The sequence below is a fragment of the Suncus etruscus genome, chromosome 20 (genome assembly GCF_024139225.1).
Source record: "Suncus etruscus isolate mSunEtr1 chromosome 20, mSunEtr1.pri.cur, whole genome shotgun sequence".
In the NCBI taxonomy this organism is placed as follows: domain Eukaryota; kingdom Metazoa; phylum Chordata; class Mammalia; order Eulipotyphla; family Soricidae; genus Suncus; species Suncus etruscus.
Window position 1 is genome coordinate 25885338 of NC_064867.1, and position 252500 is coordinate 26137837.

General features: G+C 39.5%; 3 protein-coding genes and 1 non-coding gene across 5 annotated transcripts in view; 3 read left to right on the forward strand and 1 right to left on the reverse strand.

The window, feature by feature from the left end:
• Positions 1–91905: 91905 nt before the first annotated feature.
• Positions 91906–227766, forward strand: ATP2C1 (ATPase secretory pathway Ca2+ transporting 1). Of its 2 annotated transcripts, none has more exons than XM_049766498.1 (27): positions 91906–92297; positions 167128–167238; positions 168223–168339; positions 170777–170866; positions 171857–171892; positions 173854–173915; positions 174662–174770; positions 183730–183885; positions 184930–184998; positions 186314–186389; positions 192529–192595; positions 197473–197597; positions 198648–198745; positions 200554–200649; positions 200889–200978; positions 201293–201397; positions 202445–202601; positions 204427–204597; positions 205780–205877; positions 216274–216324; positions 217119–217285; positions 219437–219505; positions 220513–220629; positions 221469–221616; positions 223427–223522; positions 224333–224474; positions 226010–227766. In XM_049766498.1, the coding sequence occupies exons 1-27, from the start codon at positions 92190–92192 to the stop codon at positions 226138–226140; spliced, it is 2862 nt and encodes a 953-aa protein (XP_049622455.1). In that variant the 5' UTR covers positions 91906–92189; the 3' UTR covers positions 226141–227766. The 2 variants fall into 2 exon arrangements, with proteins under 2 accessions (XP_049622455.1, XP_049622456.1); XM_049766499.1 differs by lacking the exon at positions 91906–92297 and adding an exon at positions 133989–134169.
• LOC125998417 (small nucleolar RNA SNORA62/SNORA6 family) lies at positions 153140–153292 on the forward strand. Its single transcript, XR_007491989.1, has one exon. It is a non-coding gene; the product is annotated as a small nucleolar RNA SNORA62/SNORA6 family (small nucleolar RNA).
• A 7293-nt stretch (positions 227767–235059) lies between the features above and the next one.
• Positions 235060–247445, reverse strand: ASTE1 (asteroid homolog 1). Its single transcript, XM_049766562.1, has 5 exons — positions 247422–247445; positions 245572–246870; positions 240510–240726; positions 237929–238124; positions 235060–235390 (listed from the first exon to the last, which is right to left on the reverse strand). The coding sequence occupies exons 2-5, from the start codon at positions 246844–246846 to the stop codon at positions 235060–235062; spliced, it is 2019 nt and encodes a 672-aa protein (XP_049622519.1). The 5' UTR covers positions 246847–246870; positions 247422–247445.
• A 4102-nt stretch (positions 247446–251547) lies between these two features.
• Positions 251548–252500, forward strand: part of NEK11 (NIMA related kinase 11) — a 220196-nt gene continuing 219243 nt past the window's right edge. Inside the window, exon 1 of the mRNA XM_049766089.1 lies at positions 251548–251735. Coding sequence (XP_049622046.1) covers positions 251566–251735 — 170 coding nt within the window. The 5' untranslated portion in view covers positions 251548–251565. The remainder of the gene's footprint in view (positions 251736–252500) is intronic.

Genomic DNA, 252500 nt, shown 5'->3' on the forward strand with positions numbered 1-252500 from the left:
GGTTCCATTTGTTTTTTTGGTCACAGTAAAGAATTTCTAGAGGAGAGTAAAACAAAATAGTCCTGTTGTTGCTGTTGTTAGAATAGATGAGAGAGAGACAGAGAGCAAACAAAAGCAGAGAGAGAGCATGCAAAAGAGCGAGGAAGAGAACAGAGCTCTAAAAAAGAATAAACATTTGCACCTTCACCTAAAACAGAGACGTGAGCAATCTCAAAATAGGGAACCCTCAGCTGCCTCCCCAGGAAGCCGATTTTGTAGGAAGTAACCTCCACCCTAGTCACCTTGGTTTGGGCGAAGGGTCGTTGCTAGGGAGTTGTCAAGGAGAAGGATATTTAATTAACTCTGATGTGCCTTCATTTTTCTCAGTTTTATCAGAGCATCAGTCCTGTCTGTGAGTGACCTCCAAACAGGACCTTCTCTTCTTCCTGATCAAGCAGCAGGATGACTCCAAGCATTTCTTGGCTCTCTGACTTCCTGAAATTTCTTGCCAAAAGGAACCCATAGGTCTGTCTATTATACCTTAAACTTTTACAATTTTTATGTTAATTAATTTTCAATAATGCTTAGCTACGAACACTCAGTGAACATGAATTTATTAGCGGTCAATTCCATGATTTCCCCCACACACCCCATTTTCTATTTCTACGCTTGGGAGTATTTGTCTCATAAACTTCCCTTTTCATAGACATTCCGTGAGTAATTTCATTTGTGCCTCTATTTGGAAGAGTATTTCACTTTGAAATTGCTTTTTGCTAGGTTTTGACCATCTTCTCCCCGATCCTGAATTCGCAGCTCAAAGCAAATCAACAATTTTCACACAGTACATGAGGAATCATAATTTCCTTAGAAACCTGGGGGACTCTTGTCTTCTATTAAATATTATACATGCAAGATAAGCCTATCTTTGCTATTTTCTTTTTTTTTTTTTTCATTCTGGCCATTCACTAAATGTAGGAAAGCAGCTCATTTGTAAGAGTCAGCCCTCTATTAAAGCTGAAATGGGCAGGTCTAACCCTATTCTCCACAGTGTGCTCCGCTGACCGCACACAAAGCAATTACACCTCACCAGTCAGTCCTTCCCTGTGTGATAGTATCAGCAATTTTGCTCAGGGCTTTTTTTTTTTTTTTATGAACAATAACAGAAATAATGGTATAATTTGCCCCAAAAAAAATCTAGCCCTGTCGCTTTCTCAAAGCAATTCAATGTTAACTCCAGTCCTTCTTCTCAAGGCCAACCAATGGTGCGTTTTAAACACTATAATGAATTTTAACAAGATCAAAGTGGAAAGGATTCATTAAAATATTTAAAGCTGCAATTAATGTGAGTTTAAGGCAAACAAATGCTGCTGTTGGAATTTCCCATGTTGTCAATCCATTTCTCTATAGATTCCAGGATTGTCTTACTTTTTTTTTCTATGCTAGTTCTAACACAACCTGACATATCCTTACATCTTACAAGTGTAATTTGAAAGGGTGATACTAGAAGTATTCCATTATTTCAGAGAACAGAACAGCCATGTTGGTTTCAACACCAATAATAATGAATTCCTGTCTCCTTAGAGAGCTTTATTTAAACTTTTCTGGGGTGCACTTTACTTTCCAATCCACCCCTCCCCTAATTGGAGATAATAGATCTGTATGCTAAAAGAAGTAGGGAGGGGATCTTTTTGCATTTCACTTTAAGAAAAATAATAACAGATAATTATACAACAATAAAAAACACCTTTTCATCTTGGGGGATGGGGAGGAGGGTGACAAGATGGCAGTGAATAGGCTTCCACTAGAGGGCAGTCCATCCCAGTGAAGGATCATGACCATGGTTCATCTGGTTTATTAATATTGTGTGCTGCATGATATGGGAAATATTTATAATATGTTAAATGAAAACCAAAATTTAGAAATTGAAAATAATCCATATTTTTAGATAAGGATCACATAGAAGTTAAGGACTTGATTTTAATCAGTCAATCCCTCCCTCTCATCAAAACATATTGGCTTTATCTTTGAATAAGTTACTTTGAAGCCTGCAGGCCTGGCCCAGGAGACAGCTCAAGCAGAAGAACACATACCTTGCATGCGCAAGACCCCAAGTTTGATCCCTTGCACTGAATGGCCCCTTGAGAACTACCAGGTATGGAGCTGGTGGTTCCCCAACACTGATTGTGACCCTATTCAAAGCAGAACCCTCAAAACTTCAGGTTTTGTTCTTCTTTTTTTTATCTGTAAAATGGAGACAACGATGAACTGGAGAGATAGTATAATGGGTAAGCAGCTTGACTTGCACATGGCTGCCTCGGGTTTGATCCCTGCCACCTCTTATAGTCGGTGCCCTGAACCCCTCCAGGAATGATCCTTGAACTCAGAGCCAGGAGTAAACCCCTGAGCATAAGGTGTGGCCCATGGCATTCCTGCCACAAATGAAAAAGAAAAGGAAAGGAAATTATAAGTGGGGCTATGATGAACTATATATGGGAATATATATGAAAAAGTTCCAGATGGTGCCAAACATAGACCATTGCTCAAGAAAATGTAGTAGGATGATTCTTAACAAGGAACATAGGAAAAATAAAATCATTTTAATTATTCAGCTGAGCTACAGGTTTTATAATCATTTTATCGTATGTTTATTTAAGTTTATATTAAAGAATTTGTGGTAGAACATAAATTTTAATTGAAAAGGAAATGAAATAATTCTCTTCTGTAAGTTTTCCGTTTTCTTTTTTTTTTTTTTTTTGTTTTTGTTTTTGGGCCACACCCTGTGACGCTCAGGGGTTACTCCTGGCTATGCGCTCAGAAGTTGCTCCTGGCTTCTTGGGGGACCATATGGGACGCCGGGGGAATCGAACCGCGGTCCGTCCTAGGCTAGCGCAGGCAAGGCAGGCACCTTACCTCCAGCGCCACCACCCGGCCCCCAGACAATACATTTTTAATTTAGTTTCAGAGTGTTATTTTGTCATTTTAGTGCCTAGAATATCATCACATTTTCACTATTTATTTTTATTTTTAACTAAATAATCTATCAACATCTTAAGGAGGAAATGGAATATATAAATAATTTATCTTTTTTTTTTTTGGTTTTTGGGCCACACCCGGTAACGCTCAGGGGTTACTCCTGGCTATGCGCTCAGAAGTTGCTCCTGGCTTGGGGGACCATATGGGACGCCGGGGGATCGAACCGCGGTCCGTCCAAGGCCAGCGCAGGCAAGGCAGGCACCTTACCTCTTGCGCCACCGCCCGGCCCCTAATTTATCTTTTTTTAATAATTTATCTTTTAATCATTTTAAATATGATTCCTCATAATCTAAGGAATAAAATGATATAATATAATACTCTTAGAACTCTCAATATAGGGCTGGAGGGCCGGAGAGCTAACATGGAGGTAGGGCATTTGCCTTGCATGCAGAAGGATGTTGGTTCGAATCCCGGCATCCCATATGGTCCCCCAAGCCTGACAGGAGCAAGTTTTGAACCTAGAGCCAGGAGTAACCCCTGAGTGCTGCCAGGTGTGACCCAAAAACCAAAAACAAACAGACAAACAAACAACCCCCCCCCCCAAATATATATACGGCTGGAGCAATAGCACAGCTGTTAGAGTTTTGCCTTACACGTGGCGGACCCAGGACCACCCTGGATTTGATACCTGGCATCCCATATGGGCTCCCAAGTCTTCCAGGAGTGATTTCTGAGCACAAAGCCAGGAATAACCCCTGAGTCCCCCCAGGTATGACCCAAAACCAAACCAAAAACAAAAAATTCCATATTGAAGCTCAACGAGCACCAACCACAGCCCAGTAAATCTGTAGACACTGACTTTATAACACCATGGGGTTATATAACAATGATCTCAAACTGATCCTTGTTGATCTAAATTCTAATAATTCCATTTCTTTGTGTTGTAACAAACAATATGGAATGATTTGTTTATGCCTGCAAGGAGGCAGGCTATGGGGATACTGGTGAAGGGAAGGAAGGTCACACTGGTGGGAATTGTATCTGAACATTTAATGCCTGACATGTCTGTAATATAAACAGTTTGGTAAGTTGCAATGTTATAATAAAAATTCTTTTGAGCCTGGACTAATTGCACAGTGGGTAGGGCATTTGCCTTGCATGCAGCTGACAAGGGATCAACCAGGTTTGATCCCCAGCATCCCATATGATCCCCCAAGCCTATCAGGAGTGATTTTTGAGCTCAGAGCCAGGAGTAGCCCCTGAGGCACCACTGGGTGTGGCCCAGAACCAAAATAATTTTTTTCTTTTAATTCTTTTTTTTTTTGGTTTTTGGGTTATGTATGGCTGTACTCAGGGGTCACTCCTGGCTCTAAGCTCAGAAATCACTCCTGGCAGGCATGGGGGACCATATGGGATGCTAGGATTCGAACCACTGTCCTCCTGCATGCAAGGCAAATGTCCAACCTCCATGCTATCTTTCTGGCCCTCTTTTAAATTTTATCTGATGAGACATAGAAATATTTAATATACTTGCATGTATTTCTTACAAAACAGTTTTTAAATATAAATTAAAATAATTACTTATGAATATATAGTAATTACTTAGGAGTAACTATGATACAGGGGCAATCAGAGCAGAGAAACTTAAGACTGAAATGTGTGACATTATATGACTCAGTCTATGACAATTAATAAAAATTTAATACCTCAGAAATTATAGTGAGCCAAACTAGAAATATTTTGTTTATGAAATACTTGTTTATATATTGCTCAGGCTTGTTCTAACTATGGAAAAATAGCCTACTCACCACATATGTGAAAAATATATAACAGAAAACATCACTTTCAAAATAATCTAAAACTTTGGCAAATAATACCAAGCATTCTACTAGATTATAACCACCGTTCCTATATCATGGTCATCACCAGCATTACCAAGATGATCACCAATATTCTCTCCAGCACAATTTCTTCCTCAGTCTTGATAAACTCATCAGATGCTTGATTGTATCTCCTAGGTACCCTTCTTATCAGTTTATTTGAAAGGAAGGAAGTAGTTAGAAATTTCCTAAATTTTATATGCTGACCTCCAATATAACACTAACATAATCTTATGAAACTAAGGCTAGTAGGTAATCGCCCCCACTCCAAAACCTAGGTTAGATCATGGAATATCAGGCTACTGGTAACTTAGGAAAATGTCAGAGTAAGAAGATAAAATACTCTACCCACTTACCATCACAATGGGCTCTGATAAAGTCCAAGGTAAGTTCTCACCACTTGGGTGGATTTCAGAAATTCAGAAATTCCACAACAATCAAGAATGTGAAATTGGACGTCAACAGCTTCAACATAATTATACACTCATTTCCTATCCTTCTGATAGCCTTTGCCTACATGGATGAATTTACAGAGCTCTAAAAACTTGCCCAATTTGGAAAGAACCACAATATGCAGAATTACAGATTCTTTTCAAATTCTGTTCTGAACCCAAAAGTTATTGCAAAGTGATTCCTAAATCCATCTAATAAGAATCACCTGAAGAGAGCTAATTTTGTGTTTCTATGAAACAAGATCCAGAAGCTTAGAACTTTAATTATTTAAAAAGCTCTCCCAGATGATTCTGGTTCAATGCTTGAGAATCAAAGAACATAGCTAACAGTCTGATCTCTACAAGATGTTACCAAAACTGATCACAGTGTCCCCACCAGAGTTTTAATTGATAACAACAGTATTGCAAGACTAGGTGTCCTTGGGAGTCTAAAGTGAAATCCCTGAATTCTTCTTGCCCACTTCTGGCATGACAAGTCAAAATATTCACAATGGTGGTAGATTGTCAGGTCCTGGGAAATTGTTGCACCGAATCCTAATGCCATTTATTCAATCAGATTTCATCTGTTCAAGTGGCAGCTCTTATTAGAATCCTGGAGTTATACATAAGAACTTGTATGTCCAAAACTTCAAAGGTCCCTTATATACTGCTCTCTCTCATAACCTAGAAGACTCATCCATAAACCACTCTTTTTTTGAGGGGGGGCACACCTGGCATTGCTCAGGGGTTACTCCTGGCTGTCTGCTCAGAAATAGCTCCTGGAAGGCACAGGGAACCATATGGGACACCAGGATTCGAACCAATCACCTTTGGTCCTGGATCGGCTGCTTGCAAGGCAAACGCCGCTGAGCTATTTCTCCGGGCCCCATAAACAACTCTTTTTTTTATATATAATTTATTTAAACACCTTAATTACATACATGATTGTGTTTGGGTTTCAGTCATGTAAAGAACACCACCCATCACCAGTGCAACATTCCCATCACCAATGTCCCAAGTCTCCCTTCGCCCCACCCGACCCCCGCCTGTACTCTAGACAGGCTCTCCATTTTCCTCATACTTTCTCATTATTAGGACAGTTCAAAATGTAGTTATTTCCCTAACTAAACTCATCACTCTTTGTGGTGAGCTTCCTGAGGTGAGCTGGAACTTCCAGCTCTTTTCTCTTTTGTGTCTGAAAATTATTATTACAAGGGTGTCTTTCATTTTTCTTAAAACCCATAGATGAGTGAGACCATTCTGCGTTTTTCTCTCTCTCTGACTTATTTCACTCAGCATAATAGATTCCGTGTACATCCATGTATAGGAAAATTTCATGACTTCATCTCTCCTGACAGCTGCATAATATTCCATTGTGTATATGTACCACAGTTTCTTTAGCCATTCGTCTGTTGAAGGGCATCTTGGTTGTTTCCAGAGTCTTGCTATGGTAAATAGTGCTGCAATGAATATAGGTGTAAGGAAGGGGTTTTTGTATTGTATTTTTGTGTTCCTAGGGTATATTCCTAGGAGTGGTATAGCTGGATCGTATGGGAGCTCGATTTCCAGTTTTTGGAGGAATCTCCATATCGCTTTCCATAAAGGTTGAACTAGACGGCATTCCCACCAGCAGTGGATAAGAGTTCCTTTCTCTCCACATCCCCGCCAACACTGTTTATTCTCATTCTTTGTGATGTGTGCCATTCTCTGGGCTGTGAGGTGGTATCTCATCGTTGTTTTGATTTGCATCTCCCTGATGATTAGTGATGTGGAACATTTTTTCATGTGTCTTTTGGCCATGTGTATTTCTTCTTTGTCAAAGTGTCTGTTCATTTCTTCTCCCCATTTTTTGATGGGGTTAGATGTTTTTTTCTTGTAAAGTTCTGTCAGTGCCTTGTATATTTTGGAGATTAGCCCCTTATCTGATGGGTATTGGGTGAATAGTTTCTCCCACTCAGTGGGTGGCTCTTGTATCCTGGGCACTATTTCCTTTGAGGTGCAGAAGCTTCTCAGCTTAATATATTCCCATCTGTTAATCTCTGCTTTCACTTGCTTGGAGAGTGCAGTTTCCTCCTTGAAGATGCCTGTAATGTCCTGGAGTGTTTTGCCTATGTGCTGTTCTATATATCTTATGGTTTTGGGGCTGATATCGAGGTCTTTAATCCATATGGATTTTACCTTCGTACATGATGTTAGCTGGGGGTCTAAGTTCAATTTTTTGCAAGTGGCTATCCAAATTGTGCCAACACCACTTGTTGAAGAGGCTTTCCCTGCTCCATTTAGGATTTCCTGCTCCTTTATCAAAAATTAGGTGGTTGTATGTCTGGGGAACATTTTCTGAGTATTCAAGCCTATTCCACTGATCTGAGGACCTATCCTTATTCCAATACCATGCTGTTTTGATAACTGTTGCTTTGTAGTACAGTTTAAAGTTGGGGAAAGTAATTCCTCCCATATTCTTTTTCCCAATGATTGCTTTAGCTATTCGAGGGTGTTTATTGTTCCAAATGAATTTCAAAAGTGTCTGATCCACTTCTTTGAAGAATGTCATGGGTATCTTTAGAGGGATGGCATTAAATCTGTATAATGCCTTGGGGAGTATTGCCATTTTGATGATGTTAATCCTGCCAATCCATGAGCAGGGTATGCGTTTCCATTTCCGTGTGTCCTCTCTTATTTCTTGGAGCAGAGTTTTATAGTTTTTTTTGTATAGGTCCTTCACATATTTAGTAAAGTTGATTCCAAGATATTTGAGTTTGTGTGGCACTATTGTGAATGGGGTTGTTTTCTTAATGTCCATTTCATCCTTATTACTATTGGTGTAGAGAAAGGCCATTGATTTTTGTGTGTTAATTTTGTAGCCTGCCACCTTGCTATATGAGTCTATTGTTTCTAGAAGCTTTTTGATAGAGTCTTTAGGGTTTTCTAAGTAGAGTATCATGTCATCTGCAAACAGTGAGAGCTTGACTTCTTCCTTTCCTATCTGGATTCCCTTGATATTCTTTTCTTGCCTAATCGCTATAGCAAGTACTTCCAGTGCTATGTTGAATAGGAGTGGTGAGAGAGGACAGCCTTGTCTTGTGCCAGAATTTAGAGGGAAGGCTTTCAGTTTTTCTCCATTGAGGATAATATTTGCCACTGGCTTGTGGTAGATGGCCTTCACTATATTGAGAAAGGTTCCCTCCATTCCCATCTTGCTGAGAGTTTTGATCAAGAATGGGTGTTGGACCTTATCAAATGCTTTCTCTGCATCTATTGATATGATCATGTGTTGGAGACAGTATCCTGTCAGAGGATCAATTTTTCTGTCTTCTGTCTTTTATGCAGCCTTTTACCTAAGGCTGCCCATCTGCTGATTTTGCTGTAAGCTTTTGTGCTAACAGGAAAGGTATTTCACAGCTGAAGGAGATTTTTCTTTGAAGCCAAAGGAAAAGTGAACACCCCCAATGCTAGTTCCAGATCTAGACCACTCCCTTTAGCTTCTTTCCGGAGTTAATAGCTACCTTCAAAAACCTGCCCCCTTCACAAACTGATGTTAGCCCAGATAAGCGGCTGCAGATCCCACTTTGGAGACATAAGGTCTCCATCCCTTCTGAATATTTTACTGCCTTTTGTTCTAAAAACCTTCCCGCCAAAAGGTATGATTGACATGTTCTTTTTCCTGCCCATTTCTCCTCCTCTATATAAGAGATGCTGAATCAATAAATTTTCGCCTCTGACCGGAACTTCGCCTGGGGTTTTCTTTACTAACCTCTCTCAGATTTTTTACAGGTGTGGTTGTTCTTTTAACTCAGCAAAATAAGAGTGCGGAAGTCCAAGAGCCTCCAAGCCGTTTCCCCGCTGGCAGGGCCCCTCTGGGGGACTCTAGAACCCCGCATTTTGGCGCCCAACGTGGGGCTCGGAGACCACCACACTCGGACGACCAGAGCCGGGCGAGTCCGGAGCTGTTTTGTAAAACGCAAAAAAGGACCTCACCAAGGTAAGCGTATAAACAGTCAGCCCTTGATCAAAATAAACTGCAGTATTTTCGTCGTCCCCCTCGCCGCCCCTTAATTGGCTTTTGGGGGCTTCACCCAGTGGATACGCCATGGGTGTCACGCTAAGTACCGAGCTTAAATTCATTAAAGAGATACAGTCTGAATTAAAAAACAGACACGTAGAGGTTACCAAAAAAGATATTTATAATTTCTTAATGTTTTGTTCATGATGTTTGCCAAAAATACCCATTGAACTCGCTACCATGGGTGTCACGTTATTTGTAATTTCTTAATGTTTTGTTTATGATGTTTGCCAAAAATCTAGTTTTCAGGTTCCTGTCGCTTTAAATCTCTCAGTTCCCTCCCTCCTTTAACCCTTCATCTTCACTTCTGCCGCTTCAACCTCTGTGCTAATCCTGTTAAAGCCGCTGCTTTTTTCAAACAGTGGCATAAAAGCCATTTTAAAAACAAAAACAGTGTAATAACTAACTAAATAAATTTGTTCATAAATTAATGTTCATAAAATTAAACCTTAAGTAGCTTTGTCCTTTTTCTTAATTTCAAGCCTAATTTTAAACTCAAAGGTAAGTAAACATAATTTTGCATTTTCCAAGTTTAATCTTAAATTGTCTCTGTTCATGTTGTGGTTAGCCTTTTTTAAAATAATATTGTTAATTAGCATTATAAAGGTACCTAAATTTTATAAGCAAATTAACAAGTGTTACAAATAATTTGGTCTTCAGCTCTAAGTGTAAAAATACATCAAATGCCTTTAACTATATTTTATAATGTCTAAACATCTTGTTAATTTGGTATCTAATATTTTTTACAAATTATTCACTTTAAGTCTTCATAGTAAAAACAGTTGTTTGTTTTTTAAGTCAGTTTTTTATACCTTTAATAATCATAGTTCATGCTCTCGTGTTTAATCATAAAAATTTTAACACTTTATTACAGCTGTCTTACTATTCTACTGTAAAACCAATTTATAACAAACCTGTTCCTTTACAGCAAATAATATACTTCACAGTGAAAACTCCTGCTACAGCACTCACTAACCATTTTACTTAACAAAAATTTTAACTGCTAACATCTTACTTCATGTTTGAAACTTCAAATTAAAATTGTTTTAAAAATGTTTTGTGTTAAAGCTAAACCTTAAAATTTATTTTCAGCAGTTCCACTCCAGCTATGTTAACAATTTTTTACAAACATGCCGGCTAAATATTTAAAAGCGCTTGTCAATTTTTCCAATGCATTTTTTAAATAAATCCTTTTGTCTGTTCATGTGTGTGTGTTATGCGTGAAAGTGGCCACAATGTTGTGTTTCGTGTTGTTTGTTCTGTCTGTTTCTTTGTTATTTTTGCATTTCATAATAAATACAATTTTTATAGCCTTATCCATTTTTAAAATTTCAATTAATTTTTTTACCTGGCTTAGTCTCGTCATCTATAAACTATAAAATCCTGCCAAAAATCCTGTGCTCAGCTAGCTTTGTTCTATCAGCATGGCAAAAAAGGTAGGGGATGGTAAACCCAAAAAATTTCTCAAATGGCCATCAGGAATAACTTTTTCCTGGAGAATTTCTGGACTTTGCAATCCCCAGTTTTTCTGCTATGTGTAGTTAAGGCCAATAGAATAAGGCCAAATTTGGCTAGAGAAAAAAGCATCTAGCTTTAAAATAATAACTAAGAAGTTTAAAGAAAATCATTTAAGTTCAGTTTAAAGGTTTTTAAACAATTGGCTATCATCAATTATAAAATTTTTTTAAAGTGCTAAAGTCTGGCAAAAGTCAAAATGCATTCCTGTGGCATTCAAAAATAATCATTTTACCTCCTGCCAAGTTGTTTTCTTATAGACCTCCTACAGCTTCCTGCAGTCCTATCTTCACCCACTTCAAAACAGCCTGTCACCCCCTGCTAGCCCACCATTCCTGCCGGACCTGTTTCTAACTGACTCTGCCTAAAGAAAATGCTGAAATTGGTACTCTGCCTGGCTGTCCTTGATGCCCACTGCCACCAACCACCCCCTTCGCACCAAGGCTTCATTAATTTGTTTGCTCCACTTCACTCTCCCTTGCAAGACGATGACAACACCTCTGGTTCCTTCTCTTCACCCTTTGCTGCCCATGCTGTCCTCCGGACCCCCCTACTCTTCTCAGCTCATCCTTATCATGATCAACGCTTCCGCCCTCCGTCCAAACGCAGACGCCTTCGGTACCTGCTATTCACCCACCTCGAACCTCATCCTGCAGATGGTCAACGTCTCCACCATCACCGACCCTGCCTGCTTTGGCAACCTCCTGCCTGTCTCTAACCCCTTCGCTCTGCAATCCAGCCCCAAGCCTCACTTCAGCATCACCTTCAAACAGGTGGTAAAACTTGAACTTTGCCTTTTGGTACCCAATATAATTCCCCCTATTGAAAATTGTAATCAAATTCTTGTCATTAATTCCTCCTTTCAGTTCATAATTGCCCCCAATTTAACGTTTCTTGCCTGTTTCACTGGTTCATCTCCCCCATTGTTTCACATTTGTTTTTCAGTCCTAAAACTACTGTGTTTTCATTGTTTTAATGCCTAACTTACCTGTCAAACCTGCTCTCACCCTAGCCTTATTCATAGGCCTGGGTGCTACCGGTGTAAGCACAATAATTTATTCATTGGTTCATACTTAAAAATCTCTTACTGCCTTAAATATAACTGTTGTTACAAATGTTTCAAACTTACAATAAGTTTACAATACTTAAAGCACACTATTGTATCCCTAGCAAACATAGTGCAGCTAACCACTGTGGTTTACTTTGGTATTTTTCCTTTTTTTTAGGAAGGGGGAATCTGTGTAGCCCTTAAGGAACAATGTTGTACAGTGTTCAACACATTGGTGATGGTATGAAAGAATTTCTGAGCCATTTTAATCAAGAACAAAGTTGGTACCAGGGCTGGTTTTTCTCTTCTCCTTGGCTTCACACTATACTGTCCACTGTTTTGGGACCCCTCATTAGCCTCATGCTGCTCCTTTCCCTTGGCCCATGGGCTCTACGCAAACTCACGGACCTTGTTAAAAATCTGGCAGATGATAAAGAAAAAACCTCTGTTCAGGTTCACTGCCAACTAGCCCCACGTGTTTCCTGTGAAAACTTGGCTATAGTCACCAAGCCGCCCCTCCAGCCACTAAGTTTCCAGGAGATTGAGCGCATAGCTAACAGACGGAGTTCGCTCCGGTCTTTGTGCTCTCGGCTGTGGAGATGCCTATGACGGGATTAGTAGGGTCCCAGTTAGGGCATGGCCCCAAAAGGCTACGGCGTATAATTCGGACCTCCGTGGACACCCACCGCGTCCGTAGCCATCATTTTAAATGCGGCTGATGGCCATGTCTGACCTGGTCAAACCCTGCACGCCTAAGACAGGGTCTTCCACCCACGCACGACTTTCCTTCTTTTATTAGAAGAGAAAGGGGGAGATGTTGGAGACAGTATCCTGTCAGAGGATCAATTTTTCTGTCTTCTGTCTTTTATGCAGCCTTTTACCTAAGGCTGCCCATCTGCTGATTTTGCTGTAAGCTTTTGTGCTAACAGGAAAGGTATTTCACAGCTGAAGGAGATTTTTCTTTGAAGCCAAAGGAAAAGTGAACACCCCCAATGCTAGTTCCAGATCTAGACCACTCCCTTTAGCTTCTTTCCGGAGTTAATAGCTACCTTCAAAAACCTGCCCCCTTCACAAACTGATGTTAGCCCAGATAAGCGGCTGCAGATCCCACTTTGGAGACATAAGGTCTCCATCCCTTCTGAATATTTTACTGCCTTTTGTTCTAAAAACCTTCCCGCCAAAAGGTATGATTGACATGTTCTTTTTCCTGCCCATTTCTCCTCCTCTATATAAGAGATGCTGAATCAATAAATTTTCGCCTCTGACCGGAACTTCGCCTGGGGTTTTCTTTACTAACCTCTCTCAGATTTTTTACAGGTGTGGTTGTTCTTTTAACTCAGCAAAATAAGAGTGCGGAAGTCCAAGAGCCTCCAAGCCGTTTCCCCGCTGGCCGGGCCCCTCCGGGGGACTCTAGAACCCCGCAATCATGTGGTTTTTATTTTTCTTGTTATTGATGTTGTGTATTATGTTGATAGATTTACGGATGTTAAACCAGCCTTGCATTCCTGGGATGAAACCTACTTGATCGTAGTGGATGATCTTTTTAACGAGGCATTGAATCCTATTTGCTAGGATTTTGTTGAGGATCTTTGCATCTGCATTCATCAGTGATATTGGTCTGTAATTTTCTTTTTTGGTAGCGTCTCTGTCTGGTTTAGGTATCAAGGTGATGTTGGCTTCATAAAAGCTATTTGGAAGTGTTTCTGTTTGTTCAATTTTATGAAAGAGTCTTGCCAAGATTGGCAGTAGTTCCTCTTGGAAAGTTTGATAGAATTCATTAGTGAATCCATCTGGACCTGGGCTTTTGTTTTTCGGCAGACATTTGATTACTGTTTTAATTTCATCAATGGTGATGGGGGTGTTTAGATATGCTACATCCTCTTTCTTCAACCGTGGAAGATTATAAGAGTCCAAGAATTTATCCATTTCTTCCAGGTTCTCATTTTTAGTGGCGTAGAGTTTTTCAAAGTAGTTTCTGATTACCCTTTGAATCTCTGTCATATCAGTAGTGATCTCTCCTTTTTCATTCCTGATACGAGTTATCAAGTTTCTCTCTCTCTCTTTCTTTGTTAGGTTTGCCAGTGGTCTATCAATCTTGTTTAATTTTTCAAAGAACCAACTTCTGCTTTCGTTGATCTTTCGGATTGTTTTTTGAGTTTCCACTTCGTTGATTTCTGTTCTCAGCTTTGTTATTTCCTTCTGTCTTCCTATTCTTGGGTCCTTTTGTTGAGCATTTTCTAGTTCTATTAGCTGTGTCATTAAGCTACTCAGGTAAGCTCCTTCTTCCTTCCTGATGTGTGCTTGCAAAACTATAAATTTTCCTCTCAGTACTGCTTTTGCTGTGTCCCATAAGTTCTGATAGTTTGTGTCTTTATTGTCATTTGTTTCCAGGAACCTTTTTATTTCCTCCTTGATTTCATCTCGGACCCACTGGTTATTGAGCATGAGGCTGTTTAACTTCCAGGTGTTAAAGTGTTTCTTCTGAGTCCCTTTGGAGTTCACAAATAATTTCAGAGCCTTGTGGTCAGCGAAGGTAGTCTGCAAAATTTCTATCCTCTTGATCTTATGGAGGTATGTTTTATGTGCCAGCATGTAGTCTATCCTGGAGAATGTCCCATGTACATTGGAGAAGAATGTGTATCCAGGTTTCTGGGGATGGAGTGTCCTATATATATCCACTAGGCCTCTTTCTTCCATTTCTCTCCTCAGGTCTAGTATATTCTTGTTGGGTTTCAGTCTGGTTGACCTATCCAGTGTTGACAAAGCCGTGTTAAGGTCCCCCATAATTATTGTGTTGTTGTTGATATTATTTTTCAGATTTGTCAACAGTTGTATTAAATACTTTGCTGGCCCCTCATTCGGTGCATATATGTTTAGGAGAGTGAATTCTTCCTGCTCTATGTACCCCTTGATTAATATAAAATGTCCATCTTTGTCCCTTACAACCTTCCTGAGTATAAAGTTTGCATTATCTGATATTAGTATGGCCACTCCAGCTTTTTTATGGGTGTTGTTTGCTTGGATAACTTTTCTCCAGCCTTTTATTTTGAGTCTATGTTTGTTCTGACTATTCATGTGCGTTTCTTGTAGGCAGCAGAAGGTTGGATTGAGTTTTTTGATCCATTTAGCCACTCTGTGTCTCTTAACTGGTGCATTTAGTCCATTGACGTTGAGAGAAAGAATTGTCCTGGGATTTAACGCCATCTTTATTTCAAAATTTGGTGTGTCTTTTGGGTAGTCTTGTCTTAGATTAGGTCTTTCAGTTTTTCTCTTAAGACTGGTTTTGTGTCTGTGAAGTTTCTGAGCTGTTTTTTGTCTGTGAAGCCATGTATTCTTCCGTCAAACCGGAAAGTGAGTTTTGCTGGGTATAGTATTCTTGGTGAAGCATTCATTTCATTCAGTCTTGTCACAATATCCCACCACTGCTTTCTGGCATTGAGTGTTTCTGGTGACAGGTCTGCTGTAAATCTCAGGGAAGCTTGCTTGAACGTGATTTCCCCTTTTGATCTTGCTGTTTTCAGAATTCTGTTTCTATCTGTGGGATTTGTCATTGTGACTAGGATGTGTCTTGGGGTGGTTTTTCTGGGGTCTCTTTTGGTTGGTACTCTTCGGGCATGCAGGATTTGATCACATATATTCTTTAGCTCTGGAAGTTTCTCTTTAATGATGTTCTTGACCGTTGATTCTTCCTGGAAATTTTCTTCCTGGGTCTCTGGGACTCCAATTATTCTTAAGTTGTTTCTGTTGATCTTATCATAGACTTCTATTTTCATCTGTTCCCATTCTTTGACTAATTTTTCCATTGTCTGCTCATTTGCTTTAAGTTTTTTGTCCAATCTCTCCTGCTGTATGGAATTGTTAGTATCTCATCTTCCACAGCACCAAGTCTATTCTCAGCTTCTGATACCCTGTCCCATAGCTTATCCATTTTGTCATTCACTTCGTTTACTGACCTTTTCAGTCCTGTTAGTTGACATGTTATTTCAGTTTGGAGTTTTGTGATTTCTGTCTTCATATTTTCTTGGTTCTTATTAGTGTTCTGTTCAACTCGATCCATGGTTTCTTGGAGTCCGTTGAGCATCTTCCATATTGCTAGTATAAAGTCCTTATCTGAGAGGTTGAGTAGTTGGTTGGTCATTAGCTGGTCCTCAGAATTGTCATCTTCATTCTCTATGTCTGATGCTGGCCTGCGTTGTTTCCCCATTGTCACACTTGTATTGTGGGTTTTTCTACGTGTTGTGGTGGTATTCATTTTCTATATGATGCAGGCAGCACACTCCTCTGGCTCCTCCCTTTCTGGATGGGCTGACTTGCCTCTAAGGGAGGGGAGTCCTCCGTGGATGAAGCCTCACACTGGGTCAAATCTTAGGCCTGAGCATGCAACAGAGAAGACAGTCCGGAGAGAAATGTTTGCTTCTGTGATATAGCGCCGTTCTTAGTGTGATTTTTCCTTCTTGTTGCAATGGAGTTCTTTCCTTAGAAAGAGTGCACGGCCGCTCCGCTTCACTACGCGGCCGTGCTCCGCTGGAGCCTCTTTTTGCCCCACTCACAAGAGTTTCACGCAAGAGGACAGTAGACAGACATAGACAGGTCACACTCACAGTTTTTCACAGTTGGGCCCCACTGGGCCGGTGTAGTTTCGCGGATTTTCCCCGCCTGGTGTCACACACAGGGAGCCGGCTTTTGCAAAGCTTTGCTGGTTTTCATGCTCTGTAGTCCCTCCCTGAAAATGGTGTCTGGGCGAGCGAGGTTTCTGGAGCCTCTTTTTGCCCCACTCGCAAGAGTTTCACGCAAGAGGACAGTAGACAGACATAGACAGGTCACACTCACAGTTTTTCACAGTTGGGCCCCACTGGGCTGGTGTACTTTCGCGGATTTTCCCCGCCTGGTGTCCCATAAACAACTCTTAATGAATACATTGAAATCCTTAATGATCTCCAATGATTTAGGAAAAGGTTAGATATTATTTTCTTATTTCAAATCTAAATAGGGACATTCTGGTAATGGTTTGAGAAAAGGACACTTCTACTTATTATTATTCATCCCCCAAAGGAATGAATGCATATTTTCTCAACCATTGTCCTACTCCATTATATGTACCAGCCACTGATTCATCAATAAAACCAGGCTTTCTATAGAAGAAATAAGCCACATAATCCAACTCCATTAGCTTCTTTATATTTTGTTTTGTAGGATGCACTTCTAAAAATATCTCAATTTTTTTTAAATCTGCCTTTCTAGTTCCTATCCACTAAAGAACATTTACTAGCACAAAATTTGGGTTTAGAGTAATAACAATTCTATAGCTCACAACATAGTTCTCCTATAGTAAAAGCTGTCTATTTACTTAACATGTCTCAAAGTAGTAGTTTCTATCTGGTTCCCTTCCAATACTACATATATGCCAAAAATCAGAGGCCCTGTGCTAAGACTACATCTGTACAACAAAACTAGTGGACTCATAATCTTAATACAGCATATCGTTTATACATGACACCAAACTGTTATTATTCCCTGTAGGCTATGACAATGCTGCTATAGTCCAGTGTCCAGACCCAGGGAACCAGTATTGAGATGTCTCCCAAAGATGACCAGTACCTGGCTCACTAAGAAGGGAGTGGCTAGATGAATAATTGTGGGATTCTACCTCTCACCTTGGAAACAGAATGTAACAGAACTTGTAGAACCAAATGAACAGAAGGAACTCAAGGAAACCCATCCTAAGCCTGTAATTTCAAATGAATCTGATATTCTATTCACTGTCCCCCTGATATCAAAGGAAAGTACATTACTGGCAGTGGTATATCTCCATAAATGTTCGTACAGTCCTCTCACACACCTGCATAAACTTTACTTTGATCCCCTTTGTTGGATTCACAATCAACAACATTGAGTTATCAAGCCATGTATTTTCTTCTTTTCACTACCTTCCTTTACACACACACACACACACACACACACACGCACACGCACACATACACACACACACACACACACACACACACCACTTTTCTTCATCTGTCAGGTCAGAGGGACTTAAAAGATTAGACAGATCTTGTTTTTGCTTCCAAAGCTTTTCCATTAGGGGTAGAAATATGAGCATAAAGAATTTTAAGACTATTCTAAGTCTGTGCAAGTTCTTCTTACCCTTATAATATCTTAGATTCAGAGTAGCTTTGTGCTATGTCCAATGATAGATTCCAGGAAAGAACTAACCACAAAGAAATTAATTTCCTCTTATCCTGGAAGGCTAAGCTCTTATGGCAGCAATTAATATCCATCTGTGTTCTTCTATTAAGATGAATTCAGTATGTAGGTAAGGGCTTGGCAGACTGACAGAGTGTATCTTTGGGGGCAGAGTGATTTATTATGAAGATGTGATGGGAGACATGTAGGTGTTATTTAAGTTACTACTAAGAAAGTTGGCATAAGGAGTTATTTGCAGAAGTATTTTTAAGTGTGGGTTTGAATAGTATATGATTTTTTAAGAAAACTGCCTTTCTATTGAGCTTTAGATCCTGAAGAGAAGGTAACTCTATAGGAAGCATTCAAAAATGAGTTGGTGCCTCGGTTTAATGATCTCTTTCCAGTTGTGAACTTTGACAGTTACTGAAGTGTTTGTGCCCTGCCAGCAAGCTGGCTATTCCTGTAGAGACTGATAAATCATTCTTAATCTAGCCAGACTTCTCATCACACTTTACAGTCATTGATCTGTGGAAAGAAAATGAATAGTACATGTAGGAAAGCAAGGCATATGATGTAGATAATTTGCCAGTGGGCCACTGCGCCAGCATAAACTTGGTGATAGATGTCAGGATTGAGTATCTTATCAGCACTTGAATCTGACCCCATTAATCCAGGAAGTGGAATATAAACTGACTACCTCTTTTGGGTCACCCTCCACATGGAATCATCATACTTGGGTCACTTTCTCCTGGAATCCATCAGTAAGTTCTTAAATCGGAAGAGGACATTCAAATCTAACCTCCTAAACACACTTTCTGTAGGATCTATTTCCATCAGAAATATAATTTATGTTGCTTACTATTTGAATATGTATCAGTGGAAAGACTGTGACTATTTTATTTATTTATTTATTTATTTGGTTTTTGGGCCACACCCAGCGGTGCTCAGGGGTTACTCCTGGCTGTCTGCTCAGAAATAGCTCCTGGCAGGCACGGGGGACCATATGGGACACCAGGATTTGAACCAACCACCTTTGGTCCTGGATCGGCTGCTTGCAAGACAAACGCCGCTGTGCTATCTCTCCGGGCCCTATTTTATTTATTTTTTAAAAACTTTTTTTTTTTTTTTTGGTGTTTGGGTCATACCCAGCCGTGCTCAGGGGTTATTCCTGGCTCTATGCTCAGAAGTCGCTCCTGGCAGGCTCAGGGGACCATATGAGAAGCCAGGATTCGAACCACTGTCTGTCCTGGATCAGTTGCCAGTAAGGCAAACTCCCCACTGCTGTGTCATCTCTCCAGCCCTATTGTCTTTTAAAACATGGTCTGAAGCCAAGATGGCAGAATAAGAAGATTGTGAATTTTAGGTCACTACAGAGATATAATACAACTCTTTTCATTTTCCTAAATGTTTACCTTTTTTTCACTAAAAGAAAACTTGCCACTTTCTTACACTGAGCAATCTCAAAGGAGTTGAACATCAGGTCGGGAGGGAAGCTGCAATGAAGGAAAGGTTGCTGGTGAACATAAATGACCCCAGACAACTCTCTGCTCCCAGACAGTGAGTGATTGTCCGAGCCCTGTTTCGCATCCCCTGGAGCAGAGATTACCTCCCCTTCAAGGCCAGCCTAGGCAATTTCCCAGCAAGAACCATGCTTTGAACCTGTCAGGCCACATTTTATTGCGTTTAAAGCCAGGTAGAGTTTCTGTGCTTCACATTCTAATATCATTTGTCTTGTGTAAATCTTGCTGCCCACACGGGCATGAGACAAATAAAATTAAAGCAGAATTCAATTTACAACAAAATATGCTAGGTGCAGGCTACAAAACAAAAGGCTTTAGGGAAGCCACACCAAATCCTTTTAGTGAGAAATTCTTTTTTGCCTGGGCCTTTTTATATATCTAAAATTTTATTGTTCAACGATTTTCTTTTCTTTTCTTTGGTGGGGTCATACTGGGCAATGCTTAGGGCTTACTCCTGGCTCTGTGCTCAGCAATCACTCCTGGCAGGCTCGGAGGATCATAAGAGATGCCAGGATTCCAATCACCATCAGTCCTGGGTTGCTTCGTGCAAGGCAAATGCCCTACCACTGTGCTATCACTCTGACCCCTCAAAGACTTTTAATATATATCATGGGGTGGGGAGTTAATTCAGGAAATTAGTACTTGCTTCACAAGTGTGAAGTTGAGAGTTCAGTCCCCAGTGTCACTCCATCTGCTCTAAATGAAAGCTCATGGGCACTAAAATGGGGATTCTTGGCACACTAAAACAAGTTTGTGCCAACACAACTGAAGTGAACAAGCTCTAGGGCCAAGTTCAGTGATCCCTGGTTAGCAGCAATCACAATGTACAGAAGTGTGTGATTCCCTCAAATTCATCAACTAAAAGAAAAAATTATTCTATATTTCCAAAATGAACAATATCACTTCAGAATCAAACAATAAATGAGTGTTTGATTTCCACAAAGGAAGAAGGAAAGTAAGAGTAAAAACTATTACCATTTGGAAACTCCTGAAGAATAAAAGCAACTGATCATAAGCATTCATAGTTGCTCAGGAACCAGAAAAAAGTTCACTCTACATCATGGTGTCTCTTGAAATCTATACATCCTTGGCATAGATCCTTGCAGTGATCCTGCAAAAACAATCAAATCAGAGTTTTACTAATCCTCGAAAGCCAGAGACATGAACCAACCAAGAAGATCAAGTTAGGGACCAGAGAGATGGCATGGAGGTAAGGCATTTACTTTTCATGCAGAAGGTTGGTGGTTCAAAACCATATGGTCCCCTGAGCCTGCCAGGAGCAATTTCTGAGCATAGAACCAGAAGTGACCCCTGAGCTGCTGGGTGTGACCCAAAAAACAACAACAACAACAACAACAAAAAATTCAAGTTAGGGGCCGGAGAGATAGCATGGAGGTAGGGTGTTTGCTTTGAATGCAGAAGGACAGTGGTTCAAATCCCAGCATCCCATATGGTCCCCGGAGCATGCCAGGAGCAATTTCTGAGTGTAGAGCCAGAAGTAAACCCTGAGCACTGCCGGGTGTGACCCAAAAACCAAAAACCAAAAAAAAAAAAAAAAAAAAGATAAAGTTAAAGGGGAATATAAAGGCAGGATATAGAGCTCATCAGTAGAGCAAACTTGTACATATACAGCTTTGAATTTCATCCTCAACACCACACACAAACTAATATACAGAAATCACAAGAAATCTTTATACCTCTATCACAAAGAATTGCAACCAGGCAGAGTTGGGGGAGGGAATGATACGAAAACTCATAAACGATTCAAAGGGCAAACCTTAATAAAAATCTGTGTGTGTGTGTGTGTGTGTGTAAAGCAAACAACACTAAATTCAAGAACAGTGGTCTTCAACCATTGGTCCACACAAAAACAGAAAGCTTAGAAGTCATGGATAGATTTGCATTGGTTAGAAAGCCAAGTCTATAGATTTTTTGCAGGAGAGGTACTGATCTGCATATGTAAAATGTCAGATCCTGGTCTTGAGTTTTTAGAACATTTAGGTTATGAAAATTTCAGAAAAAATAATAGTGTTGAGGAGATAGTAGAAGAGCTAAGGTGAAAGCTTTGATGCCAGGCTTGGGGGACCATATGGGATGCAGAGATTCGAATCATGGTTCTTTGGCATGCAAGGCAAATGCCCTACCTCCATGCTATCTCTCTGGCCCTAGAATTTCTTTATTATTATTATTTTTTTTGCTTGTTTGTTTTTTGTTTTGTTTTGGAGTCACATCCAGCAGTGCTCAGGGGTTACTCCTGGCTCTACGCTCAGAAATTGTTCCTGGCAGGCTCAGGGGACCATATGGGATGCCGGGATTTGAACCACCATCCTTCTGCATGCAAGGCAAATCCTCTACCTCCATGCTATCTCTCCGGCCCCTAGAATTTCCTTTTTAAATGGTTTTGTAGAGACCAAAATCTGGCAAATTCTGATCCAAAGGATAAAAACTCTACTCCTTCCTCTGTGTTTTGAATCCTTCATAATCTGACCCCTAGATTCTTCTTATTCAAACTCTTTTTTGTTTTTGTTTTTGGGCCACTCCCAGTGGTACTCAGAGATTATTTCTGGATTCCAGGGATCAAACCTGAGTTGGCTACGTGCAAGGCAAATGCCCTACCCTCTGTTATATCATGCCCTCCCCATTCCAACTACTTTATCCCTACAGCATTCTCAAACTACAAAACCTCTATGACAATAAGTATCCCTCTTTTCCAAACTATTCCTGTCTTGCCACAACTCTATCCTTTGCATTTGTTTTTTCCTGTCACCTTTTCTCTAAACTCATGTTTATATATTGGGTCCTGGTGCAAATGTCTGCTTAGAAAAATGTATCCTGTTTGCTGTCAGTTATTCAATCACTCCTCTGTGTTCCTCAGTGTGTGAGTTGAATTTTGTTATTGCCAATATAGTGGCATACTGCAATTTGATTATATTGACTGTCTGCAATCTACCGAGGTTGACAGATAAAAGACTAAAGTTAAAATTGAATTTTATTTAAAGAACAAGTATTTTTGCTTGCTTGTTTGGTTTTGGGGCTATTGGAGCAATGCTCAGAGCTTACTCTGGCTAAGTATTCCAGAGTAATAGTAGTTCTCAAAGGACCATATGAGGTGCTGGGGTTCAAACTAAGTTGGCCTAGTGCCTAGGTGCAAGTAAATCACTGTACTTGCCATACTATCTTTCCAGTCCCCAGGAACAAGTCATTATTTATTTATTTATTTGTTGTTTGTTTTCTGGACCACACCCAATGACGCTCAGGGGTTACTCCTGGCTATGCGCTTAGAAATCGCTCTTGACTTAGGGACCATGGGGGATCGAACATAAGTCTGTCCTGGATCAGCCGCATGCAAGGCAAACTCCATACCACTGCATTATCACTCCGGCCCCACGTCACTTTTTATTAGAGATTTTATTTCTTTCAATATCTGAGACACAGTACAGTAAACAGTTTTAGTTGTTGCCTTAAATTCAAATGTAACTGGATTTCCTGTATGCTTATTAGATAAATTCAACAATCCTTAAGCTTTCCCATAAATAACTTGCAAGTAGGAATATTAATCTTGACAGTCTTAGAATGATTTGTGTATTTTCACTATTTGGGAAAGAAATGGACGCTGAATAAATGCATCATCAAAAATCATACTTGTCTGACACCACTTTGTGGTGGTGTTCATTGCTCTTAGATGTGGTGTTTGAACACACCTGGTTGTAATGCTTGACTGGGGATTGCTCACACATGTCCTAGTCAGGAGTTGCATTGTTCAGACTGGCCACAATATTCACACATCTTTAGTTGTGTTGCTTGCAGATAGCTGGCTTTGCATTGTTACAGTATGGTAACAGAAATTTCAGGTCACTGAGTGTCTGAGACTGCACTCAGCATATATGGGCAGCACTGGGAATCTAATTCATGACGTTAAGCTTCTGAGGCAGGCATTTTTAGCCGCTGAGTCATTCACAGGCTGCTTGGGAGAGCACTTTGTGGAATCTATACTGCTGTTAGTCAGCAATTACACATTGAGTACTTACAGTATTTGCTGGGCTGCTCTTGAGGTTGCAACAGAATATTTTTACACCAATAATCTAATATTACAATATTAAATAATATTTGCCAGATATTGGACTAATGGATTTTCAGGAGGTTGAAAGGTTGTGTGTCTAGTCCATGGTCTATACTATTTAATTATCCTATTGATCATAACCCAAGATGTTAGCTTATTATTTTAGACAGTTAAAAAAGTGCTAGGAAGATAAGCAAAAATAAGAGATGAAGAGAAATGACAGGTTTCTTTGAGAACTGGCATTTGAAATGAGTTCTCACTATTGAGAAGGAGCTAGTTTGTAACAATCAGAGAAAATAACTTCAGAGTAAATGCACCATAAGTCAACTGATAGGGTAAACAACCAAGGAGAGTTTGGGAAACAAACAAAAAGGACCCAAACTGCACATCAAGACAATGCTACAGCATCATAAGAAATGATATGTGAGCCTGAGGCTCATGCTTTGCATGTGAGTCCACTAGGTTTTTTATTTTTTTCTTTTGCCTTTTGCTCAAGTCGAAGTGAGACACATCAGCCTGTCTTCTTCTTCTTCTTCTTCTTCTTCTTCTTCTTCTTCTTCTTCTTCTTCTTCTTCTTCTTCTTCTTCTTCTTCTTCTTCTTCTTCTTCTTCTTCTTCTTCTTCTTCTTCTTCTTCTTCTTCTTCTTCTTCTTCTTCTTCTCTTCCTCTTCTTCTTCTTCTTCTTCTTCTTCTTCTTCTTCTTCTCTTCCTCTTCTTCTTCTTCTTCTTCTTCTTCTTCTTCTCTTCCTCCTCTTCTTCTTCTTCTTCTTCTTCTTCTTCTTCTTCTTCTTCTTCTTCTTCTCTTCTTCTTTTTCTCCTCCTCCTCCTCCTCCTCTTCTTCTTCTTCTTTTCTTCTTCCTAAATAATATCTTTATTTAAGCACCTTGATTACAGACATGATTGTAGTTGGGTTTCAATCATATAAAGAACATCCCCCTTCACCAGTGCAACATTCCCATCACCAAGGCCCCCAATCTCCCTCTTCCCCACCTCTCGCCTGTATTCAAGACAGGCATTCTATTTCTCTCACTCATTGGCATTGTCACCATAGTTGTTAGTATAGTTATTACACCATATGGTATAAAGAAGCCACAGGTCTGATCCTCTCAAAACAAACAAACAAACAAACAAAAACCAAAAGGCATAATGTGTGCACAAATGGAAACCTACTCATTATCTTTAGCATTGAGGTAAATGTAAATTAAGAATGCAAGACATCGGGCCTGGAGAGATAGTGCAGCGGTGTTTGCCTTGCAAGCAGCCGATCCAGGACCAAAGATGGTTGGTTCGAATCCCGGTGTCCCATATGGTCCCCCGTGCCTGCCAGGAGCTATTTCTGAGCAGACAGCCAGGAGTAACCCCTGAGCACCGCCGGGTGTGGCCCAAAAACCAAAAAAAAAAAAAAAAAAAAAAAAAAAGAATGCAAGACATCACTTTTTATCTACTATAGTAGCAAAATGTCTGACATTACCAAGTTAGAGAATGTCTAAGAAAGAACTAAAATTTTCATATAGAAAATAAAATAAAATTCTTGTACATACCTAGCAGGATATAAAATTACATAACCACGTTGAAAATGGTTCTGTATACTAATAAAGGGATGGCTGTTGGAACATTGTATGACTGAAACTGTTGTTTTTTTGGGGGGAGGAGTGTCACACCTGGCAGCACTCAGGAGTTACTCTTGGCTCTATGCTCAGAAATTGCTCCTGGCAGGCTCGAGGGGACCATATGAGATGCCGGGATTCGAACCACCATTCTTCTGCATCTAAGGCAAATGCCTTATCGCTGTGCTATCTCTCAGACCCCAGCCAACAACTTTATTTTTAAGCTAAAACTACCAAACTTTAATTACTTTTATATTAATATATTTATTCAAGCACCATTATTACAAACATGTTTGTAGTTGGGTTTCAGTTATAGAAAAGAACACCCCCTTTCACCAGTGCCACCTTCCTACCATCAATCCACCACCCCCTGCTTATCTTTGAGACAGGCATGCTAGTTCTTTCACTCACTATCATTATCATGATAGTTATCAACAACTTTTTAACTGTGTATTTCATGGTGATATAATAAAAGGGAAAGGAAAATGGTTCAATGATTTCATTATAAAGTGAAATGTATACTTACCACAAATATATGTGTGTGCAAAACTTATGGAGATATATTTATATATACAGATAGATGTACACTTGTATGTATATATCTAAAAGTTATGGAATATATGCCTAAACCCTTATAAGCATAGGTACAGATTTATATTAACTTCCTTTGTAAAAGTAAAGCACTAGAAACAATTCAAATATTTAAAAATAAAGCCAATAGATCAAATAATTGTATAGGATCACAACTGTTTGTACAATGAAATTTAACTCTGCAACCAGAGGAACAAAACACAAAGGAATAAAACAGCCACCTAGATAAATCTCAACATTACGCAGAGCCAACTAAGTGAGGCAATAAATTGTACAAGTACATAGCATATGATTCCATATGTAAAACTCCAGAGAGGCAAAAGGAACCTCTCCTGTCAGCCTATCAAAGTTTACCTTGCAGACAGAGAGATAGAGTAGACCTGGGAATGGCAAAGAACAAGAGGAAACTTTCTGAGATGATGCAAATATCATCTATTGTGGCTAAAGATCCAGGAGGTTCTACATTTGTGAAAATATTTCAAACTTACATTAAATGTGGGTATGTTTTGAATGAATTAATAAGAGTTATTAATTAAATTTAATAAGTAATTGATATGTATTAATTCATGCAATTTTTAAGTGCTTGGAGCACTATATATTAAAAGTGCCCAAGTGATTAAGAATTTATGATGGGGAAGCATTTGACATGCTTTAATTCCCAGAGAATTTGGAAAGAGTAGAAGGGGACTGAGTCCAGGGAGTCAAAAAGAGCAGAAACAAAGCACAATGCTGAGTATTCACACAGGGTGAGCGGGAAAATGTAGCAGAAATGTAGATTAGTGGGGCCGGAGAGATAGCATGCAGGTAGGGCTATGCCTTGCATGCAGAAGGCCAGTGGTTCGAATCCTGGCATCCCATATGATCCCCCGAGCATGCCAGGAGAGATTTCTGAGCATAGAGCCAGGAGTAACCCCTGAGTGCTGCCAAAAAAAAATCAAATGTAGATTATTAGTAGGTTTTGAAGTTGCCTTGTAAAAAACATGAATATGGCTGAGAACTGGGGCTTTATTTTTTTTTCAATTGTTAAAGTTACAATACAGCACATTAAAAATGCATCAAGGTGGGGCTGGTGAGGTGGCGCTAGAGGTAAGTTGTCTGCCTTGCAAGTGCTAGCCAAGGAAGGACGGAGTTTCGATCCCCCACATCCCATATGGTCCCCCCAAGCCAGGGGCAATTTCTGAACACTTAGCCAGGAGTAAAAACCAAAAAAAAAATGCATCAAGGGTTAAACATTTCAGCATTTAAATACTTTATTTTTCAAGCCCGTGCCCAATGGGTTTTTAAGAGGTTGAATGGTTGTGTCTAGTCCTTGGCCAGAGCTGCTTAATTATCCTTATCGACTGGCTCAGGAAATTCTATCATGCGCAGTGGTGCACTGGAGATGAGGCTTTGTTCCTTTTGTGAAATTGAGGACTCTGCTGCCTTTATTGGCTCCTCATCAAGAGCTGAGTTGTATTTTCTCCCACCACCTGAGACAAAAATCTACCAAGACAAATGACCACAAAAAAGACATCGCAATATTCTGTCAGAAATCCACATGAGCCTTCCTCCTAGAAGTTTTGTTTCTTTGTTTTCTTTTGTGTTTTGGGTTCACATCTGGAGATGTTCAGAGCTTACTCAGAGTTCTATGCTCAGGGACCACTTCTTGTCAGGTTCCAGGGATTATATGGGGTGCTGGGGGTCAAACCAGGTCAGCTGTTTTCAAGGCAAGGATTTTACCTTCTGTACTATCTCTCCAGCCTTATAAATTGAGTTTTAACTTATGCCATGAAATTAGATATCCTAATCGGGGCAATCCACATGAGCAAGAAGATTGTAATTGAAATTGGGTGATTTCTGGACACATAAAAGATCAAGCTGATTTTTTGTATTGTTCTTCTACTGGCCAGTAGCTAGGAATCTAAGTAAGTGCCCCCAACGGTAGGTAGTGTGAGGCACTTTGAAAATAGGTGTGATTAGCGGTTTCTTTGTATCTGACCATTTTAGCATTTCAAATCAGTATTGGAAAACTTATGGTTGGTTGGTGGACTAAAACAGGTCTATATATGCTTTGCTCAAGCCTTCTAGTATTACATTTATATAGGTGTTTATGTGTAAGGATAGAAATACATTTTCTGGGCCAGAGTCATAATATAGTTTGTAAGGCACTTACTTGCCTTTCCACAGCTGACCCAGATTTAATACCTGTCAGCCCTGCCAGGAGTAAGTCTTGAGCACAGCTTCTTGTGGCCCAAAACATATATAAATGTATTCCTACAGTTTATCTTTGCTGTTGTATGTGGATTAACATATTCATTTTTATAGCTGAGTTGTGTTCTTTTAATAAATATGCAACAATATACACATTCTTTTATCAGTGGTGAAACTCCAAGTCATGTGTATTCCTAGAGTTTAGGGTCTATATTAACATTGATATTAAGTAATATCATTAACAATGATGACCCACTGTATCATTAGCCTCATTCTACATTTTAGGAAACTTGTTGAGAAGATAAACTTTACAAAGAACTCATTTATTCTAGGAACTCCTAAAATTTTTATTCTTTGCGGGGAAGGGGTGTTGAGTCATACCTAGCACTGCTCGGGGCTATTCCTGGCATTATACTCAGAAATTACTCCTGTTGGGCTCATAAGACTCTATGGGAGGTCAGGGATATAGCCTTGTTGGCCCTTTGCAAGGCAATCACCCTATCTGCTGTACTATCTTTCTGGCCCAAGAATTCATTCTTTATAGAAACAATAAAGCAACAATTTATTCTGAGTCTCTTTTTCCTTTGGTTTTTAGGCTACACTTGGCAGCACTCAGGGGTTACTCCTGATTCGGCACTCAAAAATTGTTTGTGCCTTTCGATGTGGACTGTTGCTTGCTACCAGATTCAGCATTTGAGAGATCCTTAGCTTGAGCACATTTCCTGATCTGTGACAACTCTAAGCTGTTTTTCAGACTCCACAAGACCATGTGCTTCAAATTTTATCCACCACCCCCCAGATTATTTCAAAAGACTTAAAGTCTGGGGCCAGAGAGATAGCATGGAGGTAGGGCATTTGCCTTGCATGCAGAAGGACGGTGGTTCAAATCCTGGCATCCCATATGGTCTCCCAGGTCTGCCAGGAGCAATTTCTGAGCATAGAGCCAGGAGTTACCCCAGGTGTGACCCAAAACCCCCCCAAAATTTTTTCATCTAATTTAAAGTTTTCCATGTTACAGAAAGAAAATCATCATCAAAGAAAGTTTCTTATTGTTTGAAGTATAGAAACATAGTAGAATAAGAATCACAGCATATGCATGCAAACAATGGCTCCATTATTCTAAGGGAGAGATAATACTCACTGCTAATTGAAGGGTTATTTTCTTCCTCAGAATGGGTTTGGATTTTTCTTATCCCAGAAAGAAAATGAGAAGCATGTCTTTATATGGACAATCATGCCTGTATTTGGCCTAAAAGGCCTATTAACAAAAGGAATGGTTTATGCGCGTCATATAAGAAATGGCAGAGGATGTCATTCCTTCCCCATTACTTCTCATGCAGGGGAGGAAATAAAATGGACTTTTCACCTTACTTTCATGCTAAAATTGCTTAGCCCTCCCATAATGAAATTTTTCTCTATGTGCTTATCCAGACATAATGGGCTTAGGAAATAAATAATCCATGAAGAATAAAGAAAGATCTTGAACCATTCCATCTCATACTGGCTTTGCCCATCTATCATGTGTATAAAACCCTAGAAACACCAACACTACAAAAGTCTTATTTACTCCTCTAGTAAGGAAAAGAGGGATTTGAAGATGGTGCTAAAGAGTTCAACAAAAATGTTGAGCAACTCCAGAGATCTAGACATCTAATGCCTAGGACTTTTTAAAGCTATTAGGTTTCCTAATATATTTGGTTTTTTCTGCTCTACATATTAACACCTGCTATAAAGACTGGAAAACAAAAATGTATGACTCATTCATGAACTCTTTTATGTAGTCATTTACTCCCTTTTTTTAAAAAAAAAGGATTGCATATTGTTCTTTGTTCTAATAATATACTAACACTTGTTTAGTATAATTTAGTTTTCAAAGTGCTTTCCAATACAAGATCTTATACAACTTCTACCATCTTTAAGGATGAATTATTACCTTACTTTCACAAATAAAGATGCTCAAGTCCTGAAAGTTGAAAACTGGACCAATATGGTTATTAATTGGTTACTCCTGGCTTTGTGCTCAGAAATCACTACTGGCAGGCTCAGAGAACCATATGGGATGCCAGGATTCGAACCACCATCCATCCTGGGTTTAGTGCATGCAAGGCAATGCCCTACCGTTGTGCTACCTCTCTGGCCCCTATAGATGTTTTTCTAACACAAAATATTGGTAAAAGGTCCATTGTCTCAATGAATTTGTCATTCTAGACCAAGAGGACCAGTGTAATGTAGGAAGCTTGCCACAAATGGCATGTAAGCATGGTTAGGGCAGAGAAAGGAACACTATGACAATGAAAATTGGAAATGATCACTTTGAACAAGCTGGGTGCTGAAAGAAGGTAAAGTTATACCCATGATATCCCTTCGGTAACAATATTGCAAACTATGTGTCTAAAAGGAAAAAATCATGAGGCAGAGAGAAAAAGAATAAAAATGTCTTTGATAGAGGCAGGTAATGGGGAAGGCAGGGGAAGAATGGAAGAGGATCTGGGGATATTGGTGGTGGGAAATGTGAAGGGATGGGTGTTTTATATATATATATATATGTATATATATGTATGTATATAGATATATGTGTGTGTATGTTATTTCACACTAGATAGAAGTAGGAGAACAGGGCAAGGTTGAGATCAATAAAAAATTAGAAGAGGGGCCGGGCGGTGGCGCTGAAGGTAAGGTGCCTGCCTTGCCTGCGCTAACCTTGGACGAACGCGGTTCGATCCCCCGGTGTCCCATATGGTCCCCCAAGCCAGGAGCAACTTCTGAGCACATAGCCAGGAGTAACCCCTGAGCGTTACCGGATGTGGCCCAAAAACCCAAAAAAAAAAAAAAATAGAAGAAACAGCAAGGAGAAGATGTTTGTAAGGAAAAAGCTAAGTTATGAGAAATTTGGAAATAACCCAATAGAAGACAGAAAAGGACATGGGTCATAGGAAAGATAGAGATAGGGAAGTTTGGTGGAGGGAGTTAAAAACATCCCTCAAGAAGAGAAGTAGGAAACAGGAAGAAGTGTTAGATTGAAACCAATTCTGAGGAAGAAGAGGTAAAAAAACACACACACACACACACACACACACACACACACAATATGGACTCATCAGTGAGAAGGGAAGTTCAGGCAGTTCCCATATCTATAGATGTAATGGCATTTGGACTTGGTTATGCCCCTTGGATACCCCCACAGTAATGACAATTGAATGTGGACATCCCCCCTAGGCATGCCTCCTTATTATGCTGGGTATAAAAGGGAAAACTTGAGCCTTTGAGAGGGTGCAAGATAGTAACCAGAGCAGCACCTGCTAGTTTTCGAGGGGTGGGGGAGGCAGGACTGAGATAAAGCATCAACGGGATATTGCCTGCTCTCTCTCTCTCTCTCTCTCTCTCTCTCTCTCTCTCTCTCTCTCTCTCTCTCTCTCTCTCTCTCTCTCTCTCTGTCCTGATTGAGCAGTTGCTACAAGTTGGTGTACTTGGTTGGGGTCTTGGCCCCACCTGGCAGCTGAGCCCCATGGGTCCCTGTGAGCCTTGCAGCCTTGGGCCTTTGTAGCAGGTAGACTTGTAGCTCATTGTAGTAACCTGCAGAAACCTGGAAACTTTGCAGATAACCACAGTAACTCACTGTAAGATCACTCCCATGCACTGTATATCCAAGCCCAGGTGAACAGTCTGAATTAGGGTGCACATGAAATAATACAAGCCAGGCTGAGGGTGAAACACGTATAGTCTGGCAGTCTTCTCCCTAGTATGGAGCATTCTTTGCCTGCCAGAACTGCTGTTTTTATTGAGTACAGAGATCACTCCGGGGGGGGGGGGCAGTAAACCCACCCAGGTATACAAGTAAGGCAATCTTTGTTTTATGTGAAACCAAGTTGTAAGCAAGCAGCTACAAAGAAGCCAGGGCTAAACTTTGTTTTAGGTAAAATAAGGTGTAACCCAACAACCCACCTGTGGAAAACTGCGGCTGTGATTCGACACCCATAATGACCCAGAAAAGTCCAGAAAGCTATCTTGACAGTTCTGGAAAAGGAAAAGAGCAATTGGGGAGAATGGGGGAAAAAACAGGCACAAAATGTCCAGGTGATGGGAGTACAGCTAGGAGTAAGTAAGCAGCTAGTAATATGGAGAACTGCCCAGAAAGCTGAGTGGGAGCAGCTCTACTTTCAGATTTTGGTATTCCATCGCAAAGGATTTGCTGGACTGTGGCTTGGGAGAGCACAATGCAATGTTGCTAGACTGACCTAGTCATGAAAATAGGTCCCAAAGTAAAGCAGATCAAGTTTGAACTGTAGGTCTGGCAATTTGCTGATCTGGTCTTAGTCTTTTTCCTATTTGCCTGATGCCCTCTGTAGATCACTGTGGTAGGTCAGTCTAGACTCCTAGAGCTAGTGGGACTGGATTCAAAGCCTAATGTTGCTATAGATTAACATTGAGATTACTTGGCTGGATTGCTTTATTAGGCATCATCTGTGAAACACACTATATTAGAATTGACTTCATTTGGGTTTTTATATGCAAATGGCTAGAAGAATGGTTTTACACACACACACACACACACACACACACACACTGTTAATCTAGGGTAGAGACTGTAACCAGTATGAGGAATAAGGGATGGGAATGGTTGTGTGGCCAAGTAACCAGGCCAGTTATTATCAACAGGGAACTAGGAAAAATGCTTCAGAGCTGAATTAATAGTGTCTCATTGAAAGCCCATCACTGGATGGCTTCAGAAAGGGATTGTAGATATCAAGATGAAAAATTTCTGCAGACATTGTTTCATTTTTCTCAGTGGCCTGAGTCCTCACTATGATAGAAACATATTTCCTATCCTTGCCAGTTTTTAAAAGGTCAAGAACTTGGAAATTAGTCTGTGTTTTGTCAGTTTATGCTGTTAATTTCTTCTGCAAAAAATATTTATAAAAGTTTAATTCTATTAAAACCATAAAGACTACAAACCTGATCTTATGTTTGCTTGTTTGTTTTGTTCTGCTTTCAGGTTACATCCAGTGGTACTCAGGGGTTACTCCTGACTGCACTTAGAAATTATTCCTGGCAGACTCGGGGGACCATATGGGAAGTGGGGCTCAAACCCTGGTCAGCCATCTGCAAGGCAAATACCTTCTCTGCTGTGCTATTGTTCCAGCCCCCTGGTCATAAGCTTTTCAATATAGGAGTTCTACAACTTTCCACCTATTATTGGTTGACCCTCCAAAAGATGGAATTGGGGCTTAACTTTTGTGATGCTTATCTTTTGTGATGGTAAACTGATGGAGATGGCTTTTGCAATATCAGAATAGAAGACTGAAAAGAATTAGATAAATTATTATTAAATATACATATAAATGAATTACAATAACCCCTCCCAAAATGTTTGGTCAAAAGCTTCATTTAGGAAGAGAAGAAGAAAGCCTTCTCCCAGTCCAGCTTTCTGATAAGACTGTATATAGGCATCATTAACATAAGTCACTTCATTAGTATAAGTCACACACATGTCCAAATGTCTAGAAATAGCAGTACATTCTAAAACCTCACAGGATACATATATGACATCCTTTGACCTCTGAATTTTCAAGCCCATAGCACCTGATGAACTAGGCCAATTACTTTTATGCCACATATAATTTTTCCTACTGAGGACATATTTCAAACTCTAACATCATAAGCTATTTGAAGAATTAGTTAACAGTGCCATTTTCCTATTATATGTAATATTGCCAAAGCAACTCATGCATAAAGCTGAATTAAAACATTAATTTCCCGAGAGTTCTGAGAGTCACAAATTTTATTTCTATAGATATTTAGCACATCCTAAAAATGAGCAATGACTGCTGTGATGGTTTTAGTAGAATTTCCTTAAAACCTTTTATATTTTTTCTCCTGACACTCTCTGGGTTCTGTCTAATGCAGGAGTGGCAGAGAGCTAAATGAAAGGGAGCAAACTCATTTGCTGAAACCATTTTCCCAGCCTGAAAGATAATGACAGTGATAGCCCAGCATGAGAAATGGGTTTGAAGATAACCTCAAAACCAATCTGTGCACCTGCTGAGTCTCACAGGCTATGCAGACCAGTCAACCGTCATCCTCAGTAAACAAACATTTCAAGAGGATTTGTACAAAAGACATGATATTTGATATTGTATGAGATCCACGATGAATAAAACTCTTAGTTACAACTTCTACAAGCACATGTAAGCCCATTTGGAATTTTACACACACACACACAAACACACACACACACATACACACACACACACACACACACCTAAAAATAAAATGAAGCTTCTAAATAGATGACTATCGCTATGTCTATCAGGATTTGTTATGTTACAAAAAAGAGACCCACCAACAACAGACAGGAATTAGAAGCACTTACCTTGGTGAGTCCAAAGCTAGGAAAACTGTAGCGTTTTTGGCCAGCTCTGTAATATCCTCTTGTAGGCTAAAAGAATCTAAAATGATCATCAGAAATCAAAATTTCACATCTGAACATCACACTGACCATCCTGAATAAATAGAAAACATTATTTTTCAGTAATTTAAGAAAGAAGACCCCTTACCTCTAGCGCTACCTCTCCGGCCCCCAAGCATTTTATTTAAGATTAGGTAAAAAAAAATTACCTCATATTTATAGAAAACAAAAATAAATAGATATTGGGTATGTGAGGAGATAGGTTAAAGAGAGGGCATGTTGTGAATATGATGTTGGAACACTTTGAACTGATACCCAGTCATTAACAGTATTATATATAAATCGTGATGCCTAAAATTTTAAAAAATAGATATATAATAGAGAAAAAGCATCAAAGTTGGTCCTTTGGAATAGACTATGATAGGATTAATGAAGATAAAATGGAAATGTAGGATTAATAAAGATAAAATGGAAATGTAAAAAAAAAAGAAAGAAGACTCATATTGAATGACTTTATCTCTTTGACCATCCAAGATATGGATACACTTAATAGCATAAGACAATTGAGAATTCACTCCTAAAGTAGAAGATGGAGAGCTAACTTTCCTGAAACTTTTGGGTTGCAATGAAGGAACCATGGACAAGCAAGTAAAATTTAGAAGTTATTACAAAATATGGCCGGAGGGGCCAGAGAGATAGCATAGTGGTAGGGTGTTTGCCTTGCATGCAGAAGGACTGTGGTTCGAATCCTGGCATCCCATATGGTCCCCCAAACCTGCCAGGAGCAATTTCTGAGCATAGAGCCAGGAGCAGCCTCTGAGCACTGCCAGGTGTGACCCCCAAACAAACAAACAAACAAACAAAAATATGGCCAGAGAGACAGCATAGTGGTAGGGCATTTGCCTTGCATGTGGCTGACTGAGGAGGGACCCAGTTCAATTCCTGGCATTCCATATGGTCCCCCAGCCTGCCAGGGGCAAATTTTGAGTGCAGATCCAGGAATAACGTCTGAGCAAAGCTAGGTGAGACCCAGAAACCAATGAGTCAATCAATAAATAAAGTCTTTTTTCTTTTTTTTTATTAAATATATTTTTTATTTAAGTAACATGATCATATTTGGTTTACAGTCATAACCAGAACACCCCCCTTCACCAGTGCAACATTACCCCCTCCCCCCTTCCCATCCCCTGTATTCGAGACAGGCATTCTACTACAGTAATTTGTTTTTAAGTTCAGTAAGTTGTATTTTTTTTCCTTAAAGGGTAAGAGTAAAAAAAATATATAGTAAAGGTGTGATAGTGGCAATCGCCAATGTTTGCATAGGTCCAGAAAAATGGAGAAAATGGAAAAAAAGTCCTTGACTTGATTACAAAAAGGCCTCACCCCAGAAGTTTATTGGCATAAGACAGACTCTGGGTTCCAGGCATACCAGTCTGAGGGGGCAGAGCCATAACACAGCCAGCAGGGCGTTTGCCTTGCACACAGCCAATCAAGGACCTACCTGGATTCTATCTCTTGCATCCCATATGGTCCCTCTAACCTGCCAGGAGAAAGTGATTTTTGACCACAGAGCCCCAAAACAAAAACAAACAAACAAAAGAAAGCAAAAGGCAACCTACAGTGTTGATCTAGAAATTCTGATATCCCTCCTAGAATTGGTTCTATTATTTCATTGGCAAATTGGCTGCCATTTTCTTGAGGCTAAATTGCATATTGAAATTGATATGACTGTGTTTTTCTCGTATCCAAAGTGGAGCTGGAAAGATGAGAACTCATTTTTCCCCACATAATAATCCTTCACATATTTGAAAAAAGTGATTAGATTGTGTCTGCATTTGCCTTGAGACCATTTCAATTTGAAATTTGGGGGGTGCACATCTGGTGGTGCACAGAGGTTATTGTGTTCAGAAATCACTTGTGGCAGGCCCAGAGAACCATATGGGTCCAGGATTTGAACCTGAGTTGGCCAAGTAAAAGACAAATGTTGGGCTATCACTCCTGCCCCAATTTGAGTTCTTTTTATTTCTTAAAACTACTCAAAATTATTAATTTGTCTTATTCAGGATTTCTCTCTTCTGGATGAACCTCAGTGTTTCAAAAGAGAGCACCACTGAGTGTGCCCAAAACATAAATAAAAAGTAGAATAACAATGAATGGACTACAGCATTGACTTTAGTCATAATTAATTGAGAACTTATGAAGTAACAGATTAGCACTGCATAGTTTTATACTTTTCACATGTGAGTGCTAATTTTAGACAGGAAAAAACCAAAGTTCCAAGAGTTAAAGTGGTTTGTCTTAAAGCATGCCAGAGACCAAGGAAAACCCAGGAATGTCTGCTTTCATGGTATACTTTCTTTTCAGTAAGCCATATAGCCTTGGAAATTTTGTTTTGTTTTGGGGCCACACCCGGTGGTGCTCAGGGGTTACTTCTGGCTCTGTGCTCAGAAATCGTTCCTGGCAGGCTCGGGGGACCATATAGAATGCCAGGAATCAAACCAGGGTCCATTTGGGGTTGGCCACATGCAAGGCAAAGGCCCTTTCACTGTGCTATCACTCTGGCCCCAAGCCTTGGAAATTAATAGTGGAGCTTGAGTAAAGGTGAATGTAATTGATAAATAGAAAATACCGGGCCCGGAGAGATAGCACAGCGGCGTTTGCCTTGCAAGCAGACGATCCAGGACCAAAGGTGGCTGGTTCGAATCCCGGTGTCCCATATGGTCCCCCGTGCCTGCCAGGAGCTATTTCTGAGCAGACAGCCAGGAGTAACCCCTGAGCGCCGCCGGGTGTGACCCAAAAACCAAAAACCAAAAAAAAAAAAAAAAAAAAAAAAAGAAAATACCATTTCTAGGCTAAGGAGAGAGTACAAAAGGCTCAAGTGCATGTATTACATGATGGAGACCCCAGGTTTAATCCCTATTACCTTGGTCCTCTTTGAGCCCAGATTAGAGAAACTCTGACTGGAGTTACCACTGAGCATTGCAGGTACAGCTCACAAACAAAATAATCATCCGGCACCATTCTGTAAATGAGAGGAATGGATAAACATTAGTGCCTTTAAGGCTGTCACTAGACTATTATCTCAAGGTTAATATATTTTTTTTAAAAAAAGTTGTGTGCTGCTAAGAAATATTATGTATTACAATCTGGGGACTTGTGTGACAAAGTAATTGTACATGGGTTCTGTTTTATTTTTCTTAATGTTCTTTGGTTGAAAGTTCAAAGTTCAGATATCAGCAAGGGGATTTCTGATAATTCTGTTTATGGGTGATTGTCCTTCCACTGTAACTTTACCTTGTCCTCTTTCTTTGCATCTTTGTTCTCATAATTAAAAAAAAAGTTGCCAGGCTAGAGATATAGCAAAGCAGTTAAAGCATTTACCTTACCTGTGGCCAGCTCAGGTTCATTTTCTGGCATCCCATATAGTCCCTTGAGCACTGCCAGGAATGATTCATGTGTGTAGAGCCAGGAGAAATCCCTGAGCATCACCCAATCTAGCCCACCCCCGCAAAATAGTAAAATAAATAATTTTAAATATAAATTAAAGCCATCCTCTTAAAATATTCAAGTCATGTCCCCTTAAATCATATGTCTTTATTTAAAGCCAAGTTTAAGAGCTGATATATGGGGTCAAGAAGTTAGTACTGGAACTTTGCACCTGACTGAGGTTTTATCCTTAGAGTCATGTGGCTTCCTGAGCATCACAATGTGTAGCCCTAACTTCCCCCAACTATTGACAAGAGTGACCCTAAAGGCCTTATGATCACTGACCCCAATGGTCACTGGACCACGAGACTGGAGCTGTACCATATCTCTGGCCCCAGCACTAAATTGCTCGTTAAGTTGGCTAAGTATAGCCAGGTGTGATATCTAGGTCTGAAAACCACTTAGAGTATTCCCCCAACCCAAAAGAAGTAATATGATACTAACACATTGTAATATAAAAATTATAAATGATTTGGGTATACTAACACTTTGGGGGCACACCCAGCAGTGTTCAGACTCTATACTTCAGACTCTATACTCAGGAATCACTCCTGAAGGGCTCAGAGGACCATAGGGAATGCCAGGGATTGAACCCAGGTCAGCTGCATGCAAGGCAAGTGTCTTACCTATTGGACTTTCTCTCTGGCCCCCTACTTATAACATTTTTTAACTCCATTTCAAATTGACTATGACTTCATGGGGCCGGCGAGGTGGCGCTAGAGGTAAGGTGTCAGCCTTGCAAGCCCTAGCCAAGGAAGGACCTCGGTTCGATCCCCCGGCGTCTCATATGGTCCCCCCAAGCCAGGGGCAATTTCTGAGCGCTCAGCCAGGAGTAATCCCTGAGCATCAAACGGGTGTGGCCCGAAAAACAAACAAACAACAAACAATCAAATTGACTATGACTTCTAAACAATTTCGACCATTATAGCTGCTTTTCAGGACCTGCAGACACCCATTAACTACAGACAGCACTTACTGGTCAGGGTTAAAGAGGACAAAAGATGCAAACAGTTATATAAGAGTTGAAGAAATTTAAGAGTTTCAATTAAGCCCTGGACAAAAAAAGTAATTAGGCTGCATATCATTGTCAGAATAAACTGGAACAAGAAAAGAAAAAAACGTCTGGTCAGGTAGAAAGGGAAACATCAGAGGGCTGTCACCCTGCATTAACACAGAAGGATTCTCTGGCGAATACTGGCCTTGCTGTTCTCCACACATTGGCAAATGTTTCTGACAGGCTTTGCTCTGCTTCTTTCGAACCATCAAAGCTCTCCACTTTGCAACGGCTGTCTCATCTCTTTCTTTCAACCACCTCCAGAATTATATAGAAAGCAGAGATCTGCCCAGGTTACATCCCCTTCAGAAGAATATTTGTTCTGGAAGTAAAGGAAAATCATCTTTATCTGAGGCATGCGCAGACAAACCAAATACTGGGTTTCTAGTAGGAATATCTTCAGTGACTAAAGAAAACTGTCAATGTTTTCTTGCACTTGAACATGTTGCTTCAAATCCATTGTATATGTATTGATTAAGCAAATGTTTTGTTTGTTTGTTTTTTGTTTTTGGGCCACACCCGGCGTTGCTCAGGGGTTACACCTGGCTGTCTGCTCAGAAATAGCTCCTGGCAGGCACGGGGGACCATATGGGACACCGGGATTCGAACCAACCACCTCTGGTCCTGGATCGGCTGCTTGCTTGAGGGACCATATGGGATGCTGGGGATTGAACCCAGGTCCATTCTGGGTTGAGAGCATGCAAGGCAAATGCCCTACCACTGTACTATCACTCCAGCCCCACAATTGGCCATTTTTCCATATAGAATATTCTCAATTCAGATACTAAAATTCTTTGTAACTCTTCTTTTTTTTTCTTTTTTTTTCTTCTTTTAACCCTTATTTTTTAATTTTATAAAGAAAATATATCACATAGTTAACCATAATACATTTGTTTCCATATAAGTGACAACAAAGTTATTTCAAAAAGAATATAAAGAAAAACAAAGAGAAGTAATATTTAAAAAAAGAAAAAAGAAGTATAGTAAAAAGATCATTTGTGAAAATTATTGCATTTTCTTTTTCTTTAGTTTTGTTTTGGTTTTGGTTTTTGGGCCACAACCAGCGGTACTCAGTGGTTACTCTTGGCTCTGCACTCAGAAATCACTCCTCGTGGGGCTGAAGTGATAGCAGAGTGGTAAAACTTTGACTTACATGCAGCTGACCTGGGACAGACTCAGGTTTGATCCTTGGCATCCCATATAGTCCTCTGAGCCTGCCAGGAGAGATTTCTGAGCACAGAGCCAGAAGTAACCCCTGAGCACCACTGGGTGTGACCCACAAACCCACCCACCCAAAATCCTGCTGGCAGGCTCAGGGGACTATATGGGGTCCTGGGGATTGAACCAAGGTCCATCCCAGGTCAGCTGCTTGCAAGGCAAACACTCTACTCTTGTGCTATTGCTCCAGTCCCAACTTACTTTATTTTCAATTGTCATTAGTACAATGACAGAACGTTTAGTAAGCTCATGCTGTTAGCTGTCCATTCTGTTAAATTGGTGTGTTCCAATAGTAATGATACTATCAAACAAATGATGTCCAGATATTCAAAGAACTCTTGCTGTGACTTTTAGGTTTGTGTTCTTAGCTGCCAGGCCTCTTAAAAGAAGGAGGATGTGGGGGTAAGGGTGCCTGAAATTGCTTCAAAAAACAATTTTGGTGATAGTAACCCACATACCAACATACCTGAAGTTTGGTCATTGGTGTCCCTGAAGAGAATCATAGAGGGGCAGTGAGGTAGGGCCATTGGATTGGGAAAATGATGATTCTGAATGATGGATGTAGCAGGCATGGCTTTGGCTGGGTGAGGACTTGGTCTATCCTCTCCTCCTGGAATTGATAGCTTTCTGCTGTGTGGCCAGTGTAACCAAGGTTTTTCACATCTTGCTTTATATCTCTTTTGAGAAAAAAAAATGAGTCCATGGAGATGGCCCAGTGCAAACATGGTAACTGCATTTGTCATAGCCCTTTGTTTTAAATAATTTATCTTATGTTATTTTAGGCACCATGATTTAAAATACTGTTAGTGGTAGGGTTTCATGCATAAAGCATTCCAGCACCATACCCTTCACCAAAGTGTCTGCTTCCTTCCACCCCTATCTAGTGTGTCCCTGTCCTATATGACCCTCCCCCCAAACACACACAGAACTTTCTGCCATGGTATGTTGGTATGTTATCTTTTAAAGATGAATTCTTAGTTTCTGTTGCATTTAGGCATTGGTTATTTTCTTACTATATTTTGTTTGGGGGGGTTATGAGGGAGATCATTCTGTTTCTGTCCTTTTCCTTTTGACTAACTGTACTTGACTTTATACTCTCCACAACCATCTCTATAGCAGCAAATTGCATGATTTTGCCTTTTCTTAGAGACAAGTAGAATTGCATTGTGAATATGTATCGTAGTTTTTTTTTTTAACTCGTCATCCGTTCTAGGACATTTGGATTGTTTCCAGATTTTTGACTGTTGTGAATAGTGCTTCAATGAACATAGGTGTTCAAATACCTAAAAAACATTTTTCTAAATTAGACATGCTTCCTGGGGAAAAAAATTAGACATGCTTTCTAAGTTGCTCAAAACTTAATATTTTTTCACTGAGTCAAGAATTTGTTTTTTTAATTTAAATCACTAAATTTTCATAAAAGATAAAATTTCAATCCTAAGGAGCTCAGGAGCCTCAGGAAGCTATTATATCACAGTATACAATGAAGGAAGTGATCTTATAACTGGCTTCTTTGAGTTAGATCTGTAACACATAGAACCATTAATTATCTTAACATTTCTTTCTTTTTAGAAAAAAAAATAACTGTATTGACTTTCTTGAAAGCATTCCCCTCCCTCCTATGAAGAAAAATCGTTCTATAATCATGTCCATTCATTCTTGTCAAAATGGTTCATGGGGATCCAGTAGATGGAGTACCAAGCTCTTCTTAAAGACTTGAATAGAAGGATATTAAAACAAGATTTTAGTGAATAAAATGTTCCCAAATGCAATGAGAATGAGCTCTTTTAGAAGCTTCTTCTGAGGGAGGTGGAAAAATCCAATTAACTGTTTTCATAGCACCAGCTGGTCCTTTGGAGCAGAAAGAAATAACACCTCCCAGGAGTGAACATTTATTTCCTTTCCAGTAAGAAATGCAGTCACCCTGATTCCCTAAGAGATTAGGCTACCTGTTAAACAATATTGATGGTAATTAAGATGACAAATAACAACAAGTAATAAGGACAGGAAGTCTCACCCCTATGGTTCTTCTCTAATCTTTATTTAATTCCTTGATGTGTTTTAGTACTAATTAGATTTTAAAAATCTATTTCTACTTTCTAAGCTCACTTTCTATTTTCTAGAGGCATGGTACTTAATGAGAGTTACATAATACCAAAAATACTGATGGTTTCTATTTTACTTTGATAGTTGCCCATTTGAGAGTATGCCAAACACTAATATGAGCATTTCATGATATATTAAAGCATCTAAGTAAGTCTCACAATGACTGGATAAAATAGAGGGTAAGTAACTTGCTCAATGCCATACACCTATGTTCTTAATGCACATCAATTTTGAAGGAAGTGTATTATTGAATGCAATAATCATCATATCTTTCTGGATGATTTCTTTCTTAGCACACCCCTGGTCATCTATCCTTCCCCCCACCTTTTTTTTGCACCTTCCTTTCACACTTTCACTATTCAATCCATTATAATCAAGAGGTTTCTTTTATCCTGACTGGCTCTCCTAAGCAGCAATGACCTCCTAAGTGGCAAGCCCTAGGGGCCAGCTTTCAATTCTCTGCAGCTCTTTAAAGCATTCTCCTCACTAGATATCTAGGACACTCTTCTCTTCTGGTTTTCATTTTCTCTCCACTCTTATTTAATCCTCTTTGCTGTACTCTGTCTCTTCTGTCTTCCTCTTAAAGGTAAATGTCTCACAAAGTTTCATTTATTAATTCACATACATTTATCATCTGATCAGATTAGCCTTCGAATACCTTTCCGCCAACTCTTAATTTCTCAAATGAGCTCATCCAGTGGAAACATATCATCTTTAAATGATATGCATCAACTCAATTTCTAGTTTAACTGAATTAAGAACCCATGTAGTTAACTCCTTATTTGACATATTCTTTTGAAATTTATTTGAAAATCTGCTAGGGATCCCCAAGTAATATTCATTCCCTTTTGGTATTCTAATTCCTGACTGTCGAACTCCACTAGCTTACAGATAAAACAAATCAGCCTTTTCTCTTATCCCACATTTGACACAAATTATAAAATGTAATTAAATTTACCTCCTTTACTCTGTCACCTGATTTTATCAGTATCACGATTCCAACTCAGGCATTATTACTTGCTGCCAGGATCAACTACTTTATCTTTAGTTCCAATTCCACATTAACTCTCTAGCCTTGTCTCGATTGTGCCCAGGCACTCAACAGTTTCTGCTCTTGCCTCTTTTTTTGGAGGAGTGTTAGAGGGGCACACCCAGTGGTGCTCAGGGGTTACTCTTGGCTCTCTGCTCAGAAATCACTCCTGGCAGGCTTGGGGGACCAAATGGGATGCTGGGGATAAAACCTGGGTAGGCCATATGCATGGCAAGTACCCTACCAGCTTGCCTGTTGGTCTTCAAATGCATCATCATGTTTAATTGAGAGATTTTTTTCCCCTAGCCTCAACTCTGCAACTGGTCTCAGTAAGAGCCATTATGTTTTGGTGTACTTTAATAGCAAAAACACTTTTTTATGTGAGTCCCAATGATTTCAGTATTCTAGGAGGTGATAGAAGAATAAGATGGGAAGAACATGATGCCTGAGCCACCAATGAATAAAAACACTGAATTATCCTTGAGCCTAGACTATGTATTATTAGACAAAAACTAAACTTATACCTGATTTGAATAACGCATACATTATTTCATAAGTTTTTTATCATCTAGGAAATAAATGCCAAAATATTATCTTCTTCAGTCTTTCCTAGCAAGGGGAATTCACAAAGGTGATTCACAAAAGCTTCATGTTAATAACTGGAGCTTTCAGTGACTGAATTTGTGACTGACTCATAGGTAGTAATAGAGTGGGAAGTAATTGATTTCTGGAAACATTAATGTTGTATTAGTTATTAATTATAATGTCCCAGTGTTGGTGATGGTGGTGAGGTCTTTCTCGGCTCGGCTTGGTGTCAGCCCCTTTAGCCGGCAGGTCTGTGGGTAGCAGGGTGACAGCAAAGAAAAGATCTACAGGCAATCAGTTGAAGTTTCAGGAAAAATCCAGCTTTATTACAAGACTCAAATCGCCATGTTCATATTTCTCACATGGCTTCTAAGCCAAGCTTTATTAAGCAGCTTCCATCAGCTGCCCTGCAAGCACCCTTCCAGTGTTCAATCTTTTCTTGGGTGTCTGCCTCTCCCCTCCCTCAGGCAATCCCTTAATCACCAACCACAGACCCCTCTAGCTGTGGGTGGGTCTCACCTATCAGGTGAGATAGGCAGGAAGCCAGGAGAGGGGTAATACATTCTTTCTTTTTATTATTTTATTTTATTTTATTTTATTTTACTGAAACCATTCTGATTTATAAAGTCCTTCATAGTTGGGTTTCAGACATAAAATGAATCAGGGCCATGAGGCAGGAGAGATAGCACAGCAGTAGGGCGTTTGCCTTGCACACAGCCTATTCAGGACGAACTGTGGTTCGAATCCCAGTATCTCATATGGTTCCCCATGCCTGCCAGAAGTAACCCCTGTGCCTCATCAGGTGTGTGTCCCCTCCAAAAATAAAAAAAAAAGAATCAGGGCCAATCCCTGTTAACCATCAGTGTTGACCTCCCTCCACCAATGTTCTGAGATTATATTCCATACCACCACCCTTCCCCCCCCCCCATTCCCAGCCTACCAGTATAACAGGCCTATTTAAAGTTTAGATTGCTAGAGTTTGGATCTCTTGAGTGAAAACATTTATTCTTTAACCTTCACACTTATCTTGTGAGAGAGTAAGACATCACCACTATACAGATGAGAAAACTGAGGTCCGATTTCATAGCTTCCTATGTCTCACCAAGAATCAGTTTTAAAGCTGGGAATTAAGACCAGGCAGTCTAGCTCAGTGTCAGTGCTCTTATTCATCACCCTCTACCTTCAGATTTCATTGACTGTCACTTGTGCCTGTCAGTTGTAATTTGGAAACATGTAAGGATTTTTGCAAGCATGCAGGCCACAGCTGCACGGTAGAAATGTCTTCCAGATAACAACATTCTTCTAATATTGGGCTAACAACTCTACTCATATTGAAATGATTTGTTCCCCCCTAAAGTGAGCCAGCATTAACACAGAACTAGCTGATAACATATTGAGACTGGAGGGAGGGGAACAATTTTTTAAAAACCAAAGCCAAAATATACGGCCTTCTTCTAACAGGGAAGCAGGAAATTAATGTCAAAGGAAATGAGACTCCGACCAGAATGGAATTAATCTGTGAGTCTTTGTGAATTGAAACTCTTGGTTGTGCTAAAGGTGAGGCACTGGAGGCAAAATCTTTTTTACTTTTTAGAGTCTGAGTTGAGCACTGTTAGCATTTACTTGTTACTTTGAGGCCAAGTCTTAACTGCAATTTGATCAGCTTGTTCTTGCCCAGGTTGGCTCATAGCCAAGTTTTCTATACATCAAAACACTCGAATTGGAAAGAAATTATATAGGATTCATTTTTCATTGGCTTTCTCCAAACAACAGTCTATGAGAGGAGAAGGAGAATATTTTCCCAGAATGTAAACTTCTTTCCACTTCTCCCTTCCCCTCCTCCTCCTCTTTCAATTTCAGTTCTACTTTCTCCATTTCCACAAGGACATTACGTTCCCTGTTCTGCTTTGTGCTTCAGCTACTCGTGATCATGAACAATATATCTCTTTTCCCATGTCTGTGTATCCCTTCTCCCAACTGCCATCCACACTCCATGAACATACGCCTGGAGCAGCTGCTACCATCTTGCAGCCAGAGAGGGTGCCAGGAGAGTTTGCCTAGTGCCAACTCATGTTGAGATGCTGAACTAGCTCTGGGATCCTTTTCCTCCAGATTCCTTAGTATATGAAATATTTAGATCATGTTATTGCTTTAATTTAGTTTTCAATCAAATTCAGAGGCTAAGCGATAAAATCATTATCAAACTTACCTTAATTTAGTCTTTCACGTTTCTCTGGTATTGGGCCAAGGATAGGTCAGGATAAAGATAATAGATAGTTTCATCTCTGTCTTTGCCTTACTCAGGATCCAATGATAGCAGTATAGCATTTCTCTCTGTGCCTGTCTCTCTTGCAGAAATGAAAACCACTCTCCAAAATCTATTATTTCCCCCCACTGTGATCTGTGTTTTAAAGCAATTGCAAAAGGATAGCAGGAAAAATAACAACTTCTCACTGACTTGTCTCTAATCTTTCTTCCATGATACTCGATCAGTTTCCAGTTTCATTAACTCTTGGTTATTATTTTGTCCTATATTTCCATGGTTTAATCTGCTTGAATATTTTCCCCCTGCTAAAGTAATTCAACAAGAAATACATTTTTATTAATGGTATGCATTTAAAAAATTCAGAGAACAAAACATAAATATCTTGTCCTATAAGCCCAATGTATTTTAAGATGTAAGTTTTGCATGTGTTCTTGACATCTGCTTCAAAATCACTTTAATAAATTTGGTTCTGCTGAATTCTTTGCCTTTCCCCTGCTCTTTTTTTTTTTTTCCACCCTGACATTTCACAGCTATGATTGATGGAAGCACAGAACAATGTGCTGGCATATTAAAAAATGGCATTGGGCTGCCTAACTTGTGATTAAGGAAAAAGTCAGCCTATCAAAGCACTCCTGATTCTTTATCAAGACCAGCTTATGTTGCTTTTTGTCTTCTCAAGTTTTCTTTCTTTTTTTTTCTTTTATATGAGTTTGAGTGACCCTAGACTCTATCTTAGACTCAGAAATAGAACACACTTTATGTTTCTGCAGAGTTACTTTTCATCACAAACTAATATAGAGTAGACAAAGCTCTCTGTGAAGACTATTCACTGCCTCAGAACTCCGTTGTATCACTCACTCGTTTGAAAAGTTAAAATAAGGGAGGGCCAAGAAATCAGGCATATCCCCAGAGACAAGGCAACCTTTATGATAAGGCTGTCTTGTGGGATTGGTGATAGGGTCTATCTCCCTAGAAATAAAATAAAGATGTAACCGTGTGACAGAAAACTGTCTAATGCATTGACAATTTTCTCCACAAAGGCTACAGCTTTAATCTATCTCCTTTGTATTGCGTTGAGAAAGGAATTTCAATTCTACCCAGATATGAGGAACTCTGAGTTGACTGAAATTGAAAAACAGCATTAGGGTATTTTCCTTCTTCTTGGAATATGTCAATCTTTGTTCTCAGGAGACATAAAATTCAACCTTTGAATGTATTATTGAATTGGTATAAAATATATGTTAGGGTTTGTTGCAAGGGCTCTGCTGATTATTTTAGTGTCAGGAACCAATGGAAAGCTCCCTAATGCCTGTCTATCTGACATTCCAAAAACAAACATGTCCATTTTAAATCCTCTTCAAGATAGTTTATATTTAAGAAGAACTGAATCATTAAGCACTATGAGCATGACCTTGAAGGCAAGGTCAAAAGTCTCTAGGGGCTGGAGAGATTGCACAGCAGTAGGGTTTTTGTCTTGCGTGCAGCAGACCAGGACAGACCCGGGTACGATCCCCGGCATCCCAAATGGTCTTCCGAGCCTGCCAGGTGTGATTTCTGAGTGCATAGCCAGGAGTGATCTCTGTGCACCATTGGGTGTGGCCCAAACCAAAAAAACAAACAAACAAAAAGTCTCTTTAATTATTAGGCCTGGAGGACAATTCTGCATGGCAACAGGGCTATATGGGAAAGGAAGGAACCTGGAGTTGCAAGGAGACAGTGGTACTGATCCCTCATCTGCCTCTTTGCGGTCATGTTACTACAGAAGGCACACCTGAAGGTGATAAACCACAACCATATATAATCCCCTCTCACGGAGTAAAATTTATGATTTATTCTGAGCAGTACAGGTTGGGACAAAATGTACTATATTTACAGTTGCACAATATAGCAAAGAAAGTGTTATGCTTCTCAGTACTTCATTTCTTTGAATAAATTCTCATCTTAGAAGATTGGAGTAAGAGATAAACTGCTTCTTGACTTCATTAAAAACAACATTAAAACAACAACAACAACATGGATGTCTGCATTCAGCCAGTTCCACAGACTAACTTTGTTCTTGAAATAGATGTAAATAAAGTCATGAAAATTTACAGGTACAACAGCCAAGGACCAAAAAATCTGGCAATCTCAAGAGGAGAGGATAGACCAAATCTTTGCCTTGCCAAAGCCATGCCTGCTGCATCCATCAGCCATAACCACCTCTTTGCCAGTGGCCCTTTGCAGAGATAGCAATCTGAGCAAGACTCCAGGTACAGTGCTATTGTGCTGATATCTCCAGGACTATTCATACTTCCAGGATCTCTTACAAGCAAAATCATACCCCACAAAAGCCACAGTATCAGAAATAGTGCTTAAAATTCCTGGACTGCATGGCCTCATTCGCATTCACAGCCACTCAACAACTCTAATTTTTTTTTATTATTGTCATCCAATTTGATGTCAATGTGTAACTGAAGTCACTTCATGTTCAGAAACAAAAGAAGCAACAGAATGATCAACTACCAACAAGAGTTTATTAAAGCTTTCTGACAATGACTTAATGACCTCATTGTGAGATACAATGATGTACACAAGTTTTCTTGCTGCCATACTCATTCTTATTTACTTATTTATTAAAACAATCCCCCGACTTACCTGGAAACAAATGTATTATAATAAATCATGTCAACTATGTGATATATGGTATTAATTAAATAAAGTAATTTATATTTAAAAAGAGCTATATGACCTGCCTATAAAAAAGTGGGAAGGACAGGAGACCTAAAGGTGCCTATAACTATAGCTAGTAAGAACTGGGGCATTGATCCCAAGGTTCAAAGGAAATAAATCTGATCAACTAACTAAATAAAGTTGGAGGTGGGTTATTTGCCAGCTCAATATTCTAACATGAACAGAGCCATATTGGTCACTTGATTTGGAGTCATCAAAGACTTTGAGAAGAAGAAATTGCATGCTGTACTCGGAACCTTCCAAAGGGAATCTTGAGAAAATTCATGTATTATTTAATGCTCAAGACTGTGGTAATAGTTACTGATTAAAGAAAGTTAACAGCATGGCCTAGGGCTCTCTTTTCTAAGTCCAATGATCATGATAATTATGGCAACTACTTTATCCTTAGATTTCTTTTTTTTTTTTTTTGTTTTTGGTTTTTGGGTCACACCCAGCAGCGCTCAGGGGTTACTCCTGGCTTCATGCTCAGAAATAGCTCCTGGCAGGCTCGGGGGGACCATATGGGATGCCGGGATTCAAACTGATGACCTTCTGCAGGAAAGGCAAACGCTTTACCTCCATACTATCTCTCCGGCCCCTATCCTTAGATTTCAATTTATCATGTCTTTAGAATAGATAAAATGATATCAGGTAGAAGACTCCAGGAGCATAATTCAGTGAAACTAAATGATTTATAACTGAGCCCTGCCCCAGTGGATAACAAACTTTCTCTTTAAGGAATCAAGCCAATATTTCAAGATTCCAAGCCATATGCTCTGTGTAGCTAACTACTAAATGCTTGTTGTAGCTTGAAGGCAGACATAGGTGAGACATACAGATGGGTATGGTTGTGGTTCAGTTCAATATTATTTACACATAGAATTGAGTGACTGGATTTGCGTTATGGTTTGATAACACCTGCTGTTGCCCTTTGCTTGTGCATTGCAAGGAATCTGTAAATAAATCCCTAAAGGGAAGTACCCTTTAGATAGAGCAGAAACAATGGCACATGAGTCTCAATTTTGTTATATCCTGACAGTTGCATCTGGGGAATATTACCAAACTCCTCTCCTAATGTTCTTCCTCTGCAAGACTAGGGAATAGTACCTTCTCCTACAGGGCTACTAAGGATAAAGAATTCCAAATATATCAAAGTAATTGAATAAAGTGCGATAACATGTAAATGAGATCTTATAAGTAAATTGCAGATAAATGTGCTTATCTATCCAATAGATTGTAAGTTTCTTGAGAAATAAACATTAGCTATTTTTCTCAGCCAGCCTCCATTTTAGATTCTAGGAAAAGACATTCTGAACAAAGCAGGACATTGCCTCTATTCAACCTTAGTCATTCTATAAAGATCAATTGTTCTGGGCCCGGAGAGATAGCACAGCGGTGTTTGCCTTGCAAGCAGCCGATCCAGGACCAAAGGTGGTTGGTTCAAATCCCGGTGTCCCATATGGTCCTCCGTGCCTGCCAGGAGCTATTTCTGAGCAGACAGCCAGGAGTAACCCCTGAGCACCGCCGGGTGTGACCCAAAAACAAAAACAAAAACAAAAACAAAACAAAAAAAAAAGATCAATTGTTCTTTGTTGCAGACACTAGATATTAATACTTATAAGTGAAATAGAAAATGAATTTGAAAAAGAAAAAAAAAGAAAATAAATTTGTTGGAGAAACAGTCTGGAAAGTCTGCTGGGGTAGGAGGGGAGCCCAGTCATATTTGCTCTTGTGTTGATGCTAGGCTCCTCACCACTGGCTCCTCTCCCCTGTACCCCAACTATGCCATCCAGTATAATTACCCATGTGGCTGTATCTTTGCCATTTTCCTGAAGATTGGAAGTCTGCTATAAGCTGAATGTTTATATCCCCACCAAGTTCATACACTTAAATCTAATTTCCAGTGTGATGGCATTTGGAGGTAGGGACTTTGGGAGGTGGTCAGATCATGGAGTGGAAGATTCACTAATCCTCATGAATAGGATTAGTGTCTTTATCCAAGGCATCTTACAGAGCTCTCCCCATTCTTTTTCCAACTATTCAAGGATACAGCAAGAAGACAACAGTCTTCAATGAGGAAGAATTTCTCTCCATAACCCAACTATGCTGGCAACATGATATTGGACGTTCAGCTTCCAAAGCTGTGAGAAATTAATTTCTGTGATTATTAAGCCTTTCATAACTCTCAGTCATAAAGCATTAACTAACTAGATACAGTCCCAGGCAGAATTTTCTAAATGACTGTGGCCAAATTATTTGCCCATTATTTTGGCTACGAGGAAAGAACACTTTTATCAAGTCCTTTTGGCATATTTATAAAGGGAATTTCCCCAGATCACTTAATGACCTAGAGCTACCCTCCAAATCGAAAAGATTTTGAAGACTGTACAACCAGAATAATAATAATCAATGCCTACTATCTGCTAACCCTGTCCCCTATCTATAGAGAACCCTGAATCACCACATCATCCACCATCACTTTAACTTTCAAATTGTTAGGTGAATTTGCTAGGTAAGTGAGTGATAGGATAGAATGACCAATAACACATGTACTTGCACCTTCTTTATAGCTTTTTATTTTTGTGCATGTCTGTCGGTTTTCTAATATCCAGAGCCTATAAATTGAAGGACTGCTCTCAGGCTGTGAGATCCTACCATGCAGACCTACCAAAGACAAACCCAAAGTGTCTTAGTCATTTGTGACCCCTGTGGGCATCCCTTCAGCAATGGTTTACTGAATATGAATGTTCAAAAACCCAGTTTTCTAGCTCACTGACTGGGATCCAAATAACTCCAAAGTTTCTGCATAGACTAAACTTGAATTTTACATTATCATAGCTGCTTTAATAGTTTAACCCTCATAGATTGCCTTCCCTTCTTTATGACAACATAGAAATGCATACACATATTTCCACATCTCCCACATCTCAGATAAACTATGTAATCCAATATTTTTAGAGATATTTCTCAGAGACTCCAGGTGGTACAAGGGTTCAAGCCCAGACTGAGTGCCTGATTTGCTGTCATAGAAGTCCTGTAAGCTTCACTATTGTCTCAGAGATACTGGGAAGCCATTTCAACACATCTTTCTATAACCAGTAATTGGCATACTACATTTTAGATACTCCAGAAATGTGGAGATGACTATCACCACAAAAACCAGTTGAAAATGAGAATATGAAAATACTATATTTTATTTTATTTATTTTTCTTTTCTATTTTTTTTTGTTTTTGGTTTTGGGGCCACACCTAGCAGTGCTTAAGGGTTACTCTTGACTCTACTCTTAGTATTCACTCCTGGCATGCTTAGGGGGTCATATGGTATGCTGGGGATCAAACCCAGGTGGGCTGTGTGCAAGGCAAACATTCTACCTGTTGTGCTATTGCTCCAGCCCCCCAAATACTATTTTCTTTCTCTTTTGAATAATAATGACTAAAATTAGTGATTTAATTAACATTATGAATAGAATATCTTTAAATGAAAATTGCAATTTGATGAAGGAAGGAAGGAAGGAAGGAAAGGGAGGAAGAGAAAAAAGAAAAGAAAGGAAAAGAAAAGAAGGAAGAAACCAATCATTTAGGAGAAGTAGCAGCACTTAAAAAGGATGGGTCTTAAATTTCTAGGAGGTGATAAAGAAAATTGCTTTGAAGACACAGGGTAACAGGAGAGCTCCCTGGAAATAGGAGATTTGAGAGCCCAGGAGAGGGCTATAAATCACTGAGTGATTGAGGCAGAAGCTGCTCTGTGGGGCCCGAGGAAAGCTGTTGAAAGAGAAGTGGGGTCAGCTCTGTGTCTGAAAAGCATAAAGCTGTCAACTCTCCAACCTGCAGGGATGCCTCCTGATCTTTCCAAGGGTTCTGGGGATACTGTTCTCATCTAAGAATTGGGGAGAGAGAGAAACTCCTATTGCAAATTCTCCTACAAGGTAAATAACTTGAGCATGTTTCCGCTTACTGCAGTCTGAAATGGGATTGTGAGGATCAATATCAGTATTGAAGTTTTGAGGGTCTCATGATTTCAATGTTGCTGATTCTGGCTTAGATATTTAATTCTGTCCTTTCTTAACACCACCAATGCACTTGAGACCCCTTGTCCCTGTCATTTCCTATTTGTCTCTTTCCTTCTCCATTTAATATCTTTCCTTCTCCTCACTATACTCTGGGGCCAACAACCCCCATTTAAACATTGCATTTCTTCATGCAGTTATTCTAAGTACCATATATTAGTGATATCATTCTGTATTTATCCTTCTTCTCCTGGCTTTAAAGTACTGAACTTTTTATAAACTAAGAGTACAAGTGCTGAACTCTAATTTTAACGTCCTCTTTGCTGTAAACAAGAAAGGTTTGCTTCATATAGCTCTCTCACCTAACTCTGTGGGTGTGAAAATGAAATCTTAGTCTTTCTCTGGCTTGAAGTCAGAGTTTTCCTTATTTATTTATTTATTTATTTATCTATTTATTTTGTTTTTTTTTGGGGGGGTCACACCCGGTGGCTCTCAGGGGTTACTCCTGGCTCTGTGCTCAGAAATCACTCCTGGCAGACTCGGGGATCATATGGTATGCCGGGGATCGAACCTAGGTCTGTCCTAGGTCAGCTGTGCGCAAAGCAAATGCCCAAACACTATGCTATCATTCCAGCCCCCAGAGTTCTCTTTAAACAGAAGAATCAGCTAGTTAGATATTTTAATATGAAAAGGCATGTTATCCAGAGGAGAAAAAATATTGAGGCTGAAGAAAAATGAAGAATAGATATGGGGGAAAATGAGGAACGTCATGGAGATAAAATGCAACATTAAATCTATAGATCACTCAAATATCAAAAAGATTTTGGACTGTTAAGAAAAATCTAGAATTGGGGGCCGGAGAGATAGCACAGTGATAGGACATTTGCCTTGCATGCAGCCAACTCTGAATAGTTTTTACTTCAGTTTCTGTGGCAGGAGACTAGGCATAGTTCAGCTGGGTTCTCTGTTCAGGATCACATATGGCTGCAATCATGGGGTTAGTTAAGGCAGTAGACTTAGCTGGAGACTAAATTGAAGAATTCCCTTCAGGTTAAATATCAACATACTTTATTTACTTTTGGTTGTTAATACAGAAGGCCTTGGTTTCTAGCTCTTGAGTGGAGGACGTCCTCACTCCAGGCTGCAGTTTCTTGCCACACAAGCCTTTTTCAATTGGGCAATTTACCTCATCAAAAAGGAGAGGAAACTTGCTCCCAATACAGAGGCTTTGATAGCATCATCTTTACTCAGGGGTAGAAGATCACACAAAGTTAGAAGTATCAAGAGCCTGATTTCATCCAGTGTGTGGCTTCATCTGCACAGGGCTAGCCTTCCCTGGAGCCTTCCCTGGAGGTGAGTTGATAGGCCCGGAAAGGGGGAAGCCGCTGAACTCTGCTGGAACTCAGATGCCAGCACCTATCTCTGACTGTCTCCTGTGCTGTGCTGCATTCTTGGCCTGATTTCATCCTGTGTGTGGCTTCATCTGCGCATGGCTAGCCTTCTCTGGAGGTGAGTTGATACGCCCAGAGAGGGAGGAGCCGGAGGAGCCAGAGGAGCACGCTACTGCCGTGCACACCATTTAGCCAATGAAAACAACCACAACACGTAGAAAAACCCACAATACAAGTGTGACAATGGGGAAACAATGCAGGCCAGCGCCAGACATAAAGAATGAAGACGGCAACTCAGATGACCAGAACATGGCCAACCAAGTAGTCAGTCTCTCAGATAAGGAGTTTAGAGTCGAAATATGGAAGATGTCAAAGAGCTCAAAGAAATTATAGAAGAGAACACTAAAAAGAATCAGGAGAATATGAAGATAAAAATGAGAAAACTCTAAACTAAAATTTCAGGTCAAATAACAGTTCCTTCAAAAACTGGAAATCGAACTCCCATATGATCCAGCTATACCATTCCTAGGAATATCCCCTAGGAGCACAAAAATACAATACAAAAATTCCTTCCTTACACCTATATTCATTGCAGCACTATTCACCATAGCAAGACTCTGGAAACAGCCAGGTACCCTTCAGCAGATGAATGGCTAAAGAAACTGTGGTACATATACACAATGGAATATTATGCAGCTGTCAGGAGAGATGAAGTCATGAAATTTTCCTATACATGGATGTACATGGAATCTATTATGCTGAGTGAAGTAAGTCAGAGGGAGAGAGAAAGATGCAGAATGGTTTCATTCATCTATGGGCTTTAAGAAAAATGAAGGACATTCTTGCAATAATAATTTTCAGACACAAAAGAGAGGAGGACTGGAAGTTACAGCCCACCTCATGAAGGTCACCACAAACAGGGATGAGTTTAGTTAGAGAAATAACTACATTGTGAACTATCCTAACAATGAGAATGTATGAGGGAAATAGAAAGCCTGTCTAGAGTACAGGTGGGAGTAGGGTGGGGAGGAGGGAGAGTTGGGACATTGGAGATGGGAATGTTGCACTGGTGATGGGTGATGTTCTTTACATTGCTAAAATCTAAGCACAATCATTTATGTAATCAAGTTGTTTAAATAAAATATATATTAAAAAAAGAAAAAGAAAAATGTCTCTATTGGTTTGTAAACAGCAACAAAAGACGGTGAGATCAATTTTGCTTCATTTTGAAGTTGTTTTTCTCAAAAGCTATTATGATCTTTGTATGAAAATGTTTTCATAGTAAAGCTTCAGAAGTGGGTAAACATGGGTCTTGTGTCAACTTTCCTTAATGCCTATAACATCCTCTAGTGCCAAGTAAACTACCTCTTAAAATAAGTAGAATCAAGCCCTATGTGCAATGAGAATCTTATAATAGTTTGGGCTGACTGAAAGTGCTAGAGATTTCAGGCACCATCATTTCATAGTTGTGCTTCAGTGTTCTTAAGTAATGGCACTTTCATCCTCTGTTCATTTATCACAATCAGGAAATATCAAATACCTGGGAAAGGCAAGGGGACTGATTCATTACCCACAAAGCATGGTTTCATTTTATTGCTCTGATATAATTCTTTTAGTACTAAACTTAGTCTTGCACATTCCGACTTTTACATCATGGCTTAATGTAAGAAATATGGTGTTTTGCTTTGAAATTGCAGTATTTGTGAAACCATTTTCTGTAAAATAATGGCGTCCTTTACTCTTTTGAAAATGCACTAACTGCCCTGGTGTACAATGGAGAGAAAGGCAGCAGGACAAATTAGTCTGCATATGAACAAACATAATGGGTCAGAATTGATATAATTAGCTATTGTTACTCACATACATTTGTATTTACTTGACTCTTTTGAATTTGTGCCAAGTACAAATACAAGGCTCTATTTTACTAAAGCAAAAAACACCTCCCCAAATTAAAAAAAAAAAACAACCTCTGCGGGGTCCTGAAGCCCCCCAGGGGGGCCCGGCCAGCAGGAATTAGCTGGGAAGACTTCTCAGACAACCGCACTCCTATTTTGCTGGGTAGAAGCACAACCACACTGTAAAAAATCTGAGAGAGGTTAATAATAAAGACCCAAGGCAGCGTCTCACTGTTCAAGGGCCACTTTATTTGGCTACAGCTTCTTCTTATATAGTGAAGGAGAAGGGGGCAGGCAAAAGGCAATGTCAATCATTCTTTTGGCATGAAAATTACTTCATTATTCCAAATAAGGCAAGTGGGCAATACTTCTTGCAGTATCCATGGAAACATCTTGTGACCTTCTAGCTGCATTTCTAAACTTTTTAACAGATATAAGGTGGGGGCAATGTTCTTACAGAAATAATTTTGTACAGACAATGTAACATATACACATAATAACTGCCTTGTTGACTCCGGAATGTAGTTGAGGGAGTAAGACCTCATTTCTGGGAATGGTACCGGGCCGTGTTGCTCTCCTCCGGGCTACAAGATTAATTATCTCTTGCAGCTGCACATTCCTTTCTCTATAGCTCAAAAACTTACAGCAAGACTGCAAAATAGCTTTTAGGTGAAAAGCTGGAATATGGCAGAAAGAACAGCAAAATGGCCTCAAACAAGTCAGTCCCCAACATCTCCCCCTTTCTCTTCTAATAAAAGAAGGAAAGTCGTGAGCGGGTGGAAGAACCGTGTCTTAGGCTACAAGGTTTGACCAGGTCGGACACGGCCAAAGCCGCATTTAAAAGGTGGCTACAAGCGCCGTGGGTGTGCACAGAGATTTGAATTATGTGTTGTAGCCTTTTAGGGCCGTGTCCTAACTGGGACCTTGCTAATCCCGTCGTAGGTATCTCCACAGCCGAGAGCACAAGTATCGGAGCGAGCTCCGTTTGTTAGCTATGCGCTTTATCTCCTGAAAACTTAGTGGCTGGAAGGGCGGCTTGGTGACAATAGCCAAGTTTTCACAGGAGTCACGTTGGGTTAACTGTTGGTAGTGAACTTGAACAGAGGTTTTTGCCGTCTCATTTACTTGGTTTTTAACAAGGGCAGTAAGTTTGCGGAAAGCCCATGGGTCAAAGGAAAGGAGCAGCATGAGGCTAATAAGAGGGCCCAAAATAGTGGACAGTAATGTATGTATCCAAGGAGAAGAGAAAAACCAACCCTGTTACCAACCTTGTTTTTGGTCAAAATGTTTCTGGAACTCCTTCATACCGTTACCAATATGTAGAACACTATCCCTAACTAATCCAGATTTGTCTTTAAATACACAGCATAGTTCTTTAAGGGCCACACAGACTCCCCCTTCCTATATAAGGGCAAAATATAAAGTACGACGATTTTGAAGAACTACATCAGCAAGGGAACTAACAGTATCGTAGGGGTTGAGGAGAGAAGCTAAGCTAACAGCGTTTATAATATGGTTTTGTGAGGGCTAGAGCAGAGGCATTTATAATATTTAAAATAACTTGAGAGGAGAAGGATGGGCTAGAAGGCAGAGTTCGTAGCTTACAACTTGCTTAATAGTGAGTTGATGACGCTGAGGCTGAACTTTCCAGAGAAGAAGTTTAGAGTTATTGGTGTAGATAGGAGATTTAAACGTTGTGATGCTTTCATAAAACGGCGAAACTGGTGAATTGCAGATTCAACAGTGTTCATAGCTGGTGTTGGAGAGCGCTTGGGTAGAGGCATTGACTATTTGCAGGATGAGGATAAAGGTGGAAAACGGACCAACAGGTTTGATGGTTATTTTAGGCATTAACAAAGCTAAAACATAATAATCATGATAAGCAAGAAACATTTCAGTAACAATATGGGGAGAAAATGCAGTGGAGTAAACAAAATAAGTGGAGTTGGGGGCTTCAATGAAGATGGAAGAGTTGTTAACAATAATGGTTTGATTGCAAATGTGTGATTGTTGAACAGGCGGGCACATATATGGTTCGAGTAAGCAAAGTTCCACGACCGTGACTTGTTTGCAATGGAGGTTGTTGGTGGCAATGGTGGGCATTTAAGGCAGCTAGGCAGAGTGCTTAATTCAGCATTGTTAAAGGTGGAGTTTGTCAGAAACAGGTTTGCAGGAAAGGCGGCTGGCAGGAGGGGTGACAGGCTTTTTTGAAGTGGATGAAGACAGGACTGTGGAAGGCTGCGGAAATTTTTTGTTAGACTTCAGCATTTAAAAAATTTTTTATAATTAACAATCGCCAATTTATCAAAAACTTTTAAACTGAACATAAATGATTTTTGTTAAACTTTTTAGTTATTATTTTAAAGCTAGATGCTATTTTTTAGCTATAAATACATATTCTATAGGCCTGAACTTACACATAGCAGGAAAGTTGGGTGACTGCAAAGTCCAGAAATTCTCCAGGGAAAAGTTATCCCCGATGGCCATTGAGAAATTTGGGGTTTGCCATTTTCCACACTCTCCGCCATGTTCTTAGAAGGACAAAGCTAGCTTAATACATAATTTTTAACACATGATTTTTAGTTGCAAGATGCCAGTTTGTGAACTGACCAGACTGAACCAGGTTGAAAAAATTAATTGAAATTTGAAAAATGGATAAGGCTTTAAAAATTGTATTATTATAAAATGTAGAGATAACAAATAAACAGACAAAACAAAACAACACTAAACACAACATTTTACACTTGTGGCCACTTTCATTCATCACAACAGACACATAAACAGACAAAAGGATTGATTTAAGACTTATTTATAAAAAATTGACAAGCGCTTTTAAATATTTAGCTAGCATGTTTGTGAGAAGAAAAAAAAATTTTTGTAGAAAAACTTTTTTAGTTTTGAGAAGTACTTAATGTAGATGGAGTGGAACTTTGCTGAAAATAAATTTTAAGGTTTAGATTTAACACAAAACATTTTTAAAACAATTTTAATTTGAAGTTTAAAACATTAAGTAAAATGGTTAATAAGCAGTAAAAATTTTGGGGCCAAAATGCGGGGTCCTGAAGCCCCCCAGGGGGGCCCGGCCAGCAGGAATTAGCTGGGAAGACTTCTCAGACAACCGCACTCCTATTTTGCTGGGTAGAAGCACAACCACACTGTAAAAAATCTGAGAGAGGTTAATAATAAAGACCCAAGGCAGCGTCTCACTGTTCAAGGGCCACTTTATTTGGCTACAGCTTCTTCTTATATAGTGAAGGAGAAGGGGGCAGGCAAAAGGCAATGTCAATCATTCTTTTGGCATGAAAATTACTTCATTATTCCAAATAAGGCAAGTGGGCAATACTTCTTGCAGTATCCATGGAAACATCTTGTGACCTTCTAGCTGCATTTCTAAACTTTTTAACAGATATAAGGTGGGGGCAATGTTCTTACAGAAATAATTTTGTACAGACAATGTAACATATACACATAATAACTGCCTTGTTGACTCCGGAATGTAGTTGAGGGAGTAAGACCTCATTTCTGGGAATGGTACCGGGCCGTGTTGCTCTCCTCCGGGCTACAAGATTAATTATCTCTTGCAGCTGCACATTCCTTTCTCTATAGCTCAAAAACTTACAGCAAGACTGCAAAATAGCTTTTAGGTGAAAAGCTGGAATATGGCAGAAAGAACAGCAAAATGGCCTCAAACAAGTCAGTCCCCAACAAACCTCTATTTAAGATTCTGGAACACATTGTTTTCATCTTGATGTATGGTATGTTCCTTGTTTTGTTTCTTAGCTTCTTAGTGGGGGAAAATGTCTTTCCAGGAGTACAACACCCCAAGGCTATATTCAATGGTGCTCATGAGACTACCTGGTATAAGGGATTGAATTTGGGGCCATATTTATGCCAAGCATATGCTCTCTATTCCTTTGTGCCATCTCCCCAGCCTGGTCAGATACTTCTAATAATTCTAATAGTTTTGTTTTGTTTTCCAGAATGTATCTATGACCTCTCCTGAGATTTATTTATTTTGATTTGGGGCCATACCTATTGGTGCTCAGGGCTTATTACCAGCTCTGCTCTCTTGGTAATACTCTAGGGACCATATAGTGTTCCAGGATTGAACCTGAGCCAGCCACATACAAGGCAAGAGCTTTAACCCTGTGCTATCATTCTGACCTCTTTTAAGGCACTTAAATATGGGCTTCTCTATATAGAAGTTATAAAAACCAGTCCAGATGCTTTTATTTCACGGATTTTTTGTCATAAATATTCACAATATTCACTATGTTGACTAAATTTTATAGTGCTGTTAACCAAAAGCCCAATGCTTAGTTTATAAGTCTCTTATATTACTTTCTTCCCAATGATGTTGCCCCAGAAACATCATCCCCCCCAATTTTAACAATCTGCATGTAGGTGATTCCAAATTAAAATTTGCAAAAAGCAGCTTCTCACTTGAACTCCATTCTTCCATTTTCAGCACTACAGCAAGCATTTCTCTGACAGTTCAGCTATCCCTTAATAGCAGTGTGTTAAAACTCAACTCTGTCATCTAAGACTGTGTTAAATGGCTTTGGGAAACAGTTGACAGTTTCTTGAAAAGTTAAACATAGGGAACCAGAGATAGTAGAGGGTTTAGGTTTTTATCTTGTATGCAGCCAACTCTGGTTTGATCCTCATGGTCACATAATGCCTAAATCACCATTGGGAGTGATTTCTGAACACAGAGCCAGAAGTCTCCCCCTGAGTACTGCCGCACTGCTAAGTGTAGCCCTCACACAAAGACATAAATAAACATAAAATTACCATATAGCCAAGCAATTCAGCACCTAAGAATACATCTGAGAGAAAATATACATATTCATGTATAATTTGAATAGGAATTTTCACAAGAATATTTTTCATCATAGCTTAAAGCTGGAAATAGTCCAAATACCCATCAACTAATGACTGGGGAATAAAATATGGGGTGTCCGTACAATGAAATAGTATTTAACCATAAGAGGATTTGAATTCAGATATATAAAAGGTCCCTAGGTAAATCCTAAAAATATGGTAAGTATAAAAATCTAGACACAGGGGCCGGAGAGATAGCATGGAGGTAAGGCGTTTGCCTTTCATGCAGGAGGTCATCGGTTCGAATCCCGGCATCCCATATGGTCCCCCGTGCCTGCCAGGAACAATTTCTGAGCCTGGAGCCAGGAATAATCTCTGAGCACTGCCGGGTGTGACCCAAAACCAAAAAAAAAAAAAATCTAGAAACAATATTTATGCATTGTATGATTACACTTAATAGGTGAATCCACAGAGACAATAAGTTGATTTGTGACTGTCAGAAAATAATTAGGATGGAAGAATCAGGTGGTAACAGAATACAAGGTTCTTTTGGGGGTGGATGAAAATGCTCAGGAATTAGTCTTGATGGTTTAATAATGTTATGAAATGCTAAAAAAAAATAACCATACACAATTAAGTATCTACTTAAAAACTTTTAAGGATACAGGGATAGTACTAGGTTAAGGTATATGCCTTACAGGCAGCTGGCCCCATTTGGATCTCCTGTACCACATGCTTACTGGTCACTGAGCATCTCCTGCTGCAGCAATAAAGACCCACAAGCACCGTCAGAGTTGTCCAGGTAATTGTCATTGTCACAGGATTTGAGCAGCACTGCAGTCTCTCTGCCTCCCACTACACTACTCCCTGGTTGGCAGGGAGGAGGGACTTCCAGGCTTGCTCATTACTCATAAGACTGCCCCCTTTCCCCTGCTAAAACAAACCAAAACAAAACCTTTAAAATGGTGAAATTTAACTTATGAGAACTTCATCTCAAATTTAAAAGAAGGAAAAGAAGCAAGTTTAGTGGATGGTACCACAAGGCTATGGGACTGGAGGAATGAGCCCGAGCTGGGCATAGAGATCTCTCTCTCTAGGAAACCCATAAGCAACCCCACTCATGTCCTCAGAACATGTCCCCAGGCCACTTTCAAATGGTGTCCAGATATAACCAAATGAAGATCTTGATGTGGGAAAGAAGTTTTTTGGGGAGACACTTTGATTATCCATGTTATTTTCAGGCTACCAAAAGGGCGATAAATCCTCTGCCCTGAATATGCTATTTCCCCCATGTATTGTTCTCCTCATGACTATTTTCTCCTCATGTCATTTTTTTTTCTTCCCCCCTTTTCCTCTTCAATCAATATAGTCTGACCATCAGAACAAACAAGATAAGTCTAGAACTCTATATTTTTACAAAAAAAAATATAAACCCTTTCCCCTTATATCAGCTTCCAACCAGGTTCTTTGAAATGAATTGCCAATTAATGTGAATAAAGATGACAAAGTGAATGTTTAGAGGGTTCCCAAAGCAAGCCAAAGTTGCCTTTACCAAAATTTACCTCACCTTCTGGTTTCAGAAAAGTTCCTATGAGAAAGACCTGGGAGAAGACATTGCCAAATTGCCCCCTCAAATTTTGGAACAGATCTTAAGAGAGAGAAGGAGGCCACGTGTTTCCACAGATGGCTGTTAAAAAATGAATCATGCCTAGCCATTTGAGAAAACGGAAAGAGAAAAACAAGGAGTAGATGGGTAGATGACTTAGAGATGTAGCCAAGCCTCATTCAGGATTCATAAGGACTAAAGTCAGATAATCCAAAACTCACTTTCTCTTCCCAAGTTTTTTTTTCCAAACCCTTAATTTTTTTTATTTTTTTTTTATTTTATTTTTTTTGGTTTTTGGGTCACACCCGGTGGTGCTCAGGGGTTACTCCTGGCTGTCTGCTCAGAAATAGCTCCTGGCAGGCACGGAGGACCATATGGGACACCGGGATTTGAACCAACCACCTTAGGTCCTGGATCGACTGCTTGCAAGGCAAACACTGCTGTGCTATCTTTCCGGGTCCAAAACCCCTAATTTTTATAGAAAATGATATTTCCAAAAGGTTGCCACTCTCTTCTGAGTCTTTTTTTTTTTTTTTTTGCACTGCATTATCTGTAAACAATTAAGAAAAGCATCTCACTTGCTTGGATTTACTTGCAAGGGCTGCTGTAGCTTAGTGCCATAAACCTAGTGACTGAAACAACAGAAATTCATTATCTTAAAACTCTGAAGGCGAATCAAGGTGTCATCAAGATTGATTCTGCCTTCGGGTCCTTCCAATAAAAAGATAGAACTGTGCAGGGTTTTGCTTCTCAACTTGTATCTGACTGTCATCTCACAGGGTCTCTTTGTGTCTGCTTCCATCCATTCTCTGTAACCAAAATTATCCTTTAAGTTTAAGATATAACTTTAGGGGCTAGAGCGAAAGTACAGCAGGTAGGGCATTTGCCTTGCATGTGACTGTTCCAAGTTTGATCCCTGTTATCCCACCCATACGGTCCCCCGAGTATGCCAGGAGTAATTTCTGAGATCAGAGTCAGGAATAACCACTGAGTGTTGCCAAGTGTGGCCCCAAAAAACAAACAAACAAGATTTTAGTGGATCAGCCTCAGCAGGGCTCATGGCTTACTCCTGGTTATGTTCTGGTATTACTAATGATAGGCTCAAAGGACTATTTGGGGTGCTATTTGGGGTTTGAACCGAGATGACCAAATGCAAGGCACCCTACCCACTGTACTTCTTGTCTAGCTCCTTTAAATTTCTTAAAAAATATTTGTTTACAAGAACACTTATTTAACAGAGTTAGGACTAACTCTAATAATCACATTAAATTAAATGTATTTATTTGTTTATATGGAGGTGTGCACCTGGGGTGATTCTTGGGGCTACTCCTGAAGGTTACATCTCAAAGTGCATGGGAAAATCCTGTGTTGTACGGGTTTGAATCCTACATTGCATTGGTTATGCAACTTAATGAAGGATAGAAGAAGTATACTTCTGCTGGAGTCAGATCAAGGAAGTTTGTTTGGTCTTGAACCTATAAGCATAGCCAACAGAACCAACCAGAAAAGACTAGTCACAAGAAGTATAAAATGAGTCAAGAAAGAAAATATGTCCAGAACAGAAGATAAAAAGATTTGTGGGCTCACCAGGAATCCCAAAAACAAAACTGTGATCTGAGAACCTAGAATCCCACCAAACTAAATTGCACAGGCAAAAGCTCTAGTTGTCTTCCCTCCCTCCCTCCCTCCCTCCCTCCCTCCCTCCCTCCTTCCTTCTTTCCTTCCTTCCTTCCTTCCTTCCTTCCTTCCTTCCTTCCTTCCTTCCTTCCTTCCTTCCTTCCTCCCTCCCTCCCTCCTTCCTGCCTTCCTTCCTTCCTTCCTCCTTTCCTTCCTTCCTTCCTTCCTTCCTTCCTTCCTTCCTTCCTCCCTCCCTCCCTCCTTCCCTCCCTCCTTCCTTCCTTCCTTCTTTCCTTCCTTCCTTCCTCCCTCTTGCTCTCTCCATCCCTCCCTCCTTCCTTCCTTCCTTCTTTCCTTCCTCCTTCCTTTCTCCCTCTTGCTCTCTCCCTCCCTCCCTCCTTCCTTCCTTCCTTCTTTCCTTCCTCCTTCCTTCCTTCCTTCTTTCCTTCCTCCCTCCCTCCTTCCTTCCCTCCTTTCTTCCCTCCTTCCTTCTTTCCTTCCTTCCTTTCTTCCTTCCCTCCCTCCTTCCTTCCTTCTTTCCTTCCTTTCTTCCTTCTTTCCTTCCTTCCTTCCTTTCTTCCTTCCCTCCCTCCTTCCTTCCTTCCTTCCTTCCTTCCTTCCTTCCTTCTTTCCTTCCTTCCTTCTTTCCTTCCTTCTTTCCTTCCTTCCTTCCTTCCTTCCTTCCTTCTTTCCTTCCTTCTTTCCTTCCTTCCTTCCTTCCTTCCTTCCTTCCTTCCTTCCTTCCTTCCTTCCTTCCTTCCTTCCTTCCTTCCTTCCTTCCTTCCTTCCTTCCTTCCTTCCTTTATTCTTAATTTTTGGCCTACATCTAGCAGTGCTCAAGGGTTACTTCTGACTACATTCAGGAATCACTCCTGGTGGGCTTAAGGGACCACTTGAGATGCCAAGGATAGTTCCAGGGTCAGCTGTATGTGAGGCAAGAGCCTTACCCAATCATTCCAGGCCCAAAACTCTAGTTTCTTGCACAGAAACTAGAGACTAGTTTTTTACATCTAGGTGTTTAGCAAGAACGTGTGAAAGTTACAATAAATAAAGAAGATCAAGTTGGACACAAAAGCAAAACACATGCAAAATGAAATTATATCAAACAGGAAGATTTGTTGAAAACAAAGGAAGTAGACTCTGGCTGACTTAAATGGAAAACAATTTCCTTGAGACGCTATGGGGAATACAAAGAGATTCGGAGTGAATAATAGCTTCATTATCTTGTTTGTGGTGGAAGTTTTACAGGAATTTCCATATAGCAAATTACACACTTTCAAAAGCATTTTGTGTTATATCAACTGTATCTCAGTAAAATTGTTTTACAAAACTATATATTGAAAACCTTATATATTTCCTTTGGAAGGATACATTGGCACCATTATTTTAAACACTGAATGGTATCTATGAAGACTAAACAAATATTTTAAAAATAGCTCTACTTACTATTTCCACCGTTAATTATATATCATTATAAATTAATTCAAATCTTTATCAAAAACATGCAAAATTAAATTCAGGGCAGTTTATTTATTCTAATAAAATTGCAAACCATCGAGATTCCTATCAAAAAAGGGATGTGCAGAAAAGGATATTGCTACAAGGCTGAACTCTTCTCAAGTCCTAGGAACTAACTGGTCCCTAGAATTGCCTCTCTAAATCCTTGGAATATACTTCTGGAAAAGAAATGCCCTCTTGGGGCCAGAGATATAGCATGGAGGTAAGGCGTTTGCCTTTCATGCAGAAGGAAGGTGGTTCAAATCCCGGCATCCCATATGGTCCCCTGTGCCTGCCAGGGGCGATTTCTGAGCATAGAGAGCATAGAGTCAGGAGTAACCCCTGAGCGCTGCCGGGTGTGAAACCCCCCCCCCCAAATGTGTTAGATGAAGGTCTGAGTTCACTTTTTTGCATGTGGCTGACCAGTTGTCCCAACACCACTTGTTGAAAAAGCTTTCCTTGTCCATTCTGCATTTATTGCCCCTTAATCAAAGATTAATTGATTGTATATCTGAGGAATGTTCTCTGAATACTCAAGTCTATTCCATTGATCTGAGGGTCTGTCTATTCCAATACCATGCTGTTTTAATGACTATTGTTTTGTAATACAATTTAAAGTTGGGGAAACTAATGCCTCACATATTTTTTTCAAGGGTTGCTCTAGCTATTTGTGGGTGCTTGTTGTTCCAAATGAATTTCAGGAGTGTTTGATTCACTTCTTTGAAGAATGTCATGGGTATCCTTAGAGGGATTGCATTAAATCTGTACAATGCTTTGGAAAGTATTGACATTTTAATGATGTTCATCCTCCCAATCCATGAGCAGGGTACATGTCTTCATTTCCTGTGTCCTCTTTTATTTCTTGAAGCAGTGTTTTACAGTTTTCTTTGTATAGGTACTTCACCTCTTTAGTGAAGTTGACCCCAAGGTATTTGAGTTTGTGTGATACTAATGTATATGGAATTTTTAAATGTCCATTTCTTTATCATTATTGGAATATAAAAAGATCATTGATTTTTTGCATGTTAATTTTGTAGTCCGCCACTTTGCTATATAAATCTATTCTGGATTAAAGGCCTTGATATCAGTCCCAAAATCAAAAGGTATATAGAACAACATGTAGGTAAAACACTCTATGGCATTGAGACTAAAGGCATCTTTAAGGAGGAAACATTACTCTCCAAATAAGTGGAAGCAGAGATAAACAGATGGGACTATATTAAGCTGAGAAGCTTCTGCACCTCAAGGGAAATAAGGACTAGGATACAAAGGACACCCACAGAATGGGAGAAACTATTCACCCAACACCCATCAGATAAGGGGCTAATATCTAAGATATGCAAGGTGCTGACAGAACTTAACAACAATAACAACAATCTATCTCCATCAAAAAACAGGAAGAAATGAACAATTTCTCAAAGAAGAAATACAAATGACCAAAAGGCACATGAAAAAATTGCTCCACATCACTAATCATCCGGGATATGCAAATCAAAATAAAAATGAGTTATCATCTCACACCAGAGACTGGTACACATCACAAAGAACAAGAACAATCAGTGCTGGCAGGAACGTGAAGAGAAAGGAACTCTCATTCACTGCTGGTGAGAATGCCATCTGATCCATCTAATCCAGTACCCTAGGAACACAAAAACACAATATAACATGCCTTTCTCACTCCTATATTCATTGCAGCACAGTTTATAATATCCAGAATCTGGAAACAACTAACAAATGAATCACTAAAGTGTATATGTGGTACATATACACAATGGAATATTATGCATCCATTAGGAAAAATAAAGTCATGAAATTTCCCTATACATGGATGGACATGGAAACTATTATGCTGAGTGAAATAAGCCAGAGGGAGAGAGAGACACAGAATAGTCTCACTCATCAATGGGTTTTTAAGAAAAATAAAAGATATTATTGTTATAATACCCAGAGACAATAGAGCTGAGGGCTGGAAGGACTGGCTCACGATATGAAGCTCACTACAAAGAGTGGTAAATGCAGTTAGAGAAATAACTACACTAACAACTATCACGACAATGTTAATGGGTGAGAGAAGTAGAATGCCTGTCTCAAATATAGGCAGGGCAGTGGGGAGGAGGGAGATGGGGGGAATTTGGTGGTGGGAATGTTGCACTGGTGAAGCGGGGTTTTCTTTTGATGACTGTAAACCAACTACAAGCAAGTTTGTAATCATGGTGCTTAAATAAAGTTTGTTTGGGGTTTTTTTGGTTTTTTTTTTTTTTTTTTTTTTGGTTTTTGGGCCACAGCTGGCGGTGCTCAGGGGTTACTCCTGGCTGTCTGCTCAGAAATAGCTCCTGGCAGGCACGGGGGACCATATGGGACACCCGGATTCGAACCAACCACCTTTGGTCCTGGATCGGCTGCTTGCAAGGCAAACGCCGCTGTGCTATCTCTCCGGGCCCATAAAGATATTATTTTAAAAAATAAAGAAACTAGGGGCCGGGCGGTGGCGCTAAAGGTAAGGTGCCTGCCTTGCCTGCGCTAGCCTTGGATGGACCGCGGTTCGATCCCCCGGTGTCCCATATGGTCCCCCAAGCCAGGAGCAACTTCTGAGCACATAGCCAGGAGTAACCCCTGAGCGTCACCGGGTGTGGCCCAAAAACCAAAAAAAAAAAAAAAAAAATAAAGAAACTATACCAAAAAATAGAAACTCCCCTTTTCTGTACACACATTCATAACTAATCTAATCAGTTTAAACTGATAACCTGATTTGTATGAATGCCTGCTTTGTATGCCTGGGAACGTTGGTCCTAATATGTCAGTCTGACCTATGAGAAACTGGAGTTTCAGTAGCTAAGGTCAATCATATGGGTACTGCATGTCTCTGGGCCAGACCTCCAAAAATAAATAGAAAGAATAAAAGACTTCCTTAAGCCTCGCAGGTTGGCAATGGTTTAATGTCATGCATCCTTGTTGGAAAAAACTAAGTGCTGTCCATTTGTCTTCTATAGAAAAGGAGAATCTGAAGCATATGCCTGGATTTTCTCTGGCCTCAATACCCTACCCCTTTTCCCTGCACTAAATCCAACCTGTATCCTTTACCTGTAATTGACCTGGTCATTAGTATCATAGCTTTTCTGAGTTCCTATGAGTTTCGTATCTTTGAACTTAAGAGTAGTCTTGAGGGGCCGGAGAGATAGCATGGAGGTAAGGCGTTGCCTTTCATGCAGAAGGTTATCGGTTCGAATCCCGGCGTCCCATATGGTCCCCCGTGTCTGCCAGGAGCTATTTCTGAGCATGGAGCCAGGAGTAACTCCTGAGCACTGCCGGGTGTGACCCAAAAACCACAAAAAAAAAAAAAAGAGTAGTCTTGAATGTCTCAGTCATGAATGAATAAATTATGGTCTAGGGCAAGAGTGATAGTCCTTGCCTGAATTTAATCCCCAGCACATATGGTCCCCTGAGCCCACCAGGAGTGAACCTTAGAGCAGATCCAGGAGTAACCTCTAAGTACTACTTGGAGTGGCTCAAAAAAAAACAAAACAAAAATAATAAATTAAAATTTATTTATCTCTTAATTTTTCTGTCCTGAAAATAAGTAGCCTAAAGCTAAAGAAGTTAATAAGGATATAGCTAAAAATGTTTTTTGGGGCCCAAAGAGATAGCACAGCGGTGTTTGCCTTGCAAGCAAGACGATCCAGGACCTAAGGTGATTGGTTCAAATCCCGGTGTCCCATATGGTCCCCCGTGCCTGCCAGGAGCTTTTCTGAGCAGACAACCAGGAGTAACCCCTGAGCACTGCCGGGTGTGGCCCAAAAACAAATAAACAAAAAAATGTTTATGGACTTACAAAAAGATGTATAGTAAGAATTAATTTGCATAAAATTTAAACCCACTAAGAATTAATTTGCATAAAATTATGAATCATTAATCTGTGAATTAGGGTAATGTCTGGGATGGCAAGAAAGAAATCTTGTAGGAATCAAGAAATTTCTAGATAATAATCTTTTCTTCTTTTCTGGGGGGTTACACCTGGCAACGCTCAGGTGTTATTTCTGGCTCTGCGCTCAGAAATTGCTCCTGGAAGACTCGGGGGACCAGATGAGATGCATGGAATCAAACCACTGTTGGTCCGGGTTGGCTGCATGCAAGTTAAATGCCCTTCCACTGTTTTATCTTTCTGGCTTTTAGATAATATTCTTTTTTTTTTTAGATAATATTCTTGATCTGGGTGCTGATTAGAAGTATGTTTAATTGATAAAAATTTAGATTTTGAAAAGTCTTTAATAGTCAACTAAAATGACCCAAGTTTAATCTCATGCTCACAACTGCAAGACATCTGGACCCATTTGGCTATCTTAATGCAAAGTTGGGACTTAGCTCCAAACTCCTATCTCACTTCACAGCAATGTCCTAGACAGGGTCTCAGACCTACCAGGAGTCAGGCTGCCTTGCTAATATCTCTGAGAAGCCAGCAAGGCTAAGTCCAAGAGTGTTGGAAAACTGCCAGCTGGATTCAAGCTCTCTTTAGAAATGAATTTTTGCTATGAAAGTGCTGCTGCCATGGTGAGAAAAGGTCATGTGATCCTCAAGAATGGGACAAATGATTGAAACAGGAAGGAAGTATCCCTTGATATGTGCTTTCAACTTCCATTGGTGAAGGCCAATGGAGAGAAGCCAATAAAGGGAAAAACAAGGTGTTGAACCCTAGTATCCTAAATGATGTGTTTGAAGTTGATAATAATAACTGTCATTCTCTGCCTGGAATTGGGGAGGGAGTACAGTAATTTCTACTTATCCACAGTTTTGTGGAGGATTTTTTTTTGAAAGGGGGGTTGTTTTTTTGTTTAAGTCACACCCGGCAGTTCTCAGGGGTTACCCCTGGCTCTGCACTCAGAAATTGGTCCTGGCAGGCATGGGGGACCAGATAGGGTGCTGGGATTCAAACCACCATTCGTCCTGGGCCGGCTGCGTGCAAGGCAAATGCCCTACCACTGTGCCATCTCTTTGGCCCCTTTTCTACAATTTTGATTTTAGTTATCCAATTGTCTTTAGTTTCCTGGGACACATTCCTTATTGATAAGGGAGAGCTGCTCTTCCTTACTACTCTCGTCTTGTGACTTTCATCAGGAATCAAGGGTCTGAAGAACCGGTGACTTCAGGCTTCCTTGATATTCTCATGTTTTTAGAAGAGAAGGCAAAACATGACTTCAGGCATAAGTGACGCCTTCTCTCTCAAAGCAAGGATACTGAAGTTTTTATATTGGAGAGTGGCAGAACAGCTAAGCTAGGACAATAACAAGTTTTTCTTCCTAACAAGCTAAGGGATTAACTGTTGCCTTGTAAAATCCTTCTTAAATGTTTTATTTAATTAATTTATTTATTTAGAGGGGATGCACCTGGCAATGCTCAGGGGTTACTCCTGGCTCTGTTCTCAGAAATAACTCCTGGAAGGCTTGGGGGACTGGCTGCATGCAAGACAAACACCCTACCCCAGGGGTCTCAAACTTCCTCCGTACAACATTTTGTGGTCACAGCCAGCCTTCAAATATGGCAGTATTCACGATTATTCGCTTACCGAATAATCGCAATAAAAATCGCATTAGTAAGAAAAAATCGGGACTGGCCTTAGCTCAGTGGTTTCAGTGGTGACTTCTGCAAACTTGGCAAAATTGACTGTCTGATCATGTTTGGGGGTTCGAGACCCGCGGGTACCTTCCAGTAAGAAAAAATCGCATTAAACATTCGCATACCCCGAGCAGTTCCGTTCGGGGTATGCAAATGTTTAATGCGATTTTTTGTGATTTTTTTTCTTACTAATGCGATTTTTTATTAAATATAATTTTTATTTTAATCATAGTGGCTTACATGTCATTGACAATAATATTTTAGGTACATGTTAACATAAAATTAGGGGAATTCCCATCACCGAATTGTCCTCCCTCCACCTTCATTCTCGTCCTTCTTCCCATATCCTCTTCCCTTACCCCCGGGTTGCTAGAATGAGTGGTCCCCTCTGTGCCTAGCTTACTACTTAGTGGTCTTACACCTATTTGGTCTTGGTACCTCCTTTATTCCTCCCCCCCCATTGGGAGGCGGGACTAGATAGTTCAAGTTATGCGATTTTGTTTGAAGAAGAGAAAAGTAATAACCTGGTGGAAAAAAAAGAAAAAAAGAATCAGATACTCCGGAAATGGACGGAGTCCTTCTAGAGGCTTTCATCCTTGGTTTGAGAGACGAAGGGGAAAAAGAAGGTGAAACACCACAACAGTACATAAAGAACTGTCAAATAAAATATCCAGTGAGCATTCCAAAAACAAAACAAAACAAAATAAAAGGGTAAGCACCATATAAAAGCTATGGTATTGAGATAAAAAAATGTGGCAGAGCACATAAGAAAAGAAAAGAAGAAAATAAATAAATAAATAAATATAAATGGAGACATCCACTTCAATAGCCAAACCACAACAATGAAATCAACACACACACACACACACACACACACACACAAATCCCAGGACGGAGCAGAAGTCTTCCATACACCACAAAAGCACCAAGGGGAGAGTAAATGAACCTGAAAGGAGTCTATAGTTAATCCCATGACAATATACTTCAAGGGTGGAGAAACCCTGTATCTCTTAGGCAAAGGAAATTCCTTTTCAAATGACCCCAATATTTACTGTGCATCTGCAGGAGGGGAAAAAAAAAGCACAAAACAATTTTAATTATTATTTACTAATGTGATTTTTTTTATTGTGAATATTCGGTAAGCGAATAATCGCAAATACTTTGCGCCTAGCGCAGGACGTCATTCCCACTGCTCCTGCCCGTTGTCCTTTGCATTATCGGAGGCCTAAGGGAGAGAAGTTTATTACAGAATTAAATTTTGTCATACCTTTATCATGACTTCATCAAAGCCTGCAGTGAAGAGAAAGATTGATGACAAGCACAGACAATTTCAGGAAAAGTGGGAGACACAGTAGTTCTTTGTTGAGCACAGGGGCATCCCCACATGTCTTATTTGGTCAGAGAAAGTTGCAGTGCACAAGGAATACAACTTGAAACGCCATTATTCAACTAAACATGCTGAGGAATGTGCAAAATATCAAGGAAATGAGAGAGCCAAGCAGATTGCCAGTCTTAAAGCATGTCTAATGAGGCAACAAGATTTCTTCAAGAAAACAACCAAAGAGAATGTTGCATCAGTCGAAGCTAGTTATATGGTTAGTGAGATGATTGCTAAGGCAGGGAAACCATTCACAAAAGGAGAGTTTGTTAAAAAAATGCATGTTACAGGCTGCAAGTATTATCTGAAAAGAAAGGTCAGTTTAGCAAAATCAGCCTTTCTGCCAACACTGTGGCAGAGCGCATTTCTGACATGTCAAGTGACATTTATCATCAACTGTGTGAGAAAGCCAAATATTTTGATGCATACTCAGTTGCCCTTGATGAGGGCACAGATATAACAGACACTGCGCAGCTCACAATTTATGTCCGTGGTGTTGATTGCAATTTTGAATTGACAGAGGAGCTGCTCACAACAATTCCAATGCATGGCCAGACCACCGCTAATGAGATATTTCGGCATCTGTGTGATGCCATCGAGAATGCAGGTTTGCCATGGAAGAGGTTTGTAGGAATAATAACTGATGGAGTGCCATCAATGACAGGGAGGAAAAATGGACTGGTGGCACTTGTTCAAAAAAACTTTAAGAGGAGGGAGTAGAGAAGGCCATTGCTTTTCACTGCGTTATCCATCAGCAGACCCTTTGCAGTAAATGCCTGCCTTGTGACAATGTGATGTCTGTTGTTGTGAAATGCATCAAACAAATCAGATCCAGGGGCTTAAAGCACAGGAGGTTCCATGCTTTTTTAGAGGAAATGGAGTCAGAATATGGAGATGTGCTCTATTTCACTGAGGTACGTTGGCTCAGCAGGGGAAACGTCCTGAAAAGATTTTTTGAGTTGAGAGAAGACGTGAAAGCCTTCATGGAGAAGGATGAGAATGCTGTTTCTGAGTTGAGTGATCACAAATGGCTCATTGACTTAGCTTTTCCTGTTGACATCACACATAAGCTGAATGTACTAAACAAGATGTTACAAGGCCTGGGGCAGCTTATCAGTGCTGCCTATGACAACGTGAGAGCATTCTCCACAAAACTTGTGTTATGGAAATCCCAGCTCTCTCAGACAAACCTTTGCCATTTCCCAGCATGCAAGAAACTTGTAGATGCAGGCATACCATTCAGTGGTGAGAAATATGTTGATGCTATTTTTAAGCTAGAGAAGGAATTTGATCACAGATTTGCAGACTTCAAAAAGCACAGAGCCACTTTCCAAATTTTTGTGGACCCCTTTTCCTTTGATGTGCAAGATCCCCCTCCTGTGCTTCAAATGGATCTCATTGACCTGCAATGCAACTCTGACCTCAAAGCCAAGTTCAGGGAGATTAGTGGAAAAGCAGACATGCATGGGCAATTTTTGAGAGAATTGCCCGCCAGCTTCCCTGAGCTTTCCCAAATGTTCAAGCGCACCATGTGCCTTTTTGGGAACACATATTTGTGTGAAGTTATTCTCCACATTGAAATTCAATAAGTCAAAGTACAGGTCTAGACTTAATGATGATCATCTTCAAGCCATACTGAGGGTCTCAACTGCTTCCTCTCTAAAGCCAAATGTGGTTCAGATTTCTGAGAAGAAGCGCTGTTGAGTCTCTGGCAGCAAGGAATAGGCAAAAGATGCCATGTTCAGAAGAACTGTTCATGATCTTCACTCAATGTTCTATTCATGTTCAGAAGAAATAATTAAAACTGTTAATAATGACGTTTGAGGACTTTTTATTTTTTGTGAACCCCCTTATGTGGCCCTGCCTCACCCTGACTTTGCCTCCTGTGGTCCCCAGGTAAATTGAGTTTGAGACCCCTGTCCTATCCACTGTGCTATTGCTCCAGTCCCTAAATGCTTTTTATTTAATGTGATTTTTTTACTTCTCACTTGTTTAAAATGAGCAAAGTAACATTCTTTGTTCATATATTTAAGCCGATCTGATGCATATCAAAATTCAAATAATAGGGAGGCAGGGAGATAGTACAGGGATTAAGGCACTTGCCTTGCTTGTGGATAACCCCCGTTAAAACTCCTGTCATCACACATGCACATGGTTAGGGGTCACTCTTGATCAAAGGACAGGAATAATCTCTGAATGCTGCAGATATAACCCAGTGCCCTTCTACCATTCTCAGGTAGAAACCTACATAGGCTCAATGTGCTGTTGTTCAGACTTTGCATGTAGGAATATCCAGTGTATCCCTGGCACCACATGGCTCCCTGAGCACAATCAGGTGCAACACCTCCAAATAAAAACATAAAATAAGAAATTCAGATGTTAGCTTCAAAGGGCCTCAAGAACAGAGAATTTGCTTCACTTGTGTAAGGACCTAGGTTTGAGTGACACACTGCAAAAAGCAAATCAAAACAAGCACAAAACAATATCAATCAAAGTCTCAGCATTACAGCTGCTTCCACTCAGAGCAAACAGCCTAGCACAAAGTGGAGGAAAGCAGGTGGTTTTGTCCAAGCTAATCTGCCCACAGGGAGGCACAGCTCCTAGATTGCCTCTTGGGGAAAATCAAGGAAAAGATGGGGATGAAAATACCATGACATCTGGGCACCAAATACCTGCTCCTAAGAGAAAAACTTCAGGGATTATCTGCTGAGCTACACTCACTAGAAAGTCAATACCACACTTGGGGGACAGTTCTTGGACCAGCAAAAAAACCCTTGACATTAGGCGCCCAAGTAATAGCACAGCGATAGGGTGTTTGCCTTGCACGAAGCCAACCCAGGACAGACCTGGGTTCAATCCCTGGCATCTCATATGGTCCCTTGACCCTGCCAGGAGCAATTTCTGAGCTCAGAGTCTGGAATAATTCCTGAGCACCTCTGGATATGCATCCCAAAAACAACAACAACAACAACAAAAAAAGCTTGACATTAAGAGCTCTAGGAAAATGACTTGTTTCTGGCTGTGCAGCTATGCGAAGGAAAGCACTCACCCCTTGTCATCACTTTGAGCTTCGCTGACCATTCTGCGAGCAAGAAACAATAACTGCACTTCTGCCACGCTTGCTGCCTCGGTAACCTTATATATTTTGGAGCTTGACAAGCCTTGAGCTTAAAACATAGCTTTTGTCATGAAGCATCTCAAAATCATGGGGTGTCAGATCTCGACAGGACCTTACAGCAAGAGAAATCATAAAGAGCCGAAAGGAGTTCTGTAGCAATAAAAATTTTATTACTATAAACAAAGGCCTCTGGGGAGAGAAAGTTATATGTGAGTGTCTGAAAACTAATACCAAAGGAGACAAGAGATGGTTCAAAGAAATAAGTCAAAAAATTGGGAGTAAAGCAACTGTGAATTAGGATGAAAACTACGTTCTTTTTTTTTTAATAATATATTTATTTAAGCACCTTGATTACAGATATTATTGTAGTTGGGTTTCAGTCATTTAAAGAACACCCCCCCCCTTCACCTGTGCAACATTCCCATAACCAATGTCCCCATTTCCCTCCTTCCCCCACCCTGCCTGTACTCGAGACAGGCATTCAACTTCTCTCACTCATTGACATTGTCACTATCGTTGTCAGTGTACTTAATTCTCTAACATCACTCACCACTCTTTGTGGTGAGCTTCATATCGTGAGCCAGTCCTTTCAGCCCTCATCTCTATTGTCTCTGGGCATTATTACAAGAATGCTTTTTATTTTTCTTAAAACCCATAGATGAGTGAAACTATTCGTGTCTATTTCTCTCTCTCTCTCTCTCTCTCTCTCTCTCTGACTTATTTCACTCAGCATAATAGATCCCATGTAATATCCATGTAGAGAACAGAAAATTACATTCTAATAGTGAAGATATAATGAAGACTTTATTGTTTTGATAGAATATTTTACATCTTTATGTAAGAGTGGTCTTTCTTCGTGGTAATTCAGACTTTAAAATTCTGACTGTGCACATTCATTTAATTAAACTTTTGTATACATCTATGAAAGGGAAGTAGGATATAGATAAATATGGATATGCAGAAAATATAAATTAGGGAAAAAGAAGTATTGTTGAGTCACTGAATCCAAAAATAGGCTAAGATTTTCAAAGGCTTCTGCTTTCATCTTGACCCACTGTTAAGGGATGAATGTTTGTGTTCTTGAAATTATCGTGTTGAAACTCTAACCCTCTGTAACTACACTTGGAAATAGAGGCTCTAAGGAATTAATTAAGGTTTTATGAGGTCTAAAGGGTCAGGCTTTGATCCAACTAGATTAATGTTCTTATTAGAAGAGCTATTAGAATCTGCCCTCTTTCTCCCTCAACCCTGTTTTTCTCTCCCCTCTCTCTCTCCTTCTATTTCCCTTCCTTCCTCCCTCTTTCATTTCTTTTCTCCTCCCCCGCCTCTTCTCTCAAAAAGGACATTGTGAGGACTAGGGAGTGTTTAGGAGCCAAGAAGAAAGTCCTCACAGAAACCACCTTTGTTGACACCTAGATGCTGGATCTGAACCTCTCAGTCTCCAGAACTGTTAGAAAGTTCAGGGGCTGGAGCAGTGGTGCAAGCTGCCTTGTCAGCGCTAGTCTAGGATGGACCATGGTTTGATCCCCTGACGTCCCATATGGTCCCCCAAGCCAGAAGTGATTTCTGAGCACATAGCCAGGAGTAACCAGGATTTTGACTAGATGCTCATCACTTTCACTAAAGTTAAAATGTTTTTTAGGGGCCGAAGTGGTAGCACAGTGGTAGGGTATTTGCCTTGCATGCTGCTGACCAGGGGTGAATTTGAATTTGATCCCTGGCATCCCATATGTCCCCCGAGCCTACCAGGAGTGATTTCTGAGTGCAGAGCCAGGAATAATCCCTGAGTGTGTACTGGGTGTGGTCCAAAACAACAACAAAAAAAGTTTTTAGATCTTCCAGTGAAACCTTTTATGGCATTGACTTGATGTCCTGATGCATGATAGTATCAGGTGAGCAGCTATAATGGAGCCTGGTGTTTGAGTGTGAGAGTTATGTCAAAGACCAGGAAAGCATTGGAAAGAAAAAGTAGCTGCCATTACTGGGAAGCATAGGCTCTATGCCCAGAAAGTGGGAGGATTCTGACCACATATTAGTTACTTCAACTTCAGCATACCAGTTCTAAAATAGCGCACTGGTCACCAAGGTTTTAAAGAGAAAGGAATATAACAAGGTGGGTGAGTGCTTTTTGGCTTAGTCTATTTTGCAAGCATTTCTACCGGGCACCAGGCAATCTGCATGGAGATAGAGATAGAGGGAAATATATATATATATATATATATATATATATGTATATAGCATGGAGACAGAATACATAATGGCTGAGAGTTTAAGAGATGGAGTCACACAGAACAGGGCTGGAATACTATTTGCCATTTGGCAAGTTACTTGACTTTTCTGAGTATTAAGAAAAGTCGATTTCTAAATAGTAGTTGGTTTTTTTTTTGTTTTTGTTTTTTTGTTTTTGTTTTTGGGCCACACCGAGCGATGCTCAGAGGTTACTCCTGGCTGTCTGCTCAGAAATTGCTCCTGGCAGGCACAGGGGACCATATGGGACACCGGGATTCGAACCAACCACCTTTGGTCCTGGATCGGCTGCTTGCAAGGCAAATGCCGCTGTGCTATCTCTCCGGGCCCAGTAGTTGGTTTTTTTATTTTAACTAGTTTCTCTAAGTTTGTAGCTATGATGATAGCATGGGAATAGACTGACAGCAGATCTAGGGTGCCATGGCTTAAGTTGCATTTCCATGCAAAATTCATAGGTTGAAGTGTTAAGCAGCCATCTCTCTAATGTGGCTATCTATCTGGAAATAAGATGGATCAAAATTGAAGTCATCACAATATGTCTGATCCATAATGAATGAGCTGCTTATCAAAGTAAAAATTGGGCACAATACGATGCCCATGGAATGTCAATGGGCAAAGATAATCAACTACCAGAAAGGATGTGCCCCAAAGGAAATTAACACTCTGACCCCAAATTTTAAACTATGTGAAAATATAGTGCTTTTTTTTTTTTTAGGGCACCCAGTCTATATACCTTAAACTACAGCAGCCATAACCCTAGCATATACTTTCATTAAATAATTACCTACTAGAACTGAATTCTGTGGAGAGGAAGATATGAGATTAGTAGATAGTCATTAATAGGGCAATAAAGTAGATCTCTATGATATCCAAAAGATTAAATGTAAAAAATTACAAAGAGAATGCATGCTTTGCATGTAGGAGGCCCTAAGTTCAATCCCCAGCACTACATGGTTCTTTAAGCACAATGGGATGTGATCCAAGCCAAAATAAATACGTAAAAGAAAATACAAAGCTATTACATATCTAGATGCGAAAACACAAGCACATTAGAAAAATTAAAATATTTTTATTATGTTAAGATCAGGAAGTCTTTTTAAGCATGTCAGAAAAGCCAAAAGCCTAAACACTGAATAATGGCTGGCTTAGGACAGTGAGAATTTTAGACCAAGTTCTAACAGTGAACCAGGGGCAGGAAGTATCAAAACACTGCCCTTACTTGAGAGAGTGCAGTCACATGGAAGTGAGCAAGCATTAGCGATTTCCTCTTGTCCTTTTGTCCTTTACATTTGTACCTCTGATATCCTCTCCCTCCTCCTTTTTTTGGCCTCTTTCCCAGTACTCTGGAATGTTCTCAGGCATTGTATGTTTAATCTAAAACTAAGTTCAGGTCCAGATGGAGGTGAAAGAATGAACACCAGAACCTCTGGAAAATTCCAGAAGAATTTGGTGTTGACCAATTACCTCTTAGGTGGATGTTGTTTAACAATGTTTGTTTAACAAAGATTGTTTGTTTTTTTCAATTTTTGTTTGTTTGGTGGTCACACCTGAAAGTGCTCAAGGGTTACTCTTGGTTGGCACTGTATTCAAGGATCATTCCTGGTGTGGTTTCAAGAATCATATGGGGTGCCAGAAATCAGTTCATGTCTGGTGCATGATATATATATATATATTGCTATAATGTCTTTCTAGCACCAATGTTACTTCAAAGTTTTATAAGGAGCAGACTATCAATCTCCAGAAAATAACATTAATGTCAACTTCACTGCCTTGAGACTGGGTCCCTCTTGCCCCTGACCCACTTCCGTTCTGGTATTCACATACCAGAGTGCTATGACCTGAATTTTCAGTGTTTCTCAAGTCCTGGGATGCTAGGAACCCCAGATGCACTTCAGGGCCTCCAAGGTCATATCTGACCGTGCTGTAGGAACCATATGGTGCCAGAGTTGACTGTATGCAAAGCATATGCCTTAAATTTGCCATGGAGTATCTCTTTAATTAACCATTTTTATACTAACTTACATGACAAGCAGCTCTAAATAAGCCCCAATCCCCAACCTGAGAGGAAAAATAGTTTTGGGGAACAAGTTCACCATCTTCTTAGGTTGGTAGCACCTGAATGAATCTGTCCTCCTGACACAAACCCTTGTAACAGTTACTGGCTTTTATTTTATTTTTGGTTTTGGGGTCATACCCAATGGCTCTCAGGGGTTACTCCTGGATATATGCTTAGAAGCCACTCCTGGCAGGCTCAGGGGACCATATGGGATGCCGGGATATGAACAGCGGTCTGTCCTGTGTTGGCTTCATGCAAGGCAAACGCCTTACCTCTGTGCTATTGCTAGGCCCCAGTAACTGTCTTTTAAAGGATAAGCACAGAACATGGATTCAGTAACGACATCACAGCAGCATCAGCCAAGTCAGAACTCTCCATCCTCAAGTCTTCTCTCAAGATACTGTCAAATCAGAAATCTCAATTAGCAAACAAGGGACAAGAGGAGAAATGCTAAATGGCTTGGGTGAGGGTGGTAGGAAAGGAAGTCCAGTCCTCTCTTCTGTGAATTCCCCATTTACAGGTCTCACCTGGAGGAAAAGGGGAACAAATCTAGATAATGGAGGCTTAAAACTTTAATTTTCAGGAACTGAGCAATATGGAATCAAGATAATTGAAAGTTCTTAAATGGAGTTTCACTTCTCTAAACAACTAAAACATTAGGTATTCTTAACCATTTCCCCCAGGGAAGAACCACCACATTCCAATTGTTTAATTTCTTGTTTTTGAATTGTTATGGTCACCAAGCATCAACCAGAAATACAGGGTATGGAAGTAAGGTTGATGAGGACCCCAGATGCCTCCCTGGACAATACTAGTCCACGGAGACTTGCCCTGGAGAAAGAATCATGCAGGCAGGAGATAAATAGTTTCACAGAGACTGCAGAGTCATGATACTGTATTTTATGAGCCAGTTATTCTAGGAAGAACTCAGCTAGGGAGAGAAAAAAGTCAGAGGGCAGCTATTCTAGATGGAACCATATGGAAGCTCTCTCTAAGGCTTTATTTAAGCTGAGATCTTTATAAAGAATGAAAAAGGAAGCAAACACATACAGAGAGGATTGCTCTTTGCTGTATTCTAAGAATAATCAATGTTACACACACAAACACACACACACACACACACACACACACACACATGCTTAGCACAAGTTCAGAGAACTCAGTGAAAAAAGAGAACAGAAAATCTAATTTTTCTGCAAGGACTAGTCAAATCTTTCTTTAATGGAGTGGAAAAAGTTCTGGCCCAAATGCTCCATAAAGAATTTCAACCAAAGTCAATCTTCCAATTCCTGAGACTTTGAAAAATGCTGCAGTGAATATTAGGGTTTTCTTCTTGGCATTCCTTCATTCCTTGCTCACAACTGGGGGTCGAGTGGTGTGGTGCCAGGAATCAAGCATCCGGCCTGCTATACTCTCTCTCCATCTGTTTAGAAGTCATTGTTGCTCCTCTTTTAGACTTCTGAGGTTAGAGTGACAGTGAATTACTTTGGTGTCTCACAAAATCCAAGACAAATATTTGAAGATCACTGAGACACCATATTCTCTGGCCTCTTGACTTCCACTGAGGTTATGGAGTCAGGGAAATGAGAACAGTAGTTGGATGGCTACTCGAAGCCAAAGGCAGTCTGTTGCCAAGATTAGCCTAGTTCAGTCACACATCTGCTTTCAGTTACATGTTTAATTCACATCCTTAAACCACCAGGCCTGGGAATGGGAACCCTCCCACCCACTGTATCTGTCCTATTAAGCAAACCACTCATCAGGAGGGGGCAAATGTGTTTCTATATTTAGTATATGTTTTCTTTTTCTTTAATTTTCTTTTTTTTTTTTTTTTTTTTTTGGTTTTTTGGTCATACCCAGTGATGCTCAGGGGTTACTTTTGGCTATGCACTCAGAAATCACTCCTGGCTTGGGGGACCAAATGGTACACTGGGGGACCACACTGCGGTCTGTCCTAGGCTAGCACAGGCAAGGCAAATGCCTTATCCATTGCACCACCACTCCGACCCCAAGAATTTTAGTTTTTTTATTTTAGTTTATTTTGGGAGGTGGTGTTTCAGACCATACCCAGTTATGCTCAAGGGTTTTGTGGGGTAACCACAAAACTATAACTAGAAGCCATATTTATGTATCTAACAACAGCCTGACATTTCCAAAGATGGGCCCCTTGTAAGTTCACCCCCACCCTTCTCCCTTTCATTGCTTGCTGCCACGTCCTAAGGCAGTAGGCAGGGGACCTGCCTGCCTACTTTTAGATCAGTTTTCTCTTCCATATGTCCTTGGCACATACACAACTATAACAGACAAATCTATATCTAATGCAAACATCTGGTGTTTCAAAAAAAATGACTTTCCATACTGTCTCCCACTGGAACCCTATATAATGGTGTGTAAAACCATTAATAAATGGACTTTGCTGTCTGACAGCATTTTCTCTAACTACGTGAGTATGGGATCTTGCCAGTTGTGTATTTTTTCTCCCCAAGTTTGCCCTGGACTCTGAACAGGGGTAACATGACAGCAGCCCCTCAAGGGAAAGCTCTCCTCTGCTGCCTTTTGTGAGTCACTAGAACCTCTGTGCAGGGGAAGGGAACCTAGAAGACAGTAACAGGTGTGGCCCAAAAACCAAAAACCAAAAAAAAAAATTAATCCTGAAAATATTTGAGGTACTATATGAGATGCTAGGTATCAAACCAGGGTAGGCTGCATGCAAGGCAAGCACCTTACCTGCTGTACTATTTTTCTCTGACCCCAATTTTAGTAGAGAATTTTAAAAGTTTTTTCAATATAAATTACTTTATTGGGGCCAAAGAGATAGCATGGAGGTAGGCATGTAGAAGAATGGTGGTTCGAATCCCAGCATCCCATATGGTCCCCTGAGCCTGCCAGGAGCGATTTGTGAGCGTAGAGCGCTGCTGGGTGTGACCCTCCCAAATATATATAAATATATATATATATATATGTATATTAAAGGCCATGTGTAACATAGTTGACATAGTCAATAATTCATTTGTTTCCAGATAAGAGGGAAAAATTATTTTAAAAAAGAAAAAGTAGAGTACTTGCTAGCTGATTATTCTGTTACTTCTTTTCTTTCTGAATATTAGGTGGCTTGAGATAGACATCTGTGTCTGAATTGATGTGTTTCTATGAGGATGATGACAATATATTTTTTTATATTTTATTTAAACACCTTGATTACATACATGATTGAGTTTGGGTTTCAGTCATGTAAAGAACACTACCCATCACCAGTGCAACATTCCCATCACCAATGTCCCAAATCTCCCTCCTCCCCACCTGACCCCCACCTGTACTCTAAACAGGCTTTCCATTTCCCTCATACATTTCCATTATTAGGACAGTTCAAAATGTAGTTATTTCTCTAACTAAACTCATCACTCTTTGTGGTGAGTTTCCTGAGGTGAGCTGGAACTTCCAGCTCTTTTCTCTTTTGTGTCTGAAAATTATTATTGCAAGAATGTCTTTCATTTTTCTTAAAACCCATAGATGAGTGAGACAATTCTGCATTTTTCTCTCTCTCTCTGACTTATTTCACTCAGCATAATAGATTCTATGTACATCCATGTATAGGAAAATTTCATGACTTCATCTCTCCTGACAGCTGCATAATATTCCATTGTGTATATGTACCACAGTTTCTTTTGCCATTCATCTCTTGAAGGGTACCTGGCTGTTTCCAGAATCTTGCTATGGTAAATAGTGCTGCAATGAATATAGGTGCAAGAAAGGGGTTTTTGTATTGTATTTTTGTGTTCCTAGGGTATATTCCTAGGAGTGGTATAGCTGGATCGTATGGGAGCTCGATTTCCAGTTTTTGGAGGAATCTCCATATCGCTTTCCATAAAGGTTGAACTAGACGGCATTCTCACCAGCAGTGGATAAGAGTTCCTTTCTCTCCACATCCCCGCCAACACTGTTTATTCTCATTCTTTGTGATGTGTGCCATTCTCTGTGGTGTGAGGTGGTACCTCATAGTTGTTTTGATTTGCATCTCCCTGATGATTAGTGATGTGGAGCATTTTTTCATGTGTCTTTTGGTCATTTGTATTTCTTCTTTGTCAAAGTGTCTGTCCATGTCTTGTCCCCATTTTTTGATGGGATTAGATGTTTTTTCTCATAAATTTCTGTCAGTGCCTTGTATATTTTGGAGATTAGCCCCTTATCTGATGGGTATTGGGTGAATAGTTTCTCCCACTCAGTGGGGGGCTCTTGTATCCTGAGTGCTATTTTCTTTGAGGTGCAGAAGCTTCTCAGCTTAATATATTCCCATCTGTTAATCTCTGCTTTCACTTGCTTGGAGAGTGCAGTTTCCTCCTTGAATATGCCTGTAGTCTCAATGGATGACAATATTTTTTAAAAAAAATATTGGAGTGTGGGTCTATCAAGCACTATTGCTAATACTGTGTCTTTTGTGGGGTGTGTTTTGGTCTGCCAGGACTTCTGGAAGTACGAAAAGGCAGAAGGAGGAGAGTGCCCATACTCACTTCAAAAATGTCCTGGTGATGTCAGTCCAAAATACCGGCAGACCTGGAGTTTTGGTCAAATTGATGTCGCTGCAGAGAGCAGTAGATGAGGGATGAAGCAGGTCTGTGGGTGGAGCAGAGATTGTAGGTGACAGACTTCAACAAGTGTGGCTTTGGAAAGTGGGGCCTTGGCTTGCCTCTCCTCCTGAAATGGACAGCTTTTAGCTGTCTAACCTGTGTACCCATAATTTTTTTAGGTTACATCTCTTTCAAGAACATAGTGAGTCTATGGAACTAGCACATTGCAGGCATGATGACTTCGTTTGCTCATATCTAATTCTTATTTTTTGTTTTGCCTTTTGGGTCACACCCGGCAGCGCTCAGGAGTTACTCCTGGCTCTACACTCAGGAATCGCTCCTGATAGGCACGGGGGACCGAGATTCAAACCACCGACCTTCTGCAGGCAAGGCAAACGCCTTACCTCCATGCTATCTCTCTGGCCTGTCATATCTAATTTTTATATAACATGATCACCAGTTTGGAAATTCTCTTGGTATTGAACCATAGTTCTTTTTCTTCTGTAGGAAGAAAACTCCTTTTGTGGCTTGGTCCTGAACCTTAAGAAGAACAAAGCTTGGGGCCGGGAAGGTGGCGCTAGAGGTAAGGTGTCTGCCTTGCAAGCGCTAGCGTAGGACGGACCACGGTTCGATCCCCCGGCGTCCCATATGGTCCCCCCAAGCCAGGGGCGATTTCTGAGCGCATAGCCAGGAGTAACCCCTGAGCGTCAAGCGGGTGTGGCCCAAAAAAACAAAAAACAAACAAAAAAAAAGGGAACAAAGCTTGACTGCTGAGAGGAAGTGGAAGAAATAAGTTCTAAGAAGGTGACATGGCACCAAAGACCTGTTTTTAATTCTTTGGTAATGCTAAGCTAGCCAGGGGTTCTGTCTGTTTCTATCAAAGATAGAGATACAGGTAAACTTCTTAGTATAAATCACTCACCAGGCAGTACTTAAAGTTTACTCTTGGCTCTGAACTCAGGAATCACTCCTGGTGGGGCTTTGGGGGGGGTTATATAGGGTGCCCAGGGGGAACTCATGTTGCCTATGTGCAAGAAAAGCACCCTAACTGCTCTATTATCACTCCAGAGTCTAAAGCCTATTCGGGATATTGTGTTTTTGGGTTTTTTTTTTTTTGGGGGGGGGGGTGGCGACACATCCAGTGGCTCTCAGTTTACTCCTGGATCTGTGCTCAGAAACTTCTGACAGGCTCAGGGCCATATGAGATGATGGGGTTCAAACCCTGGTCTGCTGTGTGCAAGGCAAACATCCTCCCTTCTGTGCTATTGCTCTGGCTATTTTGGAAATTCTTGACTCCCTCTTCCAGATTTCAGATGTTTCCATCCTCACTAGGAAAACAAAGAAGGAGCTAGAGGCAGAAAAGAGAAGGAGTGAGTGCTAAGAGAGACAGCTGTTTTATCTGGCTCTGGACTTAAAGAGTTGATCTCCCTTGAGCTAAAAATACTGATAGTGTCTTTGTGGCTTCTTAAGAGGAGCAGAGAGAGTGAGAGCAATTTGATAGCAAGTCCAGATATCACTGATAAAGCGGAACTCCGTGGAAGGCCCATTTGCACTGCAAGCAAATGGTTTTTGGGGGGGGGGCGTGTTAGACCTGGGGAAAACCATCAAGACTGAAGAATATTTGAGCTCTGGGTTTGATCCCTGGCACTCATTGCCTGCCTGCCCTTTCCAGCATTTTAGGTTGTTGTCCTGGTGACCCTGCATACTGCAGGGAATTCTCCTGTAAGAAAAATAAATGTGGATCTGAAGGGAATTGGCAAAGAGCTCCAGCAAACAGGATTTCTGTTCTTCAAACTGCTTCCAAGAAACTGCTTCCTTCCTCCCAAGCCAATGGTCTTGCACCTGCAGCTGCTGGAACATCGTAAGGGAATTGTGGCAGATGCTATATATTTATTTGTTTCTTATGTGTGACATCTTGCTCATTAGCCCAGACGTACAGACTCTGAAGTTATAAGGGTGGGATAAGGACCTAAGATTTCCCAAGCCTTTCAGGTGATTTGGATGGAGACATGGTTTAAGGACACAGGCTGGAAAAAGGACAGTCATGTTCTCCTAAGTGGAGGCTGAGGGTCACCAGGGAGCAGAGTTATTGTGAAATTATTAATATTTTTATTACTGCTACTACTACTTTTGTTTTTTAAGCCACACCTGGCGGTGCTCAGGAGTAACTCCTGGCTCTGTGTTCAGGAATAACTCCTGGCAGTGCTCAGGTGACTATATGGGATGATGGTGATTGAGCCCATGTTGGCCTCATGCTAGACAAAAAACTTACCCACTATATTATCTTTCTGGCCCTTGCAAATTTTAAAATATGTTCTGTTAAATATATTTTGCAGTGTAGACCTCAGAAAGTTTACCACACTGCATAACTTACAGAGATCAATTAAAACATTAGAAAGCTTGAGATGGATTGTAATGAAAACAGAAAAAAAATCTAAGTGTGAATTTGGAAAAAGGGGAAAAGTAGCCCATGCTTAATATTACTTCTTCCATAGTGGGATCAATCAGAAATGTTGTGAAAGGAAAAAGAATAATTGTACAGGGTGCTTTCCTTGGATGTAGCTGATGGAAGGAAGGAGGAAGGGAAGGGGGGAGGGATTGTAGGAGTCAGCACAAAGGGCTTAATTATGCAAAAAAGGTCGTTGAGATTTGGGTACCAAATGAACTTGTCTTAGTGAGCAATGCAAGTGCTTCCCTTTCCTGGCCCAACTTTCATTGAAATCTGTCCTTGGGAGGCAGGAGATGGAATCAATATCCACACACCTGATAAGATGAAAGAGATTTCTTAGTGGAATTAATAATAAAAAAAAATGGTTTCTGCTTTCTCAGCTAGCTGCTTCTCCATCATTCTAACAGCCTGCCCTTCACTTTATATCTGGCTTGTATTAATTCCCAGAAAATGGGAACATGTTCTTGATGGAAACTCCCAGCACTGATTGGAAGGAGAAAGAGAAGGGTGTTTGTGGGGTTTCTGATTTTGTCTGGGTGCAACTTGGAAGTTGAGTAGAGTCCTGAGATTCATTTTTTACTGCCTTTTCCTCCTCCTCACCTTGGATTCAGCACTGGGATCTCTTCTCCTTGCCTCTCCCCTTCAGTAAGTCAATATTAGTGCACCTTGATGAAATAGCCAGTGTGTCATGTCCCTGCTAGTTGATTTCTCACACCAGTACTCCAACCCTGTTTTCTCCAACACCTGAAAAGGAATAATCTGTAAAATAGACTTCTGTTTACCCCACACCCAAGATTTATCTGACTTTGTTTTGCCTCTTAATGTTGCTCTTTGAGCAAAGAGCAAGTGCCCAGATTTCCTGCTATTTGTGAAACCACAGGGGATTCTTAGAGGTAAAACAGAATAGAAGGATATTCTTTCAGAGCTGCAGCAGTAGTCAATGACTTTCCTGGGTTTGTGATATTTTTTCTTTTTCTTTCCTTTTTTTTGGGGGGGGTTGGCATTTGTTTTGTTTTGTTGTTTGTTGTTTGTTTTGGGGCTACATTCGGCAGTGCTTGGATTCAGCACTGGGCTACTCTCTTTTCTCTTTGCCTCTCCCCTTCAGTAAGTCAAGTAAGAGGTAACTCCTGATTTTGCAATCAAAAAATCACTCCTGGTGGTGTTGTGTGACCAAATGGGATGCTGGCTATCAAACCTGGGTCGGCCTTATGCAAGGCAACCACTCTACCCATTGTTTTTCTTTTTCTTTTTTTTTCCTATTTTATTAAAATGTAAAATAATTTCAAAATTACAAACGTGTTTGCAGTTGGGTCTCAGTTATAAAAAACAACAGTAATCTTCAGCTGTGCAACATTCCCACCACCAATGCCCCCCATCTCCCTACTCCCTGACCCTTTGCCTGTATTCAAGACAGGCATAGTACTTCTCTCACTTGTTACCATTATTATAATAGTTTTAGTGTAGTAATTTCTCTAACTTCACTCACCACCGTTTGTGGTAAGCTTCATATCATGAGTTGGTTCTTTCAGCCCATGCCTCTATTGCCTCTGGTTTTTATTACAATAATGTCTTTTATTTTTCTTAAAACCCATAAATGAGTGAGACTATTCTTTTTTTCTTTTTTGAGTGAGACTATTCTGTGTCTGTTTCTCTCTCTCTGATTTCACTCAGCATAATAGTTTCCATGTCCATCCATGTATAGGAAAATTTCATGACTTCATCTCTTCTCTTCTACCCATTGTTTTACTTCTCTGGCCCCAGTTTATGAGTTCTTTGGCTGATTTTACTTTTGAACTGGGAACATGAGGTGGGAGTGAGCTACACAAATAGCTTGACTCTGTTTTGACTCTGGAGTATCATTTAGCAAGAACAGAATAGATCTCTTGGTACTTGAGGCAGATAACAACTGTGCTCATTCCGTTTTTTGCAGGTGGACACTGTAGCCACCAGACTCTGGTCAGCTGCTTTTCTCCAAGGCAACTGAGTCAATGCAGTCCAAAAGGCACTCTTCCAGGCTGAGACAGCAGAGTCCCCCAGACTATGGACACAAAGGCTCTATTGATTCTCATCTGAAAAACAGGGTGTAAAACCCTAGTGTGCTGGTATTAATACTAAGAGAGTTGGATCATGGTAACATGTATCCAGTAGAAACTGAGATGAGTTGGGTCTCTTTCAAGATGTGAAATCATTTTTTCAAATCAGAAAAGGACCGTTAGGGCCAGAGTGGTGATACAAGTGGTAGGGTGTTTGCCTTGCATGTGTTTAACCTAGGACAGACTGTGGTTCAATCCCCCAGCATCCCATATGGTCCCCCAAACTGGGAGCGATTTCTGAGCACATAGCCAAGAGTAACCCCTGAGCATCACCAAGTATGGCCCCAAAACAAAACAAAACAAAACAAAAAAAAAGGACCTTTACACGTTAGGTAAATAGGCATTCTTATTTATAAGTAATACCCAGTAGGAAGTAATGTGACTGGTTATCACTAGGCACAGGATCTTTCTGAGTCACCATTTTTACCAGTTGACATTTATATGTCTTTGTCATGAGGTCATGCCTCTCCTTCCTTCCTAAAGTTAATCTAGAGGCAGGTCCGTGGGAATTCATTTCTGAATATGGGCTAAGAGACTGTGCCTTGTTCTTAACTAGTATAAAAAGTCAGGGGTCCCTGTCTAGTTGGGATCTGTTCTCCTCTGCTTTGCAGCTGTGTGATTTTGGCAAGTTGTTTGCCCTTTCTAAGCCTCAGACCAGCATAGGGTGTTAAAGGATGACATCAATTCCATATAAAGAATTTAGCACAGTTCTTCCATCCAAAGATCCAATAATGCTGGAAAAAATTTACATCTGTTATCAATTAAACACCTATTGGAATTTTGGTTGCATTGGGTTACACTAGCTGTTCTATTGCTGTTCAACTTCACTGGAACAAAATTTGGAGCATAGGATTATTCATTTCCTTCCTCTCCCTCCCAGCTTTCTTCCAGTCCCTCTCCTCAGCTCAGGGAGAGGTGATCAAGAGCCACTTCTTTTGAAATGAAGGCTGCTCTATGCCTGCCTGCTGGAGGATGCTTGATCCCTAGCTGTGTTTTGAGTGTTGTTTGGAACTATTGGCTTTTGCCCATGAAAAAGGCATATCTGGAGGTCTTGGTAAAAGAGAGATGAGTGGAAGGGCAGCTTGAGGATTCCTCAAAGGAGTCTTAAAACTATATCTTTTATTATCCCCAAATTTTCTCTCTCTCTCTCTCTCTCTCTCTCTCTCTCTCTCTCTGTCTCTCTGTCTCTGTCTCTGTCTCTGTCTCTCTCTCTCTCTCTCTCTCTCTCTCTCTCTCTCTCTCTCTCACACACACACACACACACACACACGCACACACACCATTTTTCCTGGGTCTGAGCTGGTCAGATGCAAGGGTTGCCAAGGGTCATATGTTTCCGGGTTAAAGGTTAGCAGAACACACAGTCGGCTGAGCCCTGTGTATTCTGGTGGCCAGCACTGTGCTGCTCTCTGGCCTCATTAGAATGCAGCATGCACGGCCTCTGGCAGCCTTAGGCAGCAGGTGGGATACACCTGAACAGGGGAAAGGAGGGCAGAGCCTCTCCAAGAAGTCAGTCTCTGCAGTGTTATGTAAATGATTGCTCAGTACTGCCAGCTTGGCCTGTTAAGAGGAAGATCACCTTGCAAGTGGGCCTTTAGCCAGACTGGCAGATAGCCCTGGGATGTTCATAGCACAGCTAGCCTGCAGGTGTGTTCCCTAAGGCAGAGAGCCAGCTGGGACAGGCAGAGAGGCTTTCTAGGGGTGTGGCTTGGCCTTCAGTCTGGAGCTGGACCCACCCTCTGCTTACCCTTCACCCCAAGTTCAACCCTCTGTAGCAGAGAAAATGCCCAGCTCGCTTGCTCTCTCTACTTGAAAACAAATCTCTGAGTTTTCATGATGTTCTGCGTACTTTATGACAACTCTTCACAAATATTCCTATCAGATAAGTGAACTGACCATCGCAAAGCGAAAAGCATTAGAATAATATAAAACATCAGGTGGAGTTGGAGACTATCCAGATTTTGCTGGGGGTTTCTCTTGCACAGGAAGAAAATATTGAACTTCTAAGGTTCACGATTTCAGCTCCTCTAAGACCTCAAATCTCTTATGTTCTATTTAATCAAAAGCAGAGGTCTCTCTTCTTATAGAGTGTATATGACATTTCTCTTTCCCTTGGACTCAGAATAAACCCTGGGGAAACGAACTGTTCCAGGATTCAGTCTGTGGATCTGAGATAAAGATTTGAAGAGGAGCCTTTGAACTCACAGCAAGCTCTGTTGCCTCAATTGTTCAATCCATGTAAAAGTAAGTGGTCACAGAGGATGCTGCATAATGCAGCTGCATAATGTCCTGCTAGAGCTCTCAGTGCCCACAATTCCCAGATTACAGTGAGGAGAGAGGCCATTTGTTAATTTTTTTTCAGAATCCTCCAAAAACAATACTCTTCCAGACTGACTAAATTAACACTGAAGTACTAAGAGACCGTTCCAGGCAGCCTGAACGTGTTCTCAATGATAAGACATCTAGAAAGAGAAAATGGGAAAAGCCACATGTCATGTCCTCTTTAAGAGACAGAAGGGCTGTCAAAAGAAATTCAGATGCAACCTCCCTAGAGCCTGTGGGTGTGGAAAGTCATCAGCTAGCTAATATTAACATAGCTTGCACCAGAACGCTTGTTCTAGAAATAGGACAGTCGCAGCACTACCACGAAGCCATTTGCATTCTGTGGACTAGCGTCTGAATTCCTGCTGGCTCTCTGACAGCCCTGTGGACACTGTATTTCTGGGTGTTTTTAGATCGAGTTCCTACTTGGCTGCCTGGTTTCACCAGAGACTCAGCCCCAAAGAGGAAGAAGCAAGAAGAACATTCGCTTTGTTTATAAGCAAGTGGTCTACACAGCGAGCAAATCTCCAGGCATCTGCAGAAGTGGGAAGCTTGTGAAGTTCATATGGTGGCTGACAGGGTGGGACAGACACGGACTTTTTTCTTGCTTTGCTGGCCATGGAGAATCTGTTGCCCCAGTCTAGAGTCTCTTACTTCAAAAAATATCCTCTCCATGCCATTAGGAAATATTTATCGCTGCTGATAAACCAAAGAGCGGAAGAACAGGTATTATTTTGTTTCTATTGTCTCTAAGTTAGTGGATATGTTGTTGGGTGGCTTCAAAGATCTGCTGGTTTTCCTGTCACAAGTCACCTGCTTGTGACTATTGAGATCTGGCAATCAGAGAAGTGAACAGGTGTGTGTGGGGATTTATTGGGACATTTCAGTGCTGATGGAATCTAAAGTTCTAGAATAAAACCACAGGATTCTCTTTTTACCAAGTAACTACCGAACTACTCATTGTGAGTCATGCTGCGGATTCCTTGATAATTTTTCAGAATCTCAACTGCAAATTCTAAAATTATTACTGTTTCGACAAGCGAAAATATCAGGCTCTCAAAATATCCATGTCTCCTTGTCTGCATGTATGCGTATGCTAATATCACTAGAATTTGGAAAACAGGAAACCTTTTGTAATTGTAAATATGAAAACCTTCAACATATCGTGAAAGAGCTGTCAAGATCATTCAGAAGTAATTAGTCATTTTTTTAGATGAAAGATGGGGGGGGTGAAGCAGTGAAAATTTCAGTCTTTTTTAGCCGATCAAAAGTTAGGATTTCTAGTCGTAGGCCCTCTATGTGGGAGTCTCAGCATTAAAAAGAAATTATCCAAATGTCTAATTTTGTGTAAACTCATATACTCATTTTCATTTCATTGTTTTGAGCTTTATAACACTCTATCCCTTCCAGTGACAAAGAAGACATTTCTATAAAACTGACTTTCTGAATTGTACCAAATTGGTAAAAGAAATGGCTCATTTGAGAGAAAGTATAGCAGTGGTAAAAGATAAATGTATTTCTATAAAGAGTCACAAATTACTTGTGCTTCATGCTTGTAACTAGAACCACAGAACTGCACAGGAAGAAATTAGCCGTGTCCTGTATTTATAGGAGATAACCTACTTGAATAAAACTCTTCTAGGAAGTAAAAGCAAAGGTCAGTCTATAGAAAATCCTCTAAAATTTTGATGCATAATTTGGAACATGAAAATCATTAAGGACCATCCTCGAGGAAATTGTTTTTATGAGTTGCTTGAATGATTTTTTACAAGAACCAAAAGTTCAAACTCACTGTAGGAGGGAGGCTGGCCCAGTTATCTCTGACTTTGGCAAGATGTCACAAAAATTACAGAGAAGCTATTGGGTTCCAAGTCTCATATTTTGTTTTTATTTATTTGTTTGTTTGTTTTTAAGTGGAAAGCCAAAGGCTTAGGTGGTGGTGCTCTAAATATTATCTGCTACCTCTTGTGGGTGGGGTGGGGTGGTTTCCTTCCTTCCCCTCCTTATAACAGGGGACAATGGAGTAAGCAATGGTCAAGGTGAAAGAAAAATGGGCTGGAACAGTGAACTGAGAATTATGTTCTTCCTTTCCCCTTTTTATTTCAACACTATGCATTTGTGAGGGTGTGGTTATGAGTATATTGCTTGTACATTTTTTATTTTTGGATTTTGGATGCTTAACAGCAGTGTTTAGGTTTCATTTCTGACTTCGCACTCAGGAATCACTTCTAGCAGACTCAGAGGACCATACACGGTTCTGGGAATTCAAATCTAGGTTGACCACATGCAAGGCAAGTGCCTTATCCTCTATAATATCTCTCTAGCCATTTGTACACTTTTTGTTGTTGTTGTTTTGGTTTGGTTTGGTTTGGGGCCATATCCAGCTGACTCAGGGTTATTCCCGGCTCTGTGCTCAGAAATCACTCCTGGCTGGGTGGGGGAACCATATGGGGTGCCAGGGATCAAACCTGGGTTGGCATAGTGCAAGGCAAATGTTGTACCCACTTTGCTATTGCTCAGGCCCCTCATACACTTTTTCTTTTTTTTTTGGGGGGGGGGGTCACACCCGGCAGCACTCAGGGATTACTCCTGATTATGCTCAGAAATCGCTCCTGACAGGCTCAGGGGACCATATGGGATGCTGGGATTCGAACCACCGACCTTCTGCATGCAAGGCAAACAAACGCCTTACCTCAATATTATCTCTCCGCCCCCCCCCCATACACTTTTAAAACATGATACAATGCATTCAACTTCCCTGACTTGAACTGGGCTTCCTTCCCAGTGTATAGCCATTTGGAAAAGATCTGAAAGCAGTTATGAACATCATATCAAATTCTTAACTTTCTGATAAGCTCATGTTTCCATCAAGAGAAATATATTTGATTCTTCTCTGAAACTTGCTCCAGCTCTGCTGAACAAATGTCTCAGAGAATGAGAAAAAGGAGGTGTAGACAGGGGATGGCTAATCAAAAGAAGCTTAGTTGGACAGTTATAAAGGAGTTAATAAAGTCTCATTTTAGGACCTGCTTTGTGTTATCTCTAATCATTCGTTTCTATAAAATAGCTCCTCGTCATCTAGGGGAAGAAATAAGTCATAGTGACCTCACAATTAGAGTACTGAAGGTCACAACTGTGACCTTCCAGTTGGAATACTGAAGGAAGATTTATTTTTTGTTTGTTTGTTTGTGATCACTTAAAATATCAGTGACTGGGCCCGGAGAGATAGCACAGCAGTGTTTGCATTGCAAGCAGCCGATCCAGGACCAAAGGTGGTTGGTTCGAATCCCAGTGTCCCATATGGTCCCACAGTGCCTGCCAGGAGCTATTTCTGAGCAGACAGCCAGAAGTAACCCCTGAGCAACACCGGGTGTGGCCCAAAAACCAAAAAAAAAAAAAAAAAATATATATATATATATATATATATATATATATATATATATATATATATATATATATATATCAGTGACTTTTTTGTGTATTTGGTAACCACATATGATGATGCTCAGGGTTTACCTGATGCTCTGTGCTCAGGGATCACTCCTGGCAATGCTCAGGTCACTGTAAGACATGTTGAATTTCAAATCTGGGTTGGCTATGTATAAAACAAGTAATATAGTAGTCCCTATACTGGCTGTCTGGCCTAAGTGACTTAGTTTTTGATGACATATTAGTTTGCAAACTGTCTAGCTTCATGGGTATAATTTCTCATCTCAGCAGCTGTTTATTTCATACCATCCAATTTTTCTTTCATTACTTACTGCTGACAATAGATTGGTCATCTCTCTCTGGTCTAGCCTTCCCACATCACTTCTTCCTGGGGTAGCCACTTTTCTGTTGTCAGAATCTAAAGGTTTGGTTTTATGTTCATTGATTTTGTTTATTTACTCCACATATTAATGAGATCATATGTATTTGTCTTTCTAAAATTGACTTATTTCACTTATTGTAATTACCTCGAATTCATCCACGTAGGTTGTGAATGGCAAGATTTCATCTCCAATGGCTGAGAAATATTCTGCTGTGAATCTACAGACATGACCTTGTTATCCACTCATGAGGTGTTTTCATTTCTTGGTTATTGCAATGAACACAGGGATGCATGTTTTCAAATTCATGTTTTCCTATTTTGGGGGGTTTATATCTAAAAAGAGGTCTCACTGGTTTTTGTGATAGTCCTATGTTTAATTTTTTTGTTTGTTTTTTTGTTTTTGTTTCTTTTGGGCCACACCCAGCAGTGCTCAAGGGTTACTCCTGGCTGTCTGCTCAGAAATAGCTCCTGGCAGGCACAGGGGACCATATGGGACACCGGGATTCGAACCAACCACCTTTGGTCCTGGATCGGCTGCTTACAAAGCAAACACTGCTGTGCTATTTCTCTGGGCCCCCTGTGTTTAATTTTTGAGGAGTCTCCATACTATCTTCTGTAGTGTCTGCATCAATTTACATTCCCACCTACAGTATACAAGGGGTTACATTTTCTCCATATCATTTATTGCCAGCTCTTGTTGGTTTTGTTTTCGACTTCCTGCTAATCGGCACCCTCACCACTGTGAAGTGATATCTCATTGTGGCTTTAATTTTCTTTTCCCTAATGACAAGTAATAAAGAGTGTCTTTTTATGTGTCTGTGGGCCATATATACATTATCTGTTGAAATGCTATATAATTACCCTAGTCATTTTTAAATTAGATGGTAGATTATAACTTCCTGGATTAAATTTTTTAACTATGTTTTGTACTTTGTGATGAGGTTATGAATGGCATTGTTTTCTTCAGTTCTCTTTCTGTTCATTGTTTATCTATAAAAACTTAGCACATTTGGGGGTCCGAGAAAATAGGCCAGTGAAAGTACTTGTCTTGCATGTGGTCCACCCTATTTTGATCCCTCACATTTAGTATAGTCCCCAAAGTACCATCAAGGATCACTTTTGAGCACAGAGCCAGGGATAACCCTTGAGCACTGTGGGGGTGTGGCACTACTCCCAACACAAAAATGTGACAAATATTTAGATATCCATTTTGTAGTCTGCTTCTTTACTATATTTATTTATTATATTTCTACAGAATATGATTCACATTTAGTGATGGCTTTACTTCATTCTTTTCAGTCTGAATACTATTTTTTTTCTTGATTCTGCCAACAATTTGAAAATCTTGTTAGTAATATTACTAACTTTAATAATAAAATTAATGATGAATATTTTGCCCTCTAATTTAAACTAACTCTTTAATTATTTTTGCTTTCTTCTTTGATTATTTTACTATTTTCTTTCTTCCACTGGTTTGTGGCCTTGTATTTTCTGTTCAAGTCTTCTTATCATTAATATTAGAGTGAGGTGTATCTTTTACCTGCAATTAGTTGTTTTGGTACAGTTTCTCTCTCTCTCTCTCTCTCTCTTTCCTTCTCTCTCTCTCTCTCATCTAAAAGTGCCCAATGGGCTAAAGCACATTCTTTGCATGCAGGAAGCTTAGATTTGATTTTGGCATGGCATACAAATTTCACTCTTATTACTGCTTTTATTGTATCTCTAATAATATAGTTTACCATATATTTAATTTCTGTTGTGTTCCACATACTTAAAGAATATTGTCCTAAGTGGTAAGGAATGGAATCCAATTGCAGAACAAATGCCCTATAGTTGTGAAACTGGTTTTAATACATACACACAATAATTTTTCTCTGGAATATATCTGTTTCTCCATTTATGAGCTTTAAAATACACTCCTCATTCTAGCAAAGAAATCTTTTACTTGTAGCCTATCTGAAGCCTATATTCCTTAAGCCTTAGATAAAATAAGCCCAGTTAAAAACACATTTCTTAGACTAGTAAATAGCTCAAAGGCTGGGGGACATACTTTGCATGCCAAAGCACTGGGTTCAATCCCCAGCACCTATGGTTCAACTTTTATCACTGGGAATAAATGAATTATAGCTCTGCACCCAGATAGTAATCCCCCCTCAGTGTAAAATCACCCTACACACCATATCTCCAACCCCAGGTGAATGAGTCTAAAGCAGGATCACACATGAAATAATCTAAACCAGGCTGAGAATGAAACATATGTAATCTGGCAATATTCTATCTCATATGGAGAGTTAGCTGCCTGCCAGAACTGTCATTTTTATTGAGTACAGAGACCACCTCCAAGGTGGGGCAGTAAGAACAAAGCCAGCACAGATAGCTCAAACTATCTCAAGCCACCCCAGTACTATTGAATGTGGGCACCCCAAAACCCAACAGCCTTGTGAGTTGAGTAATCAAGTTGCCCAATAAATATTACTCTGGGCACACAGGAAGCTTGATTTGTACTCAGTGATTCCTAAAGAGAACCAAATATTTAATGACTATCCAAGGAATACTGCTCTTAGGATCAGCTCCATTGGTGTTGATGCTTTTTTCTTTTTTACATGAAAACCAGAACCAAATAGGAAAAGATAGTGAACTCTTATGGGACAGTATGCTTTCTCTCTTGATTAATATTTACTTCTGCAACTTCAAACACAACCTATTTATTAGTAGCTCCCAAGTACTGTTCACAGTGCATTTTAGCTTTGTGAGTTAAATTGTCTGTTTGGTATCTCCACCTGAATGTGTAATGTTTGTTGAAAGCATTGTGTTCATCATCAGCTTTATCATCCCTACCTCCAATTTGCCTGCCACTGTGCCATGAATCAACATGAGAGCTAAAATCAGAAACTTGGAAGTCAACTTGGCAAGACTTTCTCTCCTTTGAGATTCCTTAATAAACCTATTTGGTTCTACTTCTAAAAGAGAATCAGTACATTCTTTTCTCCTCATCTACCAAGGTATATGATCTCTCTCAAACTAGCACAATAATATTTGCTTGTTACACTCCAATCCAAGATCTTCAGTCAGAATTTTCTTTTTTAAGTGAAAAATATTATCTCACCCCAATTCCAGGAACACTACTTTCATTTGTTACTTTTTCTCCAGTGCCAAGCCTAAATGAAGCACAATAGTTGACAATGTATATAACTGAATAAATTCTGGATGTGAAGTGTTCAGGTATAGATGTGTTGTGATACAGGTGACTTTAAAGAGATGGCAAACAGGGCTGGAGAGGTATCACAGCAGTAGGGTATTTCCTTGCAAGCAGTCGACCCAGGACCAATGGTGGTTTGAATTCTGGCATCCCATATGGTGCCTGCCAGGAGCGATTTCTGAGCAGAGAGCCAGGAGTAACCCCTGAGCACTTCTGGGTGTGGCCCCCCCAAAAAAAACCAGAGAGAGAAAGGGAGGGAGAGAGAGAGATGGAAAACACAGGTTATTACAGTAAGCCAAGGTTGGTGAGGAGCCTAGAGGAATTTGATCATTTATTCTATAGATATTTTGTCCATTTTCACAAGATTTATATCTGTTGTTCCATTTGAATTTTGCTTGTCTCTTAATTCAGTGCTCTTTATAGTAAGAATTGTCATAGAAATACCCATCACCATTCAAAGAGAACAGAACTCTGTAGGGTGGATTCATAAGGTAGGTGAGGTCTAAAGGTCAACTTGTTAGTAATAAATACTGTAGGAGAGAAGAGTCTATTAAGATTTATATAACATGGGGCCGGAGAGATAGCATGGAGGGAAGGTGTTTGTCTTTCATGCAGAAGGTCATTGGTTAAAATCCCGGCATCCCATATGGTCTCCCGAGCCTGCCAGGAGTGATTTCTGAGCATGGAGCCAGGAGGAACCCCTGAGCACTGCTGGGTGTGATCCAAAAACCAAAAAAAAAAAAAAAAGATTTATATAACTTAATAAGGTTTCAGGCCATTGTGGATCACATATAAAACCAAGGCCCTAATACATTATAATAGCTATGTAGCCTAGGTGAATAGTAATGACAGTCCATGGCATCGAGACAATGAGGACGTCCCTGAAAGATGAATTTTGTAGACCATAATTTGAGCTGCATGACGATATTCTGAACTGTTGTCTCCCATTTATACATCAAAGAAGCTTCAGCAATTTCAACCTAATTTTCTATGTGTTCCAATGGTGAGATATCAGAAACTCCAGCATGATCATTAATTTTTGAATGATTTGTGTTGATGGTACTTTTTTCTCCTAAAAACAAAGGCTTCTGACCAAGAAATAGCATGTAACAGCTGTCCTGACATCACAGTGATTCTGTTTTTTATTTTAGTGTCATACAGAAATGCTAAGACTCGACTCCCAACTCTCTGCTCAGGGGTCACTGAGTAAACCTGGTGTAAACTGGTGTAAACTGAGTAAACCTGGTGTTGCAAAAGATGAAGCCTAAGGCTCCCAAGTACAAGCAATGTATGCTAGCCCCTTAAGCAATCTCCCTGGCCCCATGAACCTGTTTTAAATGTGACTAGGAATGATATTTAGAGCCAGAGAGCATGTTTGTACGGATATATTTTGTATTATGTGTATATTTATATCTATATCTATAGATATAGATAACCATATGTGTATGATACATTTTGAATTAGACATTGGACTGATATATCTCAACAAAATTTGTCACATGTATTATTTTACTCTTCTATATTTCTTCTTGTTGCAAGTCAGCCCCTGAAGAGGTTGGCTGATGGAGGGATGGAGGATGAGGTTTTTCCCCTGCAGCTCAGAGCACGCGTCTGCCACCCTGTTCAGCCGCGGGTTCTGAGGTGAAGCGGCGGGTAAACAGCTCGCAGACAGTCAGGCTTGTGGAAATATTAGCTTTATTCGGTGGACAAGACTGAAGTCCAAAGCCTCAGCATCAGTTCCAGCCAAAAGCCCCTAGCCTTCCACAGACCCTTGTTTTAATCCCCCAGAATCAGGTACCACCTAATGGTGGGATCAGATACCACCCAATGGTGGAAACAGAATCAGGTACCACCCTAGGGTGGGGGCAGAATGCCAGGTCACACCCTAGGGTAGGGCACAATCACAATCAGGGTAGGATCAGTAACATAATAATCCCATAAAATGTTTGCATATACAACACTTCTAATCTGATAATACAATCATACTGCCCTGTTTGCTTATGTAAATAGTGACACAGATGTTAACATGGGCAGAACTTGTTATCTTGGGGCATTTTTTACTTTATTTTTTTTTGTTTTGGGTTTTTGGGCTACACCCCACAGTGCTCAGGGATTACTCCTGGCTCCGCAACCAGGATTTACTCCTTATTGACTCAGGGGAAACATAGAATGCCAGGATCAAATTCTGGTCTGGTGTGTGCAAGGCAAACACAACCCACTGTATTATTGTTCCAGTCTCATTGTAATCTCGGTTTGTAGAATTCCTGAATTTCTTCAATTATTAAGTATCTTTTCTCATATCTTTTATGAGAGCAGCACTTTTATAGGCAATGATATTGTAAAAATGAATTGCATATAGTCCCTCTGCAATATTTTAGTCTGCATGGGTTGAAAGAGCTGTACTCAGTTTTCATGAAAGATAAAAAACACCTGCTTCCCTCTGGCTCGGGCATTTCTATCTGTTGCAAATGAAAGATCTTGGGGGCCAAGAGACATGAGCAAGATTTATTGTTTTATTAAGGATTAGAGACAAATTTCATGTGATAAGAAGCTGTCCTAAAACATCTCTTTAATGGCTTAAGGAAAGAAAGGTTTTAGTTCAGACAGAATCATTGAATTTTTTTTCCTATGTTCTTTTTTTTTTTTTTTTTTTTTTTTGGGTCACACCCGGCAGTGCTCAGGGGTTATTCCTGGCTCCAGGCTCAGAAATTGCTCCTGGCAGGCACAGGGGACCATATGGGGCGCCGGGATTCGAACCGATGACCTCCTGCATGAAAGGCAAACGCCTTACCTCCATGCTATCTCTCCGGCCCCTTTCCTATGTTCTTAATGAACACCAACCACAAAGTTGAATTAGATTAATATTTGAGTTCTACTTGAGTCATAGAAACAGTCTTCATGGGGCCGGGCGGTGGCGCTAGAGGTAAGGTGCCTGCCTTGCCTGCGCTAGCCTAGGACGGACCGCGGTTCGATCCCCCGGTGTCCCATATGGTCCCCCAAGCCAGGAGCAACTTCTGAGCGCATAGCCAGGAGTAACCCCTGAGCGTCACAGGGTGTGGCCCAAAAACCAAAAAAAAAAAAAAAAAAAAAGAAACAGTCTTCATATGGGTCCTTATGTTTGCTCTAAATACAAAGTAAAACCTAAAGACTTTCCCCACATCCAAACGTGCCCCTCCCCAAATTATGGTGAGATCTGGAACATTCCATCTGAGTTGCTGAGGCAAGCTTTTTCCCTCTAGGTAATAATAATAGAAGCTTCACTAAATCTTGGTTTAAGTAACATTAAAAAATGTTTAGCCCTGGGACTGGAATGATCTTCAGCAGGCAAAGTGATTCCCTTTTACAATGCCAACTCCATTTTATGCCTCCAGCATCACATATAACCCCTTGACAATCCATCTCTACAGGAATGATCGCTGGGCACAGAGCTAGAAGGAATCCTTGAGCACTGCTTAGTGTGACCCAAAAACAAAACAAAAAACTTTTTAGCTCTTCCCAGTGAGCCAGATGTTTCTATCTTGAGAGTATATCAAAAAGTTTTCCATTTTTGAATGTCTCTAAAATAAGCCATAAAATGTTAGTAATAGTTCAAAAGACATCTCTGGGGAGAACTAAAGGCCTTTGCCCCATGTCTTTGTGTGCTTGGTAGAGAAAGTGTTTTAATCTTTTAGAAGCAGGTGGGAAAGATAATCCCTGTAGAATTTAAGAAAGAGGACACGAATTCTACCTCAATACTGTGAAGAAATTTCTATAATTAAATATAGGTAACATTGACAGCTAAATTGCTTTGATAATGTGAAGCTGAATCTTAATATTTCTGACTATTAAATATGATATTAAAAGTTGAGCTATTTTATCATAGTAATTACAACAGCCTTTTCTATCTGAAAGTATAATTTTTAAAGAGCCATATATTAGCCCTTTTACCACCATCATTTCCCCCCCCCAAGGAGCCTCTAAGTACATTTTTAAACTTTTTTCCTATCTCTGTCAGATTCAATTTCTATAACAAAATGTCATATAAGCTGGCTTAGAAACAACATAAATTTATTTCTTACTGTTTTGGAAGCCAAAAGTCTAAATAAAGGGGACAAAAGTTTTACCATTTAGGAAGAGTACCTTCTAACCTATGAGCTATGGACTTTATGGTTGAATATTCACAGGGTAGAGGGTAACCAGGGAGCATCCCAGATATTTTCATAGGAGCACTAGTGTCATTTATGAACTCCCATTTTCATGACCTAAGCACCTACCAAAAACCCTCTACTAGTTCCATTACAAGATAGAATTTCTATGTGGATTTTGGCAGCAAGTCTTTCTTTTTTTTTTTTTTTTTTTTGGTTTTTGGGCCACACCCATTTGACGCTCAGGGGTTACTCCTGGCTATGCGCTCAGAAGTCGCTCCTGGCTTGGGGGACCATATGGGACACCGGGGGATCGAACCGCGGTCCGTCCTAGGCTAGTGCTGGCAAGGCAGACACCTTTACCTTTAGCGCCACCGCCCGGCCCCGCAGCAAGTCTTTCTGTGTGTGCTTGTAGGATGCCTGAAAATTGAACTTGGCTGTCTGCATGAAGATGATTGGCTTATAATCAGATTATTGGTTTGTAAGCTCACAATCTTCTCCTCCTCCCAAATGTTGTTTTCTAGAAAAGGGTTTTCATCATCATATGCTGTAATTCACTTAGAAGTCTAGGAATCATCTTGGGTATTTTCTGTCTCCTTGGGCAATATCTGATCTGTTCAATTCTATTACAAAACTTCCCTCCAGTCTAGTCTCTTCCATCCACTGCTGTCCTATCTTATCAGGTCCCACTATTCTAGAAACCTAGACTAAACCTGGCCCACCGCCATGTTAGCTTGTTGCTCTGGATCTGTCATTGAATTTTGCTTGCTTTTAGGATAAAGAATTCTCACATGGAGGCTCCAATTCAGAGCCACATTTCTTTTCCCTGCAGAAGAACCCTTCTGTTCTCTACACCCAAGTGACAACACTCTTTTCTCCCTTCTCCCTGTTTCAGGGAGACACTCTTGTTCTGCCTGCACTGTGTTTTCCTCCCTTGGTGAATATCCTCTTTACTTTTAGATTTTCATCAAATAGAAATTCCCTTCTAGCAGCATTTTCTGACTTTCCCACCAAGGTTCTACCTCCCATGATGTCTTTCGCAAGTACCTTGTAACTAACTGATTTGTTGTCCTTATGCTACTAGGAAATTTGCATCTGTTTGTGGAGTAATATGATTCCCAGAAAGTCTCAGATCATGGGAAAAGTGGCTGAGACATGAGGGACGCTGAATATGAAGGTGCAGAATTGGACCTTGGGGTGAAGCAGATATTGGGAGGAGTAATGAATGCTATCTAAGGGCAGGAATGCCAGAAAAATTCTTGGCCTTTGGCTCAGTGAGGAAGAAATGATTTATGTGCCGTAACTAATAAGAACTGCAGAGAGAGATTGTGTTTGCATAAGGATAGCTTTCTAAAAATGAGAGAAAAGGAGATGGCCCACAGTTTGTAGTGGCAGGATATATAATCCTCTCCTTGGGGATGGGATAGTGGTGGGTTTTATATCACAAAATAAAAAGGTGTATGATTTATTAGATTACTTCCAGCACTAAAATTTCAGTACAGTTGGCAATAAGAAGATGGACACAGCTTAAGAACCAAGAGAGGAACTAGGTTCATTGTTAAGAATTTTTTTTCTTTGGGGCTGGAGCAGTGGAGCAAGCGGTAGGGCATTTGCCTTGCATGTGCTAACCTAGAATGGACCCTGGTTTGATTCCCCTGGCGTCCCATATGGTCCCCCAAACCAGGAGCCATTTCTGAGTGCATAGCCAGGAGTAACCCCTGAGCATCACCGGGTGTGACCCCCAAACCAAAAACCAAACAAAAAATCATCTCAAGAAGAATTCTTTCTACTATTTTATTTTATCGTTAAGTAATTGATAAATTAAATTGTTTTTGTTTGGTGACTACATACACCAATGCTCACTTATCCAGGATTGGGCTTGGAAGTTTCTACTGTAGTGCTTGGGAGACCCTGAAGCTTCCAGGTATGGAAAACACAAAGCCTACATTTGAGTTGTTTGAGCTATTTTCTCAACCCTGGATTTATTTATTTTGTAAGTAAATCCACAATCTCAGCACATTGCTCTGGAATCGAAGGTCAAATAAATCAGGATCACAATCTCTGGATATTCAGGTAGCATGTAATTGCAAGAAAAGGAAATGGCCTTCAATCCAGCAGACAGACACCTCAGCTCCAAAAACATATGCCATAGTCACTTGTTTTTGTTTTTCTTTCCTTTTTCTAATTGAATAACCATGAGATACTCAGTTATAGTTATTGATGGTTGCGTTTCAATTATACAATGCTCCAACATCCATTTTTTGCCAGGGTACAGTTCTCACTACTCATTTCTGCCCCCAGCCTGCTTCTATGACACCTCTCTCTCTCTCTCTCTCTCTCTCTCTCTCTCTCTCTCTCTCTCTCTCTCTCTCTCTCTCAGACATTATAGTTTGCAATACAATTACTGGTTACTGAGGATATCATTCATATCACTACCACCTTTCAGCACCAGTTCTTGTCCTGATGATCATTTCCAACTATTGTCATAGTGGCCCTATCTTTGATCTAACTGCACCCCACACATACACACTGTGGTAAGCGTCATACCATGAACAAGTCCTCTTGGCTCTCACTTCTGTTGTCTTTTGGTATTATTCTCATATCCCACACAAGTCGTTCATTTTTCTGAGTCTGATCAACCACTGGACAACCTGCTCCTGTAATTTACATATATTAGAGTCCCTTCCAGGATAAATATTGGTCATCCCTGACTTTAGGACAGTGTCTCCTTCAGTAAAAGCTGTACCTTCTACTATGGATTTCGAATTGTGACCTTTTGTAGGACTAGTGATATATAGTGTAGCTGGGCAGCTGGAGTGAGTTCCCAGACAACCCCAACTTTCCTGGGTAAACAACAGCTATTCCATAGTGTATTGTGTTGTCAGGACTTTTTGTTTGTTATATTTTGCATTTTTATACCCCATCTCATCTGCTGAATTCTCATCATCTCCAAATTTTGAGGTAGGCAACACAATTTATAAGATAGAATTGCTAATGGATGATACTGCTTAATGGTAGGCCACTATTCTGAGCATATTTAAAGTGGACTAGGTTGAGTGTAGAGGCTTGAGGGTTAGGTACAGTCAGTCTCAACTTGAAATATTTGCAGTGTATGTAAGTGGAGATGCTGAGGGGCAGCTGCAACTACCCAACAGTTCAGGAGAAAATGTAGAACTGGGGTTTAGGGGCTGGAGCAATAGCAAAGTGGATGTGGCCACCTTGCACGTGGCCAACCTGTTATGGACCCAGGTTCGATTCTCCAACATCCCACATGGTCCCCAAGCCTGCTAGCAGTGATTTCTGAGCTCAGAGTCAGGAGTAACCCCTGACTGCCATTAGATTGGCCCCCAAACCTAAATAAATAAATAAAAAGAACTGGGGCTTGTTTGAAGCCTATTGCTTTCACACCATTGTAAAGGTGACAGATCTCAAGTCTGGGGCTGTGTGTTCTCTGTAGGCAAAAGCACTGAGCAATTTCAGGTTATTTTATGATATTTTCACCAGGTTTTTTCCTTATTCTCTTTTACCTTCAACTCCTCTTTTCTGCATGTAAAGCTGACAACTTATCTATGGCCTTTCTGAAAGTGTTCAATCCCTTTTATTTGGGACAGCCCAATGTGATGTGTTGGATAAGCAGGAATTCTGAAACTATTTTTGAGCTATTTCTAATCTTATGTTGTGATTAGATACTTTCCTAATCTGTTCTGCTCTGATGCTTTTGAAACACAGGAGCCAGTAAATGCAATAGCTGGGCCCCCAAACATTTGTCTTTGAAATGAGTGCATTAATATTAGTCCATTAAATCAAAGCAAACTGTATGTGTTCGAACTTCAGTGTAGCTTATTTGCAGGTTACTACATTCGCCATTATGCCCGCTTTGTAGTTTATCTGCAACACTTGCTCACTTTTGTTCAGAATGAAAGACATATTTTTCTCACCCATACAAACAGTTCTCTGCCTTCACAGAAGAGAAAAGGAACTTCTCACATATGTTGTACAGTTCATAATTTGCTGTGAAGAAAGCATGAAAGATGTTGGAATTATTTTTTCCTGTTCATCCCAAAGGTAGCATACTAGTAATATAATTTTTAAAAAGGTCAAATTGGATTCTTCATTCAAGAAGAAGGAGCTTTGTTTGCTTATTGTCAAGTCCTTGATGGGCTGATAGCTCTTGGCCCCTTCACTTGTTAGATCGAGTCAGTAAATCTTGGCTGAAAGCAGATGGGCTTCATTTTGAGCTCTCTGGATCCTGCCATACCAGCCTATAGAGTCTATGTAGAAAACAAATAAGGAACTGATCATTTTAATGAAATGCCTTATGTTATGTGTGTTATGCACTTGGCAAGGTCCTTTATATTGCAATTTAATCTTTATAATAACTTTGAAAAATGAGTCGTTTCATTCTCACTTTATGAATGAAAGAACTGTAGTTTAAAAGGCACAAAATTTGTAAATTATGGTGGTCAGACTTTATTTTATACTTGTAGTTACAGATGATGCCTTACTTAAGTTTTCAAGTATTAATTTAGCATTCATAAAGTATTCCCCTTAATATTTAAATGTTTTATGAATACAATTTTTAAAAATTATTTTTGGGTCACATCTGAATGTGGTCAAGATCTGTTTCTGATTTTGTACTCAGAAATCATCCTGGTTGGATTTAAGACCATCTGCTGTGCTGAGAATCAAGCCTCAGTAAACCTCATCTAAGATAAGCACCCTACCTACCAGGAATCAAATTGGGTCGCTCCCAGATAGGTCCTATGAAAGGCAAATGCCCTATCACTGTGCTATCTCTTCAGCCCCTAATTTTTAAAAATTTTAATCATGTTTTCATCTTAAAAATAGTTTTCTGTGAGACAGGAGAGATAACACAGCAGTAGGGTATTTGCCTTGCATGCAGCAGATCAGGACGGACATTTGAATCCCGGCATCCATATGGTCCCCCATGCCTACCAGGTTCAATTTCTGAGCACAGAGCCAGAAGTAACCCCTGAACACTGCTAGGTGTGACCCCCAAAAAAACAAAAAAATAAGTTTTCTGAAAGCACCGACTTTTCAAAATGTTCTACTGTTATAATTATTTTATATATAACAAAATTGTCATAATCTCATTTTCATTCATCCATTTAAAATTATAATATGCATGATATATTTATATATAATATATATTTAAATAAAACAAACATTGACCCCCCCTCAATCTTTGCTCCGAACCTCTCCCCTTTGCCTCAGATCTGTTTCCTGTGTTCACTGGTTTGTTTTAATTTTTTTTCACTCATTAGCTTTGTTTCTTTATATTGTACACAGGAATAGGATTATTTAATATTTGTCTTTCGGGGCCGGCGTGGTGGTGCTAGAGGTAAGGTGTCTGCCTTGCCAGTGCTAGCGTAGAACGGACCACGGTTCGATCCCCCGGCGACCCATATGGTCCCCCAAGCCAGGAGCGACTTCTGAGCGCATAGCCAGGAGTAACCCCTGAGCGTCACTGGGTGTGGCCCAAAAACAAAAAAAAATTGTCTTTCTTCTGACTTATTTGACTTTACATGATCCTTTCAGCTTACTTTTATTGTTCTGAAAGTGGCAAAATTCCATATTTTTATGAATAGGATTTCATTGTGTTCATGTTATACATTATTCTTATCAACCATCAGCTGATTGACACATATGTGATATTTATACCTTAGTTACTGTAAATAATTCTTGAATTACAGTAAATAATTCCTTAGTTATTGTAAATAATAACTTTGCAAAATATTGTAAAAAATCAGCTTTGTGGTTCATATAACTTAGAGTGACTAGTTTCTTTTTTTTTTTTTTTTGGTTTTTGGGCCACACCCGGTGACGCTCAGGGGTTACTCCTGGCTATGCACTCAGAAGTTGCTCCTGGCTTGGGGGACCATATGGGAGGCCGGGGGATCGAACCGTGGTCTGTCCAAGGCTAGCGCAGTCAAGGCAGGCACCTTACCTCTAGCACCACCGCCCGGCCCTTTTTTTTTTTTTCCACATCGGCAATATTCAGGGATTACTCCTGGCTCTGTGCTCAGAGTTTGCTCCTGATGGGCTTGCAGAACCATATGGGGTCCTGGGGATTAAACCCAAGTCAGCTGAATGCAAGGCAAACCCTCTGCCCAATGTACTATATTTCCAATCTGTTTCATATTATTATTATTATTATTATTATTAATTATTAATTATTATTATTTTGGTTTTTGGGTCACACCCAGTGACGCTCAGGGGTTACTCCTGGCTATGCACTCAGAATTTGCTCCTGGCTTGGTAGGACCATATGGGATGCCAGGGATTGAACCCAGATCCAACCTGGGTCAGGTTGCAAGTTAAATGCTCTACTGCTGTGCTATTGCTCCGGCCCCTGTTTCATGCTATTTTTTTTTTTAGAGGGGTCACACCCAGCAGCACTCAGAGCTACTCCTGGCTCTACACTCAAATATCATCCCTGGCAGGTGACCATATGGGATGCTGGGATAAGAACTACCGTGCTTCTGCATACAAGGCAAACGCCCTACCGATGTGCTATCTCTTCAGCCTCTGTTTCATGCTATTTTAAAAAACCTAATTGTATTGGTTTTCCATTGGTGTCCAATAGTATAAGATTTCAAGAATACAGACTCACACTTATATGGGCATATAGATCACACACCCCTTCTTTTGGTCTTGTTTCTGGGCCGTACCTGGTGGTGTTTAGGGGTTTCTCTCAGTAATTTCCCAGAAATTGCTCCTGGCAGGCTCAGAGAACCATATGGGATGCCTGGGATTGAACTTAGCAAAGCAAACAACCTCCCTGCTGTGCTATTGCTCTGGTCCTGAATCTCCTAGCTTGTCTACCACTGAAGTTACCATACCACGCCACTGTCAAATGAACCCTTTGATCTTAACACTTTCACTGAAGTTTAGTATAGTAACGTTGTATGCCTAAACCATAAATATTAACACTATTGGAAGTCATCTTATCTCAATAATAATGATACAATTTCCTGAAATTATATCTTTATATGTAAAGAAAAAATATAAAGTCATTTATGATTGCAAAAATTTATGACCATCTCCTTCTATTGCCTCTACCATTAACCCTTTCCCCAGAGTTGTTTTGTTTCTTTCTTTTTTTTTTTCCTTATCAGTTCATTTGCATTGGCTTTTTGTAGTCCCAATAAGAGTGAAACGGTACAGGAATTGTCTTTCAATTCCTAATTTTTCTTATGTTGTCTGGGCAGACACTTTTATCATATCAAGTATCTGAGTTATAGTCCATAAAGTACCTATATATAATATCATAACTTTTTTTGTTTTTGTTTTTGGACTACACCTGGTGATGCTCAGTGATTACTCCTGGCTCTGTGCTCAGAAATTGCTCCTGGCAGGCTCAGGGGACTATATGGGATGCCGGGATTTGAATCATCGACCTTCTGCACGCCTTACCTCCATGCTATCTCTCTGGCTTCTAATTAGTATTTCAATTACTACTTTTTCCTGTTACTGTCTTTAAATACTTTAGTCTTCACTGTGACTCTTTGTTTTCCTTAATCATGAATTTCTTGTTTATTTAATATAGATGGGGCCTGATCTAAAAACAATTTTATGCAAGCTCTCTGTTTTTGTTTTGTTCTTATATTTTGATTCTTGTTTGTTTGATTGGTGAATGCAAACCATTTGTATTTAGAGTTTATACTGACCTATGGATTTAAATACTTTTATTCTATCTTTTGTTTTTCTGATTGTTTCATATGTTTGGTGTTTCTTTCTCATGATTTCCTAACTTCCGTTTACTTTGGATGATGTTTTCTCTCAGTTGCTTCAAATTTTCTTAGAAGTGCCTTTGTTCCCAATTTTTACTTTTTCATTACCTTGAAGTTTGAATTAATTTGACTGTATCTAAGATGGTTATCTTTCTACTGGTATTAATTCATTATTTTAAAATTAAACAGGCTCTTCCCTGCCTTTAGTGGGTTGTTATTTCATTTTATTCTTGGTTATTTTTTCTGTTTCTGTATTATTAATTATCAACACAATCAAGGCCGTATGTGCTTTTGCTTATTTTCTTTCTTTCTTTAGAACTGCTTCCAACATTTATGTAGTGCATGTCTAGTGGTTGTAAATTACTTTAACATTTATCAGAGAAAGCCTTTATTTCTCATCAGATATGATTGATAATTTTGCAGAAGGAAGTATTCCTAACTGGAAGTTTTTACCTTATAGAATTGTAAATTTGTTATTCTACTGCTAGGCCATTGACTTTCTTTTGAGAAATGTGATGACAGCCTGACTGCATTGCATCATTGCATTCTTTCTTTAGAAGCCTTTAATAACTTTTCTTTGTTGTTGACTTTTTATGATCTCTCTTTTATTTCTTTTTTATTTGGGGCCAACCCAGTGGTATTCAGATTCCTATTCTTGGTGTGTTGCTCAGAGGTTGTTCTCACCTGTACTAAGAAGACCACGTTAAGCTGGAAATTAAAACCAGACTTTCCAGATCTCTTCTTTTGAATGATCTCCATAGCTCAGGAATTTTCATAAATTAACATTGATGTTTCTTGGTTTTTGCCTTTTTGCATTTTGAAATTTGGGCATTCTATTAACTTCCCGGAAGTCTATTCTTCCTTAGGTCTGGAAATTTCTCAGCCATGATTGCTTTACCCCTCTTAGGCATATCTATTAATCTTATATTTTGCTTCTCATGGAATATATTGCTCAGAGTTTCTTTTCTTTTCCTATATCTCATTTCTTTCTTCTCCTTCATTTGAGTCATTACTGAAAAGCTTTTGTTTTGTTTTGTTTATTTGGGGGCCACACGCAGCAGTGCCCAGGGGTTTACTCCTGGCTCTGCACTCAGAAATTATTCCTGGCAGGCTTGGGATGCTGTAAATCAAACCCAGATTGGCTGCATGCAAGGTAAGGCAAACACCCTCCCTACTATACTACCCTTCTGACCTCATTATTGGAATTTTATCTTCAATTTCACATATTCTTTCTTTATGCAAGATTGAGTATATTTATTTTCCTTTCCATGAGGTTTCCATTCAGCTTATTATGTTTTTCATATTCAGCATCTCTGGAATTCTTTTGTAGTTTCAGTTTCTGAAGTGGAGAACTCCCTCTGTCTTGTGTTCCCTTTCTTATTTTATTAACTATTTGTTCTGTGTTCTTGTACATTTGATGTGTCTTGGAGCAATAGTAAACAGGGCATTTGCTTTGCACTAGGTTGACCTGAACTCAATCTCTGGCATCCCATTTGGTACACTGAGCTCTATCAAAATATTTTCTGAGTGCAGAGACAGGAGTAAATCCTGAGCCTCACTAGATGAGACCCAAACGAACAAAGCCAAGACAAACAAAAATAAAACAAATAAACCCCACCACTTATTTAGTATTTGAGTATATGTTTTATGCCTTTACAGTTCATTTCTAAGGCTGTAAAGATAGCACAAGGATTAAGGTAATTTCTTTGAATATGGCTTACCCAATTCAGTCCCATAAACTATGTATAGTCCCCAGAGCACTGCCAGGAGTAGACCCTGAGCACCATAAAAAAAATTATTTCTGAAGAATTTTCTTTCATTTTATTCTATCATCAGATTGAAACTTTTGGAGGGATTTTATTTTCTTCCAATAGGTTGATAAGATTAATATTATATAATGTTTCTATTTTCAGTCTTTTGTGGAACTCTATACTGTTTTTCAGAATGGTTGCATCAATTTACATGCCAGCAAAGTATACAAAGATTCTTTTTCACCATATCTATACCAATACTTGCTACTAATCTTTTGATGTAAGCTATTCTTAAAAGTATGAGATAATAGGCACACTAAAAAAAGGGGAATTCTTACATATAAAAAAAAAAAGAGCTCTTATCTACTAGAGATAGGAACTCATAGTTGTTTACAATAGAGGGATATCTCCTACCTTGAAAATATGTCATGTGGAATTAACTTAGACCTCAGGTGTTTAGATACCATCCATCCAGCCTTGAACCCTGGATCCCAGACATAGGAATGGCACAGTTCTTCACAAGTGCTACAGGAAACAAATCCCATCCGGGACAGCCGCAATACTGCGAGGTCACCAACAAGTGCCAGCTCTAATATGACATCCTGACAACGAAGAAAATGGGAACAACTTGACCTAAGTGCAGGTTATCCTACCTTTCCAGCTAACGACAAGACAAAATCAGAAGACTTGTCACCCTTTGGTAGGCCCAAAAGCCAAGATTGCGAGTTACAGATGACTGCTGCTAGAACCATGACCAGACTGTATACAGCCTGGGACCAATAAAAAAAGCCCTAACCTAGGGTTTGAACTACGACCTGCACAATAAACATGATCCCCAGTTCCAAAGGTCTGGCAGAGACCATTGTAACGGAATGGGGCTTCTGGAAGCACAAAGAAAGACACTATCCTAGGTGCCATCCTAGGTTCAGTGCAAAGACCAAGATCACCAACCACAGAAGATGAATTAAAATGACACTGATGGAACAGAACTTCTAGAACCACAAAGACTGACTTCATCATAAATCCCACCGCAGGATCTGTGCAGATACTGAGATTCCCTAGACACAGAGGCCTGATAGTATCACCCAGGACAGAGCAGAGGTCTTACAAACACCACAAAAGCACCACCGGGAGAGTAAATGATCCTGAACAGAGTCTATAGTTGATCCCATGACAATACACTCCAAGGGCGGAGAAACCCCATATCTCTTAGGCCAAGTGAATTCCTTTTCGAATGACCCCAATATTTACTGTGCCTGGGCAGGAGGGAAAAAAACAAAAAGCACAAAACATTATTTATTTTTTATATATTATTTTATTTTCATTTATTATTATTATTTTTATTTACCTATCTATTTTTGGTCAATTTCTCTGTTTGGGTGTGATAATTGAAGTTGTCCCCAGTTATACTTATTCTTTCTCTTCCTTTCTGTTCTTTATATGCTATGCCATGTTTCTTATATCAAGACCATGGCGTTTTTTGTTTGTTTGTTTGTTTGCTTGTTTTGTTTTGTTTTGTGTTTTTTTTGTTTCTGTTTTTGTGGGTTTTTGTTTTTTTTTTTGTGCTTGTGTTTATTGTTGGAGTCCTCACTGGATATTTGACACTTCTTTTTGTACTGGTGGAATGTTTCACCTTTTTTCTCTCCTTCGTTTCTCAAACCGATGTTGAGAGCCTCTAGAAGAATTCCGCTTATTTTCGGTGTATTAGACTTTTACCCCAGTTTATTACTTTTCTCTCCTTCAAACAAAACCACATAACTTGAACTAGCTAGTCCTGCCCCCCCCCCCAGTTAGAGGGGGAAACAAGGGAGGCACCAGGACCAAACAGGTGCAAGACTACTAAGCAGTAGGCTAGATACAGAGGAGACCACATATTCTAGCTACCCTGGGGGTGAGGGAAGAGGACATGGGTGGTAGGACAAAAACAGAGGTGTAGGGAGGACAATTTGGTGATGGGAATCCCCCCTGATTTTATGTAAATATGTACCTAAAATATCATTGTCAACAATATGTAAGCCACTATGATCAAAATAAAAATTTAAAAAAAGTATGAGATAATATTTCATAATGATTTTGATTTGTATTTCTCTAATAAGTGATGTGAACACTTTTTCATGTCCCTGTTGACCATCATGAAGATATCGATCACTTTGGAGAAGTGCCTACTCATATAGTCTGCCCACTTTTTAATCGGTTTGTTTGGGTTGTTTTTTGTTGTGTAGCTGTGTGGGTTCTTTACGTACCTTAATGGTACAAATATATGATGTAAATATATCTTGTCATGGCCTTACTCTATCTTTTGGGCTACAGTCTTCTTTAATCCCTTTGTTACTTGGTAATAATTTTATAATACTCTCAAAAATTAAATTATTATGTAAGTCAACTCTCTCACATAGTTTATATATATATATGTGTGTGTGTATTTTTTCTATTAGAATTTAGAACATTTCTATTAGGCTTTAGAAAAATCTAACGTCTGTTGCTTTTTTTTATCACTTTCAATTTCAAGTACAAGGCAAGAGGGAATACAATACACATCAATGCTTCAGGCCTTTACAGTTAACATGTTAGAGAATGGGAATATTATTGAATATTAGTTCTCCATAAGGACAGCTTGCAATGACTCATATGCAAATATGACTATAATTCACATTTTTTACCCTACTAAGTCCAAATAACATTGAAATGTCTCTCGACTTTCCTTAAGTTTGATCCAAAACTTGCCTATGTCCATTGTAACATTTCCAGATAGAGACATGCAAAGGAGGAAAAGTCAATAACCAATTGCAGAACTACAGAATATATTATGTGGTAGACTACATGGCCAGCATATGTAAGATCCTAAATTTCCCTGGCACTTCATATCCCCCTAACAGTCCTAGTCCCCACTGCAACATCCTGAGCATTTTTGGATCTAAAAACAGCTGGCTGCACTGGATTCTGAATGTTGTCTTCATGCAAAGTAAAATAAATAAAGGAAATTAAATCGTGGTAATTAAAATATCTTTATATTATTAAACCAGATGACAATGTTCAGCACATTGCTAGAGTCTCTTTCAGGACCTTAAAAATTGGCAAAGGCAATGAAAATTTAAAGACATACACTTTGTTGTTGTCCCAGAGAATCCAGCTCAAAGAAATGGTCTAATTGAAACAGCAAATGGTGCTATACTAATACATATGTGAGCCTATGCTATTCAGAAGGTTCGAGAGTTATGCCAACAGAGATCTAATTGTGAGCAACTTAAAATCCTAGCCCCAATGAATAAAGTTGGGAACGCTCTTTTAGCAGGGTTGTTTTGTTTTGTTTTAGGTTTTTCGGGCCACACCCATTTGATGCTCAGGGGTTACTCCCTCTAAGCACTCAGAAATTGCCCCTGGCTTGGGAGGACCATATGGGACACCGGGACACCGGGGGATCCAACCGCGGTCCTTCCTTGGCTAGTGCTTGCAAGACAGACACCTTACCTCTAGCGCCACCTCATCGGCCCCTCTTTTGGCAGGTTTTATGCCACATTAAATAGCCTTAGAAAGAGAGAGCTGCTTTGGTCCTGCTAAAACTAAAAAGGTTCCCTCCAAACCACTTTCATTCCCAATTATATTTGCAAAAGACATTTTTACAATGAACTTATTTGTAAATGTGATAGATTTCAAGCTTCTACATTGATCTAATTAATATTGAATTTGCTTGTTTCTACTCTCTCAAGCAGGTCCACTTGTGTACAGAGTTAGGGTGTGTTTTTGCTGTTAAAAGTCCACAGTAGAAGTAATAGCAGCACTAAAGAAAGTCTTTAAGAATTCATTAAGATGTAATCAAGCTTTTGCAAACTCATCTGTTATTTGCAATTATAACAACATTTCTGTTGCTTGTGTCTGAATAATATCACCTTTCTGAAGTATTTCTTTGCTGATTTTTGCTCATTGTAATGTATTCAAATGCCCAGCTGTCTCATGCAGATCCTTTTAGCAGAAACGCTTGACTCTTCATTTTCTTTCTTTGTTCTATCTCTGAATAATCATTTTGGTAAAAAACAGATTGCCCTGAAATAAAGGTCCTTATAATTGTATCCTGAACTACTGATTCTACTGTAATATTTACCACTAAGCTAGAATATGACCTTTAAACATGTTTTTTAAAAAAGCATATTATAGAAAAGCATAAATGCATAATTTACAAAGTATTTAAAGTGATTGAACAGTGAGGGTTAGAATAAAACTTGAGTTTTATGAATCTGAAGCTGCTAGTAAAAGTCTACCCTTCTGCTTTCGCCCCCGCATACAATTTCCTTCCTTCCCTTTTCCCTTTCTCCTTCCTCCCTTTTTCCTCCCACAATCTTTCCTTTCTTCCTTCCCTCTCTCCTTCCTCTCTTCCTTCCAGCCTTTTTCCTTCCCTCCTATTTTGCCTTACCACTTTCCTTCCCTTCTTCCTCCCCTACCTCCCTTTCTTTTCTTCCCTCCTTCCCTTTCTTCCTTTCTCCCTTCCCTTCCTCCTTCAATTCCTTCCATCCTTTCTTCCCTTCTTCCTTCCCTCCCTCCCTCCCTCCCTTCCTTCCTTAATTCCTTCCAATCCACCTTCATTCCCAATTACATTTGCAAAAGACATTTCTACAAAGGACTTATTTGTAAATGTAATAGATTTAAAGCCCCTACATTGATCTAATTAATATTAAATCTGCTCTTTTCTACTCTCTCAAGCAGGCCTATTTGTATACAGAGTCAGGGAATGTTTTTGCCCTTAAAAGTCCTTCCCTTCATGGTCCCCCGAGCCTGCCAGGAGCGATTTCTGAGCATAGAGCCAGGAGTAACCCCTGAGCGCTGCTGGGTGTGACCCAAAAAACCAAAAAAAAAAAAAAAAAAAAAAAAAGAAAAGAAAAAAAAAGAAAAAAAAGAAAAGTCCTTCCTTTCTTCCTTGCCTCCTTGCCTCCTTCCTTCCTTCCTTCCTTCCTTCCTTCCTTCCTTCCTTCCTTCCTTCCTTCCTTCCTTCCTTCCTTCCTTCCTTCCTTCCTTCCTTCCTTCCTTCCTTCCTTTCTCCCTCCCTCCCTTCCTTCTTTGGTGTACCCTTCTCTTTTCCTTACTGTTGTGTCAATGGCTATGGTGATTGTGTCAGGTAATATGTACTGGGCTACATTGTGCAAGAGATCACACATTTTGTTGTGGCATCAGGAACACCAAATGGCAATGCCACAGAGAAAATATGTGGCTTCACATTGGACCATGGACTCATGTACATGAGGCAGGCACCCAAAAACTGAGTACCCTTCAACCTATCATGTTTGCATGTCTGACACCTATAAATATTTTTATAGTTCACAAATGTTATATGGATATTTTGGGAAAGGAGGTTATGATTTAGGCTATATTGAGGGGTTATCAAGGGCTTTTCCTGGCTCTGTGCTCAGATGTTACTCCCTAGCAGTGCTCTCCCTCTCGGGGACCATATGTGGTACCAGAGATTCAAACCAGTGTTGGCCACAGGGAAAGAAAGCACTTTATCTCCTATATGACCTCCCTGGACTTTTATATATCTTATTTCATTTTGTTTTTAAGAGATTAAACTATTTCTCTGAGGAATGTGTTGATTGAAGAGAATGACTTTTCCTATCTTCAAAGTTTTTTTTTCTTATTCCTCTTCTATGATCTAACGGGTGATATTTGCTGCCACCTGGTCCACCTGGTCAAAGAATCATTGTTCCAAAGGTCCTGACCTAGAATAGGAAAACAAAGGCTGTCTTCATAGCAGGGAACAACTGTAGTTCTATTACTACAGCATTGCTCTCTAACTTTTGTTCTTCTCTCTACCCAAGCTATGTGTTGTGACACTCAGAGTTAAGAGAGAGGACATGTGATCTCTTTAAGCCCTTTTCCTTGGTTTTTCCAAATAATTGGTTTAAGGCTAATGGATCTCTCTTTGTGTGTGTGTGTGTGTGTGTGTGTGTGTGTGTGTGTGTGTGTGTGTGTGCGTGCTTTGCTTTTTTGGGGGTCACACCCTGTGATGCTCAGGAGTTACTCTTGGCTGTGCTCTCAGAAATTGCTCCTGGCTGGGGGCGGGGGGGGACCATATGGGATGCTGAGGGATTGAACCAAGGTCTATCCTAGATTGGCCATGTGCAGTGCAAAATGCCCTACCACTGTGCTATTGCTTTGGCCCCTGAATATATCTCTTTTTTAAAAAGTTCACATTTACAACATTCTGTATGAACTTTAAAGAATGCTGGAGATTTAAAATATTGATATATATTCTCTATTCCTTAGGATTCAGGACAATTAACATGCTCTAAACAATTTTAAATGTAATTTTTATCTGGTTTCTTATAATTTAGTTCTCATATATTGGCCTGATTGGATTAATCTAAAGCAGTGTTTCTTTGGAAGAGGATATGATCAGAAAATAGTTGAGAAGCACTGATCTAAAGGACCAGTTCAGTTCTAGAATGCTGGCTTCCTACCCTCAGTGGGTCTGAGATGGGGACCCAGAATTAATATTTAAAAAAAAAATCCAATTCATAGGAAGAATCATTGATGTTCATCATTGCTGATGCATAATTTCAAAGCATCATTCCAAGTCTGCCACACCTTCTCCATAAGAGCCTCTAATGCCATTTAAAAGGTGGTGTGTATTTGCTAAGGGGGGGACAGTGAGAAGATTGTGGCACCACTGTGAAATGGTTCACTGACCATTTCAACCACAGCTGCCAAAGTTGTATCACATAGTGTTTAGTATCACAGAAAGATGTAAAGTTATGATGTGTCCTGAGAATATAATTTAAAATGTTTTTTTTAATCTCTTTAATTCATTCTTCTGTGCTATTTACAAATTAAGCTGATGGCAGCAGCAGAGAATTTTAATTGTTGATTTCAATTGCAAAATATAAGAAAGGCAAAATCGTTATTATGCTCTCCACATTTCCTAGGGCATTTATTCTCTTAGCATTAAAAACAAAATCAAATCTTCTCTTGTCTCCATTCTATTTAATATGTAATTGTGGCTATAAAAAAACTCAGAACAATGAAATATTTTACTTCTTGGAATGATAAAATCAGTATTCCTATCCTAACTGCTGTTAGAGCCTGAAACCTGTCATATGTAGTGTGTTGTTTTTTCAGTAAAGCATGTTAATGAACATGTTTTAATTACTTACCAAATAATCTCTAATGCCTATGATTATTTACTCATAAGATTTAACTCCCATTGTAGTGCAAATTTTTAACTGATAAATTCAACAGATTTTAGAATAGCTTTAACTTGAAGCATGATTTTTCTTATGTAGTGCTCACAGATTAAAAGAAATACAAGTGAAAAAAAAAAAGAAAAGAAATTCAACCCAGACTGAAAAATAAAAACCAAGTGAATGATTATAAATAATGACCAAGGATGCTTTCAAATAAAGTCCTTATTAATACATCTTGTATGTTATCAAACTAATTAGAAGGAAGCTATCTTATTTCAGTATGTAAATGACTGTCAAGATTCCAGGGTGCCCCACTGAGTTGAAAGATGTAACAATTTGGTAAAAAAAAATTGGTTAATTATAAAACATGACTAATATACAAGGCAGCTATTTTGTGTGATTTTTTGTTTTGTTTTGGGGCCACAGTTTGCGGTGCTCAGGAGTTACTCCTGGGTCTGTGCTCAGAAATCCTGAAAGTCTTAGGGGACCATATGGGATGCCAGGAATCAAACCCAGGTCTGTCCTGGGTCGATTTGTGTAAGGCAAACACCCACTTTGCTATCACTCCATTCCCTCTGTATGCTTTTTTAAAATTGATTTAAGCACCATGGTTACAAAATTGTTCATTGTTGGTTGGGTTTTTGTCAAATCATTTGTGGAAGTATTAAAAAGCCACAATGGATATTTGACTCCTGACTTTAAGATTGAATAATAGTAAATTCTTGTATAAGAAACCTCACCTGTGTGTTTCGGCTTTGTCAGCTATGAGTCAATTAACAAGATCTACTTTGCTCTTGTCAAAGGATGGTGAGTATTGAATTTAATTATGTAAGTGCTGTCAACCGGAAACCCCTACACAAATGTGTAATTTTGGTGACCATTCAGGGAAAATTGATTCTCATTTTCCCAAAAAGCAATTTACATTTCTTTAATCAAATGTGCAATATTAGTATCTTTACCATTTCAAACACTTTCCAGGTTTAACTTAATTGTTTAAATCAGGGGAAAAAACATGTAGTTAAAAACTAATATTTTGGGGCCGGGCGGTGGCGCTCGAGGTAAGGTGCCTGCCTTACCTGCGCTAGCCTAGGAGACGGACCGCGGTTCGATCCCCCGGCGTCCCATATGGTCCCCCAAGCCAGGAGCGACTTCTGAGCGCATAGCCAGGAGTAACCCCTGAGCGTCACCGGGTGTGGCCCAAAAACCAAAAAAAAAAAAAAAACTAATATTTTGGGACAGGAGTGATAGCACAGCAGTAGGGCGTTTGCCTTGCATGTGGCCTACCTGGGAAGAATCAGGTTCTATCCTTGGCATCCCATATGGTCCCCTGAGCCTACCAGGAGCAATTTCTGAGCACAGAGCCAGGAGTGACTCCTGAGCACCGCCAAGCATGGTCCCAAAACAAAACAAAAGTAATATTTTGAGGGCCGGAGCAATAGAACAGTGGTTGGGTATTTGTCTTGCATGCAGCCAACCCAGGACCAGCAACTCCTGAGCAGAGCCAGAAGTAATCCCTGAGTTGTACTGGGTGTGGCCCAAAATAAACAAGACAAAACAACAACAACAAAATTAATATTTCACTAACCTAATAGTTTTATTGAGGAATACCCTTACTAAGTCTAAGGAGAATAAGAGGGAATAAGAGAATGGGATAGTAGAGAAGAAAACAATTAAAAACATGTAAGGAAATTTTTTGTTTGTTTGTTTTTGGGTCACATCCAATGACACTCAGAAATTGCACTTAGAAATTGCTCCTGGCTTGGAGGACCATATAGAATGCTGGGGATCAAACCGAGGTCTGTCCTGGATCAGCCACGTCCAAGGCAAACGCCCTCCCGCTGCGCTATCGCTTCTGCCCCTTGTAAGGACATTTTAGCTAAGTTCCTGGGCATTCTTTGATGTGCCATATAGCAAAAGAAAAAGAAATTTTGCACCCTGGACTGAAATACTGGTAAATCCATAATGTAGTAGATAGGCTTGTCTCAGTTCCAGTCAGAGAGCAGAAATGGATTTATATACATGTCTCAAAATAACTATTTTTTGGCAAACTTGTTAGAAAAAATGACATGTCCTACTTTAGAAAGATGTGAGCAACACATCTGGCTGTGCTCAGTAAAGGAGGGTTGCACACTTGACTTAAATTTTTTGTTTGTTTGTTTGTTTTTGGGTCTCACTGGCTCTACGCTCAGAAATCGCTCCTGGCAGACTCGGGGGACCATTTGGTATGCTGGGATTTGAACCATAGTCCTTCTGCATGCAAGGCAAACGCCTTACCTCCATGCTATCTCTCGGCCCCCCTTTTTTTCTTTTTGACTTAAATTTTTTAATTTTAATTTTATATAGTCATTGTAAAATTATCGCAAAATTATTCATGATTGGGTTTCAATCATCCAATATTTCTTTTCTTTCTTTCTTTTTTTTTTTCTTTTGGTTTTTGGTTTTTGGGCCACACCCAGTGACACTCAGAGGTTACTCTTGGCTATGCGCTCAGAAGTCGCTCCTGGCTTGGGGGACCATATGGGACGCCGGGGGATCAAACCGTGGTCCGTCCTAGGCTAGCGCTGGCAAGGCAGACACCTTACCTCTAGTGCCACCACGCCAGCCCCAATCGATCATCCAATATTTCAACACCAGTCGCTTCACCAGTGTCCGCTTGCTTCCATCAATGTCCCCTGACTCCTATTTGGCTCCCACCAGTCTTCTTCTAAAAAAGATTTTTTAATTGTTTGCTTTTCGCACTGTGGTTGACAGTATTGTTGCTGATAGGGATTCATACATAGCACTTTACCAATACTTTATCACATTCAGCACCACCATTGCCTGGTTGACCGCTTTCCTCCATCATAGACATTTTCTCTTCTCCCAACCCTTCCTCAGCTCACTAGAGGGCCTTGTTTCCTACTGAATGGATAGCAGGACTCAGGTTCTTTGTTTCTGTTCTTTTATTTGTTTGTTTATTTTTGTTTTTGGGTCTCACCCAGCAGCACTCAGGGTTCCTTCTGGCTTTACACTCAGAAATCACTCCTGGCAGGCTCTGGGGACCATATGGGATGATGGGATTCGAACCACCATCCTTCTGCAGCAAGGCAAATGCCCTACTTCCATGCTATCTCTCCGGCCCTATTTCTATTCTTACTGGGTATTCATTATTCCTCTATAATGTGTCTTTATATTCTACATGTGAGAGAGATTATTCTGTATAGATCTCTCTCCTTTTGATTAACTTCACTCAGCATGATACCCTCCTGGCCCCTCTGTGCATCAGCATATTGCATTATTTCATCTTTTCTTATGGTCAAATAGTATTCAACTGTATAGTGTACCATAGGTTCTTCATTCAGTCATATATTCTGGGACATTTGAGTTGTTTTCCAGAGTTGCATGCTTTAATAGTGGTGCAGGGATCACACTCAGCATGAAAAGAGCTGCTGCCCACAAGGCAGGTGTTCTGCCTCTGTGCTTCCTCTGGGGCCTCTTATTTATTTCTGATTCTGTAACATCTCACAAATTAACATTGCCTTTAAAATTGGAAGTAGGGGCCAGAACCATAGCACAGTGGTTAAGACGTTTGCCTTGCACGTGGCCAACACAGGATAGACCCCAGTTTGAATCCCAGCATCCCATATGGTCCCCCAAGCCTGCCAGGAGCGACTTCCAAGCACAGAGCCAGGAGTGAGTAACCCATGAGTGTCGCCGTGTGTGACCCAAAAAAACAAAAACAAAAACAAAAATTGGAAGTAATTTATTTACTATTTTATCATTTGAATTATATCATGTTTTATTGACTTAATTTTAACTTTTATGGAGGCCACCAATACATCAAACAACAGCACTGAATCCTTATTTCTCTAAAGTAACTTTTTCTTCACTTAAGAATCCACAAAGTTGGTTGCTTCCAGCTGCAAAGTAATAGAAAATATAATTGTTTTATTACCTCACATTAAAGTCCTGTGGTAGGACAATCTCCAGTGTTGGTTGATTTGTTAGCTTAATTATATTTTAAAGAACTTGGCTCCCTCCTAGAAGTTGCCATCCTTGGTTTGGACTCTTCATGAGGAAGATGGGAGGGAGAAACAATTAGGTGACCATAACACTTCCAAACATTGAGAATTATGGGGAAGAAAGAAGGCCTTATTAAATTACCAATTGCTGAGTCCAATTACAAAACTCCTGAGTCAGTAGGTCCGGTGCCATCTGAGAAGTTTTATTTCTAACAAGTTCCCAAGTGATGCTGTTGTTGCTGATAGGGCCATACTTTAAGAAACACAAAATTATGGGCCAGAGAGATATCATGAAGGTAGGGTGTTTGCCGTGCATGCAGAAGGAGAGTGGTTCAAAATTTGGCATCCCATATGGTCCCTAAAACCTGCCAGGAGCAATTTCTGAGCAGGTCTGCCAGGTGTGACCCCCCCCCCAAAAAAAAGAAAAAGAAACACAAACGTAGTTGCTAGAGAGATAGCAAAGGGACTAAGATTTTGTCCTACATGCAATTGATCCCCATTAAGTCCCAGAAACACATGTTGCCCTGGGTACTACATATAGTTCCCAAATACTGTCAGGAATAACCCAAGTGCAGAGTCAGGACTAAGCCCTGAGCATCACTGGGTGTGCCCCCAAAACTCCTTTTTCCCAAATAAAGACTTCTCAGCATTGAAGTAGAAGTAGCTACTGAGCAGTGCCAGATGTGAGGCCCAAACAACAAAATAAAAAGGGTGGATACTAATCTAGGTATATGATCCTATAGAGAAATGAAGGTTTGAATATCAGTGGCAATTCTCATTACAAGAAGTCTTTGTTGGTGCCAGAGAGATAGCATGGAGGTAATTGCCTTGCATGCAGAAGGACAGTGGTTCGAATCCCAGCATCTCATACGGTCCCCCGAACCTGCCAGGAGTCATTTCTAAGAGCCAGGAGTAACCCCTGAGAGCTGCCGGGTGTGACCCAAAAAAGCAAAAAACAAAAACAAACAAACAAACAAAAAAATGAAGTCTTTGTCATTTGGAATACAAGAGCATTCCCTTTATTCTCCTCACAGGGCCTACTGCTATTTTCAGTTTTACTGCTTCCTGCTAAATATGAGATGCTGCCAACTCAGAATATCAAGATACCTGTAGATGAGGTAGCACTTTCCTTAGTAATAGTTTTGCATTCAATTGTCTGAAGGAGGCATTGGGTGGGTCAGTTCAAGCACCAACTTGAACTTGAACTTCAGCTGATCTGTTCTTGACCTATAGAAATAGAAAGCTTTCTTCTTTTTACTCTTAGGACATCTATTTTCCTAATACCTCCAAACAGAAGCTATTTTGAACTATTGAATTATATTTAATATGATATAAGTAGACTATTTAAACATTGTCCTTTTTAGCCAAGAAAATGACCTCAAGGTAAACTCTGAATTCTGATCATCTAATTTTCCACCTCTTCTTTTTTTTATTTATAGCAATGATCTTTGGGTGTGGGATGGGGTGGGGAAGCACACCTGGTGGTGCTCAGGGAGCTCTCCTGGAACACTCAAGGAACCATATATGGTGCTGAGAATAGAGTCTGGGACTGAGTACATGTAAGCACCCAACCCCACAGTACTATCACTCTAGCCCTCAGCAATGAATTCATTAAGCTAAAGGTTTAACAATTTGCTCAGATGGCAAAAACTCCTTCCTGCTAATTTGGAATTTTCTTTCCCTAGCATCTCTTTTGTAAACCATTTCACCCAACTGCAATTCCACCTTCTTCATCATCTCTCTCCCAAGCCATCTCTGCTCCTTGGTGTGGTTTCCTATTTCATGAGCCATGCTCAATCGGAGGACAATCTGTTTGTATGATTGCCCAAGGTTAGGCCCCCTCTCTTATTATAATGACATTTTTGTGCCTTTCCCCCCTTGTTTGTTCTCACCATAGGAAGCACAGTGCCGCAAGAATTTCTGCAGGGTGCCTGGTAGGACTTGGTACAAGTTCAGGCAAAGATGCAAGCGTAGGGGAAAATGTTTGACATCGAGAAAATGGTGGGACAGAATACTATTAAGTGCAAAATGTACCATTTCAAAGGCCTGTGGAATACAACCTTTTGGAGGAGCTCCCTGAGACCCCAATGTGCAGAATATAGAGACTAAAAATGTTTCTGATGTGAAATTGGGGAAGCACTTAAATGGAAGGGGGTGGCCTAGCCTATTATTGCTAACACAGCAGGGAGGCGAAAGGACATGCTATGCTATCTGTCTGATAGTTTCAAGCCTTTATAGCATCCTGCCCATCAGTAAGACTGAAAGTTAGTGGAAGATACTAATGAATGGAAATTAAACTTACTCCACTATTCTAAAACTTGTTGTTTAAACCTATACTACTGGCTGTCTTGCAAGAATAATAAATTCTTTGAGCACTGAATTAAGATGTGAAGACAATGCAGGAAATGAAGTACTTTGTCAGGTTCTGATATGCGTATAATCCAAATTCAAAACACTATCAGACAGTAGAAGTTTCTTATGGTCAAGGAAGCAATCATTATTATCTTTTCATTGCAAGAGGTTACCTGGGCTCCAAATCAGGGTGTGAAATTTCATCTGTTCCGGGCAATGCTCAATATTTAGCTCTTCTTGCAATGATTAGGGCTTATTCTGATTTAGATAAAGCTGTATAGCAAACTCCTTTGTGGTTTGGAGATTTTAGTTCATTTTCAAACCTTTTGAAAAGAGCTTAGTTGTTCTTCCTTTTACAGAAAAGTAGAAGCTCTTTTTTTAGTTTGATCAAAAGGAAGCATACAGAAGTCAAAGGTGGTCTTTTGCTTCTTCATTCAACAAAAATTATTTATAAAGAATTTCTTCCCAGAGAACCCTTATATTCGATAGGTTTTAGTCCATATTTATTGTAGCCGAAGTATTTGGGGTTGGGGGAGGGGAGGACAGGGATTTGGCCTACACCCTGTGGTGCTCAGGTCTTTCTACTCTGTGCTCAGAGGTCTCTCTGTGTCAGAGATCAAAAATGGATCTGTGGGAGGCAAGTAAAGAGCATAATCCCTATGCATTTCTCTGACCCTTAGAATAACATTTAAATGGGCACTTTTTGTTTTGTTTTTGAATCACAGCTGGTGGTGCTAAGAGCTACTATTGGTTTTGTGATCAGGGAACCCTGTGGTGCTAGGGATGGAACTCAGGTTTTCTGAATGCAAAGCATGCATTCAGCCTTTTCAGCTATCTCTTTGGCTTTAAACAGGTCCTTTTACATGTCAAAACAAAACTTGGAAGGGATGCAATATGGGATATTTTCTAATTTCCAGTGGAAGCAATAAAATCCAGAGCTGAATCTGAACATGGAACTCACTCTGCTCTTTCTTCTTTATTTTTTCCTTCTTTCTATCCTTTGTGGAGGCTACTTATCCTTACCTTCAACCTAGAAGATTGGCAGTAAAGACCCCAAAGTAAAGGATCTCAGGACTGTTAAGTGGGGAAACTGAGCTGTACTTGAAACAAACTTACATTTGTTCTCTCTCCCTTTTATTTTTTTGACCCACATTGTGCAGGATTTACTCCTGGCTCTGTGATCAGAGATGACTCCTAGTGATTCTTGGGGACAATAAATTGAACCGGGGTTGGCACAATGCAAGGCAAGCCACTTTAATCTATAAACACTGTCTCTGGAGCTGAAATAAACTTAAAAAATTTAAAGGCATTCTTTAAATTTTATTTTGTTGCTCATATTCACTAAATATTTCATATTTAGCATGCTAGAAAGCATAGAAGCTATGAAATTTTGCAAGCTGGTAAAATATTTGGAAAGTACATTGATTTCTGTGTGTTATTTCAGTTTAGAATTAAACTACCCAACTGATTTTGATTCCTGCTTCTATTTATTTATTTATTTATTTATTTATTTATTTATTTATTTTATTCTATTTTTTTGCACTGCTGAAACATTGAACTGAGCAGATTTACAATTTTGGCAGGTGGTTATCAGACACTCATGTCACATGACATTTGGTTGGGGGGGGGGTCTCCTGCAATGCTAAAGTTGGCTTATGGGCAGCCATACCTGGTGATGCTCAGGAATCTTTAGGGCCATATTTGTAACAGTGCTTGGGGGACCATAAGGTCCTGGGGACTGAACCTGTGTCTGAAGAATGTTAGGCATATACTCCCTCCCAGTCTTTCATATTACTTCCTGCAGTAAGGCTATATTTCCCCAAATGCACATTTAGTAAGCCCTTTATTCTTTAAGGAGAAATATGCACCGAGTAAAAAAAATATTCATCATATAACCTGAATGAGAAAATTCATCTGGTTTTATCATTAGGGCAAAACAAAACGTTTGGTAAAATAATAAAAGTTCTTAGTCAACTAGAAAAAATATTCTGTTGTTCAGTTCAAGTAGGCTAGCTTATAATAACGAAGTACTGTTTTCAAATTCATTAATCAAACACCTATTTTTTTTAAAAAATATGATCACATCTTTTCTACAAAGTATGTAAAATTTCTTCACTATTAAAACTTGCTGCCGGGCCCGGAGAGAGCACAGCGGTGTTTGCCTTGCAAGCAGCCAATCCAGGACCAAAGGTGGTTGGTTCGAATCCCGGTGTCCCATATGGTCCCCCGTGCCTGCCAGGAGCTATTTCTGAGCAGACAGCCAGGAGGAACCCCTGAGCACAGCCGGGTATGACCCAAAAACCAAAAGAAAAAAAAAAAAAACTTGCTGCTTAAAATGGGCTCTAATAATAAGTCCCTTCTGTGAGAAATTTTAAACTTTTTCCAAATAAATTTTGTTAGAGTCCAGAGTTGAAGGACAAGGCCACACAATTAAAATAAAGCAAAAAAAAAAAAAAAAAAAAGCTTTATTTCATCTACCAAAAAGCTACAGATGGACCCATCAAGGCTACCTCCCGCAGGAGGTGACTCCCACCCCCAGGCTTTATAAACCAGGTTATGTAGGAATATAGAAACAAATAGAATACAGAACTTCCTAGAAGCAGAAAGTCTGAGCTTTAAGTTGATTGGCTGTTGTCTAGGGTGTTTGCTTCTAGAATGTTTCATCATGTCCTTTTATGGCTAGATGTCTAGGGTGATGTATTGTGGTTTATAGGACCTTGGGGATTGCATCATTAGTGTTGGAAACTTAAGACTTGTTAGCCTTAAGTGGAAACTTAATATTGGTTTGACAAAATGGAGTCCCTTTTGCTCAAGTTTTCAAATTTTGAATCCATCGGAGTGACAGTACAGCGGTAGGCATTTGCCTTGCACACATCTGGTGTGGGACCTACCTGGGTTTGATCCCCAGCATCCCATATAGTCCCCTCAGGCAGCCAAGAGCGATTTTTGAGTGCAGAGCCAGGAGTAACTCCTGAGCACCACCAGGTATGGCTCCAAAACAAACAAAATAAATAATTGAATCCTAAAAGGCCACATATTTATCATCCAGCTATATAAAAATATCAGTTATCAAATTGTTTATTAATCACCAGGTATATAAAATATCAGTTATCAAATTAGATATTAAAAACAAGATGCCTCACATCTTTTGTGTATGTAATAAGTTATGGTATGAGAAAATTATGACCATCCTTCCTTAATCATCCCTGTTTGTAAAGATTCCTCCAAGTGGAGATGTTTGAAATATGTCTTTTTCTTTTCTTTTTTCTTTTTTTGAGCCACAGTCGATTATTCTCAAGGGTTTCTTCTGGCTCTGCACTCAGGAATAACTCCTGTCAGGGTTGTGGGACTATATGAGATGCTGGGAATTGAACCTGGGTCAGCTGTGTGCAGCAAGGCAAACACACTCCTGACTGCTTTAACTCTGGCCCTCAAAAATATCTTTGTTCATATGTGACTTCTTTTTGAATCATATTTAATTCTGTAGATTATGTAGAACAAAGTAGAAAAAAATTTTAGAGCATTGGCAATAAGGCATTTGGAAAATAATACATTTCACTGACATCAATATTATTCCTAAAATACCTGGTTATGTAAGTGTTCTTCTTATTCTGTATGTTATATTTTATAGTCCTTAGATCAACCTGTTTTTCTTTCATCAGGTCCTCACAGGAATATATTGAAGGTAAGAATGTACGTAAAATGCCTATCTATATAAAATTTCATAATGTGTGTATCAAACTTGTATGTATAGATACATATGAATATGTAATGTGCATACATGTATTACAGTGTGCATAAACATTTTAGTTCCCTTTTTAGATGAGGATGTGGAGATACAAAGCTCTTGTGGCAGGTTAAAAAGTTATAATGTAGTTGCAGGGAAAGAAGACTTCTAAACCTTTGTGACCTAAGCAATTATGAGGCTGTGTGTTGTGTTGACCAATGTTATTTTTGTGTACATCTGGAGTAAAAGTTGGTGATATTGGGGTCCGGAGAGATAGCATGGAGGTAAGGTGTTTGCCTTGCATGCAGAAGGACGGTGGTTCGAATCCTGCTATCCCATATGGTCCCCTGAGCCTGCCAGGAGCTATTTCTGAGCGTAAAGCCAGGAGTAACCCCTGAGTGCTGACGGGTATGACCCAAAAACCAACAAAAAGTTGGTGATATTGATGTTACCTCCCTCAGTGTAAGTGTTTGAGTGCAGAAGAGACTTACTCTATACATATTGATGAAGCTTAAGGATCAGTTAAGCAGTTGAACCAGCTTTTTTGCTTCTGAAGCCTACCACTTAGTAAAATGACCGATGGTAGGTAGATTAAGAATATCTAACAATTCTTCTGGTCAATTTTACCCAGCTTTTTTTTTTTTTTTTTTTTTAATTTTCTTAGCAGTATCAACTATGTATTTCACCATTTAGGCAGCAAAAGTAAAATTCCAATGTAAGCTACTTTGTAAGCCTTGGAGTGATCTTTGAAAGAGTTAATTATGGACTCAGTGTTAATGCTGGGGTATACAATAGATCATTCTGAAAAATTGCCTTAGAAAGAATTTAAGCCAATGAAAGTCATCCAGTAGAAAATTCTGCCATGAAATGGCCCTCCATTTTGTAAGACTGTGCTCAAATCAAGTAATGTCTATCCCATTCATTTCCTACTTTCGAGGCTCATGCCTTTTTATTACGATGTGGAAGTGGTCAAGGTCCCGTGAGGAACGAATAAGCTTCACAAATTGACCGCACCAGTGAGCAAGCACATTTCTGACTTGCACGGAATCAGGGCTGCTAAACAGCTGGATTATGAAACCTGCTGCAGAGCAGACGAGCCAAATCAGTCACTGGGACCAGAAATCGACTTCATCCAGATGTGTATGGTTTCACTGCTGAAATTTAAGTGACCTTGCTGAATTCAATCTAAATGCTGTTGCAAACAACAACAAAAATGTTGTCTAACGGCAAAAATTGTCCAGGATATTTGTTTCTAGTCAGTTGGGGCAGAGGAAAAGGGGGAGCAATTCTGATCTATTTAGTTCTAAAGCTTGAGAAAAAGGGGTGAATATGAAAACTAGGTGTCAGTGTAAGTAGAAAAATTCCACTAGCCTCTAAGGGAGGAGGAGGATTCCCTGGATGTCTTGGCCAGACCTTTTCTTTTGCAAGAGGAGCTCAAACTTGTCAAGTGGGGAGTCCTGCCCTCTAGTGGAATTGAAAGCGATCGGGGTGCGGTGCCCGGTTCAGTCAGTACTGCTGCACGTTAACCAAAGCGTCCATCCAACATCATTTTTAGGGGGAGACGAATTGGGGAGTCCGGGTTGGTTGCTGAGCAAAATGAAGGTGTTTCAGAGGGGGTCCTGAGGAACCCCCTTTTCCTTTGGATTCCTTGGGGCAGGGGTCCTCAAACTTTTTAAACAGGGGGCCAGTTCACTGTCCCTCAGACCATTGGAGGGTCTGACTATAGTAAAAACAAAACTTATGAACGAATTCTTATGCACACTGCATATATCTTATTTTGCAATGAAGAAACAAAACAGATACAAATACAATATGTGGCCCGCGGGCCATAGTTTGAGGACCACTGCTGGGATCTGGTTACTCCCCCATCCTTGAATGCAAAATCCACTGTCAATCCTTGACCCATTGAGAACAGATACTGTCCTCACCGTGTCTTGAAGGGACAGAACAAAACTTGGGGGCCGGGGTGCCCTAGTGAGGCAGGGCCCTGCGCCCTAATAGAGGGCCAGCCAAGGGAGAGAAGAACACCAGAGGCAAGTTCACACTCTTCTCTTCTTCCTTGGATGGTTTTCAACCTCGCCGGTTCTCAAGTCGCCTCATAAGAGGGGCTGGTCGGAGCTGGGAAGCTCAATTCACCTCAGGGAAGGCAGCCATGACAGTCTGGGGATGCTAGGCCCAACCCCACCAAAGGCCTCCAGAGAAGAAGGGAGGGTTCTCATAGTCTTTGGGGGCGTCTCTTGGGGTACACCCACAGTTTAGGAGGCTCTAGGGTGAGGGTGGGCGAGGCCACAAAGACCCAACCCCTCAGCCCCATCAGGTCTCAGCCTCACTAAGGCGGGCGAGGAAGGAACTGCCCTTCACTTCCGCTCGCTCCGCCCCGGCCCGCCCGCGCGTGCGAGTGCGCAGGCGCGCGCGCGCGAGCACGCACGCGCGGCGGGGAACCGGAAGTGGCGGCGACAAAGCTCCGGCGCTGGGCGGCGGGCGGGGCGGAGGCGGGAGCTGAGCCGCGCGCTGGAGGGCCGGTGGCCCCTCCCGGGACGGGTCTCCCTCTGCGGAGCGCGGCTCGCGGGGCCCCGCCCGGGCTCCTTCTTCCTTTCCCTCGGTCCTTCCTCCGGGCGGCGGGAGCGGCTGCTCCCAGTGCGGTCCGGCGAGAAGCGCTTCTGAGCGCTCGAGTCGAGTCGAGCGGGGCGGGGTCCCCGCTCCCGCGAGGTCTCCCGCGGGTGAGTGAGCGGGTCCGTGGAGTCCTCGGAGCCCTGCGGGGGCCAGCGGGGGCGACGCGGGGGCCGTCGCTCACCCCCCTCCCACCACCCCCTCGTTTCTAGAAACTTCCAGGGGCCCCTTGCAGGGCTGTGTGTGTGTTGGGGTTTGCACTCCCGTCCCCAGGATTTGTGTGTGTTGGGGTGATCACCCCCTTTTTTGAGGTGTGTGTGTGTTTTGGGGTGTTCACTCCCTTTTTTGGGGGGTGTGTTTTTGGGTTTGCACTCCTGTCTCCAGGATTTGTGTGTGTTGGGGTGTTCACTCCCTTTCTTGGGGTGTGTGTGTTGGGGAGTGTGTGTTTGGGGTATGCACTCCCTTTCTCGGGGTGTGTGTGTTTTGTGGTGTTCAGTCCCTTTTTGGGGGGGGTGTTGGGGTATGCACTCCCGTCCCCAGGGTTTGTGTGTGTTGGGGTGTTCACTCCCTTTTTGGGGTGTGTGTTTTTGGGTTTGCACTCCTGTCTCCAGGATTTGTGTGTGTTGGGGTGATCACTCCCTTTCTTGGGGTGTGTGTGTGTTGGGGAGTGTTTGGGGTATGCGCTCCCTTTCTCGGGGTGTGTGTGTTGGGGTGTTCACTCCCTTTTTGGGGTGTGTGTGTTGGGGTATGCACTCCCGTCCCCAGGGTTTGTGTGTGTTGGGGTGTTCACTCCCTTTCTTGGGGGGTGTGTGTTGGGGCGTGTTTGTTTGGGGTATGCACTCCCGTTCTCGGGGTGTGTGTGTGTGTTGGGGTGTTCACTCCCTTTTTGGGGTGTGTGTTAGGGTATGCACTCCCGTCCCCAGGGTTTGTGTGTGTTGGGGTGTTCACTCCCTTTCTTGGTGTGTGTGTGTGTGTGTGTGTGTTGGGGCGTGTGTGTCTGGGGTATGCACTCCCATTCTCGGGGTGTGTGTTTTGGGGTGTTCACTCCCTTTTTGGGGTGTGTGTGTGTTAGGGTATGCACTCCCGTTCCCAGGATTTGTGTGTGTGTTGGGGTATTCACTCAAGTGTTGGGGTGTTCACTCCAGTTCCCAGGGTGTGTGTGTGTTTGTTCACTCCTGCTCCTGGGGTGTCTGTTGCGGTGTTCATTCCCTTTCTTGGGGTGTATGTGTCTTGGGGAGTTCACTCCCTTTCTTGGGGGGGTGTTGGGGTGTTCACTCCCTCTCACTCCCTTTCTTGGGATGTGTGTGTTGGGGTGTTCAGTCCCTTTCAATCCCTTTCTTGGGGTGTGTGTGTGTGTTGGGGTGTTCACTCCCTTTCTTGGACTGTTTCGTTGGTTAGGATGTTCACTCCCTTTCCTGGTGTGTGTGTTCACTCCCGTTCTTGGGGTGTGTGTGTTGCGATGTTCACTCCCTTGGGATGTGTGTGTTTTGGGGTGTTCACTTCCTTCGTTGGGGTGTGTGTGTTGGGGTGTCCACTCCCTTTCCTGGGTTGTGTGTGTTGGGGTGTTCATTGCCTGTGTGTGTTGGGATATTCACTCCCTTTCCGTGTGTGTGTGTGTGTGTGTGTGTGTGTGTGTGTGTGTGTTGGAGTGGTCACTCCCCTTCCCGGGGTGTGTGTGTTGATGTGTGTGTGTGTGTTGTGTTCCCGGGATGTGTGTTGGGGTGTGTGTTTATGTGTTGGGGTGCTCTCTCCCATTCCCGCTGTGTGTGTTTGTGGGGGGGGGTTCTCCCTTAGTCGCCGCCCCACCGTGGTTGCGGGTGGCCTTGGTGGGGGTGGCGCCGGTGGGGATTCGAGGTTCCCTCCCTGGCTTCACCCCCTCTCGCCCCGGTTTCAGCCCGGCTTCTCCCCGGTTTCTCTTGCAGATGCTGCTGCTAGGGGTGGTGGGAGCAGCCGTGGGACGCTGTGTGGCCGGGAGCGGGGTAACCGCCTGGGAATTCCTGGGGCTTCTCCTTGTCCTCTGCTCTCTATTCCCAGTGTGGCCGCGGCTGACACTAAAGACTTTTGTAGCCATCAACCCAAGTGCAGTTTCGATGGAAAATGAAGGTAAAAAATTGGAGATTGTGGCACGGAGTTGAGGGTGTGGTGTTTTTTTTTTTTTTTTTTTTTTGCTTTCTGCACCTTTTCCCCGATTTTATTTGATTTCACCTCCCAACCCTTTGCTTGCCACTTGCTTTTTCTTGAGCGAGCTAGCTCGCATTTGGGTCCATCTAGGACATCTGGCAGACTTTAAATGCAGTCTGTGTCCGGTGACTGAGCTTGGGATCTATCTGCTTTGCTTGGGAACCAACCCTGCTTTCTTGAGCTCAGGGAAAGGAAGGGAAGTTTTCATTTCTGATAGCATATCTGCTGGCTTTGAGAGCTGTGTGGAGAGGATGGCTTCGGGAGAGGCAAAGGGAAGGACATTATTTGCATTGCAAGCCTTAGAATGATGTGTGCCTAGATTGCCTGATAAGAAATCAAGTCCATATGTATATTATATATTAATAATATGCAACTTTGGGGAGAATACTCACTGTTTTTGGTTTTCATAAAAAGAGACAACTCTTCATTTCACGAAGTCTTGCAAGGTGTTTTCCTTAAAGTCCTTCCTATTTCAAACCTTTTTTTATGGACGAATTGATAGTGGAACCTTTATATCCATTGTGCTCATCATCTGCGTTCATGTTGCCTCATTTCTCTGACACCCTTTAAAATAGTTAAGGCTTCTCATGCACAGCGTTGATTATTTGCTTTTATCGTTGAATAATCAATCTTTGGGCAGGACGGAGTTCTGACTGGTGTGTATGTGTTATGTGTGTGTGTGTGTGTGTGTGTGTGTGTGTGTGTGTGTGAGATCTTGTGTGTTAATCTCTTTCTCTTTCCATTTTTTAATGGGACTACCCGATGTTACTAAAAGATAACTTGTACATTACAATTTGTTCTCTTGCTTCTTACAACTTTGAAAGTCTGCCTGTCACACAGGCTGCCTTTGGGCTTACTGACTTTTGAAATTTGCTTTTCTGTGTTTGAGGATGTAAGGTTGTTTATTCTGTGACAGGCTAGTAATTTTATTTCTTACATGCAGTAATCTCTTTTGCTCTCCGGGACCCTTGGCGTTGGTGGGCAATACGATGAGAAGCCTGATTTTATTGCTCACTAAAACTCTGAATGGATAATTGGTGGAAGACATTTTCTGAAATACTGAAGTGTATAAGTGCAGAGGAGTTTTACTGTCTAATTGGGTCTTCCAAAACAACGTTGAAAGCTGTAATGGTAATGTTTTTGTCCAGTGGTATGGAAAATCACTTTTCTGCGCTGTTTTTTTTTCCTTTGTCTTTGCGTTTATAGATTTAAGAAAGGCAAGTCCTTTCCACACAAGAGACAAAAGAGTATGAAATGCATTCATTTATCTGTTTCTGGGTAGCTTCCGCGCAGTTCACACCTGACACAGAAGCTTTTCTTTACAGAATGTTTCTGAATTTCGGAGCTCAATGTAAAGTAAGTGAATTTTGAGACATTGCTTTTGTTTCTTGATCTCGCAGGGAAAAGAGCATGGCTAATAAAACTGCCTCTCATGCTGTCTATTGCTCTGGGCGGGAGGGGAATGGTCTTCAGGTGGAAGCCTGGCGTGTGCTTAGTGGCATTGATAGAGTGTTTTCTATTTTATAGTCAAATAGAATGATTTGGCCCCAGTAAAAGATCATCCCAGTCTTAAAAACTTGGGGTTTTCTGCTTCATAATAGTCAAGCTAGTCTTTTTTTTTTCTGACAGCTTCTCATCACAGCATTTTCACGCTCCCAAACTTAAACATTTTAAAGAATTTATGTGCAGTCTAGAAATTGTTATAAGCAGTTGACCACGCTGAAATCCATAAATTATTATTCACTTTCTGTGGCTAGCATCTTCCTGTGACATGGTGCAATGCCATCACATTAGAAAGGTGAAAAAAATAATAGATTCTACCCAGGCTTTGATTGCTAAGAGCTCAATTCCTTTGTAGCTGTGACTTTCCTTTTTTCAGCTTCTGTTTGCTCATCTGTAAATTGGGGTTGATAAGACTCATGATTTAGTTAAGAGGGGCTTTACATTATTGAGAGTGTTGCATGAGAAACTCTGTATAAATTCTTGGGGAGAAAGAAAGGCCAATACTAAGCTTGGGCTGTGGATGTAGAACAATTTTCTTGTTGCTCCCATTTATCATGCTTTGGCCTTATTAAAGCTTTCTGTGCTTCAATGTTTTTAATAAGATAAGGATATTGATAAGACCTACCTAATGAGGTTGTATGCATTTAGGCTGGTATCTGACATGTAGTGCTACATAGTAGATGCTTAGTAGCTGTTGTAAATAGCTTAGCTCAGGGTTTGCATACTAATATGTCACCTGGCATTAATGTTACCATGATCAACTGCCAAAAGGGGAAATTACTAAGCATAATGATCTGTACGAACTTGTCATTTTTGTTTAGGGAATGATTGGAAATAAAATTTGTTTCTTAGTCTGACAACTTTGAGATCATAGAGAAAGTTGCCATGAAGCCAAGTGCCAGTAGAGAAAGACAGGCTTGAATTTTAATCCTAATTTTTTTAGTCTCCTAGTACCCAATAAGTTACTATGCTTCTCAAATTCAAAATTTTTTCATCTGTAATTTCCTTTTGATGTTTGGTGTGGGGACTGTATAGAGTTTACCTTAAGTGTCCAGATCAATGATGAATACATATTTAACACCAGAAAGATTTGAGGAATTACTGTTTCCAGAAACAAAATCTTTCAGTTGGTAGATATATCTCTGGGTGTGCACTGATGGTGGATACATATTTAACACCAGGAAGAACTGAGGAATTATTGTTTCCAGAAATAAAATACTTCAGTTGGTAGATACATCTCTGGGTGTGCACTGAATAGAAAGAATGGTTACCTCTTGGAGTATCAAGCGGGAGGGTTCTTTGGTAGTTTGTCATGTCTGCCATGATTATTTGGGGGATGAGTTCACCAGGTGGTTCATTTCAGTACTGGTGGTATTTTCTTTAGCCCAGCAGTTTTAATTCTTCCAGATTTTTCTCCAGTGACCCACTTAAACTTTGTTTAAAAAAAGCTTTGACTGGTTTTTAGCTTTAGCCTCTAGGATATTTCATGATTATTTTTGCCAGTCACAACAAGTATTTGGAGAGTTAATTTACTGGAATTTCAAGGACTGGTTCTAGACATTATTTTTGTGTTAGGATTTTTATCCACATCTTTTGTAACTCCTCTTTATCTGTTTACCATAAGTCTGATTAGATACCACCTGGGAATCTTGGATGCACAGGTAAATGACTTGGTTTTTAAAGTTATTTATGTATTCAAAGGAATGGCTTACTCTGAGATCTGTATCTTATAGTTGGGTAATTTTGCACTTTTTCCTTCCTTGTAGTGTGTGTGTGTGTGTATATATATATTTTTTTTTTCTCTTGGTTTTGGGGCCACACCTAGCAGTGTGCTGCCGGATGTGACCCCCTCCCCAAATTGCCTTAAATATATCTTTGACTAGTGGATATGTGTAATAGTAATTTTAGAATATGCTTAATTTAAGGTTAGAGGCAGGTCTTATAGGACAAGAGGAATAAATTACTCTGATCTCTTTTGCTAGCATTGGAACATGATAATGAGTTTTATTTGCTTTTAAGAATTTTTAATTTTAATTTTAAGAATTTTTTGCTTGTTTTGGGGCCACACCTGGCCTAGTTGCTCTAGAATCCAATCAGGGTCTCATAGAGAATGAATTCCAGCCCTTTGAGCCATAAAATTACAAAATTACAAATATTTTTCTTTTGCTTTTCCTTCCTTTCTCCTTCCCTCCTCCTCCCTCCTTCCTTCTCCATCCCTTTGCTCCCTCTCTCTCCATTCCCCACTCCCTCTCTTCATTCCTTTTTTTTTTTTTTTTTTTTTGGCTACATCCAGCTGTGCTTAGACCTTACTCCTGGTTCTGTGCTCAGGAATCATTTCTGGTGGTACTTGGGGACTATATGCAGTGATATGAATTGAATGAGAATCAGCCATATGCAAAGCAAGTGTCTTATTCCCTATGCTACCTTTATTGTGTGTGTGTGTGTGTGTGTGTGTGTGTGTGTGTGTGTGTGTCCCACACACAGAGGTGCTCAGGACTTACTCTGGCTCTTTGTTCAGGGATCACTTCTGGTGGGAACTTAGGGGACTGTATGGGTCATCTGAACAAGGCAAGCGCTCTATCTGCTGTACTATCTCCCCAGCCTCTATCTCTAAAAAAGAGTTGAAACAAAAAGATTATACATGTGATGTGTTATAGGCTGTCGTAATTTCATTCAGAGCAAGGATATGTTAGCACTAGCTCTCTGACCATTGAATCCTAAATACTTTGTCTTCATGTGCTTATCACTCATTTAATGACAGCAGAATTGAACTCTGTTAACTGATGTGGATCAGTGAAAATTGTCTCCTAGTGAACCACCTCTTGTGATTAAAGATTGATTTAGGGGTGGGGGAAGTGTTATGCGTTGCATCTGGCAATGCGGAGGGCTACTTTGACTCAGTGCTTGTGTATTCTTTGCAGTGCTCAGGAGACCATGTGGAACCTGTTCTTTGGTTCTCATATCGAGCAGGCACTCACTACATCCCTTCTGAGTGATTTTCCCAGACCAAGAAGGTTGATCTTTTGAGATCTTGGCTAGTTATGATCTGTTTAATAAAGCTAAAAAAGTTTAAAGGGGGAATCAAAGCTTTACCTGGAGGGTGCCAAGTTAAATACCAAGCTAAGTGTAAAGTCAGCTGTGATGAACTTTAAATTATGCTGTTAATAATAATATCTGAAAGATCTCTTAAGGAACAGTTACAAAGCTAACCCCCATTGGGGCCAGAGCCATAGCAAAGCAGGTAGGGCATTTTGCTTGCTTGCAGTTGACCTCAGTTCCACCCCTGGCTCCACCCCAGGCATCCCATATGGTCCCCTCAGCACCACTAGGAATAATTCCTGAGCAGGATGCTAGGAGTAACCCCTGAGCACTGCTGGGTATGGTTCCAAAACAAATAAACACCCCCCCCCCCCCCCCCCCCCGGTCCAGAGCTGTGGCACAAGGGTAAGTGCTAGCCTCGGACGGACCAAGGTTTGACCCCCGGTGTCCCATATGGTCCCCCAAGCCAGGGGTGATTTCTGAGCTCATAGCCTGGAGGAACCCCCAATCATCACCAGGTGTGGCCCAAAAACCAAAAAAACTACCCCCGTAATTAATTAATTAATTAATTAATTAATAAAGACAGATTTATTGGGGCTGGACTGATAGTACAGTGGTTAGGGCACTTACCTTGCATATGACTGACCAAAAGATTTGTTCCTCAGCATTCCTCAGCATTCCATAAGGTCTCCTGTGCACTGCCAAAAGTGATTTCTTTCTTTCTTTCTTTCTTTCTTTCTTTCTTTCTTTCTTTCTTTCTTTCTTTCTTTCTTTCTTTCTTTCTTTCTTTCTTTCTTTCTTTCTTTCTTTCTTTCTTTCTTTCTTTCTTTCTTTCTTTCTTTCTTTCTTTCTTTCTTTCCCTCCCTCCCTCCCTCCCTCCCTCCCTCCCTCCCTCCCTCCCTCCCTCCCTTCCTTCCTTTTCTCTCTCTCTCTCTCTCTCTCTCTCTCTCTCTCTTTCTTTCTTTCTTTCTTTTTTTTTTTTTTGTTTTTGGGCCGCATCCGTTGACACTCAGGGGTTACTCCTGGCTAAGCACTCAGAAATCGCTCCTGGCTCGTGGGACCATATGGAACGCTGGGGGATAGAACCACGGTTCTTCCTAGGTCAGCTGCATGCAAGGCAAATGCCCTACTGCTGTGCCACTGCTCTGGCCCCCATCATTGATTTCTGAATGCAGTGCCAGGAGTAAGCTCTGAGCATCCTGGGGTCGGCTCCCCATCCCCCCAAAGTAAACAAAACAGAAAAAAGAACAATTTGGGGGGTTTAAATTTTTTTCCCATTTGTAGGGGAGTTTGGATACTGTAAACTCAAGAGGCTACTTGTAGCTCTATGTTTAGGGTCACTCCTGGTAATACTTAGGCCTTAGGGGATCATTAGTGACAGAGATCGCATGCAACGGAAGCACCTTAACACTTGTGCTATTTCTCTGTCCCCACTTTTCTCAGTCCTTTTTTGGGGGTGGCAAACTTGGCTTGGAGGCTTGCTCTGTGTTCAGAGGTCACTCTTGTCACTGCTTGGAACATGTAGTTCTAGGGATGAACATAGGTCTCCTACAATGGAGACCTGGGTTCAGTCCCATATGCAAAGCATATGCCAACCCTTTGGACTGACTTTGGTCCCAAGACAAATTATTGGGCCCGGAGAGATAGCACAGCGGCGTTTGCCTTGCAAGCAGCCAATCCAGGACCAAAGGTGGTTGGTTCGAATCCCGGTGTCCCATATGGTCCCTCGTGCCTGCCAGGAGCTATTTCTGAGCAGACAGCCAGGAGTAACCCCTGAGCACCGCCAGGTGTGGCCCAAAAACCAAAAAAAAAAAAAAAAAAAATCAAGACAAATTATTTAATTCAGTTATTTTGACAAGATTATAATCAAGTGTTGGTAAAGGAAAAACTGGGTATAGGTGATGCCATCTTTTCATATAGGAAGACATTTTTTTTAGGGAAGAAAATGTCTGACCAGATTGTGTTTCCTCTAGAAGGCATTTGTTATATTCCTTCCATTTCTAAGTCTTTTAAGTTGCTGTTGACAAAGGTGTGCATATTAGAATTACAAAGGAATGAATCCTGTTAGATTGTGCTAGTTTAGGCTACTAGGTATATTTAGGGAGAGAAATGAATGCAGTGTTTCAATAGATTATATATAGACAAAAGGAAAGGCTTAGCAGGGGTCAAAAGTATTACCTCAAGGATAGTTGTCACTGGGCATCTCTTTGAAACAGTTCTTGACTTTTCTGCTTCTTATAAAGTGACTGTAAATTGTCTTTATTTAATATACTCGTTAATTATAATTCTTGGCTGAAGTAAGGCTTTTTTGGCATGACTTGATTATTTTACAAAAGTGCTGACCTAAATTGTGTTTGTAAAGAGAAAAACACAACACATTAGCACGGCGTTTTTTGGTGGAGGGAGGGGGTGCAATGCCTGACAGTGATCCCAGCTTGATCCTGACTTTGCACTTAGGGATCACTCTTGCTGGGACACAGGGACTGTAAATGATGCTGGGTATTGAAACCAGGTTGACTGGAAGGAAAGTGTCCTACCCATTCTACTATCTCTCAGGCTCCTAGCATGGCATGTTATTTATTCTTTAAAAGAACCTAGGGACTATTAAATTAGGTTTGTAGAAATTATCATTTATTTAAATGGCATTTACTTAAAAACCTGATAGAATTTCCACAAGACTCCCATGTTAAGTATATATTACCACCCTGTATTGTTGTTTGGTGATCATCTTTTTATAAGAAAATTTAGAAGTAATAAGTGGGGACCGGAGAGAAAGCATGGAGGTAGGGCATTTGCCTTGCATGCAGAAGGACGGCGGTTTGAAACCCAGCATTCCATATGGTCCCCTGAGCCTGCCAGGAGTGATTTCTGAGTGTAGAGCCAGGAGTAACCCTGAGTACTGCCAGGTGTGACCCAACAACCAAAAAAAAAAAATGAATAATAATAATAATGGAAGCAGAAATATGAAGGTCTGTCGTACTATTCTTGAATTTTATTTTGTAAGACTATAAAATATCAATTAAATTTTTTATTAGATTGTGAATTTCACAATTGGATTTAAAATGATCATGATGACTAGAGTTGGAAAAATAGTACAGCATTAGATGCTTGCCTTGCATGACTGACCTGTTGGGCCTGTGGTACCCATTATAGTCCTGAAGCCCTCCATAATTATTCCTTGAGTGCAGAGCCAGGAGTAAGTTGTGAGCATCCGTGAGTGTGATCCGAAAACCAAAAAAAGTAAGATCTTGATAGTGGTGTATTTGTTTTTGTTGTCTGTTTTATGTTTCTTTTGCAGTGCTGGGGATAGAACCCAGGCCTTCCCTCATGCAAGATGAATGCTCTACAGATGAAACTGTATCCTGGCCTTGTGTCTTTGTTGTTGTTTTAGTACAATTTTCGTATTTCAGAGGGATATAACTTAGTATCATGTACAGTTTCTTAAATAGAAAAGAATGCCTTGCCTATCAATGGGAGCTTCTTTTCTAGTACCTTGAGGTCTGTGAGACTAATCTAGAAAGTGGACTGACTACTTGGAAAATAAAGATGGCATATTAAATTCAATTAGGAGGAATGGGTGATTTTTGTTTTGATTAATTGTTGTAACACTGTTCTTAGGGTGGCTAAGGGAGTTTCATATTTTCTTTAGACACCATTAGGTTCCAAAAGCTTTTCAAGGACAACTTCATGCCTAGAAATTCTGCCATTTTCCTAGCCCTACGATGGCTCTTGGGTCCACTATGACAATTAGAACTTTTAGTTCCATTTATATTAATTTTTCTTACAAATCTTACAAAGGGGGGATCATTTTGGGTATTTAGGTCCACATTTTATTTTATGGCTGTGTACACAGTTTTCGTAAATTGGCTGAGCCTTTGGTAGCTGCATCTTGCTTTGCTGTCTCTCAAAGGCTGACTCTTTTGGCCCATGTGTCTTAAAAGTTAAAAAAAGCATTTCCTGTGCCAGAGAGATAGTATGGAGGTAAGGCATTTGCCTTGCGTCCAGAAGGACGGTGGTTTGAATTCCGTGATCCCATATGGTCCCCCGTGCCTGCCAGGGGCAATTCCTGAGCGTAGAGCCAGGAGTGATCCCTGAACGCTGCCAGGTGTGACCCAAAAACCAAAAACCAAAAACCAAAAAAAAAAAAAAAAAAGGCATTTTCTAAAACAGGTCCTGAATTTCTGCTTATTTTATTAGAGCTTTTCATTTGCAGTATAAATTAGACTTTTAGTGCTGTACTCCTGTTATTGAGCATATGACATGTGATTTTGCATGTAATCATTTTCACTAGGCTTTGATTGTTCCCCCTCTTGTTGTTGCTCTGATGACAGGGCACTTACGTGTCTTCAGAGGCCATACGCTTTGGTTATAGTCAGCTGGAGATTACATAATTTTGTTGTAGCACCAGTTTACCAGGATTGCCTTTAGCATGTGCCAGTTGGTTCTGAAAATTGAACACATGGAAAAGCACTTCACTGCTGAGAACTTCACCATTGATTGCTGTCTCTGGTTAGAGTTCTCCCAGAGCATGACTTCTCAATATTTTTACTTTTGTAATCCCTATTTGCCTAAGAAATGTTCATGTGACCCTAGGCATGTGAAATAGGAATCAAAATAAAACATTTACTGATAATATAAATTATTTAAGAACATTAAAAAAGTTTTGCAACCCTCCCATATGGGCTTGCTACCCATAGTCTAGGAACCTCTACTGTAGAAGAAGGTTGTTGTATGGTGTATACCTTCATTTGGATTTCTAGAATGGGAGGCAGAAATATGAGTGAGTTTAAACTTTATTTTGGATTTGTATGTGTGTGTTTGGGTCCCACAGGGTAGTGGTCAGTGTTTACTCCTGGTTTTGTGCTCAAACGTCACTCTCGGCCAGGGTTGGAGGTGGGGGTTAGGAACCATATGTAGTGCTGGGGGTCAATCCAGGGTCATCCCTGTAAGGCAAGCCTTGCCTACTGTACACTCTCTAGCCTCCTTTTTGAATCTTCTGTTACTGTCAGTCTTGCATTCCTTTGGAAGCAATAATGTGATTTATGGTACAAATGCCAGAATAGCATGCTAAGCCACTTTTTAATGGCATGCACAGTGAATCTCTGCTATGTCCCTTTCTTAATGCTTGACAGGGCTTCTGTTTACTGAGTGTTTACATCTGCCAGTGAAAGGGTCTGTGAGCTGATGGGACATTCTTGCTTCCTGTCCCACTCCTGAAGAAAGAATGCTCACAACTCTTTATTTAGAGGTTGGTATGATATCTAATTATATACCCTTAGTTTGTTCCAGGGACCATGAGATATTAATTCCTTTTGAACTCTTTTTTTAATTTTCTTTCTTAATCCCCTTCCTGAGGTCGTGATGACCTGAGGTTGCATGCACTTGGTGGTGTTGCTCAGTGGTAGTTGCGTGGCTGATTATGGTACATAGGCCATTGCATACTTTAAATGGTCTGTGTTGTGTAAATGTCAGTGCAGCCAAGTCAGAATCATGTTCAGAGCTTGTGGGCTGGTGATCAAATTTGTGGCTTCTACTTCCAAGGCCGATACTTTTTCTTCTGACCTATCTCTGGGCCTCCCTTCCATTTTCTTGTCATAGGAAAGAGGGGAGATAGCTTTTTATCTATTTCAGAGTGTACAAGAGGGATGGATGAAAGAGACATTCTGAGCTAGAAAAACTAGCTGAATTTGGGCTTGCATGTAGAAAATGCCAGTAAGATTGAGTCAGAAATGAGTACAAGCTGGTAAAGCAACACAAGTGGAGGTGCCTCTGACTATGATGAGAAGTTAGCTCCTATGGGAACTGGCCAGGAGAGTATGCTGAAGGTCAGGCTGCCATAGTGTGTGTAATAGTCTGTATATGGAGAGAGGTTTCAAAATTGAGTTCAGTTGGGGCCGGAAAGATGGAGGTAGAGCATTTACCTTGCATGCAGAAAGAATCCCCGCATCCCATATGATGCACTGAGCTTGCCAGGAGTGATTTCTGAGTGTAGAGCCAGGAGCAACCCCTGAGCGCTGCTGGGTGTGACCCCTCCCAAAAAAAAATTGAGTTTAGTTGGGCTAGAACACCAAGATTCAGATTGAGTTATTTGGGCAAAGGCTCTCAGTTGCCCTCAATTTATCATGCATAGCCAGACATGTAGCTGTTCATTAAATGAAAATGCAGGCTTCTGGGGCCGGGCGGTGGCGCTAAAGGTAAGGTGCCTGCCTTGCCTGCGCTAGCCTTGGACAGACCGCGGTTCTATTCCCCTGTGTCCCATATGGTCCCCCAAGCCAGGAGCAACTTCTGAGCACATAGCCAGGAGTAACCCCTGAGCGTTACCGGGTGTGGCCCAAAAACCAAAAAAAAAAAAAGAAAATGCAGGCTTCTTTACTCAGTGGGGGCGATGTTGAGTTTCAGGAGGTTTTTGGTAATGTCAGAGATCATTTTATTTAGCACAATGCAACTGGAAGGATATTGCTAGAAGATTGGTATGTAGATGCCAAGGAATGCTGCATGTCAGGGGTAGCCAAGTTCGGAAACAAGTTGGGTACTAACCAAAGGCAAGGAAGTGCAACTTTGGGATCAAAAAACAAGATGTGGAAGGGCCTAGTTTGAGAAAGTTGCTTAGATAATTTAAATTCCCCTTACTTTGGGAGGAAGATTTGAGGAAATTGCTTTTGTCATTAGCCTCTTGAACCACCTCTATTTTTAAGGCTTCATTTATTTTTTTGTACTGCTTTTCATCTGATTTTTGACTGTTTAGGTTTGTGTTTGAGTATATCTTAGTTTATAACTAGATTAGACATATTAAAATATAAAGAAAAGGGGCCTGCCAGATAACACAGTGAGTGGGGTGTTTGCCTTGCATGCGGTTGACTGGTTTGATCCCTGGCATCCCATAAGGTTCTTCAAGCACTGCCAGGAGTAATTCCTGAGTGCAGAGTCAAGAGTAATCTCTGAGCATCACTGGGTATTGCCCAAACAATGAAACTAAAATCTGAAGAAAGAGGCCTGAGAGATCATACAATGGGTAGGGTGCTTGCCTTGTGGCCAGCTTGGGCTCAATCACCAGCACTACAGTCAGTCAGTCCTCTGAACTTTCCAGGTATGATTGTTGGGCACAGAGCCAAGAGTATGCTCTGAGCATGACTGGGTAGGCCCCAAACACCTCATCCCCAAAAAATATCAGAAGAAAAGTTTTACCCATTCTATGGCTACTTCTTTTAAACTAATCACTGTTTGAATTGTGTGAAGTAAAGACTGGTGTTCTGAGTTATTGCTAGTACTAGAAATAAATGGACCATGTATGTCTCTAATGGCTTATTTCTTTATACACTTGCAAAATTTCCAGTAAACAGGGATCTGAAATTAGAGCTCTTCCTCAGTTTATCTGTTTTGGCTTCTGGGCCACATTCATTGTTTCTCAGCGCTTACTCCTGGCTCTGTGCTTAGAAGACGAAGTCTCTGGAACTAGAACTGGATTTTCCCCATGTTCAAGGCAAGCACCTAACCCCTGAACTATCTCTCCAATCCTGGTGTACTTATTATGGCTTTCATTAGTTAATTTCCTTTTGTTTGTCAACTATCCTTTTTATCCTGTTTTGTAAGGTCAGGACATTACTGCTAGTTTTGTTTTTGTTTTTGGGCCACACCCGGCAGTGCTCAGGGGTGACTCCTGGCTGTCTGCTCAGAAATAGCTCCTGGCAGGCACGGGGGACCATATGGGACACCGGGATTCGAACCAAACACCTTTGGTCCTGGATCGGCTGCTTGCAAGGCAAACGCCGCCGCTGTGCTATCTCTCCGGGCCCAACTGCTAGTTCTTTGATGTATTGTAGGGACAGCACATGTATTTTCACTTCCAAGGCAGGGCACCATTCCCTTGGAAATGCATTCCAGTTATAGTCTCACTGTATTAATGATTGCTTACCTGTATATAGTTGTGTGACATTCTCATTTTAAAGAGTCATTGAAAATCTGTTGTTGCTATCTCTTCCCTTTCAGGAAAAAATAAAGTGTAGTCTCCTGCTGTTTTAATTTTTCCCTCTGTAACATGGCATTGATATGGACTTGAATTTAATGAACTGGTTCTGGAACTCATCAATTTCTCTATAAATAGCAGGTAGAATTTAGAAATAACATTCCTATGTTTACATTAAACTAAGATTATTTTTTTTTTTTTTTCTTTTTTTTTTTTTTTTTTTGGTTTTTGGGCCACACCCGTTTGACGCTCAGGGGTTACTCCTGGCTATGTGCTCAGAAATCACCCCTGGCTTGGGGGGACCATATGGGACGCCGGGGGATCGAACCGCGGTCCGTTCCTTGGTAACGCTTACAAGGCAGACACCTTATCTCCAGCGCCACCTTCCCGGCCCCAAACTAAGATTATTTAAATATGCCATTTTTTTAAAATCATTACAAAAGTTAACTTTTGAGGAAAACCACTTCAAATAAAAAACAATCTCTGTGATTACAATAAAGTACCTTTTGTGGAAGCATAGGCATTCTTATACTCCTTAAACCTGTAGTATTCAAAATTGCTACCTTTTGATGCTTTTAAATTATACCTGACCACAAATTGCATCTATGGGTGTGAATGTACATGAGTCCTTGTTGTACAATAGCCATTTAGGTCAGGTAACTACAGGGTGAAGAGGAAGCCATAGTCTTTGACTCATTGGGTTGAAGAACTAGAAAGAAAAAGGCATCGGTCACTGGTTTCTGCAGTTAAATACCAGTTAATGACAGTGATAACAGAGAACCATAGTTCTTTTAAAAAAACTTTCATTCCCTCTGGATGTTATTTGTGAAATAATTATTTCTAGATGAAGATTTTAAAAAATAGTTACATATTCACATATTCATTGTAGGGTGACAGCAAACTTTAGAGATTTTTTAAAATAGGTAGATGATATGATGCTTTGTTTCCCTATCCTAGGGTCAATTTTTTGTCAGGAATGGAAATAATTTATGTAAACTGGTATATCAATAAGTGGACTATTATGCCCACTTTTAAAGTCAGTAATTAAGGAAAAAAATCATATTATTTCTAAGTATAATTGGAACTTGTTAAGGTGTTGCTTAACTTTCAATTTAGAATGATTTACTTTTCAGCAGTTTTCTAAAATCTTTTTAATTTCCCAATTGAAATAATTAAAACTTACGCCACACATGAAAAGGTAGCACAAAACATTCTCCAATTCTCCACAGTACTATGGATAGAACAATAAAGTTCATATTTATATATGACCATTTTTCTGAATCAGGATCCAATTTCATCTCACGCAGAGGTATATTCCTAAGTTTCTCCACCTCTATTAGATTTTCCACTGTTTATTTTTATTATTTTTGGTTTGGGGACCACAACTCAGGGGTTACTCCTGGCTACACGCTCAGAAATCGTTCCTGGTTCAGGGGACCATATGGGATGCCGGAGGATGGAACTGCGGTCCGTCCTACTTAATGTGTGTAAGGCAAACACCCTACTGTTTGCCACACGGCTCCGGCCCCAGATTTTCCACTTTTTAAAAAAGTTTTCTTTTGATCCCGACACTGAAGAATACGAGTCAATTTTGTGTTCTTGAAGAGTACCTTAGTTAGACGGCTTGGTGTTTAGATGGTCATGTTGACTGTAGTCACTGATTACAATGGCCTCTTCTACGTTTCTCCATTATGATGTTACAGATATTTATTCATATTACATTTTTCTTTTGTAATATCATTACTACAATTAATCCCTTCTTGTGGGGAGGCTCTTTGAAAGCACAGAATCCTTTGTTCGTGGTCAGTTTGTACATCTGTTAATTGTTCTTGTTGGCAGCAGTTGTGCGTGTAGAGATTTTCTATTTTCCTTCTATATTGTAATTCTGTAGGGAGAATTATTCTTTTATCTATTAGCTGGTTTATTTAAATAACTTTTGTGGGTACTTATTTTCACTGTGTGAGTTAGAATCCATTATTTATTGCACAAATTGTTTAACTGCTAGTTATTAGAGCACTCCCACATTTGCTCTTGTATCCTTCGTATAATGCTTCTATTATTTTATTGTACTAGTTTACTCTCAGTATCAATAAAAGATGTATTTGGTGCATTTCATATTTTTCAGGATTGTACTACCCAGCCACAGAATGGGTCACTCCTGAAGAGGCAGGTTTATTTTATTTGAGAATGGTGTCCAGAAATCAAGATCTATTTGCCTGGTGTGCTTAATATTGCCGGTACGCCATTAGTTTTTGAGTCTTTCGGGCGCTAACACTAGGCAATGTGTGTATAATAATATACATGCACACATATTGTTTGTCCTTGTATCTATGGAAGTTAAAACTTCTTTGTCAATTGATGGTACCAGTTCCAGATCATGGGATTCATTCTGGGTAAAACCTCCCCACCTCCAGCTTGCTAGCCTTTCCTTCTTCCTTGTCCAGAGATAAGAAATGTGTTTTTCATCTTCAGTGTATTCACGTGTGCAGATACACACAAGCAAGTAATTCCCAAACAACTTAACTGTTTCAGACATTCATTTTTAAAACTGGGTATGAAATTTGTCTTTCAGCTTTACAGCACATAGACTACTTTAGGAACTTCCTTAGATTATTTTTTTTTATTCCCTTCCATGGTGTGCTTATATTTGTGACTAAATTAAGTTCATTTATTAACTGTTTATATTCTCTCTTAAAGTCTTTTCTTTTTTGGGGGGGGATTTTGGGGCCACACCCATTTGATGCTCAGGGGTTATTCCTGGCTAAGCGCTCAGAAATCGCCCCTGGCTTGGAGGGACCATATGGGACTCCAGGGGATTGAACCGCGGTCCTTCCTTGGCTAGCGCTTGCAAGGCAGACACCTTACCTCTAGCGCCACCTCACCGGCCCCAAAGTCTTTTCAATCCTTTTTTTCCTCCAGTCCTTTTTGATTGTAGTTTCTTATGTCTTTTGAAGTAAATGGTGAGATATGCTTCCTCCATTTTCTCTGTGTTGAAGCTCTACTTAAAAGGACTTATTAGCTTAGAGTTAGCAACAGTTGTAATTGCTTTGGGTGATAGCATCTCACTTAAAAGTATCATTCTCCTGGGCTTGCTCCCTGGCTCCTTAGTTACAGCTCTCATTTCTAACATCTGCCACACCCGGGAATTGATTTCATTTATGGTTCCATAATTGTAAGCACTTGAAGTCAATTCCCAACTATCTTTGTTCTGGGTGCATAGCTATAGACCCAAAGTTACCCATAGACTTACAACTACTTATCTTATAGCTGAAGTAAATTGCAAATTAAATTTTGCAGATTCTGATTTTTTTTTGAGATATAATTCATATGCCATAGTGTTTGCTGTCTTAAAATATGGGTTCAGTGGTTTTTAGTATGTTTATAAGGATGTGTGTGTGTGTGTGTGTGTGTGTGTGTGTGTGTCTAATTCGAGAATATTTCTGTTGTTACTCCTCTCCCCACAACTACTAATCTATTTTTTTGTCTGGCTTGTTTATTTTGGACATTTAATGTGTTTGTAATCAGGTAACGCATGAACTATTTACACTGTGACATGTTAAGCATACATAAAAAAGTTTTTTCTTTTTTGTTTTGTATTTAGCCATGTTACAGAAAATATAATTTTGTTTCGTAATATTTTATTACATGGATGTAGTTCACATATGTTTATTTCATAGGTAATGAATATTTGGGTTTCTGGTTTTTAGCTCTTATGAATATTGCTGTGAACATTCATGTACTGGTTTTTGTGTGTGTGCTTTCTTTTTCTTTTCATGTGTAGGTCTTCTCGCATGGCATGTATTTATTGCCAAGGCACATTCCTGGCCTCCTCTTATTTTAGAGGGGCGGGGTAGTTATTTTTGGATCACACCAGCAGTGCTCAGAGCTTACTTCTAGGATCTACCCTTAGAGATAACTCCTGGCCGTGCTTGGAGAACATCTGGGGATCAAATTTAGGTCAGTTATATGTGAGGAAAGAGTCTTTCCCCAGTATTCTCTCCCCAGCCCCACAGTCCTGGCCCTTTATGCATTTTTTTGTGTGTGTGTCTTTGGATATATGCTAGCTTATGTGCTAGTTCCATCTATGTTTATTTATTGAGGAAGGACTGTAGTGGTTGTATCATTTTTCATTCCCACCAGTAGTGTATGAGAGTCACCAGTTAATATTGTTACATTCTTTTTAATTTTTTTAAATACATTTATTTTTTGTTACTTTTAAAAAATGTCTGTTTGGTGGTGTAGAATAATATATATATGTACATAATTTATATATAAGGACTCACATATAGGAGACTTGAGCTTTAGCACTGAGCTATTCCTTACCTTTAAATGCTATCTTGTGGTTTTTGATATATGTTTCCTAATGAGAAATGATATCAAACACTTTTATTTTATTTTTATTTTTTTTTGGTTTTTGCACCATACCTGGTGACACTCAGAGGTTACTCCTGGCTCTGTGCTCAGAAATCGCTCCTGGTAGGCTTGTGAACCAAATGTAATGCCAGGGATTGAATCCAGGTCTGCTGTGGGTTGGCAGCGTGCAAGGCAAACACCCCTTACCGCTGTGCTATCACTCTGCCCCTCAAACACTTTTTATGTTTCTTGGCCCTTTGCATGTCTTTGGAAAAATGTTTATTCATGCCCTTTGGCCCTTTTCTATAAGGTTATTTGCTTTTTTAATTGTTGGGCTGTCATTTCTTTATTATGGATGCTGCATGGGAATGTATCCTCTACCTGTTGTAGCATACCGAAATTTATGTAAGAGTTACCCGGTATGTAGCTTTCCCCGTGCTCAGTCCTCTGTTCATCTTTTACGGGACACAGAGGCGGTGTTCCATCTCCCTCTAGCTGTCCTGTTAATCACTGCACCCCAGCCAGCTGCTCTTGGAGGAGACCCCTCTCCCTGCTCTCAATGTAGATCATAATTAAAAAAGTCATAGTCATTCACTACTAATGACAAATGTAAAATGATTGTTGGCATTCCAAAGTCTAACTTTATTAAACATATACTAACCTGTGAGGGTTCTACTCTTTTTCTTTTCTTTACGTTTTTAAATTTCCATTTGGTGTGCGTTAAAAAAGAGGTAGTTTTATATGGCGAATATAGCCCAAACCCTATATTTTAACAGGAAAAGTAGGGGGTCATCTTATAATTAATATCTTTATTTGAACACCTTGATTACAAATATGATTGTACTTGGGTTTCAGTCATGTAAAGGAACACCCCCATTTATTCTGTTCTTTTTCTAGATACTTTTGTTTATTCTGATTCCATGTGGATTTTTAGAATCACTTTGTCTATTTCTTTTCTTCTTATTTGGAGGGAGAGAGGGGAGATCACTCCAGGCTCTTCAAGAGCTTCTCCCAGCTTTGTGCTTGAAAGTTAGCTGAGCTTGCAGTGTTCAAGGAGCCATGCAATGCCAAAATTGAACTCTGGGCCTCACAGACCTGGCAAGTGTTTTACCACTGAGGCACTTACAAACCCTCACCTTCCCCTTTTCTATACAATAAGCAGTTGGAAATTTCATAAGCATTGCCCTGAATTATCCTTTCCTTTGAGATTCTGTTATTATAGGTACAAAGTCAAGATCTTTTCTTAATATGAGATGTCATTTTATGTACTTACGCAAAGTGGCTTTAAACATTTGAGTTAGTCGTATTTCTTTTTTGCCCTCTCCACAGACAACAAAAACCTCAAAGCCATGGTGGAAAAGATTGAAATACAAAATCATAGCATTTACGAAGGAAAAAAGGGAGATAAATTGCCAACCAATGATAAGAGTACTTGAAACAAATGACAAAAGACACGTTAAGTCTGTAAGATACAGCTAATAATAGTCCAGAGGACAAAACAGCTCAGGGTTGCAAACAACCATTTTCATAGAAAAAGGTTATAGATGGCCAAAGCATTGATGAAAAGGAGTTCAACCTCAGTAATAAATGGAAATTACATCAAACATTTCTACTCAAAACTGGCAAAGATTAAAAAAAAGTGTAGTGATGCTTGTCTTGGCTGGATTGTAAGGAAAGGAAAAGCTCTTGAATGTTATTAGGGCTTCTTTGGAGAATTGGTTGGCAATAATTCATAATTTAAAAATGCTCAATTATATTTTTTTTTTTTTTTTTTTTTGGTTTTTGGGCCACACCCGGTAACGCTCAGGGGTTACTCCTGGCTATGCGCTCAGAAGTCGCTCCTGGCTTGGGGGACCATATGGGACGCCGGGGGATCGAACCGCGGTCCGTCTCCTAGGCTAGCGCAGGTAAGGCAGGCACCTTACCTCCAGCGCCACCGCCCGGCCCCTCAATTATATTTTTTTATGCAAGTCCTCATTGGAGATGTGTCTTGCACAGGCATACAAAGATATCTAGACAGAAATATGCAGCAGTACAGCACATTGTTAGAGCTTGGAGTTGAGACCGCTGCCGGTCGATGAACTCTGAAGTGTAGGTAGTGTGCTACACGAGGGGCAAGTTTTTCTGCTAATACGACAAGGGTTTTGGCCCAATGAGTGGTATTTGATAGTAATCCTTGCTACAAATAACTTATAATGTATAAGCCTAGAAATTTTGTACATGTGAAAATACGGTCTGATTTCTTGTTACCTACCTTGAGTCTGTTAAGTGTGTATGACTTGATCTTCTTAAACCAAACTTGGTGAATCCTGCTTTAAGATCCCAAAAAGGTGGGTTGTGTGTTTAAAATTGATCTAGGTTGCCAATTGATCTCAATCTGGTTCCACCCAAGAATAAACCAGAATTTTGAAGACAGCAGTGCCTAAACACTCTTTTTTTGCTTGATGTTGAAAGTTTTGAGGACTAACTAGATTTACAGAATAGTTTTTAAATAAAAAGTATATAAAAAAAAGAAAAAGAAATATGCAGCAGTAACATAAAAGCAAATGCTGAGGCTAACCCAAATGAAGAGAGGACTGGTTAACTCAAAGTAATAAGGAAGCACTCTTTGAGCTGTTAAAAAAAAGTGAAACAGAATAGTGTGTGTGGGTTAGATCTGTAATTTAGTGGGAGAGCATTTGACTTGTGTGTGAGGTCATAGGTTCAATCCCTTGCACCACAGTAGGGGGTGGAGGAAGGAGGAATGGAAGGGTAGGTAACTAAAAGGTCCAAAGTGGGTGAAAAGGTAAAGCAACTTAAGCTTTTGCAAAGAACATACATGCACCCAAAATCACATACTGACTAGGACTATGTAGAGAAAAGCTTCACAGGGGTTTCTTGTGGGCTGTATGGCTGATAAAAAGGGGTTCCTACAGTAAAGCTTTTCATGTCTTTAAAGCCAATAAGTAGATGTTTGATCTTAAAAAAAAAATCAGAAAGAACTTAGTATTGCTGTTAAAAGCTCTCTCTAGGAATTAGAAATCTGATTTTTCTTTTCCTACCAAGTTGGGTTATTTTGTGCTTTGTGATTCAATGCTGGTCTCTAATAGTAAACGCATATGTGTATATGTGTTGTGCATCATAATGATTAGAATGCTCTCCTGGGTTTTTGGGTTTTTTTTGCTATTGTTTTGAGACCATAGCTGGTGGTGCTCAGGGAACCAAATGTGCCCGGGTTCAAACTGTAGAATGCTCTTTTGTCTAGATTATTTAATGGCATTTAGACCTTATTTTATTCTTAAGAATTGTAAGGGATAAAATATGGTTTATTATTGTAATGCTGAGCATAATTTATGATTGGGTTGGTTTTTGATTTGCTTATGGGGAATGTTTAAGCGCGTGCCTACATTGGAGTCTGATTATGCTCCATGTTCTTGAATTTACAGTTCTTTGTAAAAGATACTATTTGATAGTATCTACCTTAACAGAGGTTACTAATAAATTTGTTTTTCAGGAGTATTCAAGAAGATCAACTATCAACTTCCACCATATAAAAAACACCAATAACTCTTCTAGAAATGTTACTAAGTCAGAAATGCCATTTTTGATTCTAGAAACTTGTCTGTTGAGGTTGATTCTGTACTTAATTTAGGTAGGATACCATTTTTATACAACAGTCCTTAATTTATTTGCTAGTATCTATAATGTTCTTTGCTTGTGGAGGCCTTTATTGAAATCCAATTAGTGGTCATTCAATATTTCCTAATTTTCTTCTGAAGATAAATTCTAATTTCTCCTTTCAACCTTCTTAATGCCTAGTTTCCTGAAATGTCATCATAACATGCAATGCTTTGGAATAGACCCCAAGGATTATCACCTTGTACTCTTGAGTACATTACTTGGTTTAAAAGCTGTATTTTTCATAATGCAGTTTTTGATCTTTACCTTTCTATTAGTGGGATTACACTTTAAATAGTTAAACTTTTTTGTTTGTTCATTTTGGGGCCACATCCAGCAGCTCTCTGGGGTTACTCCTGGCTCAGCTCAGAAATCACTATAGGCAGGCTTTCGGGACCCATATGGGATGCTGTGGATTGAACCTGAGTCAGCTGTGTGCAAGGCAAACACCCTACTTGCTGTGCTGTTGTTCTGGCCCCTAGATAAACATTTTTTTTTTTTTTTGGTTTTTTTTTGGCCACACCCGGCGGTGCTCAGGGGTTACTCCTGGCTCTGCTCAGAAATAGCTCCTGGCAGGCACAGGGGACCATATGGAACACCGGGATTCGAACCAACCACCTTTGGTCCTGGATCGGCTGCTTGCAAGGCAAACGCCGCTGTGCTATCTCTCCGGGCCCTAGATAAACATTTTTAAAAATTATGTATGAGGTCAACTTAGACTTGTATTGTCTAATTCGTTGTTCTAGACTATCTCTCTATATATTGTCTTCTCTCATTGACTCAGACTGGTAACTTTAAAGTTTATTAAGAAAAGATAGTTACTCCTCTCCACTTAGAGTTAATTGCTCTTTCCATTATACTATCTCTCCAACCTCTATAATAATTTTTAAGTGTATAGTTCAGTGGCATTATGTACTTTCACAGTGTTGTGTCAGTGTTATTATTGTTTGCCAGGGCCCAGTATCTTCTAACCTACTACCTGCTTCTCTAAATTTGTTTATTTTAGGTCACCTCATCAGTGGAATCATACATTATTTTTTAAATGCCCATTTTCATTTACACAGTATTCTCAAACTCAGATAAAATCATATTACAGTGGGGCTGGAGATAGCATGGAGGCAGGGCATTTGCCTTGCATGCAGAAGGACGGTGGTTCAAATCCCAGCATCCCATATGGTCCCCCGAGCCTGCCAGGAGCAATTTCTGAGCATAGAGCCATGAGTAACCCCTGAGCGCTGCTGGGGTTACAAACAAAAACAAAAACAAAAATCATATTACAGAATTGCCTTCCTTTATAAGGCTCACTGATTGGAAGAAACTTCTGTCATTTTGTAGTTTGTCTTTTATATCCTTATAGCTTATTTGCCCTTTCTTTTCTGCATTGCTATCTTCTTTTGTGCTTATCTGATTTTTTGGTCAGGAAATATATGTTCCTGTTTCATTTTTTTTTTATATGTGATTATAGCTTTTTTTTTCCCTCATGAGGAATGTGTTTAGTATCCTCAAGTTTATATCACTAATTTGAATACTTACTTATTTAACTTTAGTAACATACATGGTCTCTCTTTTTTCTACCCTCCTTTTAGTTGTTGATGCCTCAGATTACTTTTGTTTGTTTGTTTTTGGGCCACATCCAGAGGCACTCAGGGTTACTCCTGGCTCTGCATTTAGGAATTTCTCTTTTACAGGCTCAGGGGACCATATGGGATGCTGGGAATCAAGCTCTCATCCGTCTTGGGTCAGCAGCGTGCAAGGCAAATGCCCTACCACTGTACTATTGCTCTGACCCTCAAATTACATTTTTGTAAAGTGTATCCAAAAGCATAAGTTAAAAAATTAATCTTTTGAGCCAGAGTGATAGCACAGCAGTAGGGCGTTTGCCTTGCATGCTGTTGACCCAGGACAGACCTGGGTTCAATCCCTGGCATCCCATATGGTCCCCTGAGTCTACCAGGAGCAATTCCTGAGTGCAGAACCAGGAGTAACCCGAGTGCTGCTGGGTATGGTTCCCCAAAATTAGTCTTTTGAATAGCATTGACATCAGATGTAGAGCTATAACATGTAGAACTATAAAGTTGCAGTAATGAATACTTGAAGATAAATAATTATGTGTCTGTCTGTTTACATTTATCAAGATCTTCCTTCCAGTTTTTCTCTTTTGTGTGCATGCCTTTTACCATTGTATTACATCTCTGGCCAAGATCTTTAATTCTTCCTGGCTTCAAGTTGCTGTCTAATGATACTTTATTTCATTCTGTTGGACTCTCTTTAACAATCTTGCAGCTCAGGACCAGTGATAATTAACCCCCCCAACTTTGTGTCTGTATGTTTTAATTTCTTCATTGTCGAAGAACAGTTTTGCAAGGCTGTTTTGCAAGCTTCTTGGTTGAGCTTTTCTTTTTAGCATTATAAATATAGCACTGCAGTCTGTTTATTTTATCGATGTGACAGTGTGACAGGTTGTTTTTGCTGCTTTCAAAATATTCTTTATGTGTTTTGTATTTTTTTTTTCTTTTTCTTTTTTTTGGTGATGCCAGAGATCAAACCTAGAGCCTTGCACATAGGCAAGACATGTTCTCTACTGCTAAGCTGCATTCCAACCTTTAATGTGGTCTTTTTAGGCTCATCCTCCTTGGAGTTTAACTCTTTAGATATTCTTGTTCCACTTCTCTGGTTCTTGGAGCATGGTAGCGTGTATCTCAACAGAAAGAAGCTGATTATTGTGAAGAATAAGTACAATAATACTTTCTGTATTCTGCAGTTATTTATAATGCAAGGCAAATAGAGCATTAGTGTTTGTTAAATCACAGAATCTTCCTTTGACTCATGTCTCTGGACTATCAGTATCATTTTTTCTCATTGTATGCCAGGAGAGAGGTTTTAATGTGCATTTATTAGTTAATAATTATGGGAACATAGAGTTTTTGTTTGGGGACATCGTGTTAGTTGATGTGAATAAGAAAGAAATGTGTGGGGCCGGAGAGAGACAGCACAGCGGCGTTTGCCTTGCAAGCTGCCGATCAAGGACCTGCGGTGGTTGGTTTGAATCCCGGCATCCCATATGGTCCCCCGTGCCTGCCAGGAGCTATTTCTGAGCAGATAGCCAGGAGTAACCCCTGAGCACCGCCGGGTGTGGCCCCAAAAACAAAACAAAAACAAACAAACAAACAAAAAAACCCAAAAAAGAAAGAAATGTGTTTAGTGTATTCATTTATTCTTTGAATAGTCACTGAGCACTATGTGCCACGGCATTGCCAGCATCAGTGTTTGAGTCATTGAATTTACATGTCAGGGGAGGGAAACAAGCATGTTTGGAGTCCGTAATTGTGATAGTTAGCTAAGGAGAGTTAAACTAAGTGATTGGGAGCCAAGACAAAAACAGAAGGAATGAGGTCTGAAAACTTAGAAAAGGACAGAGGTTCCAGAAGTATCTTCCTATTGCCCCCTTTTCAGAGAGCAAATAATTACTGCTTCCTGGAAGTGGACAGTTTCCCCAGTGGCTAGTGAGTCTACTACAGGCCCCCTGAATTGTTTCAGCATGCACCGCATCTTCCCCACACTAGAGAGCGCAGGCTAGACATGGTTTCTCTGTAGGGACCTATTGGAGGCTTTTTCTGGTAGCAGGACTAAATGGAACTTTCTTTTTCCACAGAGAGACTTACAGGAGTATGGTTTGAGGGTTTATTTATTTTTATTTTTTTGGGGGGGTCACACCTGGCAATGCTCAGGGGTTATTCCTGGCCTTGCACTCTGGAACTACTCCTGATGGTGCTCAGGGCACCTTGGGATGCTGGGGTTAGAACCTAGATTGTGACCTCATGCTTTGGAACTTGATTTGAGGGGGAGGGCCTTGGCAGTGCTCTGGGCTTACTCCTGACTGTGCTTCATGTGAATCACTGCTGGTGGTGTTTGGGGCACAGTAAGGGGTGCTAGTAATTTCACAGCAGGTGCCTTACCTGCTGTACCCTCTTTCCAGTCCTAGTTTTGGACTTTTAGTTTAGCTAGTCATCTCTAAGATTTTCTGAGTCAGTCCACATACAATTATCATTGAATATATTTAGTATATTACATTGAATATATTTTTGGTTTTTGGGTCACACCCAGTGGCTTTCTCAGGGGTTACTCCTGCCTCCGCTCTCAGAAGTCACTCCTGGCAAGCTCGAGTACCATATAGGATGGCAGGATTTGAACCAGAGTCTGTCCTTTGTTGGCCACATGCAAGGCAAATGCCTTATCACTGTGCTATAACTCTGGCTCCTGAGGTTTGTATTTTTATAGTTCTTTCAAAAATCATTTTCTGTAATTGCAGACACAAATTTCTTTAGTATCAGAAAGGAAATAAATGGTAGTAGGGCAGAGAGAATTCAAGTTGCCTGATCAATGAAATAGGAGACTTCTTTTGCTTTCTGTGTAAATAGGCCCCTCTTTTTTCTGTCTTTGTCCTATTTCTTTGTCATATCTACTGTACTACTCATGTTAGGGATTGGTTTTTCTAAACATGCTTTTTAGTATACTGATCAGGAATTAATCTCCTAGATTACGCCTTTGGAAACAATCAAAGCCATGGGTTAGCAGAACCAAAATATTTAGGAGAGGATTCTGCAAAGAATAACTATAACTTGAGAAAGGGGCAGTTTTCTTTTTAAAGATAATAGATTAAAAATGTGAGTTCTCATTTGGATTGCTTTGGTCATCTTCTGTAAGATTTTAGTCTTGGTGGGGTTGTAATTTATAATTATATTCCGCAAACAGTAGTTGGCAACAAATTCCAAGCCTATTTCTGAATTTTGCTTAAAAAGAATACTGTTGGGGCCAGAGAGGTAGTATAGCAAGTAAGATATTAGCCGTGGGCCCAGAGAGATAGCACAGCGGTGTTTGCCTTGCAAGCAGCCGATCCAGGACCAAAGGTGGTTGGTTCGAATCCCGGTGTCCCATATGGTCCCCCATGCCTGCCTGAGCAGACAGCCAGGAGTAACCCCTGAGCATCGCCGGGTGTGGCCCAAAAACCAAAAAAAAAAAAAAAAAAAAAAAGAGAAGATATTAGCTGTGTACATGGCCAACCTGGGTTCAATCTGGTATCCCAAATGGTCCTCTGAGCACTGCCAGGAGTGATTCCTGAGTGCAGAGCCATGAGTAACGCCTGAGTACCACCAGTGTGCCCCCAAAACATAAAGGAATAGTTTTCTGAAAATTAAAATGTGGCATTTCTGTTTATATTTTACTAGACGCATAAGAAATCTATTAAAAAGCATTCAGGTAGATGAAATATGACAAAAATAATTAAAATTGTTACAGGAAAAATGCATACTTATAAAAGTCACTTTGAGAGTGGCTTTGTACTTAAGTTGGAGATAGTGTGACCAAAATTTGTTGTTGTTGTTGTTATTTTTGCTACACTGGTGGTTCTCAGGGATTACTCCTGACTCTCTACTCAGGAATCACTTGTGACAGTGCTCAGGGGGCCATATGGAATGCTGGGGATCGAACCTGGTTTGGCATGTGCAAGGCAGATGCCCCTGCTCACTGGACTATTGCTCCTGCCCAGTGAGACCAATATTGGTAAACTTGAAAGAAGTTGGTGATTCCAATCTTTTTTTTTTTTACTTGTCACAATGGAAAATAAATGAATTATATTTGCTAAGGAAAGTGGGAAAGAAAAAGAATTCTGTCCATTGGTAGCAGAGGCCTGCCAACCCAAATACCAGAGTTAAATCTGGCCCAAGTAGCTCAGGAAAAAAAATATATGTATATATATATATGTGTGTGTATATGTATATATATATATATATATATATATATATATATATATATATATATATATATATATATATATATTGAATGTATAATGAACTAGGTTCATAGCAAGACGGTTGGTGGTGGAATTGTAACTGTCACATGTTTTACTATTTTTAACATTTCTGATAAGCATGAATCACATAAACATGAGAAATTAAAGTTTACTTGGGAGAGAGAAAAAGTTGTATTATGTGAGGTGCAAATAAGCTAAGATAAGGGAAGTAGATTGTTGGAAGTATATAAGTAGATAAGTTGGAAGAAATTGACCTAGAGAAGGAAATACTACAACTTTTGTTTTGAAGAACAACTCCCACATTTATATTTGTGTTCAAATCTAGGAATGCGTGAACATCAACCCCTCACCTTTAGGCTTTTATATATTTGATGATGTGATAATCACCATGGTATGTACAGGATTCTGTATACATGTTTCATATTTTGGAGTTACTTACGTCTTGAGAATGTTCTCAGTTGCAGGAATGGGAGCTACCCTGAGTTTTAGATGTTGTAATAATGTGAGCTAAAGAAATAAACTAGAGTTGATTAATTCGTAAATACCACAACTCAGTTCTTTAACTTGGGAGAGATGGTTAATATCACTGGAGTTTTGATGTTTCCTTAATTATAGTGAAAAACATATAAGGGCCAGAGACATACATTAAACACATGCCTTGAATACTGTTGACCCTGATATTTGATTCCTTGTACCATATGACTCACCAGACATTGTGGTCCATACCCCTGGAGGTTCTGTCCTGGATGCTCTTTAGTATCGCAGTACCTTGTACTCAAGACTTTCCAGATAAATCACCGATTCAAATGCTAAGACTGGGAAAATAACTAGGTAAAGTTGGTTTGGCACTAAAATGTAAGGAAGTACTAGAAATGGATGAGGACATTTTAGGAAATTGTAGGTGCAATGAATTCAAGGCTCCGTTGACCAAAACTGACATTGTCAGTAGTGATGAATGTAGTTACCTATTAAATAAAGTTGTAACCATATTGGGAAGAACAGAAAGTTCTTCAGAATTCAACAAAATAAATGTAGACAGGTTGGTGGAATAATAAAGTCACCATTCTGGGGCCATAGCCATAGTACTGTGTGTGGGGTGCTTGCCCCACCAGTGGCTGACCTGGGTTTGATCCCCAGCATTCTGGATGGTCACCTGAGCCCACCAGAACTGAGTATAGCTATCGTGACTCAGAAACACACAAACAAAAATGACCATTCCATGCATCATTGTAATGAGTTCAGGTGGCTTAGCATAGTTAGCAAAATGTGGTCATGTACGGGCTATTTCATATCTCATTAAAGTATCTCTCTACAAGATAGTAGTAACTGGATCATGAGAAAGTTTCTCAAATGCCATTTTAACCCTGTGATCAAAGTTGACATTGCCACAGAGGGACAGATGGTATTGTGTTAGTTGGCTTATGTTATTATAACAGTACTCTGTACTGAGTGGCTTAAATCAGAAATCTGTTTTCTCATAGTTTTAGCGCTGGAAGTCTGAAATCAGGGTGCTGGCACCTGGTCAGTTTCTGACGAGCCTGCTTCCATTGGCGGACCGCTGCCTTCTCATCATTTCTCCATAAGGCTTTTCTTTCTAACACTTTAGGATTTCTTCTTTTTCTTACAAGACTGCTAGTCTTTCCAGATTAGGTTCCCACCCTTGTGACCTCATTTCATCATAATTACCTTCCTACAAGGCCCTGTTTCCAAGTAGGGGTGAGAAAGACTTCGGAGGTGTGAGGACTCCAGTAGACAAACTTTAGGGGAGACAGGTCAGTTGTATAACAAACATCATATGCCTTTTAATAGGCTCTGAGAAAGTTGAATTAATTCCTTGTCACCCCCAAAGTTGTAATCTGTAGAATAGGAATATTCTACAAAATCACCTGCTTTTATCCTCTAGGAAGTGGGGTGGAGGTCACGAAAGGACAGAAGACTGAGGAACAGTACCAGATTTAAGACTGAAGAGGTATGGCAGTTAAACATCACTCTGATTCTAGATTAATTAAAGCATTTATTGTTTTAATTAAGATCAAAATAAGGCTTTAATGTAAGGTTTTAGTCTGAAAAAATGTGCCTGTCACTTATTTGTTGACAAAATCAGGTTTTCCTGTAGAATTTCCTGTCACCTTCATTTTGATAGTTGCATTAATCAGGAGTAATTTGATATGATCCTTTATTTGAATTATTTCTATGAGCTGTTGGGTAGTCCAAGAATGTTAGCTGGATATTATTAATATGGGGAAATTTTATAAGAAGGACAGGTACCTGGAATGCAGCATATACCCAAGTTCTGAGTTAACTGGTATGAATTTTTGGAGGCAGAAATTTTAAGAGCCCCTAGTTGATTTTAAAGTACAGTCAGGCTGAGATGAGAACTTTTATTCTACTTCAAGGCCTAGATTGCATTGGCCAAATTCAGCTTTTAACGTTTTTGCCAAGAATACCTCGTGGTACCTATATATAATAAACAGTTCACTCCCTGGTGATTGTGAGGACAACGGAAAGGTGAAACTCTTTAGTTTTCCCTTTTAGATGGTAAAATTAAGGTAGTAACATTAGACTGATTTTTGTGAATGTTCATCAATACTTAATTATCTACCTAAGCCTAGACATGTTACTGTCCTTTGGAATTTTCACTTTCTGTTTCAATTACTGTTAAAACCAATTCCTGCATCAAGGAGTTGTTTCATAAGAATGTGTTTATAGGGCCTTTTCCTTTGTGTCAGTATCTTTCTCGGGAAGGCAGAGGTGATCTTAAGCTGATTAGACTATCCTGTTTTGGGACACTTGACACTTGACGCCTCTGCTCTGGGCCAGCATTCTAATCCCTAAAGCACTGCAGTAGGAACAGATAGACTTCTGCTTGCATGGCTTCTGCATTTGCCAGTAAAATCACCAGTTTCTGGTGATGGAACCCTTTATATCAACACTTTGAAAGTTTGTGAGTTTGCCTAGTTCCTGTGCAAGATAAGCTAGTTCTTGGGTGATCAATTAGTTCTCCTGACCATCTCTCTCATCTTTTTTTGTGTTTTTAGTAAAAGATCAGTTAAATGGTATAAGTATCTTAGAATGGCAGCGCAACTTGATTTCCCAATAAGGAGTACCAGCATTACCATAATACCTTTGATGCTTGCTATTATTTTAGAGGGTCAAAGAGGACAAATCTTTATAGATGCCAGGTTACATCCTTGTGAAAATATGGAGTGCTCAGTCAAGGAGACAAATTGCATATGTGTTACCTTAGGGCAGGGGTCTCAAACTTGTAGCCCTGGGCCATTTGCGGCCCTCCCTACAACATTTTGTGGCCCTGCCCTAGAGGAATCTTTTTTGGTTTTGTTTTGTTTTAGTTGTTTGGGTCACACACACACACACACCCAATGTTCAAGGTGTACTACTGACTTTGCACTCAAGGATCACCCCGATTTTGCCTCCTGCAGCCCCCATGTAAATTGAGTTTGAGACCCCTGCCTTAGGGAATGGATTTGAGTATCCACCATCTGCCAGACACTGTCCCAAATTTGTGTTTTATAAATAGCCGTTCTTTTTCTTGTTGAAATCAGAGTGGTTATACTCAGTTTTCCACTGAGGAAAAAGACACAGAAGTTGGTAACTTGTTTAAAATTAATTATACTTGTGATAGACTTAGACTTCGGACTATGATTGGGTATCTGTTAACTCTTAACTTAGACCTCAGAGCATTAGATCTCAAAATGTGGTCCCAGGGCACATCTTTGATAACTGGCTAGAGATGCATTTTGGGGGCTGTGGAGATCTTCAGGGGTAGAGTACTTTCCTTGTCTATGTGAGATCATTAGGTTTGGTGCTCAGCATTGTCTGGTGTAGTGTTTGTCACTTACCCAGTACCAACACTTTGGGACCTTCCTAGACCCGCTGATTAACACTGCTGTAGAGGCCCAGTAACCAGTGTTACTTGTGCTTTTGATGCTCAGTTTTAGAGAATCACTGTACTGTAGTCAGTCTCTCCTCTTTTCTTCTTCTTCTTCATTTTTTTTTTTTTTTTTTTTTTTTGGTTTTTGGGACACACCCGGCTGCGCTCAGGTTCCTCCTGGCTCTACACTCAGAAATTCCTCCTGGCAGGCTCAGGGGACCATGTGGAATGCCGGGATTTGAACCAGTGTCCTTCTGCATGCAAGGCAAACACCTTACCTTCATGCTATCTCTCTGGCCCAAGTCTCTCCTCTCTTAAGATGTAAAGTTTTTTTTTTTTCAGAAATACTGGCTCTTATGAGGGCCAGAAGGACTGGCTCACAATATGAAGCTCACCACCAAGAGTCATGGTGCAGTTAGGGAAATAACTACACTAACAACCATCATGACAATCTTAATGAGTGAGAGAAGTAGAATGCCTGTCTCAAATACAGGCAAGGGGTGGGAAAGAGGCGGAGGCATTGGTGGTAAGAATGTTGCACTGGTGAAGTGGGAATGCTCTTTTTTATGACTGAAACCCAACTACAATCATGCTTGTAATCATGGTGCTTAAATAAAGTTGAAAAAAAAATATTGAAGGGAAGGGTTTTAAAATAATAAATGCTTTAAAAATAATAATAAAAAAGCTCTCCTTCATTAAAGAACATAATTACTAAAAGCAAACTTATGTTTGATATTAAACTCGAGCCTGTGACTTAGTTTTTCCTTTCCATTTTTGCTGGCAGTGTTGGGTGTGATACTTCTTGCATTATACTCTTACTTCATCAGTGTGGGCATAGTACATGAACATTGCAGAAAAACAGAACTGCCTTGCTCTCGAAGGAGAGCTCAGTTAAAGAAACACGGTTATTTGCATAACGTTGGGGCCAGTATTTACTAATAATAGTGTCATGGGCCTTTGTAACAAATATGGTTTACAAATAGGTGGCCAAAATATGGAAGTTCTCTCTCCTATCTGGACTATGTTTTGCATGTATGTGGGCTTTTCTGTCAGTGGTTACAACAACATGTAGTTGGAATTATTTAGAGTCATTCATGTTTGTGTTCAGCAATTACTTCATAAAATGAGCAAGTCTGCTTGATTTCTGGAAATCATCTTCAGTTCTTGATTTCAAATGGCTGTCATCAGTATTGTCCTGCTGAAACTGCTGTGTCACATCTATCATACTTTTCTTTTGTTTATATTTATCTTCACATTTGTATAATGATGCTACATGGTTTGAGAGTTCCTGGGCGAACTTTTCCTGTTAGATACGGAAACGTGCTCAGGTCTTTCAATTGAATTTCTAGCACCCTTGATTTATCTTTTACATGACTATAAAATGTCTTTGATTATTTGCCTTTGAAATTTAGAAAGCTCTTATTGTTAGGAATTGACCTAAAGTTCTTTCTTTCTTTTTTTCTTGTGCCAAATTACGATAAAATTTTATTTAGGAGAGGAGGAAAGGGGAAGGGGCAGGAAGCCTCTCATGGTATGAGTGTTCTCCTAAGAAGAATTCCCTTGGCTTAAAAGTTTATAATGACTCTTCTTCTGTAAAATAATGTTAAGGCTCTGTTTTGGTGAAATAAAACCCAATTTATTTCCAATTTCTTCAGAATCTTTGGCTGTTGATATCTACTAAATTAGTAAAAGTGGAAAAATACTTCTTTTGAAGTTGCTAAATGATGCTAGGAAACATTGTATTGTTGGAAAACTAGGCACACAGAGGAAACTTTCCACAGTTATTCATCATTTTTTGAGGAGAGCAAATTTTTTTAAATGCATGCTTTAATTTATTGTCATAAAGAAGTCTTGCCTCACAATTGTAGGGAAGTACTTTTCTGTAAAAATCCTGGCTCTCCAAAGTTGAGAAATGTGTTCTTTGGCCACAGAAGCATCAAGCCAGTCTCAGCATGGCTTCAGTCAGCTTTTGGGTTGAATTGTTTCTTTACAAAGTTTCAGAACTGGGAAGCATTGGTCTATAAAGATTCTCAGGTTAGGACTCAGACAGATCTGAGTTGGATTTATTTTCAAAATTGTTAACACTTATTTTTTACTTCTTTAGAAGCACCTCTCATGGTCACCACCTTCTGATTTTGTGCTCAGGAGTTATCTGACGTGTGTTCGTCTCCTATCTGCTTTTTCGACTCTGCTTAATTTGGAACTAGACTTACTTTTGTACTGCTGTGAACTAGCCAATTATCCTTTCTGAGTAGGGAAGAAATGAGCTGATCCAAAAAGTAGTTGAAATGGAGAGAGCTTGGCTGTTCTGTGCTCCTCATGTTAAACATTACTGAGTTCAGGGGATTATGATTAGGGTAATCATGAAGATGTTTTTTAAGGAGTCTATTTTGCCTTTTGCTGTCTGCATCAGCGAAGAACTAGCATCTTAATTATTGAATTAAAATGATTTTCTGTTCTTACTGGTACTAAGGATTTAATATTTGATGTGTGCTTTTTGAAAAATAGCATATAGTATATAAAATTGTTTAAGGATTAGATACTATTCTGGACAAGATTGTTTTCTAGTTGTGTAAAATAAGTAGCTGGTTTTCATTTATTTTAAACTGCACTAGAAATTGTTTTTATATATTCAAATGTTTTTGCTTTGGTTTAATTCCCTAGGTTGCACGTTTTCAAAAACTACCTAATGGTGAAAATGAAACAATGATTCCTGTGTTGACATCAAAAAAGGCAAGCGAATTACCAGTCAGTGAAGTTGCAAGCATTCTCCAAGTAAGTTTTTGATGGGGAGAACAGGAGGAGATAATTAAATTAGTATTTCTACCCTATGAGTCACTTCGACTCTATGTCCAATGGAATATTCTGTGATTTAAGAATGGCTGTCTAATGCTAATTCAGTAGCCACTAATCATCAATATTGGATACGTGAAATATAGGTGGTATGAGGTAGTATGAATTAACTGGACCTATTTTTATTTTTACTTATTTGGTCTAAGGACCACACAGAGCTGTACTCAAATTTTATTCCTGGCTCTGCTCAGGAATCACTTCTGACATTGTTTTGGAGACCAAATAATGGGTGTCAAATCAGGGTCAGCTGCATGCAAGGCAAGCACCTTAATCCCTGTTCATATCTCCCTGGCCTTGAACTTATTTTAAAATTTAAGGAACTGCATGTGATTATGATATAATTGGACAATGTTGTTCAATATCATTGGCATTTATTACCAGGAAACTATGGAAGGATTAGATGTATTAGGAAGGGAATTAATTAAGTAGGACCATATGGGATATTGGGGTTCAAACTTAAGTCTACCCCTTGCAAGACAAGTATATTATTGCTGCAGTCCCCTTAATTTTTCATTTTAAAAAGTATAGTCTAGGACTGGAGAGATAGCATGGAGGTAAGGCATTTGCCTTCCATGCAGAAGGACAGTGGTTCAAATCCCACTATCCCATAGGGTCCCCCACGCCTGCCAGGAGCCAGGAGTAATGCCTGAGCGCTGCCGGGTGTGACCCAAAAACCAAAAACCAAACAAACAAAAAAAAACACTTTTTAAATATTCAATTAAAGTACTCCTTTGTAATTTATCCTTCCCAGAATATTACTTTGGATGTCCCACAGTTTTAAATATACTTGTATTTACTCTAGAATGTTTTTGACTGTTGAAGTTCTAATAAATCTGATCATACAATAAGGACTGCTTTATTTTCTTTTGTACTCTGCTAACATCTTCACTTTCGTTTGTCTTATAGGCTGATCTTCAAAATGGTCTGAACAAAAGTGAAGTTGGCCACAGACGAGCCTTCCATGGCTGGAATGAGTTTGATATCAGTGAAGGTGAACCATTATGGAAGAAGTATATTTCTCAGGTTGGATATTTTCACTACTCCTGTCTTGTGTCAAGGGATGTGCATTTGTCAGTAGAGTAGCTTTTGTGAAGTTATTTAGAGAAAATAAACAATCTTGAAATATACTTTATGTAAAAATTCCTTTTGTTAGGATTTGCTTATACATAAATAAATTACTTAGGTTGAATTTTATTTTTCCTTTCAGAGATAATTTTATTTTAGTACTATGACTTTATAGTTCTATTGATGTTAGGGTTTCAGGCATACATTGCTCCAACTCTTAACCTAATGCCAGTGTTAGCATACGTGGTCATGTGCTTTAAGGAGTTGTCAGGTTCTGTGGCTGACATGGTAGTGTTTTGTGGGACATGTCTGTGACTGCCAGAGCTTACAGAAGTACGGAAGGGTAGAAGGAGGGTGCCCATATTCCCTTTGAGAAGACTGTAGTGTTCTCAGAACAAATACCAGCATACCTGGAGTTGTGGTCTATGAGGTGTCTCTGCAGAGATCAGTAGTAAAGCTGTTATGCTGGGCCATTGGTGTGGTGATTATGATTGTGGGTGCAGCTGCCGAGGCTTTGGAGGGTGGCAATTTAATTTGTCCCTCTTCTTGAGAGTTATTGGCACAATTTTTAAGGAAAAAAAATCTAAAAATGCCATCGATATTATAGTCAGTATGATGCTCATAGCTGGCATTTGAAAATATAAATTCTTAGTCTTTTTCACCTTTTTTTATTTTATATAAAGTACTATTTTACCAGATGAGAAACCAGAGGTTTAAAAAGATAGGATGATGCCAGTGAGACTATCCAGTCCACTTGGGGGGTGGGTTGAGGATATGAGGAAGTATTTTTCTATAAGTTTACTTAAAGAAGCTAGATTTCTAGGGGGCCATTGAGTACGTTCCTTTCTGAAGTGGGAATGGCAGCATACCATTCAAGTTTGGGCAACCTCTACTTTATGCATTAGAAGTACTTGAGAAAAGCTTGAAACTTGCTGAAATCTGGGCCCTCTGCCCAGAGATTGTGATTTAATTGGATTGGTGTGAACCTGAGCATTTGTCGGGAATACTTCACAGGATGCTAATGGAAAGCAGGGGTGGAACCACTGAGCAAGGGGGATGCACAGTGAAAGGAATGGGAGGAAGCATCTAGTACTAGCACCATGATATCTAGGGTTCTGGGCTCTCTGGTGGAATGAATTCTATGCAGCCTAGTTACTTTGCAACTTGGATAACAATTGGCAACATTTCATCAGAGGAAGAGATTTCTGGCAGCATATCCTATATTTAAGTGATAAGATGTCCATCCAACGTGAAGCATTTGAATGCTTGTTGATTGGGTTGGTGATGTGGTTCTTTTTTTTTTTGAGATATTGTTTGTTACCTCTGAGAGTTATCAGGAAACCAGGAATGGGAATATCATTGAATATGATTGATTCATATGACCCATATTGAATAATATGAATATGAATGAGAATAACTCTCTGGGAAGAGTTTTAGGGGAGGTTATTAACTGTTAATTGAGCTGTGTTTAAATATCATAGTTAAGGTGTTCTATCCTACCCAGTGTTTAACATTAATTTTTAACTTAAAAATCCCTTCTGGGGGGCCCAGAGAGAGATAGCACAGTGGCGTTTGCCTTGCAAGCAGCCGATCTAGGACCAAAGGTGGTTGGTTCGAATCCCGGTGTCCCATATGGTTCCCTTGTGCCTGCCAGGAGCTATTTCTGAGCAGACAGCCAGGAGTCACCCCTGAGTACTGCCGGGTGTGGCCCAAAAACCAAAAAAAAAAAAAAAAACCTTTCTGGGGCTGTGGTTGTGGCATAGTGGGTAGTATGCTTTATATGCTGCCAACCTGGGTTGGATCAACATCTCATGTGTCTCCCAAGCTTGCCAGGGGTAACCCTTGAGTACCACTGGGTGTGGCCCTCAAACAAACAAATAAAAATTTCTTTCTTACAAATAGACTTGAAAATGTGCCTGACAAGATGATGATAGGTTATTGGGGATGGGGGCAGGAAGGAATTTGGGAATACTTGTGGAGGGAAGTTGACACTGGTCGTGGAATTGATGCTGAAATATCATGTCTGAAACTCAACTAAGTAATTTTGTAAATCATGTTTTTCAATTAAAAAAAAAACCAACACTTATCCTGCTTCAGTATCAGTAGAGTAGCAAAGTGGTATTTATTAAACTAAAAAATGTACCTGTATTATAAGAAATAGATAATTTCTTCATTTTAAGGATTGATCTTATTTTCTTCTGAAAAGGAACTATGATGAAGTAGTACATTCTAAATACAGTTAACACATTTCTCTTGATTAAAGAAATTCTCATTTAAATGTAGATTTTATAATTTTCTAGTCATGCTTTTATAGTATTTTTTAAGCATTTGTTCAAATGGAATAGAATTATCATTAAGGTAAAATGGTTAAACTTTTGTTTGTTTTTATTTTCAGTTTAAAAATCCCCTTATTATGCTGCTTCTGGTTTCTGCGGTCATCAGTATTTTAATGCATCAGTTTGATGATGCTGTCAGTATCACTGTGGTAAGAAAAAGATTTCTTCGAACTTTTATTTAGATATAAATTAGGATTGGCTTTTATCTTGGAAACTAAACTAAGAGATGCTTGGATGTGCAAGACTTTTTTGTTAATACTTTTGTTAACTATCAGACTCTGCTTTTAACTTCAGAATTTGAATTTTATTTGCAAGTGATGTTCAAGGATCTAGATTTGTCACATAGTTCTTTATTCTCTTAACTTGATGATATGAAACACTTCATAATTTTTTAGTTAAACTTTCTGTTTACATTCCAGTTGAGAATATATTATCACTAATTTTGAACTAAAGACTGCTAATGTTTGTTAAAGAAACAGTGCACATCTTACGTCAGTGTCGACTACCTTCTACCATGTTCCCAGAGTGCATCTTATACCACTACCCTTTGTCCTCTGGCCTGCTAGTATAATAGACCCATGCCCATTTAAGTTTAGATTTTGATAGTTTGGGTCTCTTGATTCTATTTTGTTGACTTTGGCTTGGATATTTAGTTCTGCCTTTTGTTTTCTCCACCAATGGTGCCTGAGACACTTGGCTCCTGTCCTCATCCTTTCTTCCCTCCCTTCTTAATTTTATAGAAAAATGCAGAAATATGAGGTAAAACAAGGTAATTTGTGTCCCAGGTTTCTGTGAAAAAGGTAGGAGCCCCTATTGAAAAGATTTAAAAAAGGGATGGCAGTTTTTTCCATTGGTGCTGCAAAAGTTGGGGAAAATAGAAAGGAAAAACCTTTGGCTTAAATCAGGGTGCCCCTACCCATGAAGCATCCTGCCATAAGACCCAACTACAGGCTCCAGGCATACTAAGCTGTCTTAACTCCAAAGTCTTACTAAATAGTTCCAGGAAAAGTTCTCAGTCACAGTTGTGACAGTCAGGCTTCTGTAATTAGAGATCTTGGTTTTTGCACAGATTCTGTGTTGAAGTCAGGTGTCACCGAGAGTCTTCTGGTTTTGAAATATTGTTCCTTTATGTATTCTAGGCAATAGTTATCGTCGTTACAGTTGCCTTTGTTCAGGTGAGTAGGTATATGGAAGTGACAGTTGCTTAAATTAATGTTGCTTTTAACTAGTTATTGGGATGATTATAATAATTTATTCTTTGTTTTTAAAATAATTTTATTTACAATACTGCAGGAAAGTTTGGAACTAATTCTAACTTGACTACTTTGATTTGGGCATTAGCATAAGGAAAATCATTATTTTTTGCAAGGACAACATCTGGCTATGCTTTGAGCCTACTCCTGCTCCTGGTTCCCTCCTGGTGGTACTTTGGTGATTTGGCAGTAGTGTAATATAGGGGACTGACACCCTATATTATATCTCCCTAACACCCTAAAGTCTAGTTTTTTTAATTTGATGATGGTAAAGATAATCAAAACAGACTGAATAAAATGTGCAATAAAAAAAATAAAATATCAATTTATTTCAATGACTATAATATCAGAATTTAAAGAAAAGATGTTTTGACCTGAAAATTTATAGTTTGGGGACACACTATTAATTAGTATTTTTCTTTTCCAGTAAATAATTACCTGACCCTAGGTTTGCACATTAAATTTTCAAGTAAAATTGGGGCCATTTATGGGGCTTGAGTAGTGGTACAAATGGTAGGGCGTCTGCCTTGCATGCGCTAACTTAGGATGGACCATGGCTTGATCCCCCATGGTCTTCCAAGCCAGGAGCAATTTCTGAGTGCATAGCCAGGAGGAACCTGAGTATCACTGGATGTGGCTCAAAAACAAAAATAATTGGAATCATTTAGTTATCAAAATTGTGTACTATAATTTAGTACTATTTACTAAGGGATAGAGTTTTATGGGTAGAGCTCTCAAAACAAGTAAGAAAAGGGATAGGAAGATGAAATTAAAAAATTTTTATCTCAAATCATTGTGAGATAGTTAAAGTTGTTCACAGTTGAATTTCAACCATACAATGTTCTGACACACACCCCTTTTCCAATGTACATTTTCAGCAACCAGTGTCCCTCCCCACCACTTCTGTTACTTCAATTACAGAGGAAAAATCTTTTTCTCCCCACCCCCCTTCCTCCCACCGTATCTCCCTCCCTCCCTCCTTCCCTCCTTCCCTCTAAAAATACATATACATTTTTTTTTCAATTAGGCACTGTGGTTTGCAATACTGTTAATCTCCTTCAGCCCCTAGTTCTTGTCCAGACTGATCATTTCCAACTATCATTGTCATATGATCCTTTTTCTGTCCTAAGTGCACTTCCCTTCCACTTTGTGGAAAGTGTTCTACCATGAACCAGTCCTCCTGGCACTCATTTCTGTTCTTTTGAGGCACTATTTTCATACTTTTTATTTTAATATATATTCTGCAAGAGAATGTTATCATTCTGTGTCCATCTTCTTTTTACTCATTTCACTCAGCATAATGCTCTTCATTTATATCCATGAATAAGCAGATTTCATAACTTTAATTTTTCTAATGGCTGTGTAGTACTTCATGTACCATAGCATTTTTTTTTTTTATTCACTCATCTGTTCTTGTGCACTTAAGTTGTTTCCAGACTTTTGCTATTGTAAATGGTGCAAAGAACATAGGAATACAGATGCCATTTCTGTGTTATGTTTTTGGGCTCATAGGGTACATTCCCAGGAGTGATATTGCTGTGTCTAATGGAAGGAAGCTCATACTGTTTTCCATATTGTGAGAAATGAATGTATTGCTTATATGCTGTTCAGCCTGTGGTATGTTGCAACAGCATCCCAAACAGACTAGAACAGGAAACTTAACTCAGACACATGCATATTTTTCTTATTGTTTTCCAGAAGGGCTGAATCAGTCATACATACCAGCAGTGAATAAATGTGAATCAGAGTCCCTTTTGGGGAGATTTTATATTAACAAGTGTAGTCAATTCTTAATCTTAACATGGCATATATTTCATATGTACATTTTTTTTTCATTTCTTTGAAATGTTTTTCTTACTATGACTTCGTATTTTTTTGAATAGGAATATCGATCAGAAAAATCTCTTGAAGAACTGAGTAAACTTATGCCACCAGAATGCCATTGGTATGATCATTGTTTCTGATCCACACTTTCATTAACACTTAATGTTAGAGGTTGATATATTAGACTGGGTTTGATCACTGGCACATTTAAATAAATTGAGTATGAAATCAAAATACCATTGTAGCCCAGATTTCTTTTAGTGTTAGGTAAAAATTACGAGCTTGACATGAGAAATGCACACAATATTCAATGTAATGGAATAAGGTACTTGCTTTACATGCTTTAATCAAACTATGTTTGGTCCCTGGCACTGCATACCTGTCACCTTAGCACCACCATGGATGACTCCTGGTCACAGAATCAGGAGTAGCCCAGGGTACCTCAGTTTGACTGGCATTCCACCTCCCAAATTAAAAAAAAAAAAAAAAAGAAAGAAAGAAAATACTAGTTTTGAGACACTTGAGAAATAGATTTATTAATCTGCCATTTTTAGGTGAATGGCTCTGTATGACATGCAGTTCTGACTATTGTGTTGCATGAACCAGACCCAGATAATTCCAAAAGTTGCTTCAGTTTTGTTGCATCTTATAGCTCACCTGATTTCCCAGTGCTTTTTTTTATTTCATCTGTGCATCTTAACCTACAGCTCAAAAAATGATGTTTCATGGCTTAACCTCACTTATCTCTATACAAGTAGTAATAATTCTCTGTATTTTTCTCTCAGCTAAGCCCACTAGAAAAATGTTTGTTTTAAAATGATTGGGTTTTCTGTTTTATCCACGAGTTGTTTTTATTTCATGAAACAGTGTACGAGAAGGGAAATTGGAGCATACTCTTGCACGAGACTTGGTTCCTGGCGATACTGTTTGCCTTTCTGTTGGCGACAGAGTTCCTGCCGACTTGCGCTTGTTTGAGGTAAGTTTCCTCTTCTGGTCTGTTTGGGATCCAGTAGTGACATACTACCTACTGGATAGTATATAAGCAATGAATGCATTTCTCACAGCTTTAATTTCTGGGGAATAAAAAAATCAATGAAACTGGGTTAGAGGATCTCTGGGTCTCTTTGTTAAAAACCATTTACAAAAGTACCACTCTTGTGACTTAACTTCATGCTTGGGTGTTAGAATTTTAGCATATGACTTTGGGGCAGGAGGACCCCTTAAATTTGACTTAGCATTTGGAGAAGCTACTTTTGAAAAGTGAGAAATATTTGGTTGTAGATAAAGAATTCACATTAGTAGCTATTTTTGTTGTTTGTTTTGTGTCCAAACTCTGGACTATGCTCAGAGCTCACTCTTGACTCTACTCAGAGGTCACTTCTGTTGGTGCTTGGGAATACATGGTTCTTGAAATTTAGCCAGGGTCAACTAGGTACAAGGCAAACACCTCTCTAGTCTTCTCTCTGATCTTGATAGCAACTTTAAGAATTAATATATATATATAAAAGAATTAATATATAGTTGATTTGAGTATTCAGTTTTATAATTTAAGAAGTGACATTTTATAGATATGATTTTGTGGTGCCAGAGATTGAACCAGGGACAACTGTGTGTGCAGTTCAAACACCTTACTGGCTTACTGTCTGTCCAATCTCAGTGAATCAGATCTTTATGAAAATGTGTGTCACACATTATGAGAGACATCAAAGTAATTGAACTCATTGAATTCTTTAGAGTGATTGAATTCATCTGAATATGGAACATATGGCTTACACATACAAATCATTCACCATAAAATGAAATAGCACTCTGTAAGTACAAAGAATGGGGCTCAGAAATTTAGAGAAAGGAATGGTTAAATTCTGATTTGATGTCTCAGACAGCATGGGTTTGGAAGTGATAATAGAGAGTACTGGGCAGAAAAGAGAGAAAAGAAATAGGAATTAGATCATTGGATATTCTAATATCTAATACAGTGGTACCATATGTGAAGAATCGAAAAATGTCTCATGGAATTTGATTCAGAAGGATCTTGTATAGAAAACTCAATTTAAATTTTTTGTTGTTTTTTTTTTTTGTTTGTTTTGTTTTTTGGGCCACACCTGGTGATGCTTGGGATACTCCTGGCTATACACTCAGAAATCATCACTCCTGGCTTGGGGGAGTATATGGGGATCGAACTGAGGTCCGTCTTAGATTAGCATGCACAAGACAATGCCCTAACGTTTGCGCTTCCGCTCCAGCCCCCAATTTATGTATTATTATTAAAGAATTGATTTTTTTTTTGTTTTGTTTTTGGGCCACACCCGCTCAGGGGCTATTCCTGACTCTGCTCAGAAATAGCTTCTGGCAGGCTTGGGGACCATATATGATTCTGGGAATCAAATCTGGATCCTTCCTGGGTTGGCCACGTGTAAGGCAAATGCCCTATCGCTGTGCAATCTCTTTGGCCCCCAAAGAATTAATTTTAAAGGCCATGTGCAGCTTATAAAAGGATGTTACCTTTAATCTGACTATAGTGTGTAGGATCAATAGAAGGCATGGAAGACAGAATTGGGCACCTAGTTTTAAGAGACCCTGAAAACTCATTAGCATGCCATTTATGTCTTTGGAATTAATGGGCTATTCATAAATGCCTAGAGTTTGCCAGTTTTTAATTAATTATATTGGAAAGTATTAGAGTATGTAGAGTTATGGAAAGCATAAGGAATCTTAGGAGCTATATGGAGAACATAACTATTCTCTTGTCTACATAAAGTTTCTTTGAAAAGACAATAAATTACATTACTTGGGTGAATGAAATAACTGATAACAGCAAGTATTAAGAATGTTTATTTTATGCTCATTTCAGTAAGTCTTTTATTTTTACTTTTTAGTGAAGCAAGAGAGTTTTTAATGAAACTTATTTAGGAATAAGGGAATATTTAGAAATAAGGGAAGATAGCAATATATGTGTTAAAGAGAGAAAGCAGACTTCTTCAGAGTGGAAATGATCAAACAATGAAACAGAAACAGACAACTGAGATACATGTTCAAAGCAGAACATAGGCTTGAAGAGCAAACATTTAGTAGGTTCTGTAAAATATTTTTTAAACTCATGTTACCTCCCTTCCTATTGGTTCTTTTAATTAATTTATGACCAGAACTTGGATTATGCTTTCTTAGAGTTTGTAGATCTTTCAGTTGATATAAACAAACTTTTCCCCCAGACAATCTTATTGGAAATCATGGAGTTTGTCATTAACTTATTCAAAACTGGACTTCTTCTTATCCGTGATCTCTTCAAATATTTCTAACCCATTTCTGGGGTATTTTTTATTGGAGTGTTCTTTGGGCCACACCTAGTAATGCTCAGGGGTTACTCCTAGCTCTGCATTTAGGAATCACTCTTGGCAGTGCTTGGAGGACCATAGGGATGTGAGGATCAATCATAGTTGGCCATGTGCAAGGCAAGCGCCCCCTACCACTGTGCTGTCTCTCTAGTTTCATGGTTTTTTGTTTTTTTTTTTGGTTTTTGGGCCACACCCGGTGACACTCAGGGGTTACTCCTGGATATGCGCTCAGAAGTCGCTCCTGGCTTGGGGGACCATATGGGACGCCGGGGGATCGAACCGCGGTCCGTCCTAGGCTAGCGCAGGCAAGGCAGGCACCTTACTTCTAGCGCCACCGCCCGGCCCCAGTTTCATGTTTTTTTTATGGTGTATGTTTCATGGTATGCTTACAGATTTCTTAGGCTTTGTCACTTAATTCTTTTTTATTCTGGCTTTCAAAATGGTTGATTTCATTTTATTATCTTCAGTTTTACTCATATCTCCCATTTACCAGATCTGTTATTCAACCCATGTAGTGAAATTTTTATATTTTATACTTGTATGCATCAGGAACTAGGAGCTCTATTTTTCATATTTCTTTTTCTTTATTGATAGCTCTTTTGTTCATTAATTATTTTTTTCTGCCTATGACTTCCTTTAGTGTATGGGACATATTTGAGAGAGTTGATTTAAAGTCTTTCTGTTCAGTCTTGACCTTTTTTAGGTATAGGTTCTTTAATATTTTTTTTCTATGAATGGTTCTTATCTATATGCTTCATTATATATGCTTTGTAAATTTTTGTTGTAAAATGGATTTTTTTTTTGTTTTTTTTTTTTTTTTTTTGTTTTTGGGTCACACCCGGCGGTGCTCAGGGGTGACTCCTGGCTGTCTGCTCAGAAATAGCTCCTGGCAGGCACGGGGGACCATATGGGACACCGGGATTCGAACCAACCATCTTTGGTCCTGGATCGGCTGTTTGCAAGGCAAACGCCGCTGTGCTATCTCTCCGGGCCCAAAATGGATATTTTTAATATTATATCATTTCTCTGAACATTAGAGTACTCTTTCTCAAGGGTTTTTCCAGTCTGTTTTGTTTTGAGGCTATACCCGGGAGTGGTCAGGAATTACTCCTAACACTGTTCTGAGTCCTGATATGCTCATGGAACTGTATGTGCAGGGGGATTGAATCATTGGCTGCATGCAGGACAATTCTACTGTTCTAGCCCCAAGGTTTGTTTTTGATTGCCAAAGGCTGCAGTGGTTTATTTTGTTAGTGACTTTTTCAGGTTCTTTTTTTTTTTTTTTTTGCAAAGATCATGTTCCTTGTAGTGTGCGGACACTAAAATTTCTGTTGCTATATTTGAGTAGTCATCCATATCCATTTGGAGGCCAAAGGGGCTGTGTAAAAGCTTTTCTTCCTGACTCTGCAGTTTGTCTCAGAACTTGAACATTTCTTCAACTCAGCTAAGCTGCCTCCAGCACTGCCTTCCCTTCTACCTCCTGCTTGCACCAAACTAAAAGATGCACGATGGGGCCAAGTCTAGCGGCCTCACTGGCTTTGTGGTTTCAGGCATGTATTTCACACTGTCTTCCCAGTATGTATTGCAGGGCTTCCAAGCTCTTAATCTTTACAATTTCCACTATACTTTCTTCCTTTCCAGTTTTTTAGGTATCTACTGCTTGCCTTTTTCTGTCCCTGGACTTTTGGCAGATACCTTGATGGCTACTCTTAACGGTATGGCTGTGGGAAATGGGTCAGTACCTGCTCTAGGCCCTCAGGGACTGCCAGGCAGGTGAAAACACATAAGCATAATATTTTGAGACCATCCCTTGCCACCCCTAAACCCTGACAGGAAAATGGGTGTTTAGCCCCCATAGCTTCTGAGTCCCTGGGGAATGTAGAAGATGATAGGAAAACAGAAATGCCTTAGGCTTTCTGATTGAAACTCGGCTGCTTTTTTCTGCATTGAGTACTCTTTAAATTGGTTTATATTTTATATGCTAGTATTGTCTTGCTAGTTTTGCCAGCAAATGATTATTTTACTGGAGGGATAAATCTTTGGTGCCCTATTTCACTGGTTTCTGGGAATTTATTCTTTCTTGCATTGTAAGTTTTTATATTGAAGCCAGTGCAGTTTTTAGTAGGTAAATTTGATTGATTTGTAATAAATCGCTCCCCATCATTGTGATTTATCACAGAAATTTTGTGGAATTTGTTGTTTTAGTTTATGGACTGCACCCAACCATGCTCAGGAGATATTCCTGGATCTGTACTCAGGAAATTACTCCTAATGATGTTCTGGGGACTGTATAGGAAGGATGGCTGGTATTTGTCTTTCGTTGACCTCATGCAAGGCAAGTGCCCTACTATCTGTTTAGCCCCTTGGTTTTGGGCCATGCCTGCAGTGCTCCAGGCTTATCCCTGATTCTGTGCTCACGTGTCACTTCTGGTGGGGCTTGGTACCATATGTGGTATTGGGAATTGAAGGACACGTGCAAGACAAGTGCCCTCCTTACACATTATACTATTGCTCTGGACCCTGAAACCTTGTGTTCGAAACTGTCTGAATTATTAAACTAATAAACAGACTTGTAGTAAAGAATAATTTATGTAAGAAGTAGAGATTTTTTTGTCTGTTTGTTTTGGGGCTATATCCAGAGCATTCCTGGCTGTACAATCAGAAATCACTCCTGGTAGGCTCAGGGATCATATGGTATGCTGGGGATTGAATTCCAGTTTAGAAGCATGCAAGGTAAATGCCACTGTGCTATCACTCCAGCCCCAGAAGTAGAGATTTTTAATTAGCTGTCAAAAGAAATGGAGAATGATGAAGAAAGACTATGTTGTATTGATGGAATTGAGAAGTATTTCTATTTGCTAAAAACTAATGTAATTATTACATTTGACATTAGAAAGGATGTGCATTTCTGTGATACTTTAATCATTGTATGGCTTAGAAATTTATTATTCTTAAACCACTGGAAGTATTTTTTTCTTAGATTTAAGCCCGGCTTAGTGTTTTATTGCTGAATTTTTTTAAGCTCAGTAACTTAAAAGCAGTGTTTAATGAAGGAGTGATACTCATATCTAAAATGCTAAAAAGAAAACAATTCTCATTAAGCTACTAGAATTAAAACACAATATAGATGGGTTTACAGTGAGACTTAATTAGAGCCTTGGTATTAATATTCTCATTTACATGGGTAGGATTATTGCAGAGGTGAATTCTTTTTGGATTAGTGAAGCCATAGAGATCATTAAATAAAGGCTGGTCCTTAAATTTTTGCAGCTTCATCAAGTTGAATCTATATAGTTGTCAGAAAGTTAATTTTTGCAAGCACTTATCATGGGGGCTAAAATCCACGTACTGGGGGCCGGGCGGTGGCGCTAAAGGTAAGGTGCCTGCCTTGCCTGCGCTAACCTTGGACGGACCGCGGTTCGATCCCCCGGTGTCCCATATGGTCCCCCAAGCCAGGAGCAACTTCTGAGCACATAGCCAGGAGTAACCCCTGAGCATTCCCGGGTGTGGCCCAAAAACCAAAAAAAAAAAAAAAAAAAAAAAAATCCACGTACTGTATGTTTTCAGTATATAACTTATACTATTTGTTTGATTGTGTTTTGATTGTTAGTATGATAGAGCTCATGAAGAATTTCAAATTATATTTGATTTCTTTTGAATGAACAGTGAGAGGAATCTTGTTTAAGGGAGCAAAAGTTAAAAAAAAATCCACTATGTTAGAAGATTTTCTCACTTTTGGAAAACCTTTATGTCTTTGGCACTTTTTTTACCTAATGTTTTATTGAAATAATCTTGCTTTCTCAAAGGTTGATATTCAAATTGTAAATTCAGGTGCATTCTGATTCTTATTACTATTCTGACTTTTGAATTGTGTTGTATCTTATTTTATTTTATTTTTTGCTTTTTGGATCACACCTGGCAATGCTCAGGGGTTACTCCTGGCTCTAGGCTCAGAAATCGCCCCTGGCAGACTCAGGGACCATATGGGATTCCTGGGATTTGAACTACCGTCCTTCTGCTGGAAAGGCAAACGCCTTGCCTCCATGCTATCTCTCCGGCCCCGAATTGTGTTGTATCTTATTCATATTTTTACCAGAATGCCTGAGGAACCATATGAGTTACCAGGAATCAAACCTGGGTCGGCAAGGCAAACACCCTACCCACTGTACTATCACTTAAGCTCCTGATATTTCTTTGTAGATTATGTAAATTATAACTTTATTTTATGTAATAGGTATGCCAAAATTTTTAAATATCACTCTTAGATATGACATCCTTTACTTCTTGTGAAAACCCATATAGTTATCACTAGAAAATAATCTTGTTCAGACAGTCAAGATCTATGCAGCTTGAAATATTGATTTCTCTGATAGTATATTGAAATTTGAGTTCGCTAATTTATAGGAAAAAGATCCAAGCCAACTTTCCATATTAGTTTGTACATGATAGGCTGGTTGCTATTATGTCAAAGATGATGTCCCTCTTTTTTTTTTTTCTGAAGAAATACCTGATTTGATCAGAGAATTTTTTTTGGGCGGTGGGGGGGGCGGTCCACACCTGGCAGCACTCAGGGATCACTCCCGGCTCCACGCTCAGAAATCGCTCCTGGTAGGCTCGGGGATCATATGGGATGCCAAAATTCGAACCACCGTCCTTCTGCATGCAAGGCAGAAACACCTTACCTCCATGCTATCTCTCTGGCCCCTTGAGCAGAGAATTTATTTCAAGTGGCTATTGCACTGCTATGGCTGACTCTGAAGTTATAGGTTGTTAATTAGGAAATAAAGCTGTACGTTTTCTTCTCTTTTCAAAAGGATTATGCTTATACTCCTTGACCTGTGCTCAGTTAATGTTAGTGTTTATTCTTGTATAAAGTTTCTAATATTTAAAATAAAATATCTTCAAAGAGAACATAAATGCCTTCTCTCTGAGAGGAGTTAGTAAAAGAGACACTTCCAAAGAATGTCCTAAAGACCCTTTACAAGAACTTACAAAGGACCCAAAGGATTGGGAAACACTGTTCCAGCAATTCTTGAGGTGTTCATCAAAATCATAGCTTTTGGTAGTTTATTTTGTTTTCTTCTGTGTTTGAGTTGGGCAGTGATTTTTCTAAGAAATTCTGAGGCATAGTAGAAATAATGGAGATTTGCTGGGATCTCACTTGGACAGCACCTGCCGTTTCTGTATTCTGTGAAGGTTCCCATATTTTTATTTCATACTATTGTATCATAACTTTTAGGATGTACTACTCTAGGGGATTTTAAAGTTTTAAAATTGGATTTTAAAAATCTTCCCTGACTAGTTTTCTTATTGCCTCGTGTGTGGGGAGGCATGGAGGAAAGGGAGGGTAGTTTAATATATTGTCTACTATCAATCAGTCATATATCAAATATACAATGTCAGCTAACATCTAATAATATATTTGGAAACCAAGCTAGGTTATAGATGCAGTGTTTACCACATATAAAATGATGACTTTTTTTTTTCCAGTTTGGTATATGGCTACTTAGTTGTATTCGAATTGAAGCCCTTTTACAATATTAGGAGATGAGGTGATGTCCTGATTTGCATGGGAATATTTTACACATTTTTTGAATTGTTGCTAATATATTTAGGATAGTGATGTGTTTTAGCAAGAAGACTATCAAAATATGAGTCCCAAATGATGAAATAATTCTTTTGTTAATGTCTTTAATATCCTTTATTATTTTTTCCCATGATTGTTTTTAATCTCCTAAATTTTTCTTTTTTTTTTTTTTTGGTTTTTTTTTTTTTTTTTGGGGGTCACACCCGATGACGCTCAGGGGTTACTCCTGGCTATGCGCTCAGAAGTCGCTCCTGGCTTGGGGGACCATATGGGATGCCGGGGGATCGAACCGCGGTCCATCCTAGGCTAGCGCAGGCAAGGCAGGCACCTTACCTTTAGCGCCACCGCCCGGCCCCATCTCCTAAATTTTTTTCCAGAAACTTAGCCATGGCAAAATTAGGAAATAGTATTTTCTTTTGAGAGTTGAACTTTGAACGGTATTCAGCTAAAGTCTTAGCTACTATCTTTTTTTGTGTGTTTGTTGAGAGTGAGAATGTGGTTTTGGGGTTGGTTTGAGTTTTGTGTCATACTTGGTAGTTGTTCAGGGCTTACTCCTGGCTCTATGCTCAGTGATCACTCCTGCCGGTCCTCAGAGAACCATATATATATATACACACACACACACACACACACACACACACACACACACATATACATATACACGGTAGGCAGGGGTCAAGCCAGATTGGTATCATGTAACCTTAACCCTAGTACTATATCTGGCCCATCAGATATAGCTATATAGCTTTTGCCTAGCTATATTTTTAATAATAGCTGTTTATACAGCTTATGAAATCTACATTCCATGTTACATTTTGTTGACATAATTTTTCATTTTAATACACAGTAGTTGTATTTTGGTCTTTCATATATGATCAAAGCTTTGGGTAACAGTTAAGAGATATTTGAGGAAACATTATGATCAGAAGCTCTTTAGATAGTAAATGTAGCAGAATCTTCGAACTTGACCTTAGTGGCTCAATGCTTTAGTGATTCATGCTTTCTGTTCCCTTCAGGCTGTGGATCTTTCCATTGACGAGTCCAGCTTGACAGGGGAGACAACTCCTTGTTCTAAAGTGACAGCTCCTCAGCCTACTGAAAGTAATGGAGCTCTTGCATCAAGAAGTAACATCGCCTTCATGGGAACACTGGTCAGATGTGGCAAAGCAAAGGTAATTAAGAAAATTGGAAATAGCGTTTCTCTGTAATTGAATCTGTTTCTTCGTGTTTCATATTTTCCCTCCCCTCTTGGTTGTGGTTGTTGTTGTTGTTGGTTGTTGTTGTTGTTGTTGTTGTTGTTTTGTAATTTTGTTTTTGTACCACACCTGGTGGCACTCAGAGATTATTCCTAACTCTGTGCTCAGAAATTGCCCCTGGCAGGCTCGGGACCATATGGGATGCCAGGAATCGAACCCAGGTCCTACCCAGGTTGCTTGCGTGCAAGTCAAATGCCCTACTGCTCTGCTCTTGCTCCACCTCACCCCTTTCTCCGGCTATTTTTATGTGTCTTTTCCAAATAGGTAACAAAATAACCATAAAATTAGAAACTGTGTCCCTGAAATGTGACTTGTGGATAACATCATTATAATATAAATAAAATTGTATTGATACTGGTTTTAATTTTCTGACTAGAGGGGTTGGAGAGATAGTGTAGTGGTTAAGGTGCTTGCGTTGTATTCTGCACCCCACTATTCAGATTCAGCACCACATATGGGCCCTTCTACTATAGTCCTGAGTGCATACCCAAGAGTAGACCCTGACTACCACTGGATTTGTGTCTCATAAAATTTCTTACTATCATTCACCTACTAATTAATATCTGGAGGTTTCTAATATTCCATTGGCATAAAGAGATCATTAGTAACACTTGTGGGGGAAAGAAACTTGAATATTGTATGTAAGAAAGATTCATATATATCAGTCAGAAATACTGATACAGACAAAAGAATAGGCATCAGAATTACTAATGAGTTTAACAAAATGTTATTTTTTAAGGCTTCTTTTATAAGTTGTTTGTACTAATGATCTATAGTTACATCAAAAATGAATTTGCTTTGACAACTTGGATGTGTACATCAAACAAATTGATTATGAATTTGACTTTGGAGAATGCATGGTAGTAGGTTTTTTTTTTAATTTTTGATTTGAGAGCAGTGTTTTCATGTGAATATAATTGGATTTTTCTGTGTGTTTTTTTTTTTTTTCTTTTCTTTTAGGGCATTGTCATTGGAACTGGAGAAAATTCTGAATTTGGGGAGGTTTTTAAAATGATGCAAGCAGAAGAAGTGAGTACTTAGTATTTTTAGTATTAATTTTAAATCTATTCTTTTTAAGGAAAAAAAGTATATGTTACTGGATTATTTTATGTAGTACTGAACATTTTATTTCAAATATTATTCTGTTCTCTGTATTTAACATTCTGGAAGTTTATAATTTGAAGGGTTTGAACACTGTTAATTTTTTAAAACATGTAAATATTGTTGATAGAAAAGAGATTTACAGGGGCCCGGAGAGATAGCACAGCGGCGTTTGCCTTGCAACCAGCCGATCCAGGACCAAAGGTGGTTGGTTGGAATCCCGGTGTCCCATATGGTCCCCCGTGCTTGCCAGGAGTTATTTCTGAGTAGACAGCCAGAAGTAAACCCTGAGCACAGCCGGTGTGGCCCAAACCTCACCCCCCAAAAAAAAACAAAAAAAGATTTACAGTGTTTACTGTTTTTATAAGTTAACTTTATTATATTGATTTTAAAATAAATGTATTGTATCTCAAAATGTATCTTCTTAAATTTCTAACTTTACATATTTCAAAGTAAGGATGGATGGATTTAGGAAGTAAAATAATATGGAAAACATCCTTGATCAAGTATATCGAAGATTTGTTTTTACTTAAAATTCTTATATACTAAAATGTTATATTTTATGAATGTCATATTTTTTTTTCAAAATCTTGTGAATTTCTCAGCTAACTTGCCAAGATTCCTGTTATGATTTATAAGGTGTAAAAAACAAGAAGAATCTTGGCAGCTAAGTGGTAGTTTAGCAAGAGAGCAGATCAGAGAGTTGCCAGGTTAAAAGTCTTGGTGGTTTGCATTTTTGTGGTTCAGAAAGGAATACTGGAATGGAGAAGCATTTGGCCATGGACTTTCTCAAATAAACAGACATTTTAAAATGCAAAGCTTTGGCATTCCTTGATAGGTGTGCTTGGGAAATAAAGTTTAGCCTCTGTTTCCTCCGAAGGAGCTATATAACTCTTAACCATATACCCTTAGGGAGAGGCGCTTTATGTCAAACATTAGCATGTGTGTCAGGCATAAATGGACTCCCTGGCACCTAAGATATGTTTCTAAGGGGCCCGGAGAGGTAGCACAGCGGCATTTGCCTTGCAAGCAGCCGATCCAGGACCAAAGGTGGTTGGTTCGAATCCCGGTGTCCCATATGGTCCTCCGTGCCTGCCAGGAGCTATTTCTGAGCAGACAGCCAGGAGTGACCCCTGAGCGTCGCAGGGTGTGGCCCAAAAAACAAAAACCAAAAAAAAAAAAAAAAAAAGATATCTTTCTAAATTTAGTAAGTCACGATGACACTCTTCTCTGTTTTGTCAAGGCACCAAAAACTCCTCTACAGAAGAGCATGGACCTCCTAGGAAAACAACTTTCCTTTTACTCCTTTGGTATAATAGGTAAGTGGAATGAATATGTGTGTCTCATGTATTTACTTGGATTTACCTTGAGATGGAAGGGGGAATTTAGATACACATTTACTATGTTTTACCTTACTACTTTTTAAAAACTAAAAATCTATCTACATATTTTCCTTTTCTCTGACAATAAAACCGAAACTTGTAATTTCTATAATCACTGAGCATTTCTAAAAGCATTCATTTTTTTAAAGCATTCATTTTTCTGATTTTCTATGTAATATAGTTTTGTTTTATAATAGATGACTTTAATATATATATACTGTTATTAACAGTTTATCATTAAATTAAATACGTGATTTCAACAATTAAAAGGTTGCATAGTTCTCTGTGTGTGAGAGAAAATGTGTTGTATATACGTATAAAATCAGGTCTTGGGACTGGAGAAATAGTTTAACAGATGAGTGCTTTCTCTGCATGTAGAAGATTCTATCCCTTCTACCTCATGGCACCCTCGTAATAAGTGATCTCAGGACCCTTCCCCACACACAAATCAGGACTCCCTTACATTTTTTAAAAATACTTCATATAAAACTTCAGAAGCGGGACCAGAGAGATAGTATGGAGATAAGGCGTTTGCCTTCCATGCAGAAGGTCGGTGATTTGAATCCTGGCATCCCATATGGTCCCCTGTGCCTGCCAGAGGCGATTTCTGAGCATAGAGCCTGGAGTAACCCTTGAACGCTGCCAGGTGTTACCCAAAAACCAAACACCAAAAAAACAACAACAACAAATACTTCAGAAGCAACATCTTACTGTAAATACCCCTAATTTCTCCAGAATAAATTAAGACTAAAATTACTGGTCAGAGACTTTCACATAGGACTTTTTTTCCTATTCCTAGTATAATCTTGGCAAAGCTAAAGTGTCTCATATCATCCTTTATCATTTTCAAGGTTGTTGTCATTAATGGTTGCATGTTAGCTTACTTTATTTTCTAGTTAACAGAAACCGAGCATTTAGTCATGCGTACTGATTCTCCTAAGATCCTCCTCTCACCCAACCCTTTTTTGTAGCTTGAGATTGAGATTAGTAACAACTCCTTCTATAATTATGATAACAATAGCTGTGGTTTTTAGTTGCAATCCCCCCATTCTTTAGTAGTTCATTGGTATATATATGTGTAAGTATATATATTTACACATGTACTTACATGATATTTTGTTAGTATTTATATAGTAAATAGTACCTTAAGCTCTGGTTCATAAAGTATCTAATGGAAATACTTCATTTCGCCATTAGCAAAGTAACAGCTATAGAATACATACTGGATAAGAATATGTTTCAACAAGCTTTATGGACATCAGCCTGGAACCCATTGATTATAGTTTGCCAGCTTCTGGTATAATTTTCTAGATATATTTTTTTATCCTAATAGTATTGTTTGTGATAGGATAGGACAGTGGTCAGCAACCTGCGGCCCGTGAGCCACATGTGGCTCTTTACACTTTTACTTTGGCTCTTCTGTGTGCCCGGCGGCCCCTCCAGGAGTCAGGACTCTGCTTCTAGCCTCTGTCAGTGCGTGCCCGTGTGCTGCCCCTGCAACCAGCTCCAAGAGTGTAAGATGATACCCAGTATCAACCCTAAACAAAGGTGTTCCATTCCCCCAACGGTCATCCTTTCTTAAACCTCTTGCTTTGATATGTAAAAGTCCACTGAATATACTTTTGTCTCTATCTCTTGACCTGAAACCTCCTGGTATTGGGAATTGGTTTTAATAAAGAAAGAGGTGTTCTAGCTTTTTGGGCTCAAGGCAGAGAGTACAAGGTAAAAGGCCATGGACTCCATGATCATCCTTTCCTGGCTTTATTATTTCTTTCCTGCTACCCTGCTTCTTCAGACCAGGTTGGGTGGGGTTTAGAAATGCAGTGCCTGGAGTGATCTTAAAACACCTATTTTATTTTGCACAAGAGTGGGCATCTTCCATGAAGGGATTATCAACCCAGAGTTTACTTTTCCGTGGATTCTCATGTTCAGAGTACTCATGATTAAAGTTGTGAGCTAATAATGCCCTTAAATGCTGTTTTTTTCATATTGATTATGACTTTCTGCATAATATAAGTGCCAATCAGAAATTTTTTGCAAGAATGGGAACATTTCAATATCTCCTTCTCAGACACAGCTATCCCAGAATCAGATTCTTTTTTGAACACATCCATCTTATGTCTCACTGTGAAAACTACTTGTGAAACTCCCCTGCAAAGGAATATTAAATCCATAGAGAAAATGAACAATGTCTGCCAAATACACAAGCTTAGCTACCCATTCCTTGTCCAATTGGGGCTGTACAAAGTCAGAATTCTGCTCTCACTAGAACTGCACTACTTCTTCCCTCTTGCCAACAAGGCGAGAGAGCACCCTTCCCCTGAACAGCCACTTCACTTCTTCATGGAGAAGATGCTAGTAGTGGGCATCTATACTCTCACCCCAGGTGGTGAATAGCCTGGATTTGATCACAATTGTGAATTTCACAAATTATCTTTATTGTGTCATCTGTCACAGAGTTTAGTTCAGCAGGGAGTTTTTTGAATCCAATCTATCATACAATGAGTGGATACAATGTACGGGTGTGCAAGTTCTGTTTCTTGTGACTACACAAAAACACTGAGCCATGCACAGTGCATCATCTGTACATACATCAACACATCAGATTATTATCCTGAGTGAAATGAGTCAAAAGGAGAGGTGTAGACACAGATTAATCACTTGTGGCATATAAGAATAATAAGTGCCAATATGGTAATAATATCTAGAGAAAATAGGGATGAGGGACAGGAGGACTAGTCCATGATAGGAAACTTGCCATAAAAAGTGGTGAGTTCAGTTAGAATAGAGAAAGGTACATTATGACATTGATAGTTGGAACATATCACTCTGGACAAGAACTGGATGCTGAAAATGGATGTGACATGCATGGTACCCTTTAATTAACAATATTGCAAACCATGGCTTCATAAAGTTAATTTTCCAAGCCTCAGTGTCATAAAGGAAAAGAGAGAAAAAAGTAAAATGCCTGCCCCTGACATAGGCAGAGGAGGGTGAAGGGGAAGGAAACAAGGGACATTGATGGTGGGGAAAGTGCACTGGTGAAGGGTGGTGTACATTCTATGATTGAAAATCAAGTCTGAATAATTTTGTAAGAAATACGCTTAAATAAAAATATTTTTAAAATGTTTCAAGCACTCTATTATAATTCCTTTATGATATATCATATGCCTTTAACAAAGTGCCATTTTTGTTTTTGTGTGTATTTTAGTTTGGTTTCTTGCAGCACACACTAAAGTGTCAATAGATTTTTTTCCTTTCAGTGAAATCACTACTTTTCTCTAGAACACTGTCTTTGCTTTTAAAGATTATTAAAAGGTTTTTCTCTTTTACCTGTTTCATCTCCATATTGTAAGGTTTCAAATTTTCAGCACATTTTGGTTATCAAGAGGAAACGTTTTGAAACGTTTTGCTTCCTTATTATCAGAAATCAAAGCATTTTTCCTAGAGAAGGGTGTTCACTATCCAGAATTAACAATCGATCAGTGGCTTAAAAAACTGTATTTTCATGGTGGATGTTACTTCACATCTAAATCAGCTTAATCATAAACTACAGGGGAAAGTAAACACAATTTTTTCGATGTTAGAAGAAGTTATTTTATTTGAAAAGAAATCTGTTTTTGCTCAAGATTTTGACAGAGAAACTTTGATTCACCTTCCAAGCCTGTTGAAACATAGCCAAGAAAATAATTCTGATATTGACATTACCTGTTTTAAAACAGCACTTTTAAATATGAGGGAAGCTTTTCTCAAAAGGTTTCAGGCAGTGGTCCTCAAACTATGGCCCGCGGGCCACATATTGTATTTGTATCTATTTTGTTTCTTCATTGCAAAATAAGATATATGCAGTGTGCATAAGAATTCATTCGTAAGTTTTGTTTTTACTATAGTCAGACCCTTCAATGGTCTGAGGGACAGTGAACTGGCCCCCTGTTTAAAAAGTTTGAGGACCCCTGGAGGATTTCAGAAACAGCACAGCCTTTGTTAAAAAAAAAAAAAAACAAAAAAACCTCTGGATGCCACTGTAACGGAATCAAATTTTTCTCCCTTTAATATCGACATTGGCAACTTTGAAATGCAATTGCTGGATTTAAAAACAAAGAACTGTTGAGCTCAAAATTTGAATGTCTTTGTGCTAATTTAGAAAGATTGGAGAAACACAAATGTGAACTTAATTCACAGCACAAGTGATCTGCTTTGAAAGACCTGGAAAAAGAAGATATGTTGATTTTTAACACCTGCAATAGTATTCCTGACTCATATAATCAACTAATAAAGCTAGCGTTTGCTGTTCTTTCCTTGTTTGGGTCTACATAGTTATGCGAACAATCATTTTCAAGCATGAATCTTATTAAGATTAAATTGAGAAATCGTCTCATCAATGAGAACCTGGAATCTTGCCTAAAATTAAAAACAACATACAAACCTGACTTACTCAGACTATCCAAGGAAATGCAAGGCCAATGTTTACATTAGTGTTTGTGATTTTGTCAGTCATTGTCAGGATGTAATTTTCTCTACATTGTAAGCAAATTTTATGAAATTTAACGTTATCGATAAATAATATTGTTCTAAAGTTTTTGTTTTATTAGTTGTGTTATTTGTATTCTCCCGACCTATGTGGGTACTTGCATGCAGAATATTCTCAATAAAAACTTATTGAAACTAAAAACAGTGTACCATCCTATGTATTTTCGTTTTTAAAAATGTGGTTCTCGGGGCCAGAGAGATAGCATGGAGGTAAGGTGTTTGCCTCTCTTGCAGAAGGTTGGTGGTTCAAATCCCTGCATCCCATATGGTCCCCTGAGCCTGCCAGGAGAGATTTCTGAGCATAGAGCCAGGAGTAACCCCTGAGCACTGCCAAAAAACAAAACAAAACAAAACAACAAAAAAAAAAAAACCCAAAAAACAAAAAAAAAAACAAAAAAAATGTGGCTCTCAAAATAAATTTCAATCGTGGTTTTGGCGAGATTTGGCTCAGTTGAAAGAAAAAAGGTTGCCGACCACTGGGATAGGATCTCAAAGTTATACTCTGGATCCTTTGTAAAAGATGAAGGAAAACTTGTTTTAAATGTCTATATTATTTTATAATACAATTGCAAGTGACTATTAAAAACTGATGTGTTCTTTATTCCTCACAAAATAGTATTGCTCTTTTCTTCCCTACCTTTATTTTTGATTTTTGTCACACCTGGCAGAACTTAGGGATCACTTCTTGCAGGTCTTAGAATACTCAGTTCCAGTGATCAAACCAGGTTGTCTATGTTTAAGTGCTTTATCTGTGGTATCATTTCTCTTTCTGGCCCTCATCCACTTCTTTTTAGTGGTAAAGGTTAAAGAAGAGAGCACTGGATCAGGTCTTTTAGTTTGGTTCTAATAAAATGTTTTTAGTTTTTATTTTAAATTTCATTTAAGTATTAATTTTTAGATGCTAATGTAATTGTAGATGTTTCAAAACAAGTCCAAAGTACTTCTTTGCTTATAGTATAAGCAGTGTACAATGTCTGATTATCTATTAATGGGAAGTAAGGTTCCAGTATTCATTTTTGAAAGCTTTTAGTAATTAAAGGATTAATATGTTACATGTTTCCTCCTCCCTGTCCCCCCCTATGAAAATACTGGTACTGATTGCTTATACTTGCTTCTCTTGGATATTGCTTTCGGATGAGTGGTAGTGCTGGCAATATGATGTAAAACTGATAGTTGTGTACATGTACATTTAAATTCCCCTGTTGAATGGATTTCTGTGAAACTCTATTGTGTGTGTCTGGTATAGTATATTCTACCCTTTATGTCATGGGAGTTACTGACTGTCCTCAGTTAATTACTATATCCTGGTGTTTCCCAAAGTTGGCAATAACACCCATTCTCTGCTGAAAGCTAGTAGCTTTTAGTGCACTTGTGGGGCACTTCCAATTACTTCACCTAAAGAAGATAGATTTCCAAGGAGGTGCTAAGTGATTTTATTTTTAAATGGACATCAGGCTGAATAAACTTGGGAACCTTTGCCATTTTGTTTTTTCTATGCCAATTATTTTATATAAAAGAGAAAATTGGTGATTTCATTCTTTTCAAGGTATCATCATGTTGGTTGGCTGGTTACTAGGAAAAGATATACTGGAAATGTTTACTATCAGTGTCAGGTAAGTTGTAACTGTTTGTTTATCAATTGAAGTCACCTTTGCCTATTATTTCTCTGATGAGTATACCTATATTCATGTTCTATAATGGATGCGAAAGATTAAGTAAACTTTGGCCTGGAGATAGTATAGTGGATAAGACATTTCTTATGCATGCTCAATTCGTTTTGCTCTCTGGCACTGTATATTATCATCATTCTCCCCCAGCTCCCAGTTGTGATTCCTGAGCAAGGAGTAAGCCATGAGCACTGTAGGGTATGCCACTATCCTCTCCTCCAAGAAAAAAACAATATATAAGCTTATAATATTGCTAGGTAAGCAACTAAGTATATGTTGAAACTGTAGGAAAATGGATACCTATACCTATGGCAGTGAAGAGAACCTATGTTAAATGATATTATCAACTCACTGCTGTATTTATAAACGTATAAAATAAATACATATATATACATATGCATATATTATATATAATATATGTAATTAAGGATTGCCAAACTAAAATTCAGTAAAGACGATAATCTAGTAATAGAAGTTTTGGGGGCCACAGAACCATACCCAGCAATGCTCAGGGGTTGCTCCTGGCTCTGCAGTCAGGAATCACTCTTGGCAGTGCTTGGGGATATGGGATGTCAGGGATGGAATCTGGGTTGGGTGCATGTAAAGAAAGCAACCTATCTGTTGTACTATTGCTGTGGCCCTAAAAAATGAAAAATTAAAGAAATAAAAATAAAACAAGAAAAAGAAACAGTCTGTTTTCAGTGAGTAGTGAAGAATCTGCATTCATGATAGATCATCATAGGACAGATGGCCTGGGGGACCAGCCACATGTTGAGGCAGAGATCTAACCCAAGTCAGCTGCATGGAAGGCAAACAAATTAGCCCTATTGCTCAGGCTCCAGAAATGATACATTTTGATTCTTTGAGCAATATTTTCTTACTCTGAAGTGAGGTATGAGTATAGTTTGAAAGGGTTCTCTGAATGCTCAGCAAGATTAAAAGAATCTTTAATTTTGGTTCATTATTACACACCTAAAGAAAGCCAGTTGGATCATTGTGCAAAGAAAAGAGAGTTAGATGATTTGTCAGGAACTGTAGTTCTCACCCTGGCATCTTTTCAAGCTCTCCCTAAACATTTCAACGAGAACAACTTTCTTAAATTACATTTGATACCTTTGCTCTGAATATAGCAGGCCAGTTACAGCTTCTAAAACATCCTTGCTTCACTTTATTTAGCTCAGGTCCAAGATGATAAAAAACTTATGAATGCAGGTTTATCATGGGTAATTATTTTGTGCTTCACAACAGTATTTTTGTGACATACTCTTTCCAGGGTACCTGCAAGGAAAAAAATGTGTTTTATTATAAGGACCACTCTACCTGGAAATCAAAAGCTATGATGTCCTATGTGAAAGCTTAAGTTTTTCCAGATCTTTATAGAAAGTTTGTCAGTAGGGGGACTTCCTTTTATTAAAATAAAAAAGTGTTGCCTAGCAATATGATTGACATGCTGCCTGTATTATTTCATCATAGACAGATTTAATCACATCAGAAGGGAAACATTTTATAACCCTTTTAGTCACAGTTCTGTTGAATGTCATTAAGAAGAGTAGGGTTTGGTAATATTATCAAAAGTGTCGGAGTTCATTCATTCTCTAAATTTATGTTTAGCCAATGTATCAGTCTAGTTAAGCTCTTAAAGGACAAGTAATCAGAAAATCTTTCTTCTCTATCCTCACCTCAATTTTAGCAAAGCAAGGATGCACAAAAGAAAGGAATCAGATAGGGGAAATACATAGGTGTTTGAAGAAATGTCCTCCAAAAAGTTATTTAGGAGGCCTAGGAAGTAAAAGTTCATATATTAGAATAAGTCATTGGATTAAAAATGAAAAATCAGATGAATTGCAAAGAATACATTCATAGGATGAATAAGAAGTTAAAAGATTTTTGTAGTGTGAAGAAAATCGGTTGTCTTACAGAAGCAATACATTGGAGTCTTTTATAAGAGTAAAAAGCAAAAATTTTAGTAGACTAAAACTCATTCTTGTTGAAATTACCATTAGAGTTCATTGGACTCTTACAAATCTAAAATTCTCAAGTGATATTAGTGACCTTATTTTTTCCTGTCTTGAAACATGCTGCTGTTGTATTTACCTTAGTAATTATTTTAATAATTATTTCCAACTGTGCAAGAAATGAGTAAAACAATTGGTAATTAGAAGAATAATGGGATCGTTTAAAGGTTTGTGGCATAAAACAAATCACTACTGTTATTCTCTAGTTTTCTTCTTATGTTACCCACAGAATGACATTGTTTAGGAAGGCATAACAGAAACCTAGAGATACTATCTTTGTTAATTATTATTTTTGGAGCTTAGAAATTTTAATTTTTTACCATAATGGCAAAAAGAATAATTGACAGAATTTTCATAATTATTAGACAAACCAGAAATGAATGCGAAGAGAAAAGAACCACAATAGTCTTTTAACAACAGGGAGATAATTGAATCATTTACTCAGTCTGAAGCAAGAGCCTGTATCACCTATTTTCTGCTGAAAGGAGATAATATTCTTTTATATTTTAATTAACTTTTAATCAACATGTACCTCATGCCATTTGTGAGTGAAGAAAGATAGTGGGTATGAATTACAAGATGGTTAAAGGAAATCAGTGACATAGTTCATTGGATTCATCATTGTATTGGCTTTTATGAATCTTAAAGTGAAACACTTTACAGTTCTGTTGAAAAAGGTGGCATTTCCAAAAGTTGTGAACCATCAATGTATTGGTAGTGTTGCATTTTGAAGAAACAAATGCAGGAACAAGAATCAGTATTGATAGCTTATAAAATTCTTTAGGAATTAACATAAGCCAGTGGCAAGTATTATCCTCAATGGAGAAAAACTAAAAGCCTTCCCTCTAAATTCTGGCATAAGACAAGTCTTTCCTCTCTCACCACTCCTATTCAACATAGCACTGGAAGTACTCGCTGTAGAGATTAGGCAAGAAAAAGATAACAAGGGAATCCAGATAGGAAAGGAAGAAGTCAAGCTCTCAAAAAAAAAAAAAAATTCTTTAGGAATTAAAATAAATTATAAGATGAACATGATTTGAGTCATTTATCACTGTTAATGAAGAATTAATTACACCCAAAAATACACTTATCTTCTACTAGGAATATATAGTTTGGGATTAGAGGATTGTATGTAGAACTGTAATAGTTTAAAAGAGAGAAGGATATATTGATTGCACACACACCCCTGTGTGCTCAGAGGTTACTCCTGGCTCTACACTCAGAAATCGCCCCTGGCAGGCTCGGGGGACCATATGGGAGACCAGGATTTGAACCACCGACCTTCTGCAGGCAAGGCAAACACCTTACCTCCATGCTATCTCTCTGGCCCTTGATTGCACATAGTTTTTTATTCTTCAGTATATGCTATTTAGCTTGGAGTTACTATGAATGCTATTTATTCATTGCCTTTAAATTCTGATAATCAGTTACTCATGAGAAACCTAATCATGGCCATAAATCAGGATGATATATATATATATATATATATACACATACACACATATGTTATTAGATAATATTAAGGAAAAAGAAATAATAGAAATTGTGTTAAAAAAGAAATTGGGAAATAGAAGCAGGTGAGAGAACAGTGTTATATGAAGGCTAGATATACATTTATTTGTATCAAGTCATGCATACTTGAAATAGAATTTAAAAAACATTTAGAAATTTAGATTGATTTTTGAATTTTTAACTTATTTAAACTTACTGTGTACTTTCTATAAACTGATCGAGATAAGTGATTTACAGTACTGTTAATGATGATTTTCCACACCAATTTGATATTTTTATGTTGTAAAGGAAAAGTATCTGATTTTGTTGTGAAAAACACAATTACCATAGCATTTATTCACTGAGGTGTTCCAATTTAGGAGAGTTACATACATTGACTGTGTTGTACAACTTTGGCCACAATCAAATGCCAGAGCTTTATCATCACCCTAAAAGAAAACCTTGTGTCTTAGGCAGAACCTGGGCATTATTATTTTCTAGATCTAAACAACCAGCAAACTGCCTTCTGGTCCTGAATTTGCTATTCTTAGTATTTCATTTAAACAGAATATTAAAATATGTGCTCTTGGGGCTAGAATTAGTACAGTAGTTAGGGCATTTGCCTTGCATGTGGCTTCTGGGTTTGATTCCTGGCATCCCAGATCATCCACCTAGCCAGCCAGGACTGATTCCTGAGCACAGAGCCAGGAGTAACCATTGAGTATCACTGGATGTGGCCCCAAACCAAACCAACAAAAATAGTGCTCTTTTTGTGTTTGGCTTCTTTGAACATAATATTTAAAAGATTCGTATGTGCTTTAGCATGTATCAAGAACTCACTGCTTTTTATGACTGACACTGTTGCATGGATAGTTGCCATAGTTAATGGTCATATGGGCTATATCTTTCTTTTGGAATATTGCTTCATGAATATTCACGTGCAAGATTTGTCTCATCACCTGTTGATGGATATGGAAATTAAATTACAGAGGTGAAATGATGGAAAGTAGCAGGTAAAATTGGTAAAGCTTAGGATTTAAATATAGGTATTCTGATGTCAGAATTCTTTATTCTTTAATCTCTATATTCTTTAATCTCTATTCTATGTAACCTGGCAGCGAGTTGCTATCATAAATAAATTGGATATTTTATTTATAAGTCAAATAATAAGTCAATCTTGCCATCATTTTGAGGAGGCCATTTTGAGATGTTGACAACTTTATACTCGATTTATCTTAACTTTTGTGCTAAGTAACAGCCACTTGTGATTTCTACTGTGGGTACTATACCTCAATCCTGTGTGTATATTGGTTACAGTTTGGCTGTAGCAGCGATACCTGAAGGTCTTCCCATTGTGGTCACAGTGACTCTAGCCCTTGGTGTTATGAGAATGGTGAAGAAAAGGGCCATTGTGAAAAAACTGCCTATTGTGGAAACACTGGGTAAGTTTTTGATAAGAGTATGTTTATGCATATGTTGGTGTTTCAACAGTAGGTAATCATGGGGCTTTAAACTTTTTGTCATAATGGTTTTCATAGTGGTATTTGGCTTTTGATAGTGTTGAGTATGATTTTGAACATAGTGAAAAGGGTAATTATAAAATGCATATATTTGGCATCAGAGAGATAGGAGCAAAGGTGCTAATCTTGCATACAGCTGTCCCTTGTACATTCCCCAACATTGCATATGGTACCTTGAACACTACCAGTGGGCCCCAATATACTTTACCAAATGCATATATATACAATACAAAGGACTTGTGAAGCCATCATCCTGTTCTATACAATGCTCTAATATTTAAGTGATGTTCTTTTAAAAAGTCCATATAGCAAATGACACCTTGGATTACTATTAATAGTATCCCCCCTAATTCAGGGAAAATAATTGATAGTTATAGATCCTAAATTGTTATTCTTGAGTTTGCTGATATGAACAACAATAATTGCATTGCTGCAACACAGTGTATATTATAAGAAAATTATGATGACTTTATGATATGCTACATTTTTTGTTAAGGAACACCAGAATTTCTATTATACTAAAGGGGCTGGAGCAATAGCTCAGTGGTAGGGCGTTTGTTTGCCTTGCATGTGGCCAACCCAGGACCTTCCTGGGTTCAAATTCTGGCATACCTCAGAATTCCAAAAATAACTTAACGATTTTAACAGAGAATTATAGCCTTATATTTAGCTATTTTTAATGCTTTCTAGAAAATGCATTATACAAAGGTGTTCTATAAAATATTGTGCAAATTTGTAGAAATCAATGCAAATAAAAATAGATAATGATCAGTATTCAGTTTCAATTTTATTTCAGAAATGACTTCAAAGAAGCAAGCATAATTAGAGAAAGCAATCTAAAATTATCAGTGAGGCTGATTTGTACAAAATTCAAAAGAACAAGATAGGTTTTCAAAGCCTTTAAATTATTTCAATGTCAACTCAATATCTCTCCCTGACTTCTTTGTTGATATATAATGATTTCTTCTTTAGGGTGCTGTAATGTGATTTGTTCAGATAAAACTGGCACATTGACAAAGAATGAAATGACTGTTACTCACATATTTACTTCAGATGGCCAGCATGCAGAGGTAGTACTCTATTATATTTTTTCAACAGTAGATTTCCTTTGTTAAGAAATTCAGTGTTAAAATCTTTTTAAAGATTTCACTGTCAAAAAGGGTGTAAATTACTCAGTACCAGTTTGCTTTGCCCATTTTGTTCTACCAAGTGATAGTCCCACCCCACTTACAGCTTTGGATGGATAGTCCTGTAACTTCAATCATTCTTGATATTTTCTTTTAGTCACTCTTACATTGATTCATTTGTTACCAAACTCTGGATAGCTGAGTTTCCTACATAGCTTGAACTGTCTTTTAGAAAAAAAATTTCAACTTGTCAGTCCCTGAACACTTCAGTAGCTTTTCACTATGATCAGGACCCTAGAACTGTGGTCTTGCAGGGCCCTGCATCTTCTGTCCATATTTCTTTTTCTTTCAATGCTTGTTTGCTTGCTTTTAACTGCACGTGCTTATTTCATGGGTTATGTGTGTGTGTGTGTGTGTGTGTGTGTGTGTGTGTGTGTGTGTGTGTATGTGTGTGTGTGTGATCAAATTCCTCCAGCTTCCTGATCTTTTCCGCTGTTTTCAGAGTCTAAGACTATCTGATGCTTCTTCATCCCTTTGCTTCATCTCACTTCTTCAGAAAGGTTTTGCTGACCACTCAGTACTGGTCACTGTTGAATGTCTTTATAGCACTCTATACCTTCTTAGCACAGCTGAAATTTTTGTTTCTCTTTGTGCTCTTTAGGTGACTGAAGTTGACCAAAACCTATTCAGGGAAGTGATTGTAGAAGGATGTTGTCTACAAATTAGTTGTTAGGGATATCATTGCCTAGCACAGGGCCTACTGCATAATAGTGAATACTTTTTGAGAGAACAAGTGAGTGGGTGAATTATTTTATTTAAAAAAAAATTAGATACTGATATTTTTTCTTACTACCATATATTATGGTACTTAATTACTACTGTATATTAACAATATGTTAACATATACTGTTAGCATATACACATTGATAAATTTTGAAATTGTGTAGGGATAAGTTTTATTCATGCAGTTTTTCTTGTTTGTGTTTGGTTTTGGGGTCACACCTGGCAACACTAGGGTTACTGCTGGCTCTGCCCTCAGAAATCACTCCTGGCAGGCTCGGGATCATATGGAATTCAGGGGATCAAACCTGGTCAGCTATGTACAAAGCAAACAAATGCTCTACCCACTATGCTATCGCTCTGTCCCCACATGCAGAATTTCTAACTGGAATATCATCAGCACTTCCCAAACTCAGGACTTTATATATCAGACCCGAATTTTTTTCTTTTCCAAACTAAACCTAATCAGTATCTGATTTTTAAAATTGAGTGTAAAATGTTATGTTTAATGTGAGTGCGTGTTTATAAAAATTTTTCATTTTAGTCTAGATTAGTGTTTTTTTATCTACACCTATAAAAATGATTGAAAACCATTGGCCTAGGTCATAGTTTTGTCACCAATGTTAGTTGTAATAATGATTTGAGTTCTTTGTAAATTATAGTATATATGTTATAAAAATGTTATATATACATTTTTATATATGTTATCTTTTCATAGTATTTGAGAAGTAGAAATATTTACTATGACTATGAATTACAATTAACTAATAATCATTGGTTATAGAATTATCATTCTGATAAGAAATTAACATCAGTAGACCTTTAAGCACTTATTTTTAAAGATTTTAATGCTTTTAAAGGTACACACTTATGTTCTACTTAAAGTAAAATGCAACTCTATAGTTTTGGTTTTCATGAATATATTTTCTCTGTGTACTGTTTAGATTGTCAACCTATTGTGTGCTTCTTAGGTTACTGGCGTTGGCTATAATCCATTTGGGGAAGTGATTGTTGATGGTGATGTTGTTCATGGATTCTATAATCCTTCTGTTAGCAGAATTGTAGAGGTGAGTAATCTATTCTTTAAGAAGATGACTTTTGGTCTGGAAGATGGCACAAAAGACTGGCGCTGGTGTCTTGGGTCTAATCTCTAGCATGCATCATCCCCTGAGCACTAAGCTGGGAGTAATTACTCCACATTGCCTGGTATACCTCCCAAAACAAAATAAAACAAGAAGGGGATGGCTTTCTTTAGAATGGCCTAGACTGCAATGATGGACTAAATGCCTTTATGCATTTCTTTTAGGCTGGCTCTGTGTGCAATGATGCTGAAATTAGAAATAACAGTCTTATGGGGAAGCCCACAGAAGGAGCTTTAATTGCTCTGGCAATGAAGGTATGTGCTGGATGTCCTTTGACATAAGTTATTTTAATGAGAATTTGAAGCTGTCTGTTTCAGTGCGAATGGTCTATAGGTATAGAATGAAGACTCCACAGTATTTCATTGTTTTTACTCCCTTTCGAGATTTGAGTTTATTCTTCTTAAAAATATAGAACATAGAACTTTATCAAAATAACCCTTCTCCTTCTATACATGATACAAACGTATCTCTAGTCTATCTTCCTACAAGCTGTAGCCCTTAGTCTTTGTTAGAGGAAAAATACACCATTGTGTTGGTGAGAGTTGACTTCTTTTTTTATGCCATATAGATGGGTCTGGATGGACTTCAGCAGGATTATATCAGAAAAGCGGAATATCCTTTTAGCTCGGAACAAAAGTGGATGGCTGTTAAGTGTGTACACCGAACACAGCAGGTATCCTTCTATATAAAGAATATTTTATTTTATTATAACATAGAGAACCTTTTCATTTCTTCACCTTTAAATTTAAAAAGCCATAGAGAAAGACCTGTTGCTTTAAAGTAAATGTCATTGTTAGTACACACATCCTTTGTTATTCTTAGTTCTCTTCGAAATCATGCAGAGAAGCCCAATCTTGCTTTCTTGCCAAACAATTTAAATGAGCTGCGGACTGGATGTAGCCCTATAGCTTGTATTAGTTTCTCAACTTCTTTTTGTTCTAGATTGATTGCAGTTTGTTATTATAGGTCCCTGTTTACTGTTATTTTTTAACTTTTCCCCCTAAATTTTATAATATACCATTATTTACCTAATTGTTCATATTACAGCCATTTCAGGTATTAAATGTTCAATCACCAATCCCTCCAACCAGTGCGATCTACTCTTTACCAGTGCCCCCAACTTTTTATTACTACCATAGCCTGACTTCATGCAGGTATAAACAAATTTACTTATCAGGGGTCAGAGTGGTGGTGCAAACTGTAAGGTGTTTGCCTTGCACACTCTAACTTAGGACAGACTGTGATTCGATCCCCCGGCATCCCATATGGTCCCCCAAAGCCAGGAGCGATTTCTGAGCACATAGCCAGGAGTAACCCTTGAGTGTCACTGGATATGGCCCCAAACCAAAATAATAATAATAATAATAATAAATAATATAAAATAAAAAATAAACGAATTTACTTATCAGACAAAATACAGAATGTTTCTTAAAAATTATTTGTTGGGGCCAGAGTGACAGATAGTAAGTACAGCCTTGTACTTGCCTTGCACTTGACTGACCTGGGTTTGATCCTCGTCATCTCATATTGTCTCTGCACCCCCCCGGAGTGCTTCTGAGTGCGGAGCCAGGAGTAGCTTCTGAACATCACTCTTAAGAGATGCTCAGTCAGCTTTGGGTTTAACATTTTCATGAGGATTATGAGAACTGCCACTCATTTTAAAACTGAAGTGGCAGTAGAACTTTGAAATTAACTGGAGCTTATTTTCTTGTTTTCTTAGGATAGACCTGAGATTTGTTTTATGAAAGGTGCTTATGAACAAGTGATTAAGTATTGTACTACATACTACAGTAAAGGACAAACTTTGCCACTTACTCAGACTCAGAGAGATCTCTACCAGCAGGAGAAGGCACGGATGGGCTCTGCAGGGCTGAGAGGTAAGGCCATTTCTGCATAGAAGGGAAAGGAAATGCTAGCTTGTAATTGTTATGAAGTCCCATTTCACACCTGAGCTTTCCAGGTATATTCCAAGTCTAGTAGAAACACTGCTGTTTCTAACTGTTGGGTCTTAGCTGGCTCATTGGCCTCTAAATCTTGGGAAGTTGGTAATTTAGGAAAATAAATATTTCTCTTTGTACAGACATGTAATAGTATCTGAGTTAGGTAAAAGGGAAAAATTATAAATGGAGAAAGTGTTTGGAGCAATATCTGATCGTGTTCTGGATCTACTGACTTTGTGTTTTGGGGTTACTCTTGCTGCTCAGAGGCATGTGTTATTGGAGATCAAATCAGTTATCATTTGTCTTGTTAATAGATCTAAGATACTTTATTAAATTCTAATGTTTTATCTTATTTTAAAGTCGAATTTGTCCTTTTAGCTGAAATGATGGTTAACTTGCTACTCATCTGCTGTCTGTCCACTTACGGTCACCAGAGATCAAAATGTTAATGTGGGAAGAATCCAAAATATTTGGTTATATTAATAGTGCTTTTACAGTCATGTTATACAATTACTTTACCTTCTAGGGTTTGTCATGTATGAGATTGTTTCAGCTTGAATAATATAATAAATATACCAATATAATATTAGTACAAGATATTGAACTGTTAAGGAAACATAGCAATGGAAGTAAAGGGTGATAGTAGAATGATAGTACAGTGGGTAGGATGTTTACTTTGCATGCAGCCAAACCTGGAGTGATCCCTAGCTCTGCCAGGAGTGATCCCTGAACACAGAGCCAGGATAAGCCCTGAGCATTGCTGGGTGTGCCTTCATCAAAAATAAAATTGGAAGTGAAAATGCAATAGTACATTAGAAAAAGCTATTTTTACAGGGTCTGTTTAAAATTGCCTTCAGGAGCCAGAGCCGTGGCATAGTGATAGGGTGTTTGCCTTGTATGCAGCTGACCTAGGATGGACCATGCCCATATGGTCCCCCAAGCCAGGAGTGATTTCTGAGTGCATAGCCAGGAGTAACCCCTGAGCATAATTGGGTGTGGCCCAAAAACCAAAACATAAAAACAAATTTGACTTTAAACTTTGATGAACTTAGAATTTCTCCAAACAAATTTGACTTTAAACTTTGATGAACTTAGAATTTCTTCAAACAGCTTTTTTTTTTAAAAGAACCAGTGGGTTGTTTCCAAAGGAGTGACTTGTGGTCACTGTGCAAAAACACTGTTTGCTTCTCAGTTGCCTCTTCTGCTTGATAATTCTTAACTACTTTTTCTTTTGAAATTTTAACAGTTTAAGGTAGTCCCATATTTAGAACTAATAATGTCTTAGCCTATAGTACATTTTTATTTTTGGGGGGAAAACCTACCTGTTCTCAGCGTTCATTCATGTCTCCTCTACTCAGGGATCACTCTTGGTGGAGCCAGGGATTAGACTCAGGTCAGCTGCATGCAAGGCAAGGCCCTACCCATTATACTGTCACTTCAACCCTTAGCACATAAATCATTTTGACAGCATAATCTAAAGTATATCTATAAACTGTATCTGCTTCCGGGGCCGGGAAGATAGCGCTAGCGTAGGATGGACCCAGGTTCGATCCCCTGGCGTCCCATATGGTCCCCCCAACCCAGGGGCGATTTCTGAGCACATAGCCAGAAGTAACCCCTCAGCGTCAAACGGGTATGGCCCAAAAACCAAAAAAAAAAAAAAAAAAACCCAAACAAACAAAACTGTATTTGCTTCCAGCTTTTACTAAATAAATGTGTAGTGTTTATGTGACTCACTGTTCCTTTATCATTATTTCCTCAGTTCTTGCATTGGCTTCTGGTCCTGAACTGGGACAGCTGATGTTTCTTGGCCTGGTGGGAATAATTGATCCTCCCAGAACTGGTGTGAAAGAAGCAGTTGCAACGCTCATTGCCTCAGGAGTGTCCATACAAATGATCACTGGCGACTCTCAGGAGACTGCAGTTGCTATCGGTATAACAGGGTTGCTTCCTTCAGTTGTTTTTCTCAATCATGCAGTACCTATTTTTGTGAGCCTTTACAATTGATGTTTTGTTTTATATAATATTGAGATTATGTAATTAAAATGAGTCCTTACTTTTCCTCAGGCTGTATAAATTTGTTTAGTTTCATTATAGCTTAAAAATAGTACTTTTCATTGAAAATATGTAACTAGCATGAAATTACTTTGTATTTTATTCAAAAAAGAGATAAATCATTCCTTTATCCTCATACTCTGCTTTTGACAGATAAAAACAAAATTTTTAAATTGAATCACTGTGAATTGCAAAGTTACAAAGTTATTCATGATTAAAGTTCAAGCAATCACTATTTCAACATTTCCCTTGCATTAATTTCACTACTACCCAGAGCTATTACCATTAATTTCCCTCCTTCCCACATCTTATCTCTGTCTCTATGACAGGCACTTTAAATCTCATATTGACAGAGAGTTTGATCATGAATATGAAAGAAAATAAAATTGTGTTTTTTTTTCCATTCAACTTGAATATTGTTTTCAAAATAGACTTGTATCTAGTTTGGAAGGAAGCAATGTCTGTATTTCTCTATCTCATAGGCACATATCTCTGTGCATTTTGTAAGCTATTATGATTACTTTTAAATGTGGAAAATAACAGGAAATTTAATTTCTCAGTATGTGATACTTCTAAGTTCAGGTAGTTAGATTTTGTTACTTCCCATTTTATTAAAATTAAAGAGAGGGGCTGGGCAGGCATTTTACAGTTTTATGTTATTTAAGATTCTCTAGAAACTTGGGAGAAGACTGTATATGAAAGAAGTTCAATACTTATTTTTGTTTATAAACAACTTCTTGATCACTACATGTCTACTACCATTTTGTTTGGCTTTGGATTCTTCACTTAAAATTCACACTGCTGTTTATTAAAATTGAACTAAGCAGAACCTGATTTAGTTTCAGATTTTAGGTATGCTGAGTTAAATTGTGAAACCCAAGACATTTTTTTTACTAATTCAGAAAAGTCTCGTAGCAGTTATTTGTTTGCTCATCTCTTTCTGTAAAGAACATTTTTTTTTACTGAAAAGAATTGAAAACTATTAAATGAGCATTATGTTGACGAACTTTAATTAAAGAAAGCCAGTGGGTGTTTAATTGTGCTTTCTCTCTAATTTTAGCTAGTCGTCTGGGTTTGTATTCGAAAACTTCTCAATCAGTTTCTGGAGAAGAACTAGATGGAATGGATGTGCAGCAGCTTTCACAAATAGTACCAAAGGTAGGTCTGTGCTGAAGCAATGAGAAGGCCTTTTGTGGAGGCTGGTAGTTGTAGTTGGGTTATTTCACACAATTCCTCTCCTCCCCCCAATTTTTTTTTTAAGACCACACCTGGCTCTACTCAGAGCTTAATCCTGCTTTTGCACTCAGGGCTCACTCCTAGTGGGACTCTGTGGACGCATATACTATGCTGCATAACCTCATGCTACCCCCGTGCTATCTGCCTGACACATTGTAGTTGTAGGTTTTACAAAAGTCTGTGATCTATGGGGCTTGGGACCACACCTGGTGATGTTTAGGGGTTACTCCTGACTGTTCACTCAGAAATTACTCCTGGCAGGCATGGGGACCATACAGAATGTCGGGATCAAACCCGGGTCAGTTACATGAGAGGAAAATGCCTCACCTGCTGTTCTACCACTCCAACCCCTTGAATTAATTTTTATATTTGTTGTGAGTAACTACTTAAGGGTCATTGTTTTGCACATGGATATTTAGCAACATTTGTTGAAAAGAATTCTTTTTTTCTTGCCTTTGATGGCTTTGAAGTAATGCTTTTCTAACAAATTATTTGTTGGGAATAAGAGTCGATATTAACTTATCTCGGGATGTTTTTAGGGGATTTATGGATATACCCAAATCCTTTAAGGAAGGACCCTGTAATGGATGGGCAGCAGTTTTGCATTAAATTGTTGGAAGTTCAAGTTTTTTGTTTCTGTTGTTACATAATAAATGTTTATCATACAGCATTTTTACGTGTGTGTGTGTGTGTATTTGTGTTTGTGTTTGTGCCACACCTAGTGGTGCTCAGAGGTTACTTCTGGCTTATGCTTGGAATCGCTTTTGGCAGACTAGGATGCTGAGGATTGAACCCAGGTTGGCCATGCACAAAGCAGAAGTGCTACCCGCTGTTCTGTTGCTCCAGCTCTTTATCGGTCATTTTCTTGCCATTCTGCAACTTTCGTGGGAGTCCCCCGACCCGCGGGGGTGTGGAGATGAAAGTTGCTAGTTATTAGTGGGTTCACTCGAGCAGAACCGACCTGTAAAGAAGAACTAGAGAAATTAGTAACAGAAGCCTTCAAGACAATGCATGCTGTTCAAAAAGGGAAGTTTATTGTTGGGGGATCAGCTTTTAAGGGCTGAAACACGTCAGGGGTGTTACAAATTTTACACCAATCACAGTTACAAGCATTCATTAGCATAAACTGGGGCAGGTAATAGGGAGGGGCAAAAAGATAGACCTGAGCACGTTTTACTAAAAGGCATAAGATTCAAACAGAGTTCTTAATAATGTTTGCTAACACAAAGGCAAACTCTATATTTTTCTTTCTGGCTGGATATATTGGGCTGCTCTGAATTACTTTATTTTTGTCTATTTCCTTTGTTCTCAAGGCATGGGCCTTTTGGTCACGTGGGTGACCAGATTAGGAATTACTGAGGTGTCCTATGTCCCAGGTTTCATCAGCTAGGCTCCCCACACCATTCATTGACACTAATAAAATATGCTACCTTTTCTCTTATTTCATTTTATACTTAAGATGACAAATTTTGTATTTTGAGCACTGGACTTTTCTAAATTCTTTTCATATCTCAACTTCAGGCATGTCTTTCTATTCTTTGATTAGAAAAATGTTTTTATTCATGTTAATCTTCAGTTAGTTGGGAATTAGAAAAAAGTTAAATTTAGGGAGCTGGATCAATAGCATAGTGGGTAAGACATTTGCCTTGTGCGCGGCAACCCAGGTTCGATCCCCAGTCGTCCATAAAGTCAGTCCCCTGAGCCTGCCAGGAGTAATTTTTGAGTGCAGAGCCACGAGTAACGCCTGAGTGATGCTGGGTGTGGCCCAAAAATCAAAACCAAGAAAGCGAAATATATAAAGAAAACTGCCTGTGATAATATCTCAATGCTCAGGGATGGTGCTTGCACTCTACATTTAGAAGGTAAAGTAGCCAGAAGTGACTGAAGTGGTAGAGCACATGCCTTGCTTGTGCAGAGCCTTGCATTTGATCCCTTGTAGGCCTCGAACAGCCCTGGGCCCAAAGCACTGCTGGATATGCCTCCACAACTAAACAATAAAAACAACAAGATAATATAAACTTTAAATCTGTTTTCTTAAAAATATAATTTGAACAAAACCTGGATAAGCCTTAACATTCACTTAATGTAAATTCATCTTTCCTGAAATTATTAGTTACTTGTATAAAATGATTTTAGTGTATGCACAGTATCTTACTTAGAAATTCCATGTGTGTATTTGCATATCACATATATGACTATGTAACCATTTTTCCTCAAATTTTTGAAATATGAGCTTCCATGTATTTTTTTATTTCTACATTACAAATCCTTGGGTCTTGAGGGTGTTGCATACATTTGGTTCAGGGTTTATTCCTTGCTCTGCACTCAGTAATCACTCCTGCCAGCCTTTGGGAGACTAACTGGGATGCCAGGGACTATATGGGATACTGAGAATTGAACCTGGGTAGGCTGCATGCAAGGGGAATACCCTACCCACCCCACTGACTATGCTTCTATAAATAATTCTTTAGGATAATAACAGGAACAAATATTCACATGTACAAAATGTCAACATATTAATATTACATATATTATCAATTTATTCCTGTTAACTGCTTTTTTAGATAATAGTCATGTTTTTACAAGTGAGAAAATTATGCGTAGTCTTGAGAACATGGGTGGCAAAATTGAAGTCTCAGAGTTATTGCATGGTAGCAGTGGCATTGGAATGGCAACCTGGTCTCTGCAACTTACTGGTTCATTGAGCATCATTACACAGAAGAGTTTATGCTCATCTCTAATTATTTCTATAGAATAAATCCCAATATACAAAAGGGTTGGGCCAGTGATCAGTAAATTAAATGAGGCTTAAAAAAATCTTATTTATGGGGCTGGAGTGATGTACAGGGGATACAGTGTTTGCTTTACACGTGACTCACTCTTGTTTGATCTCTAGCATCCCATATAGTTAACTGAGCACTGTGCCAGGGATTATTTCTGAGTATAGAGCCAGGAATAACCCCTGAGCTGGATGTGGTACAAAAACAAACAAAACCATATTTGTGAATAATACTTTGAAAATTCTTTTAGGTTTTTTTTTTTCCTTGTAGCATTATGTCTCTAGACTTCCAGCCTTCTTGCTGTTAGATGTAGGTATTTGTAGAAATGCATGTTTTGCGTTGGTTACATTTTCTCTTTATCCATCCTGAATATATTTTCAGAACTATTTTCAGTGTATATATTAGTTTTCAATTCAGAGAAATTCTATATTTGAATAGGATCCTATACACTTGTCCCTGATAATTTCTTCCTTTTGTTTGTTTCTGAAACATAAGTCTTATATTAGGTTTCCTCAGGGATATTGAGTCAGAATGCATATTAGTAGATAGATATAAAATCTCCAATTAATTAAACATTTTCCCACTGGCCTTGTATTTAGCCATTTCCCCTATATTCCAGAGATGTTAGCAGGGAGTGGAGTAGACATTTAATTAACATTTTATTTGATTTACTTTCTTCAATTCATCTCCGTCTCTCTGGAAAAAATGCCATTGAGCTTTGAAAATCTACCTAAAGATAGAAAAAAAGTGTATTATCAACCTGGGAAAATTGCACCATTGTTCTTTTCCAATTATTTTTCTGTGTTTTAGTTATGTCCCTTCCTTTACTCTGTTTCAAGAAGATTAAAACAATACAAAACCAAGACTTGTGAGCTCTTTAAATTGCTTCAAGTCACCCTAATTTAAGGAGGAATTGCACATGAAGTCTTTTTTCTGGATAGTGTTATTATTTTTAGTCATTTGAGCTTACCTGGATCTCCCAGCCCTTTACCTTTTCCTCAACATTCTCATAATTTGTGCAAATGTCTTAGCCAATATGTATATATGACCTTTTATTCTTGCTTCAGATATGTTTAATAGTTTTCATAAGGTTAAAGATAACTATTTTTTTTTCAAAATTGCCAGCTCAAAGTTGGTTATCACATGTACCTAAATCATAATTCCGTTCCTTATTAAAATGCTTTTCAAATTTTGTTGATTCTTTTATACATTCTTAATCTTCTAGTATTACTTTGCTCTTTTGACCTAGAGCCATTTAGAAAGTAACATAGAAACAAAATTTTGCTTTTCTTGATTTGTCTTTGAATTCAGCTGAATGTCCTTAGAAGTTTATGTTAATTTGGACCAGGGAGATAGCACAGTGGTAGGGTGTTTGCCTTGCACACAGCCGATCCAGAACAGATGGTGGTTCGAATCCCGGCACCCCATATGATTCCCTATGCCTGCCAGGGGCGATTCCTGAGTGAAGAGCACCACCGGAAGAGAACCAAAAACTAAAAAAAAAAAGTTTATGTTAATTTCATTGTGAAGTGGATATCTTCTTTTTCATTTTAATTCATTTTACTTGGCAACTATACACCTGTTTGTATTTGTATTGAATCTGTAGCAAAATCCTTGAAATTTAATCCTACTTAGTTTTGAGCAGGTTATAAATATTTTTTGTCATTTTTTTTTATTCTTAACTATAGGACATTTTTTAATCTGTCTTGGAAGGTTTGAGGCTCTTTGGGTCCTTATATTTTTATGCCAGGAATAGTTTTTCCTATAAGTCTTTCTGTAAAAATTTCTACTTTCTGGTTCCCATAACTTTCTTTTCTTGATACAACTTGTCTCTTAATTTTAATTTAGTCAAAGGAACTATGAGCAAATACCACACTGCAAAGAATAATATACTCACTTTTTTTTCATAATATTAACTGTTCTTATCAATGTTCCTTGTTCTTTCTCCGATAGTAATTCTGTTGTTTTTCCCAATGTCCTTTCTTGGTTCTGCCACCATTCTTATCCTAACCCTCCTCCTGCTGGCAAACTATGATACTAGTGTTGTGTGCTTTTCTTTCATTTATCTCTTTCCTTTTTTCTAGGTAGTAAAACACATAAAAATAAGATTATAGGGGCCGGAGTAGTGGTGCAGTGGTAGGGCATTTGCCTTGAACGAAGCTGACCTAGGATGGACCACAGTTTGATCCTCTGGTGTCCCATATGGTTCCCCAAGTCTGAGCACATAGATAGGAGTAACCCCTGAGCGTCACCGGGTATAGCCCAAAAAGTCAAAAAAAAAAAAAAAAAAAGACTTTAATAATAGAGAAAAATATCATTATCCCAGATTTGATCTTTGCTCTGCATATAGTTTGATTTTGTCTTTTTAAAAATAAATTTAATCAAATCATAATTTTATGTCTGCTAAATTTTATTATTTGTACTAACCAGAAAAGATTGACCTTCTCAATACTTGTTTTAAGAACAAATTTTACTTTATAATATGTATCATATGCAAAATACCAAGTAACTCTTCTGCTTAGTCTCAGAAAGGTTGCTTTAATTTTGAATTGACATCAAAACTTTGAGGAGCTAAAGCCTTAGGTCAAGTAATAGATATACTGAATGTATATGACTAGTAATGACTAGTAATGTATTGCTATGCAAAAGAAATGTGCCTTCAGGCCATCATTTGACTTACCTTCCTTATGACTGTTTTTAACTTCTAGTGGCTATAAGGTATGATATAAAGGCATTGGTTCAAAATGTATTAAGTAGAACAAAAGCAAGATTTTTGTATAACTTGATAATTTATAGTTTTGTATTTTGCTATTCTGTGAAGCTTGCAGTCTCTGTTAAGTAAATATCCTTTATACTTTAGTGTTATGTGCTACTAATTTCTGCAGTAATGGAAGATTTTTACTTGGAAGGTGTCCAGTGTACATTAGCTTAGTCCTTTTTATAGACGTAACGATAATTTATTTCCTTCCTTCCTTCCTTCCTTCCTTCCTTCCTTCCTTCCTTCCTTCCTTCCTTCCTTCCTTCCTTCCTTCCTTCCTTTCTTTCTTTCTTTCTTCCTTCCTTCCTTCCTTCCTTCCTTCCTTCCTTCCTTCCTTCCTTCCTTCCTTCCTTCCTTCCTTCCTTCCTTCCTTCCTCTTTTCATTTCCTCTTTCTCCTTTCCTTTCCTTTCCTTTCCTTTCCTTTCCTTTCCTTTCCTTTCCTTTCCTTTCCTTTCCTTTCCTTTCCTTTCCTTTCCTTTCCTTTCCTTTCCTTTCCTTTCCTTTCCTTTCCTTACCCTTACCCTTACCCTTACCCTTAACCTTAACCTTAACCTTACCTTAACCTTACCTTAACCTTACTTAACCTTACCTTACCTTACTTTACTCCTGGCATGACTTCAGAGACCATATAGGGTATCAGTGATCTAACTCAGATTAGCCATGTACAAGGCAAAAACACTACTGATGATTTTCTGAATGGATTTATAAACGTTTTATAATAAGGAAGAATATTGTCTGAAAATGAGTTAGGTGATTCATGGGTACCAGAAGACCTACAGACAATTCCTACTAGATCTTTCTCTTAGGAAAGTAGTCCTTTGCTTCAGACTTTAAAATTAAAATTAAAATTGGGTGAGAATCTAGAACTATAACATATGATGGTTTCAATTTATTCATTACTCATTTGATGTGTCTTTAAAGAAAAGTGATGATACAGAGCAGAAATCTTTGACTTTGTCTTAAAATCTAAGCAAATGGAATATATCTATTAGTGAATTGCTAAAGAGTACTGGGATAAGTGGTGGAAGAGAGAAGTAATGGAAAACTGGGTAGGGAGATTGACTTTTGTAAACATACATCACTAGGGAAGGTCTCACTGAAGGTACAATGTTTGACAAAAGGGGACAGACAGGCTATTACTAATGCCTGAGGAGTTTTCATTCTTCCTAGAGATTAACTCCTTCCGGACATGGTAGATATTAAAGGACTTGGGAAAGAATGGAAATTCTTTGGAGGGTTTTGAGCAAAAGACAGTTGTAATCAGCTCTGCATTTGAACAGTTTCATTCTGGCCCCTCCACTAGGGCAGGGGTCAGCAACCTGCGGCTCCGGAGTCAAATGTGGCTCTTGTGAATTTTAGTTTCAGTGGCTCCTACAGCAGGGCTGATTGGGGGGGTGGGAGGACTGGGAGCTGTATCACTTAAACATTTTAATTGGGTATTAATTTGCACAAATATATGATTTACATTATTAAGTGAAAAGTTCTTTTTTTCTATAAATCGACAGCTTACTGCAAGATCCTGTATATAGCACTACGATAAGATAACTACATTGAGAACTATCCTAACAATGTGAATGAATGAGGGAAGTAGAAAGCCTGTCTAGAGCATAGGCGGGGGTTGGGTGGGGAGGAGGGAGATTTGGGACACTGGTGATGGGAATGTTGCACTGGCGAAGGGGGGCGTTCTTTACATGACTGAAACCCAACTACAGTCATGTTTGTAATCAAGGTGTTTAAGTAAAGATATTGAGTAAAAAAGATAACAATGTATGCAGTGTTATATTTGTTTTAAATGTTGCAATGGTTTTGCGGCTCCCAGAGTTTTTTTTTCATAGTCTAAGTTGCTCTTTATGTCTTAAAGGTTGCCGACCGCTGTTGGGCTTAGCTTCTTGAATTGAGTTACAATTGTGTAATTGTATGTGGGGGTTCGTGAAAATTTTTGTTTTAAAATAATGTAATGTTTTAAGTAAATATTTGATTTGTATACATATTTTATACATATACCTTTATACCCAGGGTTGGTTGTGTAAAACTTCTCAGACAGGATTGTAAGTGTAAAAAGTTAAAGAAGTCTTGGACTTGGGAAAAAATAAAACTTGCTCAGCTGTATAGGGCCAGTATATTAGTGATGGGTTTAGAGTAAGGAATCTGGATATATTTGAGGATGGTGCCAACGGGATTTTCTAGCTGTTCTTGGGACTGGAAAGGAGGGATAATGGAGAACTTTGAAATTTAGAGTGTAATCATCTTGCAAGAAAGTCCTTACCATTCATGGGCCATGAGGAAACTTTTTTTTTGTGTGTGTGTGTGTTTTTGGGCCACACCCATTTGATGCTCAGGGGTTACTCCTGGCTAAGCGCTTAGAAATTGCCCCTGGCTTGGGACGCTGGGGGATCGAACCGTGGTCCTTCCTTGGCTAGCGCTTGCAAGGCAGGCACCTTACCTCTAGTGCCACCTCACCAGCCCCATGAGGAAACATTTTTAAGGAAAATAACATTTTGAGGATCTGTTTGAGTCTGAAATGAGGTCTGAAATGATGGATTTGTTTCAGTGACTGGATTTCGTCAAAGGATATCTGGGCTAAATATGCATGCAAATAAAATTAAAAGCCTTAAGATTGGTTGAACTCAACTAGGAAATAGGAGAATCTTAGACATCTTAAAGAGAAAGTTTAGTAGCTGAGCCTGGGGTTGTGCTGACATTCAAGACTTTGTGGAGGCTTGGATGTACTTGCTGTCAAAGAGGAAGGAGAAGGGCCAGAGCAACAGTGCAGTGTATACGGTGCTTGCCTTGCTTGTGGTTGACTCCAGTTTGATCCCAGCATTTCAAATGGTCTCTGGAGTAATTCCTGAGAGCAGAGCTAGGAATAACTCCTGAGTACTTCTGGGTGTGACCCCAAAACAGACAACCAAACAAACATGAAACAAGCAAAAAAGGAAGGAGAAAAGCTCAGGAAGGATAATGTAGTGTGATTGTGGAAGCCAGAAGACAGTATTGCAACAGAAGACAATCATCTTCCTGTTAGTCTTTGATACCTCTGAATAGGGTTTTTATTGTAGTAATTAGACAGTAGCAAGTAGAGCAGGAAGAAGGGGGAGCTGAATTGGGAAGGGCTGTGTAATTTTCTTTTATTTAAGTGAAAGGAATATCAGTACCTTTAACCACTGATGGTAAGTTTGCAGCTTTGGGTAAAAAGCTGATGGGTGTGGGTGAATTTTCAGATTAACTATGTTAGGTGGAATATTTGGCCTATAATAGGAACATAATCACTTCATCTGGAGTAAAATAAAAAATAGTGCCTGATATGGCACTGATACTGATATCACCCACTGATTCTGGGTGATAAAGTGAGAATTATTTTCTGATGGGTTATGGAGGGTGTTTTTATTTCCTTCCTTTTCCCCTCCCTCCTCAAAGGTTCCTTAGCCATTGTTTCCCCCAACCTCCACCCCTTTTCCCTCTGGTAGAAAGATTGGTTTGTTTTGAGACCACACCTGGCAGTGCTAATGGTGGACTCCTGGCTCTTTCATTAGGAGTTATTTTTGTGGTGTTCAGGATTGAGGATTAACCGGAGAGTTGGCTGTATGCTTGCAGGTCAAGCACCTTTAAACCCTGTACTATCCCCTCCCCCATCATCTTCCTCATTTTGGTGTAGAAAACAAGGTGATTATCAGGTGAGAGTGCGGTTTGAAAGGGGGGTAGGTTGAAAGAGGAAAAGCAAGTATGAAGTCATTCTTTATAGGATTATAGGGAAGAGAAAATTGGGTGTAGACAGTAACTTCTGGAGCATTGGAAAGGGTGCTAACGAGGCAGAAGCTAAGGATTTTGTGAGGGTGGGAAAAGAGTGGGTGGGAAGTAGCTTAGCTGCTATTAGTGGGATGTATCATCTCAGGACATTCAGAATGAGGTTTCTATGAAGAAGGGAGAATGGAAGGCCTCACTCCCCCTAATGGAACTGTTTGAGAGGACTGTAGGGATGGCTGTGTTTGATGAAAAAGATTAGAGGATACAGAAAGATTTGATGATGGGGCTTAGTGATTGGGTTACTGAAGGTCTGAGGAGAAGTAATCAGCTAAGGGTTAAGAAATAATTCAGAGAGATAAGATCCTATGAATAATTGGAGATAAAGTAGAAGAGAAGCTGATGAAGTAACCTCTTCATCAGCACAGAAGCAGACACTTGAAACACTTAAAGGCACCATGGTCCTTGAGAAGCCACTGTTTTTCTTTTTATGTCTTGAGGCTAGAATGAAGGGAAAAGTTCATCTAAGTTGTATGTCTGTGTCATGAGTGGGATCTGCAAGGAAAAAAAGTCTGTTCTGTCTTTAAAACATTTTAATAGTAAAGCCTTCTTTTAGATTTTAAATATATGGCATATATTGGGTTACATATTTGTGTGGTAGCTTTGAAATAATCATGCCAAAAACTGCAAGTTAGGGGTCGGAGAGGTGGCGCTAGAGGTAAGGCATCTGTCTTGCAAGAGCTAGCCTAGGGCAGATGACGGTTCAATTCCCCGATGTCCCATATAGTGCCCCCCAAGCCAGGGGCGATTTCTGAGCACATAGCCAGGAGTAACCCCTGAGTGTCAAACGGGTGTGGCCCATAAAAACCAAAAGGAAAAGAAAACTCCTGCAAGTTAGAGTGTATAGTGCAAGCCACAAATGACCCTTGTGACAAATTGAATATAATTTAAGCTAAAATTTTATCCTCATTATAAGTGTCTGCCTTATTATAATATCCTTAGCATTGAAGGTTTTCAGTGAATCCTGTATTTTAACAGGTTGCAGTATTTTACAGAGCAAGTCCAAGACACAAGATGAAAATCATTAAGGTGAGTTCCCAGAAAACAAATCTTATCTCAGTAGACAGTATGCTACTGTTCATCTTTCATTACATTTATTTAGTTACCTGGAATGTTGATGAAGCATGTAAGTGACCTTTTAGAGTCTTCCATGGGAACACTAAGATTTTAGTTAGTATGAGAAGATGCAGGGACAAATATTAATGAAATATCTGAAATGCCTTTTTTAAACACTTGAACAATATTGAAATATCTTATGATAGACTTCTATAGTCAATCTATCTTAAGTGTTAACAGCAGTAATTTTTTAGTCACTAAATAGAGCCCCCTCAAAAATTAGGGGACTGTGAACAATTACTATATATTATTAAAAAATATACGGAGTATTGACTAATAACCAAATATGGAGTATTGATTTAATAACCTGTCATTGTGTAGTTAAGAGTATTTTAACCTTCTGCACTATACATTTTGAACTGGATAATGCTTTGTCAAAAACCCTCCTTAGGATGTCATTAGCATTGTACAAATCACAACGAATTTTTCTCCAGAAAAATTGGAAGAAGACCCCTACGGAGAACCCTCAGGAATCACTGTCTAATTAATCGACCAGAGATCAGTCTTTAGCCCTATAGTTCTGAAACTTCAAAATAATTGCATTCTTTTTAAAATATCTTTTTCTTAAACCATCCATCTATTAAAGCTTTATTGGAAAATTGATATTATTTTGTACAATTAAGATGGAATTATATGAGAAAGATTTGTTATATCATTATCTAAGGGGAAGCATTATTTTATTGGAAATCTTTTCCTCCCTGCTTCAGTCTCTTCAGAAGAACGGGTCTGTGGTAGCCATGACAGGAGACGGAGTAAATGATGCAGTTGCTCTGAAGGCTGCAGACATTGGAATTGCGATGGGCCAGACTGGGACAGATGTTTGCAAAGAGGCAGCAGATATGATCCTGGTGGACGACGACTTTCAAACCATCATGTACGTTTTTAAATAAATATGAAATTACTTCTATTTAAAGATCATGTATCACATACATCGTATAAGTTTTATTTTATGAACACTTTTCAGAGCTGTTGCCCCAATAGATAGTTCAAATGGGAAAGAATTAGTAGTATTTCAGCATTGGACAAATTAAACTATTTATTAGATTGATTAATTTTTTTCTGCCAGAGAATGTAATTTATAATAGGAAGAAAGTAATAATTGATGGGACCATTCTTTTAGGAAATAGCTAACCTGAGCAGGAGAGGTAGTACAGTGGGGAAAGTGCGTACTTTGCATCTAGCCTTCCTGTTTTGATCTCCAGCTCCATATAGTCTCCAAACCCTTCTAGGAGTGATCTCTGAGTCCAGAGTCAGGGAAAAAACCTAACACTGCTGGTTCTGGCCCAAAAATATAATTAAAAAGGATATTTGGTTCATACCTGAACTTGTTTCCTTATACAAGTAGTTTCTCATATTGTCCTTTATTCATGAGACAGTTTATCACGCTTAAATAGTATCATCTCTTTTACACTGTTTCAATCTTAAGTTGAATAATATCTGTTGGGACCAGTTTACAAATCTTCAAGGTAGAGGTCAATTGAATCTTGTTAATTTCTCCAATAATTACCTACCTGTGGGATGATCAGAATATTACTCAGTTTAGTGACAGTGTGCAATTATATATTATAAGGTGCTTTATTAACCTAATTTTTAATAATATATTTAAGCACTATTGGTTACAAACATATTCATAATTGGGTTCCAGCTATAAAATGCACACCCTTCTTCACCAGTACAACTTTCCTGCCACCATTGTCCCTCCTTTCCCCACCTCTCTCCTCCCCCTTAAAATGTCTTTAAGACAGGCATTGTATTCTCTATCATTGTCAAGGTAGCTGTTAGTGTAGTTATTTCTCTAATTGCACTTACACTTTTTGTGGCAAACTTTTTTCATGGGCTGGTCCTTCCAGCCCTCATCTCTGTTGTCTCTAGGTGCTGCTATTATACTGGATTTTTTTTTTAATTGGTGACTATTCTGTGCTTATCTCTATCCCTCTGACTTATTTTACTCAACATAATAGTCTCCAAATCCATCCATGTATAAGCAAATTTTTGATTTCTCGCTCTCTTCCCTCTCTCATTTCCTTTTTTTCTTTTTGACACTGGTTTGTTAATGAAAGGGTATCATGCATACCACGTTATCCCTTTTCAGCACCCATAAACATTTTTCTTTATTGAACCAGATGAAGGAGAAAATTTACATGAATCTTGAAACTGTATTTTTGTTTCGTTTTGTTTTTTTTTTCGGCCATACTCGGTGATGCTCAGGAGTTACTCCTGGCTATGTGCTCAAAAATTGCTCCTGGCTTGGAGGACCATATGGGATGCCAGGGGATTGAACCACAGTTAGTCTTGGGTCAGCCTCATGCAAGGCAAATGCCCAACCACTGTGCTATCGCTCTAGTGCCCCCCCCCCCCTTTTTTTGCAACAGGGAATCATCAAATTCAGGCAAGCACTTTCCCACAAATGTTGAAATATCTTAAGACTAAATCTTTTTTTTTTGTTTTTGTTTTTGTTTTTGTTTTTGGGTCACACCCGTTGATGCTCAGGGGTTACTCCTGGCTAAGCACTCAGAAATTGCCCCTGGCTTGGGGGGACCATATGGGATGCCAGGGGATTGAACCACGGTCCTTCCTTGGCTAGCGCTTGCAAGGCAGACACCTTACCTCTAGCGCCACCTCTCCGGCCCCAAGACCTAAATATTTTAATATTGTTTTTTGTTTTTGGGCCACACCCATTTGATGCTCAGGAGTTACTCCTGGCTATGCGCATAGAAATCGCTCCTGGCTTGGGGGGACCTACACTAGCGCTTGCAAGGCAGACACCTTACCTCTAGCGCCATCTTCCCAGCCCCATATTTTAATATTGTATAAAATGAAATTAATGTAACATAGAATAATCTTAAATTGTAATTCCTTGTATTAGAATGTATTAGCATTTTTCCTAGACTTAATGGTGTTAAAAAAAAAAGATTCTCTTAGTGCTGGATTTGTCATTTGTAAAATTATTTTCAAAATGTGCTCCATTGTTTTAGTATATTATTTTTGTGTGATTACATTGAGTTTTTTCTTTTTTAAATTCCAGGTCTGCAATTGAAGAGGGTAAAGGAATTTATAATAACATTAAAAATTTTGTTAGATTCCAGCTGAGCACGTAAGTTTCTAAGAAGGTTGTCACCAAGTATCTGAGAAATAAATTTTATGAAAAGTAGAATTTAAAGAAAATGCCCAGAACTACTGATCTTTCTTTTTATTCTGATCTCTTTTTTTGTGGCTTATTTATGTATAAGGTTTACACAATGAAAATGACTTGTATCCAGAGATTAAAAGTTGTTTTGAAATTTAAAAATAGTGGCTTGTTCTAATTATAAGATTTCCATTTGCTTTGTTTAGTAGTTCCTTTAATCGCCAAAGAATGGATGTCAAATCTTAGGATTTCCACTTGGCTTGACACATTTTATCCTTTTTTTGTTTTGTTTTGTTTTGGGGCCACACCGGTAACGCTCAGGGGTTACTCCTAGCTCAGAAATCTCTCCTGGCTTGGGGGACCATATGGGACACCAGGGGATTGAACCACGGTCTGTCCTAGGCTAGCGCAGGCAAGGCAGGCACCTTACCTCTAGCGCCACCACGCCGGCTCTCATTTTATTCGTTTTTGATTCTAAAATAAAAATTGATCTTAAAAAGATCAAAATATTTGGGCCCGGAGATATAGCACAGTGGCGTTTGCCTTGCAAGCCGCCGATCCAGGACCAAAAGTGGTTGGTTCAAATCCCGGTGTCCCATATGGTCCTCTGTGCCTGCTAGGAGCTATTTCTGAGCAGACAGCCAGGAGTAACCCCTGAGCACCGCCGGGTGTGGCCCAAAAAAACCAAAAAAAAAAAAAAATCAAAATATTACTACAGCTAATAACTATTGCTTAGCAGTACTATTTCGAACACAGATTTTTTAAAATCTATTTGTTTTCTGTTGCTCCAAATTTATGTTTGTTAAAATACATGTTTAAATCATAAAAGTTAAGTCAGCTTCATTTTCATGAATGAACTATAGTTTACGTGGAAATGCAGCCTTTACAAACAAAGTATAAACATGCTAAAAATATAATATGTAATTGGTATTTAGCTGACAGATTTTTTAATGTTAGACTCTCTTTTTTAACAGGAGTATAGCAGCATTAACTTTAATCTCATTGGCTACATTAATGAACTTTCCTAATCCTCTCAATGCCATGCAGATTTTATGGATCAATATTATTATGGATGGACCTCCAGCTCAGAGGTAAGAGTTTTGGAACAGCATAGCAGAAAGGCAAGGGAAGAGTAATTGTTTATTAAGTTCAAAGTATTCTTAGAAATCTTTGCTGTATTGTTCGTTATAAGTATGATGTGTGATGCCATTTGTGCAGCACAAACCTGAAACTTTCACTCTGAAAATTCCAGCAGTCATTCACCTCTAAATCTTTGTTTTAAAGTATGGAAGATAATGGAGGAAATCTCCAAGTTTAGTAGTTACCTAGGTTCTGCTTTCAATTTTAGAAACTTGAAGGGAAAGCATCTTAATTTTTATTTTTTTGTTTTTTGTTTCTGGGCCACACCCAGCGACGACTCCTGGCTATGTGCTAAGAAATTGCTCCTGGCTTGGGGGCCATATAGGATGCCCGGGGAATTGAACCCTGGTGTGTCCTAGGGTAGGGCGTGCAAAGCAGACACCTTACTGCCTGCGCCACTGCTCCGGTCCCTCATCTTAAATATTTTATAATGGTGTCACTTCCTTACTTTTCTAGCTCTTGGTGACCTTTGTAACAAAGTTTAGTTGAAATATCCTTGCTTAAAAAGATATTTCTAATATCTCTATTGAAATACAAATTGTAAGACCCTGGGTTTGATCCTGGTACCAAAAATAAAATAAACAAACTCATATGTATATGCAATTATGTATATGTATATGAAAGTGTATACCTAAAAATATTGATCACTTACCCCTTGACAATTATAACTAAGATTTTCATTGTTTTATTTCCATGAGAAAACAGTTTTCTGGGTTATTGAGGTAAATGAGCTTTGAAAGTAAATTCGAATCTTAAAACTTTAAAACAATTCATTTTATTTGTGTTTTAGCCTTGGAGTAGAACCAGTGGATAAAGATGTCATTCGTAAACCTCCACGCAACTGGAAGGACAGCATTTTGACTAAAAACCTAATACTAAAAATACTCGTTTCATCAATAATAATTGTTTGTGGGACATTGTTTGTCTTCTGGCGGGAGGTAAGTCCTCTGGATTAGCTGCTTTAAGGACATGGCTGCTATATGATAGTAGGATTCCTCCCTCTCTTCTCCCTTCCCCTCAATCACTCCTTCCTGGTCCCCTTGGTTGTAGAAATGCTTGTAGTTGGGTTTCACTCATAAAATATATTATTCTTCCCACTTCACCAGTGCAACTTTCCCCCACCAATGTTTTCTATCTCCCTCTTCCCCCACTCCCTGTCTCTCACTACCATTGTCATGATAGTTGTTGGTATGGTTATTTCTCTAACTACACTTGCAGCTCTTTGTGGTAAGCTTCATATCATGGGCTGGTCCTGGACCTCATCTCTATTGTCTCTGGATATTACTACGATACTATCTTTTATTTTTCTTAAATACCACAGAGGAGTGAGACTATTCTGTGTCTATCTCTCTCCCTCCAACTCATTTCACTCAGCATGTGCTAGTCTCCATGTCCATTTATGTATAAGGCAGATTTTATGACTTCATAAATTTTATGACTTCATAAATTTTATGACTTCATAGATTTTATGACTGCATAGTATTTCATTGTGTAGATGTACCACAGTTTCTTGAGTCACTCATATGTTGTTAGGCACTTGGGTTTTTCTAGATTTTGACTACTGTAAATAGCACTACATTGAATATAGGCATACAGAGGACATTTTTGTATTGTGTTTTTGTGTTCCTAGGGCATATCCCTAGGAGTGCTATTGCTGGATCTTATGGAAGCTCAATTTCTTTTTTTTTTTTTTTTTTTTGAGGAATATCTGTATTGTTTTCCAGAAAGACTGACTAGATAGCATTCCCACCAGCAGTGAATTAAGAGTTCCTCTCTCTCTCCCCTCTCTCTCCTTTCTCTCTCCTCTCTCTCCTCTCTCTCTCTTCTCTCTTTTCTCCTTTCTCCTCTCTCTCCCCCTCTCTCTCCTCTCTCTTTTTCTCTCTCTCTCTCTCTCTCTCTCTCTCTCTCTTTCTCTCTCTCTCTCTCTCTCTCTCTCTCTCTCTCTCCCCCCTCCCCCTTTGTTCTTTCATTGTTATGTGGAGGAATTAAGAGTTTGGAGGGAACTGCAAAAACTAGGGGGTGGGATAAAAATCTTAAGATCTTATTTTTATCTTTAAAACAGCTTTATTTTTATCTTTATTTAAATTTCTAGTTTATTAAAATGAGCTTAGAGGTTAGAGTTGATAAAAATGAATACTGAAGGGAGCCGGGCGGTGGCGCTAAAGGTAAGGTGCCTGCCTTGCCAGTGCTAGCCTTGGACGGACCGCGGTTCGATCCCCCGGTGTCCCATATGGTCCCCCAAGCCAGGAGCAACTTCTGAGCGTTACCGGGTGTGGCCCAAAAACCAAAAAAAAAAAAAAAAAATGAATACTGAAAATAGATGTTTTAAAAATCTGTTTTCAGGGGCCAGAACAATAACACAGTGGGTGGGGCATTTGCCTTGCATGCAGCTGACCTGGGTTTGATGTTGACATCCTGTATGGCCTGTCAGGAGTAATTCCTGAGTGCAGAGTCAAAATTATTCTCTAAGCACCGCTAGGTGAGGCCCCCAAACCAACAATAAACAAATATCTGTTTTAGCCATATAATTAATTTTTTAAACAATTACTTCAACAAGTATTCAAATGTTTACTTTGTGAAAACTATAGCTATTCATTAGTTATTTAATGGGATATTGGGAATATATACATAACTTATATTTTGTCTTAAGTTGTTTCATTCTAACTGAAATAAAATTTTAATAAGCATGCAGTGTTTGTCCAGTAAATTCACTCACTGAAAAATTATTCATATTTTTCCTCTTGGCAGCTAAGAGACAATGTGATAACTCCTCGAGATACAACAATGACTTTCACATGCTTTGTATTTTTTGACATGTTCAATGCACTAAGCTCCAGATCCCAGGTATGCCTTAGGTGATCTTAGCTGATTGATTCATGCTGTAATAGTAAGTAGACAAGGATAATGGAATTGAGCAGAGTGTGTGATTTTTTTTTGGGCCATACCCAATAAGTTCCAGATTAGCTTTCCTGTACAAATATATCAACATGGCCAGGGGAGATATTTGGGAATATAAACTTTGCTTTCAACTAGCAAATGAAAGTAATAACCTGTGTCAATTTCCGATTTTTATTCTCTTATTATCTGTAACTAAGTAATAGGTTTGGATTTAGGTTTCGATTTACGTTATTATCTTCTTAACATAGGGCCAACCTTAGTTTTCTGTTAAGATGTTTATTCTCTCATTTCAGAACAGATTGTGTTTTGGAATGCTGAAGTACGTTTTCTTTCTAGGTCTTTTACTCCCCTTCTCCCACCTTCAATATAGGGTACTCTCTTTAAGAGAGTACTTCTCTTTAAGAAGATACTTTCTTGATATAAAGAAAAATTTAAAATTTTATTTTTATTTTAGGCAAGAGGTATATAGTACAGTGCATTAAGTGGCCAGATGTAGCCAACTCGGGTTTGATATCTGGCACCACATACCCTGAGCATCACTAGGAGTGAGCCCTAAGCACATCTGGATTTGCCCAAAAACCAGGAAAAAATTATCCTTACTCCATTGGAATTCTTTCAAAATTATAATTAACATGAAGAGATTTCATGGCACTGGCACTGTGGACTTTATTATAAATTAATTAATAGAAGATAACTAGTAATAAAATAGTTTATATAAGAAAGGGGTAGTAATTAAATTCTCTTTTCTGCCAACAGACCAAATCTGTGCTTGAAATCGGACTCTGCAGTAATAAAATGTTTTGCTACGCAGTTCTTGGATCCATCATGGGACAGTTACTAGTTATTTATTTTCCTCCACTTCAGAAAGTTTTTCAGACCGAGAGCCTAAGTATCTTGGGTAAACATAAGTTATTTTTATAATTTTTATATTTTAGATGAACGTTTGTTAGCTTTTTCTAACACTTTTGCACTAATAGAATTTTCCTTTTAAAAGTGATCTCAGAAGAATAATGCTCTATTTGCTTGATTTAGTAACATAAATTTGAAATTACTTTTATAGGTTATCAATTGTCAAAATTTACTTGATAATTCTGAGTAAATTAGACAATATAGAGCACTTGAGGTTTATAACTTTCCATTTTAAGCTCACTGAAGCAATCAGCTTGTTCTTTAAAATTTTAATTTTAATAAACAGTTTGCTTTTCTTACTTGCCAAAGTACATTTTAATTTTATGGAATAAAAACCTTATAGAAAAATCAGAAAATTTCATTAAGAATGTTAACCAGACATTCTTCTTTTACATTTTTGTGTGCATTGAATGGTACACTACATTTAAAAATTAATCATTGTATCTAAATATGAGAAATGATGCATTTTATTATAATTTACCTTATATTCTTGTTTTTTTAATTAGGGTATTTATGAAAATAAGTTAAACATCATCATATTTCTTTTGTTGTAAGTTAAATTTTACTGTGGAATCAGGGAGATGTCTCAAATGGCTCAAGCATTGCTTTGTATGGATGGAGGCTCTCTGTTTGGCACCATAGGGTTCCCTAAGCACCCTGGGATGGTCTCTTTCCTCATATCTCCCAATTTTACCTTAAAATTGAGCCAGTTTTAGTGGGTTTTATTTTATTTATTTATTTACTTACTTATTTGCCATACTTGGTAGTGCTCAGAACTTACTCCTGAGCCTGTGCTCAGATTTATCCTGCGCTGAGGGACAGGACTATATATGATACTGATTGCAGGGCAAGGACCATCCTATTATCTCTCCAGTCCAGGTTCAGTATTTGAATAAATTTATATTCATCCTCTTATAAAACATTATGAGGAGACAAAAATTTTTTTAAGCACTTAGTAAGTCTGAGATGGCATGGATACTGTGGTAAAAACATGCCCTTTGAAAGATAACCTAGATTTTTAGATGAAATATGTAAGTTTTTTTTAATGGGCATTTTTCAGTCAAATTAGTTACTACTCTTTGAACAACCCTTGTGAAAGGCTGTCGTATGGCTGTGTGAACTATTCAATAGAAAGTTTCTCTTGTTTGTTCTGGTATTAAGAATCATGGTTCAGAGAAAGTAGTATATGGTCACTATAGCCTTCTTGTTTTTGAACTTTTTTTTTTTTGAGGACGGGTATGTGTATGATTTTGACCTATATCTTGCAGATTTAGAGACTATCCCCAGTTTTATGCTCAGGGGCCCCACATATGCTCTGCCAGGAATCAGACTCATGTGGCTGTGCATACCCTGTAAAATTTCTCCCATCCTTTTTTTTTTTTAAGACCCCTCTCCCATCCTTTTTAATTCCGTCAGTTTGTGCCTTTTTGGAATGCTTGTGAAACAGGCTGTGTTAAAATGCTAGAAAACTTCCCAGCAAAATCTTTGAGAGAATCATAAAATCCAACTTACTTTCTCTTGCAGATCTGCTGTTCCTTTTGGGTCTCACCTCTTCAGTGTGTGTAGTGTCAGAAATAATCAAGAAGGTCGAAAGGAGCAGGGAAAAGATCCAGAAGCATGTTAGTTCACCTTCGTCGTCTTTTCTTGAAGTATGATGCATATTGCATTCTTTTATTTGCAAACTAGGAATTGCAGTCTGAAGATCAATCAGAAGGAAAAGGTCAAGAGGATAATGAAGAAAAGAGAACTTTTTAACTTTTCAGTTGATAAAACTGAGCATTACTGTTAAAGACTTGATTCAAGACTTTAACCTGCTGGCAGTCCCAAATGAAATTATGCAACTTTGATAACATACTCTGATTTAAATTGGTTTTTGCAATTGAGTCGAACTTTATAAAGCATATGGGCACTTATTTAATTTACAACGAAGAAGACAATAGCAAAACCTGAACCACCTTCTGCACTTAAAGAGGTCTAACAGTACAAAGATACTTAGATATAAATATTGTTTTTTATTTTTAAATATTGTACTATTTATGGTGGTGGGGCTTTCTTACTAATTCACAAATAAATTTAATCGTTTCAGAGGCATTCAATATGGTTTAAAGTTGATTACCTGGAGGGCCATCTATCAGCTACTGTATTTCCTTTTTCCTACAATGTAAGCAGCGCAGAGATCTTTTGTTACCACTTTTGTATCAGATTTGTTTCTGCACAGGATGTGACCACTCAGATCACTGTTCTTTTCTTTTTTTTGTGATTGAAAAGCATATTCTGCAATTCAGTTGAAGTTGCTTTTCTTAGTAAGTATAAATGGTTGCTTTTTTTTTTTTTTTTTTTTTTAAGGTTGAGTCTTTGGTCTTTTAAGAACTAACACAGGGTTTTCATGTGGCATTCTTGTTATGGTAGTACTGTCTAAATAACTTGGTCATAGTGTCAAAAATATTTTATTGGCTAAAGATTATAACAAATCATTTTAACATGTTAATATGTCTTTTTTGAGTTAAATACAAATACATTGTCAAGTACCACGTTGTCATCCCCAAAATACAAATGCAAGTACCTCACCTTTATAACTAAATCTTATTACTTAAGATGTCTTTTCAATTTTTCTCTTCAAGTTTCTCTCTTAGGAAATAGAGTGCTATACTTGAAAGATTTAAAACAAACAAAACAGAAAGAAGCCTAAACCCAAGCAGATAGATGTCTGTGAACCAGGGTATGTGAAAGATTTTGTGTTGGCCATGTTCATTTTGTATCTGCAGCTTCTTCCTTTGAGTCTTATCATTTTTCTTCCACATTCATTTTGTTTCATTGACATGCTAGGAGAATTAATGAATTTGTTCTGTGTAATGCCACCTTTTTTTTTTTGTATAACTGGAGGAGATGAACATAATTTGTTTTGAGTATATGGCAAGTTTTGGCCCCTGATGCAAAATTAGAAGTTCACTCTTGTTTTGAATGTTTCTCTTTGAAGCAGCTCTCAAATTCTTACAGGTTTAAATCTTCTTGAAGTTAGTGACTGTTTGTATTTTATAATGTCCATTTTTTTTAAACTGTCAGGACAAAACATTCTCTGGTTTTTATAAACAATATTAAACTTTTAGTTATCTGCACTGATATTGTTACTAAATGACAAGGAAAATGTTCTTTGAGTTCTTGTTACTGAAACAGTCAAATCTAAGGAACTGAGATGCCTGCAGTTTTATTCTCCTTTTTCCTTAATGACTGACTAGTCAAAGATACATCATTCCTACTTAAATAAAAGTGACATAAAGTCATTTTAGTGACTTGATGTCTCATACTTAAATTTTGTGATGATTTTCTTTTTTTTAGTTACAAATAATTAAAATAATTAAGTAGATGCCAATCTCTTGCTTTTGCATTTTAGTTTCAGTAGTGTGACTTGTATGAAATAAAAGTGTACCTACCCTGTTGATTCTGTTTGGAAACAAAGGAAAGAGATTTCTTTTTATAACAATCTGTTTGGAATTGTGAGTATTAAAATGATCTGCATAGGTATTTAAATATAGAAAGCAATTAGTACTAGTAAATAGAACCTGTGATTTGAAAATTAGTGATTATACAGTATGGAATTATTACATTCAGGTTTTTATTTCTTTTTTGGGTGGGGTGTGTGAAGGTGGGCACATACCTGGCAGTACTCAGGGCTTACTCCTGGCTCTTCACTAAGGGATCACTCCTGATGGGGTGTGGGAATATATATGTTGCCAGGGATCAAACCCAGATCAGTCTTATACTGGTGGAGATACTGAAGGAGGATTGCAGTGATAAGAGGGGTACACCTATAAGAGAGTTCTAGAAACTAAGGTTAAAGGACAAATGGATCTGGGTAGTCAGTATGATAGAAAAGCCTGGAATGTCCTGATTTTTTTACTGCCTTTTTTTGCTTGCTTTTTGAAGAGGCAGCATTGATAGCTGGCAAGAAGGCGGACAGCTGAAGACTCCAGATGCTTGGCCTCCACACATTTCCACCTAAAGGGTCAGCAGAGTGGAATGTAGGCCATGAGGATGGAAGAGCAGTACCAACGTAGGAAGAGGTTGTGACAGACTTGGGAGTGGTAGGAATAACTCAGTAAAGTGACCTCGGGTGCCTCTGGGCTAGGAGAAAGAGGGGAGGTTGTGCCTCTGATCAAGGCAGGTGCAAATAGTATTTTCTGCAGAGCACTGTGGGACTCTGGGAAGCAGAGTTCCATGGCCTAATACGAGGAGAGCAAACACAAAGCACTAGAGAACTGGCAGACAGCTAAGAGCAAAGTAGGAGACAACCAGCACCCTTGTGCTGATGGTGCCCAAGACCATCGGCCGTTTCTTTGGCTGCCTATAAAGTTTTCTTTTTTTTTTTTTTTTTTTTTTTTTTTTTTGGTTTTTTGGGTCTCACCCGGCAGTGCTCAGGAGTTACTCCTGGCTCCATGCTCAGAAGTCGCTCCTGGCGAGCATGGGGGACCATATGGGACGCCGGGATTCGAACCGATGACCTTTTGCATGAGAGGCAAACGCCTTACCTCCATGCTATCTCTCCGGCCCCTATAAAGTTTTCTATATAGTGTGAGGACTGAAAACTGCCCTGTAACTATCAGTTGTAGCTATAACTCAAACCAGAGTGGGTGAGGGAGGTGGGATGCTGGAGTGTTGGGAACTGAAAGAGCTCCACTGTACCTGGTAGAATATGCAGAGCACCAGTTTTACCCATGCCGATGACCAGAGCCTAGTGCTGCTGTGCTTTCCTACTAGTGTATTCTGGCGTCAGTCTACCCAGGTGAAAACCACTGACCTAAAGCTCCTGAACTGAATATTGGAACCTATAGACCCTTGATTTTATATGACTGCTGCCTGCATCTGCAGTCTGATCAGAGTCCAGACCAACCTCCTGTGATTGGGCCAGTCTAAGCCCTTCAGAAACGTCTACATGAGAGGTTACCACAGCAAGGGATAGCTATCACCTGAAGTCACCAGGTGACTTAGCCTACAGAACCATCCTAGAGGAGACAGATGTACAGATCTCTGACTCCAGCTTGGATGCTAATACCCCTTGGGAAAGCTTGAATTCAGGTACCTCCCAACAACTTTCTTTTAAGCACTATGATGACTGGCAACAACTTTTTTTTTTTTTCTTCCGGGCCACACCCGTTTGATGCTCAGGGGTTACTCCTGGCTAAGCGCTCAGAAATTGCCCCTGGCTTGGGGAGGGGGCATATGGGACGCTGGGGGATCGAACCTCGGTCTTTCCTTGGCTAGCGCTTGCAAGGCAGACCCCTTAACTCTAGCGCCACCTCACCGGCCCCGACAACTTTCTACTGTAATTAAAACTTTGGCATTGGAATAAAAATACACACACAAAAAAAAAAAATCAGTGGAACAGAATTGAAAACCTAGAAGTAAACTCACCTTTATCAGTATAAAATTTATTTCAAGCTAAGAGACCATGGTCTCATTGTGTCAGACCCAACACTAATCAGTACATAGAAGATAATGTAAAAAAAAAAATAATGTAGAAGAAACATTCCATGGTGTTAGCAATATGTTAGCAATACTATTGTGGATCTTACCTCAAAACAAGGAAAATAAGATTAACAGTTGATGCTACTGTATTAACTTGAAAAGCTTTTGTGTATTAAAAGAAAGCCTTTTTCAAAAAAGGCATGTTTTCACATTATGATTTTATGGTCTTCATAAAAGATTATTTCATCTTTATGGGCAATATATGGATAAACAATGTTCAGGGCTGGGTATGTGGCGCAGTGGGGAAGGGCACATCTTACATGCATGTGACCTGGACTCAATCCTTACCTCCCACCCAGCAAATTAGTGGACGTTGGTAATTAAAGCTATTTGAGATGGAATGGGAGGGGAAGATATGGGCAGAATATGCTGTTTTCAGAATTGAGAGGAAGGAAGGAGAAAAGACATGACATGTGTTTGCAGTTGGTTGGTGTCAGAGCTATTTGGGAGATTTTTACCTAGGCTGAGCTCTCTCGTGTAGTGGGGACATGGGTCACTTTGAATGTGGTATTTGAGAACATGTCAGCAAGACTTAGAGCACAGTTTAAATTTCACAAGTATTGCCTTTAGTGTGTGCTAAAAATTAAGCAATAAATGAATGTGAGTTCAGCTTTGTTAGATTTTGGGTAGTTTCTTTTTTTTTTTTTTTGGTTTTTGGGCCACACCCATTTGACGCTCAGGGGTTACTCCTGGCTATGCGCTCAGAAGTCGCTCCTGGCTTGGGGGACCATATGGGACGCCGGGGGATCGAACCGCGGTCCGTCCTAGGCTAGCGCAGGCAAGGCAGGCACCTTACCTCCAGCGCCACCGCCCGGCCCCAGATTTTGGGTAGTTTCTTTAGCTGTTTTTTTTTTTTTTTTTTTTTTTTATTAATTTTTATTGAGACCAATGTGAATTACAAGTCTTTCACAATTGTATTTCAGGTACTTAGTGGCAGTGAATTAGGGCCATTTCCACTACCAGTGTTGACCTCCCTCTGCCATAGTTCCCACCATGCCTCCCATACCTCCACTCTTAGCCCTCCTGGACTGTCTTAAGCTGTTCCCACATGGTCCCCTGGGCCTTCCAGGAGCGATTTCTGAGCAAATAGCCAGTAGTAACCCCTGAGTGTCACATGGTATAGTCCAAAGACAAAAAAAAAAAAAATACTGCAAATGGAGGGCCAGACTGATAATATAGTGGATAGAAAAGATGTATTTGCCTTGCACACGGCTGACCTGGGTTCATTCTCCAGTATCTCATGTGGTTCCCTGAGCTTGCCAGGAGAAACCCAAGTGCCACACTGGGTATGGCCCCAAAACCAAACAATTGGCCTGAGGGGTTAAGATGTCTGCCTTGCACAGCTGTAGGGCGTTTGCCTTGCAAGCAGCTGATCCAGGACCTGGATGGTGGTTTGAATCCTGGCATCCATAGTGCCTAATTCCTGTGTACACATGAACTTTGTTGTATTTGTCCAGCTATTCTATGTCAACAGCGTTGAACCTGCAGGTCTTCATAAGATATTTGCATTCCTGTCACTTTTTGCTCAAGTTCAGCCAAATGAATAAGATATCTTGGCAAGAGCCCACATTTCTGTGGTGGTCCTTCTGTTGTCTGGTGTGGGTGAACTGTCTTCTGAATTAGGAATGCCCACAATTTTTCAGTAAGAGAAACCACACCACACAGAATTATGAACACTGCCACATAATGAATAGTTCTTCATGAGATAAGAGGTTCCTATGTTCTTGTATTTTTTCCATTTGTTTAACAAAAGGTGCTTTTTAAATAGTTCCAAAAAAGACTCAACCATAGTTGTTAGTTTAGTAAGGGTTCCTTGAAGAGTGATCCTTTAGTGCCATCTTGTGGTCAGAAAAAACTACGCTTATGCTTTGGCCATTTACTTTTTTCCCCCCAAATGTTTCATAAAACAAAACATGTTGGTTAATCTTAAAAATAATCAGGGGCTGGAGAGATAGCATGGAGGTAAGGTGTTTACCTTTCATGCAGGTCATCGGTTCGAATCCCAGTGTCCCATATGGTCCCCCATGCATGCTAAGAGCAATTTCTGAGCAGGGAGCCAGGAAAAACCCCTGAGCACTGCCCGGTGTGACCCCCCCCCCCCCAAAAAAAAAAAAAACAGAAGCCGTATGGCCGGTGGTGCAAGGGGTTGGGCGTCTGCCTTGCCTGTGTTAGCCTAGAACAGACCACATTTTGATCCCCTGGCATCCTATATGGTCCAAGCCAGGACTGATTTCTGAGCACAGAGCCAGGAGTAAATCCTGTGCGTGTGTCCCGTCCCGCCCCCCCCCCCCCCGAAAAAAATCACCCTTGGAGCACTGCCCAAATACTTTTGTTTTTGAAAATGTATGCTTATTGGGACTGGAGTGGTGGCACAAGGGTGTCTGTCTTGACCATGCTAGCCTAGGACAAACCGCGGGACCCCCAGATGTCCCATATGGTACCCCCAAGCCAGGAGCCATTTCTGAGCACAAAGCCAGGAGTCACCCGAGTGTCACCAGGTGTAGAAAAAAAATGCTTATTTTCAAAATAAGATATTGACACCTGGACATTGTAAATTTTAGGAAGTTAGAAATAAGTGTGCTTCTAAATTCCTCCATTCAGCCACAAGGTCACACAATAAGAGTGCTTAGAATTTGTGACTATCTTTTTACAGGGAGCAGGTCTGGATGGGCCTTGAATTAGTGCAAGGTGTTAAAATATAAGGAAACAGTTTATTTGAACACGTTGGCCTTCCATGTGCCCAGGCTCTAAATCCTGAAATTCAACCCAGTGGATTGAGTATGTCACTGAGTTAGTGAGACTAAGGTCGGTACACCTGGACTGAAATGTAAACTTTTTCCTTGCCACTATATTTCCTTCTAAAGGTAAAGAAACATAGAGCATTTATTTTCTACTAGGTATTATAAATAAGCTAGAGACAATTCAAAGCACTTTTTTACCAGCATTTCTCAGTCAGGGAGTACATGGGCCTAGAATATTCCAAGGGAGACATAGGTGAAAACCATGTAAGTGGAGAAACCTGGCAGGAGACTAGGGAGCCAGTTGTTAAGAGGGGATGGTCAGAGGAAGGAACAAGGTGAGAAAGGGCCCATGGACTGAAGGTTGAAAAACACTGTTATATACCAATTTATTCTGAGTCATGGAGCAATTTTGGATTTAGTATCTGGTGGGACTAGGAAGGCCTCGAATCGGTGTCCTATGGGTACTGAGAGATTTCTGCATCATTCTTACACACATGTAGATTTTGTATTATTCTACTGTAGGAAAACATATGTATACTGGGGTGACAGACCCAGTACCTAAGCATTATAACCCTGTGCTCTACTACTATGCTATTCCTCTAGCCCACTAGAACTCTATCCTTGACTTTGGAGTGAAGAGCCTCTTTTTTTCATAAAAAGCCTTATTAAAACCTATGCTCTAATATGCTATGTGTACCCCTAAAATACATATTTAACCAGAAGTCAATACTAGGGGTTGGACACTAGTAACAAATGAGATTGTGTTTCTCCCTTTTGTAATAGACAAAAGCCACATGACACTGGGGAGACTTGTGTAACAGTGGCTGGTGGTGGGCTCAATCTCTTAATACGGTATTTTGGGGCTGGAGAGATAGCACGAAGGTAAGGCATTTGCCTTAGACGCAGAAGGACAGTGGTTCGAATCCCTGCATCCCATATGGTCCCCCTAGCCTACCAGGAGTGATTTCTGAGTGTAGAGCCAGGAATAACCCCTGAACGCTGCTTGGTGTGAACCAAAAACCAAACAAACAAAAAAAAGAATATGGTATTTCCAGGAGAGTGAATTGTTTATGTTAGGAAGTGAACATTGGCCTGTTCCAATAGAAAGAATTAAACCACAGTGTTATTATACCAGTGAGAAAGCAGAGATAGAACAATTTTTGAATGTAAGTAATTTACTTTCAAATCATGCCCAAATGTATTCATTCCACTTGCTTTTTCATTTACAAATCCTTTCTTTGGAACTGGCCAGCACCATCACAATTTGTTGTATTTATAATAATGTGGTCCAAGAAACAAACACCTTTCAAAATCTTTGAACATAATTTATAGTAAGACATACATTTTGCCCATCTAATAACGACATGCATGTTATATGTCAATTTTATTTTAAAATGCTGATTTTTAACTCATTCCATTCGTGGGTTGAAACCTACAATTTGTTTAAAAAATGGTATTTGGGGGAAAACACAATAGTAAAGAAATGGCTTAGAGTTGAGTATTGTTGCTTTTATATACAGTATTTAATTTCTTCTCATTGTTTCTTCTAGATCTAGCCCCTCAAGATGCTATTATTTTGTTGGACCCATCACAATTCCAGTTTCTACCTTAAAGCCTGGAACAGTGTGGCCCAATAAACAAAACCAAACACACAAAAATTTACATAGCAACATAGTAGAGCTGTAGGGTTCTTGGCTTGCATGCACCTGACCCAGGTTTGATCCTCAGCATCCCATATGTTGTTCTTAATACTGCAAAGAGTCATTCCTGAGTGTAAAGCCAGGAGTAAATCCTGAGCACTGTCAGGTATTACCTTCCAAAAAGAAAAGCAAGACCTCAAGTAGAAAGAAATCCTGGGACTTGTTTGTAGTGTTCTTCACTCTTAATTTGGTTTAGAGTTTTCTCTTTGGCATATTTATCTCCATCTTCCAAGGCTTAGACCTTTCATAACAAGGATGAAAAAAGGCTTGTAAAGATTTTCTTAGTGATAACTCAGCTTCTGTTAATGAAGAGTTGGAGTAGAACTTGCATTCTTTGATAGCATAGCCGAATTGCTGCAATTATGGAGCACTGTAATTATAGACTACTCAAGGTCTGCAAACTGTTGGTTAAAAGGAGAGAAGTACGCTTCCTAATGTATGGAATACAGAAGTTCCTTAAACAAAGTTAATACAAGAAGAATATAAAATACCTGTAGCAGAGTAGGGCCCCTTACTGGGCTAGTTCAAAAAAAAAAAAAAAAACCTGAATCATTTTAAGGGTGGTAATAGACCACTGGTGAGAATTATACATCTGGTTGCAGATTTGAGTTTATTTGAGCTCTACAGCTTCAATACGGTCCTCCAAGCTTTCAGCTGTTAATATCCGAAACCGATTGCTTCCATTATAGTAACTCTGAGAATCTGAGAGATTTCCAGTCTTGTTCTTGGACCTCCTGGTACCTTGTTTCTTAGATCTTTTCTTTTTGGGGTTTGCTTTACTCTTTGGCAGGAATAATTCAGCGGGGGCATAGAACTTTGCAGCATTGAAGAGAAGCTCATAGAGTCTCTTTGCCTCTGGACACACGCTCAGGACACTCTCTACTGAGGTTGACAGAAGCAGCTGTCGGCAGAGTTCATGCACCAGACTTCCACTGTACACTCTGCAACAGGAAGAAAAGGACGGTATTACCCGCTTGGTTTAGCTCAGGGACAGCTATCACACAGGCAATTTCACAAACGTGACACACTCTTCTTGTTTCTGCACAATCATTTGAGAACAATCTGTTCCATGAAGGAAGGGTTTTATTATTTGAAGATTACAAAGGTAACATCTTGGTAAAGTTATATAAAAGGATAACTTCTTTGACTGGCAATATTTAATTTTTTATCAGCACATTAAATGATGCCTGCATACTGGTTCTGCAACTAACCTGAAGTTGATGACGCCACTTAACATGTCGAATGGGTCAAAAATGGCTACACGGTTTAAAATGAGAATGGAATGGCATCATGTAGGCCATTCCTTGGGGTAAAAGTCTATTTCACTAATATAAGATGAACTGGAAACCACACATTTAATATACCTCACTGCTACAGTTGATGAATTGGTTGGTGCTTTAGCAATTCATGTGGAACCATTGATTAGTCAATATAAAATCAATTTTTCATAAAAAGCCTTGATAATGCTGAGATGCTTAAATCGTAAGAAAATAGTTTGGTCTTGTTTTTTTTTTTGTTTGTTTGTTTTGGTTTGGGTGTTCGGGGTGCCCTGGTAGAACTCAAGAGATCACTTGTGGCAAGGCCTTGAGGATCATATGCAGTACCAAGGTTTAAGCCTGGGTTGACCAAGTACAAGCCAAGTACAAGATATAGTACCTGCTGTTATATATCTCAGGCCCCTTCCTATTCTATTTTATGTGAATTTGTGGTCACAAATCCATCAAGAATAATCTACATTCTGGGGGGGGGGGGTCAGAGGAATAAATAATACTCAAGTTAAAAGGCAAGTTCATTTTATTCAGTAGAATAGTCTAGGGTTCTCTTTGCAAGCCCAGAAATATTATTGTACTGTTTATAACTAAAAACCGTTTTACCATGAAAGTCATACCCACACATTTGATATGCCTTCATACATCACTCTTTCAACAAATATTTGAGTACTTTACGCTAGACAGTGGAGCTAAAACAAATTGTTTAAGTAGGGCTGGAATGATAGAATAGTGGTAGGGCGTTTGCCTTGCATGCTACTGACCTGGAACAAATCTGGGTTCAATCCCCAGCATCTTATATGGTCCCCTGAGTACCACCGGGAGTGGCCCCAAAACAAAAATGGTTTAAATAAACAAGTCTCCCTGCTTCCAAGAGATAAACAAAACATAGGTGATTTCAACTTCACTTTACCATCACCCTTCTCCACGTCTGCTCATCCTCCTGGATGGACAATCACCATAATGTCCACCCCATAATCCCATAACATTTTCCTGGCCTGTCCCTTATTGCTGTCCTTTCTCACTCCATTAAATACCACAGACTCAATCCTAGCACAGGGCCCTTCCCTTCTTCGTAAGTGCCCAGAAGATTCAAAACCCTAAAAATACTCCATGTCTTAAAAGGTATTTCCCTAGAATAAAAGTTCAAGACAACGACTTCTTTGAAAATAACTATTCCCTGGCTAACACTGAGGCATTTAACAAAGATCTGAATGTGAATGGTAGGACAATGCTAAGCATTTAGAATGCAATCTAGACAGCACAAGAGTTAACAACAGGCAGGACCAGAGGTATAAAGTAATAATTCAGTTGGATACTCAGAGAAAGCCTTTTATTCAAGTTGAGAAGGAACTAATTTTGACTTATTTGCCACTATTTTTCATTTTATAGTGTTAAGACTAGTACTGTTTTTCACATAATTTATATGGTGTGGGAAAACAACCAAGTGATTCAATTGAGTACTGAAAAAATTGGCACTTGCATTTTCACTTATGTCATTAAAAATCAGCCTGTCTACATACCACATGGAGTTCAACCCTGAAAGTCCAATTCTGTCCTTGTACCACACGACTGACTCACCTTCCTTGGTGGTTACCACTAACCTAATATCAGAGCCTGAAATTTTATTTTTGTTTTATTGCACTAACTTGTGCCTTTGTTCAGCATGAGTTAATCAAATAGCACCTAAAACTGAAATGATAGTGTCTTTATCTGATTGACTTCAATAAACATCATGGCCTTATTGCAAAAGGGGAGAATTTTATCCTTTTGTGTAGTTGAGTCCTGTTTAAGAAACAGAATTTAAAAAGTTGCATCGTGGGGGCCGGGCGGTGGCGCTAAAGGTAAGGTGCCTGCCTTGCCTGCGCTAGCCTTGGACGGACCGCGGTTCGATCCCCCGGTGTCCCATATGGTCCCCCAAGCCAGGAGCAACTTCTGAGCACATAGCCAGGAGTAACCCCTGAGCGTTACCGGGTGTGGCCCAAAAACAAAAAACAAAAAACAAACAAAAAAACAAATAAAAAGTTGCATCGAATGGATAGTTGGTTTGGGAAAAGGTAGAGAATTACTCTTTCCCTCATTCCAGTTCCTCAGCTGGAACACTATTACATTATGATTACTTTTTGAAATTACCTTCCTCTTTTCATAACTATGAGTGAAAGTATACACTTCTGTATGCAGCTCTCCATAGCAGTTCCCCGTGGCACTTACCGAGTTAGGTCTGGCTCTGGGAGCGGATTAGAGAGCAGCTGATTGAGGTACAGCCCCATCTGCAGACAGCACTGCCACTGACAGAAGGCATGACACACACTTAGGTCCAGCTTCTCGCCCCGCCAGGCCCGAGCCTTCACACTCTGCAGCTCTGAGTACAGTTTCTTAGCACCATCTTCAGGTAGCATGGACTCACCTGGAGAACAAGATACAACAGAGAGAGGAGCCCCAAAAGTATTATATAAGACTTTAAGCTTTAAATGAGTCCATTATATCCATTATACTGGCAGGCCTGGGAGTAAAGGGTGGTGGTATAGGATATATTCTAGGAACATTGGTGGAAGGAGGTTGACACTTGTGGTGGGACTGACCCTGATTCAGTTGTCTGAAAAACCAACTGTGAAGGAATTTGTCAATCACAATGGTTTCAATGGTTCACACACACACACACACACACACACACCCTTTATTTGGTCAGTTAAAAAAAAAGAATGGGGTGGGGGGCCCAAACAGTACTCAGGGCATACACCTGGCTTTGTGCACAGGGTTTAGGGAACCAGAAGGGTGCCGAGGATTGAACCTACATCAGCCACGTGCAAGGCCTTATCCACTGTATAAAACATGAACTCTTACACACATGAACATTTTAAACCACCCAAATAGTTTTGTCTTCTGGCTTTTATTTACTGTGCAAATTTCAGTATTACAGCCTTGCCATAGATGCTGAAATCTTGGTACTGAGATGCTTTTTTTGTGAGAATCTAACTATTCAACTCCAAATTACTTTTGGTTTCATTTATTTGGGTTTTGATGCCAGGAATTGAGCCCAGGACCTCACACAAGGAAAACATGCTCTGCATTGACGTGACATCCTTCTCTTTTAAAATAACTTTTACACCCCCTTCCCATTGTTGCCAGTGACCTACTACTACATGTCCTCAGAAACATCAGCACTCTTCCAAACCCCAAATCTCTATGAAAATAACAACATGATCCTATTAAGTATTCTTTTTTTTATTTTAATTTTAAAATCATTATGATTTATTATGATTCATAAACAAATTTACTGAACAAATCATTGAGTGTCTTAACAGCTATTAAGTATTCTTGCCGTTCTTTCACTAAACTTGCTTTCATGGAGACCCTGATTCTATAATGTCCTTAAAGTCGGTTTTATATATATATATATACATATGATTCTATGATGTCCTTAAAGTCGGTTTTATATATATACATATGATTCTATGATGTCCTTATATATATTTAATATATATATTTAATATATATGTAAATATATATATATATATATATATATTTTGCATTGTTTCATTTTGTTTCTGTGCCATACCTTGCAGTGCTCATAGCTTACTCCAGGCCTTTCCTTTAGAAATTACTACTGGCAGTGCTCAGTGTTGGGTCATTTTTCCAGTTCACTTGTTTTACCAGCTACATTTCAGAGCACAATAGCCAATAGCATTTGCTGCAGTGAAGATGTTCTGCATCTGTGCTGTAGAAGCCCTTGCCACACGGGGCTACCTGCACTGGTGTGTGCGAATATAACAGGGACATTGTATTTCCAACTTAACTTTAGACAGCGACCCGGGACCAGGAGCTGTTGGGTCATATTGGTGAAGAGCAAATGTGATGATTTGTGTGATGACTTGAGAGTTTAGATGGTGTGAAAACTTAAGTTTCAATAGTAGTATGGACAATTATAATCTTTATTTCCTTTCATTTTATTTGGAGGCTAAGTCTGGCAGTGCCGGAGTCATTCTTGGGGAAAACATATTATGCCTGGGGCTTCTATCTCTATAGACCAGCACTTAGAATTTTTTTTGCTTTTGGGCCACACCCAGCAGCACTCAGGGGTTACTCCTGGCAGGCTCCGGGGACCAAATGGGAAACCGGGGAATCAAACCAGGTCCGTTCTGGGTCGGCCACGTGCAAGGCAAACACCTTACTGTTGTGTATCACTCTGTTCCCACTTAGAATTTTTAAAGATAATAGTTCCATTAGGGAATCTTAGTGCTCCAGTCAGTAAGCTTTTATTTTACCTTTTATATTGCAGGGCAAGTGGCCTCGAAGCCTATTTCTTTTTCCATCCAGTCTTTCTCAAACTGGATAATTCTGCTCTGGCTAGATAATACCCCCCTGGCTAGGGGGCATCAATTTATGGACTTAGGGTAGATTTTCTGAACCTTTCCTTTTTCTGAAAAAGAGGGGGCAAATAAGTTTAGGAACTGCTGCTTGAATGGAGAAGTTCTGTTTTTACCTTCACTACTGCCAAACCAATTGAAACTTAAATAGTGGAAAGATAGAAAGTAACGAGCACAAATGTTTCCTGTTTCTACATGTGATACCAATATTTCCAGTAAATTTTTATTTATGTTGCTGGAGGTGCACAGTGTGGACACCTTAAGTGTCTCTGAAGTGCTTGCCTTGCATGTAGCAGACCTGGATTTGATCCCTGGCATCCCATACGGTTCCCCCAAGTAATAGGAGGAGTAATTCCGGAGTGCAGAAAAGCAAAACAAAACAAACAAACGAAAAAAAAAACCCAGCATACCCTGGGATTCCCAACACCTACCAGGGTTGTCAAGTGTGGCCTGCACGGGCCCCAGCAGCATCCCCAACAACAGGGCTTGTAGGTAGTGGAGCTGAACCTTGACCTCGGGCTGCTGCAGCCAGTAGCAGGTGACAGCTATGGGCAACTTGAGCAGAGCAGGGATTGGCTCCAGGACGGTCTGTTCTACCTGCAGAGTTTCTAACAAAAGCATCCACCGTCTAGCCAAAGAGAGCTGAAAAGGCAGATCAGACATCCTGCAGGTCAGTTTCTCCTTTTGAAAAATTAACTTTGAGAGGCAAAGACCAGAACAGAGAGTAATACAAGTCAAATTGTTGTGCCAGTTTCTGACCTTTGTGTGTAAAAGGCCTTTAGAACGTGATTTGTGTGTTCACATGGGTGAGATGGCGGACTGGGTGTCACAGCAGCTCCTACCCAGTCCTCATTCATACCCTACCATCAGTGTCAGCTCCAGGTCACCTGGTCCTGCCCCCTACATTGAGATTCAGTAAACCCAAGGAAAGCACAATAATCTGTATTTCAATAATCTCTTATTGGAGAAACATAACATTCATGCTCTACCTTCTCACCAGCAACTACTCCCCAGAAGGCATGGTGAGGGCACAGGCCAACTTATCTGCACCTGCTGGTTTGGGTTCTGGCTTGTATCCCTTCCTAGGTGAATGCTAGATGGTCTTTGTGTTCTCCCACGAGGGACTGTGCTGGTCCTGGGGTAGGCTGCAGGGTAAATGACGGTGATGACAAGAGAAGTGGCGTATTTAAGTTAAGGGCCATCGACATTAGGCTTGCAGGTGTTGTGAATGACAAATGTCAGGAAGCAGCCAGAGAGATGGTATGGGGCTAAGGTGCTGGCTTTGTCACTGCCAAACCTGATTGGTTTGATCCCTGGCACCAAACAATGGTCTCCTGAACACTGCCAGGAGTGATCCCAGAGCACACAGCTAGAAGTAAGCTCAGCACCACCAGGTAAGACACCAAATCCCCCCATAAAATTTTTTTTTAAATGTTGGAACTTCTAAACCCAAGGGGTCTTTCAGGAGACACTCCCCCCCACCACCATAAAGTGAAGACTATTAAAAGGGAGACCTGCAAGAGCACTTTATGGTAGAACTTTAAAAAGGGAAGGAAAAAAGTTGTATTCTAGTATCTACACATACCCAGAAAACAATCTTTCTGGAAGGATAATGTTGATGGCATATTTCTTAGTATTTAACACCTAGTTTGGAGTATGTGTGTGTGCGTTGACACCTGATAAAAGAGAGATTTGTCTAAAATAAAGTGGCATATTTGACAAGGGAATTTCTTCTGTGCATGAGACCAACATGATAAATAATATTTTTATTCGTCTTATGCTATGTTAAGTTCTTAAGTTGGAAACAAAATAGTTAACAAAATATAATCATCCCTTTGGAAAAATGGTACTAATTAAATATTTTTTAAAAAAACATTTTTATGAATTAAACTGGTAGAAAATGCATGTAAAACTGAGACAACACCTGGATTCTTTTAGAATATTATTGAACTATCTAGACACATTGTGGAGTTGAGGCTGGGACTTAAGAGATGTTCTGTTTATAGGGCTGAAGCAAGAGTATATACACTGGGTAGGGCTCTTGCAGTTAACCCAGGTTCCATCCCCAGCACCTGAATTTGCCAGGAGTGATCTCTGAGCAGAGAGCCAGGAGTAAGCCTTGAACATCATTGGTTGTGGTCCAAAACCAAACCAAAAGAGAAACAAGGGTCGCTTTCTCTAACTGTAGCCATGCATAAGTTGCTGGGGTTTTTGAATGTCACCATCTGCCAGGAGAATATTAAATGAATATTAAAATGAACTACACAGAACATATTATGGAATCTGTTCATAGCCTCCTCCAAAAAAATGTAGACATAAATATATATCTATAGACATATGTACATATATACATGTGTGTATGTGTATGTGTGTATATATATATATACACACATACACACACATATGGTTTGGGGGACTATATGGGACACCAGGGATAGAACTGAGGTCTGTCCTAGATCAGCCTCAGGCAAGGTAAACACCCTCCCACTGTGCCACGCTGGAGCCCCATAGCCTCCTTCTAAAAGCTCAGGCTCCGCACAGCATATAGGCCTTCAGTGGGTTCGGCTTTATTCCCAGAAGGGGAAGGAATGTAGGAGCTTGCAGGAAAAGCTCCCTTAGAGGCAGGGGGTGTCCAGAGAGAAGCTGTCTGGGCAATATCTAACCTCCCCTGCAAAACAGTCCACTTCCATATCTCCTGACAGTTAACCTCTCTTGTGGGTGACCCAGAGGGGTGCTCTATCCTTACCATCCAATATAGAGAAAAACAAGTGAGCAGATTTTATCACACTAACTTTCCGTATCTGCATTCTTTGGAATCTCATTCGCATCTTATTAATCTAGAATGGTCACAGGCTTATCAGAGGCAACACTGCACTAAATACAGTTTTTAATCAGTTTATGAGAAGAGGAGATAAAATTCTACCTCAGCCCAGAGCACATTTAAATATTTAACTCTGCTTTGAAGAGAAAGCAGGGTGTAAAAACAGGTGAGATCCTCAGTGACTCAAATGGATTTTTATTTTAGGGTAAAAATGTGTCCTGATTCCAATATACACACACACATTAATGCACATCCCTCCATCTGCCATGCGATTATAGATCTCACCATAAAAAGTTAAAAAAAAAATCATTTCATGACCTTGAGTTAGGAAACATTTTTTTCAAGTAGGTCACACAAAGGATAGTCAAAATGTTTTGATGACAAAAATATGCTGTAAGAATCCACAGAATGGGGGGGGAGTGAGAATATTTACTTACAGCATTTGTAATAGAAACAGACACAAAAGAAGAATGTGCTTTGAATAAAAATTTTCATAAGTGACACAAGAACACCTAAAACGATATTCATTCAAGTAATTCTTTAGAAAAACGCAAATCATCACAACCAGAACTATAGCATGCCTTGCACATAGCAAACCTGGGTTCAATCCCCGGCATCCCATATGGTCCTGGGTCTGCCGCTGGGTATGACCCAAAAACAAAAATTCAAATCATCCCACAAGATGGCTGAAATTATGCTACTATTCAACCATTTGGGTAGAAAAAAATTTTAAGGGGCCAAAGTGATGGCACAGCATGTGAACATTTGCCTTGCATGTGGCTGACCCGGATTTGATATCTGAGTTTGATCCCTGGCATCGCATATTGTCCATTCCCCTTATCCACCAGGAGTTATTTCTGAGTGGAGAGCCAGGAGGAACCCCTGAACGCTGCTGGGTGTGACCCCAAAACAAAAACAAAATTTTTAAGATCGTAAATACTAGAAAAAAAATCCTCTGGCATATTCCCTACCACAGTGAGAAACACCTACTTGCAGCAACATTAGTGAATATCAAACATCACCTTGAGTACAAGAAGCATAGGATTCATACAGGATAATCCTTTTTTAAATTTTTTCTTTTGGACCACACTCAATGACGCACATGGATTATTCCTGGCTCTGCACTCAAATGCTAAAGGCACAATATGGAATGTTGGGGATTAAACTTGGGTTGGGCTTATGCAAGGCAAGCACCCTACCCTATGTACATCAGTCAGGCTCTGTAGAAAAGCATCTTTTCAAGACTAAAAATCAGTTAAAACTATTGAATGCTGTTAATCAGTGCTGTTGTGATGGGTTGAGACTGGTAGGGACTGTAACCAAACAGGGAAATTTTCTGGGGTTTCGAGAATAGGTTTACCTCTGTTCTTCACACTGACTGATCAAGAGGATTCTCCTAGCTGTACTTACTACAGAGAGGGATGAAATGAAGAAGCCAGAGAATACTGTCAAGGTAATACATTCATGGATGCAAACATCAAAACTCAATTTTTAAAAACTCCTTCCCAAAAACTGTGCATTTTATCATACAATTATTCCTCAAGAAAATTATAGAAGAAACTGATAATAAATCCAACCCTCTGGCGCTGGAGCGGTGGCGCTAGAGGTAAGGTGTCTGCCTTGCAAGCGCTAGCCTAGGAGGGACTGCGATTCAATCCACTGGCATCCCATATGGTCCCCCTCCCAAGCCAGTAGCGATTTCTGAGCACTTAGCCAGGAGTAACCCCTGAGCGTCAACAGGTGTGGGACATCCCCCAAAAAGAAATCCAACCCTCCAACAGCACTATGTTATGAACAGAAATGTAATTTCAGCCAAACACAGTATTTTTACATTTTTGGCTTTGGGACTACATGCAGTGATGCTCACTTCTTGGGGGGCAGGACCATGCAGTACCTGGAATCAAACCCAGGCCACCAGCATGCAAAGGTGTCTCTGCCCCAAAGGTTATTTTTTTTCTTCTAGTTTTTGGGCCATACCCAGAGGTGCTAAGGGCTTACTCCTGGCTCTGTGCTTGGGGATCACTTCTGATTAACTTGTTCTGGGGAGAGAACCCAGGCCACTAGCCTAGTACCCTACCTGCTGTACCATATCTCTGGCCCCAAAACATTGCTCTTTAGAATGCCCCTAACTTCAGTTTAATTGATGAGGGTGAAATTGCATAATAAATCCATAAATCTTTAACCTATGCTCAAAACCAGTTGGCTTCAAATTCTGGAAATCAAACATTAACTCTGGAAAGTACATCAACAAGACAATGGTGAGATGGTAAGGCAGTTACCTTGCATGTGTCCCTTTCCATGCCCCCCCCCCCACCCGCAGTCTCATTTGTGGTTCACTAAGAATAACTAGAAATAGTCCCTGAGCACCACCAGATATGGTCTTCCTACCCCCAAGCCCCCAATAAACTTTTTGGTTTTTGAGCCATACCCGGTGGCACTCGCGTTACTTCTGGCTCTGCGCTCAGAAATTACTCCTGGCAGGCTCAGGGGACCATATGGGATGCCGGGATTCGAACCACCGTCTGTCCTGGGTCAGCTGCGTGCAAGGCAAATGCCTTACTGCTGTGCTCTCTCTTCGGGCCCCAAGCCCCCAATAAAATTAAAGAAACTTTATAACCTGTAGTGTGCTGTATAAAGCCTTGACAACAAGCATTTCAAGCACTTACCTCCACCAATCTGCTTAAGTCAGAATACTCCTCGGGCAGCACAGCTGGCCCCAAAACTGACAATTTGATATTCCTATTGATCCTTTCCACCTCACTGCATGCCAAGGTCTTAGGAGGCGAGGCACCCTGTGGCTTGCAGAAAAGAAGACCATAGATGGTTTGCCGGATGGACTGAGAGACCTTGTGGGCATTTTCGCGCTGCGTGTTTTCCACTTGTGGTTGAAGGAAGGTCCGTCTCAGCACCAGAGCATCGCTGATGAAAGGTGCCAGCTGGCCTTTGGCCAGAGCCGCCAGGACCCAGTTGGGCAACCCCAGGGCCTGGGCCTCAGGGCAGGTGTAAGTGCCATCCTGGAAGAAGTCCTGGAGCCGCACTGGTGATTGCTGGTATTCTTCCATGGACCTGCAGAGCAGTTTCTTCACATGCTCCCGATCCTTCTTTGGCAGCGTTTTAAGGACAGTGTCTAGTGCTATGGTAGGGTCCACAAATTGTGACAGCCAGTTCAGAACTGCCAGAATGCGCTGGTGCTTCCTCCCCTTGGGAGAGCCAAGGGAAAAGTGGCCTTTACTGAACTTGGTCTCCAGGACAGGGAGCCTGACGTGGTCATTACCGCACAGCACCCCAAAGAGAGGGAGGAGGGCTCTGTTGATGGTGAAGCAATGGCAGAATGCGTTCACAGAGAACCATTTGGCTGGGATATAGTAGTCTCGGGTGTTCTTGATGGAGTTCATATTTGTCCACTGAAAGCTATTCAGTGGGAAAAATCCAGTTTTCAAGTCAGAAATGAAAAAGTCACTATCGGATGATAATACCGGGCAATTCCAATGATTAGCAAGGGTCATGATGTCTCTATCTGCTTCTGAGAAGCACTGGATAAATGGGACCTGAAGCTTGATCAAAACCTGAATGAACACCTCCCGGATGAGGAGGGGGCCCACGCACTGTCCCCTACCCACAGACAGCATATGAGCCGCCTGAACCTTCTCTCTGACCCGATCCATCAGAGTCAAGAGCTTTTTATCAGAAGGGTCACAGCCCCCATCTAACACCACGTACGGATAGATATGGCACGTAAACAGCGATTCAAAAAAATCTTGCACAACATCTGCGAAAGAATCATAGTCCCCTCCGTATTGGAGCTCCAAGTGGGAACTGAAGCAGAGTCGGTAGAAGAGAGAGTAGCCATCGATGATGAGTTTTGAATTCCAAAACTTCACATCCGTGAACAACTCGTTACTGTGATCCTCCACAAAACTCGTTAATCCTCGGATCCCCATGGCGATGCCACTTGGAAGAAGTGCCTGCTTTAAGACAAAGGAACACATTTTAAATTGATGCTGGTTACAGAATTACATAGTTCATTGCTTATTGCTTACAGCAGTGGTTCTCAAATAGTGGGGTGCGTCCCCCAGAGGGGGCAAGAGGCTCTGTAAAGGGGGGTGCGTTTGACCTCAGCAAACTTGTGTCATAATAAGCTAAGCCCTGTGTGTTCATGTCTCTATTTCTCTGGAGCTGAGAGTTGCTGTGTCCTGCTTCAAACCCCACTTCGAAAAGCTATGCATTGCAAAACATGCTCATTATTGCCATTCATCCAGACAACACCTCTGATTAAAAAATCAGCTCAAATTATTTTATATATATATATTGCAGGTTAAAGTTTTTTTTAATAAAGAAACTATTTACAGTCGCATGGGGGGTGCGAAAAATGTTTTCTTCTTCCTAGGGGGGCATGACAAAAAATAATTGAGAAGCACTGGCTTACAGCAACATCCAATCAACAAAGCAAGGGCTGTGAATGACTTTTTTTGAGTAAATTAATGCCTTTTATGTGTCAGCATACTTCAGTTCATACCTAGATCCTTAGGAAATAACAACCAGCAGAGCGCCTGCTAGTTCTTTGGCTTTGCATGTGTGTTGTAAGGCAGAAGACTGGTCTCATGTTCTGGGGTCAGATGAGAAGTTGCTGATGCTTCTAAAGAGAAAATAAAGAGGACACTGAAACAATAATACAGAACTTACGTGGACTCTGAATTTTTGTTCTGGTATGGGGCCATACCCAGCAGTGCTCAGGGATTAGTTACTTTCGGCTCTGTGTCAGGGATCACTCCTGGTGTGTTAGATATGAAGAAATGCAGGAGATATGTGTTCACTCTTATCTGTCACCTCAGCAGCAGAAGATAATCTAGACTTTTGCTAACAGCAGCTCCAGGTTCCTTAGATAAGTACCCGCCCAACCCAGTTAGCATGATAAGCAAAAGCCTGTGAAAGTTTGCCCTTCTTCCCGTGTTTACTCGTTCTAAATAATACTATATGTGAAGGACAAGGAGGGCTTTCAGTTCACAAGGCTTGTTAACCCTCGGACCCTGTACTTTGCTCTTATGTCTATCTTGTTTTCTTTTTCTGCTTCTTTTTATCTATCTTGTTTTCTTAATCCTCTTAACGCCCCTGCTTCAGGCCTGTTTACCCAGGGCTGATCCCTGGGTTCTCGCACCTTCTTCTAATCCTTCAGTGCCCTTGTGCCAAACATGGAATTATTATTATTGTTATTATTATTATTATTGAATTAACTTTGATCTTAAAGAGAATGGCATAAAATTTATTGTTCATTTCTGACTTTGGGGACGTCCCTTTGCACTTGAACCTGAAATCCTCCACTGTTTCAGCCCCATTTCTGCCCATAACCTGAAAAGACATATATATTTTTTTCTTTTTAATTTTTATTTTGACCAAAGTGGTTTACAAATCTTTCACAGTAATTTTTTAGGTACATAGTGACATTGAATCAGGGGCATTCCCACCACCGATGTTGTCCTCCCTCCACCCCTGTTCCCAGCATGCCATCCCCTATACCCTCCTTTACCTCCAGGGTTGCTAGTATAAATGGTCCCCTCTGTGCACTTACGTTTTTTGTTTTGTTTTGGGGCCACACCCAGCGGCTCTCTGGGGTTACTCCTGACTCTGCACTCAGAAATCACGTCTATCATATGTATGCTGGGGATCGAACTCGGATTGACCACGTGCAAAGCATGCTATTGCTCCGGCCCCTGTACTTATTTCTTTACAAATCTATTCTATAAAGACTTTCTTACTTGCAGAGACCGCTGTCAACTTGAGCTAATCACAATGCACTGTAGGATTCTGCCATAAATGCATATGGTGGTGGTGGTGGTGGTGGTGGGGTAATGGGGTGGGGAAGTGGAGAAAGACCAGCCAGGGATTTGATCTCAATTCTCAAGCACAACACACCATGAGCAACCGGGGTACACGCTTAATCTACAAGTCCGGTTCTCCCCAAAACAAAGCCCTGTAGTAGCCACGCGCCCAGGTAGCCCCGCGAGCGGCCGAACTTACAGAATGGGAATGCAACCGAGTGGATGTTCGCGGATCTTACATCACAAAGAGGAATCCCAAAACACCAGGACGAGACCTCACTCCGGAACGCCCGCTGCAAAACCGGAAGTGTACATCTCGCGGGATTCTGTTTGTTTAACCGAGCCTTGGCCAATTGGATCCGCTGTCTTGGGAGTCCCCGCCCACGACGGTCAGAAATCACGCCCCGACTTCCCGGCAGGCTCCGCGCCGCCTCCTTGGCAACGACGCCAAACAACCGGAAGCCACCCAGCTGGGGAGAGCAATCATGTCCCACCTAGGCTTCATTTCCAGGTGGGGCTCAGGGTCTGCTCCAGGCTCGCTCCTCCACCTACTATTCGCACAGGTAAAGCGACAGGAACCCTCCCAGGCCTTGCCTAGAGACTCCTCTAAGGTTTCTGCTTCCAGGTTCCTCTTGACTCACTGGCCCCCTCCATTATTTACCTCCCTGAACCCCACTGTCTCAGGCTGAGAGTTGCTGGTGTCCCCACATTATTTGCCAAATAATTTTGGAAAATATTATTTTATAAACATTAAAATTATAATTTTATATATTATATCATCTCATTATATGGTATAATATAATTAAAATTATAAAATATTTTATAATAATATTTTGGGTTTTTTTTGTTTTTTTAAGTCAAGAAATCATTTTACCTCAGAAAGAATGTTTGTGTGGAACTAGATTAGTTCACCTCAAAAGTTTGGAGTACACCCGAATCAGTTCAACACCTTCCAGGGTTAGATTTCTGGCCATTCTCCTCCCCTACCCCCCAACTTTCTCAATCTGAACCAGCCTCCAGTCCTTCTCCCCATCTTGTCCCCCCATATGGGAGGCCCCAGATTCTCCCCTTCCCCATGCTCTTTTCCCTATTAGTTATTAAAGCTGCTATATAATATAATCTATATATTATATACATATATATGTATATACACAATATATATACATATATATTCCTGGTATATACACACATAAATGTGTATACACACACACACACATATATATATATACCAGGTATTGTAAAAACAAGACATAAAAGTGTGTGTGCAGCGCTCAAGTTCACACAAAACCCCTCGGTTTAGCGGAATGTGGCTAGTAAACTAAATTCTAGAATCTGGAGGGCCTGCCTGTATGCACTAAAGGGATGGTTGGCCTGCAGAAGAACTGGGGGTCTTTGATGGCTGCACTGGAGAGCCAGTCAAAATAGACACCTGTGGCCTTACAAAAAGGAGGATGCCTGGAAAGCACATCTGGAGAGATTCTCTTCATGGCTTACCCCCATCTTTTATGTAAAGAGAATTTACAGTGACTGGGTTTTTTTTTTTTTAAGGGGCCCTTTCAGTTGAATGGGCAGGATTTAATTGTATAGATGTACCACAGTTTCTTTAGCCATTCACCCCTTGTAAGACATCCAGGTTATTTCCAGATTCTGTCTATTATAAATAGCACTGTTATGAACATAGGAGTGCAGAGGGCTTTATTGTATTGTGTTCCTAGGTATATCATTAGGAGTGTTACTGCTAGATCATAAAGCTCAATTTCCATTGTTTTAAGGAATAGTCATAAAGAAACTAGTAAATCTATACAATGGAATGCTATACAGCTGTTAGAAAAAATGAAGTAAAAAATTTGCCTATACATGGATGGATATGGAGACTATTATGTTGAGTGAAATAAGTCAGAAGGAGAGATAAACACAGAATAGTCTTACTCATATGTGAGATTTAAGAAAAATAAAACAGTATAATAATAATAATAATAATTATAATACCCGGAGACAGTAGACATGAGGGCCAGAAGCTTATCACAAAGAGTGGTAAGTGCAGTTAGATCAATAACTACACTAACAACTATCATGACAATGGTAGTGAATGAGAGAAATAGAATGCCTGACTCTAATACAGGCAGGGGGTGGGGAAGGAGGGAAATGGGGGACAATGGTGGTGGAAAAGTTGCACTTGTGAAGAGGGGGTGCTCATTTTATGGCTAAAACCCAATTATGAACATATTTGTAATCATGGTGCTTAAATAAAGAAATTATATGGATAAAAAAAGAAAAGGGCAGGATTTCACACATTTTTCTTAACAGCATTGGTTTTTATTTTTTGGGGGAGGGGACACACCCAGCAGTGCTCAGGTATTACTCCTGGCTCAGAAATCGCTTCTGGCATGCTCGGGGGACCATATGGGATGCCAAGATTTGAACCACCATCCTTCTGCATGCAAGGCAAACGCCTTACTTCCATGCTATCTCTCAGGTCCAAGTTTTTATTTTTATGTGAGTAGACTCAGAGGAATTAGACAAAGGATATTACACCTGGTCATACTGGGCTTGCTTTTGGCTCTGCATTCAGGGATCATTTGGGTTGTCTTGGGGAGCCAGCTGAGGTATCAGGAATTGAATCTGGGTATGCTCTGTGCATAGCAAGAACCCCTGTTGCACTACTTCTCTGACCCAGCTTGCTCTTTTTATTATGAATAGCTCAACCTTTTACAGACAGATCTGATCTATAAACTTTTCCTCTTTAAGGCTTTGGTTGATGTTAACTGAATGACATGGACAGTCCTTAAGGAGACTTGGATGCTAAGTTTCAATGCCCAGATCTGTTCCCTCCTGTTTGGAGCAATGATAAAATTTCAGGAAGCTGCTAAATGTGTGAGAGGATCCACAGCTGTCTCTGCTGATCCAAAGACCTTGATTGCGAGAAGATACCTGCTTCAGCAGAAACTTGGCAGTGGGAGTTTTGGAACTGTCTATCTGGTGGTAGACAAAAAAGCCAAACCTGGAGAGGAACTGTAAGTATGAAACACTTCATAGGACTCTTCAATTTGGCTACCTAGGTGTGCAGATTTTAGAGCTACTCTTCTTGGAGAACCTCTTAAAGTTCTGAAGGCATTTGGCATACAGTAAAATGTAGGTTACCAGGAGAAGTGAAACAAGGGAAGATTGTTGGCAAATAAAATGTTCCTGCACACCAGAATCTCAGTGATAAAGTCACTTCCACTTTCGCTTGACTGGGGGGAAAATTATGACAGTACTCTAGAAATGGTAGGAGGGGCTGGAGTAGTAGCATAAGTGGTAGGGCATTTGCCTTGTATGTGCTAACCTAGAACAGGCCACGGCTCGATCCCCTGGAGTCCCATATGGTCCCCCAAGCCAGGAGAGATTTATGATCACATAGCCAGGAGTAACCCCTGAGTGTCACCTGGTGTGGCCAAAAACAAACAAAAAATTAAAATAAAAAAAATGGTGGGGCTGGAGTGATAGCACACTGGGTAGGGTATTTACCTTGCATGAGACTAACTCAGAGCTCAAGAGTTACATAATTGGGGCCGGAGAGATAGCACAGAGGTAGGGCGTTTGCCTTGTATTTAGAAGGACGGTGGTTTGAATCCCAGTATCTCATATGATCCCCAGAGCCTGCCAGGAGCGATTTCTAAGCATAGAGCCAGAAGTAAACCCTGAGCGCTGCCAGGTGTGAACCAAAAACCAAAACCAAACAAGAGTTACATGATTACTCCTAGTTCTGCACTCAGGAATTAGTCCTGGTGAGCTTTGGG

Bases quoted from the DNA above. Each gene is read 5' to 3' on its own strand.
- ATP2C1 (XM_049766498.1), top strand. From the start codon at position 92,190: ATGGAGAATCTGTTGCCCCAGTCTAGAGTCTCTTACTTCAAAAAATAT. The intron at 92,298-167,127 runs GTATTATTTTGT...TTAATTCCCTAG, and splicing joins ACCAAAGAGCGGAAGAACAG to GTTGCACGTTTTCAAAAACT. The intron at 219,506-220,512 runs GTAAGTTTCTAA...CTTTTTTAACAG, and splicing joins GTTAGATTCCAGCTGAGCAC to GAGTATAGCAGCATTAACTT.
- ASTE1 (XM_049766562.1), bottom strand. From the start codon at position 246,846: ATGGGGATCCGAGGATTAACGAGTTTTGTGGAGGATCACAGTAACGAG. The intron at 240,727-245,571 runs GTAAGTGCTTGA...CTGCCTTTTCAG, and splicing joins ACTTAAGCAGATTGGTGGAG to CTCTCTTTGGCTAGACGGTG. The intron at 238,125-240,509 runs GTTGGGAATCCC...CTTGTTCTCCAG, and splicing joins ACTTGACAACCCTGGTAGGT to GTGAGTCCATGCTACCTGAA.